The 288,358-nt window shown below is 40.2% G+C and overlaps 2 protein-coding genes across 4 annotated transcripts; one reads left to right on the forward strand and one right to left on the reverse strand.

Moving 5' to 3' along the window:
* Positions 1–21,181: 21,181 nt before the first annotated feature.
* Positions 21,182–33,101, forward strand: IRF4 (interferon regulatory factor 4). Its single transcript, XM_010123897.2, has 8 exons — positions 21,182–21,400; positions 21,897–22,083; positions 22,878–22,966; positions 23,529–23,670; positions 25,427–25,534; positions 26,837–27,190; positions 30,785–30,897; positions 32,958–33,101. Exons 1-8 carry the CDS (start codon positions 21,197–21,199, stop codon positions 33,099–33,101), a joined length of 1,341 nt encoding a protein of 446 aa, XP_010122199.1. The 5' UTR covers positions 21,182–21,196.
* A 29,211-nt stretch (positions 33,102–62,312) lies between these two features.
* EXOC2 (exocyst complex component 2) lies at positions 62,313–197,745 on the reverse strand. 3 transcript variants are annotated; one of them, XM_086740286.1, is made up of 28 exons: positions 197,667–197,745; positions 182,848–182,996; positions 176,796–176,972; positions 175,233–175,359; positions 163,564–163,677; positions 158,410–158,534; positions 145,475–145,555; positions 141,413–141,558; positions 141,235–141,316; positions 140,617–140,719; positions 137,460–137,578; positions 125,615–125,740; positions 121,638–121,762; positions 117,547–117,615; positions 117,138–117,295; positions 114,957–115,078; positions 111,365–111,426; positions 108,611–108,691; positions 107,586–107,645; positions 106,659–106,720; positions 105,676–105,742; positions 103,555–103,671; positions 99,305–99,446; positions 73,049–73,104; positions 69,324–69,446; positions 66,946–67,007; positions 65,685–65,744; positions 62,313–63,382 (listed from the first exon to the last, which is right to left on the reverse strand). In XM_086740286.1, the coding sequence occupies exons 2-28, from the start codon at positions 182,963–182,965 to the stop codon at positions 63,289–63,291; spliced, it is 2,778 nt and encodes a 925-aa protein (XP_086596412.1). In that variant the 5' UTR covers positions 182,966–182,996; positions 197,667–197,745; the 3' UTR covers positions 62,313–63,288. The 3 variants fall into 3 exon arrangements, with proteins under 3 accessions (XP_086596412.1, XP_086596411.1, XP_086596413.1); XM_086740285.1 differs by having other exon boundaries at positions 182,848–183,003; positions 197,671–197,738; XM_086740287.1 differs by lacking the exon at positions 163,564–163,677 and having other exon boundaries at positions 182,848–183,003; positions 197,671–197,738.
* Positions 197,746–288,358: the final 90,613 nt, after the last annotated feature.

Here is a 288,358-nt window from a genome sequence, read left to right on the forward strand (position 1 = left end):
TGATGTAACTGGCAGATGGTGATTCCTGGGGTGGAGGGGTGGGAAATTAAAAACTTACAGTGTAAGGAGGGAGAAAAGCCCCATTTAAATTTCCACAGATAGCACACTGAATTTCTGGTTTGACACTGCCTCTGTTAAGAGGGTAATTCTGGCATTCGAATAATAAAAAAAAAAAAACAAAAAACCCCAAACCCAAAAACCCCACAAACTTGAAAGTACAATCAGTCATGCCGAACTAGCCGGATCTCATGGCCACTTCAGTCGTTGCTGAAGGCTGAACTCTCTTCTTGCTGCGGGACTCCCTCATTGTGAAGGCAAAGTTAAGATGCTCAGGCACGATGGGTTTTGGGTCTTGCCTTTTTGCCCTCTCCTCCCTTTCCCAGCACTTGTTAGTTTATAGGCTTCTGGGAATGTGTGGATGTTTCCTAAGGGCTCCCAGCGATTCAACTAATTAATAATAGCTTCCACTAGAATAGAGTTAATTTGTCTGTAGGTAGCTTTGGATGTGCGAGATACCCCTTGTTCATAATATATTTCAGTTCATTTCCAGTGTAAGTGGGATGGCTCTGATTTTATTATTATGTGTTTTGGTCCTCTTCCTATATTTTCTATGAAAGGACTTTAAATTCAATGCAGCCTGCTATGTGAAGCTTGAATTAGTAGCGTAATTACCTCCTTTCTCCTATCTGTTTTCCATAGCAATGTCTTCGATATATGTGGTATAGCATTGATGAGACACAAAACATGTTTAAAATAAAATATCTTGTGAATTGGGGAAAATCTCGTCAGTTTTAGATGAGGCTTCCCCCTACCGCCAAAGGAAAACAGCAGTTTCCAAATGAAAAATGCACTGGTGCTTTGTCTTCCTTTTAACCACTTAGCACCTCTCAAGGGCAGTTTTTATCCAAATCACATGTAAAAATTGTGCTGCAACCATGGTGCCATTCTACTGTTCCCAACTTTCTATCTCATTTCATTCAATGTTACATGTAACTGTCGTGAGTTCTAGAAAATGGCAGTTCTGATTTGATTCAGGTAGTCCTGATCCACTGTGCAGTAAACTGAGGGCACTAGAGGGCAAACCCACATGTCCTTAGATGAGCTCGTAACCTGATAAGGAGTTTGGACTTTGGCAGCAAATTACGATAGTCCTTCCACCTCCTCAAGAAGATTGTACTGGCGGAGGGAAAATGATGCTGGTCTCTAGAAAATACTAGACAGCATGAGGAAGATGATAGTGGACTGTACAGTGTTCCTGTAGAAACCCCTGGAGACACAAAGCGTGCGACAGAAACAGCTATTTTCACACTGTGTTCTCAGCAGAGCTTTAAATGTGGCTCTCGTTTTCCATGTGCCCCAGCTCCCGTGTGCTTAACTATTTCATTGCTATGCTTAGTTGCTGTCCAGTATTATTCTTTTGCCCTCACCCAGGGAACAAATTCTTCTTTTAAATATTTGAATGTGTGAATATGTGCTTTGCTCTAGTGAATTATGCAAACTGCAGTTTACCAAAAGCGAGTAGCTAGTGAGAAGCAAGGTGACTTCCTGTAGTTCCCATGTAGTTTTTAGTGTAATGGTGAGGAGCGGCATCTAATGAAGTGTGAGCAGGAGGTGCCTTCTTGCCATTGAATGGACTACTGCATAGCTCCCTCCTTGTAGGAGACTCGATTCTGCTCCTGTAAGCCGAACACAAACTGGGAGTAAAATTCACTTGCAAGCAGTCTCAAAAAAATGGGATTTTCAGTCAGACCTGCGCCCAGTTTCCATTTTAGTTGAGGCAGTTATGAATGTGCAGGTTTGTACCCTTCATTATTCATGGAACTAAGAATAGAGAGATCAGAACCAAGACATCCAAGCTACTTGAAGTGCAAAGTGTTTTTAAGTTGTTTGCTTGCCTGGTCATCTGTTCTCACAGGCGTTTGCCCAAATCTAAAGCTGTGCTTTGCTGATGCATTTACAAATGGATTCCTTGGAAGTCTGAGTTCAGATTCCCCTTTTACCCTTCTTTCTCTGAAAGTGAGTTTTTATTTCATTTGTCAGATACCGGGGATGGGATTTTTGTTACAACTTCTTGAATCTCTTCCCTTCGTCCCTTCCTTTTCCCTTTTTTTAAAAAATGGGGTTACTCTTTTTTTTCTTTTTTAAATAACTAGCGTTTATCCCAGAACTCTTGAGTATGGATAAGTGACTGCTAATGTGTGACTTGCAAACAATTTACTTCCTATAAATGTGTATTCGTAAAAAAAGCTTATGTTATAAGGTTGCTGATTTAATTGATTGTGTTAACAAATACAATTCTGTGAATCTGTCCGGTTGGGGTGGTGGTGGTTGTTTACCAAGCCTGCCATGACTTCTGTGGATGTTGTCATCTGTGGCAGTCTGGCTCCTGTCCAGCACCGGACGTTTTGGAAAAGTAATACTAATGCATGACAGCGTTGAACTTGACATTTGAAAAATTAGAAAGGGATATTCAACTTTTATTTGTATGCCAAAAGGCAGTGTTCATTGGTGGACCAGCAGCACATGCAGGTTACTGATTAGAGTCAGAGTTTTGCTTGATTCTCTGTATTCCTCACTTTTAAGGCAAGGTGGGACTTTGTTGAAAGCTTTTAAGTAGGGGAAAACTCTGCCCTATATTTAGAGAAAGTAAGTCTTTGCGATGTGAAAATTATGGCTGTGTTTATGCATGCTCACTGTATTTTCACAAGGATTGCATTTTGGAAGTTGTTGCAAGTAAGTCTGCAGCATGTAAGTTCCCAGGAAAAACTGCTTACATAATCCCTGAATGTCTTGAAAGAAGAAGAAAAGAAAAAAAAAAAACAAACCACAACACCCTGAGTTCTATGCACGCTTCAGTCAAATCCTCAGGTTTTAGACATGAGATTCTGTTCTTGGGTAGTTTATTTACTTGATAATTTCTGGTTTGCACTGAGGTTCTTGCTAGACCTGATAAAGATCTCCATTCCTCTGGAAGACAGAGTATGTCATGCAACAGCTTGTGTCCTCTGAGTAAAACCTTATTTCTGCAGAAGTCTGCAGCCTGGGCCCGTTAGCAAGATGCAGAAGGTGCCTCTGTTGCACACAAGTGAACTGGTTGGGCTTTTACTGGCCAGTGCTACCATTTACCCTGGGGAAAAAAATGACTCTTCTGTTTGAAAATACTGAAAACCATTTACATTTCGGCAAATTCTGGAGGCTGCGCAAGCATACCTCTATAATTTCTCAGCTGGGTTAAGGCTGTATGACGCTAAAGGTAACGATCAGTAGTAAGTTTGGGAGAGGAATGGGAAAAGGTTTGTCATGATACAAAACCCACCAGGATGTATTATAGTAATGTACTAATTCACTGCAAGTGCACTCTGGACTTTGCTGTCACTGGAAGGATCTTAGATACTACTTCTCCTCATTAACTGTATTTTCTTTTCAAGGGACTGAGGTGGGGCTTCTGATATGTTTAGAGTTGACCTCCACTTCCCCTGGGTGGTCACCATACATCAAGTTGATTGCACTGGAGGAAGTACTTGTCTTGTGAGATCTCACATGTTTCTATCCGGGCTTTTCTCCTTTAGAATTATACATCCCTGATATGCACATAAATTTCCAAAATGGCATAGAAAGGGTTACAAGAGCACCTGCGATGCAGTAGGACAGGCTAGGAAGTTCAATAGTCCTTTTTGATGAAAAGTCTTGTGGTTTTGGCATATCATCAAGAAGGCATATTGAGTCGGCTACCTTTGTCCAATTCATAAAATGCTGGATTGAGAAGCATTTATTTGGGATGCTGTTCCCAAATCTCCTACAACTTGCTGTGTGACTAGGCAAGTTGCTTCAGTTCTGGTTTGCTTCATTTTCCCAATAAAATGGGGAAGAAGTGTTATGACTTTCCCTGCTACAGCCCTGCGAAGCCCCCAGTGAAAAGCACTGCATCAGTGATGGCTGTGTATTGTTAAATGAGGTATCTGCCCTCCATCTGAGGGGTGTTAAAATACCTTTGTAACAGATTCTGAAGCAGGGCGATAAGCTGTGGTGGCTTCTTGCTTATTGTCAACACCTCAGTCCCACCTGCATAGGAAGCGCTGTGCTGCACAGGATGGTGGTTGGCTGTTGATGGGAACAGGGAAAAAATCAAGATCTAGTTCCCCAGGTACTGGTTGCTGTATTTCAATGGGAATTAAATAAAATATAGATGTTGTCATTTCTATGTGGAAAAAGACGGAGTGAAGTAGAAGAGGTCCAGAGCAATTCTCGTCGTGACTGCCCTAAACAAACTTCACCCCACAGATGCATCTATTGAACATAAAATCTCAGGTAAAAATTAAATGGTAGGCATATGTAATGTGCCTGTGACGTCAAGAATGATGAGGGGAGCAAGTGGAGGAGGAATAGCATATGGAAAGAATTAAAGCATCGGAATACCTAAAGGTAACGTGGTAAAGGCTGGTGATACATGTGCTGAGATATGTTCCATGCGCTCCAGGAAAAAGTCTGCAGGCAAAAAAAAAGAAAAAGAAAAAAAAAAAAAAGACAGGGAATCTCTGCTGTTTCCTATACTTTAGATATATGGTTACGATGATTAAAAAAGTGGTGTCCTGATTTTCTCCTAGGCTTGTGCTGGAAAGAAAGTGCATATGGCATATCCATCTAGTAAAGGCTGTTCTGGCAGATGAGAGCTGCAGGAGGAACAAAATTAGTGTCTCCTTGGGTATGCTGCTGCTGCTACTTTTGGACTGCTTCATGGAAGATATGAATTTGATGCATTTCCAAAGACAGCTTGGAAACTCCAGGCAGCAGAGGAAGGGACTCCCCCTTGACTTAGATGTTTTTCTCTGAACACACTGCGCTTGTGTGAAATGCAGCCAGCGCCGCTTCTCAGGTCATTTCTGGGGGAAGGTCAGTGCATGGGGACTGATCCTCCGTTCCTCAGTTTGAGTGATCTGGGAGCTGTGGTGCGTTGAAATACCTTGGACTTCAAGCACGGCTGGGGAACTTGCAGTGCTTCCTGTGGGCACCTCAGTTAAAAAGGAAAACTCCCTCTAATTTCCAACCAGAGTAGATGCAAACCATGTATCGGAGAAGCCTCTGTCTTTCTAGTGATGGCTGAGGTCCCCTTGATCTCTGCACGGTTGCCTCCAGCACTCAGTGATGGGGACTCATTTAGTCCCTCCAGGCCTCCCTCCCTCCCTTCAAGACTGAATGAAGACAGTTGCTGAACTCTGTGCCGTTCATTCGTTCAACAAAGTCAAACAGTTTTATCCGCTTTTAATTTGAAGCACATACATTGGGGTGGTTCGAAATGAATAGATTATTTACCCAGCTGAAAATAACCCATGTGAGGGCCAGGCTGCGGAAACAGCAGGGGTAAGAGAGGGAGAGCGTGGTTTGGTGAGCGCTCTGCGAGTAATTTGCCAGCTCTGATGGGAAACAATAATGGGGAGGAAGAGACAGTAATCGGTGAATCAATCCACACGGCTCGTTTAACAATACCTCCTTTTTTGTGGCTTTGGTTACAAGAATGCTTTGTGGGCCGCAGAAGAAAGGCATTAGTAGTTGTTTTAAACAAACCATATTCTAATTTCACGTTTCATGAAGTCCCGTGAGCTTCATGAGCAAGAGAATTTCCACTCGTGTGCATCTCAGGGGGAGAGGGAGGGCAGATGGGCAGTAGGTATTTTAAGCAAGTGGTTGCAATTAAAGCAAGCAGGAACTTCTGTAAGTAGCGCTAGCTTGCAGTTAAGGTGTCCATTTGTTTGAGAAGGGACAGGATGAGACACTAGAAACCACATTTCGATAGAAGCTACTAAGATGATGCCTGAAGAAAGTATCTGACAATGAAGTTGCACGTAACAGCCATCTTCCCCTGGGAAATGGTAAGAAATATGGTCGTGCCTCCATCACCTCCAGTAAAACCTGCACAGCGAGGAGGATTGCCTGACTGCGTGTCCCACCTGGCTCTGTGCTTTGACTCATGGCATGCCCTGGCTTCCCAGAGGGCTCATGGACCCAGGCACAGCCGCGTCACAATGCGCAGAGCCGGGTCAGAGCTAAGCTAATGACCCTGCCCAGCTCAGGCTGAGCTGAGCACAGGGGCCCAGCGTGGTTTACCGACGAACTGGATAAGCTGTACCCCAGGCAACTGGGAGCTGATTGTGCAGTGGTAATATTGAACAGGTTCTGTTTGGGAGAGGATTAGCCTGAAGACCTGGGGGGAAGCTTTAAACAAGGATTGCAGTCCTAAGATAAGCCTTTAACGCACATTTTCAGAAGTCAACAATGCTTTGGGCAGTTTGGCTTTTTAGCCACCCTTCAAAGGGGGATGATCAATAGTCTTGGTCTGTCGCATGTTGCTGCAGCATTAAGAAACAGGAGCTTCACATTTCAGGGATGATTCTTATCAGGCCCTGCAGATGCAAAGTCATTCCTGAGGGAAGTCGGAAAAAGGAAGACCCCTGTTACGATATACCTTCCCTTCCGCCTGTCAATAATAATGAGGTGTGGGAAGATTTTATGAAGATCATGTTCTAGAGAGGACTAATTTATTTATTTAAACAAGACTACTGATGGAGTACAGCCTAATCTTAAGGCTTCAAAAGAACTTCCAGCAAGGTGGTGTGTTTAAAATCCTTCTGGCATCTGATAGCTTGAACAATAAACATGATGGTTGTTTGACTTATGCAGACGTCCTCTGTGATTGTCTTTGAAGGTAATACATAAAATGTAATGGAAAATAAAAGCTCGCAGTCATTGTATGACTTTGGGTTGTCATCAAATTTCTCTTTTTCCTACAGCCTTCTAGAGCTTTGCACCAACGATTCTCAGTTTCTGTCACTGTTGGTGTTTTGGACTGTCACGGTGCACACTTGTTAAGACCCTGAAGGTGCACAGTCATGACAGATAACCTGATCTTAATGGGGTTTGTAGTGGCCTGCCTCAGTGAAGGTGAGGGAAAAGCATAATGATGTTTTTAGAGGAAGCCAAGCAAAACTTTGATTTTGGTCTGTTGGTTTCCTGCTGCTTTATCACATGGGGAAAGCTCTACAAGCAAATAGCGGCACCTGTGGGAGCTGGAAGGAAAATTTGGAGGAACTTCCAGGAACTGCGTAAGATTCCTGAGGAAGAGACAGGGAAGTAGAGTTAATTTTTTGTTCTGGATTTTCTGAGAAGGCAGAAAAGATGGCTAATACTGTGTGTAAACAGAAAGATGAAAGGAAAAAGGCTCTTCTTTGAGAATTACATTGACTATGGTATCTCAATGCATCAAAAAACCCCCATTAATGAAAACATGATGACTAACCAATCTTGGTGGTTTTAGTCCAGAGCGCGTAGACAAAGTGGCTGCTAGAGAACTGTACTTGGCAGTGCAATGGTTACAGCACCGCTGTAATACTTCTAGTGAGGAGCGAGAATAGGAGGAGAGAGCCTGAATGCATCCACAGAGCAGATTTAGGACTTGCAGACTTAGACTGTGTGAGCCTGTGCTGACTGACATCTGATGTTCTCCTGAGAAGTGGGAAGCCAGGCCCAGCTTTACACTCTTTGCACTGGTATTTTGTACTTAAAGTCCTGCATATGTGTAGGAGTGAAAGGAAGGCAAAAATGCAGCTGGAAACGATGTCGCAGGTGGACAACCTCTGCTCCCTTAAGCTCTGAGGAGCTTCATCAAAGTGTGCACTGAGCCCAACAGTTTTTCTCAGTTCTGCAGGTATAACATCAGTACCTTTGCTTGCACTGTTTAGTGGCACCAACAATTATCCCCATCCCGAGGCACTGGAGGGACCTGCTCTTGTTAATCCTCTGCGCTGCAGCTGCTTTGTGCATTCATAAAGTGAAGATGGAGGCAGCTCTCTGCTTCTTCTGTGCCACTCTGTATAACATTTCCATGCTGGAAAACCCTGTTCTGCCTTATGGACCTTCCTTGAATGGCCTTTGTGCTCTGGAAATGTGAGTTAATATTTTAAAGTGTAAATTTATAGATTGGGAGTTCCCAAAAGGATCCTTTCAACCTCTGGCGAGCATCAAAATTATGGGAAGTTGGTTCAGGGGACCTTTGAGGGAAGAGGAAAGAATTGGTCTCAAGCAGAGCTGGAGCAGCCCTTGTAATATGGGTTCCCAAATGAGCCTTGGGCAGCAATAATGATGTTCTTGAGTTCCCTGTCCCTGTCAGACATTTCCTTTTTTTTTTTTTTCCTAGTGAGGACAGCTTGTACTTCTGCTTCTCCAACAATATGATATGATCCTTATTTGCCTTACAAAAATTAAGCACCAGTCCTTGGAGCTCTCCCAGTCCTTAGCAGGGAAGGCTTCATCTGACCATCCGATGTGGAAACGCACACCTATCCCAAACAGAGGATGGCTGGAGTATCTAGACACTGCGCTCTCTAACATACTGAGATACATTACACATTAAATGGGTATTGGTCTAGGTTTCAGGCTGAAGTTTAGGTGGGTGGGGAACAGCATCCCTAAAACTGTGTCCCCAGGACTGCTGTTATTAATATGGTGCTGCCAGTGCTGTGGAGGCTTGGAAGTAACTGTGCCAGTGAAGTCCTTGCCCGAGAGATGCCTCAGAAGCCCCAGTACGTGCGCCATTTTATGGGGAGCATTTACCATTACTCAAGAAGCATTGTGCCAGCAGGGAACTCTGCCCACGTCCCTTTAAATGCTGCTGTCTGTCCTTTTCAAAAAGTCTTTTCAAAAGTCATTGCCTTCCAGCTGGGGAGGGAAACCTCATAATTCACAGCTGCTGGGGCAGTAGAGCAGCAGGCAGCCCATTGCATTGGCAGGGCCAGGACGGTCCCTTTGCAACAGGCAGCTCCTGGCCCGGACGCTTTGCCCCCAGTGAAGCCAGTGGGGAAAATCCTCCCAAACTCAGCGACAGCAAGATCTGGCTATTGGCACTCTGAGTAGCAGTTTAAGGTCACCAAGTGGCCATTTTTCTTTTTTTTTTTTCTTCTTTTCCTCTTATTTTCTTTTCTTCTTTTTTTTTTTTTCTTCTTCTTCTTTTCTTCTTTTTCCCTTTTCCCCTTCTCAAAGCAGCCAGCTGCAGCACCAGAGGGGTGGAAAGGCTAACGCAGTAATAAAGAGATGTTAACATGATTTTGCCTTACGCAAGATGAAATCACATTGCTTCTCTACTTCTCATACCATTGCACTATCACAAAGAAATTCACCCATCCGCAAGGACAAAACATCTATGAAAGAAAAGGGTTAGAGAAGCTTTAAAACACCTAGCAGGTTGGATAATACACTCTTTACAGCAACCATCAGCAGTGATTTGTATGCTTCTCAAGCAATAAGAGCTGGGGAGCACTGCAAGGGGATTTTGGAGGCCTTTCTAAGTCTGGTAGATATGAATATCCAGAGGTGATAATAAGGAGGGATGAACTGTCCCATGATGGACCTGAGGTGCTGCAGGAAAACCAGGGGCAAGTTACTTTGCCAGCCTCTTGCTCTGACCAGTAGCCCATGGTGCCTTCTCAGTCACAGCCAAAACTGCATTTGCTACAAACAAGCACAACAGACAAGTTTTTTTTTTTTTTAACAGGCGTTGTATTTGCTGACCCAATCCACAGCAAAAAGGGAAAAAAAAAAAAAGTAACCAAATGAGTAATGCTAAGGGGGTGAGGGAATTTCTTGGTGTTTTCTAGTGCACAGCACCTTCAGTAGAAGGGTGCATGGCTAAGCTTGTATCACTGACAATGTGAAAAACTCTATTTTGCTTCAAAAGGGAGGCATTTGCCCATGCTAGTAAGTCACCCTTCAGAGTATCCTTCCTGTTCATGCTAACCAAAGGTAGCCATGCATGCAGAGATCTCTCTTTTTTTTTCGCCTTCAGAAAAGAGCAACCTGGCACAAAAGCTAGTGTAGTAGGCCATCCAGGCTCCATCAGCTGTCAACAGTCACTGCAGCTGTTACCTCCTCAGAAGGCAGTGTGGGCCAGCACCAACTGCCAGGCGAAATTCAGAGAATATTCAGAATTTTCCTGAGATAAAGTGAAACAAAGTGAGGTGGATAACGTATTTCAAAAGGGGAGTTTTTCCTGTGTCACTGAAAGGAAAGCAGCAACCCCCTGCCACTGAGAATTTCCTGCCCTACCTTTGCAAATCTCCCCTTGGTGGTCAGCGCGCTTCGCTTCACTCGCTGTGAAGCAAGCAGCATAAAACCCAGCGCTGCCCGTAGGAAACCCTCTGGACGCGCGCCCACACTCTGGCTTGTGCAGGGCATTTCCAGTTCTCCCTGCCAGCACCTATGCAGAGTAGCACCTGGAGTACGATTTTCTTCTACCTCAACTTCACTGAGTCCCAAGTGTTATTCTCCTGAGAAGACCGTCATGGATGCAGTGCTACAATTGCCACAACCCTTCCTCACGTGACAATACCGAAAGCTGCTGTGATCTGGAGTGGAGAAAGGTGGGAGGAGATGTAATAACATATTGTTACTACAATGTCACATATTCATTGTTCAGGGAGACATTCCCAAAAGCATCCAAGTCTGTTTTTCCAAAGTGGCCACAATGTTGTGAAGTTTCCTCCTGGCTTCTAAAAACATTTCAGCTCTTGCGTATTTACCCTCACATTTGGTAGTTTTACCCTCCATCACCCAGGCAGGTGGGTGACACAAGGTAAAACTTTGCTTGTTCTTTGCAGACTGTGCTATGCTCTCAGCATCCTTGGAAACAAGGCTTTATGAGCACTATGCTGCTGGGCTCTCCAAGGAAGGAGAAGCATCCCTGAGCCCTGGGGATCCCCACTCCAACCTCCATGTTCCACCTGGCCCTGTGCCCGGGGGATCAAGCATCAGTGAGGAGTAGAAGACTGGTTAGGCTGTCCCTTCCACTCTGCTCCATGGTATGGAAAACCCATGCCAAAGCTCCTCCATGCAGGAAGATGCTGACGTTCCAGAAGGGATAGATTACTTTGAGCAATTTATTAAAACTTTGTAGTGCCAGGCACTCTCCACCCTCCCATCCCTCTCATTTATAAAGGCACTTGGCAAGGAGGACCGTGCCACAAATGTCCCAATTGTCACAGGACTGTATTTCCCTCCTCCGAGAGCTTGCACCAAAGTCTCCAGCTAGGGCAGCTAGCCCATTGAGCGGTTTGTGCTGCCCCGTGATCCGAGCATTGGAGCTGAAACCGCTGAGGGTCCAGTGGTTCATCCTGTGCCATGCCGTAAATCTGATTGCATGTGGTGTTGCAGCTAATGAAGGTGTTTCATGTTTTTGAAAACTTTCAGAAAACATTGGCTAATGTATGCACGTGCTAGACTGATCATTGATAGCAGGAGAAATTCTGACTGGATGTACGCATTATCCACCATTCTCACCCTCCACCGAAATCCTTGTTTACAAAGACTTGTTTCTTTTTAAATCATTCTTCTGTGCATCTAATAGGGCTGACCTGTCTCTTTTCAAAGTACATTCATTTAGGGCTCGCATTCACTCCCTCTAGCATGCACCCAAACTTGCCTTGTGCCGCTGTGATTGACGAGTCAGATCTCTCCTCAACGGAAAACACAGGCAGGTTATTTGCATTGGTGCCTAAGGAAAAGCAATTAACAAGCAGATTTTTTTTCTTTAAATAATTTAGATTATAGCCCTCCTTGCTCACTGAATATTTTTTCCTTTGGGGCTGCGAGTTCCTCTTTGTCTATCAAAAAGAAGAAGGCAACACAAACTGCTAGACCATCACCACCACCTCCTCCTCACAGCCATCTGCATCTCAGCAGCATCTGCTTAGTAAGCCCAGGCTGAGGATTTACCCCTCACTAATCAAGATGGGATGAAACCAAATCATATTTGAAATTGTACAGGGTATGCTATATCCATGGTCTCTAAAACATCTCCTTCCAAAGGGATGTACGTGCCACAAGTGATTTCCACCCTACAATGGCCACGGACAAGAGGAGAACCTCCCAGTTTCTTTAAAGCAGGGAAATCTCAGTGGCAGCCCTATCTGTGGCTTTTGTGAAACTTCCCAAAGCTCCATCCTTTCAGAGTCCTTTTCTCTGTCATTTAAATTCCTGTTTTACATTGCTTTTCACAAAGATGCTCCAAATCAAAATGGCAGAAAACCCAGATAGTTTTATATTTAACGGAGAATTGTAGTAGGTAGCGGGAGCAGACTAGGCAGTACATATGCACTACATATCTTGTGGATTTTTTAAATTTTCAGTGTTTGGTTTTCAGTTATTTTTCTTCTTGTATCACCCTAATCCCTAATCCCTCTCCAAGTTATTTTCTGATTTAACTGGGCTCCTTGCATCTCAGTTTCTTTCACATGGAACCTCAACCCCAAAATATACAAAACCAAGTTGATCTTTTGAACCCAGGAAATGATGTGGGTTTCAACTTAGATACAAATGAACCGAAGCGCAATACTTGCCTTATGCTGGTATGAAAGCCAGCAAGTTTGGTTAAAGCAAAAATATTTTAAGCAGTCACATTGGCAGCCTCCATTCCCCCAGGTGTGGGGCTCTCACAATGTCCGAGGATGCCCAATACTTAGGGTGTCATCCAGCCACAGACCCTTGAGAAGCCTAAAATGTGCCAGGAATCAGCCAACGTGCCAGCCAGTGGTCAGTGCTCCCCAAATCCATGGAAATTTGCTTCCTCCTTGCTGGAGGAAAGGACTCAAGAGAGTGATCCCAGGTGGTCCCATCCCAGTCCACCACCAGATGCATCCTTGTCCCACTCCCACAATAGCTGGCCCGGCCCTCTCTCTGCATGTCCTGCAGCCTAGAAACACACTCCAAAGAGGGAGTTTTTTTCGGAGGACATTAATTCAGCCTCTGCCTTGTTCTTCATTGTAATAAATCACGTTTAGATTGGGTACCACCTCTGGAGCAGTCCTGCTTCTCCACTCCAGTGACATACAATCTCCAGCTTGCTTTAACTTCCAACTGGGTGGGCTGATGGTCTGAAATGTAAACCCCTGTCCACCTCATCTTTTTACTCCAAATAAAGAGGGTTGGATATGAAAAAAAATAAAATAAATTAAAAATAAAATAAATTTAAAATAATCCCAACAATTTGGATTTAGCCCCTCCACCAGATGAAGGGTTGCATGAACTCCCAGGCAAGAGTGGGATGGATATGTTACTCCAGGGAGCGGGGGACACGTGGCTGTGCTGTGCCCCACACTGCTCACAAAGGAACAAGGTTTCCTTGCCTTGATACCAGAAGCCCTGGGCAGTCCTTGACAGACACCCTGCAGAGATGCAAGTCTCAAATTATTTGAGTTAAGGGAGAGGTTGTTCTCAGTACCTTTTGGCCAGCACCAGAACATGAGCCAGAGCTGGCTGATTTGTTTCCTAGAGGTCATGAGAAAATCAACTTTTTGCACTTAAAACCAGACAAACCAGAAACCACCAAAACAAAAGTTGATAAAATATTTTGTTGATGGTAAGCAAATAAAAAACAAATAAATTTTTAAAGCCTTGAAAAGAGTATTCTAACATAATTTTTTTTTCTGTTTTGTCAAACATTAAACACATTCCACTTTGAGTTTTCATATGGAACAATTTTTAAAAATTGCTTTTCTAAAAAAATTCCCAGGTGAGTGACCATGACCCTTCAGACGCCCAGAGGAGACAGCTCCCTCCCTCACCTCAACTCATCAGGGAGAGCTGGAAGAGAGGTGAAGGTCATCAACACGTTGGCTGCTCAGAAGGTGACAGAAAACAACAGATGTGCAATGATTGCCTGTGAATTAAATGCATTAGTTCAATACAAAATGAGCATATTCTTAGCAAATACATTTATATTTCTGTTTGGAAATTTTCAGAAATTACACCACTGTACTAAGTGATGACAACCACACTTTCCTTATTTTTTATTTTGAAAACTACTTACAACTGTTTGGTGGTTTTCCACAATTTTTCAATTTTTTTTTTTTTTTTTTTTAGATGCATAACTGCTACTTGCTGATGAAAGTGGCTGGACTACCATAGGTTGAACTGCTTCGGGGAGATGCGGAGGGAGGACAGTCCTGGATTCAGAAATAGAGCTAACGTAGAAGAAGAGAATGGGAAAAGGATGCTGCTCTGGTGTAAGCCGCTGCACTTCAAATCCAGTCTTGGCATACAAGAAATCAAATTTCTTGCTCATTCAGCAACAAACTCTCAATATTGTTTTTATTCACAATACTGATGATTTGATTCACAACACTACTCACACATTTTAATTTCCCCAGCTCAGTGGAATCATCACATTCATGAACCCAGCACAAACATGACTGCAGGGATTTTTTCCTGAAGTCTCAGGAGGCTCCACCTTGTCTTCCTTGGCCTGATGGCGAGCAGGCAGTGATCCAGAGCTGCCTTCTGGCTTTCCAAGGAGTGCACAGCAAGCTCTAAAAAAGACTTTTTAGCAAAATTCGCATTGCCACCAGCATCGTGTAAAATGCAGGCACATGAGCATGTGTGCAGCCACACAAAGTCCAAGGTTTTTCTCCCTTACAAAATTTATAAAACCTAGAGCACCTGAAGAGTAAAGCCCGCTCCTCCCTTTAGTTTTAGACTAGAAATGTTCACTCTTTGTGGTTCCAGATGGCTACAACAGGTGGTTTGGATGCTGGAGCAGTACCCAATTCCTGTCCTTCATATTCCTCTTTGCTTCTCTGACTTCCCCTTCTTTACCATTCCGTTTCCCTGCACTCTCTCAGGGCATTTGGCATTTTCCTCAGACAGCAATGGTATTTATTAATTACCTCCTGTACCTGCAAGAGAAACAAATACTTTAGCAACCCTCCAGCAGCTTCTGCCCTCAAGGATACACAATCAAAAAATGGTCATTTCCACGTCATGCGGCTTGTCACACATTTCTGCATATGGAAGAAGAGAGTCCATAAATCTGAACGTGAGTTATTCCTCATTTCAGAAATCTGCTCATAAGGCACACACTGCTTGTATCTCCTTTCCCAGCCAGCGTGGGGAGTGTCAGAAAGCATCAGCAGCAGATCACTAGCTGCCAAAGCAGCGTGCTGCTCAACCAGGGAGCCCTGAAGAGCGGGAAGTCCGTAAAAATTTTGCTGTTGGTTTGCAGGGGTGAAGGTGTCAACCCAGGGTTTCTAGGATATTTCAGTCCCACGCACAGGTTGATGTACAGAAGCATGAAGGCAGCCTTATGAATGGCAGTTTGAAATATTCTTGGCTATAAAGTGGAGGGGAAGTATGTGAAAAGAAAACAAAATGTACACCAAATCCACCCCAAATAATCGCAACTGGACCGTGAGACTTTTCTGCTTAAAAGTGCAAAGATATGGCCACAGTCGCCTGATTGTTTTGTTTCTAATGGTTTACAATTACTGTGTGTCCTGGTTTCAACAGAGACAGAGTTAATTTTCCTCTCAGTAGCCAGTGTGTTTTGGATTTCCTATGTGAAGAATGTTGATAAACATAGTGAGGTTATGAGTTGTTGCTAATGAGACCAAGGACACTGTCTGGTTTTCCAAGTCTCGCTGATGTGCAGGTGCAGAAAGTGGGAGAAAGGCAGCCAGAATAACTGACCCAAACTGGCCAAAAAGAGTATTCCATGCCATAAATGTCATGCTCAGTATATCAGTGGGGGTTGGCCAGGGGCAGGTATTTGCCTTCCTGGCATCCATCCCTCTCCCTCACTGGCTGGCATCGGTCCCTCTACCTTGCTGGCTCCCTTTCGCTCCTTTGCTTGCTGCTCAGTTTCGTTTCTGTGATCGCTGCTCAGGACGGGCTGTATCGGTCATTGGCACATTGGGTGGTGAGAAAATGTACATTGTTCATTTTGTGTATTTTAATATCCTTATATTCTATTGTAGTTTTCCTTTGCTATGCTAGTAAACTGTCTTCATCCCAACCCATGAGTTTTCCTTTCTTCCCGGTTCTCTCCCCCATCCCACTGGGGAGGGGCAGGGTGAGCGAGAAACTGTGTGGTGACCAGGGCTAAAACCACAACACTGTGCAATTAGTAATACAGAAGGTATAGACTAATACTGTTTTAGGAGTCACTATTGTAAATGGAGGAACTGCAAATACCATCCCAAAATGAGAAGGGAGCATTCATGACACCCAAAGTCACCACAACAGGGGATGCTTAAAATTGCCTGTTGCGACTTGTGTTAGGCTGTTTATAGAGCAGGTGTTTTGCAAGAATAAACCAAACTATTTGGGAATCTGCCCCAAATTTCCACGGTGTCTGTGCATTCCGTCAATGCTATCCACGGCGGTCTTTCTGCTGCGTAGGTGACTTACGAACTCAACCCCATGCCTCAGAGCTGCTGACTGAAGCATGAGGTTGAGAGGCTTTAGTAAGTGCAGCTTCTTGGGGCCTGAACTGCACTGCTGCTTTGGGGAGCGGAGGGCGTCACCACACAGGGGCTTGCAACCAGGGATTTGTGAGGACTTCCGAGGGAAGAAGGCATTCAGTGGAAACCAGTGCCAACAGCAAGGCGCTGAGCTCTTTAAACACCTCCAGATTGCTTCAGCACAAGCTTTGCTGGGCTCCTGAAGAGCCCTGGTCATGGTCTTCACCCAAGACTAGAGCTGGACTGCTGGGGCTCTGCGCCCTGTGCTTGGGCTGCAGTGAGCGCGCGGAGGGCTCGGCCTTTCCTGCCCGGGACCTGCCATCACAAACGCGTTCCCACCGGAGCTGCAGGTAGATGGACGGCCAGCGCAGCCCTCTCAGCCCAAGCGGGAGCCAGGCAAGGAGTGAGGCCCGTGCCCAAGGGGATTTTGTGGTCTCTGGCATGGGGAGAGCCCCTGAAGGAGCGCAATCCTCAGAGGGCCCCTGCTGCCAGACATATTGCCTCCAGCCTATTTCCAACAGGTCCCCCGGGCTCACAGACCGGAGGCAGGAGAGCCTTTGCACCCAGGAAAGCAAGGGCAATCACTCTGAAGGATTATTTACGGTGTGAGGGGTAAACTCCCGAGTGCAAGGGCGTTTAATACACGCGTGCCCTTTGGTCCCTTCTCGTAGGGACCCATGTCAGAGAGCCAGTCTAAGCCAGCTCTTTGCTTTTCTGCCTTGTGTGCAATTCCCAGGTGAGTCAGCTGGGACTTCAGAGGGGTTTGGTGAAAGCAGAAGCCAGCTTTCTACGCAGAGGCCTTGTGAGTGACTGTTGAGAAGAAACAGTCACTTTTCCTGGCATGCCTTTAGTCAGTGTGACCTTAAGAGTGTGAAAACCAGGGGGGCCCAGCAGTGACTGCCGTGGTTGAACAGCAGCAAAAGCGTTTTCACAAGAGGACTTCAATTTGGTCACCGACACAGAAAACTTCCATGAAGGCAGTGGGGCTTTTTGGGTAAGGTTTGAAGGGTCAGGCACGCGCAATGGTGTGGAAATCACTAGAAAATACAAAAAGGCTTGAGGTGCCGTAAGTGTTCAGATCACCAGCAAGGCTGTTTGGGAGGAATAATCTCTCAGCATATGCAAAAAGCACCCAACAAAAGTTTACTAGCACGCTGTTGCAGCATTTAATGCAGACGCCATAGTTGTGTTATTGATCAGAGTGTTCTATTCCACAGACCGAAAGGGTGATCCTAAATTTTTTTTGCCATCTTAAATGGAAATGGCTGATGCTCAGAAACCCCGAGTAACGAAGTCAGCAAAGCTCATGAGATCAGCACGTCCTACTCATGAGAAGACTTGTGTGCAAAAACCAAGTGCGCATGCAGGGGTCTGGCTTTAAGCATCCCCTCCAAAATTTAGGCAATTGGAGACAGTTTTCTAATGGAGTTCTTGCTGCAGAAAGACAGCAACCAACTACTCAGTCAGGTAATTTCCCACATATGTACTATCTGGGGTTTTTTTACGGTTAACTTTGTCTTCTCTTAAAGATTTCTGAACATGTAACTCATCTACTTCTCTATCCATACATGGATTTATTTGGCCAAGAATAACAATTTTTTTTTTTCAACATATTCTCCAGCATTTGAGAAAGATGATTTTTCCCCCCCCCAAAGAGTTTGACCTAATGCGGATCAAATCTGCGTGTTTCACACTGGCCCAGAATTTGCTGTCTTAAAAGCTGCAAAAAAGAGAAGGCATTGGAAGTGTTCATTTTTTAGTGCTATATTTCGAGATGTTTTTATACTTAATGAAATTACAGTTGGCGCCCTGAGTACCACACAGTCTTGCTCCCGGGAATCGAAATTGGATTTTTTTAGAAATCCTTTTAGATGCCTTTGGTAAAGCTGCGGTTGCTCGTCTTGATTTATGGTGGCGGTCACCTCCAATCTCAAAGACGTAATTCAGTGTTTGAAGGTGCCTTAACTGGTGGCTGAAAAGATTTCTGATGGGTGCTGCCAATTCTTTTTTTTTTTTTAGGGGACGGATGGTGTGTTACGGACCCGCTATCTCAAACCGCCTGCGCTTCTCACTTCTCCCTCAAAACGTGGCGATAATTACATTTAAATTTCAGAAGATGGCGTTGAAGATTTGCAATTAGCATCCTAAACTCCGCGTGTTCCCTCGGCACCGGCGGCCTGCCAGCACGCTGGCTGGCTTTTTCATCTGATACGTTACAGCAGAAAGGATGTGGATGTGTGCCGGAGACGTTAAAACAGAACAACAACAAAAAAGTGCCGTGGCATGAAACACGTGTTTGAAACCCGAAAGGCGGTAAGAAAGTCTTTCGCATGCAAGCCCGAACCTCGTTCCTTCGTCCCCCCACCCCGCCCCGTCCCGGCTCCCACCACGTTAGGGCAGGGGGCTTGGCTGGCAGGCGAGCGAGTGGGTTCCCTGCCCACCACCCCCCAACCCCGGCTCTGCTGCCGGTACTGAGGACGGGGCTTTCCCGGGGCAGCATCCCCGGAGCTCAGGGAGAGAGGGTCAGGAGTTGCTCCCAGCCGGCTCCGGCTGCTGCCGCCCCGTCGGGGCTTGCTGCCCCCCTACTTTGTCCCGCCATTTCACACCTCACGGGCTGGCCGGGGGAGAGCCCGAGCCCCAAACCCGCCGGCTCGCTGTCCCCTCGGGATGAGCGGGCGGTTAGTTCTCATCCCCCTCCCGAGTCGGTGGCACGGGCAAAGCCGGGCTGGCTCACAGGGGGTGCGAGCAGGGGATACCGGCCCCGGTCGCCATGGGTGCGTGAGTGGGTGGGCGGATGCCCCCGCCGTCTCCCCGAGCCGCCCGGCCGGCGCCGTCTAGGACGCTTCTGGTGGGTGTAGCTAGATGGGTCTTTTACAGTAAAAGCCGCCTGGCTACCATAGGTAGGAGTTTCCCCACGCTATTTATGTGTATGTGTCTGTCTGTATAGATTAAAAAAAAAAAACCCAAAAACCAAAAAAAAACTCAACACGGACGCAGAGAGGGCGTCGAGCTGCGCCCCCCCCCCAGCCCCGCGGCGTGTGTTTACCAGCAATGGGTATGTCACTGCCTCAGATGTTTTCCAGCTCGCAAACTCCCCGCTCCCTTCCGTCGGCTCCACCTCCGGGCCAGAGCCCGCCTTCTCCCCCCCCCCCAACTCTCCGCCCCCCCAAAACGGGCACGACACCCTCCATCATATAAAGAAACTTCCCGGTGCTGCCGGCCCAGTCGCCGTCTGCCCCGTCTCAGCAGCCGCCCCTCCAGCCGCCCCAGCCTGTTCCTAGCGCCGCGACAGAGGTAAGCGGTGGCGGCGGGGGACAGCCTTCCCCGCCACCCGACCCCCCAACCCGCCCCGCTGGGCCGCCGCACCGCTCCGACCGACTCCCTGCTGGGACCCGATGGGACGGGGAGGGGGTCGCGGGTGGGCGGTGCGGGCATCTCGGCTTTCCCCGGTTTGGGCTTCTCCGCACCTGAGAGAGACGTTTGGCTTTTTTTTTTTTTTATTTTTTTTTTTTTTTACCCCTAATTTAAAGAAAAAAAAATTCCCACCCCGTTATTTGCTCCCGAAGTGGAGGCGCGCACCGGCTCCCGGCGCTCCCGCTCCCCCTGCCCCAGGGAGGGTCGCGGTAGCGGGTACGGGGGGATCCTCTTCATGCTCTCTGTAAGGAGAGGGAAGGACTTTTTGGGGATCTTCGCAGGGGGCCTGGCGGCCCACGCGCGGGCTAACCGCGACCCTGGCCGTCCCCCAGGCACATCGCACCCAGGGGAGAAGCTGGGGGACCGAGTTTAGTGTCCGGGGGTGGTGTTGCCACCTGAGGAGGAGTGTAAAGGGTACGGAGGTGCCCCCAGTAGTGTGCACCTGTCTGGCATGGGTTCTCTGAAGTGTGTAGAGGCAAAGACTCTGCGTGAGGAATCACTCTTCTGTTAGATGTAATGGTGGGGGGCGGAACCCACCAAAGCAAGGTTTTGGGCATTCAAGCACCGTCTCAGGTCGGGGAGGCAAACCTGACGCCAGGTCCCTATCACTGGTGTCTGTGTCCGCCCCTTAGGACCTTTCCAGTGCGTGCCCATTGCTGCAGAGCCACACTGCTCCCACGGCGTGCAGAGCTTGGGCTCTGTGTGGCCGGCCCCGGGCTCCCACGGCCCTGGGGACAGTGCCCTGTATGCCAGGCTCCGTGGGTTGCCCTCTTTCCGCTTTTAGATATTTGCGATGAATGTTAACGGTAGATGCGTGTTGGGAGCAGCTGGAGGGGTGGATATGGATAGGACATCGTGTTGGAGTGAGCCTTGCTGAACTGAACTTGTGAACACTACTCTGATGTTATAGTTTGATGCCGTATAGATCATAACTGCCTGTGAGGCCCTCCAAATTGTGTGCGTGTGTCTGACATTACGTAAATGTACTGTCAGGTGCAAATACCTTTTAATGCTTTTTTTTTTTTTTTTTGGTTAAAAAGTGAAAAACCAGATGAACTCTGAGCAGGACAGAGGGTTTGTGCCTTAAGTCACACTTGCTGTGAAAATTTCGACAACCCGTGTACTTTCATGCAAAACAGTGTCGGGACAGGGGGGAAGTCTGTCAAAGTCTACAGCACCAGCGGTGCCTGGGGAGGGCTGTGGGGGGCTGTGCCTGGTTTCCTGAAGCTCTGTACCGTGTTTCCCGGGCCCCCTGGGGCCCCCTCTGCCTACTGTAGCTACCGTTTGATGTGATGCTTGTGGCACCAGGAGACTGGGGACCGCTGATGGGGCTCTACATGAGGACTTCAGCCAACACCTGACCTCTGGGTTTTCCTCTTCTCTCCATTCTGCCCCTCTCCCCTTCCTCTGCAGCCCCCCTGAGAGCCGGTGCTTGGGCGTGTGCGGAGCGGTGGGCTTGGTGAGGCACGCCAAAACCTCCTCGCCCGACCCCCGACACGAGTGGCATGAACTTGGAGCCGGGCGAGTGCGGGATGAACTCGGTGAGCTGCGGCAACGGGAAACTCCGCCAGTGGCTGATCGACCAGATAGACAGCGGCAAGTACCCGGGACTGGTGTGGGAGAATGACGAGAAGAGCATCTTCCGCATCCCCTGGAAGCATGCCGGCAAGCAGGACTACAACCGCGAGGAGGATGCCGCTCTCTTCAAGGTAGGACTCAGCCCGGGGGTGGGGTTGTGGGACACAGCTGGGGCAGGAGGGATGTCCAGAGGCTCTGTGGTGGCCCCTCGCCATCCCGTCCTTGCCACCTGCCTCTGCTGGGTGCCCACGGCCATCGGCTGTTGGCATGGTGGCCCTGTCTGGGCTGTGGTGTTCCCTGTGTTTGTGGGATGAGACAGCCCATGCTTTCCCTCTTCTCTGTGCGGAGCTAAATGCTTGTGGGACTGCAGCACATCTATTTCCACATTTGTCTTGGATCGTTTTCTCCCTTTCCTTGTGCCTGCTCAACTGTCTTTCCTACCGTACCATGCTGTTTTTTACTCAGCCTAAACCTGTAGGGAGTAAATTCATACACATATAAGCACACACATATATGCTGTTTCAAGCATTGTGGACTTGTACCTTGTAGTTGATTCTCCTTTTTCTTTCTTTCTTTTTTTTTTTTTTTTTTTTGCCTTGTTCTTTTGATTATCTGAAATGTTTCCAGGCTTGGGCTCTTTTTAAAGGAAAGTTCAGAGAGGGCATTGATAAACCAGATCCCCCTACCTGGAAGACAAGATTAAGGTGTGCTTTGAACAAGAGCAATGACTTTGAAGAACTGGTGGAGAGAAGCCAGCTGGACATCTCAGATCCCTATAAAGTGTACAGAATAGTGCCAGAAGGAGCTAAAAAAGGTAAAGCATCTCCAATTCCCTGTGTAACGGAGTGTGAATATATCTCATTGTAAGCATATGAGGGCTGAAGCGTGCTTTTCTGGACTGGCCCTGCAGTCTTTTTCAGTGTTTTAAGAAGCCAAAATGCAGGGCTCAGGCGCAGCTTCTTCTGCTGAGTTAAGAGGCCGCGTCTGCAGGAGGACTGCTGGGGTTTGAAAGGGAGCCCTTGCAGAGGATGCAGACAGGCGCCCTGTGCTTCACTGGAGGAATTGCTCTTTTAACTGGAGTTTCCCTGCCAGTTCTGTGTAGAGGGAGCCAAGCAAGCGAGTGGCTCAAGGGACAGGGAAAAAAAATGAAATTGCTTGCTGGATCTAGGTTTTGACTACAGGGAAGAGCAGAAGTGTTCTGAGCTGGGCAGTAGGTGATTGCTGCTGGGGGAAGAGCAAGAGATGCACAGCCTGCAGCCTCCTGGGCAGAGCCTGGGGGCATTGCCTGCTTTCCAAAAAGCTCCTGATGCCAGACAGGGCTTGTGGGAGGTGAAGGCTTGGCAGGGCCCGGGGAGGGCATCGTAGTGCACTCGGGATGGCTGGGCAACACTTGTTTGTAGGGCATCAGGGAGCCCAGTGGGACAGACTGCCTGCTGGAGTTGCCTGCAAGGGAGGGCTGGAAGTCCTGTTCCAAATTGGCACTGGAGGGCATTTTAGTCCTCTGCTTGTTCAAAGGCAGGTTGTATGGATTTGTCTTCAATGTGCCAGTTTTGTATTTCCTTAGGATATGGTTGACATCATTTATTTCTGTCCCTCTGGTGAACCTAGGTGCAAAACAGATCAGCATGGAGGAGCAACCATTAATGATGAACCATCCCTTTCCGATAACATCTCCTTACACTTCACTACCATCTCAGGTATGACAGCGGTTATGCATTTCGCTCGGTGCTTGTACATCGAGCGGCATCGTTTCTGTGCTATGCGCTATGTCTGTCTTTGCTGGCGTGGCTGTCTAGTTCTCTCTGGGAAGAAACTTTATTATGAAAACTGAGAAATCGAGAAGCGGCTTTTCTAATGTCATATGAGGCCACAGGGCAGTTGATTTCCCTTGGTGTTGTTTATCCCTGAGTAATAGCTCTTTTCTGTTGGGCGATAGATATTTGTGCACTGCCATTCTCTTGATGCCAGAATGTAAGCACCCAATGACGCCTTGCTCTTCCAAGCAGACATTTACCAGCAGTGCTTTGACTGCCTTTTGTTATTCCACCCTGCTTATTATTTACACCAGTGGTGAGAAGTTCTTTTGAAAGCCTCATTGCTGGTGGTGGCGAGGTGCCATTCCTGTAGCCTGGGCAAGGCTTAGACCTCCGCGGGCTTTGGCAGAGCAAATCAAGGAGCTGAAATGTGAAAGCTGATGCCAACGCCTAGCATTAGTTTTGACAGCTGCCGAGTAAAAGAATATCTCGTTAAATTGAATAGGTACCAAACTACATGGTGCCCCATGAACGGAACTGGAGGGAGTTCGCCCCGGAGCAGCCACATCCCGATATCCCCTACCAGTGCACCAGCGTCCCCTTCACGGCTCGCAGTCATCACTGGCAAGGGCCTGGCTGTGAAAATGGTAAGACGAGACGCTCCCGTTTAGGGTTACCTGCTGAGGCGGTCACCTAGAAGGACCGCTGATTTAAGATTTCTTATTCGTGGCTTTGATTGGGATTAATAGAAGTGGCTGGAGAGGAGTGCTGGGCTCCCTTCAAAGAGAGCCACAGGGTCCGTAGCAAGAGCCTTTGCCTTGGCTCTTGCTTTCACTGCCACCATACATGTGGTGTGTGGGCTGCTCAGTCCTCTGCGTTGATACAAGTCAGCCCCCCAAAATCCTCAGCTGTCTCAAAAGCCCTGAGCAATAAAGGCAACTACCCCCCTGCAAAAAAAAAAAAAAAACCTGAAATGGGGACATGTGTTCTTTAGCTTTCCTTTCTGATTTTGGACCTTTTGAGGCACACATAGGTGAGGTTTCTGCTCCAACCTTGTGGAGTAGAATGCCATTATTCTCCTGAGAGGAAAGCTGAAATTACTACTTTATTTTAGTGCTGCGGCAGTGGGACAACTTGTCATGGATTGAGTCTCTCTTGGGGCTGGTACAGCAGAAACAGAATAAAGGGACATTCTCCTCCCCAAAGATCCCACAGTACCAGAGCCTAACAGAATCATGGCATTCCAAGCTCTGCATCCTTAGGAAAAAGCCTGAATTGTGACAATTGGCAATGCTGAAGCCTGCGGGGGATAAAATATGAGAGAAAGGGAACTGTATGCAGGATAACTCAGCTGAGGATGCAGACATTTGCTTCGTGAGGCGAAGCAGCCAGTTCGGAAGGGCGGGAAAGGATGAGAGGTGAGGAAGGACTTCTTGGAGCAGATACTGAGTTTTCAGAGGACAGCTCTCTAGAGGTTTTGGTGCAGAGAAATCTTTGGGTCTGCTAAAAAGTAAATGCTCAGTGCACTGCAACTTTTGCTGGCAGTATATTGGAATTATTAGCCAGAATCTTTTGCTTGTAGTTGAGCTATTTGCTCAATTTTTTTATAAAATTGAGGTAGCAAACCGAATGAACTCTGCCCTGAGTTCATGAACGTTCGGATGCTTTGCTAACTTTGGAGGCCGTTGTTAGTGGCTGGTATTGGCTTTCACATTGGGCTCTAGAACGTGTCAAGAAATGTGGGCGTTTTGTATCCGCATCGCCCCAGCCCCTGGTCATTGTGGGTTCTGCTGTTGGGAAAGGTAGCGTGTGGTTGTCTGCAAGTCACTTGCATCATCCTCCAAAGGCTTTTGTTGACGTTAAGAATCAGAGGGGAAACATCAACCGCCCATGTTGTAGTCCACTTACTGAAAGGTATCTCTTGGAACAGTCTAATAATAGTCCTGCTAATAAAACCCTAATAATCTCCTGCTGCATAATTTTCTTTACCTACTTTTAAAACAGTGTTAATTCCAGCTTTATTGTTACACCCTTCTTATACAAAAGGGGTGGTTTTATGCAAGCAACTTTTAAGAGCACTGTGGTCTAGTTAAAAACATAAATTATTTCTGTAATAGAATAACATCTTATGTAAGGAAAAAGGACTAGAGGGAATACTGAAATGCTAAGGGAGTATTTCATGCAGACCCAAATAAAAATATAGCCCAAATAGCATCTGGAGAGATTGGTAGAGTTGACATACTTGTAAAAATTGGGAAATAAGACCTTTTTAAGAAGAAGGGAGGAAGAGAGAGAGTTCCTGGTGGGGCCCAGAAAAACTCGCTTTTGCATTGCTGTGATCTCTGCCCAAGCTTTTATTTTAGGATTTAGGCAGCTGTCACTGACTTTTGTTTGTGAAAACAGGTTGTCAGGTGACAGGAACCTTTTATGCTTGTGCCCCTCCTGAGTCCCAGACTCCTGGCATCCCGATTGAGCCAAGCATAAGGTCTGGTGAAGCCCTCGCCCTGTCAGGTAAGGTCCGTAACCCCCCGGGCTTTCTGAGGAGCTTGACAAGAGACTCCCACTGCTGACTTGCCCTGGCACCATCTGTCCTTTCTGTTGAAAAGAAAAAAGAAGAAAAAAGAAACCTCTTTGGTGAATGAAATCGGTGTATGGGCTTAAGCCTCTGTTTGCCAGAATACTTAAGCACTTGTAGCCCCAGCTCCAAGGGATTGAGGGACTGTGGGTAAAGTTACTGGAAGTGCTTTGCTGGTGTTAGTGCTGGGTTGCTTCGGTGAGCCACCAAATCAGGCCTTCCCAGGGGAGTTTGGAAATTTTGAGGAGGTCAGTGACTTTTAGCTCAGTTTTTTGTTTGAGAGGAGCCCCCACAAAAGCTGATGTTACCTGGGTACCTTGCTGTGTTCCTGCTGGTGCCATCTGGCTTTGCTCTGCTTCATTATTCGTGGTGAAAAAAATAATTTGGGAAAGAGAAGGAAAGTAATTTCAGCCTGATCTGCAGATGTCCGGTTCCTGAGGGACTTTCTGAATAACTCTGGGAAAAGGTGTGGGCATGTGCTTTTCAGAGAAATAATGGATAAACCTATAACATGATACCCGGCAGGTTTCTTGAGCAGGATTGTTCTCCTGAATCAGAGTCTGTCTGTATTGTATATATGTGTGTGTGTTTGTGTATATTCGTGTATATATAAACATATATTGTACACACACACGTATGTTTTATATGTATACACATTCACTGCTGTGGGAGTTCTTAGGGGTCAGCCAAGTTGACCGAATGGCCATTTGAAAGGAAGGCTGGGGATTTCGGGTACAGCACAATTGGAGCTGGAGCCAGAAGTCACTTCTCTTCAGGCAGCTGAGTGCAAGTTTGCAGGTTCTCTGTACAGAAGATTTCTTCTTTTATGCAAAATCTGGGGAGAAGCACAGCTACTTCCTGATTAAATCTGAGGAAGCGTACTGAGCTAGTGGGTTTAATTGTGACGTGAACTTGGAAAATGTGACAAACTACAACTTTTCATGTGCAGACTTTCTCTTTTAAACGGAAATGTGAAGTTTGCGGGACATTAGTTACTGCCAAATTCCCACATCAGTAGCCATTATAATAAAATGGGAGAGCTACCGTGCCCCAAAAGTTTTAGTATTTATATTCTTTATATGATTTTTGCTGATGTGGACCTGTCTTCTGGGTGGTGGTGACCACTAGGCTCAAAAATCTCATGTAAATTTGTCTCTTGACCTTAGTACAGATCTGAAAACAAAAACATTCGTACTGATGTATCACAGTGATTCTTTTTTTTTTTTCCCTCCTTATAGATTGTCGACTCCACATCTGCTTATATTACCGTGAAATACTGGTAAAGGAGGTGACAACTTCTAGTCCTGAAGGTTGTAGGATATCCCATGGCCAAAGTTATGAGGTCAGCAGCCTGGACCAAGTTATCTTCCCTTATCCAGAGGATAACGGCCAGAGGAAGAACATAGAAAAACTACTGAACCACCTGGAACGGGGGGTAATACTGTGGATGGCACCTGATGGCCTCTACGCTAAGAGACTTTGCCAAAGCAGGATCTACTGGGATGGGCCTCTGGCGCTCTGCAGTGACCGACCCAACAAGCTGGAGCGGGACCAAACATGCAAGCTCTTTGATACTCAGCAGTTTTTAGCAGGTAATTCCCACTATAGCTTTGATATCGGTTCTGGAGATGTCACCCGGTTGCTCTCCGCATCAGTTTTACAGTAGTGCTCTTTTCATGTTACCTTATGAATTACAGTAAGAATTACCCCTCACTTCTTCTGGGCAAGTGCAACCAAGGGGTAGTTGACTCCTGAGTAATCTTGTCAAATTCTGCTCTCTGTGCACGTTCAATGCCCCTGCACAAACCAGCAGGAGTGAGGTGATGCTCAGCTGGTGATACCCAACACCCCACATCTCTTCAAAAAAGAAGCGTAAGGAGGAACCTAACAAAATAGTCTTCCCACAAATTGAGTGACAGAGGAAGGTGGATCTTGATCTTGGACCTGCTGTTGTAAGTCGTGGGTAGGTCTGTGGTCTGCACTCACACTGCTCTCAACCTGACCCAGAGTGAGCTTGAGATCTTGCTCAGAGTATACAAATATCAGCATGAATTTCAGTAGAAACCCTTCTTTTCAGTCTGTGCCAGCGTTTAAAAGGTATCGTGGCGTAAAAATGATTTCACAAGCTCTGAAGTTTTAGGATCACTCTAAGCAAGGAGGTACATTACCCCTCCAGAGCTCTATGGGAAGGTCTTGTTTTGCAGAGGATGGTACAGAGAGGGCAAGGACACTCTTCAGCCTTCTCCTTCCAGCCCACAGAGGGAAGGGGCAGAGTGTCAACTCTGCTTCCCAGGACAGCTGAGCAGTTAGAGGGAGGAAAGCTGTTCCCCTAGAGAAACTGGTGGGAGCCAGTCGTTATCCCAGAGGACAACTTGGGCGGCAGGAATACACATTGCCTCCTTTTTGAGATGCATGGCATCGCTACAGGTGAACTGAGTGCCTATTGTTTGGTGTGTTTTCTAATTAGAACAGGGCATCAGCACTGCCATGACTCTCTTAGGAGAATAATGCCTTGCAAAATTAAAAAAAAAACCCCAAACCAACAGTTTTAGCACACTTTATATTCCAGGGTTCATGCACCATCCTAGCAAAATGACCAAGCAAGAAAAATGTTTAAAGAGAGAAATCTTATATGGATATGAAAATTGACAGTTAGAAAGGGGAATTTGAGGTCAGAGTATTGGCTTGGGCTTCAATCACATGCTAATTTAAAGACGTATAATTCTGCCTCTGATTATGGTTTTGGAAATCCCTTTCCCTTTTGTCAGGTGGTTTTTCAGATGTACTCTGGGTTCTTCCAAACGGTTGACAGGACATCTCTTTTTAGATGCCTGACCCCAAAGATAAGCTCAAGCAATAGTTATTTTTTCCCCCTCCTAAATTACTTATGCACCAGTGCCTGTGCAGATCCAAGCATGTGGTTGAAGTCATAGTCTGTGGTGTGTGCAAAGTGAGTTTTTGTATGTGTTGATGCTCAGCTAGGTTCGTAAGTTACTTGCCATGGGTGTATCACATCTGCGTGTTAATTGAGTGTAACTCAGGTCCCAAACTGCAGGCAAGCTTAGGGATTCCTAAGAACTACTGTGGACCACAACTATTAGGAGTCCGTTGAGGAGCTGGACCCTGCAATGCAAACTATGCCGGAGTGTCAAGGCCTGTGTTGAGCAGCCTGTACTGTTGAGAAGGCTAAAATGGCAATAAATCAGAAAACAAGTGGATGATCTCTGGGGAGTACTGCCTAAATGCAGTAAATTTGGCTGAGTGGAGAGTAGCATGACAGAGGAAGAAATTTTGGGAGCATGAGGGTGGCCGGCAGAGGAGGATTGGCTTGGCAGAAGGAGGGGCGGCTGGAGCTGGAGTAGCGGGAGGTGGGGAAGATCTGGGGAGGCGCGTGGGGAGCTCAGCAGCACAGGAGGGGGCACTCTGGCCTGGAAAGGGAGACAGAGCGAGTAGAGGGTTTTGGAGACATGCAAGGCTGACCTCAAGCCCCGGTTGTCCTGCTGGAGGGAAAGAAAGGGCTTTCTTCTCCCGGTCCATGCCACAAGCTGCTGTGCAGCACTCGCACAGGTATTCAGGATTTGGAGAATTGCCGAGGCCAAATAAAACTAGGGGAAAAGAGAGGAAAAAAAATAAAAAAAGGAAAACAGGGTTTTGAGGGAGACCCCACGGGAGAACTATGGTTTACTCTGAGTTTTAAGTGAGCTGCCTGGTGACTGTGGTAGTTACTGAATTCACAGCTTGGTCTGAAAAGCTTGTGGTTAGAGTAGAAATGACAGGAGTGTATTCTGGGAAAAGGTACTTTTGTCATGCCAATTTCAAAGACTCTCCTTTACCTGTATAGCAGGGGGTGCTTCATTATAAGACATGGGTTTTAGTATTAATTTCAGCTTTCTCCAGAAAGCATGATCAGGGCTATAAATTAAAATGAAATCTTTACCAATCAGCTATGTAGAAATTCTTCACATAATGCAGACTTTAATGAGGATATTGTATTAAGTGTAATTTTCTTTTTTTTTTTTTCTGGGAAGAAATACAGTGTCTAAAACACAACGTAGCAACTTTGGTGCATGTGGAAGTCTCTTATAAAGGCCTCCCTCAATATCTTTCAGAGGGACCACGTTGACTGTTGGAGTAATAATATAATTTGACTGTTTTCCTTTATGGAAGGGTGTGGGTTAGTGAAGGGAGTACAAGAGCCTCCCCCACTAGGCACAGTGATGACAGTGGCTCCATGACTGTGTCTAGCTGAGGCTGAATTTTGTGCCTGGCAGTACTTTAAGTCTCTGGCTCTACTAAGCCATTGGTTTCAGTGCTGCTGTTGGTGTCTGCTTGAGTGGATCCCGGGTACCACTGGTGTCTGCTCCAGGAGGTTCTGCTGTTGTAAAAATACTAACTGGAAGACATCCTGGTTTGTGCATATGAAATGACTTATGAGGAAAGGCAAATAGAAAAAATGAAGTGACTCTCCATGGGAGAGTCTCCAAACTCAGTGTCTTCTCCTTACCTTGTCTTTTTCCTGACCTCTCTCCTCCTCCCCTGAAGTTTCTTCATCTTCTCCCAGTATGCTCCAGGGTCATCCATCTGGAGCTCAGCCATCCACAAAGTCTTTCTTACTGGCCTGTACTGGTTTTGGTTGCAATAGAGTTAATTTTCTTCATAGCATCCCATGTGGTGCTATGGTTTGGATTTATGATCAAAACAGTGCTGATAACACAGGGATGTTTTAGCTAATGCTACACTGTGCTTCCCAGCATCAAGGCTTTCTCCGTTTCTCACTCTACCCCCACAGCAAGTAGGCTGGGGTGGACAAGAGGTTGGGAGGGGACACAGCCCGGGACAGCTGACTCAAGCTGACCGAAGGGATATTCCCTACCATATGACCTCATGGTCAGTAGTAAAACTGGGAAGGGAGTTTGCCAGAGGTTACTGTTGCTTGGGAACTGACTGGACATTGGCTGGCTAGTGGTGAGCGATTTCTTTTTCCATCACTTGTTTTTCTTTCTTTTGTTTTGTCTTTTTTTTTTCTTTTTACCTATTAAACTTTATTTATTTCAACTCACAAATTTTCTGACTTTTGCCCTTCCAGTTTGCTCCCCCATCCAGGTGGTGGGAGCGAGCGAGCAGCTGCATGATGCTTGCCTGCCTGCTGGGGTTAACCCACAACATGACTCTTTCTCTCTTCTCAGAGCTACAAGCCTTTGCTCACCATGGACGTCCGCTGCCGAGATACCAGGTCGCTCTGTGCTTTGGGGAGGAATTTCCAGATCCGCAGAGGCAGAGGAAACTAATTACAGCCCATGTAAGTAGAACTTCTGCCTTACCTAAAAGAAACATACTCCTTGGAGGATATGAATCTGCCAGTCAGGCTTTTCTACTTTGTGTAGGTTGTGAGGGAGGTAATAAATAACTGAAAGTGCAGCACCATCCAGACTAGGAGGTTGAATCCCCTGATCTGCCAAGGACTGACTGGTAGCCCTCAGTGGGGCAGAGCACCTGATTTCCCTCTCTGTAGAGCATAAGTGTCATCTGTGATCTCTTGCAAATGCATTGAAAATCTAAAGCTGAAAGGTACCCCTGGAAGAGCTGGGCTGTGTTCTTATCACTGGCCCAGTTGCCCAGCAACTTGGACTGCCAGGCCAGTGCAAGATGTGGTGCTTTCACAACCACTGCACATGAAGGTGCTCCAGAATCCCAGCTTGCGTCTCAGGGACCTCATCCTGTAATGGGATGCAGGGGCTGCCTGTGCAGCTTCAGGGTTAATTTAGCTGACAAGCTCATGGACTGACTGACCACAGTTCGCACACACTCAAAGCTAGTGTTTCAGGATGCTATCTGAGAGAGGGTGATGACAGAGACTGAGACCAGGTACTTTCTAAATTGGCTGTATTGGCCCATAAAACCACAAGAGAGGTGATAATGTACATGTTAGCGGCAGGGCTTAGCTTATTGCATCCTTGGGAAGAGAACTGGTGTCTCTTTTAATTTTTCGAAAGCCCCTTTGGTATCAGCATGAGTCCCAAGTCAGACTTCGGTCATAAGCCATGGCCTCCCTTTAGCTGCATAGCTTTTGTACTTCCACACTGCTGCTTAGTGAGTCTTTAGGGTGGAAGGTGGGAAGCTCACAAGTCCATCCCGAGCTATGTAATGGCTGGTTAGAGGTAGCTCTCCATCCCCATTTCTCCTTAAATGATTTTCCACCCCCATTTTGACTTTCTGGCTTTCCATCTCTCCTTCCTAGCATCTCTCCTCTCTAGCCCCCTTCTCCATCTTCTGTCTTGGCAACTTCTCTGTGAGCCTGTACCTCCTGCTCTTTCCAGAACTTTGCTTCCCCCTTACCAGTTGTTCCTCAACCTCTTGGGCTGTCCCAGCTTGTGGACTGATGGGTCCACTGTCCTACCAAACAGCTGTGCCCCAGGAGCTGTCTGGCTCACCTGCCCCATTGTCTTCCTGTCTCCCCCATGGCGGGCTGGGAGGTGCTCAGCTGCCTCCGAATGCCAGTGAGAGGAAGGGAAGGGGGATCAAGTGGGGCTGCCGCAAGGCCGTGAACCCTTCTTGCTCTCTAGCTTTCCAGAGGCAGGACCCACAGACAGCATATTTTTTCCTCCCAAATGGTGCCCATATCTTAACGTGGAGGGGCTGGCTGGCCAGCAGAAGAGGGTTGTGGAGAAGAGTTGTCCAACCTGTCTGTCCCCCAAGAGTAAGGAGAGCTTCAGGTGTTTGTTCTCAGTGTGCAACTTAAATATTTGCCATCAGAGCCCAAAGCCCTGAGGGGGAATGTTTCTGAAGAGACAGAAGTGAAGGCAGCATTAAGTCGTACACAGTCTTGGTGGCTGAACAGATTCCTCATCAGAACTTGAATGAACAGAAACAAGAGTGACTGTGGTATTAGATTGAAATCTAATTTCAAACACAGTCGTTTGGCGACTGTAGCTTAGCCTACCTGAGGGCTCCAGCATTTCAAGTTAAGTCCTGAAAGTACTTTACAATGCAGACAAGACTTTCTGTGCTTTGCATATGCATTTGAACACATCGAGTGGGTGTCTGGTCTGTAGGCATCATTCACACTCAGGGGCTGCAATTGCTAATACATCATTTGGCTCTCTGGTACCTGGCCTTCTAAACAAAGGCTGAGGAGGTAAGGAGTGTGTGACATTAGCAAGGCAGCAGAACTTGGCAAGCAGAACAGGCAAACCCTAGCTTAAAACAGGGAATAGTGAGACCACTGAAATGGTTTTCCCACTCTGGTAAGGAGAACTGTTTTGTCCTGCCTTGTTTGTCACTTAAACGCACCGTAAATAACTAAGATGAGGAGCATGGAATTTTGTCACATGTCTGATTAACATTTTGTCTGTTCTTAAGGTTGAACCAATGTTTGCCAGGCAGCTGTATTACTTTGCTCAACAAAACAGTGGACATCTTCTGAGAGGCTATGATTTACCAGAACTTGTGACTAGTCCAGAGGATTATCACAGATCTATTCGCCATTCCTCTATTCAAGAATGAGATCCTCAGAATTTTAGATGATCCTCAGAATGTTTTTAAAGGCACTGTAAAAGATTATGCAGAGTGGAGGAGCAAATCTGGGTCGCAATTTGGAGATCCACATCACGGCTGGATGTGTTCAGGGGTTCAATGATAGGAAAGTGAACTAGGACAACCATATTGTATCATACAAATGACGAGTCTTCAGTGTTTGGATGCTACATCTCCCATAGCTTCCGCTGTCGTTGAGATTAACTCAAAACTGACAAAATGATTGCTATGTTTACGTTTGCTTAATGTTCTCCTTGGGTTTTGAGGACTGATTCTTACTGAAGACTTAAATCAAGAGTTTACACTGTTACATTTGCAGGGCTATTTATTTTGGATTACTGATCTCAGGGAAGGTACATGAATTTGCGATGTTCCCAATTTGAAACTGTAACTGCTATAGGTACATAGCAAATGTAGAGTGTTTATTGAGAATAGCTGATACATGTAAGTGGTTATAAATTTAGATTCATAAGTGTGATGCCTATATTCTTGTATAGAATACTTCAGTGTATTTTTAAAAAACAATGCAATTCTTCAGAGACATATTTTTTTTTAATGCCTGACTGACATTTGTCCTGATAATGAATTTTGTTGCTGCCACTGTTGTTACTGGTTTAGCCCCCATAATAGCAGTTTCTAAGGTGATGCATTTATGGTACTGTGTTAAGAAAAGTGACCGTTCAGCTCGTATTACCTGTGGATTTAGTGGTTTAACCACTAAAACTCTAGAGTCCCAAAGAGCAGTTTTAAAAATAAATTACGTTTTTCTTACAATTGAAAGCTACTAGACATTATATATATATATCTATGCATTAGAATTATGTTGACAGACCTTGAAAATAGCACAGAAATGGTCCTGCTGGTCCTTTTTTGATATCACACGCATGAGCCAGGTTAAAACAACTACCACCTCTGACTTAAACAGAGCCAGCTCTGCTCTTTGTGTGCCCTCACGGCTTCCTTCCAGTGATACCAAAATGAAATGTGAAGGGAGAGTTCAAGGAGAGTGGTTTTTGGCCTCTTGTATTAAGGCAGTCAAGGAAATACTTGTTTTAACGTTTGTTTTCAAAAAGTTTACAGAAGTATAATTTGATGCCATTTGCAGCTTTTAGTGATAGGGTGCCATTATAAAGGCAAAGAGAAGAGGTCTGTTGGGTATGCGTGTCAGAGACATTTCCTTGCTGGCCAGTAGACCGTGGGATCTTAGTAGCTTTAACTCCAGCACACGATCTCCCCATGCTTAAGAGACATACTTCACTTGACTTTCTAAATGAGGAAGAAAAACCGGTACGTGGTCTGACAGCAGACTTGTGTTCTAGGGACTTTGAATTTATACATCTTAAAGATGCATGCTCTTTTGGGATATATTATCCCCCTCCTTCTCCACAGTGCCAACCGGAATTAACAGATCAGTTTTACTTTTGTGTTCTTTGTTACTTGAAGTGTTTTTTCCTGGCTTGAAGATTTTCATAGGGGAGACCTCTTTCTAAGACATTAAAAGCGCTGCTCTAGGTTACCGTCAGAGCTTCTGCATATGCTTTTGGCCTGCGCATACATTTTACTAAATGGGACTTTTGTGTTCACACTGAACTGGTACAATACAAATATTTGATGTGTTTTCCACTTTTTTTTTTGTTCTAGTGGTCATTGCTTCATATGCTCATTGCTTCAGCTCACATCTTAGAATAAAGTCCTTATTCCCTACCAGCTCGATTTGTATGTGTTGTTTTCTGTAGTGGGGCAAATCTAACATGTGCGATTCTGCACTGTGAACCTGGGCAGCACTGCTGGCTAAGTCTACGGGGAACTGTGTTCTCAGCCAAAAGTGCAGGGGAAGGTCAAAAGGTAAGGATTATTTTTTTCTTTTTTTACAAAAATGTCTGCGATATTACCTACAGTAAGTAGAAAAAGGGAAAATAGGGAGGTTGCCCTTTGGCCGTTGGTTTCCCGGACTGCGGACAATGCAGCAGAACCCTGCACCTGGGGATCTGGTGTTGCCACACACTGGGGGGCTCTGCCCCTGCCTCTCCGTGGCCTCTGGGGCTGGGGATTGGGCCGGTGCCTCCCCAGCGCCTGTGGACTCTCTGACCCGCTGCTTGCTGGTCTGGCAGCTGGAGCTGGAGGTGTTGGTTACTGGATGCTGCAATTTCCAGGGTGCTTTCACGTGAGAAAAGCTGGGAAAGGGTGAAAAGGAGGATGACAAGTGAACTAAAATAGTGAAGCTAAGAATAGGACTGAATTTCACTGGGCAACCTCTGTTTACTGGAAGTCAGGGTCCTGAGAAGGGTCCTTGAGTGCAGCAGCTTGCAGACAGAGCAAAGTGTGAAAAGCAGTTACGAGATTTGTGAAGTGTGTGAAGCTGGGGGGGGCAGGGGGCATTTTCTATTTATGTGGAGGGCCCTGTTAACTGTTCAGGTGCATTATCATTTTTGGCTTTGGAATGAGCTTATAATAATTTTCCTTCAAGGAGCATGATTTAAAGTCAGCGTCCGTGAAGAGGGAGGGAGAAGAGCACCGGCTATGTTCTTGGCCAAACGCAACTTGCTTAGTTTGAATGCAGAGAGGTGTAGGTGAAAGACTTATTTTAACCAAACGAAGAGGTTGAGATATTTCTCTTGGAGAGATGGGGCAGGGGGAAGAGTGGAAGGAAAATGAAGCTGTTGATTTGTACCATAAAATATTTTGCACGTCAGGGCTTTAAAACTGCATTTGACTTTTGTGACCATCTCTTACTGTTCAAAATAACTAATGGATACGTAAAGTGGAAAAAAAAACCCAGCAAACAAGAAAAAAACCCTGAAAACATTTTCTCCTTTTAGTATCTTTTTTACAGTCACTACGTGAAAGCATTTGAAGTACTTCCTACTTCTGTTAACTTCTGTTTATAGTTTCTGAGGTCTACTTCCTTCCTGTTATGATTTCAGTGGCGTTATAAATGACATGTTTTACTCCTGTCAACACCAAAGGCATAGCTGGTGTGTTTTCAGACGATTTCAGCATGCGATCTGTGTCAGTATTGGTTTCTCTGATTTTAATATGGCCACATTTAACAATTTTTTCTTGAAAGGGTTTCGTGCCAGAGCTCTGCAGCTGAAGTATCTGTATTCAAAATTTGGTTCTGCTAAGTGGTTTTGCCTACTGGCGTAAACTGTATTAGCCTTAAAGGGATTGTAGGTTAACCAGAAATGAGGAGATATATTTTAAGCTGAAATACAGTGTAACAGGGTTTGTGGAAAAAACACAGGATTCACGTGAAAACCCCTGTGGCCTTTTAGACGGGCATATGCATGCTGTTTACATCAGCATTTGTCAGCAGCGTGGAGGTGGGGAAACACCACTCTTCGGCAGAGAGCTTTCAGGAAAAAGTAAAGCATTTTCTCTTGCATGCTCTCATATACTTGTAGGGAGGCAGAGGAGGGGAGAGAGAGAGAAAGAGTACTTAGCCAAAAAAAAAAAAAAGCCGAATAATTTGAAATAGTCATAATATCTCCTTTCCCAGGCAGAACTATATGTAAAGTTTATCTGAACTTGGACAGCAAGATTTTAAAGATTGCCAGGGTATTTTTAATCTGAACTCTTATCTGGCTAGTAGGAGGCTAAGAGTTACTTATTTGCTCTCAAGTGCTTGTGAGTCTGGTCAGCTCCGAAGAGAAGTCAACAGGTCCGTGTCTCTCGGGCAGTTAGGATGTAGCTGGTGTGCGGCTCATTCAAGCACTTAGCTTTCCAGAGTGTAGCCAGGTAAGTGCATCCTCTGCATCCCAGCAGAGTGGTCACATCTTCTGTGTCCCACAACCAGCTCAAGGCTACAGGTACCAAATGCCTGCAAAATGCTCAGTGCTTTGACCGTGCTGAAGTGCCAGTCAAGAAGGAGCTAATTTAGATGTCTCAACTCTCCTTGAATTATAGATGTCGAATACCTGATGAGCACGCAGATTGGATGCGTTGCCGTCGCCCTTTTGGCAACCAGCTAGCCGGTAAGGCAATGACCTGTGCTGAAGTGGAAACTGAAAAGCAAGCCAGATGCCTTGGTTCTGGGCTTGGATTTGTTTTTCCTCTTTGCGCTGGCAGTCTGACCTGAAAGCTGATGTCCGAGTGGCTCTGCACAGAGTAGTGTTTTGCAAAAAGGCTATTGTCAAGAAAGGGTAGAGCCCAGTTCATATTTTCATCTCTTAGTTAGGAGTAGCTTCATGCTCTGGGAAACAATGGAGAAGAAACACAGGACTTTGTGTTGCAAATGCATTATTACTGTTTCCACAGTGTTGGCACAGCACGGGTGCCTCGCAGATCTCTGCAGGCCAGTTGGCAATCTCCTGCCATTCCAGTTAGAGCTCCGCCGACTGCGGCCAGACACGCGACAGTGCGCTGGGCACTTTTCTAAAATCATTATTCCAGGCTTTGACTATCATTTCCTGCTCCTTTCAAAAGACAGGTCATGAATTATGCACAAATTCTGCCTCTCAAACTAAGAGAACAGAGGGATTTAAGTGACTTCACAAACCACAGGTAATGGGCGTCCTCTATATTCCTGGGAAGCGGTTTCATCTTTGACCCTTGGGCTTGCTCTGTTTTGATTTCAAGACCAGCTTCTGCATTCTTGGTATAGAAATGTCTGAAATCCAAAAACTTGTGGATTCCAGTCGGCCTGGCTGCTTACCCCAGCTTTTAATCCCTTTCTTGGCCAAGCAGAAACAATGTCCATGTAGTATCAATGAAACCACCTACCAGAGGAAGTTCTGTGAATGTCCAGGTGAACCTGGTGAGGTTAGAGCAGACACTTGCATCTTAGTAACTGAAATATGCTTGCTGAGCTCTCTCAGCAGTATCAATACTAGTGCAATGTGTGCATCACCATGTGCATGAAACGCATTTCATCGCATCCTCACCATGTTGTCCACCTTGCTCCTCATTTCCTTCGTGAAGAGCAGATGTTTAAATCTGGATCAGGCAGGTAGAGGAATGCCCTGATTTCTTCAGGTCTGCGAGATGCAGAATCTCCCTCTGAGCTGGGAGGACAGGTAGTGGTCGGACGTTTCAAGTTCAAGCACTTCTGCTGTTTGTCTCCAAAACGCATTAGCCTGTCACTGTCCATGCGTGAGTCCTACTCATGTATCAGGGAACTGTTTATGTCATGTAGTCTTATGCCTTCTCCTCCTGGTCTAGTATAGGTAGCAGCCTTGCTGCAGGAAGAAATTTTCTTCTTTGCTGGTGGTTGCATCCATCTAGTAATGTGCATTGCTAAATTCCTTGTGGCAGGTCTAGCTAATACTTTTGGCTCTCTCTTGGGTCCTCTCTCAATCTTCCTGTATATTGACAGCAAGATCTTAAGGCAGGCAGTGCTTCTTACTATCTGTGCAGTGCCAAGCATGATGGGGCACCAGCTTTGAAGGAGCCCTAGACCACAACTTCTATAATTGTGAGTAGGATGTTCTTGGGTCTTGCCAGTTGTGATTCTCACCCTAGAAACCATAAAATGCTCATCAGAATACAATCGTGGCAATCATTCATGCTAGACTTTCCCGTAGGAACCTGGTGTTCAGCTTATTTCAGCCTGAGCCACCACATTCAAATTAGTTTTTCTCAAGGAGGTGATTGAATCAATTGTTTCTCACGCTCCTGTTACAGCCATTCATAATTCTCTCATAAAAGTGAAGGCTGAGCATTTCCAGTTTCTAGCACGGAGCATCTAGCTTCAGATAAAATCGCTTTTAGAACTAGATGCCCTACCTTTTTCCTTTCAAACTTATCCTGGGTTTCACGATTTTTATATCCTCTGAAACTGAAGTTATGGGTCAGGTCTAGTTACATCTCCAATAACTCATTTTCATTTCCTTTTTTCACACATGATCAAGAGGTTTAGCCTTCTTCATGACTGTCCCCTCCCACAGAAAAACCCCATGCAAGGAGTAGCGAGAGAGAAAGACTTCAAAAACAGGGCGAGTGACCTCATCATCTATCTACTGTAGATACGTCAGTCTCCAAGAAATAGGAAAGGTCAGAGCTGTTTAGAGCAAGGGGGTTTTCGCAATACAGCTGAAAAACCCAGACCGGGTCTGAAGAATTCATGCTAGCCTCATCCCTTTTCTCATCTTTTCCCCAAATATTTGGAGACCCTCCTTCTAGAGGAGTTGTTGCTGTGTGATTTCTAATATAGGTTACCATCCTGAAGCACTGGTCACCACAGCTTTTGTCAGGCTTGGACTTTCCAAAAGAAAACAGTGAAACAAATGACAGACATTTGCATGGGAATAGTGCAAAAATCTTTTTTTCCTTTTAAGTGAAACATATATTTTTCTTCCAGAGCTTCTCCCACCCCCAATATAACCAAATCCTGGAAGTTTTCATTGCACCACCTTAGCAATTTTATTATTGGGACTAATTACCCCGGATGGTTGCTGGGCTTTGTGCAGCGGATGGGAGATAGGTGGACAAGCCTTCACTGTGGTGGGTGGCAGGAAGACAGAGGAGCTGAGAGCCGAGTTCCAGGCGCCGTGGGCCAGGAAGGGGGTTTGTGTGGTGTCCCTAGGTACTGATGCAGGTGACCCATACCTGTGCATGAGGTGGCACTGGGCTGAAGGGTGACCCTGAAGTCTCAATTTCCATTAAAACCATCACTCTACAAGTAAAATAGCCCAACTACAATCCTCACACAGATACAGGCACCGTTTAAATATAGCAAGCATTGATGTCTATCTGTAAATTACAAGGAAATGAATAAATCGAGGCGACATAAACCGCAAAAAGGAAGTTTGAAATCAGCCTGGAGCTGTGATAGGTTGGCTCCTGCTGAGGGACCCTGCCGAACCTTCACCATCCACTATGGTGGTGACACAGCTGCTGAACCCGACCCACTCGTCCTGGCTCCCCACCAGCTCCCCGGCACGCATACCCATGTGCTGTCACTTGTCGGGGATCTGGCCCACATCTAGCGGTCTGAGACCTGTGCTGTGGGGGCACCTGCGCCCACGCAAAAGCCGGAGGCACCCCATGCACCCAGGATCCCTGCAGCAGGGAGGGGATGGCGTGGCATTTTCTGGAAACCAATGAGCTCATTTCTGGGAGATGGGGGGCGGGGGGGGTGCCTCAGCGCACGGTGGGGGGTGAGAAGAGGATTAATGCAGGAAGTTGGGGGGGAAAGGTTTTCTTTCTTTTTTTTTCTGAAAGCCCTAAACCTGAAGCACAGCTTCTACTCTGCTTACCATCCCACAGCCTGCTAGGTACAGATATTTGGCTTGGCTTCATTTATTATTGCAAAGGCTGATTTTTTTTTTCTTTGCAAAGTTTATATTAAAGCCAGTATAATTAAGTAAAACATGAAGATTTTTGCATACAGTGCATGTGTGTATGCAGCTAGCAAGTCACCCTCACCCCTCTAAAATGACATTTCACACATAGGGCCAGGGTCATTCCCATGCGAGTGAGAGAATGGATGATAATGATGTCTTAGAAGTTTTATTAAAATACTGACGTGCAGAGAGGAGAGAAAGAAGGATCAAGTGAGCTGTTAAATCATAGAGGCTGTAGGACATGGGCAGCTAATTGTGCTGCTCCAAAACTCCATCTTTCCTGCAAGGTTTTGTGGAAAACAAACCACACACTCCAAGGGCCCCGATAAACCCAATTCTCCTCCTTCCACGCATTTAGTGTTCCCCAGATGAAGACTATGGCTCTGGTACCAACAACCCCTTCCCCCGGCCACCAGCCTGGGGAGGTGGGCTCGACTTCTGGCAGGGGAAGGTGAGTGCTCCTAGGCTGGCAGGATGCAAAGATGATCAGCGTTGCTCTTCACCATACTGACCAAAATGCGTCTTCCCCAGGAAAAATTCTCCACCTTTGGATGGATGAGGGAGAGTAGGGTGGCTGCAGGCATGGACCCAGTGGATGCAAGGAGCAAGCGTAGAGGAGAACAGCTGGTTGAGGATGGCTCTGTTGCCAGGTTTAGCTGGTGATCATTAGGGCTGTTTAGTACAGGCTGCTAAGGTGAATTGGCTTTCCCTTTCAGAAGGGAAGGGGCGAGCAGGTCTGGACTGGAGAAGTGGGTTTTGGCCAGGAGGAGAAGTCAGCTATTTCTCAGAAATAAGGCAGCACATGCAGATGTGGGGAGCAGGAAAGGCATGGGGGAAAAAAAAAAATAAGGTGACCTTGGCCATGGGAAAAAGCAGCAGTGGGGCTGCCAAGTGGAGGTGTAAGTGGAGGGTGAGAAAGAGTTTGAGGAATATGGTGCAGCAGGCCATGCTTGGAATAGGGCAGAAAGCTTGAGGAAGAGGTTGGAGGGAGGGAAGGGGCAGAAGAAGGCACAGCAAGAGGGGTGTTGCAGTCACTGGCACTCTGGTAAACTGGAGGAAGGGAGGCCAGGGAAGAGGATGGAGGATGGTGGTGGTCAGAAATAAGAAGCTGGTTGTATTTAGAGGAGTCAGTGCTGTGTGGCTAGGTCTAGCAGAGCTGGAGGAGAGGGTTTTTGGAGGCCCTTGCCAAGAGGCTTTCATCCACACTGGGAGAATGGGAAAAAGTAGGTCTTGAACTGGGATAGAGCTAAGCAGAATGGACCCAGTGCTAGAGAGAGAGAAAAGGAGGAGACTCAAAGATGGTGGAGAGGTCCTGGAGGAACTTAGCTGTGCAGATGGGCAAGGGAAGGCTGAAAACAGCAACGAAGCCACCACAGCCAGTGATACAACCAGGGTCACGGCAAGGCTAGGCAGAGAGACAAGAAGATGATGCTGAGAGAGAGAAGGTGGCCATAGAGAAGGAACTGAGAGCCCAGAGATCAGATAAGGAGTGGTGCGTAGCCTGAAGAATGTTTTTAAAAGGAGCGAAAGTTAACAAGTGGTCCTGATGTGGTGAAGTCTTAGTGAAAGTGGGATGTTGAATAATTCCTCGGTTCCTCAACAAAGTCAAATGAAGCTTCCTTAGCTTCAGGTAAGCATCTCCCCACAGCCATTCACGCATTCCTTCTCCTGCCCAGCTCTTTTGAGCTCCATGTTCAGAGGGAGAAAGCAAAGGGTATTAATTTTGGAACAAAGACAGCAATTCCTCCTCAGTCCACCCAGGAATGTTGTCAAGACTGCAAAGGGCTTAATGGACCAGGAAGGCTGATTTTTAAGTAGTGAATGGTTCAATTAATCACTAATTTTATCGCCAATGACACAAAGGTACCCGCTGCCACTGCTAGTGAACACTTCTTCTCTGGAAAGCGCCAGCCCCTTGGACTGGCAATGCCATGACCATGCTCCCAGAAGAAAGCATTGTGGTGAGCTGCATGGATGCAAGGAAGTGCGTACATCCAGCATGCATGGGATTGCTTGGAACCAGGTGGCCCAGCAGATAGTCCTTTCCTTTCTGTGAGCAGGCAGCCAACCCCAGACATTGAGTGTCTCCATCTCCCTTCGAGCCCCTTGCAGCCACTCTGTGAGCTGGGCTGGGGGACCCATCACTCCTCTCCTCCGTCCCATGGGCAGAGAGGCCAAATGCACTGGCCAATGGGCATGTACATGATGGTTGAGAAGAATTTACACTGATGGCAGTGCCTGTTAAACCCCTTCAAGCTCACAACTCCCTGGCAAGAGGGAAGGTTATCCTGCCCTCATTGTGTCTGGGGAAACTTTCAGCAAGGTTTGCCAAGGGGCAGATAAAAGTCTACAGTAGGTCGAGAGTAACCCCATGATTAAAGGCTATCCAAAGCCATCCTTCCACTGCTGAAACAGTCCTGTTTGTGAGAACTTACTTAGATTTGCTTTTAAACACTCTGGAAGCAGATGACTTTTGAGATAGATACACAAAGCAAACATGCTATTTATAATTTCTTACGCTGATGATTAAAGCAAAGGATTTCTTTTCTCTCTAAGGCATATTGTGAGCTGTGTTCAATCGTGTTAATAGTAGCAGTAACAACAACAATAAGTATTATTTTAGTGGAAATAGGTGTTAGTGGAACGCTTACAGTCTGAGAAGCTGGAGCGGGACAGAGCTGGGGGCGAGGCTCGAAATCCTGATTCCACTGAGTTTGTAGGCTGAGATTTCACCCCAGATAATAAAGTTCGAATTTTTAAAAAACAGAGACAGCTTCAGTTATCTGGGAGTGAGTCTGCGATGTTACCTAACTGCCGAGGACATCCCATGAACCCCACAGCCCCCTGTGTTTTGGTGGCCAATTTGGAACCGAAGCCAGTGATGTGGTGGAAATAATTATCTCACCATCTGATTTAGTTGCTCTGGCAAGGTGTTTGCAGAATGTAGCTGCTTTGTATAGGATAACAAAAGAGCAATGGGCTGGCTAATTCAATTAAAAGCGAATAGCGACAGTCTAGGCACTGACAGCATGTGGGAGGAAGTGGTGTTGTTTCCACTGTGACTGGCAGTGAGCGACTAGCGAAAACAAGGTGGTTTGAGGAACGCTTGCGTGTTGATGGCATTTCCCTGTTCTGTTTGTCAAGCAAAGGTGGGAATATAGAGTCAGAATTTACTTGAATCAGTTCTTTTACAAGAAAAGATGAGGGGCCTCCGTGGAACTATGCTGAACTGCCCGCGGCGTAGGGGCAGCGCCCTGAGTTTGCCTGCAAAGCTCTCGCGTGTGTGGCAGGTACTCAGACAAAGTCTCTGTGGGTGAAACAGAAAAAAAAATAGTGCTGTGCACAGGGTAGGCTGGAGATGGCTGTCTGTCTGCCAGGAGTGCTGAGTTGCTCTCGGTCTCTGCGCTGCGGCAGAACTTTGGGCGCCTGCTGTCGTCTTGTACCTAGAAACAGGCTGCCCGCGGCAGGGCTGATTCACTTCAGACCTGCGGCAGTTGTAGGCCCGCGTTGCAGCCACGGGCTCAGCAGTCTGGCTGTGGCGGCAGGCTGGAGCGTTTCCAGAAGTGAATCAGACTCCCTGCCTGATGGTTGCAACAGGCCCGTGTAATAGCATCTTCCTCCTCCTCTACCTCTGTGTGTGTTCTTCTTTCCCTCGTTATGAAGCTCAAAAGGCCACCTGAAATGGTGTTGGGCACTCCGCTCGGCAGCCTATAGGATGTTAATTCCCAGCGAGGGGTGCCCGGGAGGGTGACAGCGAGCGCAGCTGGCAGCCCTCGCCCATCACGAGGGTGTTTCATATTCCTGGCGTGCCCCACCCTCCGAGGGCCTGGCTCCCTCCTTCTCGAGCTGAGAGGCGGGTACCCAGGGGGTACCTTTGGTTTGGCAGGAGCATGGTTCAGCGATGTATGGGGTTGTGCACCAGCGTATGGCGGTGGAGAGGAGCGTGATGTGCATGGGAAGAAGCACTAGACAGTGGCCTGAAGACTGAGCTTGCAGCAGTGAGAGGTACTGCAAATGGCAGGTAGCAAACCCCTCACCCCTTAGGCCCCTGTGGAAGCAGCACACAGGGGAGTTGGGGCTGTAGCTGCCTCCGCAACACGTCTGCGGAGAACTGAGCACATGGGAGCAGGAGCTTCTCGGTGTAGAAATTTGAGGCACCAGCTGACAAGTACATGATGCCTCTCACACTGGAGCAGGGATTCCTCTGTAGCTCTGCGCTCCTACTTACAGCTCTTACTCTGATAAGTGCCACCCCTGACTGGTACCAAATTCCTCGCTGTAGGTCAGGCTCAGCCTTCTAATAGGTCTCATTTCTCCTCAAATGCATAACAGCAGAAATAAAATAAATATGTAGATTCTTCCCCTCCCACCTCAGATAATATATTTTGGCAATTTAAACAGAGGGCGATGCTCCAGCCTTACCTCTGTCATTTCAAAGACAAATAGAGTGGCATAAATCCGGAAAAGCTGAAGCTTCAACTGTCATTACCTTTGGCCTCCCCTCTGCCCATCCTGATCTTCCCATGTTGGTTTTGGTGATTTTTTTTTTCCTGCATCTTGGTTCAATTTAGATGACAAACTCTTTGGCATAGTGCATGTGCATTTCTCTGCCACTGAGCACCATGAACCGACCGGAGCTACGTGTGGTACCACGCTACAAGGACCAGCCATGCTAGGAGAAGGCAGCAGGGTGTATATAACAAATGCAGTCAAGAATTAGCATTGCTTTAGCATGATCTGCTGGAAATTTACCAGTCACACACTTGCTGGCATACCATAGGGCACAGCCCCTCCTGAGTTTGCTGGGTGTCTTGGAAGACAGAGCCTGAGAGTGTCCTGCACCAGCCTCTGCCACCTGCTGCAAGAGCATCCCCAGGAAAACAGTGAGAGGAGAGGCAGAGAGTCTCCTGTGAAATTAGAGATGCCTTAATACCACTGAAATGAGTATCCAAATCCCTTGAGGTGGTTTCATATTAAAAAAAAATAAAATAACCCAAGGATGTGCCCAAAGCAAAGTTAGTAAGAGCATGGCCATGTGATGCACGTGGCTGTACTGCACAGCTCCAGCAGTTCCAGGGCTTTCCAGTCCTGTGCTCTCAAACCATGTCCACAGCTGACACTGTCAGCCATTTTGGTTGTCTGAAATGATTTTCATTCCCATCCTTGGGAAGGGCAGCTCCTGCTGCTCAGTAATGGGGCTGACATGAACTGAGCACCGCTGGGGAGGGACCAGGATGCTTCACCTCCAGGTAAAACCCTTGTACCCATTGTGAACCAGCCATACAGAGACAACAGCTACTTGACCACATTTACTTACGTAAAAAAGCAGTTCCTTTTGTTCTGTGGTTAGCATCAGGAACTTCACATCAGTGATTTTTTTTTTAAATAAAGTTGTTGTTTTCTCTTACCCAGTTTGAATGGGGCTACCTCCTGCTTTCCGGTCCCTCCACCCTCATCGTTTTTTTATTCTCACTTACTGCTTCTGCCTCCTTGTAATTCAGCTCTACTGGCTGAGGAGGGATGGGGCTTGGGCAGGGAGGCAGGCAAGGTGTCTTGCTGGCGCTCATTCTTTTTGCAGCAGTTGCATTGTCACCACCTGCACCGGACTGGATTTGGGTTGCATCTCATACAGACGGGAAAACAAACTTCCTGGCATTTGCATGGCCCTATGCCATGTTAAATCCCCTCTCTGGCCCCGCAGTATATGGAAAGCCCTTGTCCTGGGTGAGAGGAACATTCTCAGCCCCCCATGCCCAGCATCTCATGGCTCTGCAGCCTGAGACATGCTTGTAGCAGCAGCATCGGTCTAGGGAACTGAGCTTCATTCAGCGTGGGAGAGTGTTTGTGTTTTTTCTTTCTTGTTTTGTGTGTGTTTTTTTTTTTTTCCCACTGCCGTCACAGGTCTGTCTGCTTTGCCTCTGCCTGTCAGTAAGTTGGGGCTGCTGGACAATAAGAATTCTGTTTGGCAGAAGAAGCAGCAAGTTTTGTGACACTTGAGGTTTGGGCTTTTGTTTTTGGTTTTGGGCTTGTTTTTTTTTGGTTTGTTTTTTTTTTTTAATTCAGTGAGGGGTGGGGTGAAAGCAAGATTTCACTAAGAATTTTTCCTGGGGAAAAAAACCTCCAGCAAACAAGAAAAGATAAATAAATAAATAAATAAAATAAGAAAGCAGCCACTCAAAAGCTTGGACAGTACTCCACATTAGTACAGAAGCTGGAAATCGGGAGGTGGGTGCCTCCCACCTCCCAGTCCAGCCCAGCCCAGTGTCCCCAGTCACCTACCCACTCTGGTGTGGACTCTTATGCCATGTATGGGTGCAGGTGGCTCAGCAGAGGCATTGGGATGCTCTGACACCTCCGTCCCTGGAGGGAGGCTGCCCAAGGCCAAGCAAAGGAGGCTTGAACTCCATGGAGGAGAGGCTCGGTGGTAGGGAGGACACACCTTTGAGCCCTTAAAGAGCAGCAGCATCAAAGAATCATAGAAGGGGTTGGGTTGGAAGGGACCTTTAAAGGTCATCTAGTCCAACCCCCCTGCAAGGAGCAGGGACATCTCAGAGCCCAGTTGCTCAGAGCCCCGTCCAACCTGGCCTTGAATATTTCCGAGGATGGGGCATTCACCACCTCTCTGGGCAATCTGTTCCAGTGTTCCACCACCCTCAGTGTAAAAAAGTTCTTACTAATGTCTAATCTGAATCTACCGCCCTCTATTGTAAAACTATTACCGCTCAGCCTATCGCAACAGGCCCTGCTAGAGTTTCTCCCCATCTTTCCTGTAGGCCCCCTTTTGGTACTGGAAGGCCACTATAAGGTGTCCCTAGAGCCTCCTCTTCTCCAGGCTGAACAGCCCCAACTCTCTCAGCCTGTCCTCACAGGAGAGGTGCTCCAGCCCTCTGATGATCTTTGTGGCCCTCCTCTGGACCCTCTCCGACAGGTCCATGTCCTTCTTATGTTGGGGATTCCAGAGGTGGATGCAGTACTCCAGGTACCACTGCCTGCTGACTGGCTCTCTGGGGCTGTTTCCTGCAGGTGCCCGGAGAGAAGTCCAGCCAGGGGGACGTCTTGCCAGGAGCCGGGGTTTGTCCAGCATGACTCAACAGGAGTGTGGTTTCGGGTCTCAGGGCACAGGGAAAACTGTGCCTTGCAAGCTGGCAACTCCTGGCAGCCCTGCAGCAGAAGTGCATGGCAGCGCAGCGGGGCTGAGCCGGCTCAGAGCTGCGTATGCATCACCCAGCTCAGTCTAAAAACAGAAGACTTACTCAGAAGCAGAATGGAGGTGCCACTTGCCTTCACTCCAGCTCTTTTATATATAGTCCCCATTTCTCCTGATTTTACTTCAGCAGTTGCTGTATGAATCGCAGCTCAAAAGTGGCGGGGAGGGGGAGGGGAGCTGGGACAACTGAGCGCTGCTGGCCGGGCTGGAGCTGCTGGTTTGCTGCTGGATGTGGGGAGTTCCCCCTGCAGGGGCTGGGTCAGACGGCAGCCTTCATCCACCAGACGGCTGCTGGTGTGTTTTGGGGGGTTAATGTCACCTTAAATGAAACCTATGTCTCTTCTTTTTCCCCGAGGATAGACCATCAGCGTTTTCACTACTGTTTTTCTTCCTGTTGTTGTTTTTCCTCTTTCTTTTTTAGTTTATTTTTCTTTTAAGCAGCATAGCCAAGCTGTAAAACTGAGCTTTGTTTCCCTGCAATGTAGGACGATGGAGAGCTTTCGCGACAGGCACTTGGATGAGCCCCCAGCTCATGGCTGATGCCACCTCCAAGAAGCATGTTAGCTCAAAACCTACACCCAAAGGTGGTTTGACCTTACCTTCAATCACCTTGATGTTGGAGGCAGCAATGGGCCGCTTTCCGTTTGTCTGCAACTCAGAAGATCCCCAGACCCAGCAACCAAATGCCTCAAGGAACCGCAGCGTTCCTGTTACCCTCTCCCCAGCATGCCTCGTGATGAGGTAGGTTGGAGTTGCATTTACTTCATGGATTCCCAAACAGATGAATCAAGGCCTCTGCTTATGACAGGAATTCAAAATGCACATAAATAGGAGGCCAGTTACAAAGCTATGGCAACGTAAACAGAGACTCATAATGGCCAGAAGAGAGATCACTGGAGCAGCCTGAAGGATTTTTCTAGAAAATATTCACATTGGGGTGAGTCTTTGGCTCACATTGTTAAGAGCAAAGATAAATAGAAATGGCTCTTTTTAAATACTGAGGCTGCTCTACTCAGAGAATTAGAAGTGAGGGACACGTTTCCATATTGGTCACTTTAAAGAATCAACCTGATTTTTCTTTTTCCAGTAGTACCATGTAACTTCTGAAAAAGCAGAATGTCTCTCTCTGACGTTTCCTACTTTGATTAATAAAAGCAGTGCACGATCAGTGTACACGCATGTGCAAATGCACCCACACAAATCAGGTCACCTTCATGTTGGAGTAAAAATCAAAACAGACCCCAAAAAACCCAAACCAACACAAACCCTTGAAAAACTCAGAGGTTTGACTTCACCTTCAGTGAAGGTGAGCTTGAGACCGTCAAACAAGAACTTTCAGGTATTTGGGGTGCTCAGTTTTTATTAGTGCTCTCCTCTGCTTTACTGTCTAGACACCAAACCAAAATGAGGTTACCTGGTGCAGTAGCATCTAATAAGGGACATTTGTTGTCCTCAGAAGCTTCCTGTCTAAATCAACAGGGTAAGTGGCAGGAGAACGGAAGCATTACTAACTCAATCCCTCCTCCACCACCACCTTTGAAAAAAGATACAAAGAGAGAGTTGATAACAAAAAGATCAAGGTTTTAATAATTAAAAAAAGGAGAAAAAAAAGAAAAAAAAATGACTTAACATACAGACAGCATTTTTTTTTTGAATGGAGTCATATCCCTAAAAGTGCTGGAAATCCCACCAGAGACCCCTTTGCAGTCTTACGCACTGGACCTGCACCTTCCCTGGATACTCAGGGCTGCAGAAACCAGCTCTCCAGGTGCCCAGCCCCAGGTGCCCAGCCCCATAACCCCCTCGTGAGCTTACAGCCTCGGACATGCAGTCCTTGTTGGCAGTGAAGGGAGCATTTCCAGGAGCTGGCCCTGCTGCTGCTCCCTGCTTGCCCATGCTTACGGGCGGCTGAGAAAGGAAGGATCACATAGCTGCAGGCTGGGCTGTCACGACACTTCTCCAGCCCTGCGTTGGCAGTCAAGGTCTCAACACAGCATAGAGAGATGCAGGGTTGGTGAAGAGCTTGTGGGGCTACTTTGCAGCCTGGGTCTTTCAGATGGGCTGCAAGGTACTGGCTTGACCCTCGGTGGGATGGCGCCTAGCAGTTGTGTGGTGGCAGTAGGCATCGGTGCAGGGTTGCCTTAGAAGTTGCTTTTGAATGGAATGAGCAACTTGCTAAGGATCATAGGTGAAAATCAACAACTAAGCTGTTAATTAAAGCAAGCTCCCTTGCATCCTTTCAGTGCCGTTAGAGGAAGGTTTCTCCACCATGCCTTGGAGAGATGGGCCCACAGGGAATGACCAGGATGGTGGTGGTGGTGAAAACAAGCAACCCCAACCCCCAACAATCCATTTTTTTTTTTTTAATGAGCAATTGCATCCTTTATCCTAAACAAGAAGGAAATTCCAGAATTCTGGATAGGATTGGGGTTGACTGGAGGAATTACCCACCATCTCCTCCCGATGGCAGGTACCTCAACGAGTGCAAAAGGAGGCAAAAGGCATTGAAGGATGCAACTGCAGCACATGAAACATCCCTCTGTCAAGCTAGGAAAGAAGAGCAGAGATAAGGAATGGTTGGCACAAATCTCAGAGTAGAGAAAGGCCTGTGATTCAGAGGTGCTGGTCACCCCTGTGGCTCTGTCTGAAGTGGTGGGTGTTCGGCTTATCAGAAAGTCAACTGGTTATTTACAAATCTACTCGTCATTTACAAGCCCACCTATTTAGAAAGCCTGTTGATGAAAGTGCCTTGCCTTGAACTCTTGTAGGAAGTCTCTTTAATCACAAAGTCACACAAAAACAAAATCAGATTGCTTATTTGCTTTGGGTTGGCTTTTCTTTTTTTTCTTTTTAGTTATTTAGAATCATAAAACAGTTAGGGTTGGAAGAGACCTTTAAAGGTCATCTAGTCCAACCCCCCTGCAAGAAGCAGGGACATCTCCAACCAGATCAGGTTGCTCAGAGCCTCATCCAACCTGGCCTTGAATGTTTCCAGGGATGGGGCATCCACCACCTCTCTGGGCAACCTGTTCCAGTGTTCCACCACCCTCAATGTAAAAAATTTTTTCCTAATATCTAATCTAAATCTACCTTCCTCTATTTTGAAACTGTTACCCCTCGTCCTATCACAACAGGCCCTACTGAAGAGTCTCTCCCCATCTTTCCTGTAGGCCCCCTTTAGGTATTGGAAGACTGCTGTAAGGTCTCCCCGGAGCCTCCTCTTCTCCAGGCTGAACAGCCCCAACTCTCTCAGGTTGTCCTCATAGGAGAGGTGCTCCAGCCCTCTGATCATCTTCATGGCCCTTTTGCATTTCATGTACCATATTATGTAGACAGAGGAGAAAATTATGAAGGCTATGCAGGGAAAAGTTAAGAAATATGGGTACTGGACTTGTCTGTGTGGTGTTTATGTGTCTGGGTATGTGGTTCCCTTAGCTTAAAGAGAGACAATTGGAAGGGAGAGCAAACTCAAGCAACAAGATGTGATTATGTTATATTGGACCCTTTGGCTGTAGCCTGCTGCTTCAGCTCGCAGAGGTACTCTAAGTTGCTGTCCGCATGATTTGTTCTCATCCAGTACATCCCCGGTGTGCTCCAGGCACTTGCTCTGCCACTGCTCTTTGGCTCCTTCCGGATCCTGTTCCCCCTCCTTTATCTTCTGCCCTTGTTTCTATCTGCTGTTGGTCTCAGGCTCCTTCAAGCCCAATCTCATACTCCCCACCCCTAGTCCCAGCAAGGTGGTAAGGGGATGGGGAGCCATCTCCCTTACTGGTTTTCACTTTTGCTTCCCTGTCCCATCATCACCAGCTCTAAGGTAGCATTTCTCCCTCTTTCTTTCATCCCTAGTCCCACCCCAAGCCACCTTTGCCCTCCCCTCCACCACTAGCTCCTTCTGCTCTGCCACAGGCAGTGCTGAGGCTCAGGTTGCTGCTGCCTGGCACCACTGGGTCTCATGGCAGTGGAACATTCCTCCCAGGTGAGACCCCAACAAGCCCCAGCCCCTGGGCCTCAGCACTAAGTTTCATGCAGGGGGGCTCAGGTGTGGACCTCGGGGGGCTCATGAGGAGCTGTAAGACTAGAATAAAGCTAGATATGATTTGTTTTTATCTGTTCAGCTTTAGCAAGTGCTTGTGAGTGAGATGATTTATCGCTTTGGAGGCTTATAACTTGGAAAAATGTGGATGGAGGGTTTTTGCAGGCAAGCGACACGTTCCTGAAACACCAGCCAAAATCCTGCCACATTTCAAGCCCTTTTTCCAAAGCCCAGGGGCACGAAGAAAAGGTCACCAAATTTTTTGAAGCATGAGGGGGAAAAAAAGAACATATTTTCATCCAGCTAAATGATCAGCAACCACTTAAAATTTCCAGGCAGAGAAAATATACTGGGGCAGACTCCAACCTGGGATATTTTAACCCAAACAGCTGTCATTTGACAAAATTACAAGCAATCGTAATTAGGAAGCAACAGGCAATTGCTGGATTTGCTGGTGCCCCATTAAAACACACTTTTTATGTTTTTCAAAGAATGAAAGCTGCTGGGCAGGTGTATTTGCTATGGTTGGGAAGAAGCAGTACTTCACTTTTCTTCCCCCTGCCCCCCACCTCCTTTTTTTCTAAATGAAAGTGTTTTACAAATGAAAAATGAGGTTTCCTGAAATGAAGGGCTGCCTTTTATTCTGAGCTGGCTTCCATGAAATGTATATGAGAGCCTCTTGTCCTTATCTCTGAACTTGCTGCGGGGTGACAAGTGACCATCCCGTTTGTGTTGGCTTGGCCGAGAGAGTGGCTGGGCTGGGCAGAGTCTCGTGGACCTTGCAGGGCATCTCAGGAGGTTCTGGGTAGCCCTGGGAAAAGGCTTGCCACCCTCCATTGCCTGCCCCCATGTTTGGAGTCTAGCCCCTGTATCTCTGCTTCTCTTCCTCAGGGTCAGCAAGGTGCCCTGGCAGGCACAGGCGGCAGGAGGGCCACCTCCCCATCATGCCATGGGCTTAAATCCTGGCCAGTGCACCCTCCTGCTGCCCTCCCGGGGAGAGGCTTGGCTGCCTGGGCAGCATTGCCTGCCCCACTTGGGCACTGTGTCCCCAGTGACACAGTTTCCCCAAGCTGGAGTGGGGAAGGTGTCCCTGGACTTCTCACCAGGAAAGACCTGCACTTGTTCTGGGGGCTGCTGGCTGACTCTCTCTTCCTCATGCCTTCTGACTTTCTCCATCACTTTCCTCCAGGCCTTTCATCTCTCCCTTTCTCCTCAATAACCTCCCTTTGTGTCCTAGTCCCTCTTTTCCCCTTCATTGCCGCTGCCTGGACCGCCCACCGCTGGGAAGTGTGGGAAGCAGTAAGGATGTGCAACAAGTCCTGTCCATGCGGAATGAGAAAGCACAAGCACCTCCAGAAATGCAGCCTGACCTGCACAGCACCCACAGGCAAGTCACAGAGGGAGGAAGAATCAGGCACGTGTGGGAGACTGTGGGCCAAGGCCGCTGCGACTGTCTAGGAACAGCCGATACACACGAGGGAAGGCTCCGGCATGGGAATGGCAGCGCCCCAGTACACTTGGCTCATACACACTCGTACAGTGAGCACCAAAACTCAGGCCCGGAAGGAAAAAGCAATGCAACTGTATATGATAAACTATTAGATGCAGTTCTTTGCATAGGTTAGGACAGTAGTCTAAATGGCACATGAGCAGAGGAGGAGAGCCTTGTAGCTCTCTGTGGACCTACTGCCGCCAAGTACTGCTGAGGCACTAGTTCAGCAGAAAAATTAAAAGCCTGGTGAGAAACCCCCTTTCCCCTCATCCATAGTGCTGATGGGAAAAGCATAGTAGTGCAGCAGAGGAAAAACCATCTTGATGTGGTTTTGTGAAGACATTAAGAACTGCATGGATGCTGTAGTGAAATCTTCCACCAGGTAGGCAGGACAGACAGGCTATGGCCTGTAAAGCTGGAGCAGTTACTCCTTCTCACATTCAGGAAGGCATCACGCTTTTTAGAGCAGTCCTGCCTGGTTTTTATCCTGCGGGGCAAACAAAAAAGCATGTTTGTGTCTGTGAGCAGGGGCAGGTCTACCAGGGGACAGGCCTGAGGAGACTGAGCCTTTGTTCACTCCTGTCTCCCACCAGCATTGCTGCCACTGTACATCCTCTTCTTTACCAGGGTCAAAATGGCACAATTTCTGATGTCACATAACAGATTTCATAAAACAGATTCCCTTTTGCCAGAGAGAAAAATCTTTGTTATGCTGAAATTAAGATTGAAATAATATATCAGTGAGAAGTGCAAATTTTTTAAAGAAGACAAGACATTACCACTACAAAATCCCCCTCAAGTAACACCCTCCTCCAATAAATCAAATACATAAATAACCTCTTCCCAATAGAAGTCCAAGCAAACCAAACCAAACTGAAAACAAAAGAAACACAAAACCCAAATGGACCAATCAGCCCCAAAACTCTGACGAAAGGAGAGCAATTGGGTTTCAGTGGAACATGGTGAATTGAGTAGATGAAAACCCAAATAAAATGCAGATATGGGAACTGGGAAAAACAAAACAAAACAAAAAAACTAAGATGAAGAACAGAAGGAAATAAATGCCTGGGACATCATTCAGAAAATCCTTACATTTTGTGGTGTGACAAGTCACTTCAGATGATGCTCCACTAGCCCCGTGAGGCTCTGTTCCCCTCCCTGCTCTCTGCAGCGCGATAAAAGCACAGGAAGGATGTTCGATGGCAGATTGGCCATCAGCCACTTTCAAAGGGGAGTCATTTAGTGAGATTCACTCATACTTGTATAAGCTGAAACAAAAAAAAAAATGAACAACATTGGTAAAGCAACCAGACTGATCTGGCAAACACACTTCATCTTGGACCTGGCTGATGGGAAAAACACTCTGTTATAGAGAATGTAACATTGTAAACGCAGATAACACCTCCCAGTAAGCCTCAAACACTTATTTCCAGATGAGTGTTTACCACCACGTGGTCAATCAGGGCTGACCATATTGTGTACAAGTCTGATTATTACGGCCCTGGTGTTGTATTGGTTTTACTTTTCTTTAAATACAGGCATGTATGGGGGGTGAGGGGCTTTTGACTCATCCTTCATTTCTGTAGCACACCGGACCTGTTATGCTTAGACTAAAATCTGTGAGTTGTTCAACCCAAAGTGGTCAACCTTATAAAAAGAGGCTCCCCAGGAAGGCTGAACCATTTTTAACAGTGAACATTTAGCACTTACTATCCTTGGGAAAAGCTAGCTAGTCAGATTTAAGGTCGTAAGAGAGAGACAAACCACAGCATTTCTTCAGTTATTTGAGAAATACGCTGCGCCCAGAAAAGTTGAGAAAGTTTTTGAAGCCTGGATAATTTTTCATTCATGAGATTGGGGGGATTTTTTTTGTTTGTTTTGGGGCCTTTTTTTTTTTTTTTCTTTCTTTTTTCCCTTTTAAACCCGTCTTGCAGATAAAACTTGACACAATTCACTGCTGGCAGGAAATCTTGGAGGGTGTGGTCTACCGGGTAGAGTAGAGGCCCAGGGCTTTGCATATCTCACTTCCATCCCTGTTGCTGGCACTGACTCATGGGCTGGCTGGGCATGAGTCACCTCCTGGCTCCGTACCTCCTGGGGAGACTGTGGCATACCTGGTGGGACAGCTCTGCTATTTAAGTTAGCTAGCACCAAGCATGTGATTTGGGGACTACTGAAGCTGGTGGGTGATGTCTGTTGGCTCTCACAGGTTCTGGTGTTCGTCCCTGCAAACCACACTAGGAGTCAGAGATCAAAAGCCCAAGGTGTTACTAGAAGCTACGTTGGATTTGTAAGTTGAGTTTTCAGTATGCTCATGGGTTGCACACGAGGGTATCGGTTGAGTCAGAGCAATGCTGCCTTCACCGAAGTGTCAAAGGCTTGCCACACATTAGCCAACCAGAAGTACCATGACTTTGCTCAAGAAGGACTTCGAGGTTCATGTCTCTGCTCTGGCATCAATGTGTGTTAACATAGGGAAGGCACCAAGGCTGATTCCATGCCAGAAATGGGGTCTTGGGCACTTTGTCCCACCTCTTGGCCTATCCAGCTCTGAACTGTATGTTCTTTGTCCCTGGTCCCTGCCCTCTCCTTGCACCAGCCCTTGTGTTTTGGCAACCATCTGCTCGGCAATCAGATGCAACTGATGATGAATTTGAGGCAAAGATGGAGGGCTGGGCCAGGGTGGTGATGCAGCAGTCTCACACTCCTCAGAACTGCGTTTCAAAGTGCTGTGTCCAACTTTACAATGCCTCAGTCCCACAGCAGAATCCATTCCTAACACCTTCAGGAAAGCACCTTAACAAGGTGCCTCGAGAGCACATAAGCTGAATAAAGAGGCACATACATGGGTTGCTAGGACAAATCAGTTGTTCATCCTCAAACATTCTTTAGCCACAACACTTAATCAGTCTTCTGATCTACTGAAAAGTAGGTCTTTCCCTGTCCTTGCTTTAGGCAACCAAACACCACTTTGCTTGTTCTTTCTGACCAAAGAAATGTTGAGTTCCTTCCTGCACAGTTTAAACCACAGGGATGGAGACTCCCTATTCTAGCACAACCTGCAGCAGAGGAGCTACGACATGGCTGTGAAGGGGAGGGAGGACACAAAACCAGAGGCTCTCTTCCTGAGAGTATACTCTACCCAGGGTCTTGTCTTGGAGACCCAGACTGTGGCATCTCTGTGGAGCTCCTAGCTGTAGGAAGGCACAGGAGGAGTTCAACTCTAGGACCGCAGTTCGGTTTCAGGTGTGCGGAGGATGCCTGTGGCTAATCAGCAGTACTCAACTGCAGGCAGGGACATACACATCCCCTGCAAACGCGACTGTAACCACGTGTGTGCCTGCCATGTTTAGGAGTTGCAGGCACAGGCAAGGAGGTGCAGTGTTGCACTTCTGCTCTTCAACTGTTGGTTTTTGCCTACATCCCATCTTAAGTGCCAAAATCTGCTTGTGAAGACAGGCATATAAAATTATGGGATCGGTGCTGGAAAAGTAAATATATGTGTTCTGATGTGCTACGGAAAGGGTCCCCAGGGACATTCAGGAGGCTGGACTCAATATGATAGGATTAACAGAGTTCAGATGGGTCTGTGTAGTGAGTGCTTTTAGGAGAAAAACACCAAAATCATACATACAGACCACACTGTACTGGCACAAAGGGTCCTGAGGGAGCAGTTTATCAAGGTTTGAAAAGAGATTCAACATTCATATATGCAGGACCCTCAGAAAAATAGTGTATTTTACTCATGAACTAATCCATGGGTTTGTAAAGTGATCACTGATTATGTGAGCTAGAAATCAGCTTTCCTGCTTGACACAACACTTAAATAACTGCCCGTAAAAGATAACCTGGGCAGGGCTGCTGCACAAGAGTAAAACGTGCCCATGAGAGGTATCTTCCTCAGAGATTGTGCCAGGACCAGATCAGCTGTGCTGCTGACTTTGGAAGTTTCAAAACATGGAACAGATGTTATCCTTGTGAGACAGAAAATTTGGCTAGGGTTCGCTTTATCCAGTTTTGTAGCATTTTAGTTATTACAGAGAAACATCTTGCCTTCTGCACTGAGGTACCACCTTCTCTTGCTCTCCAGCATCAGTGGGTGGAGATGTCTGAAGAGCAGTGGATGGAGATTCCCTTCCAGGCGCAGGCTGTACCAAAGAGAGTCAGAACAGGTGTCTGACATGTTTTACGTCCATGGTTCAGAGCTCTCTGGTCTCTATTATTTTCAAATCTCTGTCTGCCCATATTTATGTCAGATTCTAAAAATAAGTAGCACTGTTAGCATTTTGAATTTTAATTATCTACTGAATATCTAAAAGATAAGCTGCAAGGGGAAGCCCCTCTGCAAGCAGAATCACAATCTAGTTAAATGAGTGAAATTTATCAGAAAAAATGAGTAATAAGCAGCGAGGAAGACTGTCTCATTTTGCTAATTTTACTTTATAAATTATCTGATTTGACATTCTGGGCTAAAAATCTGCTTATGAAAAGTGAGGGAGGTACTCCACTTAGTTGAAGCAGAGTCTGTGGCCACAAAAATTTTGCCGCAGTAGTACCGGAGCATGAAACCCCCTGCCACTGAAATGAAGACTCTTGTGGTTGTTTCTAGATCATCGTGTATCTAGAAACAGCTAGGTATGCCGGGCTTCAGGTTTGAGTCTACGCAGAGCCTCCTGGTTATCTGCAGTCACATCAGAACTGCATTCACCGCACAGGTGTTACCGATGCACAGAAGCACTAAGCAAAGCTGTCCTTCCCCCTACCCGCACCCTTAAGCCCATTTCAGGAATGAAGGAAAAGACAATTCTTAATCCTTAACTTGTATTTAACTCATTTTATATATTATAGACACTATCAGCTCATTTTATTTAGGTGCTTTTGCCTGGAACTGGCAGCGAACTTTTAATACCAAAGTTGTTTCAGAAGAAAGAGGCAAATGGGTGTCAAAATAGGCTATAAAACTAAGCATGTGTTAATAGCATCTGTTACAAATAAGGCTAGATTCCACTTTCCATTGTCTTACTCATTTTTCCTCAAGTTGTTTAAATTTTCCAATTCAAAAGGAATTTGGCTGAAGATTTCCCTTACTTGCTCCTGACCTCAAGGAGCGCTGCTTGCAGAAAAGCTGTACAAAATCTATTACAACCCTTTAAATAGGGAGGGCATGAGAAAGAAAAGGAACGCAGACATCTTCTTGGAAGTTGAGACTAGAAAAAATTACATACAATAAAGGAGCGCTCCCAGCTCCGCACTCTGATCCCAAAAATAAACTGCAGCCGATCTGTTAGTGCTGCTGCTTCGAAAGCAGCAAGTTTCCCTTGCTGCTCTGTGCAATGATAAATGTCGCAAACTGTGTCACTTAAGTTACTCACTGACACACTATTTTAAAGGACTTTAAGGGTGCCCTGATGACTCTTCAAATGAAAGCCCCCTTGGGCTGTCAAGTAATACTGAAAGAAGTGTAAAATTTACATGATAAACACCTTGCTCTAAAATAAATATGCCAGTGTGGACATGCTCTCTTAATGTCTTTTAGTGCTCTGAAGCTCAAGCAGCACACAGAGAAAGAGCTGAATTGCACAAATCTCCTCTTTAACCTATGCAGCACTGTATAAAAACAGAACTCTAAAAGAAGGGGCGAAGGCAGAAATGGCTATCATGTTCCCTAATGAAACTGTGTTCCCCGTTATTCCCAGTTTTCCCTTCTATTTTAGCTTGTACAAAATTATTTTTGCCTATAATTAACCATTCAGCATTTATATGGCTTCCTTTAACAATGTTAAAAGAAATAATGTCATGTGTGTAACACTGCAGCAGCAGTCTTAACTCTACAAACGTCCTAACGTGTGCATGCTTAATACTAAAACCTAACGCAGAAGAACAGGAAAACCGCTAACAGGGATGTAGCAGGTGAACGGAACCATCCCTTTATCAGTATACGGACAGGCTGGGATGTAAGTAGCGATGAATGTTCAAGCAGGATTTTATGCTATTTTTTCATTGAATTGTAAAACTCACCAGATTCTCCCCCAAAAATCTGGTAAACAAGTTTACAAGTCATAACTATTTTTCTTTTCTTTTTCTTTTTGGATACGAGTTGTCAGCCAGAATTCCTCCAGGTATACAGCAAGACCAGTAATGCTGAAAGACTTAGGACCAAAGTCCTCTTCAAAGTCCCTCATCACTTTTAACAAATCCCCAAGTACTTCCAACTTACCTGTAAGCCTGACTTAATTCAAAACTTATTTGTGTCTTACTAGTTAAATAGTGCATGTGCTGTTGCCTGTTTTGACAGTAGTCACAGTCTATTACTAACTCCTGACTGTCGCTAAAATTTTAAGTGGTATGTAGGAACTACAGCTCCCAACAGTCAGAAAGAGATTGCTGATGCTGTGTACTTCAGAGGTCTCTCTCTCTGTCCCATGGTCAGATGCTTCCAGTCAATCAGATCCAGAAAGCCAAAGCTTTACAGTGATAAAGATCCAGATCTGTATTTTGAATCTCAGGCTTCAGCAGGAGCACTGCATTCATTTTTCAGTTTCAGTGTATCCTGATAAGGTTAGGAATCTTTTACTTCTGATTTTTAGAAATATCATACACTGAAAAGAGCAAAACAGCGGGATATTTATAGTGTGCAAAACATGTAAACCCCCTCATTGCTAGCAAGAGTCCGGACACCTATTTGGACACACACAAAAAAGTATTTGCATCCACTGATACAATCAATATTGTATCCATTAATATTCTCAGACAAAATCACAGCACTTTAGGTATATTTTAGCAGGACTTCCAAAGAAGTTGGCTGGAGCTGACTTAAACACGGTCTGGCAGCAGGTGTGGAAAAATAAATCCCCTGTGTAGCAGTGTCTCTGATGATTGTGTGTAACCATGGCAAAAGATTGTTGTCACGGTGTTTTCTTCTTCACAAGGGCAAAATCGTATCTAGGATTGCAGTTTTCTACCTTCTCTTGGGTTAGATACAGAAAGTGCCTATCACTACAATTGAAGTTAAAAAGGAGTTAAATTTGTGAATATTTTTAATTATATATTTCCTAGCTTTGCCTAGCTAAGTGTTAGATGTTTGCAGGTGAGGGACTTCCTGCAAAGAGCTCCATGAAATTCTTCCATCATATTTTTTTTTAAATATTAATTGTCATTACACCTTCCTTTATATCAACAATCAATTCTTATTTGTTTTTTTTTTTTCTGAACACATGTAAGAATATTTTTAGCCAAAGTAGAATCAGAATAAACAATAATTAAATTCATCTTTTTTTTTAGCTCCATGCACAATATCACACTAGTCTTTATGGCTCTATTCTATCTGCATCTCTCTACTGATCAATACAGCCAGAGAACCATGCTATTACTTCAAAAATGCTTCGACATTTCTGAATGGCAAAAGGCTGTCTGTGCGGAAAACAAAGAAACAAAATATCTCAGTATCTCACATTTAATACAAAGTCCCCTCTCTTCAAGGAGATGCAATAGCTTTGGCAAAGGTTGGGTGACCAGACCTATTTTGGCGAGCCAACAGTCACATTTTTTCGCTGCAGCCAAAAGTGCCCCTGCAAAGCGTAACTGTGCAGCACTCACAGCACGGATTTCTCATTTCCTTCTCTGTTGCCATGCAGTGAAATTAAGCCGGTTGGAGTCCTGGGTCTTTTTATGCAACTAGGAGAAGATGCAAGGGGTTTAGCCCACGGAATACAACTTCCTCGACCCTCAAAGGACAGGCACATGTGCTAAACATTTGAAGTAGATTTTTTGAGCAAGTCATCACCTGTCTATTCATATGCTTGAAATTCAGCACATGCAGGAAACTTAGAAGGACTACGGCTCTTTTTATATTTTTAAACTAAGAGGCTTTTAAGAAGTGATATGACGGTATTTAACTTAGACAACGACGCACTATCAGCACATTTCATTAACAGAATCTCCGAGAATATAAACTTAAAAAGAAACATTTTGGTTGAGAAGGGGGGATTTCTTCATTGTTTCATGCTTATTTGATCTATTTTATTTGCATCTATTCATGTAATTATTTTTAATTTTTTTTCCCTCCATTTACTGGGGGATTATATATTTTTTTTTGTCTGTTCTCCTCCCCTTTAATTATTAATAACCCATTAGCTTTTTATAACTTCTTTGCTTACCATGTGAACTACTCACAGCTATTCAAAATAAATGTTAAAAAATACAATAATAGGAGAATGCCTCAACAGCTCCAGAGGCTGAATATCTCAAACCAGCATATTACAGTTGAATTTTCCTACAAGTCTTTACCTACTTTTAGCAAGATATATTTAACAACCTTGTTACTTTTTCTCTAAATGAGAAACAAATCTCTCCAGGTTTTTTTTTTCTTCTTCCAGTCTGTATTGACTTTAAATATTTCTAGAGTTTCAAGGTTCATGTAATAATTCACTTTTTCTTTTGTACTCTTTTCAGCATTTACCTTTGCTTTAAATGTCAGAGCCTTTCACTTCTGTTACTTCAGTTTCCTTGCTGCCTCTCTTTTCTCTGCAAGCCCTAACTGATTGTGTATTTTGGTGTGGTCTCCCCATCTTTTTCCAGTTCCAATAATACTTCTTAAACCTCATTGTATCTTTGAACAGGTTTTTTTGCAAAACCACACTGACCACTTCTTGTTTTTTGTAATCTTCTTCTCAGAGGAACTGCAGCCTGCTGTGTGTTGGCTATGAAGTCTTGGCAGCCCCAACTCTCCTTCCACGCAAAGGGATTCCAGTATATCCTGCTGTGGCATGATGCTCACTGATCTCCCTAATTCTACCAACTGGATTTATTGAAATGCAGTACTCTGAATTGACTGCGAGTGTTTCTTTCATATCAGGTTGAATAATATTTCAATCCCTTACACATTATTCTCTTGTTTGCTGTCAATGACATGTTCTGAAGTGTTACTTCAGAAAGGCAACTAAACGCAAACATCTGACTTCAGGTTTTAAAGACAAGCAACAAGCTGTTGTAACAGAAAATGAATAAGAGGATGCTGTTACAATAAAGAGATGCCTGAATATATACAAACTCAGTACAGATTATAAAATATGTTTTCAATACTTCAGAACATGTCTGATACAGATGTAGAAAATGTAGACCCTGGTAAAATTCATAAAGTGAGAAATTAAAGAAGAGCTTATGACCATCTTTCTTAATATTTTATTATACTGAAGTGAAATCCTTTATAGATTGAGCTAACTGGATGACTATTTTGGTTAATACCAGCAGCTGAGACTATGACCAGCTTAGAACAGACAACATTTAACAAAACAACATTGCTCCAAGTGTTTAATGCTTCTCCCTGAAAGCCAATAATGACATATATGTGAAGTTTCAAACTTCCATCCAACACACTATTGCTACTTACACATTTTGTTTTTTTTTAATGAGTAAATACATGTGCATCAAGTTCTTTCTTCACTACTTCATATTACAGGAACTGTATGCTGCATTTTTAAAGCACATAACGGAACTGGCAAAAGAAAACAGTTGACAGTAAAAATTGTTTGAAAACTCAATGCACTGTTTCTAAAAAGTTCCACGTAAAATGACTGTAAATATAGAAACAATACATTATTACCACATGATTTACTTGCGAGCCGTGATTTCAGTCACAAAATTAAATCCACCCCACACTCTCCCAAACAAGACCACTTTCTATGAGCTGCTCTTTTGTTATAGCTTCCTGCATCTTATACCACGTCCCAAAATGAAAGCCAATGACAAATCTTCTATTTCGAGAAGACAGTTCTTGACCTTTGTGTAACTATACCTTAATGCAGCAAAATTGTACTTTCCTCCTGAATCCCTGTTCCCCTCACCAATGAATATTTTTCCATGAACATGCAGCCAAGAAGAATGTATGTAAACAAAATTGTCTTCATTCCCTCCACAGAATGAAATACAGTAGATAGAAAACCATTTTATCAAGATATTTATGACCAGAAGTCTCACTCAGCAGGATACCCTATACCATTACTCAAAGAGTTGTATCTCAGTTTCTTCTTCAGTGAAAGTCCTTTTGTTTTCTTCAGAGTCTTCAAAGGAATTGAAGAAGTACAGAAAAAATGGGTGATACTTAAGTACATTTGTCTTTTGTGTTGCCTGCATTGTGTCATTGTCTATGTTTTCATCATTGCTGGTGAAGAAGCTTGAAAACAGGTCAGCTGCAAGTGCATGCTGCTTTTAAATTTGTTCAGTAACTCTTCTAGTAACCTGAAAAAGAAAATAGTTAAAAATTTGGCAGATTCTTAAAAGGGAAAAAGTACCAAAAGTTTTGGCTATTCTGTCTGTGACTTAAAGTACATTGTCTGCTTCAATAAAAGACCTAAAATTGTATCTGTTCAAGTATCTGAATATTATAGATGTTCAGAAGTATACCAAGAGTGCCAGGATGATCTGTGGTTAGAGGAGGACTGAGCCACACAGATTTTATCATGGTGATAAAATAGCCCTTTATATGGTTTTCCTTCCAGATAAAGATAATCTTATTGAGAGAAACATATTTGCAAAACACAGTGGCAAAAGGACTGGTGGAGAGTGTATTAAGAGACTTCTGTGAGGAAAATTCAGAAACTGCCAGACTATATACGATAAAACTAGTATGCTTTATCAAGGCTATGGCTTTCTGTGTGTAGCTGAATTGCAAATCTCAGTTCTCAAACTTGTCTTTGGAAGGTATTTTGTAGATTTCTCTTAAGTATCATTGCTGAAATATCAGAGATGTTCATATCAGAACATCAGAAATATCAGATTATTCTAGGAGAAACATTAATTCACTGTCAACCATGTGCTTTTGTCCTTCATAGATAACAACTTAAGTATGAGTTCATAATTTGGAGCATAACAATGGTTCATTTGGAGCATACTACGGAGCATAATAATGGTTCATTTACACCTACATAGCTGACAAGAAGACACTTGGTGCAGTGGATAATATTTATTATAATCCACAAACTACAGGTGTAGGACCAAGGATGTTGATGGCTCTGTTGTAGGAGATATTTATTGTAAAAGTGGAGATGCATTATGAAGTTCTACAGTCTTGCCTGTGTGTTTTATTTCCCCTGTATTCTAGGGAAGAATGTGCTCTCTGAACTTTTTGCTCTATTTCAAAAACAAGCTAGATAGGGTAGACATTTTTCACCTCAACTTTTTGGCAAGCTGTGATTATTAAACAGCTGGTAACAGAAGAAATTATACTGTACACTAAGAAACCCAAACAAGTCAAGAACAACAACTACAAAATCAGTATCTGCTTCCTCAGCAGGTCCTCTGGAAGATGACTATGGCCACATTCATCATTTAATAACATAGTAATGACTGTGAATGAACAGCTCTGAATCAGTGCACAAGTGTGTGTTATTTTACACAAATATATGTAGAGTGCAACAAGTTGCCTGGAACAATGACAATTATAGTGTAACAACCTGGGAAACTGAACAAGTTTTGCACTGTCTACGGCTCAGAACTCTGAGGCAGGTGTTCAGTGATGCAGTTCTTGATTCTCACCTGTCCCATGAAGCTCAAATGCTTGTGACTAAGTGAAAAAAAAAAAAAAATTCTACAGGTGTCTCGGAAATTCTGAGTTGAAAGAACTCTCCTTACTCAAAACTGATTCCTGCCTTTAATAAAGCGTAAGAGCTAAGTAAGGCAAGGAGGTATCTTGAGACTTGTTGTGACTAGTGAGAAGTAGGTTTCAATAGACAGAGGACATCTGGAAGAAGGCACAGTTCGCAGATCATGGGCTGCACAGTCTCTTCATACGTCTACAAAATATTCTAAATTCTGATTGTTAAATGCAAACTGATCTGATGCAGTTCAGTTCCTGAAAGTACTGTAATATCAAACTCGAGTTCAAAACATCTCTACTTAGACTAATATACTCATTACAAATCCATCCTAGTTTTACCATACTACTCATTACTAAGCTATGCTTGTAAACCAGACTACCAAATACTAGGTCAGATGCAGCAAAGCAGCTCAGTTGTCAAAGGTTGCTTATGGTGGGGAAGGGGGAACCCAAAACTCCTCCTCCTGATGTTAAGAAAGAGCCACAGACCCTTCCTATTTGTTTTTAAAATGAAACAGGCCATTTTAGAGAGTTCCCCATATATCAACTGGCAAAAGCTTGGACTTTGTTCCTTGGCTATTTTTCTATAATTGCTGTAAATTCAGTAAGAAAAGACAATGAACCTCATAGAAACTTTAAGATTAACAAGGAAAGCTAAAATAGACTGAATTTACAAAATAAACGCAAAGCTACACTGAACTATTAAGACTAGGATGGGCAAGAGAGACATGCCACAGAGCCATTGGCTCTTCTGTGTAATTTAACAGGCCATGATGAAGGAGGACTGAGCTTATTCTTAACTCTGTGCAAAGAAGCTTTTGCTCTGCAATTCAGAAGGGTGAAATACAGTGAACATTAACCCTCTTACAACAAAGTTCTGATACAAGAGTAAAAAGCAATAGATCCAGAGACCAAAAAGGAGACAAGAAGGTGCATTATACTCACTTTTTGTCAGTTCCACTTGAGAGCTGAGGCAAGGCTTCCAAAGCTTGCTTAAAGCTTGAGCTGCACAGAAAACAAAACCACTCATATTCCACTGGTACAAGCCTCAGCAAAAGATTAATATGGTGACTTGTAGCAACTAGTACTAGTGATAAGCCCAGGAATAAGAAAGCATCTATAAAGCTCCAGCTTCCAGAGTTCAACTGTGCTTTGCCCCTGTGCTGATTACAGACAATACCACTTCAATTTTATCCAATTTGAGCCAGTGCTAAGTAGTTTTCATTTAGAGGTCTTCATCACTATCAGACACTCAGAATAAGGAAGTAAGTTTATGAAATGGAATGCAGTGACACCATAGGACACTATCTGTGACACTATGAAGATACATTAGGCCCTCAAGCCTTGCAGTGTCTCCTACAAAATGTTGATGAGGTAAGATGACCAAATTGCCATCTGTGGGAACATGTAATCACAATCCTAATCAAAGTGTAGGTAATTAAAATAATGAATGAACCTACCCATATCCAATCCCCAAGATAACCACCTAGAAATTTCAATCAATCAGCTTTACTTAAAACTGTTGACAGCTATTATAGTTTGTTTTTACATCCCTTGACTGCATGAACCACTGATGCTGCTAATGTTTTTCTTTCTCCTTTTATATTAACGTGTGAGTGTGTCTCACAATATTTATCTTTGGTCCTGCACCTCACTGAGAAATGATAAATTGCTGAAAGCCTTTTGAAGGCTTTCATTCTGAGAGACAGTCTGAAGATGAATTCACTTTCCCTGATTAGGTGTGCAGAAAAGGAGTAGGGTATTGTACAAGCTTGTGGAGAGCCCTAATTCTCCATATCTCTATGAGGGGATCCTGCCACTGTCTGGTTCTGTACCCTCTCTGAGGTGTCTGGCAGGTTCTTTGCAGTGTGCTTTATGAGACTGCTGTGAAAAACTGTGTAAAACTCAGCGACGTCTCCTTGTGTCTTGTTTTAGAATCATTTTCCCCAGCAGCTGAACTGCAGTTAAGAAGTCTGGGTGGCAAATACTAGTTTGTGTCTAAAAAGTCAAGTAAAAAAAAAAAAAAAAATTATTTTCTTTCAACTGATAAAACTTTTCTAGTAATCTGTTTTTTGTATATTTACCTAGTATATCACATATTCTATTTGAAGGAAAATGTCTTAATCCTTAATTTACATTAGGTGCTTTTGCATGTCTACCAAGGATTCCATTACATTGAAGAAAAAGACACTACAGCACATCTTACTTGCTTTCAGGTGTTAGGTATATGGCCACGGTATCTCTCAATGCACAGATTTCCAGTCTTGCCTAAAGACAGAAATACAAAGATTGAAACAATGACACAATGCCCATTCATCAAGTGAATACCAGTATCCCAAAGCTTCGTCTTTTTTAGAGGCAAATACTATTGCACGCTGTAGCTGTAAGCAGCCTTGGCTTTTGAGTTTGTTTCCTGTAATTTTCATTGCCATGCTGCTTGTCAGGAGACTGCTAAAAAGAACAATTTCATACTTTTGATTCAAGTAAAACCGTTTGTATGGTCACTATGAAGCAGTCTAAAAACATTGGTTTGTCTCTCAGTAACAGTAATAAACCCTCAATTCTATTACATCTTTTCTGTACTGTGATAGAAAGACAGAAGCACGCTACCTTAACTTGCCTTTTTTATTTTATTAAATACAGGGAGCTTAACTTTTCACAGCACGGCTTGGCCACGGAGGAAGGAAACACAAGAGTACAAAAATCTGTCAGTACACATTTTATTGTTGGTTTTCCTGTTGAATTTATTTTTTCCCATCAGATGAGGAAGTAGAATGGTTGTGCTGTGCTTTTTGTCTGTCACCTGGTGGGCACACAAGCTTGGGGATTTTCTTCCTGCACTGTACTGTGTGTCTAGGTACTGATTTTCACCTAGGCAAACTATGGTGGAGAATGAACTTAAAGATTAAACATATTTCATAAATTGTCCTTTAGTCTTTGAAAAGCAATCATTATCATCATAGGTTTTATATGAAATAAAAATATTCTGCATATGATCAATACTTTAAGTAATTTCATTTAAAAATATAAAGTGAACTTCATCCAAATTCATATTCTGTTCTTGTTCATCATAAAAATAAAATTTAATCTAGTTAGCCATTACAGAAACTGACCTACATTTAGATCAAACTAATATGACATTATCTTCCAAACCAAAATTTTCTATAATGAAACACAGACACTTAATTCCAGGTCTAATGAAAGGCTTTGGCTTCTAGACCTTCCCTTCTTCCCCTCATCTCTCCCCTAGGTAGGAAGCTAGCTGAGATTTATGAGTTTTTTAGTGTCAGAACTTCTGGCACAAAATATGACATAGCCACCCACCAATTTTATACTCATAAGAAATGCTTTTCTCACCACAGAATGTTTCACCTCTTTTTGTATGATGCTCCAAGTTGAACAGCCTTGGACTTTTTGAAGTCCTACAAGTAAGATTCTGGTGTCTTTCTCACATCTTAGGAAGTACCAATACTATGGTAAAGTGTGACACAGCCTAAATAAACATGGTGGAAGGGTAAACCCTGCCAAACTGTGGGTCATGTGATGTGGGAATACAGATGCAGGCTTCTCTTTGGGAATGGGTATTTTTTGATCAGTCTGACCAGGCTCAGATGACTCTCACACTGCTGCTGTCTGCCAGACAGGATTTTCTATGTTCAGAGGAACAGAAAATGACCATGAGTGACAAATTTACAGAAGGGAGAGGAAATCCTTTCCATTATGGGTTTAGGCAGCAAGTTCATACGGTGGGTTGTCTAGCCAAACAAAAATGATATATGGGTAGCTTTGTTGCTATTGATTGATTTGGTTTTAAATAGGCAATCTTATTTGGTTGTAATCTTCCCACATTAATTCTCTGTCCAATGCAACTACTACCAGCAATTGAAAAATAAAGCTTGCAATTGGATAATTATTTTCCCATCATAATGCAAGAAGGCTGCCATGTACAAGGAAAATTGGGAGTTTTGTGTTCTTGCCTGTTACAGTCATAGCAATCATTGACTCAAAGGGATTTTTTTAAAAGATTTTTTTTTTCTTAGAGTCCTTTAAAACTTATCCAATAGTAAGTACAACTACCAATCTAGTTGTAAATGAAGGCAGTGTAAGAGTACCTGTTCTACCCATGCTGCAACAAAGTGCTAACGTAGTAGTATAACAGACAAGTGACTCGTTTTGCAGAGACTTACAAGATCATATCATATCGTATAATATTTTCAAGATTTTAATATCTCAAATATTTAAAAATTGTTTTTTTTTTCTTTAAAAATAATTTCTGATGACAGCTCAAAGACACTATTTAACAACATTTCAAACAGATACTATTATGGTGCTTTTTATCTCATAGGATATTAGGTAACCTTTTAAGCACTCAGACATAAAGACAACACTAAAATACAATAAAATCCAAGAACCAGTATTCCAAAGGGTATTTATCCATAAATCTGAAACAAGTTGTATATTAATCCTTTTTGTCTCCTTGCTTTCACTGCTAGGATAAATTCAACCAATACGCAGATTATACCTCTCTCTGTTATTCTCAGTTTTCTAGATGCAGATGTTTGACAGTACAAAGTATCCAGATACCTGTAAAGCTCCATTTTTGCTGAAGGATGAAACACATTGCATCAGTCGACTCAGTTCTTCAGAGACTGCTTCTACAACCCTTGACATTACCCGAGGAACTAAGTCTCTGGAAATGGTAAATACCTGATTTTTATGAAAGAAGAATCATTAGCACAATACTTATATTAACAGAAATATTTTCTACAGTAATATTTCAGTAAAAAGCATGAACATTTTGATGGAAAGAACCACTTCGTTTTTATCAATGGACAAAAAAAAAATTCAAAGCAACTGGAATACGAAGGATTTCTTGTGATTATTGCCCTATGCTTTGACCAGTCACCTCTGTTAATAGTAATGTTAGATATATCATATGTGATAATAACAACTTTCTTGTAATGCCTAAAAGCAGCTAGACTTCAAGATCTGTGCTCTCAACTGATGGATGCAGGTAGTCAGTGGTTGTACATAGACTGCTATTTTGTAGATAGCGCCTTTAGTTCAGTGTTGTGTGACTGACGTACATATTCAACCTCTTTTTACCTTTGTATTTTGCTACGTCTTCTAGAATCCTTTGTATTTGACCACTGTGAAATGGCTAGTGTCTTTATGCTCTGTGGTAGAGATAAGCCTTGGAAAGGGTTTGAGTATGGCAGTGTAATGGATTTTCATTTAGATTCTTCCACTGCTGCCATTTATTAATTCCCTAGCAAAATCAATACACCTTACTGTTTTTTCCATGCATCATAGAATCATATAATAGTTAGGGCTGGAAGGGACCTTTAAAGGTCATCTAGTCCAACCCCCCTGCAAGAAGCAGGGACATCTTCAACTAGATCAGGTTGCTCAGAGCCCTGTCCAACCCAGTCTTGAATGTTTCCAGGGATGGGGCATCCGCCACCTCTCTGGGCAATCTGGTCCAGTGTTCTACCACCCTCACTGTAAAAATTTTTTTTCCTAATATCTAATCTAAATCTACCTCCCTCCGTTGTAAAACCATTATCCCTTGTTTTATTACAACAGGCCCTACTCAAGAGTTTTTCCCCGTCTTTCCTGTAGGCCCCCTTGAGGTACTGGAAGACCGCTATAAGGTTTCCCTGGAGCCTCCTCTTCTCCAGGCTAAACAGCCCCAACTCTCTCAGCCTGGCCTCATAGGATAGGTGCTCCAGCTCTCTGATTATCTTCAAGACCATCTTTTAAACTGCTTATTTGTACAACTTTTTAAAGTGGTACTTGGATCCTCCATTTGAGGATCTGAATAACAACTGCAACACAACAGGAACACAAAACTAAACATTAGATCTATGCCTGAAGGAAAGCATGAAGAAACCAATCTTCCTTAAAGGGAGCTTTAAGGAAGCGAGAAATTGTTGGCGAATTAAAAAAAAAAAAAAAAAAAAAATGAATTTTCTTACACAGAATTGGGGAAAATGAAGGCCAAGAGGTTGGAGTATAGGAGGAAGTGAGATTATAGGTTAGACAGACCAAACTTGTGTCAAGACTTAAAGGTGATGATAAAGCTGCACTAAAACTGCACAGGGTTGGTGGAGAAGATGACAGAAGAAACTGAAGATCATGTAACTGGAGTGGTACAAGGAGAAAAATGAACTGCAGTTTTTAAACACTCCACCTCCTCAATTTTTGCTTTAAAAGGATCTAAACAATTAAGTAGTGTGATGATTTTTTGCTAGAATATCTTTGCTTTACGTGAAGTTCAGCTCTCATATCTGACAAGGAAATATAGTAATTGACAGAAGATACTCATAAACATGTGTAAAAGTACATTAAAGGGAAAAAAAAAACCCGCAGCATTCCTACTCAGTTTTCAGTGATTTGAGTAATGAATTGTGTATCAGGGATCCCATAAAGCTGACCATTCCAAAAGGTAGGTCTGCACCACAGGCTAAGTAGACTGACCACATAGATGTCAGCTATCAGTTGTTATCATTGCTAATTCAAACATATAGCCTATTTAAACTGTTTTGAGCCACAAAAGCTAAGTAAGTGACATACTTAGCTGTATGCTAAGAAAAAAAACACCCCAGTAACGATTTGGGAAGGGGTCATCTTATTCAGCAGCAAATATTGCTGAGCAATTCAACACAAACATACCAGGAACACGCCCAAAAATCTTCTACTGAGAAGAGAGTATTTGTGCCCACAACGAGCACTCTTGAAGTTACTATACAGAATCCAGGAAAAAAAATTCTCAGCAATGGTGAATCATCACAAATCTGCAATAAGTCGCCCTTATTTTGATTTCAGTTAAATTTTAATTCAAAGGTAAGAAACAATTTTCTTTCCACTTCAGTCCATGCTTGCTGTTCAGATGCCGGTTATTTTTTGCTGTTTCAATCTACAGAAACTTTCAGCCTTGCTAACTAAACTTAAATCTGACCCAGCTTACAGAATTTCACCAGAAAACAGTGGAAATGGGAGTTTCATCTTGACACACGTTTTCATATTTCTGTAATACTTCACATCTAGAAATTTATGAGGCAACACTATTTGGGCCAAAATCAGTATCGGTGTCAATGAAGTCAGCAAGGCAGTGCACATTTCTGCTGCAGGATTTTAACGAGTATGCACGTTTACAGGATTAGCTCAGTAAGTTACAAATGCCTTTGAATTTTTTAAAGCAAAAGCTCTCATTTTCGTTTTTATTAATTGCCACTATACTGAAAAACAACATTAAAAATGAATGTCATGTTGGTATATATTTTTGGTGTTGCTTATTCTCTCTTACAGAAGCATTTGGTAAAATCAGCAATGCTTCTGTGAAAAATGCTATAACTCAATACTGAAATTGAATAAAAAATATTGCACGTGATATTTAAAGTTTCTGAAAAGATTTTAATTTAAATGAATCTCTGTAATTTAAGGGGGAATAAAATAAACAAAAACCTCAAGTGAATCTCATCAGACGTTAACTAGATGGAAAAGATAAAGCAGCTATATTTGTGGCATTTGAAAGGTAAGAGTGATATTACTACCAATGCTTGTACCAGGAGCAACAGTAATCTGGTAACACTCTTGATTAGAAGGAAGCAGTATGTAGAACACTGGCTGTAATTTAAGGGACTATAGAAAATTCCTGCATGTCATCACAAAAGGCCAAATAACTGTAGCGCTGCAAGCATATTATTTTAATAATAATATTTTAATTTTATTATGCACTCCCTATCATAAGCCATTAACTACTTAAGTATTTCAAACACAATTTGTACTGTACAGAGACTATAAAACTTTCTGGTTTAGGTTTCCACTTTTTATCCTATGTAAAAGAATGACATATATTGCCTTTACACTTCGAGTGGCATATGTTGAACACTTCTTCCAAAGCAAAGCACAGGCTCATTTTCATATGTTGTGGAAAATAAAGTTAATTAGAGAAAGTGAGCAACATATCTCTCTCTCTCTCTCTATATATATATTTAATCTGCATAAAAAGGGAAGAATTGAGCTCTACAGTTTGGCTTTCCTCTTTTATCAGACAGCGGAAACAAAAAGGTGTAATGGAGTGTTACTGAGGATAAACAGGAACTGTTCATCTCCTTCTGCCCTTAAAAAAGTTAGCAGTTGCGTACTTGGTTTGCTAAACCTAACCCAAAGCACTTACATCTGCAATGAAGGCACTTACTTCAACAGAGGTTCACTTTTGGGGCTGATGAAAGCCAGGATTTACCATGCAAGGTACACTGAAATCATAGATATGAATGTAAGCAACAATCTGAAGTTTTTCTCACCTCTGCATGCACAGCAATGATATTCACTAAGGCTTCTTTCAAATAGTTTCTGACACCTGAAACAAAACAAACAAGATATTAATTACTTTAATTCTGTTGCCTCAACAAAGCCATGATATCACGCTGTTCAATACTGTACTTTTTCTTTTCATTCTTTCACTAGCACTTTTGCAAGCAGAGGCAGAAAGAGAAAGTTCCATAGCCACACCACCGGTCTATTTCCTTTTTCAAATCAAATGGAGAAAGGCACATTTCCTTACAGCAAAAGGTTAAAAAAGCCAGCAGGTTCCTGTTTCAGTATTCTTCTTCTCTGGCAACCCAATTTCATCAATTTTGCAATTTAATAAGAGCTTAGTATTATTAAAAAATAAATTCTGGATGTCTTGCTAAAATATGCATACCATGGCACAGGACATACACTACAGCTCACTAAGTTCTAAGGAGACAGAGAAGACAAGGGGTTTTGTTTGTACAACAGTCTTCAAGATCTTACTGCTTTATCGGCTGCTCTGACTGTAAATTCTTATTATAGATAGAAATAGCAAGGACTCTTGTTTCTCTGAAAGTGGTTCAGAAGATATTACTCATGGCAGTTTATAGGCGATGTGATGCCTTAGCAGAAATTTCCTCTTGGGGAGGGTGGAGAAGTCAAATAAGCATTTTATTTACCAAGCATACAAAATGTTTGTCAATTTATTCTAAACAGAAGGACATCCAGTAGTGTATGCTTTAGTTAGGACAGGCTCTTAGTCCCCTATGCTGCTGAAACTGAAGTAATTTCTTAGACCTGGGCTCCAGTTGCGTAAGATCTAAAAGAGGCAAAAAACCTAAAATTGCCCCATTTGCTTTTCTGGGCACTTCATTTTGTAGGCAAAGGCAAATTAGAAAGCATCCCACTAATTAAAGCATGCATAAATGTTGGAAGTGCAACACAAAAGTAATGAGAGCGCGTTACCGATCCACATGACCTCAACTTCTGAGTTCAATTATTCCAGCACGAATCAGAGAAAGTGCAATCACCCCATCGCTCCCTTCAGTATATTCAATCGACAGTAAAAGATCAGTATCATGGTCAAAGACTGGTGACACCACACAGCTCAGAGACCACACTATAATTAATGCTGCTGTTATAAAAATTACAAAGTGACTCTTTAATCAGTTCATGTTACTTGCTCCACCTTTCCTCAGATAACACTGATGCAGCAACTTAATTCTGATACAAAAAATAGCTTTAAAAGGAGTTACCTGAAATCACCAAAATGAGTTATTCTATGGGAGAACAGAGTAGTGTCTCAAAACTGCCATCTCAGTTGTGTTGGGTTTTTTTTTTTTTTTTAAACCACTGGTCCCACAACTCGCCTCAAGATCTAAAGAGGAGACACTTGTCCTTTCTTACTTAGACAATTATAGACAAATATTTTGTAAGAGTAGGACTACAGGACTACAGGATGCTCTTGCATAACGTACGGACACTTTTATCATCTGCGTCTACACTGTGAGATGCGATGCAGCCTGACATTTAGACTGGAGGCTACTTCCCGGAGGGCATCGTGTGTCTCTGGCTGGAAGTGGGGGTGCTTGGGGGAAAGTGGAGGGAGAGATGTTGAGCAGTGACTCTTGTTCCAGTGGGCAGTCAGGACGAAACTGAACTCTGCACTCAGACCTGGGTATCAACGCAGTCTCTGTTACAAAAGTTCATAGCAAAGAGGCAAGTGTCAAAGAAGATTTTACCGCTCTCGCTAAAAGCAATTTGGTTTCTGAACAGAGAAAAGAATCAAGACATTTTTAGAAGGAATGTTCTATTTTCACTCTGGAAGAGATGAAAATAACTGAAAAAGATAAAGAAAAATACAAGCCTTTTCCCACACGTTCCAAAACATCTCTAATGCCTTTTCTCGCTATCTTTATTCTTTTCCTTGAAAAATCAGTCACTCTTTCCATTTAAACTAAACCAACGACAAGTCAAACAGCACCGTATACTAGCTTGCAAGCTCATAATTTCTTGTTATCTTAGTGATTGTTTGCAACAAGGAAGGAAGGGAGGGAGGAATAGAGCAATACCAGAAATTTTATGAAACCGACTTTTTTTCTCGTCCCCTGTAACCTGCAAAACAAAGTAAGAATGCTACACACCAGTACTTGAACCACACCAAAAGATCACAGGTGTATGTGGAAATGCAACACCCCCTTCCTTTTTCCTCTTCTACTGTTTTCCTTCTTCTGCTTCACTCTGCCTCAGATTAAATCCTCTGCAGGCTTCATATCACAGAAGACAAAATTTGTATCACATCCCACGAGCAAATGCAACTTGACCAGGCACCAAACTGTGGTATGCAAATCACATCAAGAGGTACAGGGAGAATTTGGGAGCTGGTTTGCAGTTAACCTCAGGGTGCAAAGCATAGATTTCGGACTGCAAACCTATGCGGTATTCGGCTTTTGGCTGCCTACCAGCCTCATCTTGTGACGGTAGGATCTTTCATGTGGAAACTGTGTGTCTTTACTTCTGCACAAATGCCACGCAAGATTAAGACTTTGACAGTCCTCCTTCTCTATGGATACTTGAGCGCCACCAGAGCATGTTCATTTAGTCAATCAAAATTTCATTCGTGAGCTAAGGAGCATTTTTTTTCTCCAACTGATTGTTCTCTAATGAAACATCTCTCTCAAACCCTGGTACAGCTGGCAAGCCACAATGAAAATACAGAGAGGGGAGGTGTGTGTCCTACAGAGAGGAGGCCAGCTGGCTGAGCTAGGAAGAAGTGTTACCAAGGAGGCAAGTGAAAAGCTGGAACGTACAGAGACCAAAGCAGGCGGGTTGTGTAAAAAGCTGATGTGGTTCTAAGGAAGAATCCTCACTTCCCACCCATCCCACCTAAGCTCCTGGTGCAGCATGCCTCCTCTTGTACTTTCACGCAACTTGGCTTACGAGAGGAGTTGCTAATTCTGTCTGCTGCTGTGGAGAGCACCCAAATTAAACAACTTTTGACAGTGCTAGTAAAAGCTGCCTATCAAGATGTCTGTGGAAACCTTCCATAACTGTATTGGGTTTGCATGGCAAGGTTTTCGTAGTGGGGGAGTGGCTACAGTGGTGGCTTTTGTGAGAAGCTGCTAGAAGCTTCCCCCATGTTCGATCGAGCCAATGCCAGCTGGCTCCAAGACAGACTCATTGCTGGCCAGGGCCGAGCCCATCAGTGACAGTGGTAGTGCCTCTGTGATAACGTATTTAAGGGGTGGTGGGAAAGCAGCAGCGGTGAGAGGAGTGAAAACATGTGAGAGAAACAGCCCTGCAGACACAAAGGTCAAGTGAAGAAGGAGGGGAAGGAGGTGCTTCAGGTGTTGGAGCAGAGATTCCCCTGCAGCCTGTGGTAAGGCAGGCTGTGCTCCTGCAGCCCATTGAGGGCCACAGAGGAGCAGAGATCCACCTGCAGCCCATGGAAGATCCCACATTGGAGAAGATGGATGTGCCCAAAGGACGTTGTTGTCCTACGTGAAGCCTGCATTGGAGCAGGCTCGTGGCAGGACCTGTGGACCCACGGAGAGAGGAGCTTGTGCTGGAGCAGGTTTGCTGGCAGGACATGTGACCCCGTGGGGGACCCATGCCGGAGCAGTTTGTGAAGAACTGCAGTCCAGGGGAAGGACTCATGTTGGAGAAGTTCATGGAGGACTGTCTCCTGTGGGAAGGACCCCACACTGGATCAGGGGAAGAGTGTGAAGAGTCTGGCCCCTGAGGAGGAAGGAGCAGCAGAAATGATGTGTGATGAACTGACTGCAACCCCCACTCCCCATCCTCCTGTGCTGCTGGAGGGGAGGAAGTAGAGAAAAATCAAGAGTGAAGTTAAGCTCAGGAAGAAGAGAGGGGTGGGAGGGAAGGTGTTTTAAGATTTGGGTTTATTTCTCATTATTCTACTCTGATTTGATTGGTAATAAATAAACCAATTTTTTACCCGAGTTGAGTCTGTTTTGCCCACGATGGTAATTGCTGAGTGTTCTCCCTGCCCTTATTTTGACTCATGAGCCTTTCATTAGATTTTCTCTCCTCTGTCCAGGATAGAGTGGCTTTGGTGGGCACCTGGTATCCAGCCAGGGTCAACAACAATAACATATTTCTTAGAGTCAGTCACTGTGATATTGTAACCAAGTACTGTTAATTTCTAAAAGAATGTGAGCAACATTAGCACCAGGTGTTAAACACCATTGTCTAGTGGAGCACAGCTAAGATTGCAATATAAATAATAATTTTATAACTGAAGACTTCAGAATGAATTGACTAAATGGAATTGAGATGGAACCTATAGTAAAAATGAAGTGACAGTAGCTTAGTATTGTACATTGCTAGCCCATCTCACCTTTAAGATCAAATTGTTAAACTTAATCCTCAGTGAAAGGTCAGAAGCAGACATATTTTATCTTGCATCCTCGTACCATGCACAAAGACTAATGAGTGAACTGAGAGCTTAAAAGAGATTATTTCTTGCAATCCCAGTGGCACTAATTATGTGTTCCTGACCTTTCTTAGCAGGTCCAGTCCTGCTATGACTGCAGGATCAGGGGGCTCAGCACAAGGCAAAATATTTCCTCAGTTTCTTAGACTGGTTTTGCAATTTAAGAGCAGATAATTCAGCACAAACTGCAAAGCCATGCAGTTTAGAGACAGTCCATGTATACGAAACTGTAGTTGCCTTAACTGCAGCATCTAATAGTCTAAAAGACCTTGTTTTGGTAAACTAAACAAACCAAAGATGGAAAGAAGATGCAATTGCACTCCAGTACAATTGCCAGTAAGTAGAACCAGAGAGAGGAAAGGGAGAACTAGCTAAGCTGGAGAACAATACTGGCTCAAGAAAGAAAGGTGTAAATGAATTGACCATCCATAAACTTAGGCTGGAAATTAAAAGTAACCGTGCAACAGGTTTGCTCTCACTATGCTATTAAATATGCGGTGTTGTGACAACCATTGCTGCCAGAGAGGCAGTTTCCTATCATGAATAGAGCATAAGTAAAAAGGGTATTTCCCCCCAGCCTTTTTTTTTTTTTTAAAAATTTGTGAAGGATTTTCATTTTTGCATGTGGAGACAAACCCAAACATATCTGAATGTCAAGACCTGCAGGCACAGTTAATAACTATACTACATTTTCAAAAATTACAATTAAAAGGTATCCAATTTCTGATTTATATCGCTGTACTGTTTGTGGTAGGCTTTGTTGAAGCAAAGTATTACTTTTCTGGAGTATGATTCACTGGAAATACAAGCAGTGGCACCCAACTGTGAATTTGTTGTGAAATTCATTTCAAAATGAAAAAATTCTGTCTAGAATAGAATTTCTGTCCAGCTTTCTCTACAACTGTTCAGCAGCCCACGCAATTACAGTTTTTGGGACACCATGCTGCCAGTCCTATTATACAGCACTGAAAGCTAATGCACCATATAACTGTAGGTTGCAACTATTAGGCTAATCAAGTGAAACATAATATTCTTAAGTTTAAAATACCTCTTATTTAGCATACTGAAGCACAAATACAATGCCTTTCCATAGTTTCTGACAGAAATGTGTTAAAGAAAGTCTCAACAAGCCCTTGCAATTTCTCTCAGGAAAATGTTATTATTCTGTTACAGCATAAATGCATTCCACTCCCACTCTATTCTTAACACCAAAGACACCGACTTGCTGGAATTCTAGCTGCCACTAACAAAGGCCCAATACTGCTATAAAGAAAAATGTATGGGAAGACTTAAGACGTAAAAAGGAAGGACAGTTTCAGCCATCATCTATCACAATGGCTGACAGAAACTTCAAAACAGCACGTTCCAATTTGGGGCCCTCCACTGTACTTTTTACTGGTGAAACATCTCACAAGATTAACCATTAAATTTAATCTCCAGTTTACACTATCTATTAATACTTCTTTTTTTTTTTTTTTTTCAAATTAAATCTGTCAGGAAGTCTACATTCACAAGTAACTTTAACAATATCATAAAGCTGTAGCAAGGATGAATGCGTGAACTATGGGAAAAGTAGAAGAGAAAAAGATTTGTGGTTTCGAGGAGTAAAAGAAACTAAACTTCTAGCGTGCCAATGCAGGAGTCACTGAGGAGATCTTCAGATGGTGTAGTGCTACCAGTTGGCCCACATGTAGTTCTCAGAGCTATGTTTCCCCCAAGTACGTAGATGACAGCATTCTACTAGGAAACCTCCAAAGGGACTGAATAAGCATGCAAGACCTGGAACTGCAATACCATATGTGTAATTTTAAGACATAAAGAAGCTACAAAAACTTGCCTGCTCAAATAGAGCAAAAGTTCCAGACATGGTAGAACTGAACTCATCAGGATGCTTCTGTGCCAGAAGCCAACACAGGTCTTCAAATGTTCCCAGTCTTTCTAGAGTAAACTTGATAGAGAGCAAGAGGATACCAGCGTCAAACATTTTTAGGTCTTCTGCAGACTCAAGAGTTCAAAGAACGAACTGAAGTTCAGCTAGGACAACTGCCAACACACAGGAAACTGTAACCTAGGCAGCTTGGGTTCAACATACTTTAACTCTTGTGAGATTGGAACCTCATTTGAGATGGACAACTGGGGAGCTAACCTTGCTGCTGCCTCTCACTCAACAAGCCTTTCAGCTCGCCTATTGCGCAAGGAGGAGGGGAGGATAAAAGCACAGAAATATTTAGAGAAAGGAGGTGGTGTCAGCAGGTACCTCTGCTCACTGGCAATAAACCACACCAGACATGACGATGAGAGGCTATCAAGGGTCAAAAGAAAAAAGTTCTGAAGCAAATTCACAGTCAAAAAAAAAAATCAGGCAGGAATATTAAAAGCTGCTGCTCTTCCGTGGAGGAATTAGAAGAGACATCTGCAGGAAGTTCTACAGTTTGGCTTTTTTTTTTTTTTTTTTAAGCAAAGAAAGAGAAGGATTCACGACAGAGGAATGAATGGTTCTTTGTACGTTGACCAAGCTACCAGTCCCGTTTCAAGACTGAGTTGACTGGCTTATTAGAAACCTAAGCTCAGGACAGAAACAGAAATGAGTCTTGGGTAGGCACAGAGCCACCAATTCAGGAAACAACAGAGAGCACTCTGGCCTTTGTAGGAGGCCAGTACTTGCATGGACAAGCTACTGCTGCTGGTGGTAGCAATGTTAGCGCCTCTGAAAAGAGAGCACTAAATTTGTTGGCCTTGAGGCTTGAACATGACTTGGTAGAGCTAGGAAAATTGATGCCTAGGAGTCTGAAATTTCAAATTGTAATTGTATGCCATATTTTTACAATTTATTGTTCTGTTTAGTGAGTTATGCCAGTAACAGTCAATCAGTCTGAAAACTTTTTTTGCCTGATTAGTTTGTAATAAGCACTTTCCTCAAAAATAACAACAAACAGATTTTGGTGATCCAAAGATTAATATTTTTCATACCTAGCTGCACACCACTGATAATTGACTGTTCCTGGATGTTTCATTTGCTTATGTTGATAGAGAATTTAGGAATAATAACCCACAAATGAGGATAAATGGAAAAAAAATATTTCATCTGCTCTGTTCTAAGGAAGGCACCTGCTTTTAAAATTATTATTATTTTTTTAATAATTGCATTACACTCTATTGTCAGATTTAACTGAAATGATATTGGAAATGTTCATCTCCAAGTTTCAGATACATAGTACCAAAGTTTACAGCAAGTCACGCACAAAGTGTTTTAAACTGTATGTCAGTTAAGCTCCTGCAGCTCTTCTCTAAGTTTCTAATGTTATACAAAAACCACACGCACCTACTGCAAGTCGTTAATCAGTGCTGTGTAGTGCACATTAAAAAAGAAACTAATGAAGGATATCCACAAAGCCATATAACTTCTTTAAACAGTTTGATTGTAACTGTTAAATTTCCTCTAGGTTCTGGCTGCATTGCAGCCGAAGCAATAGCAATATTTAACAACTTCTTCAACTATAATTATTCTAGCTTGATTTCCAGTGTGGTCAGGATGTTTTTTCCTCCTTGAAACTGATCTTATGAAAGCAGTACTATGGGCTAGCAGGATACCCTGTGGGATGACAGCCTCTTTCTTGTATTTCTGCAGCTCCTAGGAATGCAGAACGTGCTACGCAGTACACCAAGCCACCACCCTCCTGCCCTATGCAGCCTGCTTGGGGATTTCAAGGTCAGATGGATGCCTCCTGACAAGCCAAGGTGCCTGATTGCCCGACACATACCACAGAATTTCACTTTTCAGTCTAACCTAACCCATAACTTCCGACTAAAATCAAGTAATCTCTTTTTGAAAACTAAAAATACAAACAGGTAAGACAGAATGGGTGGGAGGGGGAAGAGGCATTAAAAATCGAAACATTGTTTGAGGTCGCAGCAGGTCAGCAGAGTAGTCAGTGCTGTCTGCATGTAGAAGTTGCTAGAAGAATAAAAAAAAAAGTCTGTGTAGACATGCCTTGGTACACAAATTTTAAGAGATCTACAGAATAGCTCTAGGCTTCCCCTACTTACAGATGACTGACACCTCCCAGAGCACGATGAAGCTCTATCTATCAATACCTTACCCCAAGAAATGAACAAGAGGCAGCACAGACTAAAAGTGAAAATTAAAATTAACACTATTTTTATTTTTAGTATGCAACTTTCCAACTAAATATGATCTATAATACACCTTACATGTAAAATATTTCAGAGACTCTGGCTACAGAACTATGAAGTATGTAGAGCAAAAACTGTTTTACATTATGTTGGTATTGTGAAGCTATTTGGAATAAATGTATTTTTTGACTCTTTCAGAGCACTTAACTAGGATTTGAAAAAAAACATACAAGCAAATTTAAAATTATGTGCCTAGGATGACATGAAAGAAAAGGGTGGCATCTGCTACCCATGAGGACCAAGAGCATGCCTGAGGTTACAAGAAATGCATTTGAATCAAGATGTTGTCCCCCAAAACTATTTGGAAATCTAATATTTATAATCAGGGAAAATGTAATGGGATAGACAGTCTAATCCAAACGTAGGTCTCAAATGAAATAATTAAAATTCCATGATGAATGAAATATTTGTATGTTTCTAGAACAACAAACTGCATTTGGCTCATTAGGAAGTGCCCCAAATTATTTAATGTTTGGGAAAAATAATTTTAAAATCTAGCCACTATTTCCAATTACTACAGTGAAGACAATACTCCATTCAGAAAACAGTGTTTTAATTTCCAAGAAGCCTATACCTTTCAAGATAGTCTCCTAACTGTGGAATAGACAGAAGCTTAAAGTTGTTTGCAGACACGAGCCTTTCATGAACTACAGCACTGGTACCTGAGTATGTCATGCTATTTTACTGAAGTGTCCCCACCCACACAGTGATATCATCTAACCTGACACCCCGCAGATGTTAAAAAAAAAAAAAAAAAAAAAAGGTAGAGATGTGAGTTGGAATTTCCCCATGGACATAACAAAGCAGCTCACCTCTACTCTTTACAATGGCACGCAGGTTTCTCCTTTCAAAGACGGTTGATAGGAAGTCAGCTTCAGATACTGCTACTACCGGAGACCTGTTTTCTAAATTAAGGTAGCTAGACAAGCCTATTTGTTTCTTCCTAATCACTAAAAATGTATTTGCTATCACACTTTGTTTTTTGCCTTGGATAAAAACATTTTTAGAAAACTGTTTGTAGGACGCTGAGAACAGAACACTTATACCTGGCAGTAGCTCTAAAAATAGAAACTCCACCAGTTCATAACCTTTACCGCCACTTAAGCTGCTTTATTTGTTTATTTTGTTCTCTCCTCATTTTGACTCTCAAAGCATTTTCAAATTGATTTTTCAAAAAGCTAATAATTAGTAGCTGTCAAAAACCAAATAACAAGCATTGAAAAGAATGGCTTTCATTTCGTTATTGCTTCTGCTTTGCCCAAGGGAAGAAAGATGGATACCACCTCTTAAGAGAACTAAATGGACATCATCATGTTCTGTAAATTCCTTACTTCACAGTAAGATTTACATAGTCTGATTAACAATACTATTTTTACTACCTCCAAACATGATTATACATATTTTTAAAAATATGTGCATAGTATATTAACAAGTAAACACGGTCTCATGTAAAAAAAAAGGGTAAAGTTGGAAGAAAATAATTACTTAAAACTAATCTAGAACTGAAGACACAATTACAGCGTTCAGATTTTTATGAATTCGTATGATACACTTGAACCAACTGCAATGTCATACAACTGCTACAGTGTTATTAAAGCAGAAAAAGCCCCACTTACAGACAGTGACTCCAGAGCCTCATTTGAATTTAATCAAGAACGTAAAGCTTTTCTCTAGGCCACTTCCTGCTATTGCTGGAAACATTCCCTCCTTTAAACGGAGATGGATTTCAAGGTACTGTACTTAAGTGTTGTTTTGAGAGTACATTCAGAAGAAAATGTGAACGTGTAGGCAAACTGGAAACTCTCTGGAGAGATTACCCACTTGTTTAACCACATTTCCTGTTTTTTAACCCGTTTGTCCTAAGTCAGTCCTTAGACTACTGACAAAAATAGATACAAGTGTGCTATAAATAGCTCATTAGCAGGTCTTTCTCGGTAAAACTGAAAATGTTTTGATAAATCTATTGTTCTTACTAGCTCCAGACTAATTAAACTGTGAATCAGATCAATATTTCCTTGAAATTCTTCTCTGCATAGCTCATGGTAATTATAAATATACAGTTCCTTAGGAAGCGGAGAAAAAGTTGCAAGAATGAATATTGACCTAAAAAGAGCTATTGATAATTGAAATTTAATGAAGAAATTACTGGTGATCTATCTGGGAAAGGGCTTTTACAAAGCATGGTTCTGAAGCAAGGCAGGACAGAGCCTGATCGGTGACAGTCAGAACCGATGAGCATTTTGAGATCAGAAGGCCAGAGTGTTACATCTTTGAATTAGTTGCCTTTTTCTTCTTTTCAGCCATGACACCATGGCTGTTGATGTAACACAGTGAATGTCACTTGAAGAACTTGACACAAATAGCCACAAAACTACTTTCCAAAAACTTTAAACATGGAGGCTTTCAAGACTTCTGTCACTTGTAGTTTTTGAACTATTTTAATCCAAGCAATAAAATTATGTCACGATGTTCAAAGAACCTGAAAGTTTCTGTGTTTCAGCTAGCTTGGAGTAGCAAGAGCTCTAAAGACTGCCAACACTGTGATTAGTATTTTTGTCTATGCATGAACTTCAGTCTGCAAGAGGAGAACACCAAAAGAGAATAATACTGATTCTGTGCCCTTGTGCACAGCGCAAACTAAGATGTGTTGAAAAGAAGCTGCTGAGGCTGTTCTGAACTTTCTGCTACTCCATCAAACCTGCCAGAAGGATCTGATGGACAGTTGAACTAGTCTGCAATCCAACTACTTTCTGCTTTCTGATCCTGACCACATACATTAAAATCCACTGCTCCTCGGGGCAGAATATAATCTGCTTTATCGTTAAGAAGGAGCAAAACCTGTGAAGGCCAAAGACTACAACAGGAAGTGCTTCACTTGGGAAGAAGAGATGTTTGCTATCATCTAATACTTAAAAGATGGGCAAATAGCTAAATGTCAATTTGATATGTACGCATTTTATCAGGAGAGTTTTTTTTTATGAGACGGATTTACCTTCATTTTTTCCATCAAACACAGTAACAGAAAGGTTAAAGGGCCTTTTACCAACCCAGACCTGAAGGTCATGAGCAAGGGATGTTGTATACCATACTGAGACTTGAACCACAAAGACTCTCAAATTACTAAAATTATTGCAGAATAAGCCAAATTTGAACCCGTTTACCCGTTGGTAACAAGAATTGTAAATGGCAAAAGGAAACAAACAAACAAAAAAGTCAAAACTCTAAACCAACCAAAAAGCATATGCACTAATGTAAAACCATGCCTCTTCATCTAAACATACACAAGTTATCAGCTCACTCAAATCACTTGTAGACAAATGGATCAATAACCCTTAGCTGAGCCCAGTACTTTAGATATATGACTTATAGAAACTTGACTTTTTGTTGCTGTCATTTAAGTATTAACAACATCGTCTGGCACAGTTACAACCATTAAACAATGCTCTACATGCACAGTTGCCCCATTAACATTTGGCTGTAACCCATGAACGCAAACTTGAGACAGAATAAGAATACAAACACTTCACAGCCAACAGTGTGCTGCCCTACAGATTTAGCAGCACTTTAATATTAAAGTAGAAACAGTAAGATTTTTTTTAAGTGTTGGTGCTGTTGAGTCTTTTTTTTTGATTGAATTTAAGTGGTTATATGTGTTTGACTTAAGGGGAAACCCAATAGTACTAAATAATCACAGCTATCATATATTTAAAGTAGCTGGTTTGAGGTAGATGACAAAAATTTGCACTAGAAGAAAAGACATTTCACCCAACTACAACATAACATATCCAAACCAAAACCATTGTTCTCCCCGAGAGGGAAAAATAGGTTCTGTAGAATAAAATCTACAGATTTGTGGGATTCTTAGACATAACAAACTCTCTTTCTTGAGCTGAAAATGAATACATCTAAGCATGCCTCAGTACCTCCTGAACTTTTTCTACCAGCAATCTACTAGCTGTAGGATGGCTTCCTAAGCAAATACTGCTTCATTCTCCTCAAGGAAAACTTCTTAAATTTTTAACAAATACCCTCCTTCCAACTCCCATCATTTTCAGCATATAATAGTCATAGCATTAAGTATATAAGTTCTATTATCACTAAACTTCCACTAAGAACAATTTTTATGCTGAAGGATTTTTTTTTGATAAAGCAGAGGGTGTTAATAACTAATGTTATGTGCTGAAAAATCAGCAGGGCAACATGACCCTGATATGACTGGGTTCCCACTTGTTTTGTCAGTTTGTAATGCAGGATTGAGTGCCTTCTCTGTATATCCAGGATATCTGGCAAAGTGCGAGCTTAATGGCTGTTTTCTGGCTGCAGAACATTCTTATGTTTCCAGTGTCTGTGAGCAAGAGAAACACAGAGGCAAGACAAAATATTGCACATAACAGGGGACAGACTGCTTAGTGTATATGTATTTGATATATATTGGACATATTTTCAAAAAACCCCTCTGCATGAACAATTTTCCCATGAAATAAAGTTAGAGCATGCTGACCAAGAAACTGCTCTGCTGCTTAAAAGCTCTCTCTGGTTTTGGTTTTTTTTTTTTTTTTTTTTTTTTTTTCATAAAAACAGAGAAACTGTGGAACAGAACAGCTGGTGGGTGGTGGACATACTAGAGCATCATCATCTTGTAAAACTAGTACCTACGTTCTTCTGAAGCCTAGTAACTCATACTGTTTCCAGTACTGTACCCTGTTTGTCGTTTACCTAAAGCATTTTCCAAATTCTTCACAAGTGAGCCACTTAGGAAAAAATAAACTAATTGTACCCCTTCACAATTTTGACATAGAGTTCCAAAAGCCCGAGTGTGACAACTCACCATATTTGAAGGTCCTTGCCAATCCCAGACACTTCTCTCACTTTACAGATGTACAGGTTAATAATGCCTGGTCACACGTCCAGTGGTGTCAGTGGGGGTTAAAGTCAGCAACATAGACTAACTCCTTCATGTTTCCCCCAGATATCCCTATACAGGAGGATTTATGTAATGGCAAGAAGTATAAATTTTAAAAGATTTGTTTTACAGATAAAAGAGGGTAGCTATATGCACCGAAAAGATACAGAATGACCAATTCAATGGGAAAAGCAAGAGACTTCTTTAATTGTAAGGTATACTAAAAATCAACATCTCTATCAAAACTGAGAACAGTTGAATCAAAAAATCTCAAGCAGTATTTTCCTTTCACTAACACAAACCAAGCATAGTCTGCAAGAATATTCATTTTTTTTCTTTCAAACACATAATTTTTAGAGGCACCCTGAAGGTGTCCTTTCATGATTTTATAAAACCTAAAATTATTAAAACCTTTCAAAACAGACTCACTCAGAAAACTGTGTGTTCTTCTCATAATTCCTGAAGTCACTGGTACTGTAATAATAGCCTGTCATATGCAAAATGACAGCAATTTCATAAATGAAGAATGGGCTTAGAGATATACTATGTTTATGAATTTACTTTGGTTGTCACTCAAATATTATTATTATAAGAAGTGAGAAAACTGAAGCCAACTGATCCAAAAGAGACCAATTTCACAAAGAAAGTATTTGGAATAATACAGACACTAATAATTTTAGTGTCCAGTTATGTCCTGCATTTAACCTTCTAGCTACAGAAAAAAAAACTTAGTCACCAGCAAAACATGTCCTGCGTTTATTACAGTGACTTAAGACAGACATACTTTGGTAAGTAAAAGAAAAGGCAAACATGGCAAAAGGAAGTAGAATATGGACTTTATTTTTTTTTTTTTTTTAAGAAAGAAAGTGGTGCTTTGAGCAAAAAGATTGCTAGCAGCAATAAGATACACAATTTTCCTGTCTTTTACGGTATAATTTTGTTAGTAAAATTAATGATTTTTTTAAAAGTTGCTATTTCTACAGAATTATATCAGAAGTACAATGGTAACAAGCAGGCAGCACAGATATAATATAAAAACCTCAATACCTTTGGAACTTGGTTCTGCAAAGGCCTGTGAATGTTAACTCAAAAAATGCAAACAGCCAGTCACCACACTGAAAGAAACCACAGGACTGGCTGTTAATATTTTTACATACTTTTTTCCAAATGTGTACCATTTGTGGACACATGGAATTTTTATTTGTCCTTAGTAACTAAATTTGGCTAATTGGCAACCAAATCAAAGCCAAGGTATTAGCTTACAAGCAAACACTAATAGGTAGCAGTATTTTGTAAGCACCATGGAAGTATCAAGTCATGGGAAAAACTTGACTGCAGAAACTTGGTTACAGATGAGGTGGATTCTTCGGAAGACGTAGTAGGAGGCTGTGCTCTGCTTTCTTTCACCAAGTTATCAAATTCGAGTTCTATGGTAAAATCTAGTTTCTTTTTCACAGACTTGGTAGCTGCGATGACCTTGAAGAAGTAGTCATTGTTTTGACTTTCAGTCAGTCCCTACTTCTGCCAATGTACGTACTTAAAACTGCACCAGGTACTGCAGTCAAATGCACATAGATCAGCAAATCAGTAATAACTACTCACAAGAGTATACCTTATATTTATGTAAAAAAACCGCCATAAACTGAATTTCATGTAGAATATTATTTACTTGTCTAAATAAGCAGCGAGTTGGAACCAGACCACAGCAGCTTTTAGAGATGTTATTGCAGTAAAAACAAAACAAAACAAAACCAACAAATAAAAAACCTCCAAATAAATAAGCCAATAATCGTATCAAAATAAATAAATACAGAAATAAACCAACCACAAAACCTTACTGCCCTCTACTCTGCTAGGAAAAAGAAAAAATGAGATAAAAATTGTTGCAAGGCATATACAGCATTCAGTAAGACCATGTATTTGTCCTGTTTATTACAGTGAAGGTGAGAACTCGCACTGGCTTCCCATGTTACTATTTCATAGTTTTTCACTTCCAAGTTTCACTGAATCCCTACAGCATTTTGAAAAGGGCATGGATTTGAAATGAAGAATGTCTTTGCATGACCTAAACAATAGATCCTTAAAAATCGTTCAAGTCCAAAATTAACATTTGGAAGTTATCTGGACTCAGGAGTGACCCACAATAAACTGGAAAGCTTAAGATTTTTCACAGTTCAAAGTAAAAGCTTTTAATAATTTTGGATTACTTCAACCACTGAACAAGTCCAACACTATAATTTCATCCACACATCAATAAAGTTCAAGTGTTTCATTAAACTTAAATTGCTATTTGTTGTGCAAAGAAATTTTAAGCTAATGAAATGCTTTTTATTACAATGGATCTGCTGTGCTGTTAGAAGTCTATCATATTTTCCCACTTAAAAAGTAAGAGTTCAAGGGCTTGATAACTTGGCTACAGAGAGAATATGCTCCAGGCTGAATTTTGTATAGACATTTTGTATAGAAAGCTAGACTTTTTGTTATGCTAAAATTTTCAACTTCAAAACACACACACACCCACCCCTGGGCAGAAAGTGTTACTGAAGCATTGAGGAGATAGCTATTTTCCCACTCTGCTAGTTTAGCTGTCCAGTGGCAAAGGTGCATCTTGGAGGCTGTATTTTCATCAGTGGATTTAAAGTGTTAGTAACTACAACATCCTTAACCATTGCACGCATTCAGGGATCAGAAAATAAATGTTTTTATCACTCCACTTTCATCTGGAATTCAGTATTGTTTTATGCTTGACCATAAACCCCTTATGCAACATATCAAACCATAATGAAGAACGTGAGCTGACCAGCGGGTTTACTAACGGCATCAAGGCTTTTGGACTGCTGAGTTGTCTGGGGCAAACCCCAGGTATTTTAAGATTATTCTCTGCATCTGCACAGGTGGTACAGGCGGTACTGTAACACTGTATTTTGTATGGCTCTTGAAGAATCCACTGCAAGACACTAAGCACCTTTACCAGGTGAGAACACACACTGTTATGGCTTGTTTCTAACCACTACCTACATGCTAAAGGTTAACAAGACAAAACCATTCTCCAAGTACAACAGTGCCAAATAAAGGAACCATATAGGCAGCTCCCTGCACAGATAAGTCAGGAAATTTTCATACAGTTGAGTTTACTTAGAACAAGAGCAAAGTTTTAACTTGGGACTTCCAATTTAAATATCACACTCAAACTCTGATCATTTATAATTTGAGACTATGACTTGGCTACAAACAGCAGCAAACTCTACTACAGATCAACCATTTGCCTGAAATGAGAGCCACCGTCACCTATGAGTAGGTAACACCACATCACACTAAAGTTTCCCAAATATTAATCATGATCTGTAAATGCTTCTTGACCTCACAGTGCTCCCATGCACACTGTCTTCTGAAACTGTGACTATGACCTTAGTATGATAAACTCTTCCCCAGTTTAAAGTTCCACAGTTTCTACAGCATATCGGTTTGCCTTGAACTCAACTTTTAACATGGATGCCTGGATTTCCACAGGATCTTGTCTGCAGCACTGACAATGTCAAAGCAGGAAATGTAATTGTATGCATTAGCCAATACAACGTGAAAAATGCAACTATTCCAAGTGAGCAAATACATTTAAATATAAAATAAAATAAAAGAGATAACCCTGAGAATACATTTAATCTCTCAGCAGATAATGTTCTGTAGTAAAAAATCAGTTCTGTCAATACAGAAGGCCAAGACTCATACACTAATTGACAGCCATGCAACAGCAGTGCAAGCAGGAATGCTTTTGGAATCTGCCCAGAGACTGCTAAAGGGACTTTAAAACAGTTCTGGGTCCACAAAGAGAGCAATTCCAAGTTCCTTCAGCAGCAAACACTACACAACTGGATATTACATGAGAAATAGCAAAGCATCAACAGTGAGCACACTTGTGGAAATAAATCTTTGCAGGAAGAGAACAGGCCCAAGCTAAAAAGCCTAAAGAGTCTGAGACAGACTCGATACCACAGTTTGGGACATAGGTAGTTTTACTTTTCATGTGACTTACTTTCCCCACTCTCTCGTTTCATTACACCTCAGTTTGTTAAAGATGGCTGCAGAAATTACCTTGAGCATTACCAAGACAATAAAAATCTAGTTTCCAAGGGTAATGACTGAAGGAGCAGTCAAACACCTCATTCAAAACCAAGGTTTTATTTTTTTTTTCCTTAGAATCAAACTAGTAATCAAATAAAAACAAACAATAGTAATAGCAACTATTGACTTGGAGTTCTAAGATTTTGTCTTTTTATTCTATTACCTTATTGCACCTCCCTCATCTCCCTCATTTTCAGTTCTGGCTCCCAAAAACATCTGAAGTACCACTGAGTTACTCTCCCAAACTTCCATCCATCCATTCCTGCTCATTTATCCAACCTGCAAATCCAACCTGCCAGTGCTCCAAAATTGTTTCCTGCCTCATTCTAGTAACATTGGGGCACCCAAAGTAATCAGTAAACCAAACAGTAAATATTAGGATGCCATTTGTGCCTATCAAATGCAAAGTAAACATAAAAGCGTTCACTATGCCAACAAGTTAGACCACTGAGTATTGTTCTGCTGATAACATGATCTATTACTACTTATGTTTTATTGAAGGGGTTGGGGCAGTACAAAACTTGTGTGGATGTCCCCTCATTCATGCATGTAATTAGGGTTGCTGGAAGAGGAAAAAAATGATACTTGCCCTTTCTCCTCTACGCATTGATTCCAATCCCCGATTAATTTTCTGCTTTGAGCAATGCAGAGATCAGATGCTATTTTCAAAGACAGTCATAAAAATAGTAAATAATATTAAAATAGCTTAAGTGTTTCTCAAAGACCGTGCCTGAGGGTCTAAGAAATATTTAGGTTTCCTTTGCTGACATTAACATATGTCCACTCAGAGATGGACTGCAAACTAGCACTACATGAACTAGAAAACACTGAACTGATGACAAGTTTGCCAGGTAGAGATCAAACTGGCCTTTGAAAGACCAAACCGGAGACAAGTATGGTACAACTTCTTACCACGGCTTAGACAACAAAAGACTTCTGAGTTGTCAGACATTGCTGATAAGTACATCCTCTTGAGTTGCAATAACTATCTTCTCATTTAGGTATCAGAGTGACTTCTAATACCATCAGTTAGAAAGGCTACGTGAACAGACACAATTCAGAAACTACAAAAAGACTAGAATACAGTCTGACCAAAGAATCATAGGAAGACTTCTATTTAGAGATACAAGGCTTTTGCACTCATGCTCTTTCCAGCTCTCAAGCAATATAAATGAAGCCTGTCTTAGGTCTTCAAAATTCTCATATGAGAAAGTTTTCCTTATATTATTTCCCTTTTTTAAAAGAGACCCTGCTTTAAATAGGCAATTTGCTGACCACTTAATTTTGCAGTTTGAGAATAATGTAGGTTTTCCAACTTTTAATGAAAAATACTGAAGATAAAATGCTTGGAGCTTAATTCCTGGAGTTAAATAGTCTTTAGCAAAGCATAGACAGAAATGCCACATGTATTGCAGGAAGAGGTTTGACAGGTAAAGCCAAAGAGAAGCTGGGAGAGATAGGGATGACAATCTAGTAAACAACTAATGGTAGGCTTAATAGAAGAGAGTGCTATAAAGCAGAACTGTGAGTGAAAGCAGTCACGTGCAAAGCAAGAGGAAGTATAAGAAATAAAGTAGCTCAGTTGCAGATGAACTTCTACTGCGTGCTTGCACATGTGAAGTCTATAGTCTGCTGAGACCAGCCAACAAGAAACTAGGTTCAAAATCATGAGCAGAAAAATCTTGCACGAAAGAAGTGTGTGGAAGCACAAGAAGATATCTAATAAAGTCTACACGGAAGCGCAACTCAGTATGTGGCAGGCAAGGACTGGAAAACGCAATGGCTCTCCGGGACAGCTTCTACTTGGATTTCTATTATAGCCAGAAATTAAAGATAATTGTTGGCAGAAACTACAGGAAGCTGGAGAAACATTTCCTTCTCCTGTTCTCATCTTTTGCAACTGTTTCCAAAGATCAAGAGGGTACAATGTCCATTCCATTTCACCAGCTAGAATGATCCTTAATATTTATAATTCGGACACCAATGTAATATGTTAAAGAAATCTCACTGTTGTCAGAAGTGAGAAATGTAATGAAACTTGAATATCTGAAAGTGAAATTGAAGAAAAATCTGAGGTTAAAATGAAGTTACACAAATTAAGGTATTTTGAAACATGCAGCGAAATTTGTGCAAATTAATTTTTTTTTTACAAAATTAATTGAAAGGCTACAATATGATAACCCCTGACTTCCACATTTTAGTACATGATTCTACTCTGTGAAGCATTAAGTGTAGTAAACCAAATGCAAGAACTGCAGTCATGAACACATGGATTGTTACACTTGCTGGTTGAACAGGTCATTTAAAGATGCTGAATTCAACTCATCTTAATAAAAATTCGATTGTTGATACAGAACATAGTTAATATTTCCTTACTGTAATGACAAAATATCAATTTACTAATGTATGTTGCAAGTGCAGTTAGTTTGAATGAAGAACAGCACATTTTAACTGGAGTACTTAAAGAGCACTCTGTATAAGAACACTCCGGTTTTCCAAAAGGTTTCTCCACAAAGACACAACACACCAGCACAGATACAGAGCTCTTTCTTCAAGTGGTGATACCCTTTTGTGCAATACTTTTTTACTTCATACTTACCTGCCAGAAAAAAAAAACAACCAAACAAACAAAAACAAAAAAAAACCAAAAAACAACAAAAAAAATCACCGTCCTGCTCCAATTGCTAGCAGTGGAATATATCTGTGACTGTGTCATGACCAGTTAAGCAACTGGCATTTTGTGACAAAAAAAACCACCTCCTAAACACAGGACCTCAATAGTTGGAGATCAGTTTGAGTTCAAAATCATCTACATTTAGTAAGATAACTCTGAAGCCATGTATTTGAAGTGTTAGAAGAAATCTAAAGGGTTACCGAGCTTTCAAACCAAACTATTTTGCACATTTCAGTCAAAAAGTAATTGCCTATTTATATTAAAAAAAGAAAAAAGAAAAAGATTTCTACTATATCCAAATGTTTTAAAGATGTAAATGCACTTGTCATTTTTCATGTAAGCAGGGCGCTGGTGCCCCAAATTAAACAAAAGGAGAAAAGTTAGGGTTGACAAGTATGCTGCTGTGTAACTACAAATTAAATAGGCCTTTTGATATTTCATTTTTAACTGTTGAGTACCTTTTCATCAGGCTATTGCCAGCAGAAGTTTTTTTTATTAGATTTTTAAATTAGACAAATAATAGATAAGAGATGTGACAAGTACATCAAATCTGATTTAGCAGATCTGACGCACTTAATCTTTTACTGTAAAAGTGGCATTTGATATATTTGAAATGTTTTACACAATGCTCCCTTAACATGCCAAGTAAGAAGAAATTAAGATCTAACTCTACTATATTCAATTTATGCCAAGTACAGAATGAAAATCTAAAAACCACAACCTATCAAATTTCAGTTGAAAGTGCGAAATCACCTGACACTTTCAATGTAATGTGAAGTTTTAAATACTACACCTCCCCCAATATCTGACAAGACCAGTGAAACACAGTAGATAGAGATTTTTAAAGACCTACGCTAGCCCCTGCAACTCTGTTTGCTGTGAACTTTGAGTGAACATTGGCTAGGCTGCACAGCAGCCAGCCTTTCAAAAATAATTTATGAGAAGAGATCATCATATCTGAATTCCTCAGAAAAAATAAACCAACACCCACTTTTTGTGTGGTAAACAAATCCTCACTTACCACAGTCGTAAATTTATGTTGTTTAGATAGAGTTCAGCTACCTCAAAGAGGGAAAAGGATTCTTTTTCATAACTTGGTAGGTTTGAAGGGGGAAAGGGATATAACCAGGCTCACTAGAGATGAGTCTGAGGGTGGCATGCCAATTTTGGGGGTGAAATCTACAGTCCAACTCAAGTGCATCTACACCAACGCACACAACATGGGCAACAAACAGGAGGAGTTGGGAACCACTGTGCAGCAGGATAGCTATGACTTAGTCGCCACCACAGAAACATGGTGGGATGACTGTCATGACTGGAGTGCTGCAACAGATGGCTGTAAGCTCTTCAGAAGGGATAGGAAAGGAAGGAGAGGCGGTGGGGTGGCTCTGTATGTTAGGGATTATTTCGACGGTACAGAGCTCAACAATTGTGATGATAAGGTTGGGTGCTTACGGGTATGGATGAGGGGGAAGGCCAATAAGGTGGACATCCTGCTGGGAGTTTGCCCTCTTCTGATGGGCAGACTTTGGCCTGTTCAGGACACTGGTTGACAGAGTCCCTTGGGAGACAGTCCTGAAGGGCAAAGGCGTTCAGGAAGGCTGGACATTCCTCAAGAAGGAAGTCTTAAAGGTGTAGGAACAGGCTGTCCCCATGTGTCATAAGATGAACTGGTGGGGAAGACGACCAGACTGGCTGAACAGCGAGCTTTAGCTGGGATTCAGGAAAAAAAAAAAAAAAAAAAAAGAGTTTACCATTCCCAGAACAAGGGGCAGGCAACTCAAGAAGAGTACAGATCACGCAGAGAGCAACTCAATCTGGCCACTGTTGTAAAGAGATAACGAAAAATGTTTTTACAAACACATTAACAACAAAAAGAGAGCTAAGGAGAAACTCCATCCTTTATTGGATGTGGGGGGAAACATTGCCACCAGGAATAAGGAAAAGGCTGAGGTACTTAATGTCTTCTTTGTCTCAGTCTTTAAGAGCCACACTAGTTATTCCCAGGCTATTCAGCCCCCTTAGCTGGAAGACAGGGATGGAGAGCAGAATAAACCCCCAATAATCCAGAAGGAAGCAGTTAACGACCTGCTACACCACTCGGACAGGCACAAGTCTATGAGACCAGATGGGATCCACCCAAGAGTACCGAGGGAGCTGGTGGAGGAGGAGCTTGCTAAGCCACTCTCCACCATTGATCAGCAGTCCTGGTTAACAGGGGATGTCCCAGATGACTTCCCAACATGACGCCCATCTACAAGAAGGGCCAGAAGGAGGATCCAGGGAAGTACAGGCCTGTCAGCCTGACCTTAGTACCAGGGAAGATTATGGAAGAGCTCATCTTGAGTGCGCTCACCAGGCATGTGCAGGACAACCATGGGTTCAGGCCCAGCCAGCATGGGTTCATGAAAGTCAAGTCCTGCTTGACCAACCTGATCTCCTTCTATGTCCAGGTGACCTGCCTAGTGGATGACAGGAAGGCTGTGGATGTGATCCACCTGGACTTTAGTAAAGGCTCTGACACTGTCTCCCACAGTACTGTACTTGTACTGCACAAACTTTAAATCTTTGCTATCTAAATTCAGAGTAGCACAACCACCTTGTTCACTCTCCAAAAGACTATAGGCTTGGAATCCAAGAGATCCAGAGACTAATTTTGTCAGGTGACTACCACAAAATATATCCATTTAAAATAGAATTAAAAAACCTCAACAAAACACAACCTACTACTAAAAGAGAGAATAATGAACACGAACAAAAACCTTGGATGCTGAACTACTAGATTGACCAGTATATGGAAAAAAAAAAAAAAATCTCAAAACTGTTTAACCGTATGTTTCTCATTATTCCTTTCATCTCTTTTATTTCTGTTAATACTGTAGATTAAATTAGAACAATGTTTCAAACAAGAAAATAGAATCACACTAGATTTCATTGTTGCTGCATGTTAGAATTGAAGTCTTTGCTGTAAAGGCTCAGAAGTTGACATTGAAATTAAAATGAAAATTTAAATGAAAGTTATTTATTAACAATAAATCTAATGCCTTCTAACACTAGCAGTCACACCTTAGATCAAAATAAAGGGGAAAATGTATAATTACACTGCACAAATTTTCTGACATTCAAAACTTTCATACTGAAAAAGAGCATGGATGTTGAAAAACTAAACAATAAAAGTTTTACCACATAGGCTAAATTAAAATTTGGTCCATGTAAACAATTTGACCTTTGTTACATTTAAAACAGTAACAAAAACCATACGTATAAGTAAATACCTGCTAATTACAGGACAATTGCCTAAGAGAGCAAGGCATATGCTTTTTCCACACTGACAGAAACATAGTACAAAATGTTAATATTATGTATTTTTCAAAGCTTGCTCAAAAGGCAGGATTCTTAATTTCTTTCTAATTTCTTCATAACTGTTCATTTATTACAGTTCTTCTCATTCTTCTATTTTACCTTCTATTTCCCCATGAATTATCTGATGCAAGGAAGTACTTGTCCCCATAATTTTTACTGACATTGAAAAGAAAGCAAACAAAAAAAACAGAATGGAAACCAGAAATTTCTCCTACTCAGTCTATACTGCTCAGCAACAGAACTGGTAATGCATACATGTAACTTCTTTACAGTAGATTTATATGGATATCAGTCATTTGGCTGATGTTGTAGATCTTGACTTTTGTAGCCTTGATTCTAAAAAAACCCAACGTTGATGGCATTGGCAAGGTAAAACATTTAGGCCATTGTTACTCAGTGGTACTGCCTATATATAGCACGTAGTATTACCTGCAGTGTTACTATATAGAAATAGATACATATCTTCTGCCAGCTGTGCAAAGAAAGTGGTCAGTAACATTAATAGTCTGTCACGTCCAGAGGACAACAGTGCAAGACTGAGGGGATTTCTTCAATTACACTGCAGCTTCTGGTAAGCTCACTGATCCAGTGACTATCAGAACTCTCTGCACTTCTATTTGCACTTCAAGTCTGTCTCTTGTTTGTATAATCACCCTCATTTCTGTTTTAATTCTGTTTGTAAATCCTACCCTAGTTTAGGTTTCTACTTGCTAATCCAGTCCTGGTTTCCTGCTTCGTTCTACCTTCTTTTCTCGTTTGGTACCAGCCTTTATCACAAGCTGTTCATTCCAGTCTGCCTCCTCTCTTGCAGTTACCTTATTTTCTACCAGCATTGTTTTTGGTCCTTTTCAATAACAAAGTTCATCTACCTTCTCCAAGAGGGAGGCTTTCTCAGTCACTTACTAATTTTACCTTCAGAGCACCAAATATTTTCAGGGTCAACTAACTGTTGCTGTAAACAAACAAACTGAAGGTACTTAATACTCTTTTATACCAATACTCAACACGGTACATTTGACAGAATTTATCCATCAGAAAGATAGTTCATCAAGGTGGACAAGCATGGAAGAAGTGACTATGTGTTCCTTCTTAACATGTCTAGCTTGGAGATTAACAAAAAAAAACCCAAACAACTTTTCTACTACTTCAAATTATCACCTCTTGACCAACACTATGATATGTAACCCTGAAGAGGAGTCTCCAATATTCACCATCTTGACTTTGATTTTTGCCAAAAAGTTACAGAGAAAGTACGTAAAACCATCAACAAATTGGACAACAAGCAGACCAAGGCACATCTCTAACAGAAATTCAATACTCCCTTTAAATGAAAAAATAGTACACAATAATCCTAAAAGCAACGAGAGTCTAGTAAGTAGATCCCAATGCACTAGATCAAGAAATAAGCATATAAAAAGCTGACACAACAGCTTCTCTTTGTTAGCTGATGGGAATGCAAACATGCCAAGTAAAACCATACTTCAAACATGGTAAGTTATGTATTATTCAGATAGAAATTTGAACATGCAAGATTAGAATCTAAATTATTTCTGCTGTGAACTGTATTAAAGCATATATTCTGAGCACAAAAGCTGTAACAAAAGATAGAAGAGACACTTTTCTTTAAAGTAATAAACCCTGAAATCTTTGTGTTTTTAAGGGCCAGCGAGTAAGCACTGCAGGTTCACAGATTACAAGCGTGCTTCTTGTAATTACCCCCTATCAAATTTTAAAGTACCACAAAATTTCTATGAAGTTTGCCATATACAACTCTATGAAACAATCAAAATAAGAAAGTACAAATTGTCATGTCAATTATGGATATACTGAAAATTAACACAAGATCATCTTCAACATGCCATGTACTATGTTACTGCAACTAATTTCTACTTGGTATTAACCAGGCATTCATGTGGTAAGTGATTTAGATACACTAGTTTTAGGTATGACAAATTAGATGTTCAAAGGTTCTAAATGTTAAGATGTGCACATTATTTACTACGCAAAAAAAAAAAGTAAAAGTAATTTATGTTACGCTTCATTAAGACAGAGGCTCTTAAAGCACCTAAATAATGACTAACATCTCAGTCGTTCTAAATACTGTAATCCTGCCCCTCTTCGATGGTTTAACATTCTTTGCTGAACTACTGTAATAGTATGCATTTTCTCATAATTTTACCTTTTCAGAACTGTAATTACATCTATTACAAAAGTAGCCAGATTCTTTGGAAAAAATCCCAAACAATCTCAATGAATTTCATAAGAAAATAGCAAAGATGTCTTTTATAATTCTTTCTATTATATATAAGCAATGAAGCAAAATAATCACAAAAAACAAGTATTAAAGAGATTATGAATGATAAAAGCTGCTTTAATCATTTGGGGGTATTTGAAAAATGATTTAGGAATTAAATAAAGTCTGTGAGAAAGAACTTATAATAAGAACTTGTCAAAAGTTAAAAACATAGACTAGAAAAAAGTTTTTAAATGTACAGTATATTTTAGCTCCTATCAATCACTGTTAAAATAATTTCAGAGTTTAATAAGCAGATATTTACCTGCTGGAACAAGACAATCTTTCCAATCAAAATATCCTGCATAAATGCCAGGTTCTAATGACCCAACTATCGGATCTGCCTTGAATTCAATGTACATTTCAAACAGTCTTTGATCCAGCTCTTTCAAGGATTCCATACTAACCTAAAAAAACCAAAACAACACAAAAAAGAAAGAATATAATAAACAGTCATTAATTACAAGAATTAAATCACATACCCCCAAAAATTACCTCATGTCTTCTATAATTTTCAGTAAAGAACAGCAATTACTTACACATTTCAGTTCATAATTACATATATAAAAATCTAGCAACTTCTATATTATCTGTCCATCCTACCCAGTATAATTCTTTAAATTTTTTTTCTGATTGTGCTCAGCAACAGACATTTTTGGGGAAAAGCTCAAGGAATGCTGAAGCAGGCAGATCACTCTATAATTGTCTAATGGTATGATTTTTTTTTTTCCTGCATGTCAGGAGGTCTTGATCTTGCACCAAGTAAACAACTGAATTTTGTCAATGCGTTAAAATATGTCCATAACAATTTCCATCCTGAAACATGAAGATTTTCATATAATACTTAAGATCTACCAATCTTAATATTAAAATTTCTCCCTATCTGCTTTATATTTGAAAAACAGATTTAAACAAACTCTAAATACATTTGAACACAGATTTATTTACGAGTCTGTCTTCTGAAACTGTACATACGAACTTCCCCACTCTACTTCAAGGCATATCTGTACAAGAGATGCATAAGCTGCAGCTCACCAACATCTGCAGAAGTTTTCTCTTTAACAGGTCTCTATACAATTTTTAGTAATTCACAAAACTTAGCCACACTGCAAGCTAAAGGGATATGTACAGTTTGTTCACAATATCTGAACAACTTTAAATTTTATACAAGACTTTTTATTAAAGGTAGGTACCTCCTGTAACTATAGCTTCTAAAACAATTCTGGAACACAATGTGTATCATAAAATGTTGAAGTAGAAAGTCAGTATCTTAGTATGGTAATGGATGTTAATTGCAAATAAAATATGCTGAAAATACCATGTGACTTTTACTTAAATGTATTTATGTTTATAAGTAAGAGGTTAGGCAATAGCAAAGTAAAGCTTTTAAACTAGTACTCATTTTCCTCAATCATTAGGGAAAAAAAAAAATATATAGATGATAATTTCTAGAAGCAAAGTGGTTTAAAAGTGAGGAAGAAGGCAGGGCTCTAGATCAAACCAGGAATTCAGAAGAAAGAAAAGATGAAACTCCTTATCATTCCTTTCTAAAGATTTAATGCTGCAAGCTGCAGAATAAGGGATGAAGCTTCTTCACTGCAGGAATGTCTCTAAACTGTGTTCTCCTCTGGCATGCCTATATTGTTAAGCGAAGAGAAAAGAGAACTGCAATACTTAACAGGCAGATAGATAAGCCTTCAGGAATGAGTTCATAAGTGCAAGGGAAATCAGAGGTATTATTGAGGTCAAATTGCTGCCAGATTCAGGAAAGCTGGGAGGGTGAAGTTAGTGCTCAGAAACACCACCACTTTCTTGCTTTTCTATCTGATGAACCTCCTTTAATTTGTCACAAGAGGATCTATATCCCAAAGATAAAATTGTCATGAGGCACTGAGAATTTGCTCCCAGAAGATCAATCAAGATTATTTTCTTCTTCATTCCCTTCTACCTGACAGCCTGTTGACACCCAAGACTTGAAAAAGAACACCACACTCAAAAATGTACAGAAATCTCACTCTTTTTCCCCTTACACAGGATCACAGAAATGTAAACCCAGAATGAGTTTCAAGACATTCTTCACTTCAGTATCTTACAATTAGGGAGAATAATTATCCTTAGGCCATACCTATTTAGCTTTGAGCTAGTGCGGAAAAATAAAGCACAAGTTCCAGCACAAAGTCCCTGCAAGTATGCACCCATTCAAAGAATCTGTGAACTAACTGCTTCAGTTGTCCTTAACAAAGTGTTCTAGAATTACGTAATTCCACCTTCCTCTTGTGCAGTCATTCAATGCAAAAGATCATCTGTACATTCAGTACAGGTTTTTTGTTTCATGCGAATCCTCTTCAACCCATTTCAAGTTCAATACACAATTAAGACAGTGGTGGGTAACCTTGTTTTTCAGCTGGTGTAAAGATTACAAGAAAGAATGAACAATTCATCTGAATGTTATTTTCAGCCCAGGATGGTGAGGGGGTGGTTGTCAACACAGTAGAAGTCCTCAACAACTTCCATTATGTATACTAATTTTCCTGACTCCCAAGTGTGCTAAATGCTCATAAAAATATACAATTCTCTCATTGTTATCTTTCTACTGTATTATCTTTCTCCCTGTAACTACAGTTTTCAATTTTTGTATTACAGCAATTTTGAACCTCTATCCTAATAACTCCTCTGCCTTACCTCAGTATCATAACTGTGGAAACAATTTTATTCAGAAGCTTAATCAATAAGCTAGGATTAATGTTATGGGATATATAATTTTTTTCCCCACTTGCTAATTGACTAAACTGATGACACAAAATGTTCAACTAAAGAATCTCCACAGAGAAGCACTTTAAAGAGTTACGTAGAAATTAAATATAATTACTGGTAAGTACCATAAGTATGTATCAAGATGGCATGTGCTAAAGTAGAGTGTAAAGTCTGGCCAATTTATGTCACTTTGTATTTGGCATGCTAAAAAAAAAAAAAAAAATGGAAATAACAATTGTGTAGAATGTAAGGAAGTTTTCTTGGTTATCATTTTATGACTTCTGTATTTTCAGAATATTAGATAATAATGATTGCCCTTCTAACAAAGTCAACTTTAAAAAACCCTCAATCAAACAACAAATGGTTTTTACCAACATACGCTACAGAATTCACTTTAAAATTCAATTTAGAAAGCTAAGAGAATGTAAAAGTATAGTTTTGCTTTGGTCTTCTCAGGAATAAACAGATTCTATTTTTCAAAATTGTTGTCAAATCTTTGTTGCAATTTTTTTATCTAATAAATAGTTAAATAAAGAAACACACAGAAGTTTAGGTGACAGAACAAAAAAACTGAAACAATCAAACAAGCCCTCTAAATCTCTGTGAGCTTCTAGTCTGTCTTAAAAATCAATGAAGGGTTCAAAAATCGCCCTCTTAAGATGACCACGTAATTATCCAAATCCTCCCAGCTAGTATTACTGATTGATGTGTCCCATATATGCAGTACTGCACCAGTCAGTTCTTTCAAAGGGTTAACATATATTTGAAATTAATCTGCAACTTCAACATTCAAATTTTGTCATTTATAAACCAACTGGACTTTTAACGGCAATACTTTGATGTGGCTGTACAAGACAGAGTGTTGTATACACACAAAACGGATGTCTTATTCGCTTACACAGACAACACTAACTGTACCTAGCTCAACTCTCAGTTTATCTCAGTAGCAATGAACAGCAATACCCAAAATAATTTTGTATACTGTACTAATCATACAGATCATATTGACCTCATTTAAATGCTATTCAAAATTACTTCAGCCACAGAAATTCAAACAACATTGAGGCAGAATGGGACTAAGGATGTACCACATAGTAGAAACATCAGTTTGCGTGAAATATGGTATTCTGTACTGGAAAAGATAACATTTTACTTCCAACCAACAAATGTTTCTGGAAATAAACTAGCTTTATGGTCCTAAGGATTAAGTCACAACATTTCTCATAAAAAATGATTAATCTTTACAAAAAGGCAGGAAAATGAGACAGCTACTGCCGCCCACTTTGACATTTTCGTTCTTTGAAAAAACAAAAAAAACCAAAAAAAACCAACCAAAAAAACACACACAACAAAAAACCTAAACTAGTTTATGAACAACAGCTATCAGTAATGCAGATTGCCAGATGAAAGAAATTATCAAGTATATTTCTGAGATAACAATCTTTTATTCTCTGCATTAAAAAAACGTAGTGACATTAAACAGCTTTACTAAGAAATCTGATAAGCTTTGCCATTAAACACACGAGTCCTGAATAAGAGGTCACATGTTCTATATCAGCTATTTAAGCCTTTTAGGAATGCATACAACTACATCGTTGTTTTTGTGTCCAATTGATGCTTGGAGTCCCACTCATTTGTAGAAGGCTCACCCAAGAGTACTTTTGGCCATTTGAACACTTGCACTTAATTTCCACAGAAAGGAAAACAAATAAAAACTGTTTCCTTCAAGCAATGATACTTCATTTCAGTGCTTTCACTTACTTGAGTTATTTTTTCAACACCTTGAAAGCCATGTTTCTCAAAATGTTCAGCTATATTTAGGAAAGTATGACGTTCCAGGTAACGGCAGTTACTGAGTGCAATTAAAAGCCTCTGTTCCTAAAAATTTGTTTTAAGAGAAGAAAAAGAGTAAAACAGTTAGACAAAAGAAATATCAGCATGACCAAAACTGTAAATGTCTGTGTGTGATAAACATTCTGATAAATAAAGTGGTGTTTACAAATATATTTGTCAATAAACACCAAGAACTGAATGAATATTAAGTATGATGATTGAATATGTATTGTTTTTCTAATAGGATCTGGAGCATTCAGTGGAATAGCTGTGACTAAGAAAGAACTGTGGTGAAGACTTCTTTACAAAAATTAGGTTTGGACACCTTTCCAGGAAGCTGTTTCTGGCTTTTACTTTGTTTCAAGAAACATGCTAAGAATGATGGCCATCACAAAACTGAATATCATCCTCAGTTTCACATGAAGCTGGCTAAAAGAAGGGAAGCAAAACAGCTACTAAATGAATGCACGCACCCATTCTAGAATAGCAGAAGGTTCAGAAGTACATAATATAATTTCAGCTGCTAATTTGAAAAAAAAAAAAATCTAAGTAGTTATAACTTCTCTCTTTTTTTTTTTTTTTTATTTACAAGAAGGTCAGATATATTCTGGAGTTCAGATACTAGAACTGCCTTTCCCTGACCTTGGTGCAACAAGGTGTAGTTTCCAAAGAGACAAAGAACAAAACAACACAGAACTACTATTTAAATAGATTTGGATTTCCCTCTTCCCCTCTCCTTCTCCCAATGGGAAAACATTTTTCTACCTCAGATGGAAGTTCAAAATCAATACCAGCAAATATTTAAAAAAAAAAAAATTTGCAATGAAGTCATCATAACAGTGCAGATCTGATTCAACAGTGTTAGTTTTCAGACCCAGAACTCCTGACAATTTCGTATTCCAGTAATATGATGACTAGTATTGAGAAGTGCAGTTGCCTACTACTTTAAATTATAATTAGTTGGCATACAGACTATTCAAAAAAAAAAGAGAATTTCAAAAATACAGTGACAAATCTTAACTCTGGTCACTCACTTTCTCTTTTCTGATTACTCAATAAGGAAAGAGAAGATAAAGTGTTCTATGATTTACAGAAAAAAAATAATATAACACCATGGAAACCAAACATTGTCTAAATTGTTTATTTCTTTTGTATTTAAACATTTGTACCCATGACATATGGGAGGAAGTTACAGCCACAAAAAGTTGCTTTGTTAACAATTAATATCAGAATCTGTGTTGCAAGAAAAAATGATATAAAGAACTAATTATTATAGTATACAATTCAGAAACTTGGCCTGATTTGGCAATCTGTGATTCTTTATTGTAGTAGGAATACTTATTGCTCTTGTAAATGAGGCAAACCTAGGCTTCTGGCAATGTTTAAAACCTGTGCTAAGGAACATTAACTTTACAAGAGGTTCTCACTAGGTTTCTTGCAGGTAACAACTACATTTTTTTTCATCAACCACCAGACTAGAAGAATCTACATTAACCAAAGTCAAAGTGGCAAGAATATTAAAAACATTTTTCCAATTTCCTGAAAAACAAAACCAAATCCAAACAAGCCAAACATAATCAATACTTTTTCTCAGTAAAGCAATATTTTTGGGAAAAACTACATTACTGAATATCTGTATCTTCATTGTTTTTTTAAGTAACTAATAATCAGACCAGTTCTTATGATTTAAATCAAGGTGATAAATCCAAAGTCAAATCCTCAGCTGCATTAACACCAGTGCTATTCTCACCCATTTCAACAATGCCATTTTAGTTTCTGAGGAGGACTTGGTTTCAAAAAACATCTTCACTAGTTACTTTACGATGGTATACTAAGATATCATAAACAGTGCTTTTAAAAAGAGCCTTACACCCTTTTATTTTCTTATACACACATCGATCTAGGAAATGCCTCTAGAATACAGAATTGCTCTATAAAAAAGGAAAACAAAAAACTGAAACACTAAGAAAAAAAAAAAAGGGCCACATTCCTGTACCTTTGAGAAATAGTAAGTTTCACATCAGCTTTTAGAAATGAAGTCAAACTTACTGAAGAAAGACTTGAGTCTTCATGAATGCTTCCAAATAAATCTGGAGATGAAACATCAACTGAAAGACTAGGAATATTGTTTAAAAAGTGAGTAGTACAGTGCTTTTGATTATCTGATACATGGTGAATTCAAATGAACAGTTGTAACAGAAGACCGGAATCTTGTTTCAAGCCCCCTTACACCAGACAATACAGTAGCTCAACGTTGCTCAGTTTTTCTAAGATGTCCACTAAGCCTTCAGAAGCTTTGTAGACAGACAGTACTATTTTAGCTACAGACTTTTCCTTCTTAAAGCATTTTAATTTTCTATAATTCCCCTAGTTTGCCACATATTCTGTTCAGTTTTTATACCTATCGAGCCAACAGTGTCATCCAAATTGGGGGAAAAAAAAAAAAAAACCAAAAAAACCCCCCCCCAAAAAAAGGTGGCATTAGGAACAGTCAATTTTCTTCTTTCTAATACATACTGCAGGTACCAATATTTGCCAAGTCTCTGGCTTTTCACAAACAAATGATTGGTACTCTTGGAAACTCAGGATATTCTGACTCGTTTTGGTCTCTAAAACAAGTGGCTCATGAGCAACTACTGAAGAAACAAAATTTCAATAATTTAGCAGAAATACCAACAGAACCAGTCAAAATAAAAGGGAAGAACGGCAGGGGCCATTTCTCCATGACTAGATATTACTTAACGACAAGGACAACTCATTCCATGTAAAGTCATGTCACAAACAATATACCTGCTTCTACAGAACATAACTCTTGCATTGAATAAAATGGTATAAGTAAGACTATATTAACTATCTTGTACAACATTTATTGTATGATGTCATTCTTATTTCAAAGCATCACTAAGCAGAGGCAACATGATTCACAAGAAATATGAAATATCAGAGAGGATAAAACCACACCACCACTGAAATTTGAGACTTGCATTCACAATTTCAGACTACTACAGCTAGGTCCTATTTGTTTTACTTACTGTGCTGTATCTATGTCACCATCAGGTTTGGTACCCAGTTGTTCCAAACAGTCTATAAAGACCTAGGAAACAATAAAGCAAGATCTACATTTTCTGCCAGAACGAAAAAAAAACAACCAAAAAAACCAAACCAAAAAACCTTAAAGCAGAAAAATCATCATCACCTTTCACCTTTCTTTTTTTAAAACTCTACATGAATACAGCAGTATTTCAGGTACACCTTTTGAATGCATATTTTCAATTTTATATGCACCACGGTTTACTTGTAGCAAAACACAGTTTTTAATCCTGTGAAGTGATTCTCATCATGCATGGCTAAAATTTTGCAGTAATAGTCTGCTGATTTGCAAAGAAGGCACTGTTACTAGTTTTCAAGTGTTCAACCTGAACAGTTGATCCCAAGTAAACAGCACAGAAGCATCACTAACATCCATTTTTTGATTTGGCTCATGATTTCTTACTTGAGAAGACTATAAAAATGCTTCAAAAGCCTAATGTGTGGTATTATCTACTTTCAAATATATTTTTTAAAAACTCAGATTTAGTTAAAAAGAATATTGGTTTCTGATACAAAAATTAAAAGCTAGATCTTCAGCTGATGAAAATCAGCATTGCTCTTTTTACTGCAGTATACTGATGTTAGATGACATCAGCTCAGCATCTCAATCACCAGTTAAATCTTGAACAGTCACAATCAGTAAAATACTTGAATATGTCACTTACCCTCTGAGGATCTGATATCATCAGATTTAGCTAGTAAGCTCTACATACTTTTAAAGTCAAACCTTTCTCAGTATCCCAGACTGTATCAGAGGAATAACACAGTATCACCTTAAGCTCCCTTTTCGGAGGTGGGCAGGGTACAAAGCACACATTTTTGTTGATCACTTGTGTTCACAATTTAATATTTAAAAGCGCTTGAGTTACCTGCATGATCCCAATGCTGAGCTGGCACACATCCTCCTGTGTTTTCTGCTGCTGGAAAACCTGATAACGCAAGCATATTATTTCAACAGAACAGTTTCACGTGGCCTTATTCTCAAGGAAGGCCTGAATAAACTATCCCTAAAGACACGACACAATTATAGGGATGGTTGCTGGGACACAGTGCTTTCTCATGGATAAATTTCAATTTTTTTCCCACCCTGAAAATGAGGAGAGAGAATACAAGTCCCAGTAAACAGTTTGACAAGCATGAGGAAATAACACACTAAAAGGAAGGAAGTCCTAGTACCTAGTACATGTGATACCAATCATTATTGGCTAATGAAATTGCAGCAAAAGCTGCCAGGATATCCAAAGATCTTTGCAACTTAACAAGAAGGATTCACCACGTACTGCAGACTCATTTGAATAATGTTCATTAAGAAACTAGACAAGCTCGCTATAAACATTAAAATAAAGGAGGAGAGAGAAACAATACCCATACAGAGGGTATTAAACTTTCTTAGGTCACTGAAAGCTGAAAGAAAACATCAGTATCACAATCAATTAGGGCCTCAAGGTACTAAGTGGATGGGGACAATCAGGACTCCTGATTTAGAATAAAGTTTACAAAAATAAAAAGCTGAATTTAAGTTCTGCCGGTAGTTTGGACGCAACACTGAGTGAAGAGTGACTCCTAGGAATAGTCCTCCTCTCCTTTTTTTTCTTATAATGTAAATAAAGTCACATCTACTACTCTCTGAAAATTACATTAGCAGCATTTTTTTCCAAAAGAATAGCTTTAAAGATTTAAATATAGATCCAATCTGCCCCATACACAAACAATTACCCCTAACAAAGGGAACACAAACAGAATTCTAAAAGCTAGCAGCAGTGAAAAAGGTGTACACAGAAAAACACAAAGAGGAAAGTCATACCCCTGTACCATTCTCTGAAAGTTCTTGTTCTGAAACCATATTGTAATTTACATAGAAGGAACGAAAATAAAAGCATAAATCAAAACTCACACTGGCCTCTCCAGGTTTGCAGTCCAGCACAGTTTTAAGAGATTGCAAGGAACGGATAATGCACTGTTCAAACTGGGATGGCTGAAAGGCAAATGACTTGTTAGCTTTAGATAAGCATGTCAACTGCATACTACACAAATATATCAAAAGTTCCATACCATACAGTAAGCTCTTTATTTCCAAGTTATCCCAAATAAGGGAAAAAATACCAAAACCCATGATTCATGTATTGCCAGAGGACCCTTTTGTAGTGATGTACTTTTGTACTTATCTAAGAACTATTACCACAGATCAATGCACTTTTATTAAAAATCTGAGAGACTTCCACAGTCTCTTCTTTAAAAATGGAGATTTTTATAGCTTTTATAGCTTTGTGGTAGCATATATTGACAATTACATTACAGATGCCAGTGACACCCTCCCTCAACACTCTCTTCATCTAAGTTTGGATGGAATTTCACCTGGGATATCTGATATTTCTGCATTTTATGTCAGTGAAAGATTTCTAAGAAAAACAGATTGAAATTGCTTTGACATGGAGGAAGAAATCCCACTGGTTTGGAGGGCCTTTTTACGTCCAGGTTTCCAAACCTGAAGTATGAATATCTTGATGCATGCATCAATTTCATTTTGAAAGGGCAAAGATTCAGTAGTCAGTTTTTCCTTGTCTTTCGCTGTTTCTCTCTTCCCTGTTAAATAAGTTTTTTTTTTTTGTTTTTTTTTTTTAATGAGGCTGCCTGCTGGTATCAGGCAAGAAGCTACTGTACATGGCAAAGTGAAGTAGAGAGTGTCACTGCTCTAGAAAAGAGGGACAACATCCTATTGGATTGGGTGTCAAAGAGGTGGACAAACACTCTTCTAAGCCACATAAACTTGCTTTTCATCCAGTTTATGGCATGTCACCAACTTTAGGCTTAGGGGTAACTTTTATTTCTGTAAATGCTGAGGTGGATCATGAAAATGATGGCAACCTGAAAATAATGAAAAAAAGCCACTAAGACAATCTGTATTTATTATGTTGGGCCCACTTAAAAGAAAAAGAACAGCAGTAAAGTGCTGCTCTTTTCTTGTTTCCACATAATAAAATATTACACCTCAGGAGAAGAAAGCTGTTCAGATATGTTATTCTTTGGATACTATGAAACTGAGGAAAGTAGGTTCTGTGTCTTACTGTATCTTTTACCCGGGCTATAAATGCTAAAGGGGTTATCAACCAATATTTCCTACAAACTTAAAATACAGTTTCTATCTTAAGCCTAAAATGTCCTTAAAGAGACCATCTGGCCCTTGTTTATATCGGTTATTTTTTGCTACAATATTACCACAGTGAACTCTAGTAGATAAATAACCCTGATATAACAAAACATAGTCAACTGCCACCATTAAAATTTGGCATGTCTCTACCAAGGCCTCAAAAGGTATCTAGGGAAGTGCTGTATACAAGGAATTCATTGGTGATTTCTAAAGACAAAAAAAAAAAAAAAAAAAAAAAAAAAAAAGACTTAAGTAGTTTTTAAACACAGATGGATAGGATACGGCAAGAGCATAAAGAAACAAAGCTTTTGTGGAAGATCCTTCTTACTCCCTCCACTTTACAGATTAATAGAGTGAAAACCAGAAAAGTTAAGGGACTTGCCCAAGTCAGCGACAACTGAAACCAAGACCAGAAGCTGTAAATCTGGTTATAATACTACAATTGCCCAACAACACTCCTTCCTACAATGTATATATTGTGATTGCTTAATGCCCTCCTACTCAACTTCAAACACGTATTTATAGAAGCAAATAAGAAAAACTAAAATAGTCTGTGGAGCATTCTCTTAGATAATATACACAAAGCAACTCTCCCTCCCACAGGCCCTTTCTGCTTTCGCAGATTGTTTTTAAGTCACACCTACAACATGCTTACTGTGTTTTAGGCATTACTCATTACTGTTTATTTCCAGAAAGCATCTCACTAACTTATCTGAATTTGGTTTCAAGTCATTTATTGTTTGTGTGTAGGCAATCTCCTAAATTAGTTGCTTTTCAGTTCAATTTCTCATTATAACATGTAAGTGACCTATTTATTCAGCTACCGACCAATTCCATGGTAGTGTGTCTACTAAGTTATGAAGCATTTTGATGTGAAATGAACTTGTTGTGACCTCAAAAATAATTTTTTACTTCAGTAAACCATCCCTACCATAAGATGCTTAACAATGAAAGTTATTATCGCCTATCTCAGCAAAATCATGCTAAAGGTCAGTAGTAATTATACTGATACATTTAAATAATCCTACTTAAGGCAGAAAGTCACGCTACATATCTTGATGCCCAATTCTTATTTATTTTTGTCTGTCGATATATGCACAAATCTGCAAAGCTTTTATTGATTTTTTTTTTTTGGTCTGTTTTGCACCCTCAAAAATATTGCTGTCTAGTAAAACCATTATCACTTAGAGTTACTTCACACATATTAGTGTAAGAAGTCCAAAAAGTTTTGGAAAAGGGAGAAAAAACCCCCCAACTTTGTGTTTGGTGACGGGATCTGTTAAGAGTGCTGTAAATAAGTAACCATCCAAACAAAAACTTTTGAACTTTTTATCTTCCTATATTTTCCTATTTTAATAAAACTATAGACACTAGTATGTACACATGTAGACAAAGTCCAAAATAATTCAATTTTAGGAGAATATAGAAACCAGTTTCATCACACTTTAAAAAAAAAAAATCAGCAAAGAAAGTGCCTACAAAACACACAAGTATACCCACCAACGATGTCAAACCTTCGTTGTCAACAACCCAGTCTTCCTTTTCAGCTAACCTCTTTATATCTGTAAGACAGAACAAGAGAGGGAAGGGGAGGGAGGGAGAAGGTATTCATTTTCATTATTAAAAACTCCTTAAACTTGAAGAGATAAACCACAGACACTGGGACTGCAATGACTAGGCACACAAGCAAATAGCATTAAAAGCTTCACAGCTTTCAGTATTCTCAAATGACTAAGAATGGAACTCATACATGGTATGCTGGTGACACCACACAGAGAAGTGTATCTACGATACATGGCAAGAGTTGCATGAAACACATCTTTTACTGGAAAGCTTAAAATTAAAGGAATATTGTGGAGGCTTTGGGTTTGCTTTTATTCTGTAAATTTTTAATCACAACATAAAGTACCACATTTAAGAACCCAAGTCTCTAGTCTGTTATACTCCAGCTCTTAATTAAAAATGAAAGAACAATCATGTAGAATTTTAGACAGAAAGGACAGCATATAATTCATATTTTATAACTGTAAAAAAAAAAAAAGGCTCAGAGTCCCCACTCAGGATCAAGGATCCATAGTGCTAGACTTCCTTCAAAAATACACAAGGGCATATGCAAAAAGCACTCTCTTCCATGGCCCAGATGGTGCCAACTTCTATAGGCTTACTGAAGCTAACAGGAGCTAAGTCAGGATGTGAAGGCAAAGCTCATGCACTGTAAACAAAATTCCTCTATGGATGCATGATTCTGCATCACCTCTTTTTTTGCTTAATTGACTTGTAAACAAAACAAAGATGAACTGCGTGCAGTTCGTGGGGGATTTAATATACAATTTTTCACACACAAATTGCTTATCAGAACTGTCTGTACATCATTAAACTCCCTTCTAAATGAGTAAAATTTTTTGTGAATTACCATCTCACCCCAAAATCCAAGACAGAGCATAACTAATGCATGCTGAAAATATCTTCACTGCCTTGGTGCTTTAATTAGCTAAATTAAGAAGCTTGGTTATGGTATCATACCATGCAATTCTACATGTCATGGAAGTATAGGCTAAGCGCAGATAAAAATACTAAGGGATTGCGCAGAATAATTACTCTGTTTGTCTTCCTACTTAGTAAACCTCTTAATTCCTCTCCTATGAGGACAGGCTGAGAGAGTTGGGGCTGTTCAGCCTGGAGAAGAGGAGGCTCCGGGGAGACCTTACAGCAGTCTTCCAGTACCTAAAGGGGGCCTATAAGAAAGATGGGGAGAGGCTGTTCAGTAGGGCCTGTTGTGATAGGACGAGGGGTAATGGTTTTAAAATAGAGGGAGGTAGATTTAGATTAGATATTAGAAAAAAAAATTTTACACTGAGAGTGGTGGAACACTGGAACACGTTGCCCAGAGAGGTGGTGGAAGCCCCATCCCTGGAAACGTTCAATGCCAGGTTGGATGAGGCTCTGAGCAACCTGATCTGGTTGGAGATGTCCCTGCTTCTTGCAGGGGAGTTGGACTAGATGACCTTTGAAGGTCCCTTCCAACCCTAACCATTCTATGATTCTGTGATATTCTTGCAAGGCTTTAGATTGCACTGGTCAGCCTTTACATGGTTTGGTGGCTGTTCATGTTTGCATGCTGTTCTGAGCTAATACAAATACGAAAGAATCAAATTTCTTTCTCGTATTTCACTGCTCACCAAATTCCAGTCAAATACACTTATGTAAACCCCGTCTAGTCTGGCATTCACATAATTTGGCTTTCACGACCTTTATGACCAGTGATCACATATGAGAGGGAAAGAACACAGACTGCTTCTCAGGGTCAGCATGAGTATACGGTGTTTATCATAAGACAAGAAAACCCTGTGCGTGGGCAGATTTGTCCTATTTAAATAGCTAATGGTAGAGTGCTCTATTAAAAACTTTAATTGATCTGAATGCCTTTACCAACTTACAACATGTAGCAAGAGATGAAACTGAACTTTGTATCAGCAGTCTATGCAGCTCGTATTTCACAGAGACTCTAGAGGTGAGATTCAAGTCCAGGAGGTGCCACCTTGACTTATATTCTACAGATACAACTACATACAGATGGAAGCTGCAGTCAAGGAAGGCTCCTGTTATTGGCTAGATGAAAGAGAGATATTTTATCCAGCCAACATAATATACTAGCATCTTAAGGAATCTGATCTCTTTTGATTCAAGAAAGACAAGTATGAATAAAGATGTTCAGACCAAACAAAATAATTCATACATTGACTGGTAAATTTGCCAAAGACAAACAAGAGTTTTTCCTCCACAGAACGTATGTGGCCAGCAATGAAATTCAGAGCTAGATACTTCCTTCCTTTGAAACAGCCAGGACATCTAAGGAATCACTCTCAATTCCTAGAGAGAGAGCAGTCAGTCCAATAGGATCATCCTCACGTTACAATTAAAAAAAAAAAAAAATATATATATAATCTATCTCAATTGTGCTAAGTGAAGAAAAGCAAAAGAGACATCCTTATACTTTAAGTGAAATGAAATATTGGTAACACTTCCCGTATAGTTTTAAAGAGAGAAGACAACCTATGCACTTACAAGGCAAACTAGCTCGATATTAATGCAGTAAAATAATGCTAAAGTTGAAACATGACTTAATTAAAAGAATTAAGAGCCAAAAATACAATTCATATCAACTTTGTATAAAATAAAACTATAGAAGCCCTATGATTTGTTGTCACCAAAAGTTTAAAAATTTGCTTATTATAGCCACCTGCGCTTAGCAGGCTTAAGGCTTATGTAAAACACTTAGCTTCATGTCAGCCTACAAAATAATGACGACTCATACACTAAAGATGAAAAACTGATCAAATTTTAAGATTAAAAAAGCTCTAATTTTTTTGAACAAGGAGGGTAACTAGTCTTTTGGAAAAAAAACCCTGCTAAGTGAATTAGTAGATCAATCTGCTCTGATTTTGAGACATTTATTTCTGGAAGATTTACTTCATTCACATTTAAGTTTCAGAGCTGAATACAAGATGGTAAGATGAATAGCCTCTGATGCACATAGAGTCACATGAGATTTAGAAAATGTGTTACTGGCCTTGACAATGCAGACATTTATGGCCAAAGTTGGGTACACAGCAGGAAGCCTTGGGATTATAATGTTAATAAAAGGCCTTGAAAAACACACAGCTAAAATACTTCATAAAGGGCTGTGGATTTTTTTTTTTCCTTGGGGGTGGGACATTGCTTATTTAATTATCCACTTTATAGAAGAATTCCTAAAAGAAAATAAACAGTATTTCCAATATGGAAAAGCTGCATCATGAGATAAGTCACTTGCATTGTAGAGCTGTTTAAATCCAAAGGAATTAGATCTAAACTACTGTATTCATTAGATTAAGGGAAGAAAAGCCTCATAACACACATTTCTGTCAGAAAAGTGAAATACTTGAGTAACTCTTGTGAGATATTACAGAATTCAGAGGAGTGCACTGCCACCACAGTACCTGTAACAAACATGGTTATCTTCCAGAACATAGTTTGGCCTAATCAGAGGCAAAAAGATACAACAGTAAGCAGAGAGACCTGTAGCCTTTTATGACCTTGAGCCTCCTATTACCTTCAGCTGTGTGTTGTAAGGTCACTATAACGCAACGTACACGAAGGTCCAAAATAAGATCCTGGATAATCTGAAGCATATCATTGGGTATCTCGAGTGCAGTAAGAGACTCAGAACTAAGCCTGGAAAGCAAATAAAGTTAGACTGAAGTGTAAATCTGCAGAGTTTTTTAAGCTGATATAACTTAATTGAATTTTTCAGACATTTTCTCTGTGTCTGAATACAGTAGCTCCATCCACAGTGTATTCTGGAAAACTGATTATCCCATTCAGAGGGGGATTCTTTTTCCTCATATAACTCATTCTAACGAATACATACCTTTCTATCCTTACAATATGGCAAAAGTCTTGCCAACAATGGCTTCACTTTATTGCATAGCTCTGATTTATCCTCTGGAACCTATCCATACTGGGCAATGACAGAATGGAGAATAATAGAAAGATTGTGCAACCACCCCACTTTAAGCTGTGTGATACATATAAACAAGCAGAAAAATTAACATCAACTCCCTGTTAGCTAAATTTGTAAGTTTTAGTATTCTTAAATACAAGCAGAAAGTGGTAAATCATTTGTGAGATGACTGAAAAGAGTAAAATTCTATCACGTGCTTCATAATGACTATAGAAACTATAAAAATAAGATGTAAGCTATCACATAACTTTGCAACAAATAAGGTTTTTATGCAACGTGTAGACTCTTCATGAGAAGAATCTACCTTCATCGTTGGTGTGAGTCACAAAAATGTACCAGATTGTCAAAGTGTGGGGGCTCGAAAAGAAAAGTACTCACAGTACTTGCAAAAAATTCTGACCTGGTCATCACTGGTTGGTACCCCATCATGGTATGTTCAGTTCTCCAGATTGCCCCCTTTCTTCTCTCCTTTCAATCACTTTGCATTAAAGTCTAGCTCACTTTACTCAAGTGCCAGCACAGGCATCAGTAAGAATATGAGGTGGGAAAAAGAGTGGGAGGGAGAGAGAATTTCCTCAGCTCTCAGTTCAGTTGTTCATTACCAGGGCAGTGGCCAGAAAGCAAGAGGAGATTCTCTGAAGAAAAGCCTTCATATATCCTATAACTTCAGCCTGGATCATACCTCAGATGGCAGTACTGTGAAGCACAATGAACCTTTAGAGAATCTATTGGTTAAATCTCCAAGGCAATATTACAGATGTGCAAGTGGCAGGTTCTAGAATTTTATAATTTGAGTGAAATTGCATTGCTTCTCATAAAAGGGCAACACTGGTGCCAAAGCATGTTCTCTTGCCCATTTACATCTCTGTATCAAATGCCAAGTCAGTTCCTTCTTAAACTGGAAGCTTTCCACAAAATTCAGCCAGAATAAGAAACTTCACATAGAATTATTTTTTTCTAAAAGGCTGAAGTACAGATAAAGTAACTGACAACAGACTGTGGAAAGTGTTAAGCAAACTTGACAGCAGGTATGCATCACTGCTAGCTCCATCCACACTAAGAGTATCTATGCGTGATTATACCGTCTTTTCTCTTCCTCTGTGCTTTCTTGTTACCTACTTTGAAAACTGCAGATAACAAGTACAGTATCATATCCAGGTATTACTCAAATTTCCAAAAGATAATGACAGTTCTTATATCTTCCATAGACAAATGGAAGTGAATGCTGTATATTAATGAGACATTTTTTAATTAATGACACGCACATTACTAAGTTTTTAAACAAACATAATTATAAGCAGAATGACATTATAAGCAGGAATATCACCTTCCATAAAACAACTGTAAAAGTTAATTATTATTTAAGAATTATTCTACAGTGAGAAGCATACTATTTTCACCCATTTTGGCAGTGATGGGAAGACGTGTAGCAAATGAAGCAGATAATTGCTTTCTACCCTAAAGAATCAAATTGTATTTTGTTCATGGAGTGTCTATGCTGTGCCAAGCAAACATTTTATTCAACCTTTTAATAAGATGCTATGGAAAAAAATGAATATATCATTATATAATAAGGCTATATCATGAGACATTATTAATGACACTTGCATGTAAAGTCCTAAATCCGCCATAGGTAATTTTTTTGTAATTCTATTTTTGAAAATGTTAACATTCTCACTACTCAGGGTATTTAATGTAATAAACAAAACAACTTGTCTTAAAGCACTCATCTTCCAAGAACAGCATCATTTTGTAGGTCCACAGTTTTACCTTACAGTCTGGATAACATGTGTTAGCCACTGGCCAGAAAGTTCAGATTTCATCTCCCAGCCACCATACTGTCTTGATTCTCCTTCTCTGAGGCTGAATGGAAGCAAAGCTCCACGAATGAGTTTTACCAGACAGTTCATCACTTCCTGAATCATTTTCTGCATCAGAAGAAGGGAAAGAAAACTCAAGCAAAAAGCTCTATCAATGTGATTAAGTCGCCATGTACTTACTCTTCACCACAGCCTGGAATGTATGATTTACAGATGGCTCCACATGGTAGAGAGTAGAGGAGAAGGAGGTATAAGGGCACACAGATGATTTAAGAAATCTGATTTTCAAGGTGGCAACACTAAAGTATCTTGCTATGAAGAACAACTGAAAGCAGCAAGGTTTTCCCCCCATAACTTACCTTGAAATCATTTTGTCTTTGCCTAGCGTTTTTCTTTGATCTTTCCATTTGGCCAGATTTTTCAGCAGTCTTGTGAAAATAAGAAAATTGAAAAGTATAAATATCTCATAACCACTGTTAAAATAATTTTGTAAAAGTGGGTTTCAAAGCGAAGAAGTGAAAACCAATGAGTTTATGATGCAATTATAAAAACTCATGGCATCTCAATAAGCAAAGACTATAAATAATCAATAAACTCTACTTACTGTAGGTCACTGTGCTAATGTTTAATTCTGAGGAACAATGGGTACTTAAGACAGAGACAAGCATAAGAGTAGCTCAAGCAATATAAATTTCATGAAGTCAAAGTTTTCTCACTGCAATGTTACTGAGAGCTAAATCATATATAGTCCAATTGGGCATCAAATTTATATGAGGAAACTATTTTCTCAGCATGGAAACTGCTCAGAGAAGGATACTGATGTGAAGTGGGAGACACTTACTGGAATGAGGGCAATTTGGAATTGTAACATGTGAAGGGAAGGGTTGAGGGGTTTTTGTTTGTTTTTAGGAACTTAATTTTGTTGACAATGCTCTTTAAATAATTCAACCAACTGTAAAAGAGACTCTGCAAAATAATCAGCATCTTCATGGACAGTTCACTTCTTTGAAAACCGAAGAACACGAGTATACTTTGTATGAGACAGTTACAGTTGAAAAAAACATCGTTTGACTAATAGTCTTCCTGTTTGTAGTTCTAGCCTTCTGTGGAGTCTACTGAGAACACAGTACAGTAAATTATATCAAAAGTTATTTCAAATATGGGGTAAAGTGCAGATACAGAGTTTTACAGTTAGAACATCTCCTATTTTATGTATGTACAGCAACATCTACTGGACAAGAAGTGCAATAACATGACAAGAGTGTGCTCAAAGTGAATCAGTTTACTTTCAAGTCATTAATTTGAAATGCTTTATTTTTTAATTCCCTCTTCAGCTAAAGTATTTCAGATTCTTAAGCTAAAACAAATAATTTGAAGCGAGCAAAAGCTAAAGAAACTGCTTCACAGTTTTGGAAAATACATAACTATGAAACTTTTACTTTAAAGCTCTGAATTATACAGTATGAGAAAACGAGAACAACACTCAAGTCACTCCTGCTTACAATACCCACTTCTCTCTTCTGAAGTCTTAAAAAGTAAATAAGTTGTATTCCTTTAAACGTCAGGTAGTAACTTAAAATTCACAGTTTTATAGCTGGATTAAAGAACAACAAAAAAATTCACAGAACTTTGATATCTTTTTTTTTTTTCTTAGTGGTTTTGCTGAAGACCAATCTTAGACCTTTCCTGCACAGACAGACCAAAACTGCCTTGTGGTAAGACCAACGGTTACTACTCACATATGCGACTTCACCTAGAGTGATTCAAAGAACTCAATTTAAACTGTTGAAAATACCACGTAAATCTTCAACTGACAATATTTTAAGGCATATAGCTACACTTTTAGAACTAAAAAGAACACCCCCTCAAATCTCCAAAACCTGCAAACTGACCAACGGAAAATACAGCCTGAAATTCATATGTGCATATTTTCTTTCCACATTTTTAAAACATCTTGAAGACTTGAATAACCTAACTGAAATGATCCTCTATACCATTTTCAAAGGACTTTTCTTAAAAAACTGTAGCCATCATCTTGCTTCCTGAATGACAACAAATAGCAAGAAACTTAGTAAAAGAAATTTCTTCATGGACAATTAAAATATGTATGGTTTCTCATAGAACAACATAAAAACCTTGAGTCTTGAATGTGATGTGGTGACAGATATTCTTAGGTGCTCCAGAAGAAGTCTTCTAGCTTATGCCACCCCCTCGTCTAACTCATTCTCAGTTGATTGTGGCATGCAGAACATACAAAAACTGAGGACACACCATCCTTCCTCTCTCCCCCAAAACTTAGGAGGCTTTCATCAAGATCAAAAGAGCAGAAGAAATCAAATATATGTGGATTAATTTCTCACAAGCTCAGAATCTGGCCAAACAGAAGAAGAGTAGATACACTGTAAAGACTAACAGGAAAACTACCTCCTCGTCCTTTTTTTTTAAAATACATGGAAACAATGTTTTGTTCAGACATGACATAAGATCACTGCATTTTCCACTTGCAGTCACTTTCATGAGCAGAATTTCTCAACCTTGTTTACAGTTCAAGTCTCAGTTTCTCTAGAAATGTCTTTCTCTTTCATTGTACTCAAAGAAAAAAAAAATCACAGTAACTTAACAGGTGAATTTTCAAAGTCTAATTTTCAACGTTACTGTTATCAAGTATGAAGGTTGTGATTTTCCTTATGAAATTAATTATTTTTGTGAAAATCAACAGTACTAAGGTTTATTCTTGATTCTACTTCTTTCACTGAATGTTATTAGTACATGTCATATCTTTCTTTTGATTTTATCATCTAAAATGAAGATCACAAATAAAATCTATTTCAATTGAGCTATAATGCTCTGTATACTGTGTACAATATATAAAGGGCTACAGTACCTATAGGTATCATCACATGAAAATGTTATCTTGATCTATAGACAGTGGCAATAAATAGAATGACTGCTTGAGAAACTAATTCTTTAAAGAAAAATGACAAAATAAGCTTCCAAATACCCTTTTCCCAAGATTTTTGTTTTATTTTCTACTATAGCTGCAAAGAATAGTAGATATCTACGGCTGCAGTTCTGCTTTAGTGATAATTTTGTAGTGGAATACTATAGCTGTGATCACATAAGGTTTTAAACACAGCAGGACATGGTAAGCATGATAGGATAAAAACATTCTCAACAAATGAAATTATATAGCAACAGTTAAATGCAGATGTTTTAGATGCACAAACTTTTAGGTTCGATATAGAAGTTGTTGTGAATGATATGTATGTTCAAAAGCTTGCTTATTTTCCGGCTGCTTTGTATTATGCCAACTATCTCTACAACTCTTCACACACCTTGCCTTCAGAGATTTTTTTAGGACCCAGAATGAGTGAGTCCAAACTGCAGTCAGCAGGATTTCCCAGTGATAGCTATGCAGATGAGATGTGAGCTACTGCCTTATCATCTGTTGATGGAACAGAGAGCTGCCTTTCACTACACTACATGTATTTCTTTTTGTCAGACGTGCTCCTTGGGAATATGCCATCACTACAGTTCTCCTTCTGGAGAAGAAACAACATGGCTTGAGAACCAGAAGTAAACTCTCTATAAAACATAATGTAATTTCATGGCCAAATTTTAGCAACAACACAAACCCCAAATATACTGTATTTATCTGGTAATGATTATGATGGTAAGCTGTATACTACTCGTATCAAATTAATTATGAAACGTATCCTTTAAAAATCTGTTAATAGCGTGCTTAGAAAACCAGCACGTCATAAATCGTTACTTTTTTTTCTCTCCCTCTGCTTCTTGGATTATCAAGACTTTATTTATATAATTTTTAAAAACCAGATCATATGAGCAAGAAGGACAAGAAGCACAGGTGACTGCAGCTGACTACGCTTCCAAACTAGACTCCCTATAGTACGTCTGCATATACCACCCTGGGCCCTGGTCATTCTGCAACTCTGGTCTCAAATCTATCCTCATTTCCACACACTTAAAGCTCAAGAAATGAGTACTCTTGTTCCAAAGAAAGGAAACAATTTTTTTTCTGTATGACTTTGTCTTTTACATATCTCTGTGCTTCATGTAATTTGCTATTTCTTCAGATCACCAATGAAGGGCAGCTGGCCAGCTATGAGTAATAGGTGAAACTACAGAGATAGTGACTCCAGCATCTGGAACACACACAGACACACCACTGGCAGAATTCTAAGTAATTCCACTGCATGCTTTTATTCTTTTAAAACTATAAAGAAAAATCTCACTTCTATAGGTTAGTATTGCAACATACCTTACTAGTCAAGGCAGCATCTCTCAAATGTGTCAAGAGTCTACATAATGTTTTATAAACCACTCTGATTAAAATAGGGTCCATCACTTCTTCTAGTAAAATATAATTCAAACAAAATCACTATGGAGCTTTGTTACTTAAAAGTCATTTATATAGAAGAATCCATACCTCACTGAATAAACTTCCATTTACATAAGAAATCCAGAGCTTCCAGAAGTTGGGCAGCTGACTTAAAACAAGTTTTGTCAACTTTTCAATAAATACAACTTGCTGAGGAGCTTTGTATCGCCAAGCTAAAAGGGGGAGAGGAGATAGAAAAAGCAAAATTAAAAACTTTGAATTAATAATAAAAAATGGACTACTAGCTTACTGCTGTTTTGTATTACACAAGTGAATATACAGTATATATAAAACCTTTCATGTAGGAATGGAAAAATATAAAGCTCAGTCCATATATGTGTACATAACTGGCACACAAACAAGCTCTTTCGTCTCATACACTTACAAGGTGCCTGCACTATGACAATATATACAGAATAGGCCCTCTTTGTAGGGGTATCTAATGCATTCCACATAACAATCCATTCAGCTGGTCTTCAAACCACTCTAAAACGTAAGGCAATATGAAAGCAATCAAGACATCAGAAGTTTCAAACAATGTGGTGGTGATGCTGAAGAAATAGGGCTGTTAGATAGGCTAGCGATTAAGGCAAACAACGGAAACTGTAAGATTGGCTTTATTTCCAGCTCAAAAAAAAAATTCCATTGTGGCCTGGGGCAAATTGCCAATCCTTTATCTTCATTTTCATTTGTTTGGTAATTTTTTTTTTATCTGAAAAACAAGGGAGATTCCAACACTGTTGTCAAAACTCGATAAACGTATCACTAATTGTATAATGAGATTCCTGGACGAAGAACACAATCATAACAAATAACACCGCGGCATCTCTCACTTCACAAATCTATTTACACCCCTGGGACACTGGCTATTAAAACACATGAGGAAAAGAGCTTACATTTTGGCAGCAGATAACTTTCCTCAGTTTCTTATCAAAGGGGGCAAAGGGAGGTGGGGGGTGGGTAATGAGAAAGCTGAAAAGGGGCAGAAGTAAAGTACGCATTAACACAGAAAATAAAGAAAACTTTGCAAAATAATCTTCTATGACCATCTGCGTTCTCCATTGAAACTTTCTAAATTATGGCATTTTGACAAAACAAGGTAGCAGTATAACAGTGATAAGAGAGTTATACGTCACCTCAAGAATTAGTCTGCTTGGAAAAAGAAGTCACAGACTTTTGGAAAAAAAAAACAAAACAAAAGAACTAAACCAAACCACCAAAAAACCACAAACCAAACAAAAAAAAAACATTTAAAGAGCTCTCTGCTTGTTGGTGTGGGTTTATTTGTGTATAAACTCTGGTCTTTTAGAGATGATAAATTTAAAACCATGATATCATCCTACATAACTGTGGAAATACAAAAAAAATGTTCAGTGAAACAGCATTTTTTTGTCTTTACTCTGCTAGAGAATATTGCCTACACAGAACAGGAATTCAGTAGTCAGATAAAAACAGCTCCCTAATAGCACATTAGGTATCTAGTAGGCTTCACCAGAGCTTCACTATTTTATTGTGCTGGTAGCCAGTCTTGAATTCCCTTGAAGAATAGCTTGACTTCAGCTGCATCCATTTGTCAAGGTGCAGGTTAGTTATTGGTTAGTTGCTTTAGTGAATGAGCTGCACTACCCAAAATATGATTTTTCCTCACAGTCAAGAAGTTCAAATAGAAAATAAAAAAACACAATGGAAACCCAAAGTTTGGAGAGAGACTCTGACATAACTGAAGTGTAACTGATGATAGTGATGCATTTGTTCAGGAGGCATGAAAACTCCAAAGCTCAACTAGCAAAGCTCATAGTGTGGACACAGATAGGTTATCAGAGAACCACTTTTGCCAGCTTAGTTTATGATTGTCAGAGAACTGGTCTAGACCCCATAGCAGAAAAACTCCTCTTATTAACATAAGCTGTAACTATGTCAGGAAGCTGTGTCAACACTGTTATAGGAACAGATGCTCTGTAATGCCAACAAACCTGAAGTTCTAACCAAAAGACTTCAGCTCCTTTGAAAAACCAACTTCATCTTTGCCGAAAGTCCCAGCACCAACCCAAGGTTATAACCAGGGATGTCTGTTCCTAACTGGAAACACGTTGGCAACATTTACTTCACATATGAAATTATTTTCCCCTCCAGGAAGCATACGTCTCATGGACAATCATTGTCAACCACATTGGGGAAAAACCACCACACCAAAACACTAAAAAAACCCCCAGAGATGGCATTCCTCAAATTTGCTAAAAAACAAAAGAATGCACAAGCAACCTGAAAACAGGTATCATGTCATATTTCGAATGGCAGCTCCTGCATATGTATCAGAAGTGGTTGATTTCCTTTGTTTCTCCACTCAATGTAGAGCAAGAATGGTAGAGCTTTCAACTGTTCCTAAGCATGCAGTGGGCACATGCATCTAAGTACCAATAAAGTTAACTAAGAGGCAACTCATTCGAACTCTAGGGTCTTTGCACTGGATTATTATGATGCTTTGATTGATCCTCCAGTTTTCCTTTGAATCTTGCTTTAAACTGGTGGCTACAGAATCTGCAAAGCTTGACAAAGTCTTCTCTTTTCCAGTTTGTAAAAAGTTATGGATCCATAACTAAGACTCTAAAAGCAAAAGACAACTGATTGAATTGGAATTGCCTTCCATAGATGCAACTATTTAAGTAGAGACATATGCAACAGAATTCAAACAAGGAAAAAATAAATTGGATTTTGGATGTTGCTTGCTACATTAAGTGTTGGATGTGTAATGTTAGTGGACGGTATCCAACAACAACCAGCAATTCACTGTTTTGCTCTGTAAGACTTCTTAATCAACTTCATGCAAGGCTTTGGGCTGTGAAAGGAGAAGCATAACAGTAATATAGTAATGTAATTACTTGGTATACATGGCTCTTTTGAAGAGCTTGTGAAATTTACATTTCGAAATACAAACATTCAACCTCAAACTGTGATACAATTTAATTGTCTTGTACGTGAAGATACACTGTGACAGCACAAGAATGTACAATTCTCATTATTCTTCACTCTATGTTCTTGAAAGATGCCCTTCATTCCTCTTTTTGATCAAAAAACCCTCAGATATTTATAGATGGTTTTTCAAGGAAGTCCACAGAACTGGGAGAAGAGTAACATCAAAGCAGACCAAAGCCAGAAAGCTCTTAATAAAAACTTGCTTTCTGCAAAAAAGGACTTTGTTAAGAAATTACTTATCCTGCGAAATAACATGTTTTCTGTCTCCCGTGATGTCACCATTGAAAGACTTCTGAGATGAAGTTGTTTGGACAAGGGTGTTGTCCAAACTTATGACACACAAAGGCTGAGTTGGTTGTGGACACATCACTCGAGTTTTGTCACACACTTTGTTTCCCTCTCTGGGTTTACAGAATTAGAGAACAAGGACTTGAAGTCACAGAAGGAGTAAATGCAAGGAGAATCATCTTAGCAAACACACACACAAAAGGTATAACAGCAAAAGGTGGCAGGCAGTAGGCAGCTATTTATACCAGAAAAAAAAAATCTTCTGGTTTTGTATAAAATTGACTCTTATTACTGTGACCATATTTTAAGCATGTCAGCTATGAACTGCTCTTTGCTTGCAAAAAATACAGAGGACCCCTTCAGTAAGCAATGATAACGCATGAGAAAAACTATTTTTATTTCACAGAATTATAGAATCATTAGGGTTGGAAGGGACCTTTAAAGGTCATCTAGTCCAACTCCCCTGCAAGAAACAGGGACATCTCCAACCAGTTCAGGTTGCTCAGAGCCCCATCAAACCTGGCCTTGAACATTTCCAGGGATGGGGCATCAACCACCTCTCTGGGCAACCTGTTCCAGTGTTCCACCACCCTTATTGTAAATTTTTTTTTCCTAATATCTAATCTGAATCTACCTCCCTACTTTGTTAACAAACTAAAACAAACATACAGAATCTGAGCTTCTGTTTGGTTTTTTTTTTGACTACATCACACAGTGGACATAGGGAACTGCAGTTTTGTTCTTCCAAATAAAAAGATGTCTACCATCATCACGGCCAGACTGAAAGCTGCTGCCCCTTTTCAATGACGCAGTTTGACTGAGATGGCCAATTGGTGATGGACGCACATCACTGTCCAGGTCTAACATGGGGCTGTGGAGCAATGAGTTGCCTAGGGAGAAGGGAAAGAAAGTTACAATGATTTTGCACATCAATTGACATAAAACTGCATGTGGAATTCTACTTTAATTCAAAAGTGATACGAAACAAAAGTTATGTAGCAAAACCATTCTTAATCTTGCTTATTTAGGCTGTTTATTCATCTACATCAATGCTATTCAATAATACCACTATTGACTTCTGTAGCAAAGCCAAAACCCCAAGTACTATGTGGGAAATATTCTTTGGTTCGTATGTTTTTCTGTTTTTACTTTAATTAATGCCCTACAATTAGTTACTTGAAGCCATGGGTAAATTTGTATTTATGCCAATAGTGACACATGCTTTTTTTTTTCCTAGTGTGTCTCTAAATACACTTTTCAACAGCAAAAGTTTCTTGTGCTTCCAGCTGAAGCAGTTAAGATCAGAGTGTTCAACTACTCCTTAGCTGTTCGACCTCTACAGAGTTCAGGTAGAAAGAATCCATCCATCGTGAAGCAGATGAACTACTGGCAGTGTATGCTTGTGCATGTCTGTACAACACCCCATACTTAGTATATCTACAAACACACAAAGTATTTCCAGTGTATCAAATAATTATTTTTTCCTTTGTGTACCTGTCCATATGCAGGTCACTATCAGCAAGTCCTAAGCAATGATCTAATCTGATGGAGGTGGATACTTGGAGTCTAGTGTATTTTTTTGGAAAACAACCATATAATAATGAGCAGACTACTATGATTTTTTAATGTACTGTAACATTACTAATACTTCTTTTAAAGTCTAAATTGCTTCTTTATGCATTTCACCTTACAGATACATTTCTGAAAGTAACCAAAAATTATTTCAGCACTGGCTAACTGAGATCTAACAGCTAAACTTAAATTGATCACAATTCACAGAATTATAGAACAGCCCAGGTAGGAAGGGGCATCAAAAGATCATCTGGTCCAACCTTCTGTGGGAAAGGGAGCCTAGACAAGATTATCTAGCACCTTGTCTAGCTGCCTCTTGAAAGACTCTATCGATAAGGACTCTACCATGTCCGTGAGGAGGTTACTCCAGTGATTGCTCTCACCGTAAAAAAAAAAAAAAATTCTTTTTATATTGAAATGAATTCTCTCCTGGTAATTCATGCTGAATTTTGTAGTGAGAATCTCATGTTTGAGTTTATATTACTTGATCTTTTCCATCAATACCTACAGTCACTTAAAACAACAGGAAGGCCACACAGTAGGAGCATCAGCTGCAACACTGCAACACTCAAACTGAAGAGTAACACAAAGTAAAAAGGATTTGAAAGATATTTATTCTGAGTTTACTCTGCTGTCAGACCAGTATGGCAGTAAAGATACACCTCGTCACTTTACTTCAACAGCTGAGGCTTAAAGAGCAATATTAAGTAATTTGAAACTTAATGCAAATTTCCAATAGGTGACAGTATTGGGTTTTAGTTCCTTTTGAAATAACTTCTTCCTCCCATAATTCTTTAATGGCTTTTAAAGGTATTTCCTGTGGCCTTCCACTGTGACATTGTCACTATGAAGCTAACTGTTGGTTTCTCCACTCATCTTATTACTGGTCATACTACAAGACATCTAAGTACATAGGTCCAATTTGCTATATTGTTCACAATCAGTGATGGACACACTGCATTAACTGACTTGATGAACCCATCTGTGCTGTCTTTAGCCTGTAATATAATTCTGTTGACTCATTTATTAAAAACAGCTCATCTTTATGACACCTTTAAAATCGACGAGTTTTGAGAAATGTGGAATCGGCTGCAGTGATTTAAGTGTATTATCCACCATCACCATAGACAAGACCTAGAATGAGTTGAACAAGAGCTTGGAGAAAGACTTTTCCTTCTGAACGAACTAAAACCACAAAACAATGGGAAAGTAAAAAACTAAAGCTTTCAGAAGTTTTTTAGGTAGGTATGTATGCTGCAAGTGCAAATAGTTAATTATGGACACGTGCTAAGTAACTACCCACATAGCAGAGATCTGTGTAAGGTCACACATCATCAGCATCTATGATTTAAACACCTATGACTTCTAAAACAGATCTTAAATGTTGTAAGTTTGCAGTAATTAACTTCTGTGAAAACATTCCAGCAAGCTTACAGAATGAACTCAAAACAAAACAGATTGATCCCTCTCCAGATTTAAAAAAAAGCACACATTCGGTACCTTAGAGATTCTACCCAGAATAAAAACAAAATTGTACAGAAGACTCTGAAAAAAATAATATATGCCAAGAAGGACAAATCAGAATTGTCACACACATTGCTAGTTAAAACATATACTAAAAAACACCTCAAGAGTGCAGTAATGCTATTTTCACAAAAACTATAATTAGAAAAAGCCATGATACACCAAAACTTCCCTATTTGATGTCTTTGCATAGAATTTAGGTCGTCATCTTTCAAACACCTTGTTAATATGAGGAATTTGTTGTAAACAGATGGTCTCTAAAAATGACAGTGCCAATTAAACTTCAGAATTAAGAAAAACAGACACACTTACCAAAACATCTTAATGTGAATTAGTTCAATTAAAACCATTTGCCTGAGGTAGCTGAAAACCTAAGAATTCTGTATTGCTGCTGATACACTAACCCCACACCACCCAAATGGTTTATATATTCACCAGTAACAGAAAACATGTAAAGAATACTCTCTTGTTCCACCAGAAAAACCACATCATCAGTTTGCAGCCATACCAGGAAAAGAAAGTTTAACATGAACTAATTTCTTAATTGGTTGTCTAGCATTACAAGCAAGTACAACACAGCAGCAGGGAACTACAACAGCTCATATACCCTCAGGACTAATAAACATCTGGACTACATTAGCTTGCTTTCACCCTACCAGAAGATAGCGCTTGAAGACCGCACACTAACGCATAAATCTTGTAAAATAGTGAGAGTTAACTTACAAACAACTTTTTTCCCATCCCAACGTCTTCTCTCTCTGGAGCCAGAAGCTTAAATTTAGCAGCATAATGTAATACAATGAATTAATATTAGTGTGGACTGTAGACAATAATATTTATAAACCTAAATAAACTGTTCAAATAATAATTTACTGCCTATTCATTATTCGTTTTGTGTACTATTTCTGCATTCCTAGATCCTGAATATAGGACAGCAACAATTTAAAGTTTCAAGAAATTAACCTTTTACTGTATTAACAGGTTTTAAGATGTTGTATAAACAGCATGAACAATACATTCCTGGCAGATATTTTTTTTTTTTAATAAACTGTATCTTTGAAGTCACAGAAGTCCTTTTTTTTCCAAAAGACAGCATCTACATGGAGCATATCTGTCAGTGACTCCAGTGTCAAGTGTATATTTAACCAAGGAAAAACAGGAGAAATAAATGTACTACATTCTCTTCTTCTACCAAACAGTCATGACAAACTAGAATTATAATTAAAGCGTTATCACATTTACAACTGTAAAATCATGAGAAGATCAAATAAGTACTTTTTAGGATCTAAACATTGCTTCATTTTTTTTTTAAAGTGTTTTACTGGGTTTCAATTTTTTTTGTGCATTGATATTTTACAGGAATGTAGAATGAAATAAAAACATTCCGATATTGTGTGAAATACAAATAGTTCAGTGATTTCATTCAGACCTCTTCTGTTCTAATGCAGTAAGATCTCATCAAAATAAGGATCTTTTAAAAAGTGCAATGCTTTTTGAGGTAGTTTATTTAATTTGTCCTTTCACTTTCTGTAAATCAAGTCACCTGTGCTGACCCCTTAACTGCAGGTTTACTTTATCAGTACTAGAGCTGCTATAGGGTACTTATGTGCTTACAGCACCTGTGGCTCATGTACACACCTCGACTCTATTTTTCGGAATGTTACCTGCATACTCTTGGCACATGGCATGTTACAGCCTCCATTAAAAAGACAACTAACATTAAATTTCCCTAAAATGGTTTTTTTCCATGATTTGCAAACCAATCAATGATTTAAATCTTCAAAAGCAGCTTTACTTTCATACTTCAAAACTATTACCAGATTGAGCATAAAAATGCTTCGCTCCACAACCCTGCTTATTTTTCCCCTCTTTGCAGTCTGGCAGGCAGAGGTTTCTTGTGGGAGTCACACATCTCTCACCTCACTCCCGTAAACCATTCTCAGCCACTCTGCAATTCTGTCAGTCCGGTGCATGATTTCCGTGATACTCAGGTAAAGCTTTTTACAAAAGCTGCTGGTTGACCAGGGGATGACAGAGTGCCAGTACTTTTTGCAGTGACAAAAAAAAAAAAAAAAAAAAAAGAAAAAGAAAAAAAAAAAGAATATATATATACACACACACATGTTTAACAAGTAACTGAGTAGTTTTTCAGTGCAATTTTCCACGGTAAGGCAAACACTAGTCATTACACAGACTGCATGTACATACACAGCATATACATGAGCAAGATTAAATTAAATTTAAAAAAAAAAAAAAAAAAAAAAAGACCTTACAGATGGGCAACCAGGTGAATACAGTTACTGTATTCTTTCATCCATTATGCATCTTACAGTGAATTTTCTCACAGGCTACAATAGCAAGGGAAGGCTGATCTATAGCCTCCGGACTCTCTGAAGGGCAGCAAACTTCCTTACCACCCTTAAACACCTTTGAACATTTTTTCCTGTGCACAGCGGGCCCTTGTCCTGTGCTACAGCCCGACCACCCACTGTTGCTTGTTGACCAAACACACAGTGCCTGGAGCCCGCACCGACATAACCAGGATGAGATTCCTTTCAAGAACAACGCATTGAGAATTTCAATTTGTCTAGGCAAGAAATTAGGCGAGCAGGAGAAATTACCAAAAAATTAACCTGCTCAACAGATGAATGGCTGCATTTTATTCTTTTTCTTGAGTACCTTTTCTTTCTAACCTTACATTTATTAGGAATCTGACATTTTTAAATGATCAAGAAGAAAATTAGTTGTATTTCTAGCAGAGAGATGACTCTGGAAGATTAAAATTACTGCACTCTATGGAAAAAATGTTTTTGGACTACATTTAAAAATGAATGCATTTTTAAATTTTAAGATTATTCTTCATTATACTAAATTCATTTATACTGAAAGTATTTTTCAGTTTACCACAAAAAGGGTAACTGGGCCGATTATTTCGAGCGGTGCTGTAAGTATTTCACAGTTTAAGGGTAAGCCTTATTGTCAGTCCTGCAGGCTAAAAAATCCTGAATCAAGAACCAAACACTTCAAGCTCAGCACATAAATAAAAATGACGTCATTTTACTAGCACTAGTAAAATGCACCAGTGGACATTAAGATCTTCAGCAACTTTGAAAACAACCTGCTTTTACTTAATTGCCCGAATAAGGGCTTAGAAGACTAGAGCAGACACCAAGACAAAATTCTGGCCACAGAAGAGTTTCATTTTATCTTCAGTAGTTCTAATGTTTTCAATTTTGATTTTAAGCTACTTGTGCTGCTTTTAAATCATATTTACTGTCTTCTTTTTAATCACAATATTTATTGTTTTTATAATACTTTAAATGTTATTTAAAATATTATATAAAATAAAAATTCTCCTGCACTTTGGAACATGTCACATTCTACTAAAAATTCTAAATAACAGCAAAGTTACAGATACAGGTGGTAAAAAGAGGAAAACACATTTAGTGTCAAATCTTGTACTGATTAATTTTTTTTTTTTAATTAATAACGCATTAAGGGTTTGCTTGACATCTGCTGTCAAAAGAGTATTTCTGCTATGGGCAGGGGATGTGGTTTAGACATGAAATGGCTCCCAGCTGCAAGAAGTCTTCTTCCAGATGTACAGTAAGCAAAGGCGATGGAAGAGAACCAGCTGCTAGGATAACAAATTGAAAAGGCCCTTTTGACACAAGCCTTGCCGGCCTGTCTGATCTAACAAAGATGGCTCATTCATTGCAAGGTGAATAGAATCTCAGTGTGGCACAGAAGAAAGAGTAATGTGGTCTAAGCATCCATTTCTCCCCTTCACACTATGTACAGCTGCTGTTACTCTGGCACAGAAAAACCCTGCATAGTTTTTTACAATATCTGGAGAGCTGTGAATCACATTCTGAGTGCTGCAGAAATTATTTTTTTTTTTCCCAGCAATAACTACACGAAAAATTACAACTATCGAACGAGTATACTCCAGTTTTGAGACCTGTCTCCATTTTGGGAATTTTAATAGGTTGCATGTTTCAAATTTTGCAACCCAAAGGGCAGCAGAAAGATCACACTGCAACTGTGTTAGTGTTTCCACTGACAGTTTTAGTTTCTAAAGGCTATTAACAGATAGTTATTGCAATAATGTTACATAGTGTCTCAGAAAGATCTGTTAAGAAATAAAGACTTTTTCAGTCAGTTTGACAGTAACCAGATTAAAGTCCCTATCCATTTGGGCTCAAAAAATCATGAAACCTACTAAGCCATTATTAAAGTCTAAGCAAATAACCATTGGCCACACAGAAAACAGTCTTAACCTCCAGAGCTTCTTTCCCTGATACTCATGTTAAAAATCCCATTGCTTAACTCATTTTGGCTACCTGCCCAGTGTCCCAGGCAAATTTTAAACTAAACCTCATTTATTTACATTTATTTTCATGTCATTTTACATCATTATATCCCCCATGTTTCCTGTACTCCAACAAGTCTGGGAAGCATAAACCATAGTGAAAGACTACAGTTATGCCCTAATAATAAGGGAGTTACCAAGTAAAGTTAAAAATTACCAATATGTAAAAATCTTATTTGAAGGAAATAATTTACTATCCAGGTACCAGGTTTGAAAGTCCCCAGACTTCTACAAATCATAAGTTCAAAGTTCAAAAGAAGCAATTCAGACTTTAGCCAATACAAGGCATAAAATACCAGCACAATTCAGTTTACCATTCAACTACCTCTTGCTAGAGGTACTGTTTTGCATGAGCATAGTGCTCTTCCATGTTAAGCTTTATAATCACAGGCTTCAAAAATGCTCTTTTTCCTGTCTATTCAATCTCCCTCTCTCTAACCAATATACGTACTAGAGTAATAGCAGCAAATTGGTTTTACCTACTTCAAGTTCTTCCCATGGGCAACAATAGTGGGATGTGACCAGATTTACAAAAGGAATTCATCAATGCTTCACAAAATAACTTCATAATCATAAAAAAAAAAAGGTTTCAAAAACAATAAAACAGCACAACTGCCTATTCTATTAGTACGGCAGATAAACATTAAATAAAAAACATTAAAAGTTAATAAATCCATGTATTTACAAGCATTACCATGTCAGCAGAGCTAGAGCTCCAGCCAGCTGCATGTGGGTCCCATATCTGCAGTGCCATCTCTGACCATCACAGAAGCAGGGGAATGGCTTAATGTAAGGACAAGAGCAAGGGAGCTTTATGATTTGGGCGTCCCCTCTACTGGCTCATGCTTCCACTACGACTTTGGCTGTGCTGTTTGGTCTCTTTGCCCTGGCTACTCATACTTCAGAGCACTTAAGAGCAGGAGAAATTTTGATCTGCTGTCATATACACATACTCACTCACTCCTTAAAACATGTGGGTTTGGATTGCAACAGTTTCTCACAATATGAACATCACGTGCCTGCATTTTTTTTTTACCTCACAAATGAGGAAGGTCTGCTATGGCTATACAGAGCAAGAGATCCATAGCCTAAAGGCAATGATGGATGAGCAACAACAACCACAGCTGAGCATGTAATGAAACACTAATCTACATAATTCGAGACTAACCAGCAAACCAACACGGTTGTTTAAGACTGAGGGGAAAGAGTACCTTAATACACATACAGAGATATTCTCCAACAGAAATACACTCCAAAATGCTGCTGTAAAGTACTTCATACACAGAACTTAAAAAAAATTCCCATCCTACTTATACCTGTTGTAATAAACGCAATCAATTAGCTAATGATCAGATTACTGCATCTTTTACAACTAATAATTGTCTATTAAAATCAAACGAAATATCCAATTAAATAACTTACTGTTGGTAGCTGTCAGCCTTTAAACCACACCGCCAAATTACCTGACAAAGCTTAGCACAGCTTTTTTGGAAAGAATATTAACACTAGTTGGATTAACCGAAACGACAGAGTATTTGAAACACATAGGACTTCTGCTAACCCCTGCAACAAATTCCAGGAGAGAACTCAAAGACCATTACAGCCCTGTAAACTTGACACAGTTTCTTCTTTCAGGCTGCATCAGAAATTGTCCTATGCTATGATACTTTACAGTTCTAGGATGTGCTTACAACTGCAGAGTATTTCTACAAAATTTCTCTAGTAATATTCAAGTGCAGAGGCTTTTCCTTTTAAAAATTTTTCACGTGACAATAATACTGAGAATGAAGGATTCAGATAAAAAATATTTACTCAGATATAAACCCAAATAAACATGTATTTAAATACACCTCTAATATGTAATTTTCTGGTAGCACCTTCAGCCACCTCAGTATGTATATCAGCTCACTTCACTCTGCAACGGAAAGTACAGTTATTAACCAGAGAGCAATCATCAGATAAAGACAAGGAACCTATAAAGGACATATAAAAACAGATTTACTCCTTACCAGTACTGGGGATTTGACCTGACTGCCATTACTAGTGGGTTGGATGATACGTCACTAAATCTCTTAAAGAAGATAGGAGAAGACGCTATTTCTATATAAGAAAATGAAATTGTTTCAGTTGTAACGACTGAAGGGTCAACCTCCCAGTAGTATGGAAACAACTGGAACTATTTTGTCCCACCGACAGTACGCTGTTGACTTGTCGTGTCAGTGACTGAATTTGGAGTAAGTTCTCCTTAGCATTCACTTAGGTTTGTGTTTTAGCTTGTTTAGCAAATAATCGAATTCATCATGCCCAGCAAATAAATTTTTTGAGAATATTTACTGTTGGACAATCAGCTACAAAAATCCTGTCCAGAATATCTAAACAAAGTTTTCAACAAAGACTTTTCCAAGAAGCAGCAAAGGCTTTTATCTAATTCTAAATCCATTTCTGGTAGTAAAATAATCATAAGGTAATGATCTGGGGCACAGCTCTGCATTGAAAACTAATAAAATAGCAGTAAAACGCTTTGGCACAAACTCAGTTGAAACCTGAAAAATTCTGCACAAATGCAAAAAAAATAGATACAATCTGCTACTGAGGTTTAAGTTTACTACGCTGAAGCGTTTTGACTCAGTTTGAACCCACAGATTCACAGTCACCATAAGAATTAAGCTAAGAATAGCCAGAAATTGTCGGGATGTTCAAGGTGTAACTGTAATTGCTGTCAGCATACACAATATGAAGAATACAATCTGCTAGAAACAATGTCTGTTATCCCTGTCAAAAAGGGAAACCTAGAAAAAGATTTAACACCCTTTTCATTAGAGTATCAACCTTATGACCCACCCCTTCCTCCAAACGCTCGGTATATAAAATAATCTTTTTATTGGAAGCATGCTTCAAGTGGAGGACTTGAATGTTTGAAAATTTATTACTATTTTATCTTAAAAATAATTATGAATTTATTAACATATAAACCACATTTCTGACTTGCTTAAGTTGATTAGATTCCTCAAAGTCTTGCATAAACTATTTGATATCTATGAGTAAAAGCTCATACTTTTCCTGTTTGAAAAGCATACATCTATTAAAGTAGATTAAAATACATTCCATGTCTCTGATCACAATCAGCATTGTTCTACTTGGCAGTTAATAACAATTCTTTTAAGTTTTCTTTTTTCCTTCTCCTGTCTGGTGTATGCCAAAACTGAAGATCTACGGAAAGGAAAAACCACATTTAGCAACCTTCCTTTGTCCTACTAGATACTAAATGAGCAATTGCATTAACTAGGATAAATTCTTGAGTATTTTAAAATCTGTACAAAAAATATATTAGTAAGGATGACATAAAAGGCTGGAAGAAAACTACTGAAATTTCCTGAGATCTTTAATACAAGTGACAATATATTAGCATTTGTTTCATATATGCACTAAATATTAACTATTCATACATGCATTTACTGGGCACTCAAGTTACTTAAATTCCCTCTTCTGAGAGCCAAACAAAGCTGCTAACATAATAGCCCCTTTGATATTAAGGCTGAGGGAAGCAGATTTGTTGCAAGAAAAACACCAAACAGGTTGAGATTTTCAAGACAAGCCTAGGAATTCAGACACATTTTCCATTTATTTACTGGAGCATGCATATCAAAATCACATAGACTACTACTACAACAACAAAAGAGAAAAAAAAAAAAAGGTCTCAAGCACTTAGTATCTTCACGTCCCTATTTTCCTTGCTAAGAATCTGAGAGATGGCTATATCACATTCTGCAAGTGAGTGGAGAAAAAGAAAGCTTAGAAACTGTGGCCGTTTTTACAAGTGAGTTTTGCTCCTGACAGCTTTATGTTGTGGGGAGGCAGGAGTTGGGGCGGGGTGGGGGTAATGGTGGTGGTGGTGATGGTGTCTCAGGATTTTGATGAGGAGTGAAGATGGGGAGGTTTTGGAAATGTTCTGGATTTTGACTAAGAGGCCAAAAAACTAACATGGTGTTCCAGTCGGTCCCACAGCACTCCACATCATGTTGTGGAACAAAGGTGGTCTGTGCGTGCTTTAAGCTAAAAGTTACCGACATCACTGCCATACGCAATGCACCCTGTGAACTCTATACCTGATGTCATAACCTCCGCTAAAGAGTTTAAGCCTTCTGCAGCAATTTTACAGCACATTTCTGCAGCAGTTCCAACTCAGTAAAATTTCTGTGGTTTCTCAGAAAAGAACCCCTTATTTGGTTTGGGATACACATGCACTAACACTAAACATGGGAGTTACCTATACGCCAAAAGAGGCCACATTCCAATATGCCTACTAATTTCAGAAATAACAGCAAACTTGATAAGACTTCTTGAGAAACAAGGCACTACTTGTAATTTTCTAATTTAAAAATCCAGTTTTCAGATTTTACTACTAGAAATGCTAGGCCAATAGCCTCCCACCTATTCCCTTTTGAAAACACGCTGATGTGATAAATCAGGTTAACTGGTAGCAAAGTTACTGCCACACCTGAAAATGATATCACATTTCTTTGAGGAGCAACACCGGCAAAGACAAAGACAGAATATAACTAAGTATTCATATTGGTCTTAATATAACACTGTCTAAACATCTTACTTGTCCAACTCAGATGTCTGTGCCCGAATAGTGTAATCTGAATTTTGAAACTGCACACAAATAAAGAACAAGAGCACATCATATTATGATTCACTGCATATAAAGAAATTACACATTATTCCATTTACCCCAATGCCCTGCATATCCATATATTAATGGCATATCTTATGACAGGAAAAAAAAAAAAAAAATCTAACCGATAGATTCAGACAACAATCCAAATTTCATGTGACCTCAAAGAAGTACTTAGAGAGGACAGTAAACTTCAGACAAATAGTTGAAATGTAATGCTTTTCTCAATAAAGAGCTTAAAAGTTTTAAGTTAAAAAAAATAAAACTCCAACTGCTGTTTTATTTTTATAACAGAATTAAGAAAAAAATACAAGTCACTATTCAACTTTGTAAAAAGCTATCAAAATTGATGGGAAAAAACCCCAAATATCATTTGTACACTAAAACTTGTCAAATAAAAAGCAATGCCAAATTCCTAAGTGTCAAATGTATATAGATATATAAACCAAAAATATATCCTTGCCTTTTTGTTCTTTGACATAGTTCTCCTTACAGTTGTGCATGAGTTGCAGAATCCACTGATGCTGAGCACCAATGCACTGCCAAGCAGGGTCCCCAGGTGCATGAAGATCAGAAAGATATCTGTAAAACCCAGTCCAAAAATCACAGCTCTGACTTAACACACTGAAGGCCTCATTAAAACAGACCAAAGATGTACTGAGGAATATTTTTTTTTTAACATAATTTTAACAATTCAAGAATAGTTGTTAAGGTACACTCATACCCGCGCAAACAAAAGCTTTGCATTCTCCTTTCTTCATTTAGTGAAGCAAAATTCCATTAAAAAAACCTTGTAGAAATAAACAAAACCATATATTTTTTAATAGCACATTAATATCTATTTTTTTTTGTTGTGCCTCTAGTGAAATACTTGGGAAATCAAGCTCTATCTGCCAAGGCTGCAGTTCAGTACTTCATGTTTCACTTGGAATCAGTGATGACATCTCAAGCACATAAAATATGGTATGTTTCTTCCCACTTTGTATGTCCTGATTGTATCACCATGTAACCTTAACAAATCAGTGCACGAGGAATTATTTTTGGCAGCTCATTAATTTCAGAACAGCAAATGTAAACCAAGCTCCTGGTTGCTTTGGGTTTTTTTTTTGGTTTTTTTTTTTTTGTTTGTTTTTTTTGTTTTGTTTTGTTTTTTTTTTCCATTAGGATGCACACACACAACCTTAGGAAAAAAAAACAAAACAACTAAACAAACCAGGAAGGGGAGAAAAAGTGAAAAAGATTGGGGCTTCTAATACACAGAAGCAAAACAGCCTCTGTCTTTTCTGAGAGAGGAGTATTAGAAATCCACTGTTGTGATTTTGAATAGAACACAGAAGTAATATAGTCTAATGTATGGCATTCAAGACTATCTGACAGTAGTACTTTCAAAAGAGTATTTTCTAAAACAGTAGCTGTTCTACTATTTTATGTGCTCCATTACATTCTCCATTAATGAGACTCAGGACAGATCCAAAAATTCAAGATGCTCAGGTGAAGTACACTGATTTATTATCTTAAGCAGTAAAGGGAATGTTTAACTCCTTCACAAAAACTGTATTACTACAATAATATCTGATGTTAATTTAGGACCATGTTGCAAAATTTGGTCTTATTTGAGAACTGTCTGCAGTACTTGAACAAAAAATAAACTGTCAAAGTAGGATTGGTTGGATGGATGAGAGTGTTACTCAACCAACCACTTTGACAGGGTGACATTTATAAATTATGAGCTCAAGTCTTTCCTCAGGGTTAAAGTGGACTTTAGTCCTTGCTTACACACAAAATGAAAAAAAAATACCATTAGTCTTGGAAAAAATACATCTACTTGGCTGTTAAGTGATATGGTAAACTGGTTCTAAACAGTGTAGAATAATTATCAATGTAAGTATCATAATAAAATGAGAGGAAAATATGAATTGAAGTCTAATTATAAAGATAAACATTGAACACCTCAGGGGGAAAACCATAGTATTTCAGGTCTTGCTCAGCCTTAGACATTGGAGACATATAAATCAAAACATATCAAGGAAGAAAAAAAAACCTCCTAAAAAAAGCAGGTTTTATGCAAATACTTTTACAATTAGGATTCTGTTAATTTCGTCTTAGCTGAAGTGCTCTTAAGAAAGCTTTCTTCACAGCTTGCCTCCAGAAAATTTACACTAGCATAACCACATTAGCATATCCAGAGTAGTGAAACTAATTTAATCACTTTGTATACTATGATTCTGTTTATTCATTACAACTAAATCATTCCGCAATTGTCCACTCCCTCCTCTCCTTCATTATACTGTTCTACATGTGGAATACATTTTGTAGTTACATTAACACAGTCTGCTTTAACATGGGCTGGGATATTTTTAAAGATTAAGTACTTCAAGGTAAGAGGTCAGAAAAAAAAAACTGTAAAAAAAAAAAAAAAAAAAAGAAAAAGTCAAAACAAAACCAAGCCAACATCAAACACATATAGAACTCTGATTCTTTCAAAGAATCCCTAGAAGAAATCATAAGACCTGGCTTAGATAAAGAAGCTGCTCTTTAAGGTTTTCAGGACTAACACAGAATGGAAACAGTAGTGCCTTCTTCAGAGACACAAAACACTTAACTACTAACCTTAAAACGCAATTGCAATAAATAGATAATATTTATATAGCACCTAGAAGAATGAGAAGTGCTCCACATAAGTGTACGCTGGTCACTGTCCTCAAACTAACATAATGTAAAGGGACCTAAGATACCAATACTGCACTTTGTTCTGTGTGATGGGGCCTGGTGAGAAAACCTCACACAGGTGTCAGAACTTTCTTAAAGTTTCTCACACAGTGCATTTGGTCTATATCTTTTAAGATAACTGAGAAAAACACAGAGAACGTCAAGCCACACTAAGAGCCCTAGTAACATCCAAAACTCAAAACCTTTCTAAGTAAAGCCATCAAGTGTTCCAGAGCACTCTACAGTTTGGGTTCAAGGACTGCAATGCAGGTTAAGGTCTCCCAGTAGAAGAAGGTCCAATCAACTCATGTCAGTATGCTTACAGCAGACTCTTATCAGCATTGTGAATGACAGAAAATCTAGTAATTTCAGTGAAAAAAGGGGAGCTGGTTCATGTTCATGAAATATAAAGGAACTACATAATTTAGACTGAGTAATATAAGAGCCAAAATCAATTTTAAATGACAGTCTGGATTAAAACCTCCCTATTATCTGACTCAGGATGATTCCATTTCAACATCATGTCAAGCTGAAGTGTAAGACAAGTTAATAAGGAAACTATTTTGAGATTTGGAACCTGTGAGTGATCATTTCAGACATAGCTTGCAATATGATGGTTTAGAGAAAGCAACAGCATCTAAACATGCCTTAGAGATTTAAAAAATGTACAGTCAATCTCAATTATCCTTCATTAAATTGTTCTTGGTCAAGAACTGTTTTTCAGTCATTCAATAAACAATCAAGAACCAATCCATTGCCATTATTTATATAATCATAAAATCTCAAAATACTCGGAGTATTAAAATTAGTATTTAAACCACAGTAAAAATAGTCACTACCCTATTTAGCAAACACATGTAAATACACATCTAACACCTTATGTCTGATGAAGATAGTAGCCAAATGATTACCTTATATAACGCTTCTGATCATGCAAAGTTGATGGGGTTTCAAGCAGCTTATCCAACAGAAGTTCTCTCAAAGCTTCAATTCTGGTTTCAACTTCAGCATAATCTAGTAGTGGGAAAAGGAAATAAATCCAATGTGTGCCTTCAGCAGTGGTATGAACTGAAAATTATGTTATTTTTCCAGGACATTAGACACTTCTGGAATTAATGTGGAAATCAATGTAACTCATTTTACAATAAGCCACATTCAAAAATTTTTACATGACAGTTCTACAAAAACAGAAAATTGGACTTTGAAGTCTTTCCAACAATATGTCAATGAGAGATGAAGTCACATTTTAATTATTGTAACCTTTTTTTATGTTCAGTAATATCAAGTCTTAATAAATGAATAAAACTGGTTGTGATTTCACATTTTCTAGTATACACCTCACTCAGAAAACTTGCCAGAAATATTGCTTAGAGTAATTGGTTCCTATAAATCCATAATTTTTATGGATTAAAATCCTTACAAAACCCACATAAAGTTCTTAGACTACTATGTGCTTTTTAGCCTTTAAGTTAAAAAACAAACAAACAAACAAAAAACAAAAAAGGCAAATACAAGAACCCATCTCTTACATTTTTTGAATACTTGAACCTCTGTCTTTCCAAAGAGTGACTTGGCTTTTTCGTAGTCATTAATAACCACATCATAATCGCCCTTAAAAGAAAAAAAAAAAAAAGACAAATAGCAAAAATTTATATTTCTCAAGAAAAATATTTCAGCAAATAGAAAAGTATTTTTAAAGGATTATACCTTCTGAATATTTCTTTCAATATTCAAAGGAAGGTTGAAAAGAAATTTAAAGCGCTGAAGAACATTAAGCGCATTTCTCGTTGAATCAGCTTTGTCCTTGCGACCCAGCACTTCTTGGAATAAGGTATCTGCTGTGTTACTAGCTCCTGTTTTAAAAAGGATGAAAATAAGAAAAAGTAGAGTAAGTAATCAGTTCAAATGACATATAGATTTTCCTAATTTTAACAAGTAATTCAAGTTTTTTTAAAGCAAACAAGTCAATATTGCTCAATTTTTATACTTTTTTTATTCAATTGTGTTAACGTTTTGCAACTAATTAAACACCATTTCAAAGTGAACAACCACTTAGCGTTTTAATGTGGTAAGATCCCATAGCAATTAAAAACAATCAGTCTTTCCCATTTCAAATGCTTAACTTTGCTGCAGATATTTTATATAGTTTGCTTTGGCTCCAGATCTACATTTTACAATGAAGTTATACATCTCAAGATCTGAAAAAAGTCAAAGAAAGCTTTCTTTTTAGAAAAGTATAATTTCATTATGTTAATTAATGTCATAGCTTTAAGAATTATCACTGGGCTTTGCAAACAATTTTTTGTGTTTTCAAATTAAGTCTCAAAAATTATTAACAATATTTGATATTTAAGTGAGTCACTTAAAAGAACCAATAATTAAGTCAAAGGCAATGGCGTGACTGAAAAAAGTCTCACTACCTGGTCACTGTAACAGAATAAATAGAAATTATCTTCACATTGCATTAGAAGTCTTTACTGGCACCATTGCATACAGGATGAAGCCTTGGTCAACAATTTCATCCAATCAAGTTTTTATACTATCTGTGACTATTCTTCAACAAATATATTAAATATAGCCTTAAAACCTTTTCTATCCAGACTGAAAGCATTCTATTTTGTAATAAGGATAATTTCCTAAACCAGAATAATAGAATTTCACTTATAGTAGGGGAGATTTACATTGCGTGCGAATATTTTAATTTTTCAACTCGTGGCTTATTTTTAATTAAACAAAAAAAAAAAAAGTTGAACTGTTTTAGCCTTTTTTGATCGTTGCGTGTAGAAGTTTCTACATTATCTGGTCTAGTGACTATACTTTAAGCAAAGATGAAAAAAAAAATTACATCAGTCTCGCTGGGTGGCTTGCATGCCATTTTCTCTAGTCAACACTGTGGGTGGCCTGCTCATGTTAAAAGTAGTCTTTGTAAAATAATTGTTATATCTAAATAATGTTTAAACTTTGTTGAAATTTTGAAGCCTTGATGTAAAAAAAGTTTTGTCAGGATAGCTATTTCTGCTACATACTATTTAGCATAGAATACTTTAATCCATTAAGGAGAAATACACAATGAAAACAGCTAGTTGGACATTTAAATACACTGACAAAGTATGATTTTTCTCCTGAGGTTACGGTAAACGCTAGTTTTGTAAATCCTTCTAGTAAGTAACATTTGTTTTGTTTGAATTCATATGTTTCTTGCCCATTCTTTTAACAGCCAAGAAGCAACGTACTATATCCACGAATTACAGTTCTATGCACAAAGCTTTTTTTTTCTTAATTCAATATAAATGTTTTTAAAAGGTAATTGACAACTGCAGGAATAGCACAGCGATTTCCATCTTTAGTTTAAAACAACATGCCTTCATCTCTCTATGCATTAATTTGCTGTAGAAATACTCAATTCAAATAAATTAGTTTACTTTTTTCTATGGGTACTTTTTCTGTTTTATATAGAAATTGAAATATATCAAATTACTTATTAGCGTCTTAATGAAATTCAATACTTCATGCAAAACAGGTCTGTCTTTTTAGACTCAAAAAACATCGTGAAATTTCTTCCCTGCTGACCTCTCCAAGTCCTTTTTGCATTAAAAATCTTAATCTCTCTATTACTGATGAATAATCTAAACTTAAATAATAAATTCCATGGATAGAGATTCAGGTCCTATATTAACTAACAAGGTTTTCAAAAGAGATGATTCATCTACCGTGTGCAATTTTTTTTACTTCAAAATAAAGCTCTAGTTATTCAACAGTTGTCTTTCATAGAGTCTGACAAAATCAAAACATAATGGAATTTGATTGACCTCCTTTAAGATACAGTTCTTTGTGAAATTCGTTATAGCACACTATATGTTTTTATAAATATATATTTAATAGCTTGTTTAGCAATTAAATGTAGCAATTTAGCAAAAACTCCAAACATTTACAATTCCACCTATAACACCAGATTGTGCTTCTACCATCCCACGTCATTTAAATCCAACAATTTGGCACACTCTTAACATACATTCAGATCCTGTGGAAAAATATCCTTATTCTTACGAGTTTGTAATCAAGCTCATGACAACAATTGTCTCTCAAAATATGCACCTACAATCCACAAAATGTAACATTTAACCAAAGATTTGAACTCATTTTTGAAATCAGGCCCTGTTACTCATGGATTATGGAAGCTTTTCAATGGTCAGAGAAGAAACAAAGCTTTGATCTTAAACTACTTTGCATAATATTATTTACTCTTTTAAAATCCTTGTATTCCTACTTCCCTGCCTCCCATCTATCATGACTTGCAAAGTATTGGGAGGAAAAGCAGCCAATTCTTTTCACAGCAGAGCCAAACTTAATACCACTCTGAAGTGCCTGGCACAAGTTCCTCTACAGATCCAGGCTGAAAAAGACAGTCCACGTTATCTGCATACAGATTTCAGTCACCACTTATCAAACGAAACAGCAATTATACACTGTAGGGAAAGTTGTCTCATATTAGTGTATGTAAGAAAATGTCAGACCTAAATTTGGGGTTTTTTATTTACAATCTGTCACAGAATTTTGTCAAAGGTAAAAGTGCTCTCCAAGGAGTCTGTGTTCGGTGCATGACAAGGCATAAATACAGAGCACAGAGCACTGAGGATTGCACTGGAAAATTTCAGCAAATGCTTTTTTCTCCTACCCTATACGTATCAAATATTCTGCACAGGGACACACACTATAGTCTTTATATAGTGTGTGTGAGTTTATTTTTTCGAGGGGGTGGAGGTTTGTTGGGAGTTTTTGGTGATTTTTGGGTTTGGAGGTTTTTGCATTCCAAGTAACAAGACGCGGAAAAACAATGTTCCAACTACACCTTTATTGTGAGCATTAATGAATCTCTACTGAAAAGAAAAACCGGGGGGTTCAGAAAACCCCCTGCTTTCTTTGTGCTCCCCACACAAACACACATACAGTCACTGCTTTCTTCATACAAGAGAAGAAAAACAGTGAACTTCCATGTCACTTTCTTGATTTCACAAAACACACTCAGACTTTCCAACACTGAGTCAGCTATCTGCATGTCATTCTTGCTTATTGATACAGCACTAAGGGAAACATCCCTTCCTCTGTGAAAAAAATCACAATGAAACAAAGTAAAATTATCTTGGCAGAAGTCCCAGAATTAAAAAAAAAAAAAGTAACTTTTTTGATCTGATGAAACACATACCGAACTGCAGCAAATGCAAGCCATCTCTCTCAATGCAATCTTACAGCTAATACAGAGAAACAGGAAAGAAAGTAACGACAGCTTTTCAAAGTTTCTACAAAGAATGCTAATTCCAGGTAGTCTAAATGGCAGCAGGTAAAGTGAAAAAGATTCTGTTAACAGATTCTGTTATTGCAAACAGCTTCTATTTGGTTTTTCCCTCTTTCGGTCAAACTTCTTACACTCCTAGTATTATATACAATCCTCATCCTTCTACAGTTCTGTCTATCCATATAGCTCCTCTGTTCTCTTTGCCCACTCAAAATTGAGACGCCATCAAAATTCATTTAAAGTAAATGCTTTAGAACATCCTTCTTCCAATATTTATTCTCTTTGTTATCACAAACACTGCTGAAAATCATGGCAAAAGCTGCTACTATCACACCCTAAAATCACTACCATCAAACTGGAAAAGGCAAGAGAGACTGTACTGTTTTCTACTTTCTACCATATTCCTAGGAATATATTAAAGCTTGTTAGAAAGTCCAAAGTCCATAAATAGTTGCTGCTGGAAGGACAAAACTTACTGTTCAGTACATTCTCCAGTTTTTGCGTCATGGATCCTTCTACTTTTTCCGTTCCATCCGCTTCCAGTTTTTGATGGATTGCTGGAATAAAGTGTCTAGTTAAAATGTAGAACATTTTAATAGGTGGGAATACATTACATCAAAGTGACACTTTTAAACATTCTTAAAATTAAAAATAAAGTGTTATTTTTCTTGTTAGACATAAGAAATACAAACATGCTTCATGGCAGTAGAGTCTAGTGGAGGACAGGGCTAAGAACCAGACACTGCAGAATTTTAACCATTACTTTAACACAGACTTCCTGTATCTTCTTGAACAAGACATTGACGTTTGAGAGAAAAAAAAAAAAAACCAAAAAAAAGCGGCAAGAACAATCCCAGTTAGCTATTGCATAGTACAAATGCTAACTTCATTTAGTATTTTGAAAAGTAAGCATCCTTTAAGCACAAAATACTTTTGCTTTGTTTGTCAAAGTTTTTACACTGATCTCTCCAAAAAGGAATTACCAATAATTAAAGGCTAACAAGTAAGTCATGGAGAACTTGAGTGACCCCCAAAATCAAGTGCTAGAACATTCCCCCACCAGTTGTCTTCATCTATAAAAATCTATAAAAATGCACTCTCTAAACACACTGCATTAATCATTACACAGAAGCATTGTGATGTTTTTGCTAAAAACCACACACAAAAAAAGGGAGAGTTTGCTTTATTTTTTTTCATAGAATCATCGAATGGTCAGAGTTGGAAGGGACCTTCAAAAGTCATCTAGTCCAACCCCCCTGCAAGGAGCAGGAACATTCCCAACTAGATCAGGTTGCTCAGAGCCTCATCCAGCCTGGCCTTGAACGTTTCCAGGGATGGGGCTTCCACCACCTCTCTGGGCAACCTGTTCCAGTGTTCTACAACCTTCATTGTAAAAAATTTTTTCCTAATATCCAATCTAAATCTACCTCCCTCTATTTTAAAACCATTACCCCTCGTCCTATCACAACAGGCCCTACTGAACAGCCTCTCTCCATCTTTCTTGTAGGCCCCCTTGAGATACTGGAAGGCCTCTATAAGGTCTCCCTTGCTATAAGGAGCCTCCTCTTCTCCAGGCTGAACAGCCCCAACTCTCTCAGCCTGTCCTCATGGGAAAGGTGCTCCAGCCCTTTTATCATCTTCGTGGCCCTCCTCTGGACCTTCTCCTGCTGGTCTATGCCCTTCTTATGTTGGGGGCTCCAGAACTGGACACAGTACTCCAGGTGGGGTCTCACCAGGGCAGAATAGTGGGGGAAAATCACCTCCCTCGACCTGCTGGCCATGCTCCTCTTGATCCTCCTCCATCCTCCGCCCAGGATGCGGTTGGCCTTCTGGGCTGCAAGGGCGCATTGCCTGCTCATGTTGAGCTTCTCATCCACCAGCACTCCCAAGTCCTTCTCCTCAGGGCTGTTCTCGATTCATTCTCTGCCCAGCCTGTATTTGTGCCTGGGATTGCCACGACCCAGGTGCAGGACCTTACACTTGGCCTGGTTGAACTTCATGAGGTTGGCATGGGCCCACCTCTCCAGCCTGTCAAGGTCCCTCTGGGTGGCATCCCTCCCTTCCAGCGTGCTAACGGCACCACACAACTTGGTGTCATTGGCAAACTTGCTGAGGGTGCACTCTATCCCACTGTCCACGTCTCCAACAAAGATGTTTAACAGTGCTGGGCCCAACACGGACCCCTGAGGGATGCCACTCGTGACCAGTCTCCACTTGGACATCAAGCCGTTGACCACCATTCTCTGAGTGCGGCCATCCAGCCAACTCCTTATCCACTTAGTGGTCCGTCCATCAAACTCATTCCTCTCCAGTTTAGAGAGAAGGACGTTGTGTGGGACAGTGTCAAAAGCTTTGCACAAGTCCAGGTAGATGATATCTGTTGCTCGTCCCTTGTCCACTGATGCTGTCACCCTGTCATAGAAGGCCACCAAATTGGTCAGGCACGATCTGCCCTTGGTGAAGCCATGTTGGCTGTCACCAACCACCTCCTTGCTCTCCATGTGCCTTAGCATGGTTTCCAGGAGAATCTGCTCCATGACCTTGCCAGGCACAGAGGTGAGGCTGACCGGCCTGTAGTTGCCTGGGTCCTCTTTGTTCCCCTTTTTAAAAATAGGGGTTATGTTCCCTCTCTTCCAGTCATCGGGGACCTCACCAGACTGCCACGACTTCTCAAATACAATGGCCAGTGGCTTGGCAACTTCATCCGCCAGTTCCCTCAGGACCCGCGGATGGATCTCATCAGGTCCCATGGACTTGTGCACCTTCAAGTTCCTCAGATGTTCCCGAACTTGCTCTTCGAGTACAGTGGGCAGTTTTGCATCCTTGCAGTCCCTGCTTGTGCCTTCCACATCTTGGGTGGTGAGACAAGAGCCCTTATCGGTGAAGACTGAGGCAAAAAAGTCATTGAGTACCTCAGCCTTCTCCATGTCCCGGGTAATCAGAACACCGGTTTCCTTCTGGAGGGGACCTACATTCTCCTTGGACTTTCTTTTGTCCCCTACATACCTATAGAAGCTTTTCTTGTGGCTTTTTATATCCCTGGCCAGATTCAGTTCAGTCAGGGCTTTAGCCTTCCTCACCCGATCCCTGGCCACTCACACAGCCTCTTTGTAGTCCTCCCTGTCTCCGTTTCCACCCTCTATAGGCTTTCTTCTTCACTTTCAGTTGGTCCAGGAGCTCCTTGCTCATCCACGCAGGCTTCCTGGCCTTTTTTCCTGACTTGTTCTTCATCGGGATGCACCTCTGCTGAGCTTGGAGGAGGTGCTCCTTGAATGTGGACCAACTTTCCTGGTCCCCTCCTCCCTCCAGGGCCACCTCGCATGGCACTTTGCCCATCAGGTCCCTGAAGAGGCCAAAGTCCACCCTCCTGAAGTCTAGGGCTGAGAGCTTGCCGTGTAGTTTCCTCGCTGCCCCATGGATCTTGAACTCCACCGTGTCGTGGTCGCTGCAGCCAAGGCTGTCCTTCAGTTTCACATCCCCCACCAGTCCCTCCCTGTTGGCGAGCACAAGGTCGAGCTCCTTGTCGGCTCCTCTATCGCCTGCAGGAAGAAGTTGTCATCCACGCATTCCAGGAACCTCCTGGACTGCCTGTGCCCTGCTCTGTTGTCTCTCCAACAGATGTCAGGGTGGTTGAAGTCCCCCATGAGGACCAGGGCCTGTGACCGTGAGGCTGCTCCTATCTGGCTACAGAGCGCCTCATCTGCTCTGTCCTCCTGGCCAGGCGGCCTGTAACAGACCCCCACCATAACATCCCCTGTCCATCCCCATCCTCTAATCTTGACCCATGAGTTCTCTGTCAGCTCCTCCTCCATCCCCAGGCAGAGCTCCACGCACTCCAGCTGGTTGCTGATGTAGAGAGCGACACCCCCTCCTCGTCTCCCCTTCCTGTCCTTTCTAAAAAGCCTATACCCCTCCATGTTGACACTCCAGTCGTACAAGTCATCCCACCACGTCTCCGTGATGCCAACGAGGTCGTAGCCCTGCTCGTGTGCACGCATCTCCAGCTCTTCCTGTTTATTCCCCATGCTGCGTGCATTGGTATAGAGACACTTCAGCCGGGCCCCCGACAAAGCCGACTTGCTGGCTGGAGCGACAGGAGTTCTTTTGGACCGCAGTTTAAGTTCATTTGCACATACCCAAGATCCTTCCTCAGCTTCTGGACCCTCGGTGCTGGCACTGGCACCATGCTGACAGCAGTGGGCTGAACTGTGCTTCCCCCTCCCCCAGCAACACTAGTTTAAAGCCCTCCAGATGAGTCTGGCAAGTCTTTGTCCAAGCACACTCTTCCCCTTCTCAGTTAGGTGCACGCCAGCCGCCCCTAGCAGCCCGGGCTTCTCAAAGCATGCCCTGTGATCTAGATACCCAAAGCCCTGGCTGTAGCACCACTCCCTGAGCCACGAGTTAACCTGCCAGATACGTCTGGCCCTTTCAGGTCCCTGCCCTTCGACCAGGAGGACTGACGAGAATACCACCTGCGCCCCAGAGTCTTTGACTGTTGAACCCAGGGCTCTGAAATCCCTTTTGATGTTTCTCAGGCTGCTGCCGGCTGCGTCGCTGGCCCCGACATGAAACACCAGTAGTGGATAATAGTCTGTGGGCTGCATGATGATTTTTTTTCCTGTCCTAAAATGTCAAAAGCCTCAATTCTTTTTTCCACATGGTATTACTAATGGTTGTGAAAACACGTAGTATCAGCATTAATTTGTTGTTTATTATAATTTATTTTTCAGGAAGGGATTTAGCAGCATACCTCGACTACACTAAACCACTCTGGAAATACAAACAGTAAATGAAGTGTAGATACTCCTTTCTTCCACTTCCCCTCTCCTACACAGCCTTCCTTCCTTCTTCTTCTCTGTTCAATACAACCTGCACAGTGCAGTGGGTTTTGGATTTTTTTTTTTTTAAGGTAGTATTTCTGTATACATGCATACAGCATATATAAAGCAATTATTTAAAAGTACCATTTTCATTTTAAATTTTTAATCTGTTAACATATGTAAAAACCTCTCTATCAAATAGCCAACAGTTCCTCCTGCTTCAGATACAATGAAGGCTTCTAAAAACACTCTTATTGTTTCCTGCTTGTTCTCATTAGTGAACCTGAAGCGAAGCTAAGCTACCCTTGAAAATAGTGATGCTCAGTGCTTTGAAGAAAGCAAGTAGTGACATATTTTAGTTCAAAACACAAATACAGTTCTGAAAGTAGTCCCAGCTCATCTTGCTTTGGTCAATATCTTGAGTCATACAGAAGTCATTTTAGTTCACACTGCTAAGTTTTTTATTGTTTTGGTTTGGGTTTTATCTCCAAGACTTCCAGATATTTTTGCAAACTGCATGGCAAACTTGGCTTTATTTTGGTAAACATTGCTAATTGAAGCAAAAATCACAAAATATTGAAGTAAATGTAGTGTCTTTAACAGCCTTTTTGTGTTTTGTTTCTCTAGCATTTACTTTTTCAAGCTTGTTTACCCAACACAGTGGCAAAAATCAAAGAAAATGGATAGACTTAAAATAATTTTTAAAAAAATCATTTTGTGAGGCCTGATAACTTTGTTATCACATAGATTTATATTTAAGCAAGTGTGACATTTCTAGGCAAATAACTCAGAAATAGACAGAAACATGGAGTTTATTATTCTGCTTATGGATCTACTAAAAATTCCAGGACTGGACCCAGGCCTTTGCCAGGATACTTTAGAATATGGGAGGTGCTAACTTTCCGGGTCTATGAAAGCAAACGGTAGAAATAAAAGCTTTTAAATGTTGCATGTATTTTAAAAGCAGTATAGAAATAAAAATGGAATGATGTAACGGAAATTAAGCTGGGTTTATGGCTTGTAGGTAAAGTTTGGCTCAAATTTATTCATAAGTAATTTTTTGTATATTTGCAATCAATTTCAGTATTTGCTATTTTAAAACTGCAACTGCAAAACTAATCTTTCTTTTTGATGCTTTGTTGTTTTTCAAATGTAAACAAAACAATTTAACTTACCTGAAAAACAAATTCATAAAACATGACAGGCACACAGTAGCTAAAAAGCTGCCATGATTGCATCCATTTGGAGAAATTCTGCTAGTAATTAGCTCACATCTCTAAACCAGTTACTGATTTAAAAGGAGCTATGTGACCAGCCAGCATAAAACCAGGTACAAGCTTGGGCACAGAAACTTCACTGTGGACTGAGACAACTCCTACTGGTTCACACTTTTTCAAGTCAGACCATCTCTTGCTTGAGACACTGAAAAAACACCCCCTAGACAATGCTATGCTAGAACCTGCATGAAAGGAAAGTTTGAGCCTTTTTATCAATCACGATCACATAACTTTTGTCTTTTTAGAGCTGCATTAAGATCATAACTGGTCTGCTACAGAAATCGATCGTAGACATTCAATGAAGAGGAAGCATCCACCTGAGACTAAACTACCTACCACCACTTACATACTTTACTGGCACTCCTTTGCCAGGTCATCTCTCTCCAGCGTACACTGCTCATTGCAAAGTCCCTCTTCTAATCTAGTGTTGTGTCTTGTTTTTGGCTGTGATACAGTTAATTTTCTTCATAATAGCTAGTATGGGACTAAGTTTTGGATTTGTGCTGAAAACAGTGTTGATCATACAAGGATGTTTTAGTTACTGCTGAGCAGTGCTTACACAGAGTCAAGGCGTTTTCTGCTCCTCACATGTCCCACCAGTGAGTAGGCTGGGGGTGCACAAGAAGTTAGGAGGTGACACAGCTGGGACAGCTGACCCCAACTGACCAAAGGGATATTCCATACCATATGATGTCATGCTCAGCAATAAAACTGGGAGGAAGAAGAAGGAAATGGGGAATGTTTGGAGTGATGGTGTTTGCCTTCCCAAGTAACCGTTACGCATGATGGAGCCCTGCTTTCCTGGAGATGGCTGAACACCTGCCTGCCAGTGGGAAGTAGTGAATGAATTCCTTGTTTTGCTCTGCTTGTGCGCGCAGCTTTTGCTTTACCTATTAAACTGTCTTTATCTCAACTTATGACTTTTCTCACTTGTCCTGTTCTGATTCTCTCCCCCATCTCACTGAGAGGGAGTGAGTGAGTGGCTGTTACACGTGGGTTAAACCATGACACGCTGCAACATCAGGATACAAGTTTTCAACAAGCAAACAAATCAGTATGAGTTTTTTTTCATTGTGCATACAGGAGAAGGCCTGTAAACCTAAGGACAAAATATGTAGCAATGATAGTGCAATTACTTCTTATTCAGCTTTTGTGTACAAGTGTAGCACAAGGAAACCTCAAGCCTTCAGACCCAAGCATCCACCTGGAGAGCTACACAGTGAGCTTAGAGCAGTATCAGCTATTGCTTCATTACTAGTTAGAGGCATTATCTTAATTCTTAAACTGAAATAATCTAACTTGCATCTACTGTAGGGCACACACATGCATGTCAACTGTTACTCTGAAGTGACTGATATGCTGTCAGACACATGCCCAATACATGTGGCACCATAGTTTATCCTTGCCAGCTTGTTTTGATGGCCCTGTTTGTTCTTAACCTCTATGAATTACCATATTGAAAATTACTAGCTATAATAACAGGCTGTTCTTACCCTGCAAAGACTATTTTCTACCACTTGAAGTAGGATGAGGAAGGTAATGTTAATAGACACACACCAAACAGCACTCGACACGTAGCTATTCCAGCCATCAGCTAGAAAAACATTTAGGTAGTAATAACATGTTTGAATTTGATTTACTCAAATCCATATGTTTGATAAAAATTTATACTATTTGGGAAAATGTACATGAGACTGAAGTAAAACAAAAATGTGAATTAGATATGTTACAAAACAGGAATGTGGCAACAGCAAGATCTAGTATAACAGTCTGATGCTGTACTACCTAGCAAAACCAGTTATGGGCTAGCATTTTATTGGACAAATAGACAAAAAGACAAAAGTGAGTGAACTGAGCTAAGAGCTGGCAACGTAAAATCACTTCAAAATTAGTCAGTCTAGTTTGCACATAGAATCACTAATGAAAAATTGGCTGTATGTACTCTCTTTAAATTCAAATATGACATAACTCCTCAAAAGCCAGAACCAAAGGGACACTTATATGACAGACAAGCATCAGTTTTCAGTTACTCAAATTCCCACTCTGACTCAGAATCAAATACAGATCCAGTGGTTTCTTCTGTTTTAGTTTCAGAGAAAATTAACTTAACAGGCATAATAGCAACAGAATACTCTCATTCATACTGAATCAGATCCTGGATCACTGACATGCTCATCCTAGAATGGGCCTCAGGGGCATAAAAATATTCTATAGGAAGAAAAAACAACAAAACAAACAAAAAAACCCCCAGGCATTGACCTGATATAGGATCATTTTAGCCAGGTAAATGTTATCCTAGCTTATATATTAAGTAAGGTACTAGACAAAATGTCAACTACAGCCCCAGTTCCCCACCATACTGGCAGTCCCACAGGCCATGTATCCAAATAGGAGTGGAAGCGGAAAAAAGGCATAGTGCCGTAATAACCGGCAGTGCTTCTTTTGTACAGATTTTTTCTGAAAATCATGTCAACTGTGTTTGTAGCTGTAACCGCAACAGAACTGTTGCCACAACTAGTTAAACTAGAGCGTCAAATCTAAATCTCAAATTTGTTCAACATACTCATGTTTCAAAGACATCAACAGCATCTTCTTTACTTGCCAATATAGATGTCATATTTGCGTGGTTTTGCATAATTGAGCAACTGAAGTGGTCATTTCCCTATTCTTCTCCTTCCACTTAAATAAAAAGAAACTGCACAGCTTAATGCTCTTTTTAAAGAGCACTTCTGAAAAAGTATATCCAAAGTAAATTAATTTTCTAACTAAGACTTCTGTGGGGGACATGACTTGCTCATGACAAGCATACAAGAGGTGGCCCTTTTAGGAATGCTACTTTCTAGGTTGGAATTAGAATTATGGGAAACAAATCAGCTGAACTGCCCGACGCTTGTAAGTGGGTCAAGCTGAAGTGAGCCCAGTTCCCCTCAGCTCAGTTTACAGTTCCCTTCAGCTGACGAAACAAACTTCCTGTTGGACATCTCTGCAGCAAAGTCACTGCCAAACCGTCAGCCAAGCTACCAGGCAGAGAGACACAAGGATCTGATAAGGCAATTCTATTTTCCAAGAAATTAAACCAAACAAGCAAGGGTTTTGGCCTATTGGACCTCTTATTTTCTCAGTAAACAGTTTCTAAATCACAAAATACAGTAAACATCTCAGGACAGCTTTTTTTTTTATGGGTTTTGTTGCTTACTTGTGAAAATATTAACACTCATTTAAATGCATAATACAGTCTGATAGCAAGCACTTAAGATCAGACTGATCTTACTAATCCCAGCTCATGAAAAAAGTTACACCACAATCAGTAATTCAGAGTTTCCCAGATCAAGTTAATGCGTTTGAAACAAACATTGTTAAAAGTGTTAAAAAAGGCAGGTATAAACAGATGTGCAAATACATGAATATGAACAACCTGGTAAGGCAAGTGTTATACCTCTAAAAGTGACCCTCAACAAAAAGTAACATCCTGTACCAATTTAGGGAGACCTGGGAGAAAGCTGTACGCACATAGCTCCACTCTACAACAACAATAATGGAACAGACCTACAGTTTATAAAGTGCTGGCTTTGGAAGTTGTGTTCTAAGAAATCTGGAGGGGAAAATTGAGAGCCTAAATTTTTACATATCAACAAAATGTATATTCAGAAAATGCACTAAATTTTAAAAATCTTCCCAGAAGAATCTGTTAAAACAAAAACAACAACAAAGAAAAACAACTCCAAATCAAAACAAAGCAGTTCAGGAAATATAAATCATATTGGAAGATAGTAATCAATAATGATTTTCCCTTAAGTCACTTTTAATCTGTGACAGTTGTATGCTCAGCATCAAATAATGAAAGTTTGCAGAACTAAGACTATGTCCCCGAGAGTTTGTGCTGAAACAATCTTTCAGCTTTCAAATAGAAACTATTCTTCATGTAGCTTTGTTTAAATGTATACAAATTCTCATTGTACCTTTTAAAAGGAGAAAATAAGACACACAAATTCACCCTTAGATGTGTAAGGACAGAAAAGTGCCACTTTTTCACCTCGCACAAAAACTATAGGCAGAGTATAATGGTATTTTTAATTTCATATTCTTCTGTTACAGAGCTTGAATTTCATAATTCCATGCCTAAGAATTAATGGGTGTTTTGTTTGTTTGGGTGTTTTGTTTGTTTTGGTTTCGTTTTGTTGTTTGGTGGTTTTGGTTTTATTTTTTAAATTTTGCACCTGAGCCGTTTCTCTACAACAATGCTAATAACGCATACACTTAATTCTTGTAGTCTTTCCTTTGAGAAAACTAGTGATCAAATGTTCTGGAGAAAGGCTTTGATATCTGTCAGGAGGGCTGAATGATAGCATCAAAGATAGTTTTTTTTCTTGCTGCTACTGGAAGCCTCTCCACATCCAAACTATCTGTTGCTTGTACCAATCACAGAATCAAGTCATGGAATCATAGAATGGTTAGAGTTGGAAGGGACCTTCAAAGGTCATCTAGTCCAACCCCCCTGCAAGGAGCAGGAACATCCCCAACTAGATCAGGTTGCTCAGAGCCTCATCCAGCCTGGCCTTGAACGTTTCCAGGGATGGGGCTTCCACCACCTCTCTGGGCAACCTGTTCCAGTGTTCTACAGCTCTCATTGCAAAAATTTTTTTCCTAATATCCAATCTAAATCTACCTCCCTCTATTTTAAAACCATTACCTCTCGTCCTATCACAACAGGCCCACTGAACAGCCTCTCCTCATCTTTCTTGTAGGCCCCCTTGAGGTACTGGAAGACCACTATCAGGTCTCCCCAGAGCCTCCTCTTCTCCAGGCAAAAGTACACAACTTTTCCAGCTACACTCCCTCAAAAATATTCTGCATAAGGGGGAAGGAAAGGGCAAATAAGCAGTTCTACATTACAAAGCTCAAATTAAGATGAAATAAGGGTTTTTTTTCTTTTACTGAAAAGAACAAAAACCACTTCTGCACGTGCATTTAATAGGAAGTTTCAAGAGAGAATTGTATATTAAGATGCTACAGAAAGCAGCTGTGACCTGCACTGCATCCTCATCAAGAATTTGGTTTCAGAATTTAAGAACGAAATATTGTATTGATAAGTCCCTTAAACTTCAGTGTTATAGCTTTGAATTCATCAGAGATTAAGACTTCAAGTCCCTAATTTTCCTGTACAACAGCATCAAGGTCATTCTTTCTTAGTACTATTTTAATTCATTGTTTATAACAACACAAGCTACAAGTCTGCTTCCTTTTGAGCACTTAAGAGGGATCACTGGGAGGAAGACAAAAACAAGCCATTTTGGTTACAGATGAAAAGGCGCACCAAGAACCACTTGAGTCAGTCTAAGTTTTGAGTTCATAAGTTATCTAAAGGACCGCACTAATAAACTCTAATTTTAAGTAAAAATAACACTCTGATACAGATAAGAGATGCAAAAAAAATATTACAGCTATTATTTTTTTTTAATTGAGAACACAGTATTTAGTGAAAATAAATAGTTTGCTTTCCCTATCATTATTTTATTGATTTTTTTGTATTGACCTCTTCATTTATCAGGAAATCAGTTTCCAAAGGCAAGAAGCCTACACTTTGATAAATGGGTCAAGAGAAAAATCACTCAGTTGTGTTCAGTCTTTCTAAAACCTGACAACATTTATGGTTTGCATTAGCTTTCTGTAAATCCTACTAAGCCTTTGCTGGTCCAAAAAATAATCTTATGAGATAATACATATGCCCACCAGCACTACTTTTTATCCATTTGGATAAAACCATTCCAACTGTTTGGAAACAGAACTCTAAATCCTTTAGAGCATTTGATACTCTATATGCAAAATACATTTAGTTGTGAAAAACTAATCACATTTCACTATTTGTTCAGGATTATTTAGGATTTCAAACTATTTAAGGAAAATAAGGATTTCAACATTTTCAAGATATTTCAGACGTACAAAGAAATAGTCTGTTACCATTTTTGCTACTATTTAATAAAAACTCAGCTTAAAAAAAAAGTTAAAGAATACCAAATATTGATTCTTCTTAGTGTCTTTTCCTATGACTCCCACTACATTCTTTAGTATTTCCACTAAATCCTTTAATGCTTCTCTTCTATTATTGAACTTGTCTAGGTTTTCTAAAACTGAGCACTAACGGGTCAGTTCCAGGTGGGGTAATAAAAATGTTTAGGAGTTAAGATCCTTCATAAGAAGAATCTTCGATGTCTCAAGAAGAGGTCTTCCGTACCAAAGCATGTCTGGTTGCATTTGTGGAAAAAGTTCTTCTCTTAAAAATCATCAAATTAGAGAAGTAGTCAAAAGCTATCAAGTCCTTTTGAAAATGCTGTCATCTGAGAGGCAGGTCACAGGTTAATCTGCCCGGGGCAGGAACATAGGTGGACTGCCAGATGAGACAGCACTACCTTCCCTTTTCCCTGACACATGGACGTGGCTATCAGACAGTTAGTGAGTGGCCTGCAAGTAGGTCAAGAGAAAATGGGTACTTCTCCAAAGCATTGTTCCTGAAGCCAACAGAAGTGCTAGCTTGGCTGAGGCTATGAGTTTTCTTACTCCGTGGTACCCATAACACGGGATCAACAATCAGGAGTGATAATCCTGCAATATATAGTAGCATGGAGAACAGCATAGTGGTAAATGCCAAACCTACTGGGGATGGCCCAGCACTATCACTTTGTTATCCAGAACAGTCCCTAACTAGACTGTAGCCCACAATGAGCTTTTTACCTGAGGCACATTTTATGCTTTAAGACTGTGTACATATATATACACACACACACATATAAAATAAAGATATATATATACACACACACATAAAATAAAGAGATATATATAAAAGTGGCACAGACAACTAAGCTAATCTCACTAGTGTGTTGCATTTTCCCTCTGGCAAGCAGAATACTGTCTGATTTCCCAAGTCAGAGGGTACTGAATATTCATCTAAATATTACAGTGTGACTATGCGACAAGGCATCATAAAATAATTTTTTTATTTTACTACAGTTTGTAAGTCATCTTAATACTATCTCCAGTTTAACATTTCCTCTCTTTTCTGGATTTGTGTTCTAAGCAGTTTCATCAAACACCTCTAATTCCTTTCAGACACATTCGGTGCCATCTTTTGCAATTAGACCACAACAATCAGCTTGCCAGTACCAGTTTGTGATCAACACAATACAGATTTTTGGTTCATTATACACTTTTAGAAGAGATTGCAAAGAAAACCAGTATTTTTTAATATTAAATTCAACCATATATGCAGATATTGTCTTTCATTTTACATTGTATTTAGTAAGTGCAAAGCATCATTACCTGACAGAGCATCTTGTGCTTCAAAAAATGTGCTGAGACCTCCTTTCACATAAGCTAGACTCCCCTCATTTTTCTTATTGGCTTGCTTCTTCAAATTCACAACAGCTGTTTTGAGTTGATCAAAACTGAAAAAAAACCAAGAAAACTCCCATGACATTCAAACAACAAATAAGGTCAGCTAATGAATAAATGGAACATATTACTTGGAAAATAAAACCACTTACTTTTGCAACAACTATTAAGGACTGAGTAATTGCTAACAAGTGTGCTTCTCAATGATGACAACTTACTCTTAGTCCAAAGATGTTTTATTTGTTAGTTTTAATCCTAAATGGAGGGCTCCTATCACTTACGGTGGAATAGACTTCTTTATAATAAAAAGTAGTCAAGAAATTTCTTCTAAACATGCAATATTGCTCTTAGTTAACTGTCTGTACTGCATTAAACAGGTGATAGTACAAATTACTATGCTTAGTACACTAGATTAACTACCGGGGTGTTAGAAGTCTTTAATAATAACAACATTTGTTTAACTGCAGCTTAGTTCACAATCCTTTTTCACTTCCCAGTTTCTGAATTCCTTCAATATTTTAATGTTGGTTTGGACATACAGTTCAGCATTGAATACAATATTAGTGCAAAAATAAAGCTGAATATATTCCTGCTTTACAAAAGTATGTTTTGTATATGTAGTCTACTGAATTTTTGTGAAAGATACTTACTTCACAGGGGAATATTAATCGCCAACTCATCATTGTTTGTATGGTAGGTTTCTTTTTATCTTAGTTTCCTAATACTTCTAGATTACCGCCAGTTTACATTTGATTTCACTTTTTTTTTTTTGCAAGCAGCTGCTATTACTTTAGAAATCTTTCGTCACGACTGATTCTTCATTACTTGCATATCATTTTTGTTGTTGATGATGATTAATACGATCTCAGTAGTTACACTACTGGATTCATTAGAAAAGCACTATCACAAACAAGCTCAGAAATACAAATATGACACATGATTTGCATCCTTAAAGTCTTTTCTCCTACCTGCAGGCCAAACTCATCTCCCCAGTACAAAAAAATCAAACAAAAAACTGCACTATACTTCTGTGAGGAGAGGGAAAAAATGAAGTAAGGAAATTAAGACATAAGGCAATTCCACCAATCATCTTTGCCCATTTTCAAGAGGTAGAGAAAGACATACTAAGAGAACAAACCAAACTTTAGCCCAGGCAGTGAGAAGGCTATCACAGCCTGCTGGGAGACAAAACACACACTGGTGCACTTACAAGCATTTTCCTTTTTTTATACTGATGATGTCACAACATTTTGCTTTATTTCCTGTTTCCGTCTGCTGGACGGAAATCATATTACTCAATAGCTGGACTGGTCTACTCGGTCATACAAAAACTACTTACCAGCAGCACTTTCAAACTAACAAAAATCTGTACAGTTCTCCTTTTAAACACTGTTTCATGTTATCTGATGATCTAATAGTATGTCTAAATAGTTTATTTATATTTCTCAGGATATTCCCGGGGTGAGGGGGGGAGGGGGCGCGGGTGGTACGAAGGGTGTGAGGGGGTGGAAATACGTTATTTTGATTGCTTAAAATTAATTTCCTTCAAGGAAAAAACAGACATAAGCTAACCAAAACATCAGTGCACCACACATTTAGCACTCCCAATACCTAAGGTTACGTAGGGGACAAGAACTGAATCATTGCTGTGTGTTTCTGGAAAAACAGCACAAATTATACAAGGCAGATAATTATACAATTCCAGAATATTTCTAAGACTATACATTTTGAAATGGGCAGAAAAAAAAAAACCCAACAGTTTTGCTTCTTCTTCATTAAAAAAGTTAGCTATAAATAGATTCAAAACACGATTGGATTCACCCTACCCTTTGAGTTATTCTTTCTATTGAGTTTTACACAGCTTTTGTACATTTAATGCTAAGATTTAGATTTTATAAACCAACATAAATTGAATTAATATGCAAAAAACCAGCTTTTTATTCCACTGGACTGAGGGGACCATGACTTGAAACTATTGACATGCAAAGACATAAACTGATGGAAAGTTCTTTTTCCCCAGAAAGATGAAGAACTTAAGTTGATACCAGACAAAGTGTTTAAAAAGTTGGTTTTGATTCTTTTTTTTTAAGGAAGCTTCAAATTTACATGAGAATGGACTTTCAGGTACTGACCCACTGGCATAGTACAAGTTAAAAAGGGGCCATACAAGCCAATGCAATTATTTAAGTTATCAATTCATAGTACTGATGACCAGAAAAATCAGTGGTTTTACCTTCTCATATTAGAGATACAACCATTACATTATGCTGTTGCTCATATTCCATGGTAATCCTGATAAAAAGAGTAATTTGATCAGTTCTAAGAAGCCATTTTAATGCATCTTCTGGATCCACAGCATCCTTAAATGTACCTAAGCCATCTATGACAGACAGCTGTCGAGTCAAATCTCAGCACTTTCTTTCCAGTGATGGTGATTCTGCAGCTTCCCAAGTTACACTGTCGCAGGGCTTAAGCAATATAATAATGTTTTTAATCTGCACCTAACTTAAATCTCTCTTGTTGAAAACTGAGACATCTTGTTCTATTCTTGGTAAACCAAGAACAATTGATGGCTATCCTTGAACTGCCCACTACATGTTTCAGAACATGCATTCTGTATTCATTTGGTTTCTTTTCTAAAAGCACCTAATTCATTCAAGCTGTATACTCATAGATATATATGTACTCCTATTTTTGTGGCTTAGCTCACAGATCTTTCTTAAAGCAGTGGCCAAAATTGGGCAGAGCACTTCAACTGCAGCTTTAATAACGCTCAGCAGAATAATTATCCCAATATCTTACATAACACAGTCTTTTTGATACACCCCAGAAGATGACTTGTATGAGACAGTCAGCTGGTATTTATGGCAAGTTACAAACACCAGATTGTCTTCTATACTACTGTTGCCCAACCCCAGGTATGTACTCTGCTGCTTGCCTTCCCCATATCCCTTAAGAGTCTTGCACTCAACTATTTCGCAATTGCTTCAGCCAAGGCTGCCACTGGTTATCACGTCCCCTGCCTTGCCTGTAAGAATCAGATTCAGGGAAGAAGCACCTCTGATTGCCCACCCAGCAGCTATGTTAGAAGTCATTCCCAGAACTCTCCACAGGTCTCCTGGATTGCTGCTCTTCCTGTAAATATCAGAGAGGTTAAAGTCTTGTGCAGGAACTTCGGTCTGCTCTCTGGAGACTTCTGCAAGTTGCTTAAGGAAGATTTTGTACACTTCCTCATTCCACTACAATGCCGCCCTTTCCAGCCTCAGGAACAAGCTCTCAACCATCCTGCTACCTGCTTCACAAAAGGGACCATATATTTAATCAAACTGTTCCTTCACACAAAGGTTAAGTCCCCCTCTTCTTTCCTGGGTATCTTTCTTAGAAGGCCTCTTCCCATCCATCACAGAACACCAGGCACATGAGCTATCCCACTTCATTCCAGTGATCTGCTTGTCTAATCCCACATGTAGAACTCCGGCTTGTCTCACCTGTTTCCCAGGCTGCATATCAGTGTGTAAAGGCACCTGAGGTTAGACCCTTCCAGCTGGTTTTCTAATTCCCAATAGCACTCTCAATGCCATCACTGAACCACAAATGTAGCACTCTGTCCCTTCGTTTAACTGCAAGCTGTTATCACCATCCCCTAATACCCCTAATTTGAAGTCCTTGTTTCCAAAGTGCAAACCTGCTGGCAAAGATGCTCCCACTCCACATTTTCAAATGAATCCCATTTCTCACTAGCAGTCCTTGTTTTTCAGTAACATCTCCATGGCTACAGAAGTAAAAAAATACTACCTTTCAAACCAGTGGAACAGCCATCTGTGAGCCTACAGGATGCATCCACTACTATCCAAAGCCTTCCCCTTCACTTGGCAGTCAGAGAATAAATGAGCTTCCATGTTCTTCACTTTTGTCCCCTGGGTGTTGCAGTCACTCACACTGCTCTTGGCAGTGTCATTGGTGCCCACATGAATGAGCAACAAAATGGTAACAGTCCAATGACCAAACGTAGAGGAAATTTCTTAACAGCAGCTACATCAAAAGCTGTTTATTCTTTCTCACTTTATTATCCCCTCAGCTTTTTAAAAACCCTTGATCCCCGAAGTTGTGAGATTGTGACAGATAGAATTCATTTTGAATCAACGCTCTTTTAGTTACTTAATTTCAAAATATGCTGTTCTTATGTGTGTATCAGGTAATAATGTTCTCTTGCTGTTGTTTTGGCACTTCAACCTACCACCACTTTGAGGGGAAATCCAAGTATTTCCCCAGGTAGATTAATGGTTATTTCTGGAGCTCCCAAAAGGAAACATCTAACCTCCACACACCCCTCCCTCCAAAAAAACCAACCCACACCTGTTTCTACCATTAAACATCAATAAAAATTAAATAAATGTGTAAACCAGTATTTCCCTTCAAAATGCTAATGAGAATATCAGCTGAAAAAAAACCACAAGGCTCATCATCCCTACTAGTATTATCCAAATACCAGCAGATAAGTTTCAGAACTCCATTATACATGCAAAAATATATTTACATAATGCATTCATGTAAGTACATATTATGAACTAGATTTAAAAGCAAAGATATTAATAGTCAAGGTTTTCAGATTTTTACCTCAAAGCTCTTCCTCATCTGTCCAACTTCTTTTACTACAGCATTTTCCACAAGAGTTCACTAAAAGCTAACTGATACTACTAACAGTTTTACTCTTAGTCTGTTCACAGTGCCCTTATCCTGAGCCTCTCAGTATGACTTAAGTTAACACCTGGAGTTTCCACTCAAGGCCATACCACTTAACTTCTTGATTCAAAGGGCTGAAGTGAGACAACTTCCACCTGACATGGAGGTTGATGAGGGGAAGAGGCCATAAATTAGATCTCGTTAAAAATGAAGTTTTTCTCATGAGCACATTGAGCAGACTGGTTGATTCAAGTTTCTAGTGAAGCAGAAACACCACAGGCAGTAGAGACTACAGATCTATTATTGTAAATGTCAACCACCAATGACACATCTATTGTACAGTGAAATTACATCAAGAGACTTGCATATAAAACAATTATTTACATGAAAGCAACAAACCTTGTTGTTGAATGATTCTCGATCAGGTACCAGGCAGCAGAAAAGTTTTCACTAGTGAAATCAGCACTCATCCCAGGAAACAGTGCCTCTAAATCTTTTTGAGGAAATTTGCCTCTGAAAAATGAATATTAATTTCTTCAGTGAGACATATTCTGGTGAACAGCTTACAGTTAAAAGTGTCACATAAAAGAAAACCACAACCAACCAAACAAAAACCAAATCATGCTCCAACAAGATGTAAATATAAACTAGTATCTCATAATGAAATTAAACTTGGTATTACAGACACATGTAGTGTGACTGGGAAAGAAAAGACTGAAATCTAAACTAAGCAAAACTAATTTTACCATTTTGATTTCACCATTATACATATGACAGAAACGTTGTCTGTACAGAATGCTTCTAAAGAAAGAACTGCTGCCTTCAGAAAATGGGATTAGACAGACCCACCATGATACTACTAACATTCAAATGTGGGACCCTCAGTGTTGAATGTACTCAAAGTCACCTCTGCCTTTTAAACAGGAAAGTCGGAAAATCAGTACATGAAGCCAAGTAAATAAGAGAGAATGTTGTCTATAAGCTATGAACCAGTATCTGTCTAACTTTAAAACAACAGGACATCACCCCATTGACAGCTTGTAAGTGATCTTGCACCATCTTGTCTACTGGTCCATGTACAGCAGAAGTCCCACAGAAACATGAAGGTACGTGGAACATACTTCCATTTTCACAGAATCACAGAATGGTTAGAGTTGGAAGGGACCTTCAAAGGTCATCTAGTCCAACCCCCCCCTGCCAGGAGCAGGAACATCCCTGACTAGATCAGGTTGCTCAGAGACTCATCCAGCCTGGCCTTGAATGTTTCCAGGGATGGGGCTTCCACCACCTCTCTGGGCAACATGTTCCAGTGTTCTACAACTTGCATTGTCAAAAATTTTTTCCTAATATCCAATCTTAATCTACCTCCCTCTATTTTAAAACCACTACCCCTTGTCCTGTCACAACAGGCCCTACTGAACAGCCTCTCCCCATCTTTCTTGTAGGTTCCCTTGAAGTACTGGAAGACCACTATCAGGTCTCCCCGGAGCCTCCTCTTCTCCAGGCTGAACAACCCCAACTCTCTCAGCCTGTCTTCACAGGAAAGGTGCTCCAGCCCTCTGATCATCTTCGTGGCCCTCCTCTGGACCTTCTCCAACTGGTCCATGTCCTTCTTATGTTGGGGGCTCCAGAACTGGACACAGTAGTCCAGGTGGGGTCTCACTAGGGCAGAATAGAGGGGGAGAATCACCTCCCTCAACCTGCTGGCCATGCTTCTCTTGATGTAGCCCAGGATGTGGTTGGCCTTCTGGGCCGCAAGGGCACATTGCTGGCTCTACAAACATAGAAAGAAATCCTGACCTAAAATCATCCTCTTGCAAAACAGAATACACTGCTCTGTTGGTTCGTAGTACACAAAACATAAAGGAAAAGTGGGCACGTCTCAAGTGAGAAACAGCATGCTTTGTTTGTTTTTATTCAGTCTTACAATGCATAAAGATAGCGTGTGAGCCAATTCCTTGTGAAAGCAGTTTCTCTACAACAGTATTTGTGAAACTACAAGTAGCTAAGAAACTCATGCAGAAAACCTATTCCAGTGTACAGATTGCCAGAGGAGGACTTGGTGAGCAAAGTCCATCCCACTGTAAAAGAAGACCACCTGAGGAACCTGAACGTACCTAAGTCTATGGGACTTGACAAGATGCATCCCAGAGTCCTAAGGGAACTGGCTGATGTAGTTGCCAAGCCACTCTCCATTATATCTGAAACGTCATGGCTGTCACGTGAAGTCCCTGCTGACTCGAAAAAGGGAAACACTGTACCCATTTTTAGAAAGGATAAAAAGGAGGACCCTGGGAACTACCAACCTGCCAGCCTCGCCTCCGTGCCTGGGAAGATCATGGAACATCCTCCTAGAAGCTACATTGAGGCATGTGGAGGACAGGGAGGTGGTTCGAGACAGCCAGGACAGCTTCACCAGGGGCAAGTCCTGCCTGACCGACCTAGTGGCCTTCTGTGAGGGAGTGACTACACCAGCAGACAAGGGAAGAGCTATGGATGTTGTCTACCGGCGATTCTGCAAGGCCTTTGACGTGGTCCCCCACAACATCCTTCTCTCTAAATTGGAGAGATATGGATTTGACAGGTGGACTGTTCGGTGGATGAGGAATTGGTTGGATGGTCATATCCAGCAAGGAGTGGTCAATGGCTCAGTCTCCAGATGGAGGTCAGTGACAAGTGGTGTCCCTCAAGGGTCTGTACTGGGACCAGTACTGTTTAACATCTTAATCAATTACATAGTGGGATCAAGTGCACCCTCAGCAAGTTTGCAGATGACACCAAGCTGAGAGATGTGGTCAAAATGCCTCTCTGGATGAGAGGCCATCCAGAGTGACCTGGACAAGTTTGAGAAGTGGGCCCATGCAAACCTCATGAGGTTCAATAAGACCAAGTGCAAGGTCCAGCAGATGGGTCGGGGCAACCTCCGGTATCAATAAAGGCTGGAGGATGAAGGGATTGAGTGCAAGCACTGCCAAGAAAGACTTAGAGGTACTAGTGGACAAAAAGCTGGACATGAGCTGACAATGTGCAATTGCAGCCCAGAAGACCAATTGTAACTTGGGCTGCATCAAAAGAAGCATGGCCAGCAGATTGAGGGAGGTGATTCTGCCCCTCTACTCCATCCTCATGAGACTCCAACTGGAGCAGTGCATCCAGCTCTGGAGCCCTCAGCACAGGAAAGACGTGGACCTGTTGGAACAGGTCCAGAGGAGGGCCACAAAGATGACCAGAGGGCTGGAGCACCTCTCCTACGAAGACAGGCTGAGAGAATTCGGGCTGTCAGTCTAGAGAAGAAAAGGCTCCAGGGAGACCCTATTGTGGTCTTTCAGTACTTGAAGGGAGCCTATATGAAAAATGGGGACAAACTTTTTAACATGGTCTGTAGCGATAGGACAAGGGGTAATGATTTTAACAAAAAGAGGGTAGATTTCGACGAGATGTAAGGAAAAAAAAAATTTAGGAAGAGGGTCGTGAAGCACTAGAACAGGTTGCCTAGAGAGATGGATGCTCCATTCCTGGAGATGTTCAAGGTCAGGCTGCACAGAGCTCTGAGCAATCTGATCTAGTTGAAGATGTCCTTGCTCCTTGCAGGGGGGTTTGGACTAGATGACCTTTGAAGGTCCCCTCCAACCCAGGCTGTTCCATGATTCTGTGATTCTATTTTAAGTTAGTATAAGAAAAATATTTAAAGAACTTTTTGATGAAAACATGACAATCTTCATCCCTCAGTCTAGATGCACACTTAACCCTTGGCCATATTAATTCCACCAGGCACTCTCAGTACATCACCAGGTACACTCACCACTCTATTCTTTACCACCAGCTGTATCCAATCTTCAGAAACTAATAACAGCAAACAAGTTTCCTTTTGGTTAGCCCTGAATTGGTCAGGCAGTTGGACTAGATGACCATTTTAGGTCCCTGGCAATTGAAGTATTCTGTTCTATTTTAAAAATTTACTGTCATTTTTGGATCACAACATCAAACTCAAAAGTCAATAAAATCTCTCTCTGATGCTCACAAGCTAGGGGAACTCTGCTATACAAAGTATACTGTCCAAAAATGCAAACCTGCCATACTTTGCATTTGAGCTCAAACTTGGGTGGGTGTAGCAATCCAGACTCAGTTATTGGAATTACATTTAATATGTATGAAAAGCCATTTGAATGGACACAAAAGCAATGATTTGTTAGTTTTGGTTTTTCTGTAATCTAAACATATCTCAAGATAGCTAAAGCTGTTTTTATTACAAAAAGCAAACATCAGATTATGTGAAGCAAATCTGAAGGCAGGCACACTAAAAAGTACAATTATACAGAAACAAGAGTTGTTTCCTCTAAGTTTTTACTCATATCGAAATGGCCATTAGCACAAGCAGGTACAAAGGACCTACATACATAACGACATGGCACAGAAGTCTTTCATCAGTAGCACCTGATTACAGCAGGGGCATGAAACTTTTTTTAAAAAACAAGCAAAAAAGTCAAATGAGATGCAAGGAAAAGTGATGACAGATAAGAAAAGCAGAGAGACAAGGAAAATAGTGTGAGAAACAAATGTAGCAACTAAAAATGAAAGTCCCAAGATTTCTCTGTGTTCAATGAAAATGTGATAATCTTAATACAAAAATTAACAAACATAAGTAGTGTGATTTCGGATTACCAGTAACACTGAATTTCTTGAATGATAGCTAGTTAGCAGAAAATGCTGATGGATGTAAGGAGAAGAAAGTTTCAAGTTATCCTTTCTTTAAAGGCATTTTAAGACATCTTGGTTTTTCATTCAAAGTAGTCAAAAGCACCCAGTAGGCACATGAATTTTCAGGAGAGTACTTCATACGTGATACATGGCATGGCTGTCCAAAAAAGCTTTTCTATTAAATCCACACACGGTGGCATCTTTGTGGTCAACTATATATTTTTAATGCTAAAAACCAAAAACAAGTAAAAAACCGCTTGCATTTACCTCAAAAGAGACCCAGACCTTCAGTACAAGCACTATGTAAGTGCATGCACACAATACAGAAACAGAATTTTGTTCATATTTTTCAGAACTTCAGTGTATTTTCTCAGAGGCCAAAAGAAACAGATATAACAAAAAGCACACACACTCAACAAATATACCATTAAGCAATGCTACTTATTATTGCAAGATTATAAAATATATACACAATCATTTAAGTTTATGCATGAGCTCCACAATCCCTAGGGAAAAAACCCATTTTATATATATAATATTGAGATAAACCCAATAATTTACCTGGGGATGTAATAAATTCCTGCAAATGAGTTTTGCCCACAGACAAGAAGACAGAAATGAAGGGGTTTTTTTCAGTTTGATGTTTGACTGCACTGAAAAGTTATTAGGACCTTTTTTCCCAGCAGATGTATTTGTGCAGAACCATAAATTAGCAATGAGTTTATGGGAGCTTTTATCTGTGCAGACATATTTTAGACATAGTCACAACAGAGTAGAAACATGAATGTGAATGTGTGTGGTATGTTAACAATATGTTATACTCTACGGTGTAGTATCCATATTTTTAGCATAAATTTCACCAGCAGTTTTTCCACTAACAGATATGGGGAGCTTGGAATGACTTGCTACAGATGTCTTCACAACAAGCTGCTCACTAAGAAGTTCAAACTGAAAGCAAATATATTTCTAAAATGTCTGGCTAAAGGCATTTAAAAAGAGACTGACTCCACATACACACAAGTTTGTTTCATTGACTTCCCTTAGTAAATCAAATAAGTCAGTTCTTGGAAGTTGTCCTCATTAAAACTTGCTTACTGTTTACTTATAAACAAGCACATTTGTGACCTCAGAAAGTATTTCTGTTTTACATATTTCAACATTATAGGGTTAATATAAACTAGTAGCAGAAGCTGAGACCATGTTGACATGCAATGAAATTGTTAATCATTTTTCTGTTGATTTGCTCGTTATAAAAGAATCACTTCAGGAAGCAACTCTGAATACACTTAATCATTGATTAAAAAGCAATCACTGTAAAAGAAACTGAGAACCACAAATTGAAACCAGAAAACCTCAGAATAAGAAGAGAGAATTTTACCATCCCTGACAACTCTACCTTTCACTACCTTTACAATTTCGGCAAAGGTACACATACTGGATTTATATAGTAGTACTTTCTGCCAGACAGACTATAGAACAAGATCTGGTACTAACCTCTAGTTTTAAAGTGTCATTCACCCATCAGCAATAATTTAAAATATAAAAGTAATTAAGATTTCACATACTGTTTATTTTCATGAGAACTATAATAAAAATAAGTTTGCTTCCAAGCCACTGTATACATTCACTTCTCTCAAACTTATTTTGAGTATATTTTATGCAATATTAGATGCAATATTAGTCATGCAATATTAGATGTAGTGGTTCTTGCTTCCACGTAAAGGGCACATACAGCTACTTTGGATTCAAAATACATTGGGTACAATCCCCTCGCTTATGCCACATGCGCCTATCAATGCAAGTCCTTCCCTCCATTACTCCAAATTGTAGGTTCTCTATAGTCTGATGCTTAACAAATGTAATTTAACACCACAGCATGTATCGGCTCTTACAAATTCTACTACAGAATTTGTGCATATACAGAACATTTATATTCTCCAGAGATTTAAATTAGCTGTAATCTCCCTGGGTAAATCACAGCCTCCAAGCAGTCACAGCTGAGAAACAGCAACAGAATACAATGGACACAAATGAACAGAGCTTAACTATGAATGCAGCTTAGCAAGTTGTAATTTTTCTGTAAAGATTATTTTGCTCCCAGAGTTTCAGAATGTCATAGTATGCTTATCAGCATACATGACAATATTTGCAGATTAGAGGCAGGTCCCAAAACAGGATACAGCCACCAAAAGGTAACTTGAACCTCAATTCCATGGGAGTTTATAGGTCAAAAGGAGCAACTTTAAAATAAACACAGATTCTGAATAGCACCTAGCATAAATAAGCTCCAGCAAGAGCTGCTGTACACTCACCCCTCTGTCTGGTATGGGTCAGACTCCTAGAAAAGGCTTTGTACCAGCTGTAATGTGTTAATCATGCATGCAAGAAGACCAGCACAAGGGACACCAGTAGACTAAACACGACAAATCAGAAGGTGTTAACAAAGTTCTCTGCAACAGCAAAAAGACAAGGATGTACTCTAGGATTATTGCCTAGTAGCGCTGGGTTTATCAGAAATACGACAGCAAAATGACAACCGTATTTGAGAAATGGCAGAATGTTGTAGGAGAAATCTACTAAGATATTACAGGCTGGCAGCTGCCTCCGATGCATCAGCCTTACAAACAGTAAGTGTTAACTACATTTTTTTGTGTCATAAAACTTGACGGTATATTACATCTCTCTCCCACAGGTTTCACAGTTTTTCCATATGCATCTCTGTGATAAAAGTTTCCCTAAGCCCATCACATTCAATGATGAAATTGACTGCATTTCCATGCAAGCCACGTAAAAATAAACAAATATCAAAGCCTCCAGAAAGTCTTTTCCTATCTCATGGCAGCAAGCTGACGTTTTTACCATTAGGTGGCAGCGTAAGATCATCTGTTTCCTCCTCCCAGATGAACGGTTCTGGAAGCTGGCGTGGGAAGAGGGGAAGCATCTGTATTGAGTGGGTGGATACAGAAGTATGTGGAATGTACTTAGCATGTCAGCATTTGCTTTCATGTACAAGATGGATCCACCATAATGACCTCTGCTACATGCAAAACAACAAACACTATTCAAAAAAATTTTTGTAACTAATCACTAGGTCTGACTGTTACTGCTTTTGAGAGAACAGAGTTTCTTAGTCTGACAGAGCAGGTAGAGGAGACAGGGAACCTTTAATCAAACAAGGACTTGTCGTGCAGGAGGGGAAAAGTGTGCGATACATCTGAAAAACCAATTCATTCACAAATCTTATGTAGATCTAAATTTTCCACCAACAGATTTCAATCAGTGCCTTTATGAAACAAGCCTCACATATTCTCTCCCAGAACTGCTCAAAATCCTGAACAACCCTGTGTTGGTAGGACATAATTTACCAGCCTGCTCTTGTAACAGCTCTAAACTGTGAAAACCAACCTAAGTACTGCTACATCACTGTTAATGTTAGCACTTTCATACCAACTTTCCACATTTCTCAGACAGAGGCAACCAGTTTGTATACTCTTTTCCTTCCTGCAAGCTATTTAAGCCTTCTGTAATGGTTTCTGTCTACATCTGTGTAACACCACAGCCAGGAATATTCCTCCTTGGGGAGGAAGGTGGCACAGACCTGCATTGCACTTAAAGCCAGCATAAAGATGGTGATAGAAAACTAAAGCTTTGTATCAGTCTTTACACCATCCTGAAAATAAAGATTAAATATTTTCAATACTTGTTTTCTAGTGTGAAGAAAATACTTTACAGCATACACACAATATGGTCTAAGTGATAGCAATGTAAAAAAAAATAAACTAATTGGGTTAGTTCTGTGTTTTAAAAGATGAACAAACAACTGTTAGCAAGGTAGGAGAACTGTGTGCAAACTTTCTACTACGAGTCACACATTTGTGACTTCAAGGATCACCACTGAAATATAATAACCAGCAAGTTCAGGTTTCATTACAATCTAAATTATTTTATTATTTAGCAACTGAGGTTCTTAGTTGTATGGCACGAGAACAGCAATTAAGTTATTCATATTTTCCAAGAATTATTATCCAGAAATTATGTATACTTACTACTTGTCAGACTTGCAGGCTGAAAGATGATGGCTTGCACACTGAGCATAATATAACATTCAAAATATATTGATTATGTAAAAAAAAAAAAACAAAAAACCACCAAACAACTAGAAGGACATAGTTCTTACTTTTGCATCTTTGCAACGTTTGAATATGAAGAGATTCAGATTTCTCTACGGATATCTGAGTATATAGATACTGCCTGCAGACATATTGTAGGAGTTATCAATTATCACAGAACGTGTTAGACCCATTATTATCTCCATTTCCCTTAATTTACAGTTCCAACCTTTTGTTCACTTAAATTCCAGTTACTCCCAATTAGACTCCGATCTTACATCTACTGAGTCAGAATAAATATTATTTTGTCCCCGTGCTTGCCTAATAGTTTAATTAAATGCTGTACTGAAGCACTTCTGTTTGTTACTTATAAAATCTTTTTCCCTAGTTTTTTCAATGTCCCATTTGCAGCACCCTGAAAGTACCCATCTGAATGATTCCAAAACTATGATTAACTTTTAAGCACAGTTGAATTGTACCATAAACAATGTTAAAAAACCCAAAAAAGGAACTTTTAGAACAAAGTATAGACCATACTAAAAAAAAAAAATTAAAAAAATTTAAAATCACAACAGATAGGCAATTTAATTCTTTCCCATGCCGCAGATTGTCTTTTCTGTATTATTTGCTGATGACTGACAACCACTTTCTAGAGGGAGGACTTCTTTCTCTCTTTCAGTCTGTATTCTACCCAATTCCTGCCTTCTCTTCAGTGTGGTCCCATCTAGCTTATCCCTAGCTTATTTTCTCACATCTATTTTTCATTGTTTTTCTCCCTGGTCCTCTCTTTAAATGTTTCTTTTGTTTACTACTATTTGCATAAGCAATACAAGGCACTCTCTTTCTTATCAGCCATCAGGATGCAAGGGCTGTAAATTCCACCAAGTCAGACCAATGCCAAATGCTTCAGCTTCGAAACTAAAATACATCCCAATTTGCACACATTTATAAATAGTTTAAAGAAGCCAAAGGTATTAACAAAGGAGAGACCAATTATGCTGCAGTCCCGTCTCCTTGTACACGCAACTGTTCTTCATCATATTAGGCTTTCTTTTCTTTTAAAGCATTCCAAAATTCTAATAATTTTAATCACTTCTAGTGACAAATTATTCCCATGCCTAGTTAATGCTAGTGTCTTCCTTATTCACTCCCTTTATTTATAAATTGCCTTTTTTCACTACCTTGCACAACTCATTACTTGCTCATCCCATACGTCATGTATTTGCAAACATGTGAGTTCAGGTAGAGATTACTTCATAAAAGTAAATATTGCATTGCTCCAATTTTTCAAGCAAATTATGAAATCTTTTCCACTGGGGAGGCACTTTTTAATTCAAACACAGAATGTTTCATCTGTAGTCACAAGTATTAACACCGTGCTGTCACCCATAACAAGAGGGCAGACCAGGCTTTTACTCTCTTTCCCTATTTCTCACTCCTCTCCACAACTTATCCCTCAATCCCTCTACACATTTACTTGTTATATCAACTAGCGTTCCTACTCTCAAACTGCTCGCTTTCAACACCAGTGCTTGTCATAATCTTCATGCTTCACCTCCGATGGACTTGGAGGTGAACTTGAAGATTGATGAACGACAAACTAGGCTTGATATTTTGCTTGCACAAATAATTCCCTATTTTTCAACCCCTCACAAAAAGGTTCTTTCCTATCTGCATTTACATATTTCTGACTTACTTCTTTTTCACACAAAATCTGACATTTCTTTAACATGGTATTTTCTAATGCTTTACAATGAAACATCTAAAATATAACATGGATTAAAGAACTGACTACCAAAAAAAAAGCCAAACCCAAAAAACTACCCCACCAATCCATCGAGAAGCAAACCTGAGAACATCCGTAAGTAAAGTTTTATTAAAGCCCACATTACTCTTTCATCAGTTTTTGCATTATCACCAGTAATAGCTTTATCATCAATATGTTTTTATAAATAGCTGTTAAAAATATTAACAAGAAAGACTGTCATCTGGACTGAGAGACAGACTTGTTCAGGAAACAACAAACAGAGGAATTTTGCATTTTGGTCAAATGCAAAAAGATATAGCTAGGATAAAGGAATCCAGGCCATCCCTAGAGAATAATGAGCAACCATGCCAGCAGCCCAAGTAGCGACTCAATCAGGTAAGAAGCTACTCTCTGCTAGTTGCCAGTGCAGCACTGTAGTAAAAAGGATTATTATGGGTTTTTTTCATTTATGAACAGGGAAGGGACTGTGGAATACTGTCCACAGTCCTAGAGTCCGCATTTTAACAGAGTTGGAAAACTGGAGAAGATGAAAGAAGTATCTCTCAGAAGTTACATTAGAGGCTGGAAAAAAATACTTACAAGGAGACAAAATCTTCAACTTATTACAAAAAATTGAGTTAGTACTTTGAAAAGAAAGAAAAATACATATTCAAACTACGAAAGAAATGCAGAGGCTGGCAAGCTGATGACAGATCCACTAGAAATCCCATACATATTTTGGGAAAGCCCAGTTTCCCTATCAGAACAAGGCAACAATGGAAACTGCGGATTTTCTCCAATGCACCCCTCCTCACTCATTCAGTAGATGAGACCCCTAGTAATCGTTTCATTTTAAATAGCCTTTATGTTTTGTACAGCTGATATCTAGATCAAGAGAAATATTATTCCTGATGCTATTTCTAGGAGTTGGTCGGGTTTGGAGCCCTAAGATTGTCCCATTTAAAGTCCTCTAATTCTATTTATGCTCACTATAAAGTTTCTATTTCAGAAAAAAAAAGTCATAAATTCCACAATACTTACAAACAAAAGTACAGAAGCCTGTGGGTTGGAGAACAGTATTAACATTTCAATAAAATAAACTAGTTCATGTGGTATAATAAATCACATTTTACAGTGCAATTTTAGCAACAGATAGCAATCTAAACATCCTTAAAAGCCCCAGGAAACTCAAATGCAACAGTAAGTATTCCATAACTACAATGTATAAATCCAGTATTTACCAGTCCTCAAAATCTAAACAACACAGAGTTCAATATACCAGGCTTTTAGATTATCTACAGTTCTAATTGATGATCCAACAGTGAGGATTATGAAGCAGGACAGAATGTGCACTAACAACTCTTCTGAGTACCAAATAGCATACCAACAGCTAATATATCTACGTATTTTTAAATCTTTCCCTGCCTTGTAAACCGTTAAACTTTTCTGGAATTCACAAAGGCACATATAGAGAAAACCACTAAAAAAGTGGATTAAAGGCATTTGGTACTCACTTGTCTATCTCAATACCAAGTGGATTAGCTGGACGTAGGGACAAGGGGGGAATCCCTTTGTTCCTATCAGTGCGCATGTCGTAATAGTTCATTTCATCCACCCAGACAGCAGACTGATCCAAGATACCTAGAGAAAACAAAGCGCAGATCCTTAAAACAACAAGGGCGGTCCAGCACCATCGACTTCTAACATACTGAATTAATTTGAAAAATCCTGATAAATATAAAATGCATGCCTAGGTAATATATTGGAAGATACACGGCAAAACAACCTGGATGCAATTATGCTAAATTATTTTATTATAGCTGCCGAAAAGGTATTCATGGCTGGGCACCAAACATTACCTCTTACAGAGTACAGAGTTTCATGTACACTAAGAGCATTTTGCTGATCGCAGATTATTAATTTTTCATTCCTCCAGGTATTTTAGTATCTGTCAAAACCTTGTCATCTACTACCTTCAGAACGAGTAATTACCTAGAGGTCGTCTTATTTGCATATTTTTGGGAAGATCCCTCTTCTGTGCCGCTCACTAACCAAAAAGTAAGTGAACTCCAGCCACATGCCAAGATGGGTGACTCAATGGACACAGCACTGACTGATTCCACAGCCTTAGCACAGGCAACATGTAACGGTGAGGCACAACAGGTCTTGGCCCTCAGCCAAAAATGCAGCCAGCTGTATTTTTGGCCATGCCCTTCTTTAGTGTACCCATCAGATACTCAACACCAGAAATTACCATATCCCCACACTTACTCGGTTTTAAAAATATCAATTCTCCTCTCCCATCACCAAAAGCTTCACTGTGTAACATTTGCACTTGACTCACCTTTTTATTGTTAAGATCTTAGTATAGCCTGGGAGAAATTATGTGATATTTAACTGTCACTGAACCACAGAGAACAAAAGCGTGAAACAGTTCTTGCGGAAACTCCTATGTCATAAAATGTAACTATCCAACTTCATCAATGATGTGGATTGAAAGAAACACTTTCAATCCAGAGGGTATTTAGACTGGATTCTAGATTAAGCAGAGGTCCTAGACTGCTTGGCAACATCATTTCAGTGGTTAGGCATCTCATGAGAAGTACTTAAGACTTTCTGTCTTGCAGGATGGTTTAAATTACAAATAAAAAAACCACACTGAGGGCTCAACTTTCTTTAAAGGATTAACTGTCAGCTCAGGATTTAGGTGTAAAGCCCATGAGCTGGTTTGTATTTTGTATTTATCTAGTACACTTAAGAGTAATTACTGGATCTGTTATGAATTTTTTTTAAGTTTTAGAAGTCTAATGCTACTCCTTACAGAAAAATAAAGGGCTACTTTTCATTAATCATTGAGGGTTTTGTACGGATATTAAGATAGGAGGATTAATTCTGAGTGTATCCTGAGTGTATCTATACATATGTTGCACATTTTATTGATATACTCCACATTTTCTAGACAACTTAAGATTGTCCTAAGGTGGACCCATTTTAAACATATATTTGATTTAAAGAGGCACTCAGTCATGTATCAGTTTAGCAAAGAAGACAAATGTGAACTTTAACAAGAAAAATACCTATTTTTTCAGGTTTAAGCAGTTTGAAGGAAACAGTTGAAGTTCCTTTGCCACCAGACTTTGTAGTAACAATAATGTCTCCCTTGTCATTTTTAGCTTGTCCAACTCGACACACAATTTTACTGGCAGACATCCATTCAGCAGTTAACAGACAGTTGTGCCCACAGATTGTTAAACCTGGGAAAAAAAAGAAAAGAAATATCCTACTGTGAATAGAAGTACTACTTGAAATTCTGTAATGCAAATACATTTATGATGCTTCACATATTTTATACAAAAATACGATGCTTTTCTAGTCTCTTACAGGCAAGTACAGTGAAAGAGTCACAAATATGTTTTTCAGATGTTCCTTAGGTGACTTCAGGTCTTCTGTCCTAGTGCCACTTCATGAGTGCACAGGCAGTGCAGCTTATTTTAATCTCTTCCACCATTTATGAGCTACCGCAACTTTTACTTCATGCTGTACAACAGATCATCTGTCTGCAAGACACTAGAGAACTGTCATTTCATATTGTACTTACATGAAACTGCCATCAAAACCACAAGCAAAAAAATCTTACATAAGCTCACTCTGTGGAACTTTGCACAATAATAAAACAAAGAAACTCGGAAAAATATTCACAAGGAACAATATTTCTTCAGGTTTATTTGTTTAGCAGTACTTTTGCTGACACAGAAGGAATTTTTGGTCAAAAAAATACTAATTGCCAAATATTCTGCACCAATTTCTTCTGTACAAAATTCATAACACAAGACTGATTCTGTTGAAAAATTCCTCTTGTTGTATGAAAGAATAGTCATGTAATGTTAATCTATTTCCTCTTCTAAACTTTCTCATAACAGAAGTACAAATGACATACAATGAAATAAAAATACAACATATATTTTGGTCATGAAGCTCTCTCATAGCAAAAGACTGCTGTGTATTCAACTATGTCAACCTTTAGTGTTTAAGAACACCTCTCAATACTTATGAGTGAAGGTACACCTTAATATAAGGTCCAAGGCTTCCTGGGGCTTCACATTAGATCAGTCTGACCAACTGATCAGTGTCCAATCTATTCTGGTCAGATGAGGACCCTGGATGCCAGAACAGATGGATTATTTTATCAGATCTAGAACAACTCCTCCCATATGGGAGTTGTGCTGTTCTGAAGAATTGGCAAGATCCTAATTTCTATAGTATCTATTTGCAGAACAACTTCACTAGGTTCTTCTTAAACACCCTTCCCTAGTGAGGAGCGGGGGTACAGTGGTAGTTTCTGTAAGAAGCTGCTAGAAGTTTCCCCTTTGTTTAATGGACTCGGCCGGGGCTAGGGTGGACCCACTGCTGGCCAAGGCCGAGCCAATTGGTAGCAGAATGTTCTGTGATAACGCCTCTGCAATAACGGAAAAACAGGAAAAAAAAATAAAAGAAGATGTGAAGAAGCTGAGCACGGGCAGAGAGGGGGAGGTGCGAGCCTTGCAGTCCTCACCCTCTGGCCCCCCGCCGGGCAGCTGACTGGGCCCAACTCGGCCCGGCCTGGCTGCAAGAAGTGGAGAGGAGATGAGAAGTGAAAAGAACCTAAGAGGCATCTGTCAGCCTGTTGTGAAGAATTTCTTGTGAGAGGAAGGGCTGCAGATGCCAAGGTCAGTTCAGAAGGATGGGAGGAGTAATGCGGCTCCTGGCCAAGATTCCCCTGCAGCCTGTGGTGATGACCATGGTGGAGCAGGCTGTCCCCCTGCAGCCCATGGAGGTCCATGGAGGGGCAGAGATCCACCTGCAGCTTGTGGAGGACCCCATGCCGGAGCAGGTGGATGCCTGAAGGAGGCTGTGGCCTGTGGAGGGCCCTCTGGGGCAGCCGTTCTGGAGGGACTGCACCCTGTGGAAGAAACAACCCATGCCGGAGCAGTTTCACAAAGGACTGTGGTGTATGGGTGGGACCCCACAACAGAGCAGGGGAGGAATGTGAGGAGTTCTTCCCCCGACAATGAAGCAACAGCGTAAAACAACGTGTGATGAACTGACCGCAACCCCCATTCCCTCTTCCCCCCTGTGCCGCTCAAGGAGAAAGGTGGTAGAGATAATGTTAAGCCCAGGAAGAGGGAGGGGTGAGGGGAAGTTATCTTGTTCTCTGTCTCATTATCCTGCTTTGTTTTTAGAAATAAATGAATAGTTTTCCCCAAGTCGAGTCTGTTTTGCCCATAATGGTAACTTTAAGGATTTCTCCCTGTCCTTATCTCAAACCTCGAGCCATTTTTCTTATATTATCATCTCTCCCGATTCTCTTGGAGGGTGCGGGGAGTAGAGAGACTGCGTAGTCTGGTCCTGATCGGGGCTGAACAATGACACCTAGAAACATTTTGCTTTACATTTTACCTTATGTCCAAAAGGCCAAGGCCATACTAGTGTGTTGACTGTACTAGAGTATAAATTAGTCAGGCATAGCACTTCCTTCCCTGTTGGCTTGGCTTTTGTTTTTAATTTATAGAAAGCACTGACCAATTTAAAAAAATACTTAAAAGACAGAAAAGGGTCAGCATATGTGGCTCAGTACCAAAGCTTCACACTTATTTTTTCTCACAGTTTAAGTCTCTGACATTACCCAGTAGACAAATTTGGCAGTTTTCATGGTTGTCAGATGTAAAAAATGCCTTACTCCCTGCCAAAAACCATTTTGAAAACAAAAACCAAAAAATAAAAACCAGAAAGGCACTGAATCTTATTACAATTGAAGGTAATTTTACTTGAGCAAGGACAGTACATTTGTTTATTAAAAGATGTCTGAATGAAGCAGAGGGAGGGGGCAAATACGATATATAAAAATTATATATAATAATAATATAAAATATATAATATTTTTATTATTTATATTGTATTTACTAATATTATAATATATATTATATATTATATATAATGATTATATATATAATTTTATATATGCATATATAATGAAGACATATTTGAAAAGCTTTAAAATAAAAAAATACTTTGGTAGTTATTTATTTGCAACATCTAAACCATGTCAGTTTTTACTTTTCAGAGGGGAAGAAAAAACACACATTTATAATGCCTGGGTTTTAACCTTAGGTTATGTTATTACATCTCTCTTGGTTTTATGATAGTAACTTCTCTGAAGGAAAAAGATTGCTGTAGGAACTAAAACTAACTGAAACAATTTGAACCATTCACAGGGAGGTTTTCACCTTAGAATTTCAAAGGTCTGAACTCATGCTTAAATTAAGTAATACTTTAAAATCAATATCTGAGCTATAGCAATTTATTAGGGTAAAATCTTTTTAACAATTATTTTAAAGATCCTAGTATAAATTATTGCCTACTCATCAAAGGTTCCTAAAGTTCTCAAGAAAACAAGATCACAAGATCTGACACTTTCTTTAGCATTTTTAAGATACAAAGGCTGTTTCCCTCCATTTCAGAAGTAAGTCTCTATTAACATTTTATATACCACATTAAATGTAGGAATAGCACAAGACAATTTCTAAAACATAAAGGCATGTTGGGGGAAGATCTTTTGATAGTAAAGATACATTTCTTTTTCTCCAAAAAGAGAAAACTTCCCTTTAAATATATCTTCATCTTAATTTGTTGCATGGTACAAAGATAGTTGAGAGCACCCTATTCGAGTTCTAGCTTTTGTGTGTCTTTCAATAAAGAGGAATAAATAATTCTCTTATTGAAACTTTCTAATTTTGGTTAAGCTTATATATTGACAATTTTACAATGCCTGCAAAATACAGCTGCAAATGTCTTAAAAGACAAACTAAACCTTGAGAGCATAGATGTTGCAGCTATCTCCTGGATTTGACTTTTTGTACCATGAGCTACAGGGTTACAAATAAAAAGTCTGTTTGGTTTCAAAGACACAAATAGATTACAAGGCGGCTCCCTCTCAAATGAAAGAAAAATATGTATCCTTTTATTAAGTGATATTCTGTTTATATATTTTAAAAGTTTTTTGCTTTTCATTTTACTCTAATTTATCTCAAATAGCAAATTATAAATTATATAAAACCCTCAAACTTGCTTAAATCTCATGCCTACTAAGACTTACTTTTACAAGTATTTCCATTCAAGTCACAGGGAATATTTATGTGCCTAATTCAACCATGAGAAAAAAATCTTTAGATGTCTGGGGCCTTCATCACTTACTGAAGAACTGAGCTAAGGAAAAAAGTAAGGCAATCCATTTTTTTTTTTTATTTTTACCTCATAGCATAAGATTAGTAGCAGCTATGTGTTACAAGAGCTACAGAAAAAAAAAAAAGGGGGGGGGGAATATTAGTAGTTAATCAGCTGTAATACTGAGGCACAGTTCAGGAGATGTTTTCCTTCCAAGAACATAGCACCGATCACTTCTAAGAGGATCATACCAATGAACTAATGAGGTTCTCAAAGTACATCAAGCACACAAATACACAGAAATAGACTCACTTATGTCCATCAGTTATTTGATTATTTCTCTATTAATATGTACTAGTGTACCGCAACTTTGTTTGGTAGCTCAGGAAAATACTACTTCCCCTTTTGACAGACAGCAAACTGAAGTGGAGGGCAAAATCGTAGTAGCTTATGCTTGGCCATAAAGCTCACTGTGATGGCCAGGAATGGAACTCGGGGAATCTTGGTTTTCAGCCATGAAGTGAAATATTGTTTCTAGCAAAGTCAAACAAAATTTCCATGGAATTCAGAGGAGTCATGATCCCACAACAAATTAGATATATTGTCTCTAACATAAGTACTGAAGTACACGTAAGGGAAATTCCAGCACTTACAGTTAACTTGGATTTCCAGAAGATTTTACAAAGTCATTCTCAAAGGGCTTAAGAAATTTAAGCAGCTATAGGACATGATCCTCGAATGGATAAATAGCTTGTTAAAAGACAGAAACAGGACTAAAGTAAGTGGTGTGTTTTCACTGAGGAAAGTGTCCACAGGGTATGCGCTGGGTCCACTGATGTTCAATATATTCATAAATGACAAGACAAAGAGGTTACAAAGTTTGATGATGATATTTATTTATTCAGAATGTAAAGACCATAAAAACTAGAAAAAAAATGCAGAACAGACCTTATGAGACTGACTGGATGCACTATAAGGTAGATGCTATACGAGAGCAGCTGAAATTCAATGAACAAAGATATGATGCACACAGACAAAACCTTACAGTCACAGATGACAGAATCAAACTGAGTACTAACCCTCAAGCATTAAATCATGGGACTATAATAAGCAGAACAATGAAATACATTAGCTTGATGCTTAGTTGGAGTTATACAGAAAACAGAATCCTATGGAAGAAATACAAAACAAAAGTGAGATTATAGGATTATGCCATGGTGCATTCACATCCTGAATAGTGCATGTAACCACGATGTTGTTCACCCACCATTGGCAGTGAAATCAAAAGCGAAGAGTCAAAGATATATGCAGAAAATTTACATATGCTAGGACTATTCAGCCTGGAAAAGTGATGATCAAGATCTGTATGGTCACAAGAATCAGAGAAAACTGCTTGTTTCCTCTTCCAACGCAAGAGCTATGATGATTTATATGAAATAACCATGCTAAAACTTCAACTGCAAAGGAAATGGTTCTTCAAATAACGTGTCACTAAATCATCAAACCCACTTCGTCATAATCATTGCAGATACACAAATTGACTTTTACACTAATTCAAGGAATAGCAGTGCTCAGTGACTTTCCCAATACATTGAAAATACCTCTGACAGGAAAGTCTCCATGCTGAAACTCTCAATGCCTGAGAAAGGGACAAAGGAGCATCTCCTTACATCTACCCTCTTCTAGTACACTCCCATAGGCACTCATTCTTAGCTAGTGTTCAGATGTTGAGTCATGCTAAGGGTCATTCCTGATTTGTTACACATTGCCCCACATCCCTGAATTTATGGATTCAAGTACATGTCTGAAAAGAGCATTCCTCATACCATGCAACACAGATTTTTACCGTGCAAAAAGTTATCTTATCATATCCTAAACATGACATTCTAGTCTCAAAAAAGGTTTGTTTTTTTTTTTTTTCCAACTTACCTATGAGATCTGTAGGCCCAGTCCCCAGATTTTCTCCTCTAATTGTCACTTTCGTCCATGAGATGCCTTCATTGGGAGAGATGCCAGTTACAAGTGGGGGCTGCCGTGCTCGAGACATGATGTCTATTCAGTTACTGAAAACCAAGTTGCTTTTATCTGTTCAGCAAGAAATAATAATTTTAAAACAATAATTATATTATGTAAAAAATACTTTAAACCTTTAAAGATGTTCTTCTAAAATGATAGTAAAAACATGATTGTGAATATGGAACACGACTCTCAAATCCTTTTTTGACACGTAGTCAAACCAATAAAGAATTGCTACACTTTCTTTGCACTTCCATTTTTTTTAATTAAGTAAGCACCAGTTCTGAACTGTAAAGGAAAAGTGTATCCTCAAAATGCTTAATGAAACTATGCACATACACTCTAAATCACTTACATCAGAATTCAAATGAATCTGTTCAATCCTCTATTAGAAAGTTATTACTGTATTCCTTAAGAAGTTTAGAATTGTTAATCTAAGTAATAGACTATGATTACATACTCAGATTACTTCCCCATCAAAAACAGACTTACTGGCACATGGGTGGAAGTCCCCAGCACTTGTTTGTATAAAGCATCAACATTTACATAAACCAAGAAAATTAAAACTTTACTTACAGACACTACACTAGCAGAGAATATCAACAAAACAAATAATATCCCAATAGATCAATAAAAATGTATATAAAATTATAAAAGAAGCATTTCCAGAAGAGACTCCTGAAATTAGGAGTCAACTCAAACCAGTTTAATTAGCTCTGTAATATGGTCCACATGTTATGCGGCCTACATTTAGTTTACTGTGCAACTGATCACAAATTCCTATGTGATCAGTTTATCAGCAGTTTTGTTTGTGCAGCTCTGCATCTATAAGAAGTAGATAAGTTCAACCTGAAACACATTAGCTCCCACCAGCTTCTCTACATTTACACACTTTCCTAAAATTAGAGCCTGCCCACAGGTACACAGGTCCCATAGCAGTCATAAGACAGGCAAAAAAGTTTCTTTTAAGGACGATCACAGTAATTTTGCACAACCTATTCCTTCTTCATGACTCCTGAATTTTTCTACTGAGACCCAACAGCATCCTTAAAATTGGTATTCTGGAACTTCGTAAAGTTATCAGTCATCAGTTTCTAACAGGAATGAATCTGCATAGGAACGGTAAGAACCAAAAATAACCTATAGGAAGAAATGTTTTTATCTCTAAGAAAAATCCAAGAATTTTGAAACAGGTTAGTACCTTAGGTATACATACAAAACAATTTAGGGTATGCAATTTTAAAAGTTCAGGTTGGTAAAATAATGTGGAATATAAGCCAAGCCTCAAAAGGCTTCTCTTAAGTGTTTTTATTTTGGATCAGGGTATATTTTCCATTTTTACTTGCAAGTAGTCAAGTCCATATAACCCAGAACCTCTGTAAATCATCTCTGACAATAAACTGCAGTAAAGTTGTAGTTTCCAAGCACTTGCAGTTAGGAAATACCAGAATTAAGTAAGTGATCTTTCATTCAGCTGCTTCTGCATATACAAAATAGGTTCATTGTAGCATCATACACCATGCTTCTACACAACCTTCCCCAAAATTTTCAGTGTTACTAGGTAGATCTGCCATGAGAATCAAAGAAGCTCCCACTGACTGGTTTCTTTCCTTATGTTGTGTAGTTGGAACACGCACTGAAAATGGAAGATGGGAAAAAAGGGAAAAGATGGGGAAAAAGGGAAAAGATGGGAAAAAAGGGAAAAGATGGGAAAAAAGGGAAAAGATGGGAAAAAAGGGGAAGACCTTATGGTGAAAGTAATCAAATACCATCTCTAGAACAGGATCCTGTCTCTATCTATATCACAGATGTATAGCAGGTCACTCATAATAAAACTTTACAATAACATTTTTTAATTCTCAGTTTCTGGGTGTCCAACTTCAGAGCCCACAGCCACACCTGAAGTCAGTGTGAAACATATTCAGAACATAGGGAATGCTGCTCAATGCTCCAAAATACTCAGGTCCTAAATAACCACCTCAAATCTATAAACACATTTGATCTTAAATGTCTGTTTCTCAGTTCCACATATTAAAAACAGAAATGCTATCACACATCTTAAAAGCTATTTTGAAGACTAATTCATTAATATAGAAGAGACATTTAGACACTCTGAACACCACAGAATTATTAATGTATTTGAAGAACTTCTGAAACTACCTTTGAAGAGATGCAGATTCTTGTCGAATAAGCAAGAATACAGTAAGTTGCAGTATGTGAGCCATGTCCAGTGCATGAAGGAAGTCTGGTAAGAGCCCATGATAACACACACAACATATGTCTGGAACTAAGGCAGTTTGCTTTGGTTTTGTGTTTTTAACTGGCAAACTTCATAATATTTGACTAGTTGACTTCTTAACACTGAAAATTACATTATGTTTTTAATAACACATTAATTTCCCAGGTTTTTTTTTGCAAACAATAAACTGATGAAAAAGGAAGTAAGGTATCTAGTACCGTATGAATGCTCTTGAGTCTGTGTGTAAAATGCTGGAAATGCTTTTACATGAACCCAACATGAGGCTAGAGAAGTGAGTAATCAACAGATGCAGTCTATAACCTTGTGGGTAGAACAGCACTGAAGGAGTATGAGCACATTACAAGGAAATTAGTTGACAGTCATCTTCAGCTACAGAAGAGAAGATTGTGCTCCAGCAGGCAGAGTCCCCTTCTGCCCGCTCCCTCATGCCTGACTTCTGTTTCTTTCCCAGCACTGTTTTTCCTCTCCCAGCACTGTTTTTCGTCTCATACAGGGACAGGCAGCCTCTGCCTCACTTCAAAACTGAGACCAGGTCCTGGTCTTGCAGCTGAACTAGTTCCTGCCCCTATCCTGATGATTTTATCTGACTTCTTATCCATAAGTTTCAAGCAGGGACAGAAGGAGGTGTCTATATCCCAATCCTCCTTTCAATTCCTGACACCTTGGTAATTCCTCTTCCTTACCTCCGGTTCCTTATCCCAAGCCTTCTTGTCCAGATAGCTCAGCTGCAGTACTGTTGTTCCACTTCCTCACTACAGGTGAAAAAGATAGACTCTGTCTTCTGCCAAGATCCCTAGTCCTGGAGTCACAAGGCTTGCCCAGCTCTTCTCTCATCTGCGCTGCATTCAAGACTACACTACCACAGCATCACCTGACAAAACAAGCAGCACAACAGAAATAAGCTTCCCAGTTTCCATCACTAATACTACTTGGAGCAATTGGAATCCAAAATTGCAGGGAAAGTCTTGTTTATTCCTATATAATTACAAGATGCACATGCACTGAAGTTCACACCTTTCAGGATCTGAAGTTTCCTCTGGAGTCCTATGCAAAAAGGATGTTAGAGAAGAATCAGGTAGCTAAGTTTACCTAGAAAGAGGACAAACTCCATCTATCCCTCATGATCTTATCAATGTAGTCTTTGCAGCTCTCTCACAGATCCTCAGCAGAGCTCAGAGATATACAACAGCTGTAACTAAACAGTGGGGTTATGTCCCACTGCTACAGAGAGCAGCATGTGTCTAGATCCCAGTAAGACAACAGAAAACACCTCTTTTTAAAAAAAAAAGATTTACACAGAATGCTAATCAGTAACATAGATGTAAGAAAGTCATCTTCAGTAACAGAGTGGTAATATGGAGAGGAAGAAATCTGGAGGAAAACAAGTAAAACAGAAGCTACTTTGGTAATATTTGGTTGATTTTCTCTTCTCCCTCCCCCAAATGTTATGGTTCCTTTGTATTGCAGCCATTGTTTCTTTCAAAATACCTAGGCACACAGGTAATTGGTTGAACCAATACCAAAACTCAAAAGTAATATTACAACATATTTTTCTGGATTTCAGAAATTGGCACTAGATCTCCCTTCATGATGAGCTGAATAAATGTAATAAAAATGCTGAGCCTCCTGATGTCTAATATTTCTTCTAAAGTATTTCCATACTTACTGCAGAATTGCTTTAAAATACCTCACTAGAATGAGAAGACCACAGTAAATCTCAACACATTATAAAAGCATGACAGCACTGAGATGCTCTATTATTATTTTTAAACAGCAATTGGTTTCATTTATTTCAAAGAGTAAGTGAAGGAACTCTATGGAATCTGCCCTTACTACACACATCAAACAAATGCCTGGAAGCCTTCAATTAATTTATATCATCTCCTCTCCTCCTTCTCATGACAAACATGTCAATAGTTAAAATGACTGAACTGCTTATTGAGAAGCCTAGCCAGTATACTACTGTAGCCCAAAAGTAAGTTTTCAATTTTAAAAAAAATCTTTAAGGCAAACCTGAAAAAATAATTACTATTTTCATTCCATGAAAAGACACAGTAATATAATCAAAAGCTTTTGTCGCAATTCTATACACTGCCCTAAAAAGAAGTTCTATTCTTTAGAAATATGTATTATGTAGAAACTAATATTATTATTTTTTTAAAAACAGCCTTCTTACTGAAAGACTAGTTCTTATTCAGACTAGTGAAGATTGCACAGAGATAGTTTTCTATACAAGACATTTCCTCTGAGGAGCCAGGCTCACTGAAGAAGTGTTAACAAGACTACTTTTTCGCAATGGACAATCATCTCCTACACTAACTGAGGTCTCTTTCCCCCTTTACTCATCCCCCATGCTTTTTTTTTTTTTAAACTTCATTTCCTCACAATATCTCCCCAACAGTTTAACATGGATGACGTTTGACTGCTCTCATGATCTTGCCCATATTATTCTATTATTCTGTCATAATTCTTGTTATGAAAGTGCAAGGAGTTAGAAAGCCTCTGCAAAGACCACCTACTACAAAGCCAGCTTGAAAAATGCCTTTCAAAAACATCATCTTTGTCCACACATGAGCTTCTCAAATAAATCATCCTCTCATGAAGGTTTGGTTCACAAAAAAAAAAAAAAAAAAAAAAAAAAAAAAAAAAAAAAAAAAAAAAAAAAAAAAAGCCAGACAATTCTGAGCATTACAAGCTTGCTAAAGAGGGGACATTTTTATCCTAAGAAAAGCCACTTTAAAAACAAATAATGAAGAAATGAAATATGGTCCAACATAATAGAAAATACCATTTGTAAACCTTTAGTTGGTTTAAAATGAGAATTCTTAAATTAGTTTCCCCATTCAACTTTCAATAGCGAGCAGAGAAGAAACACAAAGTAAAAGGCCAATAGCTACCATATCTGTTCAGTAAAGTACAGTGCTGCTTACCACTCTGGAAGAAGTACCAGAACATGAAATGAGCACACAACAGAAGTTAAGGATTTAAGGATATTACATTGAGCAGTAAATTCAAATCCCAAAGGAAAACGACAAATATTAGGAAGGTGTGGAACCTCGGAAGACAAGTAACAATCTGGTGCCACCTTACAATTTTCACCAGTGGAAAAATTAGCAGTTGAAATGTTTTAAACAGGAGTTTCTGACTTCTAAAAGAAGACAGCTAGTTTATTCCAGTGACTTAAAATTTAGTTAAGTTAAAGTATTCAGCAGTACTTTGTCACAGACACTGAACTTAAAAGACTCGCTCAGAGGAAGACAGACTCAAGGTCAATGCAAGTGCCATGGTCATCTAGCAAAGGGAATCTAAGCTGTCAAGAAGCGAGGAAAGAAAAATCCTATTTGTAATCACTGAGAAAGTCTCAGCTACAAGCAAGCATGCAAGTCATCAGGCACCAAGTATTTATTTGTTCTTACTCATATATATGTGACAGAACACAATTTTTAAAAATTTGAGGCAGGAACAGCAGGAATGACCAAAGCACCACCCACGTTCAAATCACAGTATGCCTCCGATGTTGCTGTTTACTTTTTTAAAAAACAAACCAACCTGAAACCAGTAGGTGAGGTACTCTTATCACACTAACATCACGGCATTAAATGCGTTCCCAATTAACAGATTCACGAAACATCCTTTTTTAAACAAGCAATAAATACTCGGACTCCAGAACCTATGCGATGGCCTTTTCACCTTAAACTACACAAACTTGTGCTTCTACTAAATAAATCTAATTATTTGACTTCACTAGAAAACCCAAAGAGTCCCCCGAGTACAACACACTATTATAGAGTCAATGAAGGGACAAAGCAAACAACCCCAAGAAGGGTGACAAAGTATGTCATGTTTGTCCTCAAAACCATTACAAAATGATGAAAAACACTATTGCAACCTGTTCTGTGCTTTATCTTCCCAACAATATAAATTCAGACAGACAATCTCCATAAACCAAGATTTAAAAGCATCCAAAAAGCAGCACTGTGAAAATAACTGACATTTATTAACCCCTCTGGAGATCTTCAGTGCCCTAGCATTTCCACAGCCTTCAACACTGCATTAATAATACAAAGTCCATTCCTGCACGCCTGCCAGAAAAGACTGGGAAGTGAATAAGCTAAACAATGCTGAAATTCCAAGTGATATTAAGAATCTATGCATGTTTATTTAAATAATAAAAGAAGACTTGTCAATTTAAACAAGAAGTGCTCACAAATCTTACATTCGGGGGAAAAAAACTCCTCAAAACACCACTAAGCTACTTATAATGAAAAGATGAACAAACATAAAAAAGGGAGTAATTTCACTGTCACACAGAAAAAACAAAGCCTCATTTGTCTTGCCCCGTCATATCCGGCATGTTGGTTCAAGCCAATATTAACAATGACAAACATGTTAACCTACACGACAATGTTACATGCCAAAAATCGGTTTCAGTTTGCGAAGATGTGCAAGTTTTGCGATGGAGAGGGCAAACGACAAAGAAGAAAAGATTTGGGGTGATAAGTGAATAATATGATACCCTTCTCTTTTTAAAAGGGCTCTTGAGTATTCCAATCAGTTATGAAGGGTGTAGTAGAGATTTTACTGTTGGGATAGCCAAGGTGTGAAAGCAGAACTGTTGTGCCTGTTACAACAGCCATACTTGCGTTTTTCCTCAGTATCTCAGAGGTCCTGCTTTCCATAACCCAGCAAGGTACATCTTCATGGCTATATATCTTGACAGAATGAAAGCAAAATAAGCACAGCACTCAGTGATGCCATTAACATTTCTGAGTCAGAAGGGATTAAAAGGCCGGACCCGAGGCAGATGCTGCCAGAACCCTCAGCAGAGGAGTTCAGCGCCCGTTGCAGCCGGCGCTTGCAGCTGCGAGGGATTGACACTGCTAACTGTGGAACCCAGCTCAGGAGAAACTCCGGGCACAGTTCCGGCATCCGAAATAAATTAAAGTAAACAGTGTTGCTCTCTCTCTCATCCACCCTGTTAGCAGCCTCTCGGTTGAGCCGGAGACCACACACCCAGACCACACAGCACCAGCTGAACTCACTCGCACGCAACATCTAGAAGCTGTCACTCTGCTGAGGTACGAGGAGGGAAAAGGGGGGCAGGAGGGCGAGTGTGTGTGTGTGTGTGTGTATTTAGAAAAGCTGCTTGCTCTCTCCTCCTATCATTACAACTGGTTATGTTTTGTGTGGTTGGGAAGGAGGGAAAGAAAGGAGGGATAAAAAAAAAAAAGACCTATAAACCTCACTAAGAAAACATACTGGTCTTGGCCTTTTGTAGTAATGATTTGCACTCCTCCTGTACTAGTTTAGTAGCTGATGAAGGGCTCACAAAGCATCCATTTAACATCAATTAACCTTCTATCTATCACATGTCAAAAAAAAAAAAAAAACAAACCAAAACCAAACAACCTAGACTAGTATAAATCCATTTCCTTGTACATATTAAATGATGGCATCTTATCAGTCATGAGGTACAGCATACCTATACACTGATGTATTTTTACATTAGGAATTTTGACACTGTATTTATTTGGGGAGAGGAGAGATTCCTCACAGAGAACAATTAACTGCGTAAATGCTCTTACAACATCAAAAGGCCATATTTTTCCGTAAAATGAAGTTTTGTTCATCAGCATCTTACACCACAAACAACCTGAAAGAAATTAATGAGCCTACTTGTAACACTGAGTTTGTGACCCATCAGCAAGAAGTAAAAATAGCAAACCTCTAAAAAACAGATTAAAAAGAACTTAATCTATAATACAGATTAACAGAGACTTTTAAAATGGGAAATGCGGCAGAAATTCTTTGCTTCTTTTAGTTCAGAAAATCATTTCATATGCCAATTACATCACCTGTTCAAACACGAAAAGCAAACAAAACCTTTGAAGAATTTTAAGATCTATTTTAGCCAGTCTACTCTTCAAAAAAAAAAAAAAATTTCCTTCCCGCCAGTCTGCTACCACAAACACACATACCTCCTCCATCAAACTCACCAGCACACAAATTTAATTTAATCCGCATACACAAACTAAACAGCCCAGAACCACACAGACACATTTTCACCTCAGCTCAAAATCTATTTACCTAAGTGACAATGACAATTTCCAAGTGGCACTAGCAAATAAAACCACCAATACTACAATAATCCAAATGTCAATATTAGCTCTATAAACTTGCATTAGGATATTTTTGTAGGGGAAAATATTAAGAAAAAATTCCTAATAATACCTCACATCACCAAATATATTTTTTAAAAAGTTAGCTTTAGAGTTCCATAACTTCACACTGAAAATAAATTATTACCCCATTTCATTAATTAGGTCTACGTACTGGTTTATACCAGTTCTTGAATGAGCCCTTTTGCTAGTATATTCAATGCTACAGCACCTATTCATTAACAAGACTCAAGTTAAACCAATTTAAGTTTTCTGAACATCTGTTCTGGTCATACCGAATTGGCTAGAAGAGGGCGACAGCGTAGAAGAAAATGTAATTTAAGAAAGTCTGAACACAGATGTTTCTCCACAAAATTTCTGCTATTTTCATTATAAATTGCATTACAACTCCCCAAAAATTAAGTCATCCACTTGGTTAAAAGCTTCTGTATTTATTATGTGACACATCACTATAATCTAGCAACACTGTGAAGAAAAGCCTTAAACATTTATATATAAACATATATATATATATATATATATATAAAGTCAACTCTGCTTTACACAAAACCATATCACAGATGGCCATAAATCTCCCATTAATTTTTAAATTCTCACAAAGTACATGCTTTCCTACATCTGCTTCTATCTCCAACATCCAGCAAAGTTTACTTCATCTAGAAGTCATTCTCCTTACTGTCCTCCAGTTAAACCATTCATCTCTCTTTTGTTCTAAAGTTATTAATCATTTTCTGTGCATTATTTTAGTTATTAGGAAAATGGTAAAGAATCTTAATACCCTCATCATCCCTCTACTTTACGTTACTCAAGGGCAGAAATTCAAAAACAATACTTCAAGCATCAAAAACTTTCAAATATGTTTATGCAAATGCATTCAGAAAGATCCAGAAGTTCAGAAAAATAAACCAAATAAATCCCAATGGGACAGGAATTTTTTTTTCTAGAGAAAAGAAACAAGACATCATAGATTTTTTTTTTTAAGCCCTGTAACTACACACAATATTCTTTATAAAAACCACTGCAATCACATAGTTCACACTATGAAGCTGAAGTTTTAACATGGGTTCCCATAGGTAGGATCGCAACACTAAATTTAACATTTGCCGTGTGACTTTTTTGGCAGTTCCTTTTGTTTCAAAAATATTTAAAGGATGAGACATGCACTTGTGTTACCAAGATGCCGGTATTTTTCACATTCCCTCCAAAGCACCTCTTTCTGGTCCCTGTTCAGGGAAGTACTCAAGCCATACACTATAGCATCTTTCTCTATCCACATGGTCAAACATCCGCTCAAGTATTTCACTGCCTGAGAGCCTGCGTGTCCAGGTATTTTTCTGGCATATTTCAGCCTGCCTCTGCCTCACATACTCTCAATCCTCATTTCCACTCATCCACCTAAAATCCCACCTCCTGTGCAGAAATATCATTCTTTCAGAGGAGTGAAGTGGTCTCGTGAAAAACAGAAGTTCCCCTGCCTTCTATGCCGATGAAAAGGAAACACAAGAAAAACCCATCAACTATATACATAGCTCCTGTAACTTTCTGCCAAAAATCTAATGTTCGGTTTTCCAGCAAGAAGCAAGGTACTCATGTCAAAACCACAGTGAGATCTGGAGAGTCACAAGACTCAAACTTCTTAAATAGGAAATTTAAAGTCACTGCTTTTTGAATTGACGTATTTTAGGATTATCTCAAAAAATCAGTTTAGTTTGTCCTCGATACAAAAGTGGGCATTTAAAAATGAACTTTTGCTTAGCACAGCCCTAAATCTTTAACTACTGAAGGCTTTTTAATGAACTTCCAAATACAGAGTACATTGCTTTCGGGTTATCCAGAAAGTGAAACAGAAAATACAAGTCTAAATATACCTAAAAATCACTGCTTTGTATTGTAATCTGATCCACAGACACTTTTACTCTGCCAGAGTCCCCACTGGCTTCTGCATAACATAGCCTAAGGTCTGCCTTTGAGAATTATATTGAAAATCTGAGAATCTGTAGTTCTTTTAAGGTCAAGAGAAAAACCAGACCCATTAAGAGGCTGCTGTCTCAGAAATTTTGTTTGCCTTAAAAACAAACCAAACAAAATTAGAAAGGAAACACAGACTTTCACACTCATCACTGAGTGTAAACATAGCATTTTCTATTAAAAATGCTGAATATACTGTCTGCAGCGATTGATTAACAACCTCTGCGGTCAAAAAAAAGGCTACACAGACCAATTTCCTTTTGAAGAAAAAGAACTAAATACTTCCAAAATAATATTAAAACTACAACTACAAACAATTTCTCCAGAGGAGGGAGGGGAAGTGTTTGAAATACTCAATACTTAGCTTACCTTTCCCTATGCAAAGTGCGTAATATACCAGTCACACAATTAATCCTTATTTTCAGGCATTTCTCTCATTACTCAGTTTCTAGGAAAACTGCTTCACGTTCCTTCCTTCCTTCCACCCCCTCCCCGCCCCAGAAGATCACAATGAGTTCTCCCTCCCATCCTTCCCTCTTTCTCCAACTTTTGACATTGGGAGAACAATCCAATTGCTTCTGAACTGAAATACTGACAGGAATTCTAGAAAATAGTTTTCAGGTTAAGGTACAAAAATTTTAATCATCTTTATTTTTAAATTCGTGCTTTGCAAGCTATAAACACAGATCTTTGCTTTCATGTTCAGTGTAAAATAAGAAACATCAATCTGACTTGACCACACTACACATGTGCTGTGTAATCATCCCTCATCCTACAAGCACCTTTACAAACAAGATTTACCCCATTACCAAGCAACGTATTTCTCCCCTGGTAATTTGAAAGTAATTTGAAAGACAACGTTGCACAGCACAGATTTACAGAATGTAGGTGGTCCAAGACAGAGGTCAAAGTTAAGCTGAAGAGCCAACATCTGAATTCCGCTAAAAGATTTTAATTTAGCTGTTTTCAGATAGCAAACCTTCAGAGTACTTTTAAGCACAGCAGCAGATTCCACTCTTACCGAAAAGCTCACATAGAAAATAAATTCACTGTAACATGTACAGCCTTCTGAGTATTATTTTCCAGTCCCTCATTGTAAAATGAAGTACTACTAATTTCTCCTGTGGAAGATTTTCTGTGCCTGCTTGCATAACTAAGTAGTGATGCACAGCCATTCAAAATACATGCAGGTAGTGTCTGTCTGTGCTTCACAGGCTGTTTTGTCCTGGAGTACAAAGCTGTAACTGTAGATTATTTCATAGATACCTCCAATAGCTGTCAGAATCCATGTTTTTAAGGACACCTTTTCTATTGTCATCTGTCTTCATCCTATTGAGATATTACTTTCTTCTTTTCTCTTTTTTTTTTTTTTTGCCTTTTCTTTCAAGTGAAGTAGGGAAGCAGAGAAGCACAGAATAAACAGAATTAAAATAACTGATGTTTAGTTTCAAGTACAGTGCTTAAAACTTACTGGATTTACAGCTAAACATATCAGTACATAGAAGGAAATTGATTAACTATGGTTTAACATAACATATCTAGAAGTTTTCATCACTAAAAGAGGTCAGTGGCCTCTGCACTTCTAGTCAAACCACTTATTTTGCTTTACTCCAGCTTCACCATGAGGAGTAGCATAATAAAGAATGGACTGTATCAGTGGATATGGTGTCTTTTTAATATGACCTCAGGAAAACAACTGGTGGATTACATATTTTAACTTCTTTATTGTTTGTTTTTGCCTCAAATGCTCTCAACACTTAGCAAAAAAAAAAAAAAAAAAAAAAAAGCAACAACAACAACAAAAAAAACAACAACCAAACCCATAAACCTCTGCTCATTCACAAGAAATCCTGCAACGCAAAAAAAAAAAAAATTCTGAGTACTACAGATTCAAAAATACTTAGTGAACAGTGCCTTTTCTATTGAAGATGAAACAGTTTCTCCACACAAGATCCACTGCTCAAAGGTGGTAAATATTTTCCTTTAAAGGCTTTTTTTTTTTTTTAAGTTCTTGACTTAGAACTTTAAGGGGTTTTTTAGAATTCATTTGAAATGCCTGTTAACTTAGACTGCTATTAAGCATTAATATGTGATAAAGTACTCACATCATTAAAAAAAACCCACCTATCAAGTCTGTAAAAATATTATAATTTATTAAACGAAGGTCATGAAAACACAAGACAACTTTACCTTTTGTTTAAAAAGAACAGCACAAGTTTGATTTGTAACATGCTTTTAATTAAATAGTTTCACCTCTGACACATACTAAGAAAAGTTACATTTTCCGCATAGAAAAAAAACCCTTACCATTACAATGTAAATTAATGCTATTTTCACTGAGATAAGTCAGACCAGTATAGTGAAAATCATTGCATCCTGTTTTAAATGATATTTAAGACAACAGAAATCCTGTACAAGTAAAAAAGTTGTCTGAGGGTGGGCATAAATCACCAAAACTGTAAACTAAGCTATCCATGGGAAAGAAAGCAGCAGCAGGACATGCCTTTTGCCGCTTCTTGCTGGGTCAGTGCAAGCTGTGATAGACACTATAGAAACACAGAACCAAGAATTATAGAGCTTTTCTTCTTCAGGTAAGCAAAAGGTAAAGCAAGAGAACAGACCTGTTTTCCTAAGCCACAAGTTTGTTTATTTGCAATTTACAATAAAAAAACCCAAACAAACAGAAGCCCTTTAACTGTTTTGACAACTTTATCAAAAGCAAAAACCAAACAAAGTTTACAGTAATGAAATGTACACAAACTAGTAAAGGAGAAAAGAGACTGTTTACTTATTTTAACAATGATCAGAAAGCCTGGAAAGTTGAAGTGAGATTATGATTTCAAACTAAACTTTTAAGATCAAATACCTGTAGTTTAGATTTAATATGATGTTCTGTTAGAGCCAAAATGGCTTAGTATTTCACTTGCTTTCAACGCAGCTTTCAAGTGTATGGCTAGAAGCTGTTAATCCACAATGAGCAAGCAAACTGCAGGAAATAGAGAAAGCGGGGGCGTGGTCAGGGAAAAGAGAGAAGGAAAAGCTGACAGTGTAGAAGAAATGCTATTTTGAAAACCAATAAAACTGGGCAGAATGGTAAATTCCCTTTTGGAAACAGGACCATCCCCAATTTCGGACATCTATTCCCCTTGATAAGAGATCCTTTTCAGGTTTCTAATTAAGATTTAGAAGAGGCAAGGAAGGAAGATTTTTGGTCACCCAGTTCATGGACCCTTCTGGACTGCAAGGCAGCAACCATCTCCCAACCAGTATATGTTATTTTGATTCATTCCACTTTTCTTACTATGGTACTTTCTTATTGTACTTGCCCAAGTACACATTCATTCTGGGGAGTTATTTCTGAAATTACAGTAGCACTGAATCTGAAGGTAAAAAAAAACAGACCTGCAAGTAACCGGCTTTTCAGAGGTCAGACCTCGCCTCTCCCTGCTTATTTTCCCCACTCCCCCACCCAGCACACCCACACGCAAACACTTCATTGAGCCGAACGATTTAAGACAGCTCTAGACCAGCCCCTTTGCACCCTATAGCCAAGCGGGCCCAGAAGCTCTCGACAGACCGCCGTCAGCGAGAAGAAACGAAGGCAAAAGCCGCCGAACCGCTGCCCTGCCCGCTGGCTCGCAGGGCCAGCCCCAGCAGCGCCGACAAGGCCGCCCCTCGCCAGCCGGGACACCGCGCTCCCCGGCCCCAGCGCAGCCTCTCGCCGCCGCCCGCCCCCAGCCCGCAGGACACCGTGTGCTACCCCCGGGGCGGCTCACAGGTGACAGGGAACCCCGCCTTGCGCTGCCAGAGGTGCCCCGCCTCCAGACAGGGGAGCCGGGGGAGGAGGCAAAGGGAGCTGCCGCAGCCGGGAAAGCCCCCACCTCCTTCCCCCGCCAGCCCGCTCGGCGCCCAGTCCCCGGCTCCCCCAGCGCCCCCCCGGCCGCGGGGGGACGAGCGGGGAGGCCACCGGTCCCGGCGGTGCCAGGCCGGTCCCGGCAGGTGCCTCCAGGGAGGCTGCGGAGGGGCCGCGAAGGGTGAGGTGGCAGGAAGCCAGTGAGACACCCCCCGCCCCCCTCCCGCCCTGCGCCCCGACAGCCGTCCGTCCGTCCGTCCCGGGGCAAAGGCGGGGCCTGGGACGCGACACTCGGCCCCGCCCGGCGGGCGGCAGCCTCGACCCCCCGGGGAGCGCGGGAGGAAGAAGAAGGGGGGAGGGGGAGGCCGAAGGGAGGGGGACAGCCTCCGTCCCGGGGAATGGGGAAGGAGCCGGAGCTGCCCCGCTGAGAGCTGGCGGAGGAAGAGCGGGGCGGGAGGCCAGAGACTGTCACTCACCGGCCGCTGCCGCCGCCGCCGCCTTCGTATCCGGCACCTGGGGCAGCTCCGCTCCCAGCAGCGCCTCCGCGTCCGGCGGGCACAGCCGCCTCCAGCCGCTGCCCGAGAAAATCGATGGAGCGCAGAGCAATCGAGGGGAAGGAAACCGCTGCCGGCTGCCGCCGTGCCCCCGAGCCCCGCACGCATGCGCGTTCCCTGCCGCCTCCATCTCACGGGTGGGCGGGAAGCCGTAAAGGCGGCGGCGACGCCTGGAGTTGGTCGCCGCGTGGAAAAGGACCAAGGGAAAAGTCGCATCATAATAACAATGGTGACAGCAACAAGGACAGTGACAAGAATAATAACAAATGATAATAAAACCATCCCTGCGTGCTGTATGGAGGTCCCTGAGCGGCAGCGCAGGGAGCCCCGTGCTGCGGCCTGCGTGGGTGCCTGGGGGCGCCTGCTGCCGTCGTGGGCAGGGGAAGGCAGCGTGCGTGACAGGGAAGGGCCCAGGCACGAGCAGGTGAATGGTGCTGTCAGCACTCAGTAATGCAAATTGGTCCTCCTTTTCCAAGGAAAAACTAAAAATATTTCCTACCAAACCTGCTATCTGCCTGGGGTGGCTCTGAACACAGGCTAGTTTTCCTTTTGGAAAGGGTCAGGAGATCTCCTTTTCCCCTTTTTGCTGGGATTGTTTGAAATTCAGTTGCGAAAGCCAAGTTCAGGCAAAATCTTAATGGGGAGGAGAGGAAAACTGTTGAGAGAGAAAACACAAAAGGAAGAATCCGTTGCTCGGTTTTGCCAAACCAGATCTAAACCAGGACATTAATGGGAAAACAAATTACCTTTCATAAAACCTCAAAGAATTTAAGCACCGTAAAGAGAATTAGGGCCAGGAAACATAATTTTCCTCACTTTTTTTCCCAGAGGTTAAAGCCGCCTAAGTTAAATTACTCGGCTGTAATATCTTGTCACATGAATAAACAGCACTTTTCTGACTCTCTCCTGGAGGGTCTGTAAAAATTTATACAGCATCTGTCTGGGGAAAAATGAGAGTGTCCGGGACCTATCTTTTCTCTAATTATCTCAAAGTTGCTATTAGTCACTCTGCAGTTTTCTGCTAATACCGAATGCAGAAAGAGAGCTCTTTGGTCCTCCAAGAAAACTAAAGTTGCCATCACACTGGAAAAAAAAAAAAAAAAAAAAAAAAGTGTAACTATTTGCCAACCATTTCAGAATGATGTTTTTCCTCCATGACAGCTTGTTTGCATTTTCTCATTAAAAGCCTGTCATTGGATGTGCCAAATAAAACCACTACTTTGAAAGGTTTGGTTGATGCAGAAAGCCCCACCCAGCACCCTACATACCTGGGTCCCAGCCCTGCCCAATGCCCTCTGGGAGTGGATACCTGCGCCCAAAAAGCCCATTGACTTCAGTGGGGGCTCGTAAAGGGAGCAGTCTACCCAGAAGATTTCATAATAAACAGCCATTAATTTAGATTTAGTTCAAGTGACAAACTTAAGTGCCACCCTGAAGTTTTGTTGCGGAGTTTGCTGCATCTTCACCTCTATTGTAAATACAAATACCCTGAAGAGGTGAATGATTAGGAAGAGAGAGCCTGAACTTCAGAAGTGACAACCTCCCAGTATTAGCTGAAGTGAGAAAAAGCCACAAGCCCTTTTGCTTCTGAAAATACCACCTAACCTTGCATTTAGAGGTTTAAACCATCTGTTTCTAAACAACTGCTCAGCAGTGTTTTTATCCGGATCCTGGTCGTGGGGAGCCTGTCAGAACAGCACAACCAGGCTAAACTCTGCAACGACAGAAGCCTTGTAAATGGTGTATGTGGGGTCATCACAGGCATCCACATAGGCAAATCCTCTGATTGCCAAGAGCAGCATCCAGGACTCTTATGATCTGCAGGCGTCCTGGATAACATTGTCGATGAAGAACTTCCTGTGTGCTGCGCTTTGTTGAATCTACTGTGGGTGGTTTTCCCAGCTGATGTGCGGTGACCATGTGGTAACCATCACCTACCCCTTCAGTGACTCCAGAACAGAGCTGACAGGGTCTGAACGTAGATTTGACCCACTGGAGAAAAGAAACACTGCCCCGCACGTCTCTTTAGAACAAAAGGAGACAAACTAGTGCTGTTAATATATATATCTTGCTATCTCATATATAGAGCTTGTAATGTATAAACCATAATATGTAGTATGTATTTACTGTCATATATAATGCTGCTAATATAAATATATTACTCCATGGAACTCCAGTTGCCATTAAAGAGATTAATCTATGCTGTTAAAACTGAGGAAAGAAATGACAAGTTGTAACATAATGACCTGGTAAATAGAAAGTATTATACCTCAAAAAGGTCACAAGAGTAATTGCTCATTCATGCCTTTTTCTAATCCATTTATGCAGATTTGACAGTGATCTGTAAACATTACAACTCTCTACAAAGCTGGGCAAACAGATTTGAAAGCCAAGAGAGATTATTATGATCATCTTGTCTAACCTGAATATTGAAAGCTGTAGAATTTCCTCCAGCCATTCTCACACCAAGATCTTTCTGTAGTTGTTTCTTAGAAGGACATCTTCATTTTATTTTAAATAGTTGGAGAAACGGCGAATCCATCACTGAACTTTTGAAGATTTCTCAGTGGTTACCCTAACATGTACCACGCTACCCTAACATGTAAAAAAATAACTGATAGAAGTATAAATGTTGTTTGAAAAGGTAAATTCATCTAGCTGCAGCATCTGTCCATTGCAAGCCTGCTTCTTGTTAACAGAAATATCTTCCTTTTGAAGTTGTTTGTAAAATACAGCAGATTTACTCCTTCACTTTCTCTTGATAAACTATATGGATTAACTTTGATTCTGCACTGTATAACTGCCTTTCCAGAACTGTTCTCTTTTCTGAATGCTCTCAAGCTTACAGCTATCGCCATCCTTTTTTGAAATGTGGACATCCAAACCAGACCTCTCCCTCCTTTTGTTTGAATTTGTGAGGTGAATATTATAGCCAGGGACATCTAACGAACAGAAAAAAAAGCTAAAAAGCATAAGGTTGAACATGACCTTAAAAAATCGCTCTTTCTAGTCCTTTCCCTTGCCCCAAGACAGGATCAACTACTCCTTTGTTATAACATAACTGTTTTTCCAATCTCGTTCTTACAGGCTTCCCAGTATGGTGCTTTTACCATCTCCTCAGGCAATCTCTCCCAATGTTTCCCTACCCTTATCACTAAAGGTCTTTTTTCTAATGTGCACTCTGAATATATCCCCCACTGCAATTTCAGTCCGTTAGTGGAAGGTCTGTCTTTGCTGGGCCCAGAGAACGGACTGTTTGCTTCCTCCCTGTAGAAGCCTTTTACATATTTAAAGGCTCTGACCCCTGTATGTTCTTTTCCTCATGAATCCAGACAGTCCCATTAGTATGCTGATATTTAGTGTTTTCTGGACTGATAATCAAGCTTGATCTCCACTGCACTCTCTCCAGTCGCTCTGTGTCATTCTGGAAGTGCAGTGCCCCAAGCCAAGCATGCTCCAGGTGAAAAACATTTTTTTTAAAAAAGGAAAAACTAAAAGTGAAGTCATACCATGGGTTAGCAGAACAAAAATAATTGCTTTGTCTATTTTGCAGGCTGTCTTCCTGTTCCTACCCCCCTTGTATGGCATTTTGCTTTTTACAACAGCATAACAGCGTTGATTCATGCTCAGCCTGTGATTCACTTAGTTTTTTTTCTATGCAACTGTAATCCTGTTTACTTTTCCCCTTCCTGTGTCTGGGGAACTGATGATGCTATATCTAATAGACTACACTTGCACCTATTGAAAACTATCTTTTGTGGTTTTCTTAAAAAAAAAAATCTCCAGTTTGACAAAATCCCTCTGAATTCTAATTCTGTTCTCTAACACACTTTTAGCTGCTCTCTTCTTCATGTCCTCTCCAAATCTAACAACCTTAGTCTCTATCCTATTCTTCAGATCTTTTCTAAGTAGTATCAGATACAGGATAGACTCTTGAGGAACCTCTTTCAATACACCTCTCCATTTTGGTAGTGGCCCCATTTTGCTAACTCTTTCCGAGTCCTGCTTTTTCTGACCCTATAGGATTTTCAATATTGCCTTTGCTTATTCTTGAGAAATGTTGCCAAAAGCTTTACTAAAATGAAGTTACATGACTTTTTAATAGTTCTTACCTTAGTATAACACTTATTAGCTTACTGTAAAAGGATATCAGATTGGTTTAACAAGATTTGTTCTTGTCAAATCTGTGTTCATTGTTACTTGTCTTCTGATGCTTACAGATGGTTTGCTTGATTTTTTTCCACAAGCTGAAGCTACTTGGTCTATAACACATCAGCTCCTCCCTTTTTCTATGTGTACTTAACTGTAAGCTGCATTGAAATTAAGAGGGCTGCTTCCATGCCCATGAGAGGTACCTTCTGAAGCAAAGATCAGTAATTTGCCAAAGCCGTGGCAGGAGAACCAGGAGCAGAGCCAAGAAGCCCAGCCCATCCTGGCCTGCTCTAACAACTCTATAATCCTTGCACAACCTTTCTTCACCTCGTTGATTCCACTTCCCTTTATTTTCTTGATCCATCAATTAAATATTTCTGCAGATGATGGCTTTTAGCAGCTGTCATAGATTTTATGAAAAAGTCATACAGATATTTCAATTTCCAAGCAGATTTCTTCTGTTATATTCTGCACCCAGAGCCACTTGCTTTGTGCTTCCTCCTAAACTGAAAATCACCTGCATCTGTCTTGTGAAACCAACATCCAGGAAATGATCTACTTAAATGTTGCACTTCTATTTATTTTTAAACAAATATGTACAGAAATAAGTTCTTTGATCTTGGCAGCATTTTGACCATTATCTGGGAGTTTAAGCCAGAAAACTTAATTACGGAGTGAAATACATTTATGTTAGCTGAAAGGCAAGAGAGAAAGAAACAACTTACTGATCAGTGCTTTCCCCCAGATGATTTCTGGTATGCTTCAAGTGAAACAACACATAAATTAATGCACACAATATTTTCAGCTTTCTCCCAGAACACGGTAGAGTCACTTTTTCCACATCAAACAAAAAAAATATAGTCTTTTGCACTTTAAAGCATTTCCAACAGTACACAGTTTTACTTTCTTGGCTGACACCACCCTAATTCTTCCCTTTCAAGGCCTATCCAAGGAATTTGTGCACTACTGACCCAGAGGCATTGTTTCTCTAAACAGCACCGATGAAACAAATTATTAAATTACTTTGTGCAGCTAAAAATACTGCATGCTATATACTACAGCTCTGTCAAGGGTGTCACTACTAAGTTGCATCAGTTTAAATACTTCTTAGAACCGACCTTCATCTACTGCGTGTATTTTAAAACAGCAGATGGGGAGGGAAAAGTTGAAACCTAAACCAATTTAAAACTATGCAACATTTATTTCAAAAAGTAAGAAAAAAAAAAAGAAAAACAGTTCAAAGACCATTTCACAGTTTTTGTCCCTCAAATTCTAAGTGAAATTCTGACCCCCTTTTCCACAAGACCAAACTCTGACACAACTGCTTCCGTTTCCATGCTTTCGGGAATAAGCAGGGAAAAGCTGTTCATTAGATATTTTCTCACAGACTTCTGAAATCGCATTAAGTGAGGGCAGGGTTCAGATCTCCTGTTCTGAATGGAACTGTACCCGTGGGAGAGTTCGTCGCTGCCTGCACACCCCAGCTCCCCTCCACTGGAAGCAAGCATACCTCTTCTCCGGTAGCAGCCAGCACTTCCCAGTGCATCCTAGTGAAAATCAGCTGGAGTAACAAAGAACCGTTGCTTAATTCTCAGTCGGGCTCATTTTGATGGAACCAAGTTGTTTCCCTCACTCGCCCCCTTCAGTGGCTCTCCTGACACGTATCCGTAGAGAAAAGATGAGGCAAACAGCCCCAGGGCAGCTGAGTTTTGCCACTACCAGTGTTTGCTTGCCAGAGTGCCTGTCAGCCTGAAATTTCATGTGTATGTGCAATTTTTTGCTTTATTTTACCTGTGTTTCGGGGACAAATCCATGTCGCCATTACAACTGTTCAATACGTGGTACCACGGGGACTGTTTTTTGACAATTGATACATAACAATAAATAATCAGGTCTGATAACACAGTAAGTGTATCACATATACACATACTTGCAAATATATATATATTTTAAAGGAAATTATATGGGACAGGGATTGTGTTTAATAATACAAATAAAGATTCTATCTAATCCCCTTCTTCACTGGATTTTTTTTTCTCTCCCCAAGTTTCCCTGCCTGTCTCTCTCTTCTTCTTTCTTCTCTTCTTCCTCCCACCTTCCTGCTCTCTCATTCTCCTGTAGTGAAAAAGGGAGGGAAAGATCACAAAATAGAGCTGGGGAAAAGATCACAAAATAGAGCAAAAATGGCAAAATGGTTACTTAAACTATGCAATCTGTTGCAAGTATAATTGTTCTTTCAAAAATTAACTTTTTAGATAATTTATGTTCAAATTAGTATCACAGTTGTAACCTGTTAGCAAGAGGTTGCGTTTTACATCAATTAGATATAAAGTTCCTTTTAGAGATCAAAATTATTTTAATGTATCAGACAAGCAATTAACATTAGAACGTGGATTTTGATCTATGCTCTAAATGTACGATCAAAGGTACAAGATCAGCCAGCTTAATCTGACCTCATTTGACCTCATTAAATACATGACAATATTGGATTTTAGTGAAACACAGTTCTAGTCTTTAATGTTTCTTATTGACTTTTACTCTTAGACGCAGAAGTACATTTACATGAGAGAGGTGTTTGGCCTTGACTTCAGATCTACAGCAATTTCCACAGAAATTTCTGAAAAGAATGTTGGTCAGTGTTTTAAAACATAGGGGCCTAAATTTAGACTGTTAAATCTGTATTTAGCCCAGCAATGTGCTGAGCACCTGGCTGTCATCCAAGAAAGCACTTATGCCTTCCCATTAACTTTAAAACACATTCAGGTCTATTATTCACTTTACCAAAAGAACTGAACTCAGATACTTAAAATTAAGCATGCACTTCTGTAGGCTATTGGACTCAGCCTTATACACACACATATCCCCCCCCCCCCCCCCCCATTCTGCCCACAGCTAAGAGACTGACTCACTTTACTGGTGTGACTTGCCCTACTGCAGTGGTGGGACTGGTCATAGCAGTAAAATTAATCAAGCACGTTACAGATTTCAGGGCTGTTTTTTTCAAAAGGGCCAAGTGCCCATCAGACACACTTTCAGAACCTACTTTGAGATGCACATTTTAAAATATATATTATCGTCAGTACCTGAATACAGTTATAATTAATATTCTGTCCTGTTTCTATTTTTATTTGTTATTATTATTTATTGTGTTTTGCATATCCAGATCCAGCTTTCAACTACTCTTCGCCCCCTTCTGAAGGCCTGATAGAAGTCCAACAGCAGTGGTTATGAGTCAGTTTTCCATGTCTGAGAGGAACAGGACAATTAATAAGAGACACTGTACCAAAGAGCGTTCAGGTGAGGCGTTAGGAAGAACTATAACACTACGGACAATGAAATGCAGAGATAAGTTGTTTAAGAAGGGAGCCGAACCTCCTTCACTGAAGACCTTTAAGAACTGGTTGGTAAAGCACCTACAGGAACAATGCTATTCCTGGTGCTGTAGTCAGTCGTTCTTTAAGAAGCAGGATGTACTAGGCAGGTTCATAAGGTGCCTTATAGCCCCGTGCAACTATTAGTATCAGCATCAGGCTTGTATCTGGCTCTTGCTACATGCTGGCCAGCCTTTTATGCTGATACCCTTGCATTTGCCCACTTAGGACTTGTGTCATGATTCATGACATGAGCAAGTGGCAGGATTATAGCAATTTTTGGCTTGTGCAAGTATTTCTAGCAACAGAAAAAAAAGATGGCACATGAAACTGGCTGGAATAATTTCCATTTCCCTTTTCCATTTCCCAAAGCTATCAGCTGCAGTTAAAGACAACATCTAACAGAAATCCTGGTGTTTTCCTTGAAGGAGTATTTGCAGAAAAAATACAAAATCAAAATGAGAGGAGTTAGTACACTGATGGCCATTTGCTGATGTGATAGTCACTAGTTATTGTTCAGGATTGTAAGAGATCCAACCTGCAGCTGAAGTATCTGCTCTCTCCTCCAGGGCATGACCACCAAAACACCCCTTGGTGCTCTCTTCACCAGGAAAAAGCCTGGAGGAAGGATCTTCTAGAGCATGTTATGCTCTGGTGATCATACAACAAGAATTTCCTCTGTGGGCAGCAAACCTACTTTTAAAAGTGCCCATTGTGCCCCCTACACAGTCCCTCCCATTCCGTGCTGTGCCTCAGTTGTGCCAAATGCCAAGCTGACGGTGTGGTTGCCTCCTCAGCAAGGGGCAGAAGCCATCAGTGGGGAGACCCTGCACTGGGGGAGCACAATCTTCTTCCATTTTAATCCATTTTTCCTGATTGATTACTGCTCACATTTACAAGGCAAAATTAACCAGCCATAAATAAAAAGGGAAGTGTTCATTTAGTCACTTCTGTTACACTTTAGGGAATTTGTAACATCCAGCTGAACCAGAATCCACTGTTAGTTGTAATGAGGCACAGTATGCGCATGCAAGATACGCTGCGATAGACTGCTTGGGGTGTTTTTAACTGCCAAAATCAACCTTCTCTCTGGGAACTGTATAGTGAGGGAGTTTGACAATAGTATTTGGAAGAGGCTGGAGAGGTCCACTCCAAGTCTGAACTTCCCCAGTGGGGAGACCTAGACCTTTCAAAGAAGGAAATGTGGAAATGCTAGGGCTGATGTTTTGATTTGAGACTGTTTCTGTTAAACAAAACAAAACAAAACAACCACCACCACAACACCACCACCACAACAAATCAAACCAAACAAAAACCTCCTTATTTTGGTATTTTACTAATTTACAAGGAAATTTTCGGTGCTTCACTAAAAAGTCTCCAAATTTCAGAGTTATAGGTAAAACCCCAAAATGGTATCCTGAAAACTCAGGAATAGAAGCAGACATTTTCTTCCTAAAAATTTTGTTTCCTTTCAGCCTCCAGTTTTGTCTTCGTTCTGAAACATGTAAATCCAAGTAGCTGGGTAATCCTTCAGGTGTGTTCCTGTAGGTAAAAACAGACTCCATCTTCAGTTCACTCTTCCTCCAAATTATGTCTGACATACAAATCAGCATCTTAATGGCATATTTATTGTTCAACATTTCCTTATGCATGCATTCCAGGGAACAAAACATGATGCCCAAAAGAGTTCAATAGTTGCATTAGGAAAATACACAGTTGTATTAGGAAAAAAACAAGCAGGATACTGTTTGTTAATGTTGACTTGGTTGCACCAACCTTTAGCAGAAAAAAAAAAATTCAATACAACAAAATAATTAGGCAGGACGAGGAGAAATAATTATGCAGGTCTGAAATTTTGGGGAGAGATTGGGGAAAATATTTGATCAAAACTTGAAGTCTGATGCAGACACTTGTTCCTAAGCACATGCACTTACAAATACAGAGGTAACGGTGACATGCTAACCCTGGCTGCTGTGGAATTACATTCCTGCAGAAATCCAGGGAGGCAAAGTACGGCACTAGTGCCAATGGCACATCCAGACATAGCTGGAATTTTCCTAGAGAGTGCAGGGGGGCTGCTTCTCTCTTCCCTCCACACACATTCTGTAGCTATTGAACTCTGCAAGACTTGCAAAGAATACACGTTATATTATCTTTTCATTTCCATGGCATCTGTACTTTTAAAGTTTCATGCCTCATTGTGTCTGCATGTGATCATCTTGTACATATATTTAAATTGCTGCTCTTGACTCTGATCTTCGGAGACAAAAGCAACACTGAATTCTTTTTCCATTATATATTTTTACAAAAGAACTACTGTAAAAATTAATCAAAGGTATGCTGGGTTTTATTGTTATTTTTTTTATTTTGGGGGGTACTTTTCCTCATATTGCAGTGGTTTTGAAATTGAAACGTTGCACTGCTGAGAAAGTGCCATGAAAATATAACCCACTGCATTCCAGAAAAATAAATAAGCAAGGCCACCCAAATTTTCAATTAGTGCTAGTGCAGTATGCAGGAAATGGCTGGAGAACCGTCAAAGGCAGCCTTAGGCTGGGTCGTGGATACGGAACAGTGACAGGAAGGTTTGAAGCAGGAATACAGGCTCAGTGTGAAGATGGCTTTTCTCCAAGGAAAACGGCATGCTAATAGGTTAATACTGATTTCCTGAAACATACAGCCTGGGTATTACACGCTGGAATTTACATTCTGACAAAGGCAATTGCTGAGCCTCAAGACTTTGCTTTTTCGGTGATGAAATAACACTAGAAAGTTCAAGCTGCATTATATATTTCATGTTTTAAGCTTATTAAACATTCAAAGTACAAACTGTGCACATATTTTTAAGCCACCTGAAATAGCAACAGCCTCCCTAGTTTGGGAAACTAGTATGAGAAACATTACATTTCAACAGGTCAGGCTTGTCTGGAATAATACCATCAACAGATACCGGCCAAGATGAAGCGATGCCACTTTCAGAGTAAATCTGCCTTGAATCCAGAAATATTGTCCAATCAAGCAGACCCACGCAGCATCAGGAATGAAACATCTTTCTTTTCACACAGCCTTTACAGGCAAAGTGGTATTTGGAAGACATATGAAGACTGAGTTGGACAAAGCACTTCTGAAAATGAAAAACCTAAAAGCATAGAAGAAGACACCACATCTCTTTCTGCAAGTTAGAGGAAGGGTTCCTGTTGACTACAGAAGGTGCTGTGGCAGACCTCCATCCTGAAAGGAAGTGCCTAAGACATGAAGAACAAAATGAAGAAAGACAGAGTCCTAAAGACCAATCCAGCCAACCTTTCTCTACAAACTTCCTCCTATTTTACTCTGTCCAACTAACTTTGCAGCTGTCAGCTGAGGGTGGCACTGCAGCATCACAGGAGACCCTCATCTCACCAGCCAAACCCACCTACTCCATCCGCTGTCTTTACAGAGGGTGGCTGGCAGAGAAGCACACAAAACAAGTGCAGACATCAGTGGAAGTGGGGAAGAGATGGTGGGTCTTGCATCAGCCTCTGTGGGGCCAAGATTTCTCTGTGTATCCATCTTAATATCAGCAGGCAGTGTTAATAATGTTTTTACCCCACTACTAGCATGAGCATGATCCCGTGTCACAGCAAGCAGCCAGTGGCACCTAGCTGTGCTGCCCTGACACCCAGGCACCCATTTAAATCACAGCTGTGCCTGTACCTGATTGATTCTATTTTTTACTTCATTTACATAATTCATATTTATTTTTTAAAATGTTTTTCATTGGTCAGAGAACTGGAAACCATCCTGCGAGTCTTTTTAACAGTCCTAATTGCACTAAAGTCACTGGGAATTCTACCCAGATAGAGCCTGGAAGAAACTGGCCCACAAAAAGAGACCCTAATTATTTGCATTAGGAGGCAGAAACAATCTCCTCGCAGTTCCAGCTCCAGCCCCTCCTTAGGAAAAGTTCTGTGGGACTGAATGTGCTGAAAATGACTTGCAGTCCATCGAGTGATGTACTTCTCACCTCTTCTCAGGGAAGCTGTTTTGAATAAGCTGTGTAAAAATTTTAATCGGCATAGAACATTTTAAGTTCCAAGTACCGTACCTACCCTGAAACCTTTTTAGTTATAATTCAATAAATATGTTGCTTGCCTGTGAAAGAGCAATTAACAGAGCAAGGAAGGAAGTGGAGGGAATTGGGGGAATTTTAATTTGTTTTCACACATAATGGTACATCTTTTGGTCATACGTGATAATTATTTAATCAAATGGAATTTGCCTGGTGATGTTTCACATGACACCACTGCCAATCACTGCAAAGCAAACAAATCCTCCAGGTGACAAAGGGAGAGTTTACTCATCTGTCTTCTGGAGAGCTGCGTGCTGTGAACACCGAATGGCACATCTGATATTGCTGAAGTGGTCTGTGGGCAGCTAAGTAGAATGTGCCCAATTCAGGGCAGCATTTATGTACTTTGGGGAGTCTGGACAACTTTTACAGAACTTGGACACGTGTGTAAGGCTGGCTATATGCTCAGTCATTCTCCCGAATCAAGAAACTGTGCCGAATTGAGGCCACAGCTTTTATGAGAAGGTACTTCTTCCCTATAGGAAGACAGAGCCTCATTTCCTTTCCACGTGAACACTTGATCCATGATAAATGTTTATAAAGTTCCCCTTCACCAAGTTTCTTAACTGCTGAAGAATAAATATTTAAAGAATCACAAATACTATAATCAAAACCACGTAAGATGCTACAGGAGTGTTCCCTATTGTACAAAAAAACAAAGGAGCTGAAGCTTGCAGAAAACTTCATTTTCCTGGTTTGAAAACTGATCTACTGTACGATATAGCGTGTATTATCTTTGTGCAGTATTTTTAAAACAATACCTTAAATACCATTGGCTTAATTCTTACCATATTACTATAACAGAACTATGGAAGCTCTGCAGAAGACCAATGGAGAAGAGGTTTGGAGGTCGCATCTGCAGGGTACTGAGCTCTTTATCTTCTATTTGGTGAAGTCCTGGGGATTAGACCCATGTTTGAGGTTAAGGACATGAGTAACCGCCTTGCTGGATGGGAGCCAGAGTGTTCAGCACCTTGCAGGACTGAGCCCTTTGCTGGCACTCAGAACAGACACTTTGAATTTTGAACAAATTCCTTAGGTGGAGTAAAAGTTATTGTTAAAAAAAAGGGCACATGTTTCCTATTCATAATATGCAAATAACACCTGTAACTCTTACTCTCAGAAGCAGGGGGCCTCTGGGAACTACTTACAGATTTTAGAAATATAATTATATATGTAGGATTGAACAATGAGACTTTTAGTTAAGTCATTTGGGTGAAAATCTTGGTTCTGTGGAACAAAATGGGAGCATAGACATTTTTGTCACAGGGCCAGGATGTTGCTCATCCCTTATTACATGACGTAGGCTGATTTGGAGCCACCTTCTAACTCCAAATTTGACTACAATATTAAATTAAATGGCAATTTCCTATGGCTAGGGGCCAAAATATCCAACAATATCTGTCTAATACAATCAAAATAAAAAAGGTAGGAGTCATGTTATTTTAATGCAACTGATTTGTTTCCTGATTTTTAATCAAATGGGACAGAAGGATCAAATTAGTCAGACAAAAAAAAAACTGCAGTAATTCCAAGATATTTTGAACACAATCACACGGCTTTGCACAGGTAAAACTCTTTCTCAATTCTAAGTATCCTCCCCTCCTTGCCCTCCCTGCAATTATTGTTTATGTCAAACACAACGGAAACAAAGCTTTTCTACTTTGGAAGGCAGGAAAATCTAAAGGAAGTTTAACTGTGATGCCTCTGGACTCCTGCAGATCAAAGGAAGTTCCCTGTTCTCCTCTCCAGACCGGCACCCAGCTGCTCTGGGGAAAAAAAAACGGGGAGTGATCAGAGTAAAGGCTGAGGGCACTGTCACAGAGACATTCCTGGTCTCAAATCATCACCTGCCTGCCCAAACGCTCCCGCAGCAGTCACACAGCAGATGTGCAACTGGTATCTGAGCATCCCGGCTGCAGAGTTTGGGCTTCGGCCCCCACACACACCCCTGAACTGAAATTCTAGCCCGCTGCCAGACTGCCTGCAAGCCTGCGCCGACTTCCCCAGAAGCAGAACATGATTAGAAGCAATTTTCACCTTGCATGTTCTGTATGTTTGTAATTAGCTGTGAATTAATGCAGAACATTCCTATACAAGTTCTCTTTTCACCCACAAAACGCATATCCATGTAGTTGAGCCTGGGGAGAAAGAAAAAACTCTTTGTTGATGTAAATGTTTTCTTTTTTTGTTCCCGCTTCAACCTCCAGCTATAAATGCTACATTGAGAAAATGGCTATTTAAGAGTGGCATCTCACTTTACGTTTATGTTACCATTAATTTTCACTGTAGCTACCAAGAAAAAAAAAAGATTTAATAATATTTTTCTACAGTAAATAGCTACGGAGTCATTTCAAATCCAATGCAGCAGATTAAGAGCTAGTAGAAGAAGGAGGTGAAGAACTAACAGAAACATGCAGGTTTTGTGAAATGTTAATGAAAGCACAGCAGAATTATCTATCTCGTTGCTCTCTGATAATCAATATGCATTTTTTTCTCTCTCAAGATAAATCAGCACAGTAAAATGCCTCAGTAAAAAAAACCTAGGTCAACTTTAAAACAAGTGTGGCAACAAACAAAGGAGGAATTAGCCATGCAGCCTTCTGCAAACAATCAACAACTTCTTATGCACAAAACTACTGTTTGGTTTTTTTTTAATTTATATTCTCTACTAGTTTTCCCGTTTTCAAAAGCCACCAGAGGGAGCCCATAACCTCTCAGAAATATAAGTAAAGGCATGTTGGGGTTGTCAATGAAAAAATGGAGTAAGAATTAAGCTGTCTTTGGGTTTCAAAGAAATATGCTGGATGCTGATTCACCAGGATCCACATAGATGTAAAAGTTCTGGACAGTGATACACCTAGAACTATATTAGAAGAGCCTTATAAATTTGGTCCTCACGTTTATCAATACAACTCATAATACTTTTAGTATGCCAAAAGATACACGTTAGAGGTGAGGATGAAATGATGTAGGCAGCCAAATACCATATAACACATAATCATTTAGGAACATACTTTTGAGCTCTGCTGCTGCATCCATGTAACACCATCAGGTGCATGAAAACATGAGTGATGTTATTTACAAGCTGGCCTCAGAGGCTGCTTCACGTGATTGCCAGAGTCTACTCCCTTCTAAGTGCTGATGGCTAAAGTAATCACTGGGCAAAAGCTTATTCTTTGGATAAAAGGGTGAGGAGCTTGGTGTCATGAAGCACTGAGGTGATCCTACAAGTGTCTACACCTTAAACGTTAGGGACTTTTGACAAGGGCATGTAGTGATAGGACAACGGGTAATGGCTTTAAACTGGAAGAGGGAAGGCTTAGATTAGGCATAAGGGAGAAGTTCTTTACCATGAGGGTGGTGAGGCACTGGAACAGGTTGCCCAGAGAAGCTGTAGATGCCCCATCCCTGGAAGTGTTCAATGCCAGGTTGGATGGGGCTTTGACTGACCTGGTCTGGTGGAAGGTGTCCCTGCCCAGGGCAGGTGAGGCTGGAACTAGATGATCTTTAAGGTCCTCTCCAACCCAAAGCATTCCATGATACTATTATATGGTCCTATGATTGCATTAACTATCATAGAAAAGCACTTCAAAATCTGAACTGACATACCGTATGACTTGCAACCAACTTGGCTATCAATCATCTTGTCATTAATTCATCTAAATAAGCATTACCTTGACTAGAAAACAAAATAAGTAAGGAAATGTACAGATGGTCCAAATGGACTTACCAAACCCAACAATTAGGTGCTTTTACCAGAGAAGGCTAAAAATACATATTGAAAGTCATGATTCCTCACTATACCTGATATGAAGGTTCTTCCAGAAATTCAATAAGGTCTAACTGAAACAAAAGTAGATCCTAGGAAAAGTCCAAGAAGTTTGTCATGATGATACAGGACATGACATATAATTTGTTTGCCCTTGCCAGGTCAATATCTTCAGGCTGCATTTCCTAGTTTTATAGATATGGGAAAAGTGAAAAGCTTGAAGTACAGAAAAGCCTAAGAGGAAGATGGACAAAAGGTAAGATCCGACTGCCAGATCTGACATGTGAAAACACAGTTTCTTTAAATGACAAAGTAAAATTAATGAAGATTAGATGAACTGCATTTGCTGTAGCCAAGAACCGAATGTTAACCTTTATTAACTCTCAGGAAAGGCTCTACAACACGCTACTTTTTTTTTCTAGGCATAGAAGAAAAGACATCTTGCATACATCTTTCCCTTGATGAATGGTCAAAGGTTTTAATTGCAACATTTTTCAAACCAAACTTCAACTAATAACTGGCTAAAGCTGTCTGTAAGAAGCTCCGTGTCTTTGTGACACTTTGGTTCTGGAGATGGACACAGAATGTAATTGCCAACAGCTTTTGCAGATGTAATTGTAGAGCGTTATTTTCAGCTTTTACAGCAAACTCTTACCATTTGTTTTAATTCCACTCCTGTGACCTCAGCGATGAAGGAAATAGTTCTTTTCCAGTTCTAGCTCTGTAGTCCTCTGGGAAAGAAGACACTTTAAATGATGTCTGAAGTGCTTAACTAATACGCAATTCTATTTACACACACATTACAAATACACTAGTCAATATCACAAAGCAAAAGCCAGTAAAACTTGGATTGGTAATATTTCTGCAGTGCACATCTCAACTACAGCAGTGAGTGAATCCTGTAACACTACTGATCTCAACAAAAAAAAAAGGGTCTAATTCAGTATTAAAAATTAATTCTCTCATCTGATCTATCTTACTTGGTCCATAGGACAACTCATTGAAGATAAATAAGTAAATAAATAAACGGATGATAAATGAAAGGAACAAAAGCTAGCGTCATGTTATCTCTGGCCTCACTTCCTTTCTAGGAGATGCAGGACAGAATTGCAGCCAGTTTACTATTTGAGTACTCAGCACATGAGGCATCAAGTAGAGATCACTTAATTTAAAAAAAATATATTGTTAGAACATCATAATTAAGGGGGAAGATTGTTTGAAAGCCAGGAAATTGCTCATTTAGTTTTCATGAAGTCCTGACCATTAGAATTTCCTCATCAGAAGAGAAAACTCATTCTACCAGAGGCTACACAGACTACAAGGTGCAGAAGAGGGTGCAGGTAAAGAGCACATGCCTCAGTCGGGTAAAAAAGAGCATCCCATCCATGGAGAAAAGTCCACCCTGGCAAAGATGCTCTGCAAGGGACGAGTACGAAAGTCCCAAACATGACTTTCATGTCACATCTCTCATAAAGCCCCATAAAACCCACCCTACATCTGCTCTTACTGCTTTAAAGTAACAGAAGATGGCTATTTGCAAAATGTAAAATGAGGGCAAAAACCTCTTGTTCTTCACCCAAATTGCAGCTATCTTCTCTCTCCCTCAGACCATCCCAGGAAAGGCTGCAGCCACGGCTGGAGGGCTGCCCCCACGGCTGAAGGGCTGCCCCGGGCAATGGTGTGCCCACGCAGCTGGGGAAGGCAGGGCTGCTGTGCCAAGGGTGCTGTGCTCTCGGCATAGTGACCGGCACCCCATGGGGGCTGCTGGCTAGGAAGGCAGCTGAAGTCACCTCCAAACCACATGCACAGCGCAGCCAGGCACGCCAGTAAGCCTGGGAGCTGGCTATGGGACTATGCAGTAAAAATCCTATGCCCAAGGGGCAGGTGTAGGACTGTAGCTGTTCCTGAAGCTTGGCTTCCCCAGCCTTAGGCTCCTTCCTCACCCCCATTCCCACGGCTCAGCACAGTTGGGGATCGCTTCTGCTGCCTCGGCCGGCTGTCGTTCCCTGCCCATCTCTCTTTGAGCCCATGAGTCACTTCCTCTCCTCAGATCCCACCTTTCAAAACTTCCTTTTTCCTTTTTGGGGGTACATCTGAAAACCTTTTCTGAAAGCGGGCACTGGGCTTACTTATCCACAAACAAAAGTGCCTCTGGGAAGCCTCCCATTCTCGTTTCTGATGATGTCTAGCCAACAGCACGCTGCCACATTTGTGCAGTCCTCATCATACTGGTGCGCACAACTTCAACGCTAAGCCTCCTGCTGTCCTCTACTTTGACACGCTGCAGCTGTGGGGTGTTGCCAAGGGCTTCTTGCCTCGTCCCCTGCCTGCAGATGTGGGGTGGACAGAGAGAAGAAGAGAGGAAGGAGAGGCCCAGCTCACCCCAGCTCCACTCGCTGGCCCCAGCGGCTGCCTCTTATTGGCAGAGCAGCAGCCCTGGGGTTCAGCTGCAGCTAGAGGGAAAACAAGAAAGTAAAACCAACCAGCTTTGACTTGAAAAATGGGGTTCCTTTCATTTATCATCTGTTTTTCGAGCTGTCGGGAATTCAAGTTTTAAGGTTTTTCTCTACAGCCACAAAGGTTAGAAATGTGCTTCTTGGACCGTCCTGAAATCAGTGACAGGAGCTGCTCTAGCCAGCCACCAGTACCATCCCTTGGGAAGCTCCCAGCTCTTCGCGACATTCCCTTGCATGAGGCAGAGAGTGCACCTATTCCTGCCCCTCACAGGCAACTGGCACCAGGAAAGACAGAGGTGGAGGAGAGTGGGGTCTGGGGGGAGATCCGTTGCGGGGGGGGGGGGGAACCTGTTGGGGTTTGAGTGGTGGTTCAGGCACAGCTTGTTCCCTGGGAGATTTCTGTCTTAGCAGCAAGATAATCACAGTGCCTAACAAATTATTCTGCAGGTACAGAGGCCAACTCTCCCTATGCTCAGCAATTCAGAATGAAGCTATTAGTTAACTCTGCTATTTGTCATTGTATTTTCAAGATTATACTGTTGGATCAGTGTGCTTTGACTTCTCCAGCCTTCAAATTGCTTGGAAAGCTGTGTTTTCTGCTCCAGGACCTCTGATACCTTGTAGTCTAATGTTTTACCTACGTGTAAGGCTGTTATCACTTCTTTACCAAGCAGCATTATTAGGGCAGGAAGCATAAAGCTTGGGGCCAGATGCTCAGCTGATGTAAAACCACATCTGGAACGGGGGGCTATGCAGGTTCACGCTAGCTGAGAATTTAGCCTGTCGAAGTTTTAACAGTTGTGGAAGAGATCGTTTGTTTGATTGTTTTACAGCAAGGACTTTCAGTTTTTCATTCTAATTTCATGCCACGCTAATTAAGCCACCATGCAGACAACTGCAGTATCTAAATTAAGCGTGCAAATTGATGTGGTATGGAAAGATAATGCTTCATTAGTATCTTCCATTCTCAGACATTACAATGCTAGAGGCAATTAGGGCTTATTTTCCAACAGTATAAAATATAGACAACAGCTCTCAAATGTACAACACTGAGTAGTCACTGGGAGCATGTGCTCCTCCACCGCTGCTAAGGGGAACACCCTGGAATCAGCTGTGATCCCTGCTTTGCATTATGCCCAGAGGAAAAAGAGCCCAGCAGCCAAACTAAGTGGAGGGGATGAATTAGTGACACAGTATTTCCACCAAACCCTTGTATCCCATATCACCTAAAATTTGGTTTTGCCACAACACAGAGCCCTTCAGCCCACGGACCACATTTCCCTGGATCCTGATGTAGGATAAGCTGGTCATTAATCCCCAAATTGCTGAATTTCAGGAGATTACCTGATGGTAATAATACGTTCTTCCCTTGCTGAAAACTTAGCACTGTGCATTTGGGTCGCTATATACAGTTTTCTAAGGCAGCAAATTAATCTGTCAGGAATTAGAGGACTGTATGAGTTTTCCTAGGCACAAATAAAAAAGTAATAACCAGTGCTCGCTACTAACATTGGGTAGGCAACACTAATATAGACAGCAGCAAAATTTTCCGGGAGAAGAAGCACCAATTTTGTATAGAAAGATTTGTAAGTTACCATAAAGTCAAAATAGGTACATGCCCCTCCTCGACACTTTAAAAATGTTTTTATGTTCATGCTGCTAAAGCTAAAGTAGCGTTTTTCAGGGGAAATTTTTTTTCCAACACTGTGTCACTGTAAATTCCTTATCAAGAAGTAACAAAGAAAGGGATTTCTCTTTTCAGATCACGAGCCAGCTTTGGTAATGCATGTATTCATTCAGCTTTTCATTCCAAACATCATCCATCATGCCATACGTCCCTTACACTGGGCTGCAGAAAACATACCACAAATTCTACTTGGAACAGTAATGCATCTTGAACAAAGCTGACTAAACTCAAAATTAAGTTTTCAACAACTGTGTGTTAAAAAGAAAATCAATGAAAGAAAAACAGCAAGCTCTACTGAACAAACATCCTGCAGTTAAAAAAAATATGTTTTGATTGATGAAGGAAAAAGCCATGACATTTTAGGTGGCCTAAAAGAAATTTCAAGGATCCTATTAAAAAGAAAGCTGGCATTGTATTAAAATATAGTTATCCCAAGGGATAACTGGGAAACCGGGACATAGACTGGCTTTACCCTTTTCTCAAAGCAGTTCGTTAAATCTTACTTTCTTCATCTCAGGTCCCTAAGTGGGGGAGTTTGCTTTCAGGATCATCTACCTTCTTGGCTGTGAAGCAGTTCTAATCCACTTCCTTGATCCTCCTGCAATCAATTAATGCCACACTAATCCTGTCCTGGCCAGGCACAATGTGGAAAACTAAATGTATCACATTATCTACAAGAAAGGTATTCAGGAATCTAGATCTGAATCCAAGACACTTTTACCTCTACAGAAAGGTCAGGACAAAACACTCAGTAAGATTTACTGAGCTGTGGTATCTACCAAAACAGCAAGATAAGCTCTGAGGAGAAGCAATATCATTCATCAGATCAACTGATACAGCTAGAAAAAGCAGACAACCTTCCAGGCACAGAGACCCAGTACAGCTATGGGCAACATCTGAAGTTTAGTTTAGATTAGCCGTGCAGTGAAAACAAGTCTTTTGGCATTGGACATTTAGATAATTAACTCTTTCTAAGGTAAAGTTTTTATACTCTTTATAGAAAACATTTTCATGGCGTAATTAGAAATAAATTCCCAGCTTTTATTTTTATGACAGCAAAACCTCAGGTACTTCCATAGGATCTTGTATGCTAGAGCTAATAATGCAAATGCATTTGTCAAAATTAGCTATATTTTTTAGTATTGGAAACCTCTGTCCAGTCTCATAAATTCTTAAACTAAGTACATTGATTCCAGAAAAGTGATGTTTCTTTTCCGACAGCTTAATTTCTACCCTTACAGACAATATAAATCATACACTTCCATGAGAAAGTGTAGGTCAATGAAATCACTATGCAAAGTGCAACTCCCTGTAGAGTCAACTTGCCAAGTGAGTGCCTTCACTTGTAATACTTGGGATGCTACTTTGAATGGTAGCCTTGCAAAGCAATACTGCTTTGGTAGAATCAACTAGCTGCTCTTCTTTCTTGTACGTGCCAAGGCTTGTTTATCTCCTTCCAGTCAGTTACGCAGGCAACAAGGTGTCCCCACAGGCATATGACTTTTATGTATGCCATCTTTGTGGAGCTAAAACTGTTCTGAGAACAAAATTCCCTGAATTCTGTCCTGAGTTCCCATTCCTCCTGTGCGTTATCATTGAGATTCTTGAGTGTTTACTCCATCCCAGTGGGCTACAGCTGTGCAAACCCATGGCAAGTTCCTCCTCTGTGTATAGTAGCTGCCATTGCTATACTGCTATATCTTATTTTATTTCTCTTTCAGATACAGAAACAGCAGAACAACGTAAAATTATGGTAACAAAAACTCCTAACAAAAGAAAAAGCCACCATAAAAAAAAAAAAAGAGAGGCTCATTGCATTTGTATTTTGTTTGTGCCTTGCCAGCACAGAGGAAGTGAGGTATACTTACACTGAAAAGAAACAGGTCCCTTTGGCATGGCCAGGGCCCCTGGGCTTCTGCCGGTGAGGCTGCTGGTACTCGTGGCTTGAAGTCTGAAGGAAAACCATTGGGACCTTCTGGTCTTACCTCCCTCGTGGGCAAGCACAGCTTCCTTCTCTCTGGGTGGTCTTTCCAGCAATGGAGGTCTTATCCTTCTGCTCCTGGTGTGACCCAGGAGTGAACTGAGCTTGTTAAATGTACTTGCTTTCCCTTTGAAAAAAAAAATTAAAAGGGTGGAAATCAGTAGATTTAGGTTATGATACTACATTTCTATGAAAAAATCCCCAGATGTTTTACTTGTTTGTAGAAATCAACAGCATTTCACCCATGTGATGCATCTTTCTTGAGAGACCCGAGCAATTGTCAGATCAAGCATTTCAAGACACGTCATTTCCAGAAGAGAGGAGTTAGGCACACTCTTCATCGTGTGCTTCTGTTTATTCTGTGTAAGGGATCTAGGACACCTGTGTTAGTTTTAAAGCTACTACATGTACAGCACTTGACTGCTATATTTTGGCAAGTCCCAGCTGTTATTTCACATGTGTGAACTAAGAAAATATCCAAGGTAAACACAGAGTTAGAAGAAGTACCAAAAACATTTACAATAAAGTGCAAGTATGGCCCAGTATGTTAACCTGCTAATATATACAGTGTGCTGGCCCTGATCTATTTTCCTTTAGAGAGGTAAAGGAAAAGATATGTAACAAAGTCTGTATGAAGCCCCACAACCGGTTACCAGTCATTTCTCCTAAAGGAGCAGCACCAATATGAATCGCTCTTCTGGTATTCTTCTTTACGTACAGTTATTACCAGCCAAGCTTTCCCAAATGTGAGCAACGCAGAACAGAAACACTTTTCTGTTTGTTTGGTGCATCTGACAGCACTTAACCTAAAATCAGTTTAAATCCAGATTACTTGCATGTGTGCACACGCTCACACTCCCCCTCTACACACACAATGTTAAAAGGACATTACTGATGATCATTTATTTTTCTCCACTCTTGCTTCATTTCATAATATCCCTTCTCTCCTGAAATGCTGCCAGGGAAGATTGTCTTTAATACACTTCAGTGGTGTCAAAAGAACCTCAGGAAATGAGGACTGGGGTGAACCTGAGGTTCACTCTATGCCACCAGTACTCTGACTATACATACTGCTTTGTACCGGAGGTAAAGATCTACACTCCCAATGTCCTGCCTTCAAAAACCAATATTCTGTCCACTTTCCATCTCCTCTAATTAAAGCAAATTACTCTGACTTGCTTGGTTTCTCCTCCAGAGGCGATGTTCTATTATTACGTCCTCTTGCCCACAATCAGGTTTGAGTTATGCCTCAGAAACTCTTAGATTTCACTAGAAATGAGTTTTACTAGAAAAACTGGGTTTCTTTATCTCCATGATTTCCTGTATGTGTGTCACATCCTTTTAAGTATGATCATCAGCTCTGTAAATACTAGCCTTAGAGGTAAGCTTTCCAGCTGCTGCCTGACATATCCTGACATAACCACCCGTAGTCTGCACCATAGCTTCTACTGGGCAAAGAAATTTAAAAAATGAGCTACTGATTCAAATTCAAGGGGCCAAATAAGTTATCTCCAGACAGCAGCCTGAGCACAGACTAATGCTTCCTGGGTATTTCAGAAAGGAGCCGAGCAGGTATGAGGAGCTGTGGGAGGAAAGGGTAACTTCTTGATTAGTGATGAGACCAAAGCTTTGTAATGGGATGGCAGGACTTTGTGTGGCCAGGGTCAGCTCCAGGTCCAAAGGAACATTTCCCAACGTTTTAGTTCTCACTTGCCAAATTCAGCCCTGATGTAAAAGAGACCTGTTCTGCTGAAGCTATGCAACGGGTGAGTTACCTTTTGTGTAAGAACCACACAACATTTTGTGATTAACCAATTTCTTGCTCAAAAGCTTTCTGTACTTAAAGATGAATACCGTATTTGTCCCCTGTTTGACATGGCAATGTGCAGTTGAAGTATCATGTCCCTCTAATTATAGGTGCTTCAAACTCAATAATGTCTTGCTTACATCAGTCACGTATCATTCACTACTCCCATTCATCATAATCCTGGATTGCTGTAGTTCACTCAGCAGTAATTCTAGCTGGCTTTCATCATTCCCATGGAAAACATATACCAAGAATTAAATCTCTCAGCAGAAGGAATCAACCTCATTTAGAGGTTTATAAAAGCACTGAGGAAAAAACTCCCATGTATGTATTTATGAGAGCAATAGCAATGAATAAATATGGAAATCTCTGATAGCAACACAGCTCATTTTGTTGATTGTGAAAATGATGGATTCAGGCATTTAGTCTTTCCAATGCCAGACAATGCAATGCATTTTAGAGTGATAGGTCTAAATATTCTTGAGAGCTTCCTGGATAACCTGAAAAGAAGAAGGGGGGTCGGGGGAAGAAGACAAGGAAAAGGCACATGCAGTTATTTACAGAAGTTCATAGAAAGTCACCCATGCAGTGCAATCTAGAAAACATTCCTTTACTATAGTGATATAACTATGAGATAGTTAAATATCATCTTTAGAAACAGTAACATACATCCCGTTACTTTGGGGCAAGGAGAGTAGGTGCCCAAGGCAGAGGAAAATTTGGCTCTCTCATTCTTACTCTTTCAGAGTTTGTGCATGCTGAACTTTGGCCAACTCTCTCCACTGTCCATCCAGTTCCACCGCCTCTGATGACTTGTTTGAAGTCCTGCAGAAAATCTGGGTGAAGGCTGGGAAAGAAGCAAACTCTTCTTGCTCCAAGCTGTAACCATGAGACCACTCTCCTTCATAAAAGCTTGAAGATATCACAGTATCAGGTGAAAGACACTTCTGTAGCTTTCCATGTATTTTAGCCAAAATAACTTTGCAATACTAGAGGATAAGCAGTGAGCATAATGGTTTGAGGGCTCATGGCTTTGTCAAAGAAATATTTACATCAGGTTGATATTGGCTTAATATGGTCTTTACTAGCTCCTATTGCAGTGGTTTATAAGTCCTTTCATGTCTTGAAAGAAGCAAATGCAGCTTAGCGTTAGCTTTCTCAAGACTACAGTTGTGTTTCTATAAAGAAAGAGCATAACTGGTGGATAGCTGTCTATGTGTAGATAATATTAGTAATGAAGAACTGCAAGCGGTACTTATTTTGTGTATGTGTATACAATACGTGGTAAAATGAACAAGAGAAAAGAGGAGATGAAAAGCTGCAGAAACAAATTGTTTTGGTTGCAAGACCTAAAAAACTACTCTGCCATAGGGAGCACGCACAATAAAATAGCAAAATAGCATCTGATAAAGCTAGTGCTCAGGCCACCATCCTATAGGCTCCTAAACAAAAACAATCCCCTCTGATGTAGAATGTTTGTAACTTGGAAATTTTTATAACTCATCAGTATTGCAAAAGACACTACAGCATAAGAAGATCATACTTGGAATCACAGAATTATTTAGTTGGGAAGGGACCTTTGGAGGCAAGCCTAATGTTAGGTCAGATTTAGTGTTCATGCCTTCATGCCTGAAGTCCCCAAACCAAGAAAGAAAGATTTTTAAAAAAAATTCTACTCTTAGGTTACCTGTCAGTGCTTCAGCTACAGTATAAACCTAGCCTGACCCAGAGACATCTAATTTATTCTTGTAGACTTGGTTTACACCTGCAGCATCCAAGCCAGTTTCAGAAATCAGATTCTCTACTGACCTGAATTCAATGCCTTCAAAAAAATCTATTTTCTTCTGGCTCTCCTGGAGATGTCTTCCTCAAAGAAACATCTAAAGATCTTACATCTGGACTTTCAGCAGAACATTCTCCCAGAACTAGCTTTAGTAGCAGGAAGAGTTCCATCCACATTTTCTGATGTCATGTCTGGTTTATATTTATTCTGTGTACTGCGTTTCATTTCAGATGCAAACTTGCCTCTGTCCCAGTGCCTACAAAACAACGAAAATGGATAAACGACTTGGCCTTCTGTGGGCTTCCAGAGGTCCTTCCATTAACTTCAAGAACTGTGTATCATTTGCTCCTTCTAACACTACAAAGTTAATGTAGTTAATACTATATTCATGCGTCCCTTGGTCCTCCTAGCTCACAGACATAATGGCTGAAAGCTAAGAAGAGGAATTGACTTTAATTTTTTGCTTTGCGTGACATGGTGAAAAAGATTCTTCCAAAGGACAAGTAGGTACAAAGAGAAAGGTTTTTGGAGTTCTAAAGCCTTATAATGTCCTTTTCAAGGACTCAGACCCATGCAGAACTATCAGTGCTGTGAGAGATTAGTACTATTATTTAAGAAAGTGACTGCAGCATCTTAGATTAAATATTCTGTCTTTATTGCCTTTTAAACCAGTTAGGGATCAGACCACCAGCATTTCTACATCCTGCTTTTGCTCATGGTACTCATGGATTATAAAAATATTGACATTTCTTTTCAACTTTGTAAGAAATGCGTTCTTTTTTAGATGCATTATGTTTTATAAGTTGTGTTGTAGCTATGATGGTCTAAGGGTGTAACCAAGGCCAGATGTGTAGAGGGAGGTATTATCTGTTATTAGACTAACTAAAATAGTTGAAAAATTTAGACAAGATTTAAAGCATATAATCACTTTTCAGGTAAAAAGAATTAAACATCCTTAATTGCATCAAGTTAAACTGTGGAAAGAGCTGAACTACAAGGTTACAATCTCTGCCCTCCTTTTACTGGGAGAAAGAGACATGAAACCTGTCTGTCATCTGCAGTGTTCAAGAGGATTCCCCATTTACAACTCCTGATTCAGAAGTTTAGGGATTGCTCTCCCCAGAGACTGATGGGGACAGGAATTTTTTTTTTTTTCTCTTTCCTCAGTGTGATGCACAACAGGCTGCTTTTGACAGGTTTTTGCTCCAGCAGTGGGAAGATAGAAGGCAGCCAGACATCTTGCTGGTCAATACACATTTGATGGCACGTTGTATCTTTCTAATGCATCTTTTGGCAAAGGAAGGCAAACAGAGACTTTTCACTGCAACCCCACTGCTTACCTCTTTGACTGGTAGGTATCCTATTTAAGTCAATGGAACCAAACTCAAAGTGGAACATTTAGGATGGATTTAAGTCTCTGAGAATTGAGACCTGAAAGAACAAAAATCACTGTCTTTAGAAAGCCTGCAAATTTCATTGCTCAAGTAAGCATATTTGAATTCTTAATGAAAAGAAAAACATATCTGAATAAAAACTATCCAAGAAAAAAAAGCTTCTAACAGTTGGCGCCTTCTACTTTCTAGTGTATTTTTCCTTGGATTCAGCTGCACTTAGGCACTGTATATAAAACAAATCTTTGGGTCCTGAAGCCTAACTTTGTATCCTTACTCTGTAAAAGTAAATAAATAAATAAGAACACTAATGAAATGTTGTTAGAATTTAGATGAGGGAGTAGCAATTTAATAAATGTTATCAAGGTACAGTCTTTTAAAAATAAATGTATACCATTTTGAGACTATTCTGCTCCCATTCTAATGTAATTAACAGAGATATGTTCATAAGTATTTCACAAAGAATTCTTGAGCAGTAATCCAGCCAGGCAGCAAAATCAGTGCTCTCAATTGGGCAGCAACAATCAGTGAAAAAGAAGGTAATAGCAAATGCTGTGCATTTAAAATCAATGCACAAATGTAAAGTTCTGCAAAATGACATTCTAAGCATGATCAGCCTGGAAATATGTGGACAAAAAGGGGCTAAAACTACAGATAAATGAATTGTTTCAAATTTTTCTCATGGATTAATTTAGTGCTAATTTGCTGAAATGCCTAATTTCACAAAAGATAGCATCTTACAGATGATGAAAATATTGTTATGGATTTTTAACATTTTTTACTACTTGTCTCTTGTTAGACTGGCACATAGGCAGACTATTGCAGAATACCCAGCTTCAGGATGGGAGATGAGAACAAACACTCTTCTCTGGTTCTGGGCATGAAGAGCAAACATTGACATGAGTACAACAATGTATGCTTGTGCTTATCCGTATGGTGGATGAGAAAGATTGAACAACCCTTGGGAAAGGTTCCTTTGGGAACTCTGGGAGGATATGTGTAAGATTTGTTTCACATACTGGCAAATGTCTTAATTCTCCTTTAGCTTGTTGGATAGCTGCTTAGCAATGATTTAGCTGTTTTCAAAAGTTCTTAAGAACTTTTTGAGTTCCATATCTTCTCCTCAGAGAAATGGACATCTACATTTGCTCCAAAGTGGTGAAGAAGGCTCAGAAGCCATGAACAACCCATTTCTCAAGGATTACACTTAGAGAATTATGATTTTCTTTTTTAAAAAACATTTTTAGGTAGAGAATATTAGCAAGATTTTTCTGTTTATCTTTCTGTAAAATATACACATGCATATCTATAGTATGCATGTATGTGTGTATCCATATATATATGAATATAATTATAACTTACACAAATATAAATACAATTATACAACAATAATTATTATGTTTAATAATGTAATGACAATAATTATACTATAATATTTTTATAATACAATTTATGTGAAGGTAATTTACATGGGATCTTGCCCTATACAACTAAAAATCCATCAAGAAATTATGGAATTGTAGAAGTTAGAGTAGAATCATAGAATCATAGAGTAGTTCAGGTTGGAAGGGACCTTTAAAGGTCCTCTAGTCCAACCCCCCTGCAAGGAGCAGGGACATCCCCGACTAGATCAGGTTGCTCAGAGCCCCGTCCAACCTGGCCTTCAATGTTTCCAGTGATGGGACATCCACCACCTCTCTGGGCAATCTGTTCCAGTGTTCCATCAACTCATTGTAAACATTTTTTCCTTATATCTAGTCTGAAACTACCTCCTTCTATTTGAAAACCATTACCCCTTGCCCCCTCTCAGAAGTTATATCTATGTACATTTTTATTATATGTTATTGAAATTAGAGCCATGTTTTTAGTAAGGCATCCTGTAGAAATGAAGCTTCTGGGATGAGTGACCTGTCTGGTTGCACCTCCTTCTTCCCTCTATCACAATAACTCTCGGGCCAGTTTAAATCCAATTCAATATTTCACAGACAACAATATTCCTATTAGTTTTATGAAATGCAGAGGATAGAAACCTAAGGCAGCAATATGATGTGGTCTGCTTGACAGCTTGTCTATTGGCATACCACCACTGAGCATCCAGTCAGCATGGTTGTACTTCAGAGCTGCCACTTCACACCTCTCTCTTGCCTGGCTGGAGGCATCAGATGAGAGTCTCTAGGAACTTGGCTGCTTAATAAGCCATGAAGCTTTGCAGTATCTCAGAAGTTACTTTCACAATTTAGCCCATTCAAACCTAGATGGCTGTCAAAACCACTTTGGTAAGCCCTCGGTATGATACATTTAAATTTACAAACCACTTTTTAGAATTCTACTGTCAAACCAGGAAAAATGTTGTGCAATATCAGCACTGATGGGACACCAACCTCCTGTGAAAGGGATGGCAACTTTCCAAGACACTTTTCTGTATCCAGCTTAGAGTAGCAGAAATACAGTGTAGAGTGTTAAATTATACCCCGTGTTTAATTTTCTTCTAGGAGAGAAAAAAAATGAACAGCCCACATGTCTGATCTGTTGCTAGTGGTGTTACCTTGAGACCAATTTTGCTATTCCTGTAGCTGACGCCCTTTCCAGAAGACAGCAGAAGACTCACACTGAGGCTTACAGGGCCTCTGGTACCAGCTGTGAAAGGATGTCTTCTACCCGCCTCACTTCTCTGCAGCAGGGCCCTGCGGCCTCAGATGAAACCTTGCAACCCTGAAAGGGGATGTGGAGCAACACAGTGTGTGATGGAGACAAGATCTGGTCCTCACTGACTGCTGTCTTTTCTACGGCATCCTTTTCCCTGGCTCATTTATGTCAGATTTACATAGGTGCTGTAAATCACTATGGGATAAACTGCAACTGTTTAGCATCCTGAACACAAGGACTAGATTTAAGCTCCACCCACCCACATGCCTGAAGTTAATGTGGGCTTTTGCATTGCCTGCAATGCAAGTTTTATCTTCTCTTTGAGTTGCAAGAAACCCTTGCAGTGAAAATACAACTGCAAGCTAGGTCACAGTGGTGTTCTGGGGGAAAAGGAGAATCTGAAAACTCAAATACCTTTTTCAGGCTAAGAATGATTCCACTGATCTATAAAATTATCTTAGTGTTGCTGCTGGTTTGTCTTACTGTGAGCTGTTTGTCTGTATATGGACGTGATACCTTGGCAGAATATTTACTGAGTCCAAGCACATTTTTATCACATTCTTAGCTGCTGAAGCGGTGTATCTGCTAGATACCATGGAGTCATTGACAGGTTCATGTTGGTGGTGGCTAAAAAAGGGCTTACAATGTGCTGTCGTAGTTACCTCCTTCCCATAACCTTCTCAAGTGTGGAAAAGTCACAGGAGAAAGGTAAGCTCACATCCAGTGAGGCACGGGGCGTATGTCCAGCCCCAGGGCAAAAGCGCGCACATTCATCCTGTATCACGTGAGGATGGGAGGGAATGGTGCCAGACCCTTGAGTCATGTTGCAGCACAACAGACAGATTACTCTAATACAAAAAATGTAAACCTCCATAAATGGGAGCAGATTTTAGCTATGATTGTCCATGTACCCTTCAATGCATAAATTAATTCTTTGATGGATGTCTGAGCTATTGTTGACAGATACGTTTCTGTTTATATGGATGGTTTTATAAAAATTGATGGTATAAATAAAAACTATAAATTAACTGGATTGTCTTTATTCTCTGATTCAGATTCCCCTACATGAAACATTTCAGTTTGACAGGTCAAAATATTGCATTCAGATTAAAAATCACTGCAATGTTCAGTTCCATCTGAAAAAGTAGCTCAGGGCAAGATGTTTAAAATATCTGAATTTTACTCTATTTACTTATTCTCTAAAGAGACATAAAGCAAAAGAAAATTCATATACTCCAAGTCAGAAGATCCCTAAAATGGAGCCAAAAGAAATGTATCTGTCCACTTTTTAGTGAATTAATGCATTGTCCAAAAAGCATGTGCTTTGTACGTACATAGGTCTTTCTTGTGATGGTTTCAGCTGTGCAGAGTAGGACCACCTGGAATAACAATGGAGTCATTAGAGTTACTTTTTATGCGTATACAGCAGCCAGGATTGGGTCCTATCTACATACAAGGAAATTTTTGCTTTTGAAGATGTTCCCAGCCAGCAACACCTTTATGGATAGCAAAAATTGCAATTTAAATACTTGAGTTGTGTCTCACGTCTGCTCAGGACAAGCATACTGTAATTGACTGGTTCTCTTGATTAAATCTACTGCGTGACAGGGAAACCCTGTAAAAGAAAGTCTGTCTCTAACATTACAGCTAGCTGGTAGAATTTTATGTATATTCCTTACTCTAGCCTCCGGTAGAAATCACATTCTTTTAGTTATGGATAGGTCCCAAGGCTGAAGGGAGCCAGATTTCTGTCTTCCATTAACCAATGGGAAGTGGGAAAAAAATCATTGTATGCTGAGTAGTGCAGTTAGCCAGCATCACATCTGAACTCTTCCCAGTAATTCAGCAGAGAGATTTAGGGGAGGGAACGGGTAGGAGAAACGCTATGATACAAAGCATTTTGCGAGTGTTTTACAAGAGCATCATCCACTAAAAGAGGAAAAGAAACTTGATTGGTATCTGTGAGCCATATTAAATGCATCTATTTACATACCTATATAGTTCTAAAAGGTTCCCAACTCCTCTCCTCCCCCCTTTTTTTTCCTTACATTCCTTATAGTGACAAAGCCACCTTTTTATAAAAGAAAAACCTTAAAATGTCTGTTTCATGCCTTCCAGAGTCAGGAGGTTTTTTCTACTTTTTAATATGATTAATAACTCTAACAGGTATTCTCCAAGCCAAACAGCTGGGTTATTGCTCAAGAAACAGCTGTTTCATTGCTAAATATATCCTTATTTCACCAGCCATCAGCTTGCTGAAGCTTTGCTGGTTACTTGCCTTTAAACATTTGCTGATAGTGAGAAAGTCCTGGTACTTAATCATAGCTGGTGCTACAAAAGCCGGAGCTACTTTGAAAAAATAATACACAGAAAAAGATTGGCAGAAAGCTTTTTTCTTTGAGAGCGGGGAGATTTTTTTTTGTTTCAATGCCACACATTAGGTTGCAACCAGATGTTCACATTATAGATCCTGCCTGGATTAAAAAAAAAAACAAAAAAACCCTTTTTATTCAAAAATGTCAATATCGTTTAACAGCAAATGTAATATAATTACAGTATTCAATAAACATTTAACAAGATACAGACATTTTCTGCAGGAAAATATTACCAGAGTGAGCCTTTTAGCAGTTTAGCAGTTAAATTAGTAATTTCTTTTATAACATCTGGTGAGCAGTCTCTACTTTCTAAAGTTTTGGAACAAAAAGACATCAGGCAGATTTTGAGTTATGAATAATTTGCCAGTTGTTTACCTTTATGCCAATCTAATTCTCCCCTGCATAGATGCAATCGAATACATTACAAATGTGTTTTCCATAAAAATGTGGGAGGGGGAAGGTGGAGAATGAGTTCAAGCAACTCTGGCCCTTCGCAGGCATCAGCATGCCTGTCACCATCCTCCTCACCTCTCTTGACACCTGATGGAGGCTCAGGACCCCACTCTGAACTCCTAAAATTCAAGAGCGCCTCCGTGCAGCAAATCAAACCAAAGCAGTTGACCTTAGCAGGAGTCTTTCCATAAGTCTGTGGATTTGGGATAAAGTCCAGCGAGAAGCCCTCACGGCAAGAGGAGTCTCTCTGGAAGTTGGAGAATGGCGAGGGACCATCTGGGTGGAGGAGGACAGCCCCACCACCTGCTAATGTGCCTCTGGCCAACCCAGGGACACAACCCTTGGGGCAGGGAGCCTCCTTCCACAAGGAGAGGCTGCCAAAACATTGACTCCTTTCCTGTGCTGAGAGCTTTTCCTGGGTATGGTTCCTCCCTAATAACCCAGTACTCCTTGCTCTGTGTTTTCTCTAACTTGGCTGAAGAGCTCAGATCTGTTTGTAGCGCCTGCCCTCCCCTTCACAATTCAACCCCTTGCCTGCGCGGCACGCGGGGCTGCAGCGGTGGTAGTGATGGCCTCCACTGCACCAGTTAGGTCCATCCACCACATCCACTATACCCACTCCTGTCTACTGCAGCAGTTAGAACCATCCTGCATTACAGCCACTGTAATCCAGTCTGTTGGGTAAAGACCACCAGCAAGTAATTGATGTACAACCAGTCCTCCAAAAACCACATATTGGAAAAGGTGTGATAAATCTTTCTATACCTTGTTGATTTCCAGTACATAGTTAATTAAGTGCCCCTTATCTTGAATGGCTGATAATACTAAAGTTAATAAAATTTACTGTTTCTCATCCTGTCATCCATCAGCACAGAATAGATACAAGATTTTTGTATCTTTTAGATGAAAGGTTTTATTTTTAGCCTATTTCTAAATGCCATAATCTTTATTCTTTAATCCCTAAAATTAAACCTGCAAGATTTTTTGACACATTCCTAGCAGTATATGTTCCATACATGCTCACAAAACTTCTGCAAAAATCTTCTGAACTGTCAAAAAAAAAATGGGCTTTCAAAATGTCCCTCCTGGTTTTTAAGTTACCAATGTTGAAAGCCCTTTTTAATACTCAATAAGGAATATTTGTTTAAAAATCATCATGGGCTTGCTGCACAGAAGATCTCTTCTTGCAGATGCCTTTGTTGTACGCTAAGGCAAAGCACAGTCAGATTCTCATCCGCTGCGTGTTCTCCATTCAATGAAATTATCTGAGACTGGTGCAAGTGCAGGCCTGTGTCATCTAGTGTAAAGCACACTAGTGGATGTTTAACCCATCAGATCCTTCCCTTTCTCTGGATGCTTTTTTTCCCCTCAAAGTTCAGAGGAGACACAAATAAAGCACGTAGATATTTGTGGGAGGTTTGTGCCTTGCTAGATCAGCTAGTGCACTTCCAGTCCCCCTGCAGCTCATGCAAACATAAACAGTCCTAAAAGAGGAAAGAGAGAGAAAAGAAGAAACAGAAGCTTGAGCTAAGCTTTGTTTTGCTCTCAATACCTCACTTCCACACGTGGGAAGTGAGTAAGCAGGATAATTTTGTCTATAGCCTGCAACTCCAGTACCAGTTATACAGCAGAATGAAATAATGCATTGGCAAATGTCAAAGCAGCATCAGAAATTAGAGGCAGCACGAACCAATTTCTCTTCAGAGAACTCAAGCAATTTGGGTCAGTAGGGAAGGGCACCCAGAATCCAAAACCTGCTAAGGCACAGTGAGACTGAAGGGCATTTCATGCCTTGCATTGGTAAAGGATCAGTTGTATGCTAATGATAGAAGTGCACAGTCTATCCAAATTCTGTACTGCCTTCGCTGCGGATGTCTCTTGCTGTAACAGCTGTGAACAGCCCTTTTGCACACTGCAGCTGGTGGGACTCAGCCTTCTCTTGCCTATGGAAGTGTAACTTATTGCTACTTGCTAGACCAAGAAAATGGGATGTAAATGGAAGGAGACCGAGTTTAGGATAAGCAATTTAGTAAGAAGTGAGAGATTTAAAAGGAGGAGGTGGGCTTTCTTGTTGGGTTTGTTGGGGTTTTTTTGGGAGGGAGGTTGTGTGGCTCTGGGTTTTTTTTTTCTTTATTTGGCATTTCTCTGCTGCTTCTTAAAGCTGAGCATATCTGGGATGTGACGCTCTGTGGTAAGTGCTCCATCCAGCTGCAATATAAACAGAGCTTTTCACTGCACATTCTAAAGCTGTAACATTAAGGAGAATAATGGACGATGCCTTTTGATATCTTTGTGTAAACGAAGAATTTTATTACAGTGAATTACCATGTTAATTTATGAAAAGTAAACACAACCAAGTGCAAAACTGATTCAATGTATAACCTAACTTTCCTGGTGCCTAACGAGGTGACAGTGATGGAATCAAAACAAATATCTTTATGTTTCATAAATGTAGGGAAAAATACTTCTGTGTTTAATCACTGCCTGAGTCACTGACAATGCTGGCACACCAACACCACAGGTTTTAAAGTAAATAGAAGTCACTTTGTCTAGTGGCTGAGGATAGGGGCAAACTCACTGTGGACCACCGTGGGTTGTAGGATAACAAGGATACATGGAAACAGCAGAGAAGGCTCAGAAGTAAGCCTTCACACCAGTTTACACTTAGGTAATATACCTTCCCCTGCCATCATCCTCATTCCCCCATTCATGTGTAAATTACTGCAGGAACAAAACTGTGCAAAACACTTCGTACCGAGTGCCTCCCTTGGGCCAAAAATTGCCTTTGTCTTCCAAGGGAGGGGTTTTTTTTCTGGAAGAAGATATTGAAGCCTGGGATCGTGGATGACAAAGTGCTATCACAACCCTTAACACATTATTCCTCTCGCATTGGCAAATTTCTTCCCATGATGGTATGAACTAGGTGCAGGTCCCCCTCCAGAAAACTATTTGATCACAGGGAAACTTCTAACCTAGGGTGAATCTTTAGTAGGAGCATTGTCCAGACCTCTCTGGGACAATTTGGATAGATCTGTTGGTCTTTACAGGTGTTAACTCAAATGCTCAAGAGGTGTATGTGTATTGCTGTTTGCACAGAGTTGGGATTTGAGTGGCTGCAAGAGTATAGCCCACAGGTTATCGTGTGCTGGTGTATCCCCTCCTAAGAGTGCCAGAGGAAGAGACTCCACCACAGCTGCATGCTGGAGAGTGATTCTGCGCACAGCTAGGAGCTGGCAAACTTGGTTCTCCACAACCAGCTCCAGTCCAAGTCACACCAATGAACAGCCATGCTCTGCAATAGGAAAAGCAATGCCACGGCAACTGGTAAACTACAGCTGACTAAATTTATTATGAGTCTTAGAGATGTGACATGAAACTGGCTTAGTTTTTGTGTCTGTGGATTGGACATTTACATTCTTAAAAGCTGTTTAGAGAGCAGTCATTTTTGTCCCCTGCCTCTTACGAGCTCTTCCTGGGAAAAAGGACAGAAGGCACAGCCTCCCTTAGAAACTCTCTTTTTTCCTCTCTTATTTCATAATAGAAATGCTTGCAGTGAAGGTAACTCTTTTTCATATGGAAATGTAAGAAAGAAACCTGGGGATCCCTGTCAGAGCTGGGTATGGCAATTCCAATAGGCCTTTACACAGCCAAAGATAAATAACGTACCAAAACCTGCCATTTGGCAGTTGTCAGCAGTGACAATAATAAAGCTCGGTAAGAGTCTACTTGTCACTGTCCATACGTTTCTTAAGCTGATTAGAAATCCGGGGCGTTGGCTCCATGCTAACAAACAGTCAGGCCCTTGGACTCAGCCTCTTCTGGTTCTGCCAAGACATAATCACTCTGACATCCTGGACAACCTAACATTGCCTCCTTTTTAATGAGCTCCCATTTAGGAAACCATTTACAGATAAAATAAAGGAAAATTATTGAGCTCACTTTATATTCCTGAAGAAGGAAAGAGCAAAGTAAATTAAGTCCAATTTGCATGGACTTTCAAACATGCACAGATTTGGATATAAACTATGGAGCAGACATCAAATGTTGTAGCCTTTATAGTCAATATTTTATTAAATTTTTCCTTGTAAATTTTGCTATGTCTTTATTGCATTCATTCAATAACAGAAGAGCTTTCCTGCAGCTAATTCTATGCCTCGAAATTTCCCTTCTTGTTAACCTGTGACTGCAGTCTAATGGATAGAGTGTCTGCCATACAATACAATAAGGGTAGATTCAGGTACCAAAGTGACTGTATTTTTTATTAAAATACCTTTTTATATGCTTAGTTTCAAACTGATGACTGCATTTGCAACACCTAATTGCCACCAGTATCCACAAATACTTTGCATTTAATGAAAATATCAAACCAAGTCCCTTATTTCAGTTGAAGCAGCAGGTTGTATTACACTGTGTAAAGTCCCATTTTATGAAATTTCATAGAAATACAGATCTAAGTTTGCACTCTCCATTCTTATTTTAACTTTATAGTCTTTATATTGCATGGCTTTATTAATTTTTTTTTCATTGTAAGTCTCAAAATATTTCTGTTGCATCAGGGAACTAGGCAGCCCCATTGTGGCTAATTTAACACCTGTAAATTGCCAGGGTTACCAACCAAACACTTTCTGGCTTTATAAGGTAAATATCTATTGCATGGTTTAAAATAGTGGTGGATTCAGTTCCAGTGGTTGTATCTTTTATTAAAAATTTGGTTAACTTTATTCATCCGTACCATCAGGGATCACTAGGAGCACACAATGTCTCACACTTTTTTAAGGCCAGGAGGGAATCACCTCAGTCAGCCAAGGCTGACCTTCTTCATACTGTACCTCACAGATCCTCACCTAATAATATCTGAAAATGACTTTTTTTTTAAAAAGCCAAAATACTTTTTCCGCTTATATGAGTGAACAAGAAGAAACAGTTGTGGTGTTTGAAGGCTTGCTTAAAATGAGGGGCAAAGCTAACGGTGTCACCTTTGGTTTTGTCCTTCATTCCACTTTCCTCAGAGCACAGCTTCATCAGACATAATTTGTAGTAACACATAACAAGGACCTGAAGGTCATCTAATTGATGTGCAGCCACGTCCTCTGCTACTCAATGATACTGCTAATGCAGCTTTAGACTTGCTTAAGGTCAAGAGCCTTGTCTGCATCAGGTATGAAATGGCATGGTGTTTACAACTTACAGCCTAATGAAAGGCACGACCCATGGATTTTAACTTACCTTATAAAGAAAAATTAAATCATAGCAATACAATTCATAGCAATACAAATCAAATATTATAATTCTTCAAATTCAAAGGACAGGCAGATGCCATAAAATCAGAATTTTTAGTGCCCAAAGATATCCTTTATATCTCTGCAACATGAGTGTGATGTTCCATAAGTGATGTCTGAGATAAGAGACTACTTCTTTACCAGAACCAAGCTGGAACTTACCAGCTGGGAAATCTTACAGAGGTGAACCCAAAGGGTCTTGGTTTCGTCCTTATTCAGTACAAGTTATACCACAAGAAAATGAAGCTCCATAACTTGCAAGAACTGAAAATCTACCTCCATCCCTTTAACAAAAAATAAATTTAAAAGGATAAGTTTCAGTTACCAACAAACAAACTCTTCCAATCTAGCTATTTCAATATACATCTAGATTACATCTAGATAACACAACTGATTAAGTTCATTACCGGAGAGACATTTGGTGTTGAGGTAACTGGTGAGAAAGCATGAAGAATGACTGAAAGGGCAGAAGCAGTGCATCAAAAAAAACCCCTCCTAAGCTCTGTTTGGTGTCTCAGATAGTTTTACCTCTCTGTGTGTACATATACACAGTCCTACTTCTCCCCCTCTGAAAAGCTCACTCTGGAACCAACTACATCTCTGTAACTGGCAGCGGTATTTGCAGGGAGTATACAAAGCATCCTAGGGCACCTTGGCCAGGGAATGGGAGAATACACAAGAAGTGGATAGCACTCCATACAGGAACGTGTGCCAAACACTTTAAGCTTTCCAGTGGCATCAGGAAGGGGGTGGGAACCTGACAGGCTCACATGGGCTGAGAACACGTGGTTCTGGATCACAGTCCGCAGCTTGAGCCCATTGCTGCTTTGCTATCATCAGTTCTCTGTCAGACAGGCAACTGTGGCAGCATGAAAACCCAGCAAAGAAATCAGGTAACTTTGGCGCTACAGTTCTAACACAATTAGAAGTTCCATATGAAAAATGCAGAGATTTGCAAATGGTCAGCTAGGAGAAGGTTGTATCATAGCCAGATATGTTCACTTCACTCTCCTGATTTAGTGGGAATTGGTCAGAAAGGTCTCATGAAAAATATACAACACTTTCAGACTGAAAAAAAAAAAAGGAAAAGAGCTTGGAATACATTGAAAGGCAAAATAAGAACGTGGGAATACAACCACACTGAGCTCTTTGATCATGAATCCAGTAGGAATGTTACTTATCTTTATCTTTGTGTCAAGATTGTGGGATTTCCTTTTCAGCAAGTCCCTTCAGAAGCAGGGGGAGACTGCATCATAACAAATTTGGCACTGCTAATTCAGATGAGGAAGGCTTCCTAACACGTACTGTATGTATCTTGGCAATCCCGCATGGAAATTGAAAAAAGAACAGGGAGATGCTTTTCGCAGGACACATAACATGCTGCTGTTGTGCTCACCAATGCAAGTCTAGAGTTATTCCACTGGCTTCAGTTAAGTTCTACAGATTTTCTCTATTAAAACCAAAACTAAACAAGAGACCTAATTCCCCTTTCATTTATACATACGTCGTGTAGGTTATATGGCAACTAAAGCTAGTGTATGCAAGGCTAAAACCAAGCATTTTACACGCAAGATGTCTTCGGGTCCTGGGTACCAAAGCAGGATTGGATCTGCAAGCACTTGTGTAATATCAGCACTATACAACCCAAAGGGCAATTCCATTAATTCTTGATTTACTCAGGGGAAAAAAAAAAAAAAAAAAAAGAATCAGATCCTTTCTTTAGGATTGCTCAGAATACATCTCTAGAACTAATCTTAGTATCAAGGTGTATTCTCGCTTCTTTCTACATTTCCTCTCTTTTTATTTTGTCTTTCTTCCTCTAACTGTTGCTCTGCCTCCTTGTTTTCTGGGCACCAAGTGCCTGTCTGATTCAAGGGACTTGCAGTGATTTGAACCTCTCAAAAAATCAGTTTCTTTCTCTTGAAAACTTTCCACTGACTGAGTTTCTTTTTTGTTCCTATAAAAACCAAAACCTGAAAAGCTTTTGTTCTGGAAAGTCAAAAAAGTTTAGATGTGCCGAAAAGCAATGACTATTCTCTTTTTTTTGCTGTGTCTTCAAAGAAAACCTGAAAGAGTTTATGTAACAGGGATTCTTAAGAGCAGACGTGTATCACATTGCTACCTTCTCTGCGACACAGTTTAGAGACACTAATTTATTTTAAATTTTAAATTTTTTTCTTTGCATAAATCGAAACAGGTTTTTTTTAAAATAGAAAACGTTTTTTAAAAACTTTTTTTTTAAGCATTATTTAAAAAAATTACTTCCATCCAGACGACAAAAAGCTGCGGAAGGATTCCAAACCGTGGAAACTCGAGGTCTCGACTCGCTCAAGGTGACGGAGGGAGAAAGCGGAGGGCGAGGTACGGAGCAGATGCCGGCGGTGCGGGAGAGGCGGCGCGAGCCGCGGGCCGGCAGCCGCCAGGGGTCAGGAGCGCCCTCCCCAAAAACGCCGGCAACCGAACGGCCCCGCGCCCCGGCGCCAGGCGAGGAGCGCCCCGCGGGATGCCCACCTCTTCCCACCCCTCCCAAAATGACTGTCCTCAGCAGTCCCTCGCATTTGGAAATCTGGTAAACATTTCTGACAGGTATTTCTCAGGCTGCTGCGTGGACAGAGACACCATAAGGGAGTCTTTTTATTCCCTTTTAATTTTTTCTTTATTAAATTTTGATTTATTAAACCCTCTTTATTCCCTTCTCCGTTTACTCAGCCATTAATGAGCTGAGCGTATCCGCTCACGAGGGTTTCAGCCTGTGCTCAGCGTGATTGCAACCTGATCCAGAAAGCTCTGCAAAGTTTACTTTCCATCCTCAAACTCCCACGAAAAGATGCGTTTCAGGTGATTTCTTCAGGCTGAACGGGAACCAAAGCAACCCTACCAGCCAGCAAATTTATTGCGTGGGGAGTGTATCCCTGTGCCCAAAAATTTATCCATAAATCATTAATATAGTGGTTCCAAAAAATATCCAAAAATCATGGATATAGTGGGTCCAAAAAAATTATCCAGAAATTATGGATATAGTGGCACCAAGTGACAAATTTGAGCTTCTTTTAATTCAGTTCGCATATAGCTTGCTTTGTTTCAGATCAAATGCTTCACTGAACTAAAACTAAAAAAGAAACACAGCTAGCCAAACAGCCCGAGATCACAACCCTGCAATAACAACCCAGGACACTCACACAATGGAAAAGAAAAGCTTCTGCAGCAGCAAGGAAACAGACTTCAGCCTCAAGCTTCCAGGGGGGTTAAAACAACAGTGAGTTAAACGTGCAACTTTGCATAATATGAAAATATCTTGCTCTCATATTCCCTGAGTGAGGAGTTGCAGAGTCAGAATACAGAAATTGCGTATTGTAACTGAACCTGTGCTACGAACCTTGGGTTTCTCTGCATGTGGAGACAAGATTTTTCCAACACTAATTCAAGGAGAGGGTCTGAAATTGGGAAAGAATGCTTATGCACACACACGAGAACCCAGGAAAGTCCCTGAGACTGAAAAAAGTAAACCCTCATGTATTTAAACACTTTCCTGAACCAGGGCCAGTGTTTGTGGTAATAATTAAAGCATTTTAATAATCAAGATATTTTAATTAATATTCAGCTGGGTTTCTTTTTCATGTAAAGAAGATACACACTTATAAACATACCCCCCCTGATATTTTTATGCCTTACATAAAAAAAAATTAAAGAAGGGATTTCTTTCCTAACTGTTTTTTAATCAAAAGAACAAATACAATGATACAGTTAATAGTTATGATAGTCTAGCAAATTGAATAACAAAATAAAATGTAACCAAGAAAAAAATATTTTTCTGATTTTCTGATCAGCTCTAGAATTGCTCATACTTAGAAAAAACAACTTCCTTGCACATTTTACCATAATTTAGAGCATTTATATATTCCCTTCTGCTGCCATACAAACTGTTCTTCTTATTAAATAGAACAGCATGGTAAATAGAATAAGACATTTGCAATATAATGAACTTTTCCATGTTCAACCGTTTTTCCTGCTCTCAGTTATAACTACTTGCTCTGAATATAATATTGCTCGCTATACAGCTTGTTATTACAGGATGAGGTAATATCATATCTATCTAAAACACAGTTATAGCTTTATTCTGTCTCAACTAGAAAACCAGTCATGTAATTGTTTCAGAACTATTTACTTCAGTGTTGGAGATAACAAAAGATGACCTCCAGATTATGAAGTTCTGTCTGTGTTTGTGATTGCTTGTAAAATGGCTGTAATTCAGAAACATTTCTGCCTCTTCTCCAGGAGTGATGGTTGTGATCTAAGCTTGAGTCAGCCCATGCTATATCCGGAATTTCTCAACATGCAGAAGATTGGAGAAAATTCATGGAGTCGTAATTCTATTAATATAGCAATAGCCAGTGTAAAGACAAGGTTAATTGGAACAGGCACTGACTTGATGAAATTGGGCACAAATTCAAAGTGAACGACACTAAGTAGATTAAAGAGTGGAGAAACATCGCTTATAGAAGTTGCATCGAGCTCACTGTAATATTTGCAAATTCAAACTTATTCAACAGCCACTCCCCATTTCACATGCGTGTTTGTGTACACGTTTGGACATTTATCTCCTTCTACATAGCTACAGAAGTAAAGGTAGTGAATAACTTCTTCCAAATTTCCAGAAGAAGAACTTGACCTTTAGGTTTACATGACCCCTGCAGAAAATGTGGGCATCTCATATGGAAATGGAGCAGGCACTGCTCCACTTCTCTAATATCCTTAGAGTACTGCTATAAATCTTTGATTGCTAAGATCAACGGTCAGCAATCAAGTTCTAGGTTATATTTTCCTAGAAGAGGCTAAGCCGGTTGAGTGGAGTTGTGATGATTAATACTAGTACATAGATTGGCTCAAATATGTTCCCAATCAGACTGGTTTGGTTTTGTTTTTTTTGTTTTTTTTTTTGCAGTCATAGCCTTTCTCCATCAAAGGCAAGGGACATGACCAGAATACTTTTAGAAGGATGTGTTTCATGGGAAGTTTCAAAACTTTATTGGGAATCATTGTTTGCATAAGAAATTGCTCAAAATTGAGGGACTTTTCAAATAAAATTAAGCAGACTTTGTATTTTGGAGGACTGGAGCCAGTGCTGTGCACAGGGTTTGTAACAGGGTTCAGAGGCAGCTGAACGGTTGAAGAAGAAAGTTTGTTTTTCTTATTTTAACTGCTTGGTCACAGCAGTGCTGCGAGGGTAGAGCACGTCCTATCTGTTGCCTGCCATGTCCCTCTATTTCCAAACACAGTATGAGACATGCCAGTCATTACTGGCAAAAATAATGAGATTTTTCTTCTACCAGAGAATTCGGTTGGCTCTTCTCCACGCTGCTCTGCTTCCAGCTCCCTTACACCTTCCCTCTAAGATCTCAGCTCCCTTAACCCTTTATTCCACACGCAGCACTGCTCCTTTTCCTTGTAATATCCCCCATCCTTATAGCTCATGGCAAACAGTAGGTGGTGAGGAAAGAGAAGCTGCAAATGCACCTCTGAAGCTTTCAAAGAAAAAAAAATCAGTGAAAGTCTGAAGTGGAAAATTTCAGCCAATTCAACTCTCTTTTTTTTTGCTCAAGGTGACAGCACAGGTGACCCAAAGCCTTAGGAGGCCAAAGAAGTGCACAGTTAGCTGATAGCAATGCATGCACACACAAATATGAATATACATACATATATGTATGTGTGTATTTTTAAAAAAAGCTACTGGCTTACTTCCCTCCCTTCCTTTGCTGCTCCTAGCTGCATTCCTCACACAAGTGCTGTTTCAGATTGACCTCTGCTTCCCAGCATGCTGACGAAGAGACCATCCCTTTGTGGCTGCCCAGGGCTGGATAATGAGCTGTGCCTTTATCCAGGAAATCTGGACTTTGGGAAAGGAAGGTGGCACTAGTGTTTGAAGAGCCCATTGGTAGGACTGAGGCATGAGTCATCCCTGGAAACATTCAAGGCCAGGTTGGATGAGGCTCTGAGCAACATGATCTAGTTGGAGATGTCCCTGCTTCTTGCAGGGGGGTTGGTCTAGATGACCTTTAAAGGTCCCTTCCAACCCTAATGATTCTATGATTCTGAGTCCAAAGAGGACTCTATAGCACGTATGTGGTGACTGCTGGCATGGTTTTTTTTGCTTTATGACTGCTGCCCAAGCATCCCAGCGAGAGATCTGTACTTCTACAGAGCACTAGAAAATGGCCAAGAGCTAAGCTACGAGGATTAAAGGCAAACAGCATCCATGTGAGTGTAGTTGCTCAGACAGACCAAGAATAGCAAAGCCGTGCTGCTACTGGAGCATGAAGCAGCTCCAAGGGACTTAACAGCTGTCAGTGCCACAAGCTGGGAGGTTCTGCCAGGCAGCCAGATCTTTTTGTTGGGAAAACATACCCAGTACAGCTCGGCATCTGGAACCCATGATTACCACTGAAATGGAGGAAAGTACTGGAACACGGTGGACAAAAGGCTTTCGGGGCTGTACCCCACCCTTCTTTTCAATTAATTGAGAAACATTCTTGGAAAGCTGGGGTGCTAGAAAGGGCAAGTCTTAAAACACGACTGAAGAATAACTTAAGCATGTTATTTATATATTTACAAAAACATATGTCTCTTATTAAGGCTTTTTATTCTTATTTCTTATGAGACCATTGTTTGAGAGCTGGGAAATACATACTGAAATTAAACCACTCACTAATATTCATATTGTATTTGTAGTATGATGTATATATGTGTGGGGGAGTTTTCCTATAGGTGATAAGTCTGTGCTTGAACCTGCTTCCAGTTAAATCCAGGAAAAACTCCCATTAACATTAATAGAAGGAGAACCTGACCTGAGGAGGGTCAGTAAGACTTCCCCTGAGCTCAGCAGGCCCTGAGTTAAGTCCAAAGGATGTCTGCACTCATGGAAACTCATTCAAATCCACTTTGCTGAATATAGTGATAAATCACTTGCTATCCTAAGTCAGCTCCAAGGAAACTTGTATCCTCTCATGCTTATTTGTGCCTGGCTGAGATCAGAGATACTGTGTTGGGTCCTTAGGAGTGCAGTTTGCTAGATTTCTTTTTTCCAGTTTCTGTTTTATACATTAAAGACAGAAGCTTTCAGAAGTGGCAGCTCTTTTTTTTGCTGTTTTCTGGGAAAGATCTGATTTCTGAAAGTATTCTGCATTTGCTGTTCCTATTGAATCTTCTTGGAAAGAGGAAGGCTCTCAGGCTCAAACTGAACAGACACAGTAGGAGGCACCCACATGCTTCTCTTATTAAAAAAAAAAAAAAAAAGTACATAGAAAACAACAACCTGATTCAACAAAGTCGATAACCACACTTAAAACCTTAACAATCCTTCCCTGTTCACCCAAGTGCTTCAGCACATGCTGAATTTCTTTGCTGAGAGCTGGATGTGTCTATGCTAAGTACGTCTCACAGTGCTTTGGTGGTGGATGCTTAAGATGAACTCACAGAAGGTGGAGTCTACCTCTCCAAGGTGAGCATGGTACCATGTCTAGCTTCCCAGCCTCAGTTCCTGAATAATGTTGCAAAGACCACTGAACTAGCAAAAGGACTTACTGGGTTTTTTTCACCCTGAATTAATAAGGAACCATATGAACCCAGACAAACTTAAACCATACCAAAATGCCCTCTTCTCAGATTGCACTTTGAATAGCTGTCTGCCATAGTGCTAAATAGATGAAAAGCATTGTTTAATAGCAACAGTAGTGAATTCTGCTGTGCTGGCATTTCCAGTGCTTTTGTACAGGTGGGACATTACGGCACCGCATGCAACAGTTCTTATCAACAGTGACAAGCACGATTTGCTGGGGAGAAGGGAAGGGGCAGGAAGAAAGAGCCTGTGCCCTGTTCAGGTGGAGCCAGCCAGAGCAAAGTTCACAGCGTACGATGCAGTTGCCTACCCAGCCCCTGTTACAGTGGGAAACCAGAGCTTGTAAGTGTCACTGCAGGGAGTTCTGCAGCGCAGGAATGGGGCAGCAAGTAGCCTGGCCTGCAATGGTTTAATTTTGTATTAATTTGAACAAAATAGGGTTCTATGTAAAATAAAATGGATAAATAAATAAATAATTTCCATTTTTTCCCAAGACCGTTTGTATTAATTCAAACAGCCTGGGTCTTTGTTATTTGAGAGCTGAAATGAAACCGGGCATAAGCCTTGAGCATTATTTCTGAGGGTTGGTAACTTAAAGAGGAAACAGGAAAATAGCACTAAAGTATTGACTAAGATATTTGCCATGAATAACTAGACAGCAGCTCATAGACCACAGACAGGTAGAAATTCTTGCTAGTAGAAAGAGATAACACTTACATTTGCCATCCTTGAAATTTTGTGTTATAACCCCTGAACTGCTAGGTTTTTATGAAGCACCATGGGTTCTAAGAGGTATTCTAGGATACAACACTGGTGTTTCACAAAGAGATGCCTTTAAGGCTAAGATTAGACTAGAGACTACCACACAGGATGCTTATTTCATCCTTACAGCCCTGGGCATGGTGGTGATCTTGAATGCATCCTCCTTTATAACTGCAACTAGAGAGGCATACACTCTAATAATAATTATAAATAATAATCATTAAAAAAACAAGAATAGGTTGCATTAATTATTTCAATATTTTTCTCAAACTAGCACATTGAAAATTCTCAGTCTCATATCTTACTTAAGCTAGCAGCATGTTTTATGTGGCCATTCATCCAGATCTTATGATTACATTTCCAGACTCTTCAAAATTACTCTTCTGACTCATATGAGTTTCAAGGAAAGCCTGAGTGGCAAGAAGAAGGAATTTAAAATAGTACCCTTCAGAGACATTCAAATATTTTAGAATTATTAAAAAAGAGCACTAAGTTTTTCTAAGTTGTGCTTCTAGACCTTAATACATTTCGGCCCATCAGATAGTTTCTACACAATGTTTATCAGGGTTTCAAATTATTAGAATCTGAATTGAGAGCAACTTTAAAGTATGGTGTGTAATAGACTCTATAAAGTAGGTTAGCCTTTTTTTTAACCCAAAAATGTTTTGGCTTCTGTAATCTGTGCTTGGAAAACATTTTGGGCAAGATGCAGTTGGCTCACTCCATAGCCACGTATCATACAAGCAGACATTGCACCTATAAGCCAGCTGTGTATAACCAGAACTCGTAATAGTCTTCAGCTTTCAAAACACCAACCTCGACCCAGGGAGTGAAAGGAGACGCCCTGCTTGCATGGAGGGATCTTAACATAAACACTTAGGAATAGCTTTGATACTTTCCGGTTCATGGACACTGACAGCACAGATGAAAAACTGCACTGAACCTTTATTCATGATGGACTTCTGATTTTGGGGTCCTTATTGATGAGAATAGAGGTAGTTTATGTACTTCTGCTTTGCTTTTTGGAAAAGGAGAATCAATACTGATTCTGTTCCATGGGGGAATAGCACTCCTGCTATTCAGGAGTGACGCTCACACTATAACCTCATGACATTAGAATTCCAACACAGGCTTATTTTTCAACCCACACTCATTCAGAGGAAACTCTTGAGTATAGATATTGTCAATTGAGCTGCCGGCCTGGGTGCCCACCTACGCCCTCCATTGACTGGAGATACATTTAAGGACAACCCAAAGAAATACTGCTTTGGTTCCTATTTTCAAACACTTGCAAGGGGTCCAAATACACAACAAGACTATGCAGGCACCAGGATGAATGCTTGAGGGGATGGACTACAACAAACCATATAATTGGGCAATGCTTTCAGGAAAAGCTTTGTTCACATGGGCAGTAGTCTTTATTCCAGAAGTTCTGTTTAAAAAACAAAGCCATGGAGTTGGTATAGCACTTTCTATTTTGAAGTATCACAGAACATCCCACAAAATAAGCAGCCCTTAAACTGCTGACAGGCAACTCAACAGACTATGACAGCCAGTTCTGACCGAAGGCAGAAAGGTTAGACCTGTTACAGAAAACAGCTACTGCTTTAAGATCAGTCCATCAGAAACCCTCTCTGTTGACCTAATTCTGCTTCCACTGGAGCTGATGGGAGCCTTTGGTGGACTTCAGAGTCACCATAATAAGGCTAAACATAATTTTACCCTCTGAAAACTTCATTCATTGTAACCACATTTCACAAAAAGGGTTTTGCTCTTTATGTCGAGGCATCTGCACAGAGCTTAGGGAATCCAATACTGGACAAGCTGAAACACATTTATTTTATTTATATTACATCTACTACATAACATCTGGGCTTAATGTAAAAGTACATTGTAGCAGACTAAAACACTGCAATCACAAAATGGCCCCTAATCTAACCTAGCACCTTCCTTACACATAAATAAATTTGCCATTTACAAAAAAGCCAGATTAGAGAAATGACTGCAAATGTCCTAGGTTCCATTTGTAAAGCTGAAACTTTTCAAGGCTTTGAAATTTTGTGGCCAGAAGGCAACATGATAATCAGCCACAGTGCCCTCCTGCAAACCCAAACATTGCACTCCACAATTTTTGTAGGAAATGTAATCACTTGCGATAGAAATAGAGAGTTTAAGACATTGCAGTGAGTAACTCCACTGTTAAAAAAAAATATTTATTTGCCTTGAAATTAAGCTACGAGGAAAGAACCTTCTGCATTACTGATTGCAAAGAGCCTCAATGCTCTTTCTTTTCTCTTATTTTTTCAACATTTCACCTTTATGACATTTAGTATTGACCAGATCAAAAAGTAAATCAACAAAGAACACACCTACTGTGCCAGACAACATGATGAGATCTTTTTGAAACACATAAAAACTGTTTCTACCTGCTTTTCTTTAATGCTCGTATTTGAAAGGAAAAAACAAAATGAGAAATAGTTTGCCATTTACTTCTCATTTCAAAAATGCTCTGTCTCCAAGATATTTTGGAGAGAAATTAATTTTCCTGCACATTTTCTCTGACAGAAAAATAAAATCTGTTTCATATATTCCACAGATGTTAAACTGTGATTGCTAATATTGTTCATTGTAAAACTACAGACTGCTTTTAATCCTTAATGTGATTCAGTGATCTTGACCTAAGCGTATCTCTTTATGTGAAAGACATTGAACTGATTTAGAGTAAAAAAAATATTTTTCAACTGTTGTGTCTGGTTTTTTTAAACAGTAATTAATAGCAATAACAAATAAATTTAAGTAAACAAATAGGAGTGATAAAAACGTAACTGAAATTTATACGCTGATTCAGGTCAGGCAGGTTTGTGTCAGAGGTAACTGAATTCCCATGATTTCAAGTGGATTTCAAGACTGAATTCTGTGGAACTGGAATCTTTGGTGTTAAGACCCAGACTTTCACTTGCTTTTATTCCCTTATAAATTGCTACAATTGATTAAAGTATATTTCAAGCTTCCCAAATATTTTCATTAAAGGTTCTTTGCTTTCATGAAACCTTCTTTATGGGAATGCCAAACATCAAACTATGCCCTGAATCAGCTGAATCAGGCAGCTTTTTAACATTTGTTAGGGCCCAGGTCTATGAAGACCTCAGCATTTATCTGCAACTCATTCTGAGGCTTCATTAGCCATATGTTGGGGGCACCGAAAGATTTAACCTGTATTTCTGCTACAGCAGTGGAGCAAAAGGCAAGGTTTAAACGCTAAATGGTGAAAACATGTTTCAGGAAGCTAAAAGGCTATTTTGGGCAAAAGGATGAGGAAATTCTATAACACCAGACTATTTTACAAAGTCCCATTAGATCATGCAACCTTTTTGGCTCCTAAGAACAAACCCACAGAAAAGAATCTCAATTATCTTCAGATGCACAGGAGTAACTCATTGGTTCCAATAAGTACCAAGCCTGTGCTTGTGAGTGTGAGGGCAGTATTTATGGATATACTACCAGACTAAGATGCTGGCAGATTCATGTGGTGGGTGTAATTTTACCTTTTGGTAGAAGGAGAAGATGAGCATCTCCTATCTTGGAAACAGCAGCTATTTTGTAAGCACAGGAACAGCTTTTCTCAAGATGCCTTCTGGTTAATCTGAGGAGAAAACCTCAGATCCGCAACACTCTTGGTTTTCTATTATAAGACGTGCATTCATTGCAACCTATAAATCAGTGGCATGACAGCTACGCTTTGCCTGAATGATGAAAGAATATTGATATTTCTAAATTATATGTTAATAGAGTGAAATTCCTATAGGCTTTCTTGAGGTTTTAATATATTTCTGAACTGTGATCTTAAAGACACTCTGGCAATGACAGCAAAAAAAACCAAAAAGAGAGAGAAACTTAAAAATACTTTGAATATTATATCATTCTAGCTCAGGAGACATTAAATTTGACTCTTTGTTACTATATTCGTATTTTAAAAATATTAATGAAATATTTAATATTGAATAAAGTATTGCAAGAACTTAATAATGAAACTCTGACAAAAATTACACTGCATGGTTGAAAAGAAAGGGAGGTTAATTGTTGTTTTATGTTAACTCTGGTTCATTTTCCCCTAGATTTCTACAAAGGTCTGCTGGCATGATGCAGAGGGATTTTAAAAGTCTAAAGAAATCAGATAAGAAAAAGAGTAGCAATTACTACAGTAAAACTTTAAAGTGGGAATAACTTATTTGTGCTGGATTCTAAGGCTATGTCAAGACTACTAAATAAATAAGGTACAGGGAGTATTCCTGGCCTGGAGGCTGGTCTGACTACATCTACAGTACTCGGCCTAAGTTCTTTCCTAGCCCACCTTTATCCTTTTCATTGTGCGACGGTGGCCCTAAGACATAGCTACAATTTTGGTGTGTTTTTTTTTTTCATTCAGTATGCCTGAAATAATGCATGGGCCCACCAGAATGCTATTTTCATCATGTAAGTCTGATGCATGTGCTGCAGGAGGACACAGAGATGTTGGAAGGTGCAAAGCCTGCTGAACCTCTGAGGTCTGTCCTGGCAAGAGGCATCTAAACTTGCCTCAGTCTTGTCTATGCTCCCTATCAGAAATCGTTTCTGCTCTATGCTTTCCCTGTGCCAGGCCTAGGCATTGCCTTAGAAAGCACCACTTGGCAAGGGCCAAAACAACCAGGGAACATACTCAAAATTAAGCAGCACAGATGCTCAGCAGTCAGTGCTCAAACACACTCCCTGGACCAATTTTATTTAGCAAGACAGACACAGCCCAAATGATTAAAGGAGCTTTACCACACACACAAGAACTGTGGGTTGTGATAAAGGTCAAAATACTGTTTATAGAATGCAAACTTGGCTTTCTCTGCAATTTTGATACTGTTATGGCCCACCTCCAAGGACGACACCATCAGTTGTGTGTGAAGGAGGCCATATGCTCTGGGACAAGGGGAAGAAAGGGGCCACCCAACCAGGACACATTCCTGCCCTGCTCCATGACTACCTGACACAGCTTCTGCCACAATTTCTCCACCTATAAATGCAGGTAATGATCCTTTCTAAAGAGACTGGAGGAGGGCTTGGGACTGTTTCATGATACAAAGAATGACATGATAAAAAAGGAAGCTCTAGTGGTTTTAACATCAAAATGGTGTTTGTTATCAGGGATAGAATTAAAACAGATGGTAATTTGCTTTCCACAAGTACTGTAATTAGAAATCTCTTGGCTGTTGCATTTGTGGATGGAGCAGCCTTTCATCTCTTGAGGAAGGGACAGAGAAGGTGCACTTTCTATTATTATTTTTTTTAATATGCATATATGTATATCTATCTTCTAACATTCAAACCTTATTTCTTTTTTAACATCTGGTGAGCCAGTATTGCCTCACCTAAAAAGCCATTCTCTACTTTCTCTTACAGCTTTTTAGTGTGAAAATGCCTGCTTAGTCATCAGTTAGTGTTTAAACATTAAGAGGAAAGTTTGAGAGCTCAAGTGGGAAGAGAATGACCTAGGGCTATCCTCAGGGTTGATTCTGACTGTGCAGCTTAAAGCATATCACAGTGGTTAACCATTTTGAAACGTATTTAAACTTCAATCAAAAGCAGTAGCTTCAAAATAAATTCCTTGGAAAATTAGGTCTTTCACCCAACTAAACTTAGATCCCAAATCCAGATATAAGTTCTAAAATAAGTCTTGATTTTTTTTTCACATTAACTGAGGTTAGTATGAGTCATGTCACTGTAAACAAAGGAAGAATTTCACATAAAATTTCTGTATGTTGTGGTTAAATCCAGATATCCCCAAAAATTAAGAGTAATTCCTCACAATGAATAACACCTATAAGGAAGCAGAAAGGCAGAAGCTTCTTAAAAGAAGTCAGAGGTGAATTATATTTAGTGCTGACAAAGTATAATGTTAGGAGTCCTTTATTCCATTCATTATATGGCTTTTCAGCTTAAAAATGAATGATGAAAAAGAGAAGAACTGCTATTCTGAAAAAAATACATCCCCTAAACCAGATGCGGTATGATTTCAATATGGTCATAAAATGGTCTGCAAATGAAGTGGTTAAAAGCACATCTTTGGCTACTGTTATGTCTTTTCATTTAGAAATATCTTCTGCTCCAGTTGCTTATAGAAGTTTGGCCTGTTTTTTTTTTTTTTGAGGAGCACTGGAAAAGACTGAGGTATGGTTCAGCAGTTTCATCTCCCCTAAACTGAAAGGAGCTGAAAAGAGGTACAAATTCATTTTCTCCTGAATGTGGATTGGGTAGCACCTCCTCCCTACCTTTGTCCTTGTCTGTCTGGAGTGGTTTAAACTTCAGACTTTCTGGGACTTCAAATGCTGGACTTCCTGAGCTTCTCCCATGGAAGAAGTAAGGTCCATGGAGGTAACATAATATTGCAAAACACACTTTCTGGGAGATTTCATCACAAGCCAGCCTGTTAGGGGGATATAGACACACCTCTCCACTTCTGATCGCCAAGTGTACAGAAAGAGGACCTGAAGACTTGTGGAGTCAGAACAAGCTGATCCCTATTTCTACCTCTATGACCTGTAGTTTCTAGGAGAAAATTTCTGACCATCCCATGAGCTGGAGCATGAGCCTGACCGGCCTCTTTGGGCAGTCTCAGCTCAGTGTTTGGTAAGGATACCTGGGACCATGAACCTGCCGGCCCTTGGATTGCCCCTTGGTGCAGTTTGGGCATATCCTGCCAAGTTACAAGCTGGTGGGGGCATATATACACATGGCAACTGATGGGATGTGCCATGCTTTAGCCATGTTTCCCGTCCTAGGCTGCTCCAGCTGATGAGGGGCTGCTGAGGTGAGCCTCACACGTCACCCTCTTCCCAGCTACCTAGTGGTGGAACAGCCTGTCTGTGCAGCAGGTTTATCCATAATGATCAGGGACTTTCTTCAAAGAAATTACTGCTGAAGCCCTTTTCCACTGTCCAAGCAGCTCAACAGATAATGTCTGACTCGTACCTTACCCAATCCATTTATTTTGCTTTTAAGTGGTGTGACCAGCTTTAAGACCATTGTATCTGATCTGTCTCACAGTTCAACGGTAAGACAATTTATGAGGGCTGTATTTTCAAAATGTTCTATTTTGTGTTTTAATTAAACAAAAACCAGAAAGTCTTCTAGCAGTTCAAACTTCTTGCCTTTGAAGTGTGTGAATTGCTCTCTAATTCTTCTGTTATGAATGACCAAGCAGGATCACTAGATTTAATTTCTTTCTACCTCTTGTTATTTTATGCACCTTTAACTGCTCCCTTTTTAAACTTAAGAGAAATAATCTTTTCGCAGTCCCTTCTCATGTGGAAGATAAGCCAGGTCTCAGAACATTTTGGCAAGATCGGGGGCTGCCCACGTACAGAAGTCCTGCAGAACATGTTCTGACATTATAGTGGGAAATTTTTGAAACTGTGTTGAGCTAAACCAGAAAAAAACCCAACCCAATCTCATTTCATAACTATGTGTTACAGGACAGCTGTTCCAAAAATCTGTTACCCTTTAACATCCTATTTTATTCTGGGATCACATCCATATTTGATTAACTCCTGTTTCTCATTTGCAACTTCATTGCCTTAAGGTACATAGTATAGTGTCTCAAGGTATAACAAAATATTCCTTTGTTGACAGGCAGCTTACTTATGGCATTATAATATTGACAGTGGGCCTTTTGTGGCAAATTTTTTAATCCTTAGAAAAGATAATATTTTAAACATATTTTGTGCTGTTATTAAATCTTCCCACTCCAGTAGATTGAAAATTAACAGAGAATTAATGTTTCTGAGTCTGATTTTCAAGAATTGTTCCATTAATTTCTACATAAATTTCTGCATGTTTCTCTGTGTAACTAAAATTCTGATCAAGAGAACCAAACCTTTAATAAGGGCATCCATTAGTAGCCAAGGCCGTTATTTTAGGCACTTTTAAAAATTACATATTTCAGGCAATGATGGAGAATTACATGCAGAAGAACATGCTCCTTTTCATGTTTCCTCAGTTTCTGAGTTTTACTGGGGTTCCTGGTTCTGCATGTTACTAAATTTACAATAGTGATAATAATAATAAAATATTTTAAAACTCCCTAGATACATCTCACTCAGAGGAAACTTTTTTTTTTAAACTGGTAAACATCTGAATGTAAGCTGTTTTTTTTAAGACAGCACTTCAAAAGAAAAAAAAAACATATGTTGTGGCTGGCCTTTGTTATTCAGTTAATGAAGAAACTAGTTCATTGTTTGGACAGGCCATTGAGTAAAAAGTAGCTGAATTTTTTTGGGGGGAGATCAAGTACTTAATACAACACATGATTTGTATCAGCTTTGATTTGTAGGAAACATATAGTGAATCCAAAATAATTTCAAAGTAAATATATTAGAAAGCTTGAGATTGTCAAAAGAGAGGTTTTTTTAAAAAAGACTGCATAGCTACTGTTGCTCCCAAACATCACATTAAATACTTTGCTACTTCAAGCACAGAAAATGTTGGAAGTAAAAATGTTCTTTATGGAAGAAAGCATAATAAATTCTGTCAAGATCTAGAGACTTTGACACTGGGGGAGAAATTGAGTAAAGAGTTTGCAGTTTTATTGTTAGTTTGCACAGAACTGTATTTTAATTAAGCAAAGTTCAACTGTGCAGTGAGGCAAAAATAAACAAAAGCAACCCATTTAATATGTACATTAATGGCTTTCATACAAGAGAAGAATAAAGACAGAGGGCTAGGTTCAGCAAAGAGCACAGGTGTTGGGCAGCAAGATGTGCGGCACTTGGGGAGACTGTACCGTGCCTGGGGAAGGGTTGTGCACCTCTACCAGCTTTTGCTTCAAAGAGCTGGCTAGGACTGGCCTCTGCTAAGAGCCAGAGTGACCCTCAAATGCCACCTCAGAAACCTCACGTGGTCACATGCCTCCCATGCTCTTTGGGTTTGCCTTCCCCGCCTGGGGAAGAGGCAGATGTGGTGGTGCTTCAATTTCTCAGGGTTGGGCAGAGGTCCCAGCCATGTTTCTGGGCTGTAGTTGGCATTTTTACCTCCTCTTGGGCCTCAAGCTCTTCTGGGTGGAGGCTCAGCATGCTCAGACAGTCCTCAGTCCCCCCCAGTAAGGGCCACCATGACTCGTGGTGACAGGGAGACATAAAAAAGGTAACCTGGCTTGGTAGGCTAGTGACCAAGGTAACTGCAGTGAGGGCAGAAGGGAAGATCTGAAGTCCTTTCAAAGTGACAGAGGAGCAATGGTGAAGTATTATTTTTTTAAAAAAAAATCAATCCAAATCCCAAACCACTACAGAAATAAAATCAGGTAGCCATTCTGAGGAATGGATTTTGTCCTAGAACTCTTAAAAGTCTTCGCAAAAAAACCATGCAGAACACAATGATCAGTAAGTTCTCTACAAGTAGCATAACAAACTATGAAAATGTATTTTTGGTACATAAGAAGCATTGCTAAGTTATAAAAGCAGCATAAGTGATAACACGAAATTAACGCACACTCAAAATCTTCAGGTTTGGATAGCTGGGTATTGGGAGCCAGAGATGACAGAAAACAATTTAAACTCTCAAATAATTTATTTTTGGAAATAATGTATCTTTGGGGCCATAATTGGCTATCCTCCAAAGCAACAGTTGCTTATAATTTCCAAAGCAGATATACTACTTGCAGATCAACAGCAAGTTGGTAATCAGTTGCTCCAAGATGGGTTTCAAACACAGTTCCTGAAAATGACGTTAGTACCATGAAACCAACAAATCGATGAGTTCAAGAACACATTCTGTATCCACCTACAGGAAGTCTCTGAGAAAGTAAAATACGTACACAACCTTTATTCCCCCATCAGAATTTGAGAGGGCTGGTGCCCTGCTTTGTAATTGGAAGTGAAATGTTCCCAAATAATAGTATCTATCAGAGAGCATGGAATTCCCTGGGCAGAGTTGCTACCAGCCAGATTAGCCAACCTGTGCTGTAGAGGGAAATTTGAATCAGGTTTCCAGGACACCTAAGTTTATAGAGGAACTGGGAAATTACTCTAATTGACATGTGGCAAAACTGAAGCTCAAACTTAAAAAAAAAAAAAACAACCAGTCCAAGAAGCACCAAGGAAACTAACAGCAAAAAGCTACTGCACAAAGCATAAAAGCGGTAATTTCAAATAGACAAGACTTAACAAATCTGAGTTACTACAGTTAGATTCACCACCAGTAGTCAATATTGATATGTCATGGCTCTTTCCACATGACAGCACTGTGTATTTGTCTAAACCTATAATTGTTCTCAGATGAGGAAACCTAAAGTGAGGATGAATGAGACTATGAAAGCTGCAGAATACTTTCAAGAGATGCCAAACAGATCAATGTCATAAAAAGGGATTGATTTAGACAACAAGATTAACGCCCAGAACTGTGAAGCACTATATCTCATATCCAAATAAAGAAATGGAAGATTTAGTAAAACAAATAACTGCAGAAATAGGCACTTACTGACCAAGTAAATGTATGCAAACAAAGATAATTGACACGAGCAAAGTGTTATATCAAGATTCAATTTACCAATTAAAGAAATGCAGCACAGACCCCATTGTCAAACTAGGATGCCTTCTCTCATTGCTCTTCTTCGGCTTTGCCATCAGTGTCACTATAAAGACAAAGTGCAGATGAATGCAACACAAATATTGCATGATTTGACAATATTACACCAGGAGTTTCATAGAAATAGTGAGTGTAATAATATATAGCTCATGTGCTTGACAACTTGGTGTACATGCAAGTGCAGATGAAGATTTTGCCTAGGCTTGCGAAAAAAGAATTCAACATATTTTTGGAAAAGAAATTATCTGCTATAATCTCCACACATCCCACCCCAAAAGAAAAATCTAAAAAGAACCCTGGCAGATCATGACTCTAGCCTATGTAAGAAGTCTGAGTGGGTGATTCTCGAAATATGGAAGGAATTTTAATGTCACAAAAGGTAACAACGTCATTTACCACAGTAAAATAGATTTGTGTATCAAAAGTATGTATCTTAAGAAATAAACTACAGATTTTCAACTAGATTATTATTTCCATGTTGATATACGGATGCGAAGGCTGGAAACACATCTGAGATAAAAACAGGTGTCTGTATGCTTCTGAAAGCAAATAGTCAGTCAGTAATGGAACAAACCTCTAGCAAGCATCAGGATGAATCTCATAGCTTCACAACCAAAAGTTATCCCGAAAAGTAGGAGGATATTTTTAGGATATATGTTAAGAAGGAAGATAGACTGTCTGCTGGGAGAGGGATATATAGGGGAGCAGGGCCAAAAAACACTACTCAGCACAAGAAAAATACATACGGCTTCATAATACAGAAGACAGGCAGACAGTAGCCATAAAGAAATGGGAATGGCAGGGGTCTTGCTCGTTCCTGTAGCACATCTAACAGGAATGGTTCACCTGTGGTGTAGGCTGAGCTAAACTCTGAACTGAGCTCTAGTAATCCCCAACTCCTCTACAGGCACATTTGCTCCTAAGTGGAAGAAGAAAGTAAAAGGGAGATTGATGGGACTGTGGCTGTAATTGTGGCCCTTATGACTTTACTGACCAGTGCTGCTAAAACAGAGGAAGGACTTGTAACTAGCAGTACCAATATCTCCATTCACCAAGAGCTGCAGCTCTCGCCTTTGTCCAGCTCTTTATCTGCAGCTCTTCCCCTTACTGTTCCACCTGAGCCACGCAAACTCAAACCCAGGAGCAGGCAGTGGGAGAGCTCATCTTCGCTTTCCCTTCCTCAGAGAGCATGGGAAAGCACGTGAATGAGTAATAAACTGAAAAACAGTATCATTCATTAACCGCACTGTTAGTTAGCAATAGCCCCTCCCAGTGCACCAGCTTACTTACATGCAAGTCATCCCTGATTAACGAGAGGACATTTCCAAGCAAAAATTATTAATGCAATTGGAACCTCCTCGGCAGCTGTTCTTGCAGGACTTTTATTATGAAGCAGAAAGGAAGACAGCGTTCATTTGCAATCCTCTTTGGAAAAGCAGCTCCAGCTTTACTTCCTCGTAGCGTAATGGAAGGAGCAAACTTTCCCTGCCTCATGGGAAACATTCCCAGGCTGTGCTTCTTTGTGCACTGACTACTGCTGCCTAGGCGCATCCTATATTTGTGACTCTTGACCTCAGCTTCATTCTAACTGTCTATCATAATACGATGGTGTGATTACATAAAACAATCCTGGAGTTCCCCAAGGAAACACAAATGAGAAAACTGCTCCATTCTACCCATTTGCAAGAGTGGGATTGCATCAGACGAAGCACCTAGATGTTCTCGCTAATCTCTAAAATTATGCCTAGAGATTGGATTTTTGCTTGAGTGACTACTCCCTCATTTACAACAAAATTCAGAAAAAATAAAAGCAAATGAGACTGTAAAACATACTAACAGTTTAGATTATCACTATGAGAGATACTTGCCAATAGGATTGCTAAAGAATAACCTGCCATAATTTGTCTTTCAAGGATCTACACCCTTGTTATGGGCTGAAAACTAAGACAACCAAGACAAGACTAATGCCTAGATTGTCTATCAGTTTGAACTGATTCTCACCCTCAACATAACAGAGAAAAACTCTTTCTCTGTGGGCACTGCATAGATTCCTGCCCATGTTCTTCACATGCTAAACTGGGATTATCACTTCCACACTTATATGTTGAGGGACCAAGTAAGTCCCTACACTATCTTATTTTTATTGGGACTGACCTCCAAACAGAACAGGAAATCTCTTTGTAAGCAAATTCCCATAACCAGTCCCCTTGCTGTTTAGTCTGCATTGCATTAAGCAGTGACTTGCTTGCTTCTTTGATTGGCAACTAAAGTACTATAAAAACAAATGTACAGAGCAAATCTCACCAGAAAAGCCTTCCAATCTGCAGACCCTTTCAGCTTTATTTGGACTGAAACTTGATGATAGCTCCAGTAGACAGGAAACGCTCACCCCTCCTTTCTAATACGGCACTACCAGGAGGACACATTTTCTCACAGACCGAGTAGCAAAGCGGAGAGTGAGGGAGAGAGCAGGAGCACCAGGGACCTTCTATAATACATGTCTTGAATTCAAACTGTTGTAAGAGGCAGAAGCTGACAACATTATTTATTTATCCTTAATTCTTTGATTGATAAAACCCATGGTTTATATTGTGCTTGAAATTGGGTGAGATATGGAAAAAGCAAAGCATCCCAGACATTTTAAGCCCACCATACTGTAGAAGCCAGAAGGAGCAGACACTTGAGCAGTGAATCCTTTTGCTTGTTTTCTTGCTGGACATAACACACTGCTTGTTGACACCCTTTGCAATATGGTAGCAACAGGAAGCTGCCCCAGGTGGTTAGGGCTCTGCCTTTGCAGGTGTTGTAGGAGTTCACAGACACACAGAAGGGGCAGTCCAGCATCCACCACTGACAGAAAACCTTTAGGTAAGAGTACACGAGACAGAAAAGGAGTTAGGTGCATTATCCTGCTATTCCATAGCACATCTGTTAAGATATGCAATATTTGTGTGAGGGGACCACAGACTGAAAAGTCGTAAGTGTGAAATATTTCTTTTTGAGGCCAAGTCAGAAGTGTCACATAGTTGAGCTGGCATTAAACAAAGGAGCCACCAGTAGGTGCGAGGTGCAAGTCCTGCCTTCCTTACACTTGCATTCTGTGCATTTGGCACTGCTATCTAATTTAAACCTCATCAGCCATGCCAGCTTATTGCCCTAGTTTCTTGCTCAAATATCACTTCTGCTACATACTCGACACTGGGCTATCTGTTGGAAAGATGTGGATTCACCTCCTACTGCTACCAGTGCAACCACAGTTGAGGAATACATCCAAGAACTGGAAACTATGCAAGCAGGCATACATATTTGCACAATTCATCCTAGTCTGGATGACCACAGACAATATTTCTCCTGCTGTTTTGTCACTGAGATAAAAGATAGATAGGTAACAGATTTGAAATTGTGCAGCCACTTATCTGTGCATGAAAACATGCCTCCAAAGAGTCCTGGTGCCTTGAGAAAGTTGAACCTCAGCTCTGCGCCTGAGTCAGCAAGGCATTTGAACTCCATCTGGGTGTGCTAGATGCTGGTGCCCAGCTATGCTTGACCAGGCCAGACAAGGTCCAGACTGAGTTCTCCTACCTAAAAGTCCAAGAGGAAGGACACAAATAAAACTTCTGTGAGATTCTCCAACTTTTATAACTCAAGAGGGTGGAGATGGCCACTTACTGCAAAAGAGTAGGGTGTTAAATCCAGGAAGCACCTGGAGGGCCATGGGCTATCCCTTCTCCCTCCCAGCCCTAAATGTGCTCTAAGTCTTTATCTCACTTTCCTCCTGCTCTAGCTCTTACCTGATACATTTGGCATTTGCTGTGCTGTTGATTTCCAAGACTTCATCTGACAGAGTGAAAAGCAAGAAGGGGGAAATGCCTTCATCACATTCACATGATTCATTTTATTCTGGAGCACAGTTGCCACACCTGTTTTCATACAAGTCACCTGAAGGCAGCTGAAAAGATACTAAAATAAGTAATGTGTGTTTCTGAGAGAAACCACCCTCCCTCTTCCCTTTGCTAGCAACAGAGTGGCTGTCTCACCTTGGCCCGCACCTTCCTTTGCTGTGGGGTACCTAAGTTAGCCCCTTCTTATGAGCATCAGCTCCTGTACACGATGGCCACAGGCTGATCTTGCAGATCAGCCACTGAACTGCTTCTGTGAAAAAGAAAGAAAAAAACAGTTAGATTTCTTAGTTAGTTCTCTCCGATGTCTAAGTAGAGCCTTTGCTGGAGCTGGCAACCACCAGCAAGGCTGCTCAGGCTGCTCTCTGCCAGCCAGCTCTGGGGTGGCTGGATCCCGTCACGGGATGACATAACTCATTAAACCTGCAGAAAGCTATTCCTGCCAAAAGGGGAAAAAAAAAAATCTTTCTGGCATTTTAGGAAGTTGAATTGCCTCAGCAGAGGCCAGCGATGCCAGAACTGCCACAAGAGAGGGCAGGGCTCATGACTGAGGGGTGTGGGGTGATGGAGCAGGGCCTCCCCTTTTTGGCATTGGGGAGGGATCATGCTGGTTCAGTTGCCAGGCCGGAGGCTGGCGAGACTGCAGTGCTTCCAAGCCCTCCCTGCTGAAGCTGGAGCTGAGCCTGGCACCCCAGGGTGTTCCCCCGGGCGGGCAAATGGCACAGCTGGCTGGGCACAGGGATGCTCGATGGCTGGGGCAGAGCTCCAGGGATGTCCCCTTGCCCACCTAAGAAAGGCAAACCTACATCCTGCGACAGAGCATCAACTTTCACTGGAGAGCTTTCTTGATGCCCTAGACTAGATAACCATCCTTGCCTTCTGCTTGGAGCACACTAATGAAGGGCAGAGGAAGGACCTGAAGTCAGGTGTCCTCCCACCATGGAGGGGTTAGACTGAGGTGAAACTACTATTTCTACCAGCTGTGCTACCTTTTTTTGTTGTTGTTCAGGGGACAATTGGGGCTTCTCTAAGGGCGTCTGTCAGAGTTCTCATTCATGGATGCCATCAGGGGTTAAACATGAGCTGGGTGTCTACTGAGCTCAGGAAGGGAAGGGGAAAAAAAAAAGAAAGTCAAAGCAGAGGCAGTCACAGGCATGCCCAGGAGCAGATCTTTGGGCACCTCAGGAATTTTACTGGCAGGAACTTAGGCACTTGCAGACTTCAGACGCCTCCAGGGTTAGGCAGTAGCTGAACAGGGGTTTTGAGGATATAAATATTGGCCGCAAATGCCTACAGAGGCAGTTAGGCAGAGCTTACATGCCTAAACCTTTTTTGTGGCTCTAGCCCTAAACTAATATTATGGAAAATACCAGCAATTATTAGGGACTTCTTATCAGATTGGATACATATTCCCTTTGCATAACTTTACCATGGCCTCATTCATGTGGTGCCTAGAGAGGATGAATACCTGTTCTGCATGAGTAATTATGCCAAAGGCTCATGTGAGGGAGGTAGTTTGTGACCGCTGGATAAGGCTGGCTATATTTACCTATACAGCTCCTTCACTTAAACTAAAATTTGGTCTTACAGCTAAATCCCCCTTGCCGCTTCGTTTGCCTGATTGCAAACACATCCCAGAATATGCAGTTGCACTGAGATGATTGATGCCAAGATGCTGCACTGAAAAGGAAATATTCTTTTAAGTGTTATCACGTCCACGAGCATAAGCAAAGCCATGTCACATGATGAAATGTAAATAGAGCATTTCTTAGAAAAGCCATTTATTTGCCTCCATGATTTATTATTCAGTGACATGTAGGCTATTTTTTCTTTGTTATTGGCACTCGTGTTCATAATAACAAGGTACTTGACTTGAAGGTATTTGGCCAACCTTTCCAAAGTGCTATGTAAGCAGTAATCAGAGCGAGCTAGGTTCGTGAGTCAACAAATTGCTCTCCCATGCTGATCAAACAGTCTTGGCATCTCTATAAAAAAAAGAAAAAAAAAAAGAAAAACACATTTTGGACTAGCCTACCCAGTTCTTTCTCTAAAATTATTTATTGTATTTGCATTTGGCAGAGCCCAGGCTTAAAATAACCGAAGGTGCCAGTTGTTTTATTAACAATATTTAACATGTGATTTTCATTTAAGTTTAGAAGGATAAATGAGACGGCCAGTTAGCCTGCACAGTTTTTGTTGCCATAAATTGGGTTTCATTTGGTCAACCTAGGGACAGATGCTTCTCTCATTTTACACCATACCTCCGCAGCCAGCAGCAGAAAGCAGTCTAATACTTCGGTCAAAGCTAAAGGTGAGTAAAGCTGAGGATTGTTGTGGAAAGCTTTCATTCCAACCCACACAGAGTTGTTACTATTAAAGCAAGTAACAGTCAGATACACTGCACAAGCTGCAGGATTTAACAGGAGGAGAAACTCAAATCTAAGTGGGATTTGTACTCAGTTTCTGTTGTCTATGTCTATCACATGTGCTCACAAATCCAGGCCCTGAATTTGAAAGGTATTCCCACGCTTAGTCTTGCTACTTCACTGTGTAAATGGCTGCCTTCAAATGAAATACATGTATTTGTGTATCATGTGACTGCTACTGTGTGCGAAGTGAGTAAGGCTGCATGAATAATTGCATTTATTTCCAGTGTGACTGCTGAATTGGAAATATCTTGGAAGCTTGGATTAAACCAATACAATTCCTACCCCCCTCTCCCTTTTTTTTTTACATGAAACAAAAAAAAAGACAAAACGTCTTTTTGAAAAGCTGCTTCTGACCCCCAAAATGAAACACTTCATTTTTGGACACATGTAGTAAAAACAAAGGAAATGAAAAGGCTGGACTTCACAAAGCAAGAAGTGATGTTCTCCCCGTTTTTGTTCAGTAGCCCGGGTGCAAGAGAGAAATCCTTTGGCTTCCTGAGGTGTTTGAAGCTGCTGTCTCTCCTCCCTGGGGCAGCCACTCACCATCCCTTAGGTTAAGGAGGACAAGCACACTGTGACTTTCCATGCAGCCCTCCAGCTGGGCAGCTTTCCTCCATGCTGCCTGTTTCCTGCTGTCCCAAATGTGGAAGCAACGCATGGGGAAATGAGCTGAGGTGCCAGAGCTTGAAGCAGCTGCCTCCAAAGGAGCAGGTTACCCTGCTGCAGGCAAGATGCTTCTCCAAGGTACAGCACTGGGGGTTGAAGTGCTTCCAAGTACCCTCCTTTTGGTCGTATTTCGGTTTGCCTGTGTAATTAGATGTTCCCTGAACCCAGAGGTTGCTTATTCTTGGGGAGGGCTACACAAGCTCTGCTGCTTTTTAACCAAAGGGTTACTTCAGCATTTGGCTTCTACCAAGTGCTGTTAAAATAGTTTCACTTATTGCAGGGCCACAAACATCTGTTAATTATGGGTCCAGGGTTTAATTATTTATTTATGTCACTAGCTAGGTCTTATTGACCTTCACTTAAGCACTTTTGAATATTTTACCCCATATAAAGAGTGCTTTCTTGAAAAGTGCTAACAATAGCCATCATGGGAGTCTTGGATTCAAAGACAGTTTGCAGACCTTATTAAGCCAATGAGCTTGCCAAGTCCACTCTTTCCATTTAGTGGAAGCAACACTTAAGTCCCTTCATATAGCAAAACAACTGCTAGCAACAGAGGCTGCTTGATGTGGGCAGAGAGAGCTAAGCTCACACAGGGACACTTGTCTGTTTTGGTCCCAGAAGACAGTGGCTCACACTGGAAACCGAGGGAGCTGAGAGAGGAACCCTGAAAAGCAGCAGAACAACAGGGCTTCTTCAACACAGGGTTGATCAGTGACTTAGAAATTTTCAAGCCAGAAAAAAAATATCCTGGTTGTCTTGTGTCCCAAGAATCATGGCTTCTGTGTCGTCTCTGTCAAGAACACTGTAAGTGATAAATCTTGACCAATGCAAAGCAAGACTTGCAACGTCTTCCAAGCCCAGCTAGTGATGGGCTAGTATGCTAGAAGATCTGCATTATGCCATTGAGAAGTCTTGTCTCAAGTGCAGGAGAAAAGCAGACTTTTGAGAAGTTTCAAGAAAGTAAGATAAGCAGAACCAACCGTTGAAAGAGTGGTAAGATGCTCCAGGCATTCAACAGATCCAAAAGCCAGACTACATATTTGCATACTAAATATGGAGGTAGGAAAACGCCTCAGGTTAGACAACAGTGTTTCTATGCATATAATATTTTTCAGTTATTTGCATGAAGGATATGCTACAGGCATTCACCTACATCAATTCAATGGAGCAGATCAATCTTATATTATCACAGTAATATGCACAGCTCAAGACTAGTTTAGAAGCTTCCAGTCTAAAAAAGTGAGACATAGATCATTATAGTGGCATTGGTATTTTATCAAAAATAAGAAGGCAATGCATAGATTCACAAAAAACTTGAGGCTACTGAGTTCAGCACTATTTAGGCACTTTTTATCTGTGAGGGAAAGGAAAAGCTGTGAACATTCATGACAGGTATCCTGATTCCCAGGCCAGTGCTGCCCACAAAGTCCATCCTTCGCCTTGGTTGTATTATTCCCAGTGCAGTATGTTTTCAAACAAGAGTGAAGTTACAAAGATGACCCCTCATGTTCACTCAGCACAGGCCCTCAGGATTTGTTTGGTCAAACCCACTCTATTAGATTTAGAATTCTCCCTATATTTGTATTCAACCTTACATCCTTGCAAACACTAATCCAGTATAAAAACCAGAAGCTGCCCAAACACAGTTCCCAAGAACTGTGATATAAATGCATACCTCACTGTGGCTTGGCCATTAACAAATGTTATAGAAAAAAAGAAAATAAAACAAGATTTGGAACACAAATGCATGATAAAATCTCTGAGTGAATATTTTTGAGACATTGTTTTTACATTTAATTTACAGTTTCCAAGTGTTTATCTCTTCAGGTGGGATTTTACATATTGACCATAGGTAGAACACACCTGATTTTGTAATTCCCTTATCTTACTTAAATAGGAGACAGATAGTGACTTCTATACGTGCTCACACCTTGCTAATAGAAAATAGTGATGTATTGAAAATTTCCTTATCACCTTCAGTTCCCACACAGGTGCTCTTGGTGATAAACTACTGAACGATATAAACAGTGATTTCAGGTTAAAAGTAACTATAGGAAAAGAAAAAAAAAACCTCACAAATTAAACCACATTTCCTGAGTAGGATTTGGAACTGAAAATACTCAAATACAGGAGCAAATGTGTGAATTTTGTCACTGTGACTGTGAAGCACCGAGTGTCTAGGACTTCTCTTTAGTAATGCTTGCTCTCACCTCTCACAATCCACAGACCTCTTCTCTTGCATTGTGAGATCTTTATCTTGATGGGTGGCTCACACATATGATAGGAAACTTTATGATATTCCCTCTGTTTTAGCCAATTTTGTGAAAATTGAAAGAAAATAGTCATCTGTCCACTGATGGGTTTATTTCCAAGGGGTGTTATCATAGAACAGCTGTTCTGCAACTATTCCTGAACAACAGGAGAGTAATTCTGGAAGAAGAAATATTTGTTCTGAGTTAGCTCTATCCATTTCCAGCTAAACTGTTAGTTTTCCTGTGATTGTTCTTTAAGATGTAATAGAAAGCATCTAAATGTATTTTAATCAGCTTACGGTCTTACCTGTGTTGTTGCCACTGTGCAATGAGTATATTGAATCACCTCAGATACACAGAAAATTGTAAGAACCTATGCCCTATGTTGCCTTTGAGTATTTTCATTTTTGTATTCCACAGAAAACCTGTATTCTCCAACCTTTACCAATTTCTTCCAAATAGACCACTAGAGGTCTGAAAAAAAGCAATTGCACACCTGCTATTGTGAAAGTGCCTGGCCAAGTCTTTGCTCCTGCAAAGGCCACAGCTTTCTGGCCGGTATCACTAGGGATAAAACTGGAAGCCCCAGCATGTGACGATGTTTTTGAAAATCCAGTTTCTACCATCTGCATTTATTATCCAATAATGGGATCAACTAAGATTAGTAATACATAAAAACTTTTGCAAAATGTAGGGGAATGGAGTATCATTTTAAGAGAAGCAGGAATTCAAACATACATTTAATTTCACAAGAAACATTCCAAGATCATCTCTAGGGCTTCCTCTGGAGCAACACAGACCTGTGCTCGCTGCCCAGACAGGCCTCTGGCTTTACATTTATTCATGTGGCACTAACAGGCTTCAGTGGCTGCACTCAGCCAGGCAGGCATCACCACTGCTGGCCAAGAGTACCAGACAGCATTGCCATTCTCTTATCAATTCCCTGTAAAGTTTCTGCCAACTTACCAGGAATAAAAGGTACTTCCAAAAAGAGGTCATTTTGCTTGGGGGAAAAAAGGAAATATTTTTTCTAAGTGGCTTATATATTATTTCTCTAGGACTATCTGGTAATTGAGTCCTATTGAGTAGGGAAGTCCATCTTTCTTAGATTTTGGAGGGGTTTTTTTTAATTTAAAAGCATTAACAGTATCAGATCTATCAAGTTTTTCTCTTATTTCTGCCTCACATGCTTTCTGTAATTATTTTATGCCCCAATCTGCCTCCGTATGGAAAATGTCTTGGCAGGCCTTTCCATAATCCCGTCTTCCATGTCTAGGTGTGTACCCAACTTCTGAAGATTAGAGTTAGATATCTAGTTAATAAGTTGGTTTTACCAGTGAGAGGATAGCTGAAGGAAGAGATTCTTTGTCTTCCTTTTATCAAAGCCGCTGCTTTTAGCTAACAGGTTAAAAAAGTAATCTTGGATATTTTCCATAAGGTCAGGCATTGTCTGAATAGGTTTCTTTTGGCATCTACAAGCGTAACCAAGTTAAAGACAAAGGCTTCCAAACCACAGTGCGTGATTTTTTTACTAATGCAGTTTTCAGTGGATCCCAGCTCTATATGATATGCAGAGTACCAGCACATAGGTGCAGCATGCCACTACACAACTGAACAGTAGCATTCTTACAATATCTATGTAGCAAGTATTGCTTTCTCAAACCCTCTCACAGAGGGTTCTTCACTCAAGATGGATGGGAGCAGATCAACAGCACCACTGGCAGAACAGCTATTCCAAGGTCAACTGTACAGAGTACCAAATGTCCCATGATCGTTCTTAAGCAGTCATGATAAGCATCAGATATGCTTAACACTTCTCAAGAAATCTCTTCATAGTATCAGGATCTCATAGGTATAATTTAATATGCATTGACAAAAGTGGAATAAAGCTTTTGAAGTGTATTTGCATTCTTGAGACCTATTGCATTATTTTTATCTGGAGCAGACACAAGCGATCACATACATATATTTTATTCTTGCTGCAGTTCTTGTAACATGAGTGTTGGCTGTCGATCACACTCCAGCACCACCAGTACTGTCTCATGTCATTGACTCTTTCTTACTTTGCTCAGTCAGGGTCCAGTTGGATGCCACCATCTGTCAGAGTCCACAAGGAGGCATGGGGTTTGAGAGTGGATTCTCATGAGAAAGACAGCAATGTGAACAGGAAATGTCCCACCAGGAATCCTTTCTTGGGACAGGCTCCTGTGGAAAAGAACAAACCCTTATTGTCACTATTGCAATTTTAACTTTATATTCTTGTGCTCATCCTTTGATTCATTTTCTCTTCCCCCACTCTATTCCCATCCAACGGGTGGGAAACAGGATATTTTGTGAAATTCTTTCCTTCCTGTGTGGGTCTACATGACATCTTTAATTAGCAACTCTCTGCAATGGAAGTGAAGAAATAAAAAGCACAGCTGTCCTGCTGAGGAGATCATAATAAAGTTGCTTTTTGAACAGGTATTTAAAGCATCACTTTCTGTCATTTACAAAGATCATTGATGTTAATATTTAAAAATATCACACACACACAGAAAAAAAAAATTAAAATACACTTCCCTGCAGAATGAGTGGTCAGGAAGAGCTTTACAAACATTGTCCCTCTTTGTGTCCCACTGGAGAAGCTGGGATGCAAAAGAGTGATGGGAGGGAGACCTCTGTCTGCTTCCTTGGGCAGAGCTTCAGCCGGCTGGCACCCTCCATTTCACCTGGAATGGGTAGGAACACTTGTTTCATTAATAACTTCAGCCTGGGAGCTGATCAGAGCAGTGTGGCCTTCTCCAGACAACCACTGTGTTTGAAAGGACTCTTCTGAGGGTGGGGTTTGACACTATGGAGGCACAGACAGCAGTGCTGCCTTGGAAGGAGATCAAAGCAGAGACAAGCCTGGCAAATGCAGAGGACCTGGACCTGATCCTTCCCTGCCTTGCTCTGTAGAATGGTAGGTGTAAAATGCTGTTAGGTTTTATGTGGCAGGACTTCCTTAAGCACCATCAGTCCAAGTGATAGCTCCGACTTCTGGATGTCCTATAGGTTTGGCCTATTCCTCTCTTCTAGACCCACCATGCTGAAATTTCCTTTTTCCACTGGTATGGCTGTACAGCCCCAAGGGACATTAAGATGATCCTGGTTTCTGATTTTCTTTTTTTCTTCTTTTTTTTTTTTTAATTAGTTTGATCCTCTGATGTTTTACCTGGCACCTGGAAAAAGTAATTTACACCACTACAGAGCAGCATGCACTCATTTTGTGAAAACAAACAGTAACCACACAAGAAGCTAGATCGGGGGAAAACCAGTCTCTGTGCGCCAGTATGGTATTCCTTCAGCGCCGAAAGCGTGGGGGTATGAACCAAGAAAACTGTAGAACAAAGTTCAAGGTTGTGCTATTGGAAAAGTGTCTGTAATACCCGAAACGCGTCCGAAGGTTGGTATGCAAAACCGTGGAGGACCTTGCCAGGCTGCACGTCACATCTGAGAATAGTCTCACAGAAAGTAATAAGAGGACACTTTTTTTTCATGCTGAGCTGGTGCACGAAATCTCAACTGCTATCTCGCATTGCCACAACAACAAGTTTGTCCGCAGCTACTTTGTACTATAAAGCGACTAGAGGCACTGCCTCCTGATTTTCATACGGATCTATTCATGAAACAAGAATGTGCTTTGTCATATTTGTACTGGGACTGCATGTCCAAAGTGGAGTTTGCACACCTCGATAAATTGGCTTGCAGCAGAAAATAGGAACTGCTACTGGTAATGACTGTAACTGTAACTCTGAGCAAAGATTACTAGTGTGCGCATATTGTTAATGGCATTAAGTGTCTTTATCATATCTTGTGAAGTGTTATCAATCAAACTACAGGTGTTAAGCAGGTAAAAGCAGTAGCTTGAGGCAATAGATAAGAATTTCTCCTTTGGATCTTAAGCACTGTTCCCTACTAGAGTTTTCCTTAGAGAAAGTGTCAGGATATCAAAGGGAAAAACGTGGGGTTTTTTTAAGGCCTTGAGGCAAAAGAGGGAGGGGATTTTGTAGACAGTTTTAGGAGAAGCATTATGAACCTCTTAGAATGACTTCCAATACCAATCTCTTCCCCAATCACAACCAGATGTTGCTCATATTTACAAAAGAATCTTTTTTTTTTTTTTCCAAACTAGAATTCGCTGGTATTATTAGCAGCTATGGCTTGTGAACTTGTGAAATATACATGGAAAGAGGGGCAAGCGTATCTGAGCCATGAGACCTTACCAAATACCATAGGTACCCAAAATAAATGGGTGGCAACATCACACTGAAACTTTTTTGCTCTGCTGGGATCTAATGCACATCGCCTGGCTTGCTCCAGTCCTGTACCGCAGGAAATGTTATGCATATTTAATACACAGAAGGTAAAAAAAACCAAACAATTTCAAGGCTATAATTGAAAGCCACTGTAAAATTCTGCTATTGCTGCTATGCTGTGAATGACACGTTACTGATCACTCCGGCTTCTTGTACTAGTGAGGTGACTCAGTGCACTGGTTACAGGCCTTGGCCTTTTATCTGCATTCAGACCCTGTCTGAGGTTGGGAGTGAAAATTAATCCAGTGGCCTTACTCTAAGCCTCCATGCAAGTACGCTGCAAACCCACCAGCATGCTCAGGGATCCCACAAAAATGGGCTCTGCAGAAAGGGCTGAAGTACCTCCACAGAGCCGCACAAAGAAACTCTCAGAGTGGGGCCCACGTTCTGTCTTAGAATGCATACAGTCCTCTTCGCAAACAGCTGCACACATAGCAAGAAAAAATAAGATATCTATGCCTGGCTGTAGTTTGAACCATGGGTTTTTATTTTTGAGAGCTGAAAATCTGTAATTCAGAGCAACTTTTTTTTTTTTTTTTGGTGAAACAATTTTTTTTTTCAAACAAGTTTCTTTATACTTTCTTCTTATTCTGAGGAGGAAAGGGAATTACCAAAATGAAATATTGGCATACGAGGTACAAGGTGAAAAAATAAAAGCCCTTTTCACTTCTGTAGTCAGTGAAAGGCTTCAACTGATTTTTTAGAACAGATAAAAGCTTTGACAGTCATTTCACAGGCCGGGAAGAGAGGCAGGGACATACCCAGGGAGCTTGCTTGAGGCAGGCACCAGAAACTCAGCCCCAGATTTCCTGTCCCGAGTTCCAGCTGTCCAGCCTGAACTCTGAACCATGGGAACTGCCAGCCAAAACAGTCATGAAATGGGGGGGAGGGCGGGAGAAGCCCTGCTAGTAAAAAGCTCTGCAAAATTTTGTACATATCAGAACTATCTATGTCCTAACACAACTGTGGATGAAACAAAGCTAAACTCCTCATGTACAGGTGCATTTTTAAATGAGCTGATTTTGTAAGCCAGCACCTGACTGTATGGTAGGTTCAGTTAAAACATTTTTAATAATTATCTCATATCACAGCAAATATTTCCTGTAGTCTCTCAGCTATCACAAAGAGTGTTACGCTATTTTTTTACCTAATGGTATAACTCTATTTGCAAAGGCAATGCCTTAGAAATTTTGGAATTTTTTTTGTGCCCAAACTGATGGTGGGTCAAAACTCAAATGCTGACTCTGAGCCATTTGGATGCTGGAGATAATAGGCCTGGACTTGTGAGCCCAGGTTTTAGCTATGCCATGGTGTTGTCCAGGTATGGAGGAGCTACCTTTCCAGATGCCTAGTGACAGCATTAAAAAATACATGCAAGTTAATTTACCCCATTTACTACTTTAATCTAATAGTAGTAGATCAGCCCCTGATCTGAATAGCCCAATCTCAGTTACCAAGATTGACTGATTGGAGTAATTGGAGCGAACTTTCTTAATGTTTGCCTTAAATGATCTGGCAGTCTGATTCAGATAAGATTTCAAACAGTCTCTCTGCTTTTGATCTCAAATTAGCTTCAAGATTAACTCTGGCTTGGTTCAGACACAGTAAAAAATCCCTCAAGTATATCCTACACTGTAACCACGCTCAAGCCCTCCTCCTGATTCCACCAGCTTAATTCAATCTCATCTCAAGCCGGTACATCTCATAGACCTCATACATCTCATACACCACAACGTGGTGCTGTGGATGGTCTGAGCTGTAGGACGGTGCTGGGAAGCTGAGGGGAGCAGCAAGACAGCACTTTCAGAAACTCCTGTGGCTGAAAAGTAGAGGCAGGAAGAAGAGACCTCTCTCTTCCTCTTTCTTTTAAATGTTGTGATTTGGTGGATGCTTTCTTGTCTCTCTGGTATACAAAGAAAAGTGTCTGTGAGTAATAAGATCAAAAGCCAATCTGTCCTTTCAGTACAAATGACACAAAATTAATTTATACACGACACCAGTCAAAAAACATTTCTAAGGGTGAAAGCTCAAAGTGAGCCTGAGCCTTTAGAGAGCTTTCCTTCTGCCTTTGCTTCACAGGACTGCTTCAGACAGAAAAGCTTCTAGCATTTAAAGGCACACTACACACGACATACCATTTCTTTTAACATAAAAGCTGTGTTTTGTTATAAGTATTTGCTTTTAACATCTCTGTGCCTTTGTGCATTCCTTTCCCAGGTACAGTACAGGTGCTTCAGGGCAACTCTAAAAACAAATTTCAACAGTGACTTAGGAGCCTAACTACCAAATGTGGCATGTTTAGCACACTGGTTTTCTAAACAACATACCAACTAAACAGACAGAGAGATGCTTGTCAGGGTATTTCAAGTTACTTCTGTAACTAACCTCATACAGCAAACTCTCCCAGGCAGTTTATTTACAACCTGAGGTAACAATATTCCTTTGAAAATAATTTTCTAAAGGTATTCTGGCTCACATTGCTCTGTTCATGCTTAGGCTTTGTGGTGTTAATTCCCATTTTTATAAGTGAGTGACATACCTAAGCTCAGGTTTTTAAAACTACATAGGTCCAAAAAGCTGCATATGTGTGCCCAGGGACCTCACGCTTACCAAAATCCATACCTATAATTTGCAACTCTCTTTTTATAATTTACCCTTTGCTACTGTTGAAAGGAACAATGTATAAACACTTTGAAAAAGCTGGTCCTAAGCAGCAAAATTACTTTAGAAGGTGAGTTTGAGGTTCTTAATTCCCTTAGAAATGTTCCACTTTTTTTTTACCTCAGGCCTACAGAAGCGTTTGTATATCACGTAAAACCACGAAGTCTGATTTTGATTAGGCTGTGGGTACCGCTGCTAGGTTATTATTCTAAGATACCATCATGGAAAAACTTCAGTTATAACTTAATTAATTTAAACATTATCATTAGTTTTGAATGGAAGCATTTTATCCAAGCAAGGGATCACCCCTGAATGACTATATTTGTACTGCAGAATAACTACAGCTCTAGAGTTCAGCTAAGGTCTGCAGTCAAAGTTATTGTATTGACATCTATGTTATAGTGCTGCCTACAGGCCCATATTTAAAATTAGGGTGTTAGGCTAACTTATGTTTAAACAAAGCTCCTGTCTCCCCTTAGAAAACAAGCAAGATAAGAAAGGTATGTGAGAAGGTACGCATTTGAACCCATTTTAACTTTTCATGGTTATGTTTGCCTATGTAATTGATTGCATCTCTTCCATTGCCCTGAAGCCACTACAGAGGGGCTGGTTTCACAGTACAGCTGCATGTAGGAAAGCAATTTAAAAGGAAGAAAGGGGTGGTGGTGGTGCCTGTGTTAGGAGTACTGTGAAAAAAAAAAAAAAAAAAGCACAGCAATACCTTGAATGGCAACCCTCCACACAACAGGCAGGTATCAGCTCATCTTTGCTATGGTGTTGGTTGCAAACTGTAATTTCCACTTGTGGACAACTGCACATTATCTAAAGCAAAAGACATATTTTGAAATTCCCACATGTGTAGTTTGTGCACAGAATATATGGACTGTCTTTTCCTAATACATAGTTTACAGATTCCTTACAAATAGCTCATCAATTCCAAGGGCTTCTCATGTTGCATCTCACTAGTATATTGAAAAAAACAGTGACACATGCCACATATTTCATCAAAATAGAAATATCATTCTTAGGGAGGCTGGGGTGCAGAGGGGTAGTTTTCCTCACCAGTTCTTGTTAACAGTTCTTCTTTGGGTAACTGACTCTAATTGCTGTGAACATATTTTTGATTTTAAAACATTTTCTGAGTACAGGAAGAAGAGATTTCAACTGAGTATCTGTAGAAGAACCAGGCACTTCTGTGGACACTTCCTCACCTCCTTACAGAACTGATTGATTTTGACAATCCAGGATACTGCTGATTTCAGCTAAAGCTAAAGGCAGCTGAAACGGTATTCCTCCATGCACCAAAAACCTGTCTTTTTTTTTTTTTTTTTGAAAAGACGATTCCTTTATTTAAACAATTATCAAACTGCCATCCCCTAACATCATGTAAATTAATAGAAATGTTAACATTTAGCACTCAACATCCTCTGCACCCTGGAGGCTGGATAAGGTATTAGTCATTTCTAATTAAAGCTGTCTGATGCCAGGCACTCCCCAGTGACTGCCACAATTCAGTTTCCTATGTAATGATTGGTCAATTTGTTGCAATATATCACCAGGATTACTGAATTATTAGTTGTAGTTACAACTGCAGAGTCAATAACAGTGTCACAGCAGGGGTAAGTAAACAGTATAAAATTATGAGGGATGGGAATACCTTTCTAACAGCTACACCACATTAACAGTACAGAGACCACCCACTGTAACAGCTAGGCACAATGATAAATTCCTACTTTGAGAAGGTGAAGTTGGATATTTTCGGGTTAATGGCCTACAGTCATCTTGGTGACATCCTCAGTAAGCTCTTCTGTGGTTTCTGCTCACCAGCTGTAAAGCATGTGTGTTAGGTGCTTTAAACTAGGTAAATACCTTTCAACCTGCCAGACTCAGTTTTACAGCTACCACTGTCAAACCATTCGCACAGACCCTCCCCAAGGATGCACATTCCAACGGTCTACAAAAGGAACCTCCTAAAGGTTTGCAGACCATTTTCCTGCAGCGCTTCAGTCACCCCAAGTCTCATTTTAAGAAATGGTCTGAGGGACCAGAAGCCCACCTCCCACAGCCTGTCAGACAGACACCAGTGCTTCATTCTCCAAGGGCTATCTCCTCAAGCAGTATTTAAACATTTGATTCTTGGCAGGTTATAAGCTTTTGGAGAATTCATCCCTTATGTATTTCTGAGAATGGCAATGCAAGGTCCTCTATGGAAGAAAAGTTTGATAGAAGTGCCTACTGATTTTTGTTGTACTTTTCAAAGAAGAATGTAGTATTTGCTGTTAATATTTTCACTATCAGGAGAGCCACTTTTCAAAACTATTTACAGTGTCAAAGAATGCCTTCATTTTGGGAAAAAAAAAAAAAAAAAGAAAGGTTTTTTTCTCCAGATCATATCTAGGACTTCCAGGGAATCCAAAGAAAAATAATTTCTGATAAGATAATTCAGGTTTTACTCTAAGTTCAAGGTGTGTTGGGAAATGGCCTGAGAGTTCAGTGACTGGAAACAGGACCAATGAAGTTCAGCATATACTGCAAGAACCGAAGTCTAATTAGGGGAGTTGGTCAGGCTTTTACCTTATCTACCTAATCTCCAGCCACGGGCTTAAAGGTTGAAAATGTGACTCCATCTCTATAAACCAAGAAACAGGTGATTAAAATTCAGTCTGTACAACTAACACTGCACTCATTTAACAAAGCAAGAGTTCAGAACACAAAAAGTTTAACTTCACATCAGAGACATTTCTAGAAACCGCAGAATTCATGATCTATCTTCCCTCCACAGGTTTCAAATGAAACAGGCACAGAGGTTTTCTTTGGCACAGCCTAACCCTGTTCAACTGAGTGTAGGTTTCAATTAAGTCATCCTTGTGCAGGAATTTGAAGTCAAACATTTATAAACTTTTTTGGTTGTTTTGTGAGTTTTTTTTGTTTGTTTGTTTTGATTTTTTTCTTTTAAACAGCCACAGCGATCACACTTCTGAAACCAACAAGGATGGCTGCAACAGCATCCCAGAGCCAAAGAGTCGAGTTCCAGCTCCAGCTGTGCACAGGCTCATGGTCTGCTCTGACATCTCTTAGCTTCCTCAGTCAAAGAGAAAAGGTGTTGAAGCTCAAGCTACAATGAAAGTGACAGATGACATCTGAGGAACAAAACTAGAGCTGTAGCCCTACACTCTTTTCTGGAAATCTGGCACAGTCACTTGTGGGAGAGAAGTTCTCCATCGCAGCTGATTGGGTGACCGTGGAATAACTCCATTCCAAAACTGTGCAGGTTTTCCAATTTTCTTTTGTATGGTATCAAAATGAAAACAAAAACTTTTCAAATGGAAGGGTTTGGAATTGTGTTGAAATATCTATTTCTGAATTAGAGATCAAGTTTTCAATCAGGCTGTCAGATCAGACATAACCAGAGACCTCATCCTGGGATACAGAAAACTCTCCATTCATCAACACCAGCCCCACTGCAAAAATGTTTTGGCATCCAAGAAGCAGCATATTTCAGTTAAAATGTATTTCATCAGACATGTTCTGACCAATTCCAATCTTGAGATGACATTGTGTCACCAGTTTGTGGAAAGATCAGTATTAAAAAAAAAGCCTCATAAAAATAGAGGACTGGAAAAGAAGCTGAGGAACAGCCAGTCACTCAAAAGACATTTGTCAGCAAAATTAAATATAAGTTCAGGCATATTCTATTTCATCACGTACTGTTCCTTTTAGGGGTGAGGCGCTTATTGTCATTTCTCTATTTTGGAATGAGACTGCAAGACAAACAGTTTATCTTCAGCTTGGCAAAAGAAAGTTACATTAATGTCCATCAAGATGAAAGCAGTGTGAAACAGAAAATTTGACAATTTAAATAGTGACTCAGTTCTTCAGCTGTGTGTAAACTATTCTTCTCACAGGATGCAATCAGATGTTGGTGTCTTGATACAAGAGTTCCCAGTAATCTGGAAAACGCAGACCCGTGTACTTTATATCTATATATACACACATACATACTTACACATATATAGTGTATAGTGCCTATATATATACATGTTTGCATGGACACATACACAGACACAAACCACATCTGGAGTTCCATTAAAATATTTCTCCCTCCTCCTCCACAACCACAGTTACAGTAACCAGTTTCCCTAGAAGGAACACAGTGAGGCTAAGGTCAGCAGTCTCTGATTGCCAGTGTTTGTACAAAGTGATTTTATGTTTCATTTGCATTAGAGATTAATATCAAGTTAGAACTTTTCCTCATAAGAATTTTTACAGAAGACAGAATGTTTGAAAGGTTGAAAGATTTTTCCAGTGGGAGGTTCAGAGAAGAAATGGGATCTTATTTATCTTTTTCAAGATTTTTGCAAGTTGGAAAATAGGGAGAAAAGTATTAACCTCTCTTCTCACACCATTGTGTTATCAGGTGCACAAGAGAGTCTGTATTGTATTCTTTCTGCTGGAGTTAAAATAAGTTTTAAAAAATCAGAGAAAGCATAGTGTGTAAAAGCCAAGCCCCTTTTCAGTGAAAACATTGTAATTTTTCATTTGAAGAGGCTTATCATCTTTTCATCAGGAAGATGAATTGAAACGTGATGCACATTTTCCATCAACTTTGAAACAATGTTTTAAAAACATTAAATTTCCATGAGATGTCATAGTTTGCTTTTTTATTTATTTTTTCACAAAAAAAAAGTTTTTATTGAAACAAATTTCAACCTATTCTACTTTGCATTTTGGAGTCTCTCAAAATTCAAATTCAAGACTTCAAAGCAAGCCATCTCCACAACCATTACTTTTGTACGATTTTGATCAAAGCCATGGAAATTCCTGGTTCCACCCTGGAATAATGAACTGGTCCAGGTTTCATTTGAAATCCAGCTCTGAGGAGCTGACTTACCTATCTGGTTTGCAAGAATCCCGCTGTCTTCACCTGACCCCAGAGCATCCCCTCCTAGTAAAGTTCTCCTCCAACTGGAATGCATCCATGCAACACAGTCCCCATCCCCTCTGCGTGGGGGAGCGTCAACGTTTCGCTGTCAACCTCCAATTTACCAACCTTCTGCAAGTTCAGAAAGCTCCTTCTTTCTCTGTCTTGAAGATCAAGGTTTTTTAGCAATTCACTAGCTAGCTGTGTTTGCCTGAAGAGACCCTCCCACTGCTCTTTTATCCTCTGAAGGCAGGCCAATTTTCAACTACAGCCTGACAGTTGCCTGGGTTAACCTCTGCTTTGTTTCATGAGGCTTAGAAACCCCAATACACCTTTCAAATAGCATGTCTGACCACAATCCTCTGGCAGATAAGCAGAAAATTAGAATGAGCTTCTCCAGGTAAGTGCCAGCGTTCGCTTCTACAGGGACTTTGAGGCAAGCATCTTGGCAGCACTTGTTAGCCCTTAAATACTGTATGTGAGACATTTAGGTGGCTGTTCAAAATGAAGACACCCCTACCTTGCTCTACGTAGCTTATATTCAAGTATTCTAGATTGGAAACTTCATGTTTCAATTCAAGGCCTTTTTTCCTGTAGGCTGTCCTATTGCTTGTAGGATCTTTTCCTATTGTTTGTAGGATCTTTTTCCATCACGCTGGTAGCCTCTTCCTCTCTCTCATCAACAGTGACGGCATACTGAAGCCCTGTGTAATAACACAGGCAACAAAACATCATTTACTTCAACTTATTTTTTAGTTTCCATCCTTCATGTTTGTCCAGGTCCAAATGCAAACTTCACTGCACAGGAATATTCAGGTCTCACAGTTAGTCCACACTACAGTCAAGAGCTGTGTTGTCCTTTGAATGAGGGGTCGTAATTCAGAGGAGACTGGAGGCATTTACTCTGGGGATCTAATCAGTTCTCTGGACATCCAGCATTCCTGGGGCACAAGTTATCCTTCCTAAACCTGGGAATGTCCAAAACTAGTGGAATTTTTGAGAAACTCAAAACTTTTGTCTCAATATTTTGAGTGATTTATTTTTTCAGTTAGAAAAACACAGGAGTTCAGAATTCACCACCAAATCTCCACTCCTCAGGACTCCATTCTCTCCTATGCCTTCTGCCACTTTACCCCAAATCCTAAACATAAAACCATAACACATAACTATCTCCTGCTGAGGTCAATGGGATTTAGGCAGATTGGTGCCCGCACAGCACACAGAAGCCCAGCTCCTATGCACCAACAGCACCTCAGCTGCTCAGATTCGTTCTACAGTGTGGCCTATGAAAGAAATTGTTTCAAGGTGTGCAAAGCATTTGCTGCCTGCTGCTGTTGCCAAACTAAAACCATCAAGGAGCTGTTGCCAGCAGAAGAAAAAACTAAAATCCTCCCCAGGGGGAAAAGGAACACACAGGAAAAGATGGGGGAGGCACGGGGTCTTATCTCTGACTCAGCTTCTGTTTCAAAAAAAGCCAAGCTCGCTACAGATGCAGGGTTTGGCCAAGCCTGCTCATCCTCCTGCGTGCACCCATACATGGATGGTTTTCACGTGCTGATGGTTTTCCTTGTTACTGTGAGCCTTCAGCGTGGGACCTCACAAAGGTCTTCTAAAAGCAGTGGCTCTGCTTCGCAGCAACTAGTTGTCTGATAGCATATCAGGAGAGGGCACCCAAAACCCCTCACCGTTCAGAAATGCGGGTGCCTGCACAGAAGCACAGCCCTCCTGCAGACACCTGTGGGGCTGGGGGAAGAGGCAGAGGTATGCTCCTTGTTCCCAACTTGAAACACACTGAAATAGTTTCTCACCCATCGGCATTTGTTGATACCCATTTATGGCGCAAGAAATTGAACTACAGACCTTGAGGCAACCATGGATTGGCTTGATTTATGGATTTAAAACCATAAACCCCCTCATTCAGCCAAATCTGCCTGGAGTGCGCTGCAACAGATTTGCAAGGGAGGGATGCCAGGTAGGGGTGGCGAGTCATGAGAAGGAGAGCAAAAGCCACAGAAAACACTTGGAGCCTGATAGTCCTTCCCCCGATCCCGAGTCTTAAATTTTTTGTTGCATATACCACTTCCCCAGAACAATTTTATCCAGTTAACACAGCAGGTATGCCCATGCTCTCACATTACAGCAACAGGAATCAAATCAGAATCCAAATTTAAGAGCTTTAAAAGCTAATGCAATAAAATTACTAGATACACAATCCTATTTTTCTTCATTCCTTTTGGGGTCATGAATGGGATTTAGTATCAAGAAGGGATATTCTGTAACAGGGGATTTTACAATCATTTCAGGATTCCATGGTTAGTAAATTATAGTCCCTCTTTTTTATCTTGTTTCACAGACTTTCTCGAACTATTTCAATTGAGGTCTTGCCCCAGAACAACTCTTAGATTCAAACCTCAATTTTATGCAACAGAGCTCACTAGAAGACAGAAAAAATTACATTAAAGTTACAGCGGTTTACACACTAGATGCATTTTCCAGCTAAGTTCTATTTAATCCAATAATTCAATGCTTTTTGTTTCAAAGAAAGTTCTACTGCTACTACTCAAAAAAAAAGTTTCCCAATGTCACAGAGAGAGTATGTTTTCAAATATTAATTCATAGCATTTATTTTAAGGGCATGTTTGTAGAGGTTGGAAGGAAGTTCAGATAAAGTTGCTGCATTGTGGCAATATATGAAATGAATTGTTTTAATAGGAAAGAAGTTTAAGATAATCTCTCAGCTCTGTTTCCTTTACTGGTAAAACCCCTTTGGTCACATCTGTGAGAGCAATACTGGCCATTTTTGTTTATTTTTCTTTAATTGAAATTTTTTAACCCTGAAAGTAAAGTTGAAAATGAAGAAGCTAGTTCAAGGGGCATCATGTGCCAGCATGTGTCCTTTACCAATTGCAAATGCCTCAGTGGGCAAATGAAGTGATGACTTTTGTCTTTCTCCCTGAATTTCTGTGTTTCATTTGCTGTAGCCACCATCTTCAAAGAGCAGCTTGGCATTGTCATGTGTCAAGTCCAGATATGCTAGGGAGCTGCATAAAAAGAGGACCTAACTGTCGCTAACTGGAAAAATTGTAAACCTGGTGGAAACAGGACAGGCTCTGACAAGCAGAGGGGAACTCCTCAGAGGTGTTTTATCATCAGGCTGAAAACTAGGTATGGAGAAATTATACAGCACAAATAAAAAATTACCTTCTTAAACCATAACATAAAGCTTAGGATATTGGTGGTGAAGTCTGAGTGCAGATCTGAAATTCAGAGACAGCTCTCAACCAGCATTTCTATGGTCCTATAGTCTTACATAGATAAGAAGATATTTCCCATTCCTGGCTGACTGTCAAAGTTGTCCTTCTCCTCTGTTTTTTTTTTTTTTTCCAGCAGAGAGGGCTAGACAATTAGATATATAGTTACTTATGATTTTTTTCAAATACTTCAAGTTGAAAATAGGAGGGGGGCTAGCCAGACAAAAGCAAGTCTCTACTGATCCCTTATCTAACAGACCAGACACCAGGGACTTTTCCCAGAAATGTTAGATATGTTTGTCTAGATCTTACCTCTCTCAGGTCCAGGACAGAGGTCTGGATCAAAGGTCCCCATGTCCCACACAAGTGCTTTACAAAGCAGAGCTGATGAGTCCAAGAGCAAGCCTTGTTAATGTGGTTACACTGCATCTGGGGTCTGAGGTAGCAAGATCAGCAGGCTTGGAACCCACCCAGGTTCCTCTGGGTCAATGCTTGGCACAGACATGGCACTGGTATGCCCTACATCCACCTCTACAGAAAGGGTCTGGCAAGATGTGCACACCTGTCCTACTACTTGGCAGGTACAACAGGTCGCCCTCCGATTCTTGAGAGGTCCCTGCCTCACCTAAGGACTTCCATAAGGCACTAAGACCATGTATGGGCAAATGGCTAGGTATCTACCTTTCCTTAGAGACTGTTTCTTATCTCAGGCATTGCAAAATATTATTTGTTCAGTTCTGTCAGACCACTCATAATGACACCTGATCAACCACAAAGCGTACAAGCCATGATGTACTTGAGCATAACAGATGCGTTACAACACAGATTTGGTTATGTCCACCTGACTCTCAAGGAACTCTTGCAGACTTCAGTGGTCTCTTAAAGATTTACAGTAATGCTAAGCAACAAACAGAAAAAACAAACTACGGCACCATTTCCTGATATTAAAAGGGAGAATTTGCCAAGAGCACAGGAGCAAGTCACGCTGACTGTGAGGAAACAAGCTCATTTCTGCATTGCCTGTAAATCAGGTGACTTTTGCTGAAGTGCCTAACTTTGATCATTCATGAATGAAAACGTTGCCTGCTAGCTTCTTTTTATGCTACTTCTGAAAATCCTGCACATTTGAAAATTTGGTGAGCTGGTTTGACTAACACAGTTATGAATGCTGAAATTCAGCTCACAGTTTCTGCTGAGATATAACCCAAGTTACTTTACAGTCATGTCCAGTTCTGCAATTTAATTTATGTTAACCTAAGTAAAAAATACCTTGGTGTTAAGATACGACAGAGAATTAGATGTACTCCCTTGCCGAACAAAAGGACAGTTCATGTCCGCAAACCTGAGAGTGTCTATTCTATGGTGCCTGTCCTCAAAATACCTAGGTGGGAAAGAAGACACCTCAGTTGTGCTCATCTGCACAAAAGGGATATACAATAATGCAATATCAATGCTGCAGTAGTTCATTCATTAGCACCTTTCCGACAGCAATATAGAAACAAAGCAAGGCAGACAGACTTTCCATGCCAGGGAGGGCACTTTTGCAAAGGTACAACTTCTACAACTTCCTTGTTTAAATTCTCTGAGCGGCAGGCGGGTGGAGCCCCTTAATAATTTGCTTTTCTCTTTTACTATTGAAATAAAATATCTAAAATATCTGAGGGTGTTGGAAGAGAGGTTGCTCTTATTGCATTCCTTTGCAGGCGGCATTGCTTTTGTAGGGACACCTGTCTGCATGAAACTCTGTAAACGCTTTTTAACAGGTCCCCAGGTAGCAGAAAGAACACAGCTGCTGAAGAGCGTTAATGGCAGGACAGCTGCTTGGCTGACAGAATTGGAACCAGCGTGGTGCATGTGTGGGGACTGTAAACAGGAATGAATTTTCCTAAAAGCTTTATAAGTAAAAATATTTATTTTTGGAATATTAGCAAAATAAAAGGGGTTACAATGTTCCTTTAATTTTAAGTCAAAACATAACGACATGCAGCTTTTAAGAAGGTTTATTTTATAGCAAAATCTCTAATTGAAACAAGGTGGCTTAGAAAGAACTTCAGAAATACCAGGGATTTCTTCTAGATGTATATATAAAACACACTTGGGCATTTTTTTTTGCTCTTAATGTGTAGTAAAATTGGTCATGAAATCCTTCTTTCCATAAACCACACATCAGGTATTGGGGAACACTCCTCTGGCTGCCAAGCCTGCCATTGATGGCAAAGCCTTGGTGGTTCGTGAATGTATTACAAAGTATCCAGAATAGGTTATTCACATGTTAAAAAGATGAAATAAAGATCTTACGTTTCAAGGTCAGACACTGAAGTGAGGACACCTGATTCCCAGCCTTCACTCAGCCACAGCCTTCCTCTCTAAGTCAGAACGGGTCAGTCAGTGCCAAGAAAGTGCCCTCTTTTGGTGGGGACAACCCCGGCACAGACTCAGAACTGGAATTTTGAACCCAGCTGAACATCAGCATCACACTGCTTGCAAACAACTGGCATCCTTTTGGGACTGTTGGTTAAGAACCGTATTCTCTTCAGAAAGTTCACCTCAGGATAGCAGAATGCAGACCCCTTGCTACTCCCCTCGCAGCACAGCACTCCAGGCTGCATGATGTGAGCAGTACTTGCCTTGTCCTCTTGAAATGCCGTCACTACTTTTCAGGCTTGACAGAGACCTTTTAAAAATCTATCTAGACTTCATCACGTTTCTCAAAGTCTCTGAAAGACATTTTCTGCCATCCCTACTACACCACCACAAAACAGTCAGTGTGCTGTACCAAGGGATGGGAACAGCAGGCCTATTACCCATACATAGCTCTTCACATCTTCTCATCCTGAGCCGGAAGCTGGGCTCAGTTTAAAGTTATTAATTGCCTTTTTCATAGCTGGCACCAGCAGCCTCGCATGTTAACTCAGAGTGCGATGCGATAATTAGGCAGGGTGAGGAATCTTTGTTAAGTTTTGTTCTTTGGCAGTGTTTTGCCTTTGATCTTCATGGCTCTCCTTTCCAGGAGAGTTACAGCGTGCCAGCAGAAGCCGAGGGTGGGCTTTTCATCAACCTGGGGGTAAAGCTTCGTCCTGTGCCCCACGGGACTCCACTCTCAATCTTAAACTTCCCATTCAGATGACTGCTATGCACTAGCTGGAGAACCTCTGAGGTGCCTATAGACAGAAAAGCACGTATGGTGCATCTTTCACTAAAACACAGATCAAATCAGCACATTAAAAGAGAAGCAGGAACAAAGTTCAGTAACAAAATAAACAAATAAGCAGACTTTTAATAATGTCTTTTCTACATTAACCCGATCGAAATGCTCTGCAGGTTAGGAAGAGTGGTAGCACAATAAACATACCATCCTGCAGAAACCTACAGCCGTTTCTCAGCTCCAAAGCTGCTCATATTCCAGAGTCACACAGGCAGTTAACTTACTCATTCTGCTGATTTTTATTGGCAAATTACAAACCACTTAACAGATGGTGTTGAAATAGTTACATAAACTAAGTAAGAAGTCCTAGAGCATTTATACTTCTATGAAAGAATCGTTTTCCCAAAATGTTTGTTCTTGGGCTTTTGTCGCCAATCACTTCTTCCAAATCTGGCCTTTGTCTTTGTCACACCCTATCCCTCTCCAGGCTTGGGCTATCAGGAAAAGCAGAGATGGGGCAGATCTGAATGTCATGAATCGTGTCCCTGCCATATCATTCACTACGCTGGGCTTTTAGCAACACAGCAATGCAAGTCAAAGAAAAGTATCTGCCCCAGGAGGCCTAATTGGTGGGAGTTTTGCAATATGAGTAAATGAATGAGAGAACGTTTTGTGTAGGGATTAGTTTTTTCCACCCTGTGAGGGAAACAGAGTTTTATGTTGATTAGGAAATAAAATACAAAGGTATGATTACCTGTTACACTGGGACATGTGTTGCACTAAGTCTTAGAGCTGTTTTGGTACTAGAAATTAGGCATGGATAAGATGCCTGCAAGTATGCAACTATGCACACACAATGAAGTTAATGTTGAAGTGTATGTATATGAAGGAGGGTCTGTTTAGGCTCCTGTCAAACTCCTGTTATGGGCAGCCAGATGGAACCAGCCACTGTATAAAGGGCTCATCTCTTCCACATCCTAATTTAAGCATCTGACATTCACTGAACTTCTGAGTGCTCTATGTATGAAAGAGATAAGAAAATTTACTGGTGGGAAAATGGCACAGTCGGAAGCTCCACTGGAGCTGAACCTCTCCGAAATTATGCTAAACTGGAAAAGGTATAAAAACCTGTTTGAGTCTCAGGTATCAGGGGAAAAAAAAAGTAATCAGATTATCTTCTTCTTTCTGACAACAGTGGATTCCGAAGCAGTTGGTAGATTTTTACAGTCTTAATTCATCCAGAGAGAAAGAAGAAAAAGTGAAATCACATTACACGAATTTGAAGCCAGCTATACTCCAGGGGAATAATGAAATGTGAGAGATGACAGTTCTTGAACAGAGAACACAAATAGAAGAAAAAAAAAAAAAAAAAGGCTCTCTGCAACTGAACTTAGGCTGCAGAGCCTTACAGCGTTTGGGAAGGAAAAAAAATGGATGCTGCGTGAGAGACTCATTCACATCTGGAGCAAAGATCTCCAAGGCAGAACACTGGAGGACACACAAACAGACCTTAACAATGTATGTAGATTTACCCAAATAAGGGAACCCAGTGGACTTACCTGAGAAAAATCAATAGATGAGGTAAAAGACTGGAGGTAAAAGGCAGTAAGGCAATTTAAGTTGTAACCCAGCAAGAGAAGACCTCTGTATCTTGTGGCATTGTGCCAGCTAATGCTTACCATGGTCATGTCCAACAAGTCTGGGCAGATGCTGGACTTCATATGACAGTATTTCCTCAAACTGCATTTGGGTTAATTTCAGGACACAGAGTTACATCAGAACATGAGAGAGTTTAGATTGCCTAGATCTACAATGGGCATTAAATTCCACAGAGGCGGCATTTTCTGACAGTGGGAAAAAACAGTGGAAATACACAATTAGAGCCTCAGGGAAACTTTGGGAAAAAACAACAGAGGTGCTGTGCTACAGCTAGATTGACCATAACAAGTCCGTGGGTGGGGGGAGGAAGCATCTATATGGAGAAAAAGGCAACACATCAAGGAGTATTACAGTTGAGTTCTACCCCTGACAGACAAAGGAGGTGTACAAATATTGCTCTGAATGACAAAACACATAGGAAATTTGTGGCTCATTGGTCTAATGGAGTAAGGACAGTGTAAAATGTTGGAGTATTAGAGGAGTTAAGATGCCCCAGAGCTGCTTATAGATCAGAAAGCATAGCACTTAAATCGTCAAAGGAAGTTATTAGTTCAGGTTCTGACAGCAAAATACAGTCACAGCTGACAACTGATGACTTGAGACATCAGGAGCTCTAGTGGTGAAAGAGGACTGCTGTAATTTTAAGCCATGGATTTAAAAGGTTTGATATCTTTACTGATAGGAATCTGTATTAACTTCAAATTGAGTGTAAACTCTTTACTGTCTTTGCCAAAAAGGGCCTGGCAAACATTTTGAAAAAAATGCAATTTTATTTCTTTTTTCCCAGCTACCAAATATATCATCTGCAAGACAAATTTAAGTGAGGCTGATGGTGCAGGCATAGGCATTTCAGCTTTTGAGGAAAGTCAAAGATAAAAAACTAAATTTGGTAGGAGCCATTCTAATTATAAAAGCCTCGTCTAGATGGAATACAGTTGTTCTTGCTGGAACAACTGCTCAGGAAGTGATGCCGTGGAGCGAGTGCAGCAGTCTGTAGTTTGTGTTACAGCTATTGAGTTGCTGGGTTTTTAAGTGTTATTTCTTCATTGAAAAGAAATTACGGTGCTGAGAACTGTGCCTTAAAGGCTTAAGCTACTCATGGGCTCTGGGGCTGGGTTGAGACTCTGAAGCTGTTGTCAGCATTAGGCACATCCAGTTGGAAATGCATATGGGAAAAAGTAGTTCTTTTGTAAGTCCCTTCAGAGCAGCGGGTGATCCCTAAGGCCATGCTGCTCGCTCTGAAGCTGTGCTTTATTGTCCAACATGCGTGGTTCCTCACTAACTGTAGCAGTAGTAAGCACTGCATGGGACTTTATTAATCCTCTTGCACTTAACGTGTTCTAAACTTGCTCTCACCATTGCAATCACAAATGAAAACCGTGAACATTATTACTACTGTCCTGGTAGATACTTTCTGTCCTGTATTCTGAAGGCCAAAGTCTAGTGATGAGATGCTGCTGCTGTTCAGGATCTCACTACTGGCCTTGAGTAAGTCCCTTCACCTTTGGTATACTTCAGGTTCAACATCTGGAAAACTGAGAAAATTCACTGAGCTCCACAGAGATGCCACATGAAGTTACTAGTTACTAGTTACTAGGCAATGGCTTTGGTTTTTCTAGGTGTGAAGTCCATCAAATGCAAAGAGGAGCCACTTGGGAATTTCTTGATACATCCTTCCCAATCAGAAAATACCCATTTGTAAAAAAAATTAACTTTTTCTTTTTGCAGGAAACAATCACTTTTGTTAAATTTATCTACTTGAAAAATATTAAGAAAAAAGTTTCTAGAGCAACATGTTTGGTTTGTATTCAAAAAAAGTTCACACAGGTGCCAACTTCAGTTCCAAATTACTTTTGTTTGAAAAATCTTCCTAGCTACCTGGTAGTTATAGTGAAAAAGTAAGTCCACAGCCCAAGTGAAAAATTTCCAACTGATTATAACTGAGATGAAAGCCATGATTTGAAGACCAAACTGCAGGAGAGGAAAGCTGTTTCTTGTCCAGTTTTATCCATGGTAATATCAAGCACCTCACTACATAAGCACAGAACCGCCACATTTGACTCTTAACCTGCTGTGGTTAGAAGGGGCAGGAGTATTCACGTTGAGAAACTGTGTGCTGAGCACCTCTGGCATAGCGCAGTTAAGCTGGGGTAAGTGTTTATTCTCATGAAGTTAAAGAATCTGCTTGTGAGGTAAGTAAAAAGAAGGAAAGCGGAAAATTTAGAAATTGTGAACCCATAACTGCTTTCTGAATTGATTCCTTTTTTAAGAGTTTGAATGGGACAAAGGAAGGAAAGTTACATACTGCTGTGGGTAACAAAGCCAGCAGGAAATACGGCTTAGCAGTCAAAAGAACACACACGATAAAGCTTACCCGAGTTCACACACAAGAGCAATATTTATCTCCTCTTCCCACCACTGTCAGAAAAATATAAAGTCCAGTAAAGAGTGTCTGCATGACTAAAGTGTTCACATAGAAAGAGATTAGAAAAAGTAAGGCAGGAAATAAAAATCTGAAGGAGCAGAGGCAGAGATGTGTAGTACCATGAGTCAAGAAGAGAAGAAAGCAAACCTGAGATGAAGAAGAAAGGGAGATCTACCTTGCAACAGTCAAATAGAGAGGGGTACAAGCCTTAACATCAAAATCCATATTTCAGACACCTACACTGAACTGCAGGCTCCACTCAGTGGTTGTAAAGGCAGAGGTTAGGCTACACACATGGTATTAGAGGGCAGCATATCAATATCTAAGTACAGGCAGTCTCTGAGCCCTGTTTTCACCCAGAAGATGCTCTCCTGTGTCACTCTTCTCAGGTACTTCTGTGTTTTCAAATTCTGGTGCACTCCTAGTTAGATTTTACTTTAGACGAGCTATATACTCTAACTATAAGGAAAATATATTACAGATGGACATTTCAAACGGCCTCTAAGTTTAAAAATGTTTAGGGGCAGGAATCTGATTTGGACCCAAGTATATTAAAAGAAGATAAGTCATGGGTTGTAGAGAAGCTTTGCAATTAGGTGTCAGTCTCTTTCTCCTTTAAAATTATTATGCGTACACTTCCTGGCTTTGATTGGATGAAGAAATGCTGAAATTGCATGAAAAAGTACTTCTTTTAAAATATCTCCAACCAAGCCAAAAGCTGTCTGTATGAGAAATCTTGCAAGAAAATCTGTTGTCATCTTATTTCCAGCTGGGCTACATCCAGTTCCAAAAGTACTTGCTGATGGTGTGAGAAAAGTGTCTGCATATGGACATTTATTTCGTTTGAGCCTCTGAATTTTGGACTGTCAACACAATCAATAGTAGAAACACGAGAGAGATGTCAAGAAACCATGCTGAGGAGAATAACAGAAAGGAGAGGTGAATTGAGATAGCTTCCTCTCCTGAAGAAAGGCTATCCAGTCTCACCGGTTCTGCTGTTACTGCCATTGCTGCTTCACAGATGCTTCCTTGCACTTCCCAGCCTTCCTCTTTCCTCACCTCTGTTCCTGTCTTGGCTATCAAAGGCAACAGATCATAACCTCAGCCTCCCCTACCAGCTTTCTAGGTGTTTCACACACCTTTCTCTTTTCTTCTGCAGAAAGGACTATCTGCCAGTGCAGATCTCCCCTGTATTCCTCAAAGTGCCTCCTTAAGCTCTCCTCTGCCATCACACCTAGAAAAGCCTGAGAAGAGGTTCCCGGGGTGCTGATGTACAGCCTAATGTACCGATCAGCGTAGTCATAGCGTTTTCCCATGTTCCCTCACTTCTCGGTGAACACTTACTTGGCAAGCCTGGAGGAGGCTGTGTTTTCTTTCTCTGTTTATGTAACACTGATGTTCTTATCTGTGGCTAGGACTCCTTGATCCTATCATCACACAAATAACAACAGGTAATGATTTAAAAGAAAAGCCAAGCAAAACATAAGGCTCAGTTTTTTGAATTGCCTTCACACAGTGTTGAAAAAGTCATTATTTGATAGCAGCAGAAATGACTGAAGCATGTTGTGGGTTTTTGTTTTTTTTTTAAAAAAAAAAAAAAGAAAGAAAAAAGAAAAATGCTGTGTTGTTCCAGGGTTTTTGTCAACAATCATTGTCAGTTCTAATTCTCCAAACAGGCAAAAATCTGGGTGGAAATCCTGCCTCTACTGAAGCCAAGTGCCAGATTTCCATTGGCCTCAATGGGCCTGGAATTCACCCGGTCACAACCTAAGAGGAAGAATATTTGTAGTAGCAAACCAAATAAATATATCCGTGTTTTTCTATGAAAAATCAATTTGAGACCCTTTTTTTTTTTCCTGGCAAGTCACACACAGCGATATAATATGAGATATGGCAGTACTTGGAACAGGAAATGACTGCGGACACATTGTCAGGGCAGCGCTATGGTATGCCAATGGCTGAAGCAGAGAAAACTCCCAAGAACTCGCTAAAATGCTCCAGGAAATGAAATAAAATAAAACAAAATAAAAAACAATCCCAGAAATAAAATAGAGCGCACAATGGAAATACCACAGTTGAAATTTCTGTGAGTTTGAGAGGAAACAAAGAAATGGCAAACTGTATTGAAAGAAATAGTATTGCATGTTGGTTGCCATTAAGGTGCTAGATGTTGCCCTTTGCAAGACAGAGAAAGCATCTTGACAGAGATTTTCAAGAACTAGAGTAGCAACACAGCAGAGTACCTTAGGGAACAACTATGCTCTGAAAAATCTCGATACGGAAATCATGGTGTGGGGTGGAACAGCTTTGTTAGACATCCAAAGAGTAATTTTCCTATTCTATGGAATTAATATTAGCTGAAGCATATGCATGTGTACTCAACAGATCACATGAAACAGAAAAGGATGCTTTCATGGGTTATTAATTACAGATGTGCTGTCTAAACAGGGGTAACCAGTCCTTGAAGGCTAGGATGCCTATGCCAGAAATACTAAAAGCAGAACATCACTGTGGATCAAAGGACATAAAAGATATTCTACATCAGATATCAATGATACTCTCAGATTTTTAATAATTTTGCTTAGAGGAACAATTACTGGTTACATTAAGCCAGAGCATTATACAGCAGTGAGTACAGTTAATCAGTGAAGTGAGAAATAGCCTAGAAACCTGAAAAGTCTTTGTGCAAAGCCAGTGACTTGGTGCCTGAATGCCA

This window comes from Chlamydotis macqueenii, chromosome 2 (genome assembly GCF_036417535.1).
Source record: "Chlamydotis macqueenii isolate bChlMac1 chromosome 2, bChlMac1.mat, whole genome shotgun sequence".
Classification (NCBI taxonomy): Eukaryota; Metazoa; Chordata; class Aves; order Otidiformes; family Otididae; genus Chlamydotis; species Chlamydotis macqueenii.

What these genes read in the sequence shown, in the direction of transcription:
- EXOC2 (XM_086740286.1), bottom strand. Translation starts at nt 182,965, where the DNA reads ATGTCTCGAGCACGGCAGCCCCCACTTGTAACTGGCATCTCTCCCAAT. An exon ending in GATCAGAAGCGTTATATAAG is followed by an intron (nt 137,579 to 140,616) that starts GTAATCATTTGG and finishes TGGGTTTTACAG; the next exon opens with ATATCTTTCTGATCTTCATG. An exon ending in AAGACTCAAGTCTTTCTTCA is followed by an intron (nt 103,672 to 105,675) that starts GTAAGTTTGACT and finishes ACAAATTTTTAG; the next exon opens with GAACAGAGGCTTTTAATTGC.
- IRF4 (XM_010123897.2), top strand. Translation starts at nt 21,197, where the DNA reads ATGAACTTGGAGCCGGGCGAGTGCGGGATGAACTCGGTGAGCTGCGGC. An exon ending in AGGATGCCGCTCTCTTCAAG is followed by an intron (nt 21,401 to 21,896) that starts GTAGGACTCAGC and finishes AAATGTTTCCAG; the next exon opens with GCTTGGGCTCTTTTTAAAGG. An exon ending in GCCAGAAGGAGCTAAAAAAG is followed by an intron (nt 22,084 to 22,877) that starts GTAAAGCATCTC and finishes TGGTGAACCTAG; the next exon opens with GTGCAAAACAGATCAGCATG.